The sequence below is a fragment of the Neodiprion lecontei genome, chromosome 6, assembly GCF_021901455.1.
Source record: "Neodiprion lecontei isolate iyNeoLeco1 chromosome 6, iyNeoLeco1.1, whole genome shotgun sequence".
In the NCBI taxonomy this organism is placed as follows: Eukaryota; Metazoa; Arthropoda; class Insecta; order Hymenoptera; family Diprionidae; genus Neodiprion; species Neodiprion lecontei.
This window is the reverse complement of record NC_060265.1, coordinates 26,305,554-26,593,911: the sequence shown is the minus strand read 5'-3', so window position 1 is coordinate 26,593,911 and position 288,358 is coordinate 26,305,554. Positions and strand designations below refer to the sequence as shown.

At 42.5% G+C, this 288,358-nt stretch overlaps 15 protein-coding genes, 1 long non-coding RNA gene and 1 other non-coding gene across 25 annotated transcripts in view; 5 read left to right on the top strand and 12 right to left on the bottom strand.

Annotated features, from left to right (window-relative positions):
* LOC107218905 (dopamine receptor 2) overlaps positions 1-96,466 on the bottom strand; it is a 99,335-nt gene extending 2,869 nt beyond the window's left edge. Inside the window, exons 1-4 of one of the 3 annotated variants that reach the window (XM_046743094.1) lie at positions 96,134-96,466; positions 80,136-80,391; positions 71,603-73,707; positions 15,127-15,211 (exon numbers count right to left, since the gene is read on the bottom strand). In XM_046743094.1, coding sequence (XP_046599050.1) covers positions 15,127-15,211; positions 71,603-72,810 — 1,293 coding nt within the window. In that variant the 5' untranslated portion in view covers positions 72,811-73,707; positions 80,136-80,391; positions 96,134-96,466. Of the gene's footprint in view, positions 1-5,979; positions 7,211-15,126; positions 15,212-71,602; positions 73,708-80,135; positions 80,392-96,133 lie in introns of those variants that run through there. The other 2 variants (XM_015656947.2, XM_046743093.1) reach the window with 2 other exon arrangements.
* A 13,013-nt stretch (positions 96,467-109,479) lies between these two features.
* On the bottom strand, positions 109,480-111,464 carry LOC107218879. Its single transcript, XM_015656909.2, has 6 exons — positions 111,309-111,464; positions 110,784-110,844; positions 110,318-110,412; positions 110,100-110,202; positions 109,720-109,784; positions 109,480-109,635 (listed from the first exon to the last, which is right to left on the bottom strand). The coding sequence occupies exons 1-6, from the start codon at positions 111,459-111,461 to the stop codon at positions 109,609-109,611; spliced, it is 504 nt and encodes a 167-aa protein (XP_015512395.2). The 5' UTR covers positions 111,462-111,464; the 3' UTR covers positions 109,480-109,608.
* A 711-nt stretch (positions 111,465-112,175) lies between these two features.
* On the bottom strand, positions 112,176-114,450 carry LOC107218889 (general odorant-binding protein 69a). Its single transcript, XM_015656923.2, has 5 exons — positions 114,042-114,450; positions 113,401-113,461; positions 112,735-112,929; positions 112,565-112,629; positions 112,176-112,422 (listed from the first exon to the last, which is right to left on the bottom strand). The coding sequence occupies exons 1-5, from the start codon at positions 114,093-114,095 to the stop codon at positions 112,396-112,398; spliced, it is 402 nt and encodes a 133-aa protein (XP_015512409.1). The 5' UTR covers positions 114,096-114,450; the 3' UTR covers positions 112,176-112,395.
* A 5,125-nt stretch (positions 114,451-119,575) lies between these two features.
* On the bottom strand, positions 119,576-121,074 carry LOC107218890 (general odorant-binding protein 83a). Its single transcript, XM_015656924.2, has 5 exons — positions 120,726-121,074; positions 120,564-120,639; positions 120,251-120,327; positions 119,993-120,166; positions 119,576-119,808 (listed from the first exon to the last, which is right to left on the bottom strand). Exons 1-5 carry the CDS (start codon positions 120,771-120,773, stop codon positions 119,767-119,769), a joined length of 417 nt encoding a protein of 138 aa, XP_015512410.2. The 5' UTR covers positions 120,774-121,074; the 3' UTR covers positions 119,576-119,766.
* A 2,475-nt stretch (positions 121,075-123,549) lies between these two features.
* Positions 123,550-125,845, bottom strand: LOC107218887. The gene is made up of 4 exons (XM_015656917.2): positions 125,684-125,845; positions 125,040-125,435; positions 124,803-124,905; positions 123,550-124,527 (listed from the first exon to the last, which is right to left on the bottom strand). Exons 1-4 carry the CDS (start codon positions 125,726-125,728, stop codon positions 124,463-124,465), a joined length of 609 nt encoding a protein of 202 aa, XP_015512403.2. The 5' UTR covers positions 125,729-125,845; the 3' UTR covers positions 123,550-124,462.
* Positions 125,846-128,403: 2,558 nt separating this feature from the next.
* On the bottom strand, positions 128,404-130,421 carry LOC107218906. The gene is made up of 7 exons (XM_015656948.2): positions 130,245-130,421; positions 129,674-129,944; positions 129,523-129,572; positions 129,353-129,434; positions 129,162-129,244; positions 128,983-129,088; positions 128,404-128,912 (listed from the first exon to the last, which is right to left on the bottom strand). The coding sequence occupies exons 1-7, from the start codon at positions 130,404-130,406 to the stop codon at positions 128,806-128,808; spliced, it is 861 nt and encodes a 286-aa protein (XP_015512434.1). The 5' UTR covers positions 130,407-130,421; the 3' UTR covers positions 128,404-128,805.
* Positions 130,422-132,925: 2,504 nt separating this feature from the next.
* Positions 132,926-151,324, bottom strand: LOC107218897. 2 transcript variants are annotated; one of them, XM_046743092.1, is made up of 9 exons: positions 151,033-151,324; positions 149,938-150,087; positions 149,598-149,725; positions 149,379-149,496; positions 148,032-149,178; positions 147,587-147,830; positions 146,221-146,396; positions 141,486-141,497; positions 132,926-133,253 (listed from the first exon to the last, which is right to left on the bottom strand). In XM_046743092.1, exons 1-9 carry the CDS (start codon positions 151,110-151,112, stop codon positions 133,035-133,037), a joined length of 2,274 nt encoding a protein of 757 aa, XP_046599048.1. In that variant the 5' UTR covers positions 151,113-151,324; the 3' UTR covers positions 132,926-133,034. The 2 variants fall into 2 exon arrangements, with proteins under 2 accessions (XP_046599048.1, XP_015512420.2); XM_015656934.2 differs by lacking the exons at positions 132,926-133,253; positions 141,486-141,497 and adding an exon at positions 144,479-146,046 and having other exon boundaries at positions 146,160-146,396; positions 151,033-151,323.
* On the bottom strand, positions 133,401-135,270 carry LOC107218882 (general odorant-binding protein 19d). The gene is made up of 5 exons (XM_015656912.2): positions 135,146-135,270; positions 134,440-134,601; positions 134,158-134,263; positions 133,649-133,707; positions 133,401-133,565 (listed from the first exon to the last, which is right to left on the bottom strand). Exons 1-5 carry the CDS (start codon positions 135,260-135,262, stop codon positions 133,533-133,535), a joined length of 477 nt encoding a protein of 158 aa, XP_015512398.2. The 5' UTR covers positions 135,263-135,270; the 3' UTR covers positions 133,401-133,532.
* On the top strand, positions 137,975-139,167 carry LOC107218907. The gene is made up of 5 exons (XM_015656949.2): positions 137,975-138,113; positions 138,211-138,289; positions 138,399-138,490; positions 138,575-138,680; positions 138,771-139,167. Exons 1-5 carry the CDS (start codon positions 138,066-138,068, stop codon positions 138,845-138,847), a joined length of 402 nt encoding a protein of 133 aa, XP_015512435.2. The 5' UTR covers positions 137,975-138,065; the 3' UTR covers positions 138,848-139,167.
* On the top strand, positions 140,010-143,227 carry LOC107218904 (signal recognition particle subunit SRP72). Its single transcript, XM_015656946.2, has 8 exons — positions 140,010-140,160; positions 140,316-140,433; positions 140,618-140,873; positions 141,056-141,538; positions 141,728-142,090; positions 142,174-142,478; positions 142,550-142,762; positions 142,886-143,227. The coding sequence occupies exons 1-8, from the start codon at positions 140,061-140,063 to the stop codon at positions 143,019-143,021; spliced, it is 1,974 nt and encodes a 657-aa protein (XP_015512432.1). The 5' UTR covers positions 140,010-140,060; the 3' UTR covers positions 143,022-143,227.
* A 3,493-nt stretch (positions 151,325-154,817) lies between the features above and the next one.
* On the bottom strand, positions 154,818-157,455 carry LOC107218883 (polycomb group RING finger protein 3). Of its 3 annotated transcripts, none has more exons than XM_046743095.1 (5): positions 157,236-157,455; positions 156,717-157,016; positions 156,498-156,643; positions 156,191-156,334; positions 154,818-156,059 (listed from the first exon to the last, which is right to left on the bottom strand). In XM_046743095.1, exons 2-5 carry the CDS (start codon positions 156,991-156,993, stop codon positions 155,934-155,936), a joined length of 693 nt encoding a protein of 230 aa, XP_046599051.1. In that variant the 5' UTR covers positions 156,994-157,016; positions 157,236-157,455; the 3' UTR covers positions 154,818-155,933. The 3 variants fall into 3 exon arrangements, with proteins under 3 accessions (XP_046599051.1, XP_015512400.1, XP_015512399.1); XM_015656914.2 differs by having other exon boundaries at positions 157,248-157,455; XM_015656913.2 differs by having other exon boundaries at positions 157,253-157,455.
* Positions 157,456-158,357: 902 nt separating this feature from the next.
* Positions 158,358-213,385, bottom strand: LOC107218891 (fibroblast growth factor receptor homolog 1). 3 transcript variants are annotated; one of them, XM_046743091.1, is made up of 11 exons: positions 212,022-213,385; positions 176,861-177,024; positions 165,899-166,258; positions 165,438-165,815; positions 165,030-165,208; positions 163,428-163,560; positions 162,855-163,349; positions 161,134-161,632; positions 160,537-160,677; positions 160,296-160,401; positions 158,358-160,221 (listed from the first exon to the last, which is right to left on the bottom strand). In XM_046743091.1, exons 2-11 carry the CDS (start codon positions 176,943-176,945, stop codon positions 160,114-160,116), a joined length of 2,484 nt encoding a protein of 827 aa, XP_046599047.1. In that variant the 5' UTR covers positions 176,946-177,024; positions 212,022-213,385; the 3' UTR covers positions 158,358-160,113. The 3 variants fall into 3 exon arrangements, with proteins under 3 accessions (XP_046599047.1, XP_015512411.2, XP_015512412.2); XM_015656925.2 differs by lacking the exon at positions 212,022-213,385 and adding an exon at positions 197,083-197,241; XM_015656926.2 differs by lacking the exons at positions 165,030-165,208; positions 212,022-213,385 and adding exons at positions 163,928-164,094; positions 197,083-197,239.
* On the top strand, positions 172,463-222,263 carry LOC124295035. The gene is made up of 4 exons (XR_006904935.1): positions 172,463-172,645; positions 215,842-216,014; positions 217,109-217,247; positions 221,877-222,263. It is a non-coding gene; the product is annotated as an uncharacterized LOC124295035 (long non-coding RNA).
* On the bottom strand, positions 186,223-190,211 carry LOC124295034. 2 transcript variants are annotated; one of them, XM_046743084.1, is made up of 4 exons: positions 189,416-189,539; positions 188,142-188,970; positions 187,213-187,603; positions 186,223-187,143 (listed from the first exon to the last, which is right to left on the bottom strand). In XM_046743084.1, the coding sequence occupies exons 2-4, from the start codon at positions 188,967-188,969 to the stop codon at positions 186,839-186,841; spliced, it is 1,524 nt and encodes a 507-aa protein (XP_046599040.1). In that variant the 5' UTR covers position 188,970; positions 189,416-189,539; the 3' UTR covers positions 186,223-186,838. The 2 variants fall into 2 exon arrangements, with proteins under 2 accessions (XP_046599040.1, XP_046599039.1); XM_046743083.1 differs by having other exon boundaries at positions 188,142-190,211.
* A 2,352-nt stretch (positions 222,264-224,615) lies between the features above and the next one.
* Positions 224,616-250,242, top strand: LOC124295039. The gene is made up of 3 exons (XM_046743101.1): positions 224,616-224,807; positions 243,203-243,432; positions 250,015-250,242. Exons 1-3 carry the CDS (start codon positions 224,739-224,741, stop codon positions 250,019-250,021), a joined length of 306 nt encoding a protein of 101 aa, XP_046599057.1. The 5' UTR covers positions 224,616-224,738; the 3' UTR covers positions 250,022-250,242.
* Positions 248,348-248,419, top strand: Trnah-gug. Its single transcript has one exon. It is a non-coding gene; the product is annotated as a tRNA-His (tRNA).
* A 5,277-nt stretch (positions 250,243-255,519) lies between the features above and the next one.
* LOC107218874 (E3 ubiquitin-protein ligase MARCHF2-like) lies at positions 255,520-257,669 on the bottom strand. Its single transcript, XM_046744079.1, has 6 exons — positions 257,600-257,669; positions 257,356-257,526; positions 257,066-257,246; positions 256,294-256,468; positions 255,878-256,068; positions 255,520-255,739 (listed from the first exon to the last, which is right to left on the bottom strand). Exons 1-6 carry the CDS (start codon positions 257,667-257,669, stop codon positions 255,520-255,522), a joined length of 1,008 nt encoding a protein of 335 aa, XP_046600035.1.
* Positions 257,670-288,358: the final 30,689 nt, after the last annotated feature.

Here is a 288,358-nt window from a genome sequence, read left to right as displayed (position 1 = left end):
AAATAGTCACTACAACGACTCGTTTGAATCCATCCTGAGACGAACATTTTTTTGCTCCAAAAGTCGCTTAATACCTAAGTTTACTTTTTTTTCAAAACCAACGACCATTCATACTTGAGAAGGAAAGTCAACGTTCAATTAGCTTATTCCAAATCCACAAATAATAATTTTTAAACATCGTATTTATCTATCGATTCCCATATTTTCTATTCGTATGAACTAACTTTTCCCAAATGATGTCACATTAGTCGGTGGAAAGTTTTTCGGCATCGCCACATCACAGTTTGATTTCCGTTAGACTTCGATCCAACAGCAATTTCATTCGTGTCCACACAAATGCTACTCGTATTCAATTCCAACGCGTGATACAAGTTCGCTTCTTCGCTTCTCATTGTTGCACGATTTGCTATACTTGTTATTACGTTGTATCATTTTGTCGTTTTCGAGTCAGAGACGGTACTAGGTATTATTAATGTCCTTTTGTTCCATCATTATTTACTACAAGGGTGGTATTCTCTCCATAGTTTGGAACCCGAATAATCCTAACACTCTATTCTGAAATGATACTGAAAAAAGCCACGAAATTTTCTTCCGTCTGATCGTTGCTCCGACTTTTCGACCCTTTCATCAGTATACTCACGCCCTTGAGTGTCATTCCGTCCCACACCCTGAGAGACGCGTTTTTCGTTTATGTATAGAATCTTGTTGCTTTGAAGCTTACAATTCAAAGGACCTTTTCTCGAACAATTCTTTAGCACTTTTCGCAGGGCTCGCAGCTCAAGGACCTCGAAATGGTGGCAGAGAATCCTTACCTTACAGATCTCTGATCTAGATCCACATTCTGCACGCGTGAAAAAATGTCACTGGCGTGAAAAAACGACGGATAATTCCACACTGAGAAAAATTTCATTTGTTACAGTAACTAGAGAAATTGAGTAAAACAGGTATCGTTAAAAAAAATTGTTTGAATATCGTTTGAATTACGAAAAACGAGGTACGCGTAATCATTTTGCGCTATTGTCGATCCTTTTTTTTTTATAATTGCAACGCAAAATCAGTTTGTGAGGTTTACTCTACTTTTTTAGCTAAACGAGGCTTTAACGTCAATTTATTGTTGCACAAGCATTGAATTTTCGCAACAGTAGCAATACAATATAGTAACAGTGATCGTACTGAGAAAGAATAGTAACGGATACTAGACTTTCCGGTAACAGCTACAAAACCAATTTTCATTATGTACCTGGAACTATATTTTTCGATTGCGGTAGAAAATGAAAATAGTTAAGGACTGAGCGGTAACCGGAACTAAAAATTTCTCTCAGTGCAAGCCTGGCTGCGATGCTAAAGCCGCGGGATACCAACATCTTCATGTTAAGATGAGAATTCAACCATTCGCGCCTAGCACAATTATGTCACTTTCCACGAACAACTGGAAATCACAAGTAAACGAACGTCGCGTAAACATCACATGGTGAAATCATCGCTGATTCGGGGCTTCTATAAAGTTACCACGGCAGATAGCGGAGCATGGTGTATACCAGCCGATGGATGGGGTGCGTTGAATGTCCGCTATCTGCCTGTGACCAACGGACCCATTGTCACTTTTATTACTGTAGTAATAAGTCAGTGTCGTCCAGCCATAGTGGTGATAAAATCTTGAACCGCGTATTAACCCAGTCACAGGGTTTATTAAGAGCATAAAACGTGTAACTGCACGCGACGCGGACCGAAGACACTGAGCTGCAGCGTTGACTATGCACTGCAATATCCGTGATACGTCGCTAATCTTTCGTCGATCACTTCTAAGACGGCAATTAATGGAGAGAATAATACGAGCTCGGCGACCGGAGGCGGTCATAACCAGAATCTCGTTCCTCTCTTATTCGTCTTCGTATCCTTGGGTCAGCAGTTCGAATCGCATCACCTCGCCATATACTAGAACAATGTTCATCTAGCTTGAGTTAGCACCGAAACGGATCAAGTTTCTAATCAGAACCTCATACATACAGCCTGGTTGAAGTGCTTCCGAACTAGTTGCAGGAACCAAGAGGCGAAAAAAATTAAAGGAAATCCCTTACAACGGTACGATATGAGTACGGATGATCGGCGGTACGATTGGCGGATGCAATCGCGTCCAGGAAATGGTCTCAAAGTTGTGTTTGCATCCGGCCGTGTCGGCAGTGCGGAATTCTGAGCAAGTTATCGTGAAAAAAATATCGGGGAGACAGCGGACGTTTTCTTGGCTGCAGGTGATCGATCGATTTACGGAAACGAGAAGGATTTCCCATCGTTTCTCGAGGTGCATATCGGCCGCTAACTTCGCACGTAACGGCGACAAAGCGTCCACCTTCGGTCGGGATGCGTTTTTTACGGTACGCATTACTTTTCCACGTGTATATCGCCTCATTTACGAGACGATAAAATATAAAAAGTTAACGCACGGTTCGCGATGAGAAACAACAAAGGAAGCGGTGAAATAAAAATGTACCTATATAACTGTAATTGTCGCGGAGAAACGTTTGCAGGAGTTTGCGGAACGGCATTCGTATGTATTTGTGCATGCGCGAGAAGTGTGACCCACGGCATCTCGCCCGGCCATTTCCGGTTGGCGTACACGTCTTCCGGTGGCAACCGCTCGTAACTCAACCCCGCGGACGCTCTTGTTTTTCAGACGGACTTCTGCACTGTCGAAATTCACACCGTGCCGGTTTCGTACTCGCGTTTCGAACCGTGTTCCGCACGGTATGCTACACGCGGTGCAGACGGCAAACTTTGCCCGCAAACGCAATAACGCGGGTCACGCGGTACGTTTCCGTGAATTATACCCCCTGTAACCCTTTCGGATAACCCGGTGGAGAACCGAAACTCAGTTCAAGCCGCGATATCCTGCAATTTACCAAATCTTGTAGAGTCGACGTTAACGAGGACGGCCCGTCACGTTACTTACGCAACTCGAAACCCGGTCCCCGGGACTAGGGTGAACTTTTAATTACGCGCTCTGCGACATGTTCTCCGAAATAACGATCACCATTGTACGCCGGAATAGTTATAATTATGCCGACTGGAAGGTGCAGAGGAAGCGTTATTTGCGACGGTCAAAGTACACCTTTGTTCACGATACACGAATTTCAATTGGTTTTCATTATTCCGGTTAGCCTTTAATTTTCCTTATCCGTGTGTCATTCGAATAAAATAAAATAATTATGTTCAGTTGCTCGATTCGTTTGAATAGAGACCGTTACCCGCCAGAGTAAGACGAATGAACGGTATGTAATAGAAAAAAGGGGTGAGAACCGGGTAGGTAAGTGTAAACACGACATGACCTATGTACTCAGCGCCACGTTCGGCTAGCCGGATGAGCCGACAATATCTTCTCAGTATTTCTCCGAACGGCGCGCTAGCAGGTACTAAGTTCTATAGGAAAGTGTGTCTAGGCATAAATACGTGGACAGTGCGACGTTGCGAGAATCAACGGCTATCAGCGTGTCGATTGGGATGACTTGCACGGTGAAATCAATTTGCTGTTAACCACGAAACGAGGGTAAGTCTATACGGAGCACGGGATTCGCGGGCTGGCCTCCTGGGGACCTGATACCAGAAGTTACGCCATCAGGGTAACCAGGGTGGTAGATACATTTGGAAAAAGTAATCGTAGCGACCGGTTATGTGCCGGATAAACTATACCAACATCATTTACCCACACGCGGCATAGACGTCGCCGGTTAGATTTCAGGAAAGTTAACGAAGGGAAAACGTGTGAGATTACCGAGTGATGTTGTCGTCATTGGAATAAACATGCTACTCTGAGTATTTGAATGCGCAATAGACGCGGATAGATTGACTTCGCCCCCAATTGAATACTTGAAGTTTTCAAGTTATTAGCGAGGCCTATTATCCACATTGTTGTTGCGAGTCTATTGGTAGGCCGTTAACAACCTTATTTTCCAATCGATATGTTATATCGATTCTTTGCTAATAGATCGCTTCCTCAGCGGTTCGCGATTACATGAATCGGTTTTCTAGGTCAGGTCACGCGAGCCATCCACCACCTCGACTCGCTTTAAAGGATATTTTCTGTTATCTCCCAACGTGGTCTGACGGCTGACAACCCGAACAATAAACTGCGACAACCCAACGCGAGGTGATTTATTGTTTACCGTCGAGACCACCTGTGTGACAGACCAGAGTTTTCAAGAAAAATTCATAAAAGAGATCCGGCTAGTCTGGGAATGACGCAGCGAAAGAGCAATTTTCCCGTTTTCTTTTTTTTTTAACGTTTTCTCCTTCCGTTTGTTTTTGCTGGATGCGAAAGCGGAAAGTGGTTGCGTACATTTTCGCTCGGTTTAGTATTCTCCAAGTGGCGTCGGTCGGCTACATTCACGCATACGATGTACCTTAACACGATATGATAGCTGCCTCGGATTTTCTTGGGAGTTCCTAGAATTGGAAAAAGCTCAACTCTACCAGGAAAATAGAGTTTCATGTGTTTGAAATTGGCGATGGCGCCTCGTATTCCCCTGGTTCCACTTTAGCGTCTCATGGCACTCTAGCTGCTAGTCCCAGCCTCCCGAGCTTTTGAAACTCCTTGAATCTGCAGCACGTCAACACCCGAGATTTCGAATTTGTTCGGAAATTTTTCACGGAAACTTAGTACCGAATAAAATCATGTAAAAAGTATTACCACACACACACACACACACACGCACACACATATTCAGACGTTTTTCTGAAAGTGGTCGAAAGTGATTCTTGATCTACACCTGTAAACGTCAGGTGCAAGCGTAACCTCGACTATTTACTTCCGGGGTAATTATTTAAACTTCTTTTTCCTTCTGAATACGGAGAAGTTTGAAGTTAAAAAAATGGAAACAAAGGATTTGCCCTGTTTCCGTACAGAATATTATACGTATTGATTTACCGCGGATAAGGAGATGGAACGTTTTTATGAAAAGAGGCTGCCGATGAAAAAACGAAAGCTCTGTAGGGCTGAAAGTTTTCTGAGATATACGAATATTTCTTTTCATCAGGCGATACCGCGTCCGCGTTTTTCCATTCGAGGAAGTTTCGAAAGCCCCATGATTTACAAAAAATAGGTAGGCAGGACCGGGAGAAACGATAAATTAAATTTTCTTTTTTTCATGAGGTGAAATGAATTTTCCTGCAGTGGTTAAATTTTCATTTCGCTTTTATTTTCTCCGTTCTGAGTCACATTTTCGACGATAACACACGTCTTTACTCTCATTCACTCTCAGACGTTTCTCGGGTGTGAAACACTTTTAAAATCGGCATATCAACAAAAAATTGTGCAACTAACGAACCAAGAAGTACAACGATCGGACATTTCCGTCACGAAAATTCTCACTACGTCTCAACACATGTACAAATAACAATGTTCTACGATGCTCTACATTCTACTTCGTTGCATGATGTGCAGTTACTGTAGTACGAGCACTCAGCTACTATCATACGGACAAACAGCGGTGGACATTGTTTCGGTATCGAGTGTGTTTACTGAGGCGAGTAGCGGTGTAGGTGATGTGACTTGAGACTATTGACTTGCATGCGTTCGATCAATTTCGATTTGTCGTTGATGGTATTGGCGTTTCTGTGTTGGTGCATCGTATCAAGTCTGGATCAGTGCATGGCTTGGATAAAGAAGAGAGTGGGACAGCAAACTCCGAACAGACTAGCGAATAGGGAACAGTGACGTACCTTAATGTTGGTTTCTCGTTTATATTGGATACGGACTTTCGTAGGTCGTTAAACATAGTCAAGTAACATTACAGGGGATTTACGAATCATTGGTTTCTAACGTAAATCATAATGATATGCAGTCTCGTCTGTATACACGAATTATTTTTATCTATTTTTCGACGGTTATAATTATGTATATAATATAGTATGTATATATCGTATATATATATATATATATGTATATATATATATATATATATATGTATGTATGTTCACGATAGAAACGTGGAAAAATTTTCAGTGTGTAAAAAAATTCATTCAGCTTTACAGTATAACTGAGTTATATACGGTTGATAAAATATCGACAGAATTTACGTTACATATTACTGTCTAGAAGAAGTATGTACGTATATAAGTATGTAACGACACGGGTTATACAATATTACGTGTGACAGTTATCATTTTTATTTTTGTTTGAATATTACAACTATAGATGCGTGCATGTTATTCCTTTCAAACACTGCCGATTATTGAGATCAATTCTAGATCACTCGACAATAGATTGATTTAAGACGATAAACGCGTGAAAAACTTAGGCGCGTGGCTTTGGAGCTCGATATTCCTGCTGAAAGAAAAGTAGCGCAAGATTTGAAAGAAAGAAAAAAACATTTAACGAGAAAAAGTCTGAGCTTTTGAAAAAGTTTTCAAATTTTGGCCTACCCTTTTGTTCAACAGAGATATCGAGCTTCAAAGCTACAAACCCCTGAGATATCCGCGCCGAGAGTAGATCAATACGAGACTCGAATTCATGATTCTAACTTGACTTCCTTGTCTGTGTTTCTTCTTCTTCTTCTTACCGTTCTTACTTCCTATAAACAAGTGGCTAAATTTGAGGGTTACATCAATCAGTGGCAGGGTGTATGTTATAATACTGTTGCAATGACACGTCGATGCTCTAAATACTTGTGGCTTCGGGTCAAGTAGGGACTCACGGGTCAATACTACGTACAGAGGATCTCTAATTGCAAGGCGGTTAATTAATCTCGTATGCATAAGCATTGTCAATTTGCGACAAACAGGGTTGCACACAATCTCTCTCCGCTTAGCTAACAATAAGTTTGGACGCTTTGGTTACACGGAAAAGCTAGCGAAGATTGACGTCTCTGCAAAATCTCTTCGCCGCGTCTTTGCTTCGATCGATTGATCTCTGTTAATCCTTTTCGCGATCAATGCCGCCTCGTATTGTTCTACACCCTGCCACCCCGAGTCCTCGGGTGATCTCGTAACAGGGTTGGGAAAAAGAAGAAAAAAAGAACCTCCGCCAGACTCAACCTCCACTTGAGGTATGGATAGGGGCGAGAAGGGAATCGAGGAACGAACGGACGCAGATATGACGGCGCGATGAGCAACTCGTAGAACACGCCGTCTAAATGTAGGTCTGTTCGCAAGAGTTCTCTCGGCTGCTGCGGACCTGGTGGAGCGAATACGTCGAGCAGTATTTCCTCGAGGAGAATTTCTGGAAAAGCAATTTACTGGGTAGTAAACAGGCGTCCGTCTCAATGCTGGATAATTGCAGGGAAACAGAACGAGCCAAAGGATATAAAGTATCGTTATTCGATTAGAACTGCAGTTATGCGACATGGGATGATTGTTGACTGTTGTCGGAACTGGGTGAACGAACGAACGAATGAATGAACGAACGAACGAATGACTTGCACGGTATATATGATCCGCCGACATCATCCTCGTCATCGTCGGTATTACTTGAAATTTTGCACCGTAACTGTCGCGTTACGTGATCTTCATGCTAGTGGCAATGTTTTCCTGAAATTTGACCATCGACAGGATCCGGATCACGGAATACAGGGGTTGGGTGATTGATGCAGTGATTAGTGGGTTCGTGTTGTTCCTTAGGGGCCGGAAGTCACGTGGTTAGCAACAAGGGCGGGATTGAAATTCAATGACAATACGTAAGATCGTTGCGGGCAGATTATTCCAAGACTTGTCCCGCAGCCGATGTTCGACGCAATTAATCAAAGAAACGTCGGAGAAGCTGCATACTCGTAAATCACGAGTCCCGGATAAATAACGGGACGTTACGACGCGTGTATTAACATTTACCGTCGACCGTGGCAAGACGGCATTTCGTCTCGACCGGAATTTCAATCGTTTATTACCCCCCGAGTTTAGTACCGTTCCCCAAAATATCCTACTGCAGGCTCTCTCATCTGTACCCGTTAAATAACCGTTGAACCGAAAGAGTGGCAATTTCCGGTCCCGCGACAACGTCGACAATGCGCCGTCGACGAACGACCGCCGGAATTCATCCGCCTCATTCCCGCAAACTTCGCTCACTCGGCTACGATTCCAAAGCAAATGCTGCGGCGAAAATGTTAATTATCTTCCAACCTGACCCGACCGTCACCCCGACGATCTCTCCTTACTTTTGCTGCTGGGCTCGTCTCTCTTTTTCATGTTGGTTGTGCTTTATATTTGTGAAATTATCGCCGGATCAAGGTGTTTCCGATTTAATTGAAAAGGCTCAAGTGGGATTAAAGGAAGAAATTAATCACACGTAAAAAAATTATTTCAGACAGCTTCGCTCCCACTGTGATTTACACCGTCTTGAAATTGGCCATGCGGCTATTTGGCTTGGTAAAACGCCAACTAACGAGATATTGACGAGCGATGTCTCCTGCAGATGACGCGAGTCATGTAAGGTACCAGACGAGATAACTCGTGCACGTCGTGCTTATCTCGCGTTCTATTCTTCAATCGCCACGATCCAGACGCCAATAATTTTTTCCAATCAAGTTTCTCGCGTCGTTTGCACGAGGTCCTCGTTACACGGGGGAAAAATTTTTCAAATCCATTTACGGACTTTTCCGGCGAGTTTTCGCAAAACTCTGCTTGGCTTAATTTACATTTTTATCAGATCAACCGGTGGGTAATATGTGAAAAAAGATTGATAGAATCGATTTTGAGGGTGAAATTGTGGTAGAACATCGATTCCATGTAGTGCGAAGAATTTATATTATTATTATGTAGGATATTAAAAATAAGGACGTAGGTATACGTACGAGCTTGCAGTCGCGTGACCTAGACGTACGAGTATGTAAAATAAGGCAAGCCGATGAAAGAATTCACCGAAGAGATGTAAAAACGAGCGGAAAGGTTAAACTCGGAGTAGCGGCTGTGCGACCAGACGAAACGACGGACCGTCGAAGCATTAGTCATCCTGCGGGATCGTTCTCGGGAATATGGACAAAAATAAATCATACAGAAAGAAGAGAATTGGAGGCCGGCTTCGTCATCGTTCGTATAATCTATACCTATACCCTGATATGAAATCGGGGAAAAAATGAGGAAAAAAATATCCGCCGAAAGGGAGAACTCGAGAACGCACGAACACAGAGGATTACACCGCGTGTATTCGCCACCCTTTTTCGCGCGGTATATTTGTTCCCCTTTATATGGGTGTAGGCATGTATTACCTTTTTTATCCCCTTGATGACATTTTTTAACACCGACGGTTTTAATAAAAAGATTCATTTGGGTCAAATATTCAGATTTTAGACTTAGAAAACTATCCCGTGATATTATCGATGCCGCATCGACACTCTGAAATGAACACTTTGCTTCATTGATGATCCGACGAAATTTCGTTAAGTAAAGAATTAGGTAGCACTTGTCAGGGGCTTGTTGAAGATTGTTCTAAGTACTCGCGAAGGACGTGAATAACCATAACCAAAAGATTTCGTCGTTTTGCACGGACCGCTTGACGTTTGAAAAAAATATTCTGTTTTTACATGGTTTTCGCAGCCGGTTCGTGAGAGGAATTTGATTTGCTTTCAATGCGAGATCTCGTCTCTTGAGACAGGTTGGCTGGACCGTCACGACCTTCCTTCCATGGTGGATTATGCCGCCCTGTCCCTTCGAAACCACGCGAGAAGAGAGTAGATTTAACGTGCAGCCCCGTGAGAGCGCAAAGAATTGGCAAGGGAAGATAATTCGCACCTTTGAACAATGAAATTATGAAGCATGATGACGTCAAAACGGGACAGCCATCGTTAGACGGTAATTATCCCTGAACTCCGAAACTTCGGGACAAATATCGACGCGGCAAATGTCGAGGCCTCATTCGGGGCACCCCATAAATCCCGGGTTAATCCCGTACTCGTTCCCGCTTTACGTCCCCCATAGAAAACTAGTGGTCAGCCTCTTCACCGCCTCTCGAACCACGAGGCGTAGTATATATCACCTTATACATCGTAATGACGATTTATAGTTTGCTGTTTTTCACCTTGTTTTACGCAGCCGTGCGTGCTCAGCGTCGTTAACGACGACGCTTTGGTTGGAGGCGATTTTTACAAATTTTGTGTTACGTTGGATCCCATGGAAATTTGTCGTCAAGTTGCACAAGTCAAGAAAAAAAAATTTCCCCAAAACCTTTATTTATTACTTATAAAGTTTGTTTTCGGGAGATTACGTTTGGGGTTTGATACGAGAAAGTCCGTACGAAAATATTCCTTGTTGAACTTTAATTGTTTATTAATTCTTTTACATTTGCAGTTTGTTGTTCGTTAATATTTTTCAATAAAAGTGATCTGAATGCGAGACTGAAGTTTGTTTAATTGTGAATTACAATAAATGTTTGAAAAAATGGGTGATCTTTCTTAAAATCTGAAATGTCGTTCTCGTTTTTACAAATACAAACTTTATCTAAAAAAAACTATTTTTTCATTTATTAGTTACGTAGAAAAAATTAAAATTTGACATCTAGAACCCAGACGACGTATTTGCAATCGGGTCATGTGATTTTATCTAAAAGAAGAACAGCTGGAACTTGACCACGAGTCTGACTAGCGTTCGCTGATGCAGCAACGAACTCGGAAGAATCACACATGTGGGGGGTGGTAACTCGAGAGAATTATTACCGTTTGCTTGCGTATCACCAAATCTCCCGCTATTCAGACCGCGTCGAGTCGTTAATTTCTGGCAATTAGCTTTTTACCGGATTCCATGCTGAAATTCCGATGTTCGGAAGCCGAAATTTACCGTCGTTGATATTAAAATTTCGTAACAATCGTATTTTATATCAAAATAAATTTCAACCAGAGGATTTTCAGACTTATCCTCTAATGTTTCCTTACATTTTTACTTGGAATTCTGTGATTAAACCGGCTAATTCGTACTACTTTGGACTGTCTGATTTTTTAAATTTCATTCGTCATTCGAATGATATGAAACAATTTTTCATGTATTGTACATTCATTTACGAATCGCCAAAAAATTTAACAGTTTCGATTTGACGATAAAGGAGGAAAATCATTTTTTTTTTTACACGTTTCCTAAAAACGAGACAATATAGTCGACTAGCAGTAGGGTATGAATCGCACCACCTTAAAAGTTGACAATAACAGATAATAATCCATATTCATAATACATTTGTTTTTAAGACGACACTGAAAAGCTTTCACATATTAACTCTTGTTTAAATTATAATACCATAAATCATAGTATTCAACGATAAAGCCAATATTTGCTTCAGTATATCGAAACATTAATGCTTGAAGCGTTGACGTATTTTCAGACTAATTTGAGCTTGAATTCAAATGTCGAAGCATAAATTTACAATAGCAGTCATTTCCACCATGTAGAATGCCATTGTGATTAGCGGTCTCGAATACCGATTTTCGTGCATTTCGTGCAAGCGTTTGTTCGTGCATTTGTAAAAAGTACTCCGTTCATTCCCGATATCATACCATCAGAGATAATTTGTGGTCGATCAGCAAGCTTGGAGTTGTCTTTCGTACATGCGTTATATGTATATATTTTATCGTCGAGATGACGCTTCAACGTTAAGTTCGGAATGTTGTTCGTTTCACGAGCCTCATTTAACCTGTGTATTTTCGTATACTCACGGCGTCCGCGAAGTGTTATATTATTTTCGTACCACGATCGATTTTTGGCTTTTCTCTAACATTTCGAAAATCTTATCACATAAAAAAAAAAATAACAAAACCGTTTTATGGTAAACCACTAATGTCGGATTGGTTCGTGACAGTGATACGAAATACCCACCTGTGTGCTGTTTTTTTGAAAAATTTCTTACTTTACACCTAGGGACGCTAATCTAAATGCCAGAACTTCACAATAAATACAACGGATTACACTTTCGTACCATTAATAGTACAACGTATTATCTGGTTTTCACGTAATTGTACGTACCTTCGTACGAAATTGTTTTATGAGAATCTAATTTTTTGCAGGCATTTAGCGGTAGCCACGCTTTGAGCCTTGGTCACGCGATGATAATTGTCCGTAAAGATAACGAAGATGATGTCATCGCGATCAATCGAAAGTGTTCACGAAAATCGGTATAACTTTGTTTTCTAATTCTAAATCGATTTAGAATATTTCGTTAAATGATAATTTTATTTTCAGAAAATACGCTCTGTTCAGCTAAGGCTGCATAAATGTCGCATAGATATTTCATCTATCTATTTTTCTGCGAGGTATATTCAGAGGTTGTATAGACCAGAGCATATTTCACAACATCGGAACGATCGTATCACAACAAATTTCGAGCGAAACCAAAGTTTTACAGAAAAATGAAATAGATGATCGTGTACGAGTATATTCGAAAATAAGCTACGTGACCCCGTGCTCAAAAATCTTAAGGTGGTACGATTAACCCATAGATACAAATTAGCTTACTGTTCCCATAAAAACACTTGATCAAAATCTGCAGAAGCTGAAGCTTGCAGGGGAAGCAAATATTCATTACTTTTTGCCAAACTTTCTGCTTTTCACCAAAGTGCTCGACCGACTGAAGTCATTCGATTTTGAGGAAACGTTGTTATATTTTCAAACGAATTCATAACACCGCTGACACATTCTTATATAAGGAAATCCGTCACTCTCTCGAGTTTGACGTCGAACAACGAACGGAGAAGATACCGGAATAAATGGCAATACCTGAAATTCTTCTTCGTCATCGGCACCCTCACAGCTTTGCAGCCTTCGTGGAAAAGTTGTTCTCGTTTAGAGCGAAGTTACACGTGGCACGGACGTGCAAAACTACGCGAAGAATTTGAGGTCTCGCAATATTACACTCGATCTTTACCGGTTATTTTCACTGCTCAAGTTTCACGAGTTCTTGAACTTGAGAGGCAGTCGCAGGCTATGGTTTTCTGTTTCCGCGATCAGTTCAAGTCGTCGTCACAGATTTTCCGCCGCACGAATTCAGGTCCTTTGATCTTGATGCAGTAGAACGGAATGAAACGGGGCCAAAGAAATTCCACACGAATGTCTCTCGCATTTCCCATAAGGTCTGCCTTCTTCTCTCTTTGAGGAAATAATTGAGTAATTCTTTGAGAAAGAATTTGGCTGTTTTCATACTAATTGTTATTATTAATTATTTTTACAAACCCAATTATCTTTTTTGAAGGCTTTTCTTAATTACCTTCGTTTTTGTCACCGGTTCTTTGTATTGTTTGTTAATCAACTTTCTTTTCCATACTTTGAGCGTGTGTTTTGCCTTCTCGCTGTTTTATTTTTCCGAATTTCTTTTTACCGAGCAAAGAGTCAAAGTTTGTCGAACGCGTTTTTCGTCCATTTTTAATATCAAACTCACGTTCCAACAAAGCCAGGGTGGTGCCAACGAGAGTGATTCGCTTGTAGTAGTTTAATTAAGCAACTTTGAGTTTCGAAAGTGAAAATTAAAGGTTCGTTAACGCTGTTCCAACCCCTGACTATTTGTCAGAGAGAGTAGGAACGAGTTTGCACAACCCGCAGCCGGTAAAATGTTTATGACACACTTCTGAATCGTGCAAGGGAATTTCGTTATCCGGGGGTGAAATTACTGCACCGCAGTATAAGAGAAGGATTGGCCAATTTGGTCGGACGGCGAAACGCGGAATAACAACGCCCACTAAATCTTTATCTCGTTTCTCTCGCTCTGTTATCTTTTCTTCGCAAAAAGGAAAATACGAGCACCTACAACCACAGGGACAGTCCCCTCGTTTCAAACAGACTCGTGAAAATCGCATTTGATGCTCTTCCTCCAGGGCGTTCTCTTTATTGAGGCGAGACTCTGCACTCGGGACGACGTCGCGTGATATAACTCTGCAAGCTCCGCGAGGAAGGTCTCTCGATGATTCCCGGAAACGTTATCGGTAACGCTTCCACGATGTTTCTACTTTTACCGATATCAAAATAATACCCAAATAAAGAAGTAGAAAAAACGAAAGAGCGCACAAAAAATAGAAAAACGACGCCATTTCACTGTTGGGGCGGTAATAGACGATGACGATTTCCGGCGGTAGGGAAGAAAAAGATTGTCAGAGATTGCGGCCAGATAAATGTGTCGGAAATGCAATTTTACCTGGTATACTAGACCGATAAGAAACCCTCGTAAACCTCATTGACCTCGGCTTGAGATAGGCTGGTGTTTCACCGTAACATAAATATCGGCGATGGTGTGGCGAGGGGATTGTTCTTTTCTTTAGCTTCAATTTCTGGTTACCCAGCTCCTATCGGCGGGAAGTGAAGCGTTTGAGGAACTTCGAGTAACTTCGCGTTGTGTTTGCAGTAAAAATATAACACTTGTTCAACTTTGGGGCAGAGAATAGAACCCCGTGCAGAAGCTGGTGTTTTTGTTTCTTAAAAACCCGGTCTCGTGACTTTGTTAATAAAACAACGAGCTACGCACGAAGAATAGAGGAAAAAGGGTCGGTGAATTATTCCGCGACTTGGGGAGCAGACACAAACACAAAAACGTTGTACATTAAAAATTCGTCATGTTCAGAATCGGGACAAACAACCTATACAAATACTTTTATCGGTATTCTCCGAGAGGGTCGCACGTATACTCGAGATCGCGGGTGGAATTTTGATGCTGCATTTTGTTAGAATCGTCTTTCCCCTGTTGCTCGGGCACTCTGCTCCACTCTGCGAGGGGTAAATCGCTAGCGGGTAACTGACTGATCGTTTTCTGATAAGTTCTTCTTCATAGAGTCGCTCCCTTCCACCTTCCGAATCAGTTTGCGATTGAGGTACAAGAGCACTGCTATTTTTCTGACCAGTGGGAGCGTGAACTTTGAAAATAACGGCCTTTGAAAAAAAGGCGAGATCGCAGTAATCGCCCAATTAGTTGTACGCTTTTTAGCATTTCTGCGGACTAACTTGACTTCCGACCACGAGGAATGGCGTGTAGAGTTGGTTGATTTTCGCAAATGAATTCGTTTCACTCAAGCGTTCGTCTCGAGATAGCGATAGAAGTATAGTGTGTACTGCGTTTTTCGCGAAATTCGTGAGATATTTTGTGTGACGATGAGGTATAGTAAAAGCCGTTCGTAAAGTATACTCGTGGCCTTCGATGCAGCGACATGGATTTTGGCATGCTGTATTGATGTAACTTCGACTCACCTGGCTCGGCTTGCACCTGAAAGCAGGCTGGTAGCGACGCCTCATTCTTCGAGGGCAGCATACGCAGAGGATCCTTACGAAAGCTCTGAAACAGTAAAGATCGCCGAGTTACAAGCACGGAATTGAAATTAGTTCCACGACTTGCTTTTAACTTTCATAACCGAATTCCGTACGACATTCGTCGTAATAACCTTGACGACAGGTAATTTGCTGAGCTGGGGGATTTTAGCTCAAAGATATATGCGCATTTCACGGTCGACAGACGGTTTCAGATCCATCGATATGAAAAAACACCGTGCGTGTTCATTGCTCGGCGAAAATACTCTGTAACTAAACGACGAACACTGTCCGATAAGGCTGAGTGAATAAAGAGACTCGATTACACCGGCCGATAGGGAAAACTGTTTAAAAGCGAAATTCCGCCGTCAAATTAACCAGTCGAAAAGAATCGGAGAACAGGACGGTGTTCCATCCTCAAAGCTTCGGTCTCTCAGTGATATTTTATTATCCAGAGTGCGCGAACGCTCGGTGTAAATTTGATCTCGAGGTTAATATGCAATGGACAGTAATTGTGCTTTGCTGCAGTGTTGCGTGCAGGGGCGTTTGAAGTTCGAGAGATAAGAGTCCAATCGTTTGTGGGATCGGTTTGCAGGGATGCGCGAAAGGCGCGAGCGATTATTTCGCGACAGACAATCGTGGCTGGCAAACGTTCGCGGAACAGTTCCACCGCGTTCCGCAATGCGGCTAAACTGGATATACGCCTTCTCGCTGATGTGGGCCTGTCCTGCTCCCTGCAAGACGATAATAAACAGACCGACGCCGGTCCTGCGTAAGGAGGTCGCGACGATCGAGAGTGACATCAAAGCTGTCACCGATTTGAACCCGATAATTTCGTGCGTGCGCAGCATCGCCATAAAACATTTCGACACCACGGAGCGAGTGTCTCTCCTGATACCGAACTTCCTCGACGGTCCAGGTATATCCACCGCCTTCTTCACCGGCCTCGTCGAGGAGCTCGGGGTCTACTCGGTGTCCGAGAACTTCACCGAGGTCTACGTCAAGGCTCACAGCGCCGTCCTCCTGGTCCGCAACTCGACGGATCTGGCGCTGATAAACAACTTGAGAAGTCTGTGCAGCCCGCGGTGCAAGTACGCCGTGTGTCTCTTGACCGATTACAGGGACAAAGCCAGTTTCCTCGCGGAGGCGGAGGCGGTCGTCGAGTCGCTGTGGAAGTCCTGGATCGTAAACGCGGTGATCGTCGCCTCGGTGGGGGGCAAGTTCGTGATAGCTGGAAGTTACAGCTTCGAGGCGGACACCGATCAGGTGCCAAAAAAGCCCGAGATCCTGGGCAGCTGCAGCGCACTGACCGCCAAGTCGGACAACAAGATCTTCCACAAACTGATGATGAACAACACCCGAGTGAACGTGACGGTCTTTCACTGTCCGCCCTACGCCATGCTCGCGGAGGATAAGGAGGGCGACAAGAGGATACGAGGCTTCGAAGGGGAGCTTTTCGAGGTGGTCGCAAAGAGCTTGGATATAAAATTGAACAGGCTGAACATCAGCACGGAAATCAACGACAGTCTACACGAGGAGCTGATCGGTATCCTCAGCGATCCTGGGGAGAGTGACGTCGTGTTTTGCGGTTTGTACTTGGAGAAGGAGGACCGAGTCGAGTACAGCATCCCCTACGAGGTGGAAAGGGTCGTCTGGTTGGTACCGTCCACTCATTCGCTTACTCTGGTAGGCCTCGTCACTCCGCTGCACACCCGCGTCTGGTTCGCCGTATTGGGGCTTCTGGGCTTCGCGGGGCTGATGAAACTCCTAGTATTCAGGAAGATGGAGTTCCTCGGCTTGCTGGCGCTGATACTGGGGGTCTCCCTGCCGCGGCAGCCGAGCACCCTGTCGAACAGGATCTATTTTCTGTCCTGGGTTATCTTCGGTTATGTGATAACGCAGAGCTACTTGGCCTCATTGGCCGGTCAGCTCTTGAATACGAATTACGAAACTATCAAGACCATGCAGGAGCTCGAGAACTCCGGAATACCTTTAGGGGGAACCGCCCGGCACAAGGACCTCTTCAAGGACGACAACCAATCTGTCATACGAAAGATATACAAACGGTACAAGACCCTCTCCACCGAGGAGTACGACGTGCTCATGGACAACATGAACGCTGGGGGTAACAACAGCATGGCTTTGGTCGTCGAGCTGACACTCTCCCACTCCTTACGCCAGTCCGAGCCTTACAAACCCCATACATTGCAGGAAGCGCTCGCTATATACCCGGTCGCCCTCGCCACCTGGAAGGGCCTTCCCTACCTGGATCAAATCAACAAGAAAATATCCTCGCTGAACGAAGCTGGACTAGTGAGCCATTGGAGTGCTCAGTTCGCCAATTCAACCCCCGCATCCATGATCGAGGTCGAGATCTCTCAGGGGTTGGACATGCTCCACCTAAGTCCGAGCTTCCTGCTGCTGCTGCTGGGCCACGGTATGGGCCTGGTAGTATTTCTGATGGAAATTGGCTTCTTCGCTAAGAAGATGAACACTTTTTCCCGGAAGAAGAATCGTAGAGTGGTGAAAAATTTGAAATAAATATTCTCTCTGGAACTCTACACTGTCTGGCTTCATTGCTCTGTATAGTAAACGCGCTAGATTTCCCTTGCACTAGATCCTCTAAGCCAGAAAAGGTAACGGTATTAGAAAGAATACGGAAAGAGAGAGGTAATGAGAAATAGAAACTTCTTTTATATACGGTTTTAGTCGAGGCTTAATATTGCTCGCCGTCGAGCACGTGTAACGTGGTACTCGTGCCGTGACCGATTTTCGAACACTTTTTTTGCCCACACGCATACCCACACCGACCATTTGCGCAATTTATGATACCCATCGAAACTGACAGCAACAATTGCTCCGGACGGATAGCAGAATACCAGCGGCACTGTTGTTTTCGGTGGCTTCGGTTGTGCGTTGCACCGTCGACGATAAGAGCACCTGCATACCTCGAATGCACAGTTTCAACATGGAAACACGGATGTGGAAACCGAGTGAGTTTACATGGTGGATTAGGGAGGGGGTGGGGGGGGGGGGGGGAGGGGTGGACGCAGGTGAAGCTGGATAATTTCAATTTTTATTACCTCCGGGAATATGATTGTGTATTTTACTCGACCGCGTTTGTCTGCGCAATAAATAATTCGGCGAGATAAACCAGGCACTGTAATCGACGAAAGAAAGAACGAGGGAAAAACACGGAAATACCGAAAACGCTGAATTGATGCCCACCGTGGTCAAAGACCGCGAGATCGTTAGACCGGAGAGCGAGACAAACCACTTCCGGAATTATCTTCCTTAATTTCTTGGCCCGGGTGAAACGTGCGCAAGGAAGGTAGGGAGGATGGCTGGACCATATCGTGATCCTCTTGGATTAAGCAACAACACAGTGGGATCGTAAAACTGAATGACTTCTGAGACGGTTAAAATAGCCCGTAAAGGATTAGTGGAGCCGGTTTCACAGCATATTGGATACCGTTGGGATCCGTCGAGGTTCTGCCCTTCGGCCAATCGAGACAACCCTTGCGTGCCGAAAAAACATACTTCGCTACTACCGCTACCCGCTGTCCTCCGTTAGCCACCGATTGCTTATTTCGTCCTTTAGGTATTCCTCAAAATGGCGGTCGACACGCTACGTGCACGCGGGGAGAATGGGGATCGTAAAAATTGATGGAAAGCTGATAGGACGTTTTTTTCTTCTTATTTTTACCACTGACAAAGTCGCGTACTCATCATCCGACCTTGTTAAAAGCAGCCTACGGATTAGGTGCAGAGTCCCGTTCGATTGTGGGACTGGTAACGATTGAGGAGCATGACGCCTATAGTAATTTCGCTAAGAAAAGAGGAAGACGGTTGTGTCTTGGCAGAAATAGACTTGACAACTCACGATCTCTAGGCATCGGGAATGAAGTGATAGGGAAGCTGAAACGCTTATTCTTTTCATCTTATTATTATTTTTGTTACGCTGTACTTGTGAAGACGTTGAGTCACGTTGAAGAAGAAATATTTTTCGTGATACACTTTCAAGCATCAACGGTTCATCTCAAAATCCATGGGGATAACCCATCGTTTTCACTTTCGATGTAGTCCCAATCGACGTTGGAATGATTTCAAAAAAACAAAATGATTAATGATGAAAAATTAACCGATAAACTTGATATCATTCATTGATATATGCTCGTAAAAGTCGAGTCAATTGTTTGGGTAATTTGAGACACAAAGACTAGAAAAATGTAAGGAAGAACGTCGAGCTCAAGTTTCGACTTCACTTTTCAGTAGATTTTGCTTCCCTTTTTGCAGCGTTCATGCAAGGCCTTCCAAAAGGATAAATCATATCGAGCTGAGAGCAGGAAATAAGACGCGTGCGTGTCAAGCAGCGTCAACGTCACGTGCGTCCATGGGGGACGGTGACTTCAAAATATGGGAAATTTATATTCCGCGGGAGTTTCGCGCGTTCGTAAAAATCTCGAATAAGAAACGTCAGTCGTCCTACTTTTTGCCGCCAGACAGGACGGCGCCTCTTTGCGTACTCCGGAACAAAGGTAATAAACCGTTGGACGAACCGTTTCGATTGATCCTAAAACATCGGCCATAATTGCGCAACGTGCAGCCCGTGCAGGGGATGCGTGTAACTACATGCTGCTAATACCTAATCTGAGGAGAATTTTTAGTGCCGTATGGGTTTTCAATTTCCTTTTGAGCTTTCGCGAATTAATTACATTGAACCTGCAGTACCTCACACGTTATTTCTTGGGTAAAAGCGTCGTGAGGTGCCGGGATCAAAAGACACGTCGCGCAAGTAAAGTATCATCGAAGTAAACTGCAGCCGTTCAAGGAGTCGAGAAGTGATCGTGCGGAAGAAAGGCCGGCTTTCTTCGCGCTTGATCCTCTTCGTCCTTATTTGTTTCTCTTTTTACTATACCTACCAAAGGCGGCCGTTGTTCTCTTTTCCTCAGGGTTCCCTTTTTTATTTTCCCGAAGAATCGAGGGGAGAGGAAGGAATAAAGTTCGGCGAATTCCAGCTTTGGTCAGACGATCTTCTTAGCATGATTGTTATCAGTGATGTATTGTTAGCTGGCGCGGCATGTTAAGGAGGCACGATTTCGGGGTGCTCGGTTTATCAGCTGGCCAGCTGCTGAATGGAATCCTTTTTGGCTGCGGGAGGTAGTAGCCTCGAACCCTGGGAGGTGGGCAGCTGTGTCAGCTCGTCGTCCTTTATCTGACTCTCTAAGTCGGTCACCAGCTCCTTACATCAAGAATCGAGAGCTGATGAACCGAGCGTTTGATCTGTTACACGCCGTCAATTTTCGCGACGATCAAATCAGACAAAAGAATCTAGCAAAAGGATCCTTATTTTTCATTTCGGGAGAGTATCTAGACCGAGGAAAAAAGCTTTTTCGTCGTTGGCTGAAAGCTCGAGGCGACACCGTTAGGTCGAATTACAACTTTTCTCGGGGAGATTGGTGTTGGTGGTTGTTGTTGGCAGATTATGGAAGCGATTACATTCCTGAAACTGCGCCAAGAGCCGGCGGGCTTTTCACATTTCACCCGACGCGACGCCTTAATGTCGTCAAGGTATTCCTTGGCTATCGAAACTTGATCCACCTCTTTCCATTCACCGCCCATTCCCGTCTCTTCTGCTTTTGGCTATTTGTTATACGGTTGCGCAGCCCGCTTATACTGTCACCTAATAGCACGAACCGATATCGAAACCCACGCCTATTATTTCTCCGCTCTTGGAATGGGGTAGAAATTCTTTGGAAGTTCGCAAAACACGTCACTTCCAGTTGCGTGGATATTAGTTTTCGAAAGGCATATAAGTGTTAAACAAGGATCATCGATCGTAATGAATATCGGCTGATTAGTTACAATTAATTCGAACAAACGAGAGCTCGAATTACCTCGCCAATTCGGTGTCCTTTTTTTTTTCACCAAGCCATGAAATTTATCTGATAAAAACTTCGTTTTCAACATTAAAACCTGCAAAAATAACTTCCTTGCCGGGGATAAGCTTAGAAACTGTTGAGTAGTACGGAAAAGCGTATGAAGACGTGTATCGATTCAAGATACGAGCGTGTCTTGAAGTTGGTACAGTTCTTATCTGCATCAAGTTCGACGGAGACAAGCGCAAGAGGTGACGTTAAACGTCAAGCGTCGGGACGGTCTTGATCCTGCGAATCCCCCTCAATGGTTCTTGGCGTTGAATAAAGATTAAATACCGCATGAAGAGGAGACGTGGATGAAAGGTGGGTAGCAGGAATTCGCGTAGAGCAGGGGGAAAAAGGGAAGAAAAAGAAACAGCATGTCTTATTTTAATAGGTGAGAATCTCTCTGCGTTGCAACGAATTCTTTCATGAAACTAATATTTTATGTTAAATGTAGGAACAACGAATTTAGAAAAATCCGCTCGATAAATTGCAAATAATATTTTCAGTTTCTTTTATTGAAGCAATTTTGTTAAATTTTCTCAATCAACATCACATTCAAGTCGTCTTCATTCATTCGACAATAAACTTAAAATCAATGTGTAAATATGTATAGATAAAATCAAAGCGTAAAGATTAATGATTAAGCTTGTATGTATGTGTCAACTTCTTTTCGTTTTTCATTAAATGGAAATTATTTTTGAATTCTTAACGGTTTATCATTAACAACAGGTTTCATATTTCTAACTCTTTTCTTTATACCACATATCGATTTCATGGAAAAAACCAGTAATCTATAAAACTTCGCACGTGTTAAACTGTAGGCCTATGGATTTCTTTACTTCTCACTCGCAACTAGCTGATGATCATTACACGATCTTGGAATATGTAGTGCCAAGTTTGAATTTCGTTATCCGTAGCCTATATCCAGCTACAGCATGTAAGGAGTAGCAGACGTTAAAAATAACGACATTCGGAATAACGCAGAGGGGTGTTAAAAATTCCTGACCGACTTTCGCTGGTATTAAAACTATATTCTACCAGCTTCAGCTTCGCTCCCAAATGATCCAGGGCGCGGAAATTTTCGAGTAAACTAGACGACGTATTGGAATACGAAGACTGAGCGAAAGCCCCGTTCCTAAGCCAAGTACCATAACGTTATTTGAATAAAGTCAACACTACCAGCGGAACGGCTGTATCGTGTAATACCGTTCTCTCCCTCGACGAGGTCCTATATTAAGCCCCGGTGGTCGGGGACTCACGAGTCCTTGCGCCATTCCGAACTAAATTCAATATTCAAACACCCGATTGGCAAGTTGACTCAATAATTTCGCTTACTTTGAACGCCTGAGGGGGCTTAATTGCAGCGAACTTTTCACACATGGGGTGAAAGTAAAAAATAAAAAAAAAAGATTGCCATAGCAATTACGGTACTACAGTACGGTAGTTATTTCTTACTTAGTACAGCCGATTGAAACGTCAAACCGACTTTTTTCTCCCTTCCAACAAACGTACGTAATCCATACTCTTAAAGGTTTGAATTTTTGGAAGCAACCGACTTGCGCTCGGCCTAATCGCGTATATAATACTTTTAATAAACCACGGCCGTCTGACGACTTGACGAATTGCTCGATTCCGTGACTCGTTACCATTAATTGTAAGACTCTGAGAACTCGCAGCTCGACACGCCGAGCTTTTTCTCCGCCACACCTGCAGTTCACCCGTGTAACCAGAGTTTTCTATTTGCGGCAACGAGTGCACGCTTTTCTCAATTCCGTAGAAGACCGAGCGGCGTAATAATACTCCGGGAAACCGTATGCTCATTGAGTAATAGTGCAAGCTCCGGAGCTGCTTGAGAGACGTAACCGTTTTCCCCGAGGGGGTGTCTTGATTACACCACTTGGTATTAACCGGTATAATCTCAACGGACGTTTCGCTGTTTTATACGCTCATACCCTGCAGGTGCTTCAGGAAATCAAGGAACGGCAATCGAAGCCATTGAGCGTGGCCTCGATTCTGCTAATATTTCTTTTCTTATTATTGTGATTTACGGCTTGGATGCACGTTAACCTTTCGGGCTAGATATTCAACTTTCCTCGAGCGATCTCGTTTCTTCCGAGCTCTGATTCTTATCTCGGAGAATCCAAGCTCTTTTGAATCCCGTGAAAGATATAGTCTGAAAAATGGTAACTTTCTGAATTCCGCAGCACGACATCGATGAACTGAATCAAATTTCGGGATGAGAAAATAATTGAAGCTCAAACCAATTCGTACTCACTAATGGTCTTCCCCTTGAATGACATTGACGGTTTGATAAATTGCGTATCGTATTACAGCAATTATTAAAATTATGGTGGCCCAGAATGAAGGCAAAACAATTTCCGCCCAAGTGATATTTAAGACGGCACCGACGCGAAAACTTCTTTTGATGCGCATGTATCTAAACAGATTGAAACCCTCCTAATTTGATTACTGATCGCGCGTTATTAATACCCTTCGCGAAATACAAGCTTATAAATTAAGGTCACGGTCTGCACGAACAGGCGACTAACGTTATAATGGATAGGAACAAGGGGGAGTTTTCGGTGGAAACAATTTTACGCATAAGCGTTAAGTTCAACAGCTTTTATATTAGCTTCTCAATTCCGGGCCTCTCCTACCCACCGTGGAAAATCCGTTCTATTTTACTGATGCCGAGCATTAAATTCCACCCACAGGTATACGTATATATATTTTCATCGTCGATATTCAAATTTCAAGTGGCACATCCAGCTTCTTAGGTACCGTTACGAAACTCCCGATTCCGCCGCCGTAACAATTACCTTCCAATCGCCGTACCGGAGTTCAATTCGGCGATCAAGAAATTTCCCTGCTCCGAAACCGATCACAGAATCGTTAGATCCTCGCTGATTAACCGGAACGAACCTCATCTTCCCGTTTCAAACAGCCCGTGATACCCGGCATAAATGTCTAGCGACTTATTGGCGCTTGTTACGGGAATGAAAAAAGCTTGGGAAACTCGGTCAGAAGTCTCATTGCGAAAACACGTTCTTTGTTACTTTCAAAAACGCGTCGCTTACCGTTCGGGAAATTGATTAAGATAATAGAATGCGGAACACGGAACACGACGCGAGTTTCGCTCCCGACAATTGTGACAATTGGCAATTATCCCCAGGATGAAATCTACTTTCTTAGAGAAATGCTTCTCCCGACACTTTCGTATTCCCGAAGGAGAACTGGAAATTCGTAGGCGAGTAGTGCGAGCGGCTTGGATCGTCCTTTTCATCGACTCCTTCGCGTAATTGATTGTTACCGAGGAATATCGGATCAGGATGCACAGACACGCGCTGGTCGGATTCGAATTACAAGCGGCTTGCGACGTGTGGCCCTGACTGGATTAGTATTTGCGGATGGAGAAAAAAACGCCAGCGAAATTTCTTTCGTTGATCATCTGTCGTAGAGTTCCGATGCAGAAAATTCTAGCTGTTGCAAAAAAATTTTTTTTGCTGTGACTACGTTAACACTAAAATTATCTGTTCCAGCGAGTTATTGTTTTTTTTTTTTACTTATAAACACCCGCACAGCGAATGCCAGCCTTGTTTCGTTCCGCGAAAATCGCACGACTCATCGTCGAGTAAGAATGCGAAATCGATAAAGAAGCGGTACAACCAGTATTTCGCTGTACAAGTAGCCACGGCTGACGAGCGGGAAAATTTACGAGCCCCTTTTCATCGGCCCGCTAAATTCCAGCACCGCAAATCCGAATTGTTGATCGGTTTAGTTCTGTTTCTTATTTTATCGAGTTGAATTCGCATTCCCGTCGCGCGTTGCGCTAATCGAATTCGGCCGAAGTTTAGATTAAAGATTTGGAATAGCGAATTAGAAACCGCGAACGCTAGTTGCCTGAGTTTGAAGGAGGGATGGGGGTTATTTGCAAGACGGATGACGCCCCCGCCTCTCATTCCGTTCCCTTCGTGCCAGATTCAACTCCTGGTTTCACTTCCGCGTTGGGGTCGCGCCTTGCGGTGATTCGTGGTGCTAGGAACGCTCCTTCTCTTCACCTTGGTTGTGAATATCGCAAATCTTGAGGCGTGCGAATTCTCGGAGAAAGAATAACGGGCCTGGAATCCGCCCGCATCTTACCCCGAGTGGAGTGTTCCTTCAACCCCTCCGACGGTGGAAATTTATCGTCGGACGTTTATTGTTTTTATACCCTAGGATAAATGATTCGACGTTAAGGAACGGGGGGTCCGCAGACTCGAGGACGTGGTTACGGGCCGCTCCTGACTGCAGTACCGGAAACGGATAGGCTTCAAATATTCAAAACGGATCGTCCCCTCGATCCAAAACTGGTTCCGACGTCGTTTTATTATACAGTTGCCAAAACCACCGCTGCGGTCTCTGCAACGTTATTATACGCGATCGTAAAAACCCTTGTTTATGAAGATGTTTATGCGCTTGTTCGACGAGCAGTCGAAAGCCAGAAGGAGCCTGGAATTTCGGAGCTTATTCTCACGGACGACATTCGGCGAAGGTGCAGGTAGGTATCTTCGCAGGTGATCGAGTCTCCGGCAAAGCACCTCGGACCCTCGGGACCATCAACATCCATTCGAAGGCTACACCGGACGTGTAGAGAGGATCATCGGAGCTCTGTGTCGCCGACAGACTCCGACGAAAGGTACGACCTTCGGCGTAAGGATCACCGAGGATCCTTCAGGTCCTCGAGAGCGAACGAGGGGCATCCTTTACACCGTCGCGTCGGAGTGTCAGGACCTTGACGGTATCTGGTGTCCGGATGTCAGAAGCGTTCTTTTCCTCGAAATCCTTTTCGGGCTGCATGTCGGAGAGTCCATTGAAATTCCGAAACTGTTGGACGTATCTTTTGCGATGAATTCTCTGTTTGTCAATTACCGAAAACGTACAATCAGGCCATTTCTAAGCTCTTACATACCGCAGCTGCTTGAATTACCAGAGTCAATCGATTTCTCAGCCGTGTCAAGTTTGAGGGGTTGCTCGAGTCGATTTTAACCCGATGGCAGTGCCGATCGATGCAGTTCGTTCATTCGATAACTTCCCCGAGTTCGCAGACGGCGAATCGATGATCAATGGGACAGCATATTTCGTGCAAATATCGTCAAGTTGATAATCGTCCGAAACTATTCGTCGATAATAAAATCGTCCGACTTTCACGAATTACAGCTGTCTTCGGGTATTTTCCGAGATTGCAAACCCTCCAAAGCTCAGCTTTGGCGAATCGGTTCGCAATAATATATCCGTTCGTCGCCACGCCGGCTGCCTTTTAAGGCCCGAACGGTTCCCAGGCTTCTGCGCGTTTTTTCTCCGCTCGGACATCTTTTTCCTCTACAAATACCAACGGGGGTCGGAAACTGGGCGATAATTCTTCCGTGCCGCGGGATTATAGGTAGAAGCTGGTCGAGACTCACGCGTGGCATCCCAACTAGAGTAGAACTTGCGTCTCTTCACCCTTGGACACCTTTGCAGGGTTTAGCGGATAACGCGATCAGCGACATGCTGCCACGACAGCCGGACCCAGGCCAGATCGAAGAGCTGAAAGGTAGACAGAAACGGCGTCTAACAGGCTTGAGGCTCGACACGCTCGACCGCGTGTTCAGAATTGGATCGAACAGCTTGCGTCTCCGGTCCAGCCTTGGGCGGATATCCAATAACGGAATTGATGGCTGGTTGGCTCTCGAATCGCCGGTGAACTTTCCAAAATCGATTGCACTTGATACACCTATCCGAATGACGAAAGGGCATACCGAAGAAGAAATCCTGGCAGCCAATAATCGTCGTTATTGCCGAAGATAAGCGAAGCTAGGAGTTTAAATTCAATGGAACTAACTGGAATGTCGGATTATTTATTGCTAGTGAACGTTTACCGAGCTTATTTAGGGACATTTCGGGGAAAACTGCGGGCGATGAAAATAACCCGCAGTTTCAACGAAATTTATTCTATCCGTGTTCCTGCAATCTTTTGAACCACACTCGTCGTATTACGGTGACGAGCAGTGAAAAACAGGATTAAATTTCGACGAGCCACGTGTACACAGTTTCTCTGACCTTGTACTCGGAAATTTATTCGAGATACGAGAAGATCTCGGAGATACACACCCACGGCGCCTTTTCAGGATTATTTTACACGTCTCGTCGAGTGATTTGAGTCGGTATAATCGCGAAGTGACGGATTGCCGCGAGATCCTTTATGCAAGGAAATACGGGTGAATTAAGAGCGGTTGGGTGGAGTGCCCAATTATTGCAAGAAAATTCCCCCACGGCTAGAAACGCGCTCGATTTTCGCGTAGAAATAATCTCCGGCTTTCGAGGGCGTGAAATTTTTTCCAAGGGAAAAAAGGAGAGGTTTAATCTTCCCGACGGAATGCGCGGAGTGCGTAGATCCTTATATTCTCCTTTATATCTTCTCCCGAAATTTGATCGTCTCCTTGAGATGCGAGCGAATCCGGAACGACGCTCATCTTCGGCGAATTGTGCCCTCTGGTTTCATTCAGAGCTTACTTCCTCTATCGGGCCGCATTTTTTCTCCTTGGCAGCAGAGTAATAAAATCCATTCCGAAGACGTCTCGAGTCAAACGTCGAACGTACAGACGCGTAGTTGCAGGAGTTTCTCGGGCCGGCCTCGATTACCGATGAAAAAAGGTGAATAGATTTTTTTCCTTTTTTACGTCATCATTTCTCATCGTACCGATCCGTGGCTCGATTATGGGCGACGCGAAAGAGAAGAGAAGAAGGACGGGAAAAGAGAGCGCGGTGTGACACGAGTGGATTTTTTCACCGCATACACTCTCATCCGTCAGTCGGAATATCATTAAAACAAAAATGTACCCACGACTGCGGGAGGAAAAGTTGGATACGTACAAAATTGGAGCGAGATATTTTTGTGACGCGAAAATTTTACACGTCACAGCTTTCGCTGTCGAACTTTGATCAGTTCCGAGGTACTTAATTCTTCTCCTCGTAACTCGAGGTGTCGAAATTCTCTTTCCGAACTCCCAACGAAGAAAAAGAAGTTTTTCGAATTTTTGGCCAGACCACACCTACCTGATTATGCAACACGGGGTACAAACATCTCACGGCACTGAACCGGAACGTAGAGAGAGGAAACAGGAAAACCTATCGACACTTCAAGCGGATAACCTCGTATATTTTCAGATACATTGCCCTGGCGCGGCGGCGTTACGATCAAATCGGAGCTTTCCAGGGGATCAGCTGATCTGAATTTTGAACGCCGGTTTTTGTCGGGATGGGTACACGCGCGTCTTATACGTATTTTCAGAACAAGCTTTTTTCCCGGCCAATAATATAAGCTCGAAATTTGTCACGGTGCGATCTTTTCCATTCGAAATTTCGACTACGAATGGAAACTCGGAAACGACGTTTGTCGAAGCTTGAAAAAAAAACGCAGTGCTTTCCGGAGGAAAGGCGAAATAAAAAAAAATTCCGGGCCAGGAGAAGCCTTCTTCTGGGATACGACACCGGGTTCGAAACCTCCCGGCGCAATACGATTGTATTTTCGATTGACACCCAGACCCGTTGTTCGAGTGAATTAACGAATGGCTACAGGACACCGTAGGGCGTAGAGAGTGAATTTCTATGGAAGACGAATGAGCTCTCCGAGCACTCGTGCGAATGAAACCCAACACTTCACACGTCAGGAAAGATTAATAAAACGGTATACTCGCGTTGAATACCCAATTCAAAGAATTTTTTTGAAAAATTCCACTTGGTGCGAAAGCGTGGGCTTACCTCAAACGTACAAGCGTGCAGTGATTAATTAATTGTTCATCCGCCGATCGGCAATAGGTAAAAAAAAAATAAACGAAAGAAAGAGGAAAAAGAAAAAATAAAAATTAGGTCGCAAACATTTTGACGAGCTGGATTTAACGAACGATTTCAACACGTCAATCCAATCTCCGTTTCCACTTTAACTGACATTATGTATTCCAAGAATGTTACTGACCTGTAAAATTTAACTAGTTTTGTAATTAGCCTGGATCTTTGCTATCCATTTTTGCAGTCATGAAGCTCGGCGTACCTTCGAGTAAGGTAGAGACCGATCCATGATTCATGGATAACTCTCTACCGCGAGCGTGAAAACTTGTTCGTTGTGGAAAGTCGAGGGGAGGGGAAGGGAGGGTAGGGCAAAGGTTCACCGCGATATGCGAACCCGCGGTGGAAACAAGTTTCCCGAATGACACGTCACAGTGTACCGAATACCTACCGACTGTGCATAGAAGGCACCTGTTTGAAATGCATGGAGTGGCTCCCACTGGTTATAGGCATCTGTCTACCAGACAACTTGTAATACGGTCTGCATATACGTTCTACCTATTACCCTGCAGGTACGTGGACATTGTGTCCCGAACGCGCACCTGCGAGAAGCTCACGACTACTAAAAAGCACGGGGATGCGTTTGAATATCGGAGACTGGTCGACGATTGTTTCGGCAATTGCAATTTTTCCCTATTAAAGCTCGTTTTATAACTCGGTGTAGGTATGTATAATATCTAGCACGCACAGTTTTAGGTCTATTTGAATTATTCAGACTCGCGAGAGATACGCGAAAAGTTGCAAACCGCAAGAAGCGCCGTCTCGACGTTGTCTTTACAATTAGCGCAGATAGCTTAACGCGCAAAAACACTCCTGCACCTTCGCCCATCTTATATGTGTAACATTAATTTGCTACCCTGCCCGAGTCTTCGCTATTTGCGAAGCTCGTTGGCATAAAATTAGCCCTGTCTTGTCTCACATGTAGAGGTTTTTTTGAATTCTTTGAAAGCGGAATCAAACGGATGATAAAATCACGGTTCAACGTCGGAATAACTGCATTTCTATATTTGCATGTATTGATTTAGGGAAAGTTTGACGTCGACTTCGCAAAGGTTTAACGGGGGAAAAAGGTCGCTGTAGCGGCGATTTATTAAAAAGCATTTTGCATTTTTGGTAATACCGACATAGGGTCAGGGTCTCGTAATTCCTCGAACTACGAAGCGGCTGTTTGAAAGCGGGCAATATCCACAAATTTATACAGACGTCGCATAAATGGGCACGGATTAGGGACCAAAAAACACGCGGACAATTTTCTCGAGAGACTCGAAGCAGGGATTCATTTTCATGAAAAGAAGAAACGAAATGTACTACATACGTTGAATTCACAAACAACCGGAATGCTTCAGATTTTCATTATTTGTCGAGCTTATCTTCTCGCTGAATCACGAACAAACGTTTCCACTTTCTCCCTCAAATACCAACGTTTCTTCGTAAGTTTGAGCAAATTTCTACCGAATCAAGAGATATCTGTTATTTATTAGATATAAAAAAGCGTGCTGGTATAATTTCTCAGTTGTTACAATACAGCTGCGAAATTGTACAACTTACGTTAAAATTCTTTTCAGTATTCTTCGAATGATTCAGCGAATGATTAAGGCGGTACGTGGAATCTCGAATTGTAATATATCTACTGGCAATTAAGCCCATTTGAAATAGCGTCACGATCAAACTTCTCCCACGTTGTTCCCAATGTAAATTGGCAATCCGGAAATAAAATCGACTCACCGGTTCTGCGTCGCAAAATTTTTTCCAAATTGCAAAAAGTCATGTGAAACGGTAATAGTTTGCAGATTACAATTTCCGTAAATAAAATTTATGTTTTTAGGGTGACCTTCGACCTTACCGAAAGCCCGGAGAGCTTCTCTCGAGCTTATACGCGATTAGCAACGTGGGTCAGTATTTTCTGAGCCAACCCTTGGGCGTATATGAAGTGTAACGGATCCCCACGATTGAGAGGGCCTTGACATTTCGGATCTCCCTACTCACCGGTTGTCACGTTAATGGGAATTCGGCTGGGTAAATTCTAAGAGTGGGCAAACTTTGCTCGGCAGGGTCGCGGGAGGCTGATATCGGGCCAAGGATTACCAACCCCGATCGCCCGAAGATCGTCAAAAGTGGAATTCCTCGGGGAGCCGGTTTCGTTCGGGTCTCTTCGTTGGGTCAAACTGCCCGAAGTGTTAGGCCAATTAAACCGCGGCTAACCGCATGCGGCGGCCAAGAGTCGAGGGCATTGAAATTCCCGCCTCTTGTTCGGCCTTTTACATACCGCAGATTTTTTACCCATGAAGAGAAACGAGGGTTATATATTTATGTAATTTGACATGTGTGGAAAAATTGTAAATTTTCATGAGGCACTCTCCGGAGTCCATTTTTACCCGGAAACTCTGAGCTGAAAAAGTTCGCTCTCACTTACGCTTGCATTTTCATAATTTGGCACCCCCCGTTAATGCCGCTAATTTGTGGAATTGAAATAGCAAATATTGCAGACCATCTGAAAGTTGAACGTACCGTCAAATGAAATTGGACATGCGCTCTTTGGAGAGAATAAGAACTCAGCGCGGAGATGACAAGGGAAGGCTGTAAAATGAATGGGGAGGTTTTATAACTGCCGTAAAGGGTGGAAAGGAGGAAGTATATTAGAAGGAAAGAAGAAAGAGAAGAGGAAAATCAAATCAACTTTTCCCGCACCTCCTCGGATCTCTATTGGTGTATTGATCAAGTTAGCGGGCTTGACTGGTCCTCCGGTAATATAAGAAGCCATTGGTACGTCATTGCGGGAGGTTCGATCTTCTGTCCGGAACAGACAGGTCAGCCAACATGATCGTGAATGGGACGAGATCAGCGAGCGTGTCTGTAGAGTACACGGAAGGAAAGAGCGGTTCTCCCTGTTTTCCGTGTTCTCTTTTTTTGCCTTTTCTCTCTATCTCTCTCTCTCTCTCTTTCTCCGCCTCGCCTGTGTCGTCCCATTCACTCATAGAGATTGGACGGGCGTCACGGGGAAATAGGTTCCCAAATCGACGACTACCTGCCCGACGACGACGAGGAACTCTGAAAGCACAGAGTTTCCAGAGAAGCCGCTCACTCGCGGAAGTCGTAAATTCGACAACTGGAAAGCAAGTTGTTAACAAAGGAAACTCGCGTGACTCGAATGTTCTTCGAAATCATGAGGAATCACTCGAGGTAACCAAAATCGCACGATAGCGCTGGAGAAGTTGACCGGCAATCATTGGAAATCATAGAAATCGTCGCAAGTCATCGGTATACAGATATCGAGTATTTTTAGCCGTATGAAATAATTTTCACTAATTTTCATTGGTTCTCTGTGATTCTATTCGGTTCGGAAATCAGCCAAAATCGTCTAGGAGGCTCGGACGTCATTGGAAATAAACTGAAAGCACACGACGAGGTGAACGTCGATAGAAATCACTCTAAATCGATGCTTCAGAATCGAAGCCGTTGATTCGTTTTCCAATTAAATGGCACCTTGTCCTGTCTAAACGTCCGTTGTTTTGAAATGGGAAGACACAAGGTGTGAATTCCGAATGACCCTGAGACGAGAATAATCTCTTCCTATTAGGCGGCAGCCGACGAAGATACGCCTGCTCGTCTGGCTATAACTCTCCATTATTCGAAGGCCGGCTTCCGACCTGCTTAGAATCCCATTAATTGAATTTACCCTCGCATTAAACGATAATCCTTATAGCGTGGAAGTTGGCCCGGTTAGGCTCGTCGTATCTAGGCACTCTCAATGGACCCGGTGTGTATCCATAAAACAATGCTCATTATCCGTAGCGAAGATTGCGGCCGACCATCGAGAAGAGCCGCAAGATACGGCTGGCCGATTGTACATCCGAGGCTCGTAACTTCTCGTGCATGCCAATTAGCCAGACCCTGCAGACTTCTCCTCGTCGCTTTCATTTCGGGTTACGCTGATCCCCCGGATCGGGGATTCGGCTCTGTGTCACTGTATCCAATTCTCGTGTTATAGGCAAGATATTAGGGGCGGTATTTAATTCACGATGTGAACCGACTCTCGATTAGGGCTTGAGTTTGCAATGCAAATGTGAAAGCGATGAAACGAAATCCGTGGTCTCGCTGCAAAGCTTGCCTGCAACAATTTTTTGTATTTTTTACCTTATCGTTGTTTCAGTTCTTTCGGATTGTATAAATTTGAATATTTATTGCTTCTTTATGGACGAGAATGAAGATCGAGCCGCGTGTCGAGGTTACGTTTTTACCGTATACGTGAAATCCGATCGTCGATCATGAGAACCGACTCGCGGTGTTACTTTACCCTAATAATTCTGATTTAATGAAATTATAAGACGGAGAAAGAGATAAGAATTTTCCGTCTGACTCGTTCCAAGTTTTTTTCTCGTCCTTTTCCCTCGTACATTAGTCGCGTGATTATATATTTATGAATTTTTTTCACATCCCGAAACTGGTACTTGTGCCTCGTTCTCGCGTCTTATATATCCCCTTGGAAACCGCGGCTCTAAACGATTATCATAAATCGGGGGAAACATGCGTAGGCTTAAAAGTGCCCAACCTGAGAGCCTAATGGACTCGGCAGTGTCCTGAACGGGCGCAAAATGCCTTAATTGCTTCCCTGAAAAATCCCCATTATCGTTACAGTTATGCATACGCGACGACCTCGAGGTGATGTTCACGAAGTTAACCGCGCATTAACAACCAGAATCCTCAATTATACAACGAGGACAAAAATTTTATCCAGCTGTGAGAAAAAAATTGAAAATTAAAAACGGATAATGTAATTCGAGATTAGAAAGACTCTGGTTTAAATTTTATGGATTCGATGATAACGGTGAAGAGCAATGATAGCGATTCTGAAACCCTGCAAATTCAATCGAAGTCGCTTCAACTGTATTGATTGGAATCCGCTCGAAGAGATTCAAGAAGATTGGTTGGTCAAAATCGATACTTTTCATTATTTTTACCACGCGACAGTCGTGCATTTAGTATTCATCGAATTATTATATTCATGGGCTACGAAGATCACTATAAAAGTAGAAAACAAAAAGAAACTACTAGAATTATAAAGGCAGGCTTAAATATCGATGCTTCGTTTCAAATAACTTCAAAACCATTCAAAAACTCGTAGTAAAAACTTGTCTTCCGAAGAGAATGAGTATTACTACGAACCATTCTAAAACGATTCGAAATTAAGTATCTATGTATTCATATTTATGCTATTTTTTTTATAATTCTAGTATTTCTTATTTTGGTATTTTTACAAAGACTTTGAAAGCTCACGAATTTATCCTCAATCTACGACTACCTGATAAGACAATTAGTAACAAACCGTATATTTCCAAACAAACTTATTAAAATCAAGCAGACGCAAAGCTAATTGAGACTGAAAGCTGCAGGATTTGCACCCATAGAATTAAGGACCGAGTCAACGAGGCGTAAATTTGCGAACCAGTGGGAGTAATTTTACCGTCGTGTTCCATAAATCAGAGACGTCCTCAATCGCTCCCGTTAAACAACTATAAGCCCCGCGAAGCTAGACGCAAAACTGAAGCCTCGAATCTCTGTCCCCGTCGTGCCAACCGACCACCTACCTCGAAATATGGCCGTACACTTTGGCTACGGAGAGCGAGAACTTTCCTTCAAGTTTCAGACTACCGACTGTCTGAATGAAATATTCGAATTTGACTCGACGGTCGCGTCTCTGGTTCTGTTTTCAATTAAACACAACCCGGATAATTGAGTCTGCAGGTCTATTGCGGTCATTCTCTCGACCGTAAATTCGCGGGAATACCGAACTCGCGGTTACTGATCGACGCCATCTCTCTGCCTGGAAAGGATCTTGAAACTGGAAGAACGGGAACATTTTTTTATTATTTCGTCTCCGACGATGGATAGATTCGTGAAAAATAAGCTCGTCGAAAACGGTCAAAATATAGGTATGTGAAATGATTAAAACCGGATTTTCTCGAGACGTGGAAGTAGATATTGTACGGAAATCAAAATTTCACTCGTAAGAGAGTGAAATAAGTTGAAAAAAAAAAAAAATTGAACAAACGAAAAGAAGGGTAGAAAGAGGAAGGCGGTGAGGGGGGAGAGGGGGTAAAAAAAAAAAGGTGAAAAAAGGGAAGAAATTTCGCGGAAAGAATATCGACCAGATTTATTGGTAATCGAGTGGAAACCATGCAGAGTTCGCTCGGCGAGGTCCAGCATAAAGGATCTAATCGCCGATAGGCGTTCAAGCGTGTCCGCACACACGTTCGCCTTTTGGGAGATACGTGAATATGGCATACGAGGGGATCTATACGTGCATGGAGAGACGGCTTCGAGGGCATCTCGACGCCGATCAGCGTGCCCGGGCGTTTTAATCAGTCGATTCGTGTTCGATGCCGCAGTGCGTTGAAATCACGTAGGCATACAAAGAGCGATTTACGAGGCTTTCATCTCGTCTGTTGTTGCGAAGATGCGTAAACATCCTCAGTCCAACGATCGAACGATCGCTCTTCAGGCCGGTCGAGGAGTCCGATTTGATCGGAGGTTCTCTGCGTTGGTGTTGCGTTGCCGAAGCTCGATTTATCAGTGGGTATAAATTTTTCAAACAGTATTGCAAAACGCATTTCGATTCCGAGATCATTTGTAACGGTCGTAAGAATTTTGGCGACTTGGGATCCGACATGTGGGCGGGGCCTATTCAATATGGCGCAGAAATGTTCCGCTGATGTACAGAGCTCTCGTGTGCGGTATTAGTTTTTTTCAAAAATTATAATAAATATAGATAATATACGCGATTCGGCTGGTACAAGTACTGCGCAACGCAATTTTTTAGAAGGTGAAAGAGTGTTGGATGCAAATTACATCGTGAAATGTGGTTTAAGGTACGAAATTGCAACGAGTGAGGAGACCGGTTTCGCAGCTCTGTGTTTACAAACATCGTGTATACGTGGTCCACCGCACGAAGTGAACGGCAAAGTGCAGAGAAACGGGAAAATCATGACGGTGAAGTGCTCCTGTGAAGCAGGGTAAAGTGAGAAACGCAAGCACATCATGGCAACACTTCTTTACTGCTACCGGTAAGATATAACTCGACCTAAAAATTTGTCAATCTCAAAATGTTTATGCCCACTGCATTGAATTTCTCTATGACTGTCGTTTACCGTTTAAAATGCATGAAAAATAGTCAATTTTGTGAAGCAATTTGAGTAAAAAATTTTTATTTTATCTTAGAAATGACGTGGATAAAATTAATAAGATTAGTGCGTAATGCATACACTCTCATCGTGAAAACTCAACTCTAAATGTTTTTCGGACGAACTTTCACACCCTTGCACAACGCAGGAAATATATATATGTATATATTTTTTTTTGTCGGTGATGTACGCGGTGAATGTTTTGCGGGATGCATTATTGCAATTTATACTCATCGAAATATGAGGGTGCCGAGCAAAAAGGGTTGGTTTTGATATCATTCAACGGCGAAAAGTTTTCGTTGATATTTCAAATGAAATTCAAGAGTGTCAAAACGTCCTTCGAAAATTTTATAAACGCTGAAGGTATAGATTGAGGCTTCCCTTGGTGCGAATTGCACGCGATATAACTTGTCGAGATTTTTAATGTCGGAATTAAGCGATTCGGATGTAGATTTCACTGACGCGGTATACCTAGAGAGTGAATTCCCTAACTTAGTACCACAAAATCCGAAATTCCCCCGGCGGCGCCCATTATACGCAATAAGATTTGATCGAGGATCACGAAGCTTAGCTCGAAAACAGAGCTTAGCCCTGGCTCAGCTCGACGATACGTTCGTATTCGAGGAAACGGCCCTTTTACCCCTAGCTTGTAGACTCAAGATTGATTTGCTTAATCTTCCGAGTTATCTGTAACACGGGGAGAAGAATTAGAGATTTTCGTCCCAGGCGACTCCGACATGTTTACTTCACTGCTGCTCCGGCTAAATGTGGCGAATCGGCCTGGAAAAATATAAAAGAGAGGGAATTCGTGGTCTGGAAAAGAGTTTCCCTCAGCCTCTAGCTGACGAAAATAAGTTTGTCGATATTAAAGCGCGTCTACCACGCTCGGCTTAAAGTTTCGAGAGACTGACTGACTGATGGTCGTTAAATAATTCACCCACACATCCCTCGAAAAGTTTCTTTATTCCAAAGTTATATCAGAATATACGCGTCGCTGCTGCACTTCGGAAAGTGACGTCAAGTTTCCTGCGAGGAAAACACCCTGTGCAGCATCTCACCGTGCGGATCGTATAGAAATATACTTATATCTACGGTGTGTATATATGTATAACTGTACGTGTGTGTACAATTTTGTTACGACTTTTCGAGTCCTTAGAACAGGTAAAATACCATCGTTCCGGAAAATAGAAAAGTTTTTTACACACGAAAGGGCCGCTGCGCCGTTATAAGACTTTGGAAAGTGATATTTCTACCGTTGTACAACTTTTTATACATAATGTACCGAGCGAGCTGCGCTGCAGCACGAAAGTTGTGCTTATTCACTTTGTAAAATAGTATTTGCGATTTGCACAAATATGCGCAATCATGTTGTAGATATTACTTTGCGATTGTTATTTCAAGCTTTTCCGTACTTGTTTTTGGGAAACCGTAATTTTGGCTGAATTCTAATCCATTTCGCCCCATGACAACGTGGGTGGGTTCGCGTTTCTCGCCTACGCGGATCAAAGGTTTTCCGCAAATTTCTAGTGTATCCAGTCGTATAGACGTCCACGACTCGATCGTGGGCGAACGACGGGGAAAGTGACGTAATTGAGGAAAGGTTGAACCTCCCACGCAGGGTATCATCGGCTCGACGTGTTTTCCTCCCTCATGCATGCGGGGGCTCGTGGTTTCATTAGCTCACACTAACAGCGTGCTTTTGACGCCTCCACGCGCAATCATGCCCCAACAAAACGGAGCTTTCAAAGCTGGCGCTTGGTAGCGTTAAAGATGACCTGACCATACAGCGATGCCAAGAATCCTCCTCCTCGTCGATCCTCGGCCTGTGAATTTCGCTCGTAGTTGTAAGGATTTTGTTCTTGTTGGCGAGTCGCTTTTTTCACCCCGGCGTATGATTCTGACAAATGGATTACTCTCTAAATTTGAATCAGTAAAAATTCGCTGACTCCCAGGTGTGAGCATACCACTGGAAAAAAAGCAGTACACGTATTCACTAGCGATTCCGTGACTTTTTGCAGATTTTCAGTGCACGTAGTACTGATTCATATTTAGAGAGTGGGATTGGTAGTTGATTGGTAATTCTAATTAAGATCTTGCATTCGGTCAGTACAAGTAGAACCTTAGCGAATGGAAGTAACAGATGTCCGAGGCTCGAACAGGCCGAGAAATTTACCGTCCGAAGTGTCAGTCCAGTGGAGGCCCATTTAATACCTTAAGCCGTGTACAGCTTTGATCGAAGGGTTGACGTACATGAATTGGCCCTTTGCCTCTCCGTGAAATTAATACCAAATTTTATGTAGCCACCGACGGGTGTGGCTAACGGGGGACAATTAGGAACGCCTAAGGCGAAATTAGGTATAATATAGTTTGTTATTTCGTGGACATGTGACACAAGAAATAAAAAACTATAGGTCAAATACGCCTGCATTTATGCAATTAATCAAACACTTTACTTACGCTCGCCTGCATTACGGCAACTGAGATCCACAGTTGTGAAAGTAAACTCTGAATTGCATAGATGCAGGCGGATTGCGGCAGAAATATGTATATTTTGAATTGTATAGAAACTGGCGCAATCGCCTTGTGATAAATTACCCACGTAATATTTCCAAAAAAATGATCCAGTATCTGAAAAATCATAGAATTGAAATTCAATATTTTTATTATACATGTCATTTGAAAGAGATAGAAAAACATAATGAATCGTACGAAAACTGACGAGAAATTTGAAGAACGTGGCGAAAATTTCTCGGCTAAGAATTTTTCACTTTGCCAAACACTTAGTGCTTCCGCGTACCTCCACCGCCTGGCCGTTGCGGTTACTATTTACTCTTGAATCCGCCCACCTGTAGCGTCGCGACTGAATTCAATTTCGCATACCGCACTGTAGCGAAACGTCCACATTCAACCGCGTCCTCGTGCACATATGAGACCGGTACGTATGTACCTTGAATGAGTGCAGAGTACGACTGTATAATAGAACAAAAGGTGCACGAAGACGCCGCAAGTTGCATCGAGGAGTATAACAGCTTGTATGGGCGCATTGTGAATCCGTGCACAGCTTGACGTCACGTCACTTCCATGCGAAATATGAGAGCTTTTGCGAAGAGCTATGAAGATGCTGAGAGAAACTGGATGCAGCGCGACGCCGCCCGAAAGTGATTGCTCGTTTCTCTTTTCGCAACTGCGGAATACGGCTGTTGAACTTTTCAACTGGAAACAGCGAGCGTGGGGGTGGCTAACAATAAGTCTCTCCAGTCTCGAAGCGAGCCCTGCTCGAGCAATTCGGGAAAACACGAAAGGGGTGCGGTTCTCTGGAAATGAAACCTGACACGGGAGATCAGTTGTGTAAGCCGGTAACTGATCTAGTTTTTGCCCCATATACGAATCGAGTTTGAGTCGAATCGGAACGCGAGGATCGGAAGGACGAATTGATCACCGAGAATCCGTCCGGATTCGCCGGGTTAATTGGTTTAGCGCGTTTCGGTGTTGCTCAGCGATACCGGGATGACCCGCAGGGATTTCTTAAATTTGTCGATCATTGATCGGCAGAGAGGACGAAAATTGCGATAGTGATGTATGAACGGGGCTTGTAATCCCGTTGCTACGGTGTTTCACCGAAGTTTACACAGGTCTTGATTCCGAAATAATTCGGTTTAATAACGTTCATTCCCCTCCCCTCAGCCGATAAAATCGCAGGGGTTAAGCGTACGAGAATCCCGGCGATGCTTCACCGCTGACGCAATTAAACGCAAGCGAGAATGGCTGCTGCAGGACTGTGTTGAGAGTCTAACGATTTAATTGCCGTATCAATTGCAACTCAGGTTTCACCCCTTGACGTCTTAACTCTGCGATCTTGGCTCGGATAATAAGCCGGTCCTACTGAACGGAGTGCACGCGTTTATTGCTAAGCTGATAAATCTCCCTAATCTGTTCGGCGAACTGTATAATAATTAAGCGGGTGTGTTACGACGGGGGAAAAAGGACAGACGTGGCAAACAAAACTACCCTTATGTCGGGGTTCAGGTGCCCCGCTTCGCCGCTGCTCGTACCCCGATTAGCCGAATAAACCGCTGGAAGTCTACGCGATAAAGCTCAGAATTTATCTACTAACCGGAGATTCGCTCGGCCCGGCTTTTAGGCTCCGCTTTTATTCTTCCCTGTCTACCCGTAAAACCCACCATTTTAAACCATACTTCTAATCCTGAGTGACCGATGAGAGTTATTCTCCAACGATGTTCACCGTGCGAGCCGTGAAATCCCGGATTGTTTGCAGGTTTGAGTATAAACCGTCGGTTGGTCATCCGTCGCTTTCAACGAGGAAACTATAACATCGCCTCAAAGAAGTTCGCTTCTTTCGATTTATTCGTTTCGACAAAGCTGGGATTCTAATTGATCTAGTCCGTATTCGAGTGGTCTGATTATACTACACTCGGAATAAATACCCGGCATGTCCTTCAGTTGGATAAAGATGAGAAGAAATTGGTCGCTTCTGAAAGAAATCCGTTTTCCTCTCTGCTTTGCAGTTAAGCGAATGCATCAATTCAGCATCAATTAGCCACAGATCGTCGCGTCGTTATAATCCCATGGACCATTGGTGAATCGATTTTGCATACAGAGCCGGCGGTTTCCGAAGGCTGGAGTGGAGGAATCTGAGTACCGCACCGCACTGCGGGTCGTTAGCAAAAGTGCCCTTGTAGAAGTAATAGGGAGTTCAGTGCGTAGGCAAGACTTTAATTGAAAACAAACTACTGCAGCCCCGTTAATGCAATGTAAACCGAGGGACCTCTGAGCCTTGGTTAATTGGTGGCAACTTATAATTGGTACAGTAATAATACTGGGCCAAAGTGGCCACGGCCGCATTTTCTCTACGCGCGAGTGGGGAAAATCGCATGTTAAGTAAGAGTGCCGATTCTTCTGTTTCTGGAAAGCTCGCTCCGCTCATTTTTCGCGTCACCCTTTCGTTGCGGGCGCAAGAGCTTTGCGTTTAAAAAAGAGCCAAGAGAGGCGGAAGAAGAAAAGAAAAAAAAAAATAAAAACTTTGGACGAAAACACAAAGGGTATTCATTTTCGGTGTGGGGCTTTGTGCGGGTCGTGCGGAGAGGTCGTCGAGAAATATTCCACGAGTGCAACCGTGGCGAGAAGGCGAAGGAGAAGGAAGTGAAAGGGAGGAAGAAGAAGTAGAAGAAGAAGCGTTTATTCGCCCTGGGACAAGTCTGCTCTGGCAGTATGTAACAAAATACGTATACGTGTAACCGCGTATGAGTAGAAAGTACAATAAAACCGAAACAACGATATTAAAATTAGAAGTAAACTAAAAGATCGGAAGAAGAGATTAAAGAAAAATATCAAATAAAAGCGAAATAAATTAAAATACGATAAAATTACAGAGAATACATGGTAAGGCCGAAACGGCACAAGTACCAACAAAAGGCAGAATAAAAACAGCAACAGACACAAACTATCAGCAGAGAGAGAAAGAGAGAGAGACAGAGCTTAGCTACTAAGGAGAGTTAAAGGTACGGCTTAGCCTTGAATGAAACTAATTTATCAGTGTCAACAACATCGGATAGACGCAAATTCCACAGGTAGCATGTCGTAACGTTAAAAGTAGAAAGAAAGAAAATTTTGATTTGAAAACTGCGGGACTTTTGCCCGCAGTTTTTCCCATCGGAAAGATATATTTGTATTATTTTTTCCTGTGCTTATCGCCTGAATTATTTTTGAAACGAAGAGTTTGAGGAGCGGCTCGGGCAACTCGCCAATTTTCTCAGCAACGGTTTGGCAAACGCGTCTTGCGGAATCGAGTCGATATAGCCTCAGCGCGAAATCCAAGGTCGGGACGCCGGGCGCCGCGACGTCTGCCGGTCGGCTGGAGCCGAGACCAAGAACTACCCTCTCCTATTGTCGCTATTCTCCGCGATTTGCAGAGGCTTTTCCCCGAGGCTGACCCATAAATTGGCCGATCTTCCGTCTGCCGCATCCCGGCCTTGCTGCGCCTCAACTTCGTCCTTGTGTTTACACTCGCGTATAAAGCTATTGCAAAAATTATGACGCACAGGGTCGTTTATCCTCAGGAATGTTTCGAGCCCCGTTCGTTTAACTTTGCGAGGAAATGGAACGCGCGGGAGATGAAAAACCGGGGGACAATAATGCCCTGCGTGTGTTCGGGGGCAAAGAGGGATTTATTTTTCTTTTTTGCCTTCGTTTTTACATTTTCGTACAACCATTCCCGTCGACCGCATCGTCTACGTATGTACATTTTTATTTTTATAAGCGGGTACTCGCGGAAGGAGATTTTTTAACGTTTGCCGAAAATTCGACAATTTTTTCAGTCGGAACGTATAAATCTTTTGGAACTTGGTGGGGATTTTTGAAAGCAAACAAAAAGTGATCAATATTTCCGCCCGGTTCAAGTCGAGGATAAGATTCGCCCGAAAGCTTAAGCCTCGTACTCTCGAGGGTCGGTCGGTGAAAAAGACGGGTGCCGAATAAACATTTTCCTAAGTAAGTATTATACTGCCTTGTCGCCTTCCGTAGAAAATAAAAAAAAAAAAAAAAAGAAAAGGGTTGCGGGGAATGGCGCAAATATTGTAGCTATACAGGCACCCTAATAATCCCCGCAGTTTTTTCGATGAATGAAACGGTCGGATACTCAGTTTTTTCACCCTGTTCTCTTTCTTTCTTTTCTTTTTTTTTTTTTATCACCATTTTCTTTTTCTTTCGACTTTCGTTTCACCCCACTTTTCACCTTTCAACGTATTACGCCGTAAAAAGCACTTGAAAAAATTCTCGAACCCAAAGAAATTGAAAATCTTTCGTCGAAACTCGCGCAGGCCGAGGTGACAAGTCTGCAAGCGTGTGGAGTTGGTAAAGTGTCACCGCCATATACCAACCGTCGAATTTATATCGCCAGTAATTCAAATTTCAACTTCCTCCCTATTTCCCGAATAGATATATAATTCATGTAGTCTTGCTGGCACGGAATTGCGGGACCGCACATTTTCCCCGATAACAAGCCGTGACCTCATCCCGAACAGTGCAATTATCATAAATTAACTTGTGGCAATTATTGAACGTCAATTAGGAGCGATTTTTATCGGATTGAGAAAGTTCGAAACAAGCCTGATTATTCTTCTCAGATTATCAATAAGAACATCGGCGAAAAAGAAACTTATAAATTGAGTTTCAGAAAGTCGGAACTCTTACTTCACCTTACGTACCCTCTGCTTGTTTTATTTTCAGTTATTTATCTCTCGTTCCCTAGAGCAGGAGAAATTCAAAATTCTTCAGACAACAATTAAAATATTATTCCCATTTGTCAGAGTTAAAACTTACCCTACGGTCGCTTGGGTATTTTCGTTTCTCCTCAAAGCTCCGAAATTACCTCATACGTTTTCATATTTTGAAATGATTTAAGCAGTTGCGTTATATAACCGGCCTGAAACTTGTATAAAATATCGGCAAATTATATAAGAAATTTGCTGCCCCGAATACACGTATATAAATATTTCGCAAGTCCAGACGTCGATCGCTACCTACGGCAGATAATAATACCCCTCGATTCGTAAAAGCAAGAATAATTGCAACCTGAAACCGAAGGTCAGGAGAGTGAAATATAGCATTGGATTGTCGACAATTAAAATAATGAATACCTGCGTAATACCCTCGATAGAAAGGAGAGAATAAAAACGAGCGATTTCTAATAGGGGCAGTTTTTTCCTCATTCATTTTCGTGCCGTCTTTTAACATCGGCATAAACATCGACATTCCACCCACTTCCAGAGTCGAGACGGGGTTCAGCGTGATGGATTTTTCCATATCTTTTTTTCTCTTTCTCTTTTCACATCTCCAAAGATTCATTCGCTTAGACGCGGCGTTTTTTGTCAGGCCTTTTTTCACGTTTCCCTTTTTTCATTCCGCTTTCGATAATACGAGTTAAATGAAGCCCTTTTTACGAGCCAAGCAATCCCGCACGTCGTCTGTTTCGGCAATAAGTCGTAATTTTTCGATCTGAAATAAGGCCGGCACTAGGTATTGACACGTACGGATCGATTCGTAAAAAATTCTCGACAATGTGTACCTAATGTATTTACAAGAAGTGGTCTCACACCAGCACCAAAACGCCGCCGAGTTTATTGATTACATGGAAGTAGACAAGCTATGTTCACAACAAGCTTGAACGATGCTTACCAGACACTGTAAAAACCTTTTTCCACCCGCTCGTCCGTTTCCATTTTTTATTTTCAACTCTAATTATTCTTTGTCTGTTCGATTTTCGTCATTGACATGGAAATTAAATTATTCTGGGTATAAATAATCAGGGCCTCGCCAGCTAGGCGTTAACGCGCCGTGCGAAAGTGACAAAAAAGCAAACCTGGCAAAAACTATCCCCTTATAGCCAAGAGCCACCGTAACGTATACTCGGGTTGGCGGGGCAATGAGAATAGACTCTTGAACCACTCTCCTTATACATTATACATTATATACTTGCGTCTATGGTTATACATAGTCATGCACATACGTTATATGCGCACTGGAGAAGGATCGTAATTAACGCAGTTGTCCAAAGTTTCTAGTTCGCTGAAAAAAAATTTGCAACGCACGCAGTCAAGTTGTATGCGTTCGCAATGCTTTTCTTTTTAACCCGACCGACCGACGTTGTAGAAAAGAGAAATAAGTTGAAGCGTAGCATCGGGTAGTTGCGAATCCTGCGCATAGGTGTTAAATTTCGCGAAGATCAGTGTTACAAGTATTATATACGTATAGTATAATATATAAGTTCAGAATTTGCAGTGGTGAGATTCAGTTGGTAATTTTATTTTATTCATTTTTCGTTTTTCGATCAGCGCATTTTCAGGATGTTGCAGAGGCGTGACAGAAAATAGCTTCTCTCTGACAATAAGAAGTAACAGCACGAAATGCAATATGTAATAAATTATAGACGCAATGATCACGCAGAATTTTTCAGGAGCCGGGAACTCGAGGAGTAAAACATGATGAGGAAAAAAAAGAAATAGGAAATAGGAAATAAAAATAAATAAAATAGGAGAAAAGGAGAGAAAAGGTCCGGGGGGGAAATTCAATAAAATTCTATTAGCCGGGTGAAGTTGAAACTCGGGTCGTGTGGCGCCTGAGTATAAGGTTCAGAGATCTTACGGGGTCTCGAGTCTGGACTCACGCTCTCGCGCATTTCTCCTCTTTCTTCGGGCGCCGAGCGCCGGCGTCGCGACGTCTCTATTCTCAATAAATTACCGGAATGGTCATATCGGCTAAGAAACTCGTAATAGTTGCCCCTTTGGCCTCCGGTTCGATTCCCGTGACATTGAAAGAAGCTCACCGACAGAAAAGGGTGCAAAAATCCGAAATACATTGGGGTCGTAAAAATTACGCCTTCGTTCACGATTGCCATAAACATTTCTTAAGTTCATATTCATTTTTACGGATTTCTCTGTTAACGCGGTGTTCAAAAACGAATATGATAATTATAAATATTTAAACCGTCAAAAGGCTGAAATTTGGAAAAAATCGTGTAACTGCGGTTCAGAATTTTGTATATCATATACAATTATACATATACATAGATACGAGTAACTTTTCTGCTTCGGCTGCAGGTTCTCACTCTGCTACCCTTGGTCGAGCGAAATTTTCTACACACACCTGATATACGGTATAGTTACACTCTGAATACTAATTACTCGCTCGAAATAACCGACCGGAATAAAAGGTAGTAAATTTTCTATAACGGATTAAAATAGTGCCAGCAAAAATAGCCGTCTCTCTACAACTGCACGTATTTCAGTGTTTTTTAATCGTATAAAATGGCAAATTCAACGGTACAGATTTTTATTCAGTTTTCATAGACAATCGCTATACACAGAACGGATATGCAGCGCTTATTTCTTTCTCCTCGATAATTTAAAAAAAATTTTTTTTTGCATTCCAAGTATCGATCGATAAAGAAGATTTTGCAAAAATTCTTCCAGCGTATAAAAGTAACAATAACGATAATAGTAGTAATAATAACAATAGCTGCCTAGTACGGTACGTACTGCTGTGATATTTTTTGGCTTACGCCATGAAATTGTTGCAAAACGCAGTTGCCGCGATCGCGAGGGAGGCAGAGGACAAAAATTTGAAGCCGGCCAGTTTCATTCGACCAAATTGCTTTTCCTCGGTAGCACTCGTTGAACATGCGGGGGGAAAAAGCGAGGGTCCTGTTCTGTGAATGTAATTATCAGAACTGGCCAGGGATTTGAAGGTAAACGCGATTCGTTTTTCCAGCCGCTGCTTCGAACGACACGATAAAAAATTCCGACGTATAATATAGTTGTAAGCCAATTGCCTGTAACGACGACACAGCTTTTTATTTTTTCGTCTCGCAGATTTGGCAGCGTGTATTTTGAGAAAAAAAGTTCCCTCGTGTTTCGGTCTAAGCTTCTATACGTGAAACGTCAAATAGTTTCTCTCCGCGGTGCTTTCAACGAGTCTTAATTCCACACGTACGCAATCTCCATTCATTCCATCTCACCGCCAAACTGTAATGGTCCTTACTTGAGGCAAACAGTTTTCAAACCGACTCGCAGTACCGAATTTGCAGCAGTTAATAAAATTTCGCACCCTTGGTGAGTTTTCTAGTTTTCTTTTTATAATTGAAAAGCGGAGGCCGAGTGAAAAGTTAATTATCAGGGGTTCTGGTGTCTGGCAAAAAAAAAAAAAAAAAACCTGGCGGATAAAACAAGGGAGGAATTTAATCCTAGAATAATATCGCGTGTCCTAAAAAGAAAAAAAAAAAAAAAACAACAAAAATTCACCCTAGAATTATTCTATTATCTTTGCGAGAGGAATGCAGTCTGTGTACAAGGATAATAATTGACGCCACGTGAATCCAGCGGGTTTAATTTTCATTAAATCAGATTAATTGATCCGCGTGCGGCTTCTGACAATTGTTCAACGATACAACAATCGGCGCGGATATTGTACCGACGGTGAAAGCATCGGAGCCTGATTCTTCTTACCGCATAAATTTGGTTTGTTAGAAACGGCCGCGTTCGCAATTCGTTATTAAACCGTGGTTAATCCGACAGGCAGGCGGGTATCGGTAATTTTAAGCCGAACCTCGGTGGTTGCACGGTTACACAAGACCACGGAAGCGTGGTGATAACCCTAATAACCCGGCCTCGTCAGTTTCTCACTCTGGCCTGGCCATTTTCGTCCCGCGAGATGAAACTCGGGCTTGAGCATTGATATCGTTTCCGAGGGCTACGTGATTCGGAAGCATAAACATCCCTTTAAATTCAGGGCGAACCCCTGCCGCCGCATTATATGTACACATACACGGCGCGGAATTGAAGCGTAAATCAAATAGCTTCACGCCACCGCGATTGCATCGCCTCGCTGCAGCACTACACAACTTAATGAGCAAATACTGAAATCAGATTCTCACCGAAACGCGACAGATATGATCGCGAATCCCGATTTCAGCCTGCTCTTTTCGTCCATTGGCGACTTGCGTTAAGCCCGGAAGAGATGCCCCTTTGAGTTTTCAGCTTCCGCTGCAGCAGTTTTCAAAACGAACCAGATAAACCGCTTCAACGATTTCGAGGATAACCGATCGGTAGAATTTCAATACCGTCTGGCTGACGTTATTCCTCGGGGAAAATTCTCTCCTGCATCTTATCGCAGCTTCTTAATATCTTCGGGCGGCGGGTATTATGTCTTTTAACCTCGTCCCGTATCTTTATCTTGTTTTTTTTTTTTTTTTTTTTGCTGTTTTTCAGCTAGCCAACCGTCCATCACAGGCAGATTCGATCTAACGTCGTCATTACGACGGTTTTTTACCGAGATGTTTTCACTGATTTGGCTTCAGCGAACCTTACACCTTTGTGTCATTGGCTTGGTTTGGTACAGATTGTTCGTCATTTCCCTCGTATACAACATAATTACAAAAAGTGGTCAAAGTTCATCCGTTGGGAAACAAACGACGCATGATTTTCAATATTTGTGTATCAAATTTTAGTAATACGAGCAAAAAAAAAACTTTTTTAAATATCTTCAACACAATAATTTAATCCTGACGCATCGCTGGAACAGACTATCATATCTTCGTGAGAATAGTGAGGTCGGCCAAGGTTAACGCGTTATGAATTCGCCCGAAAAACCAGCCCGCAGACCCTACTGGTGCCATATATATAATAATAAGGAATCCTTATTCCGGGGGAATACTATAGATCGCCTCCTCTTGGCAGCAAACCAACTTTACTTCTTTGTTCAAACTTTTCAGTTCAATTACCCAGAAGGAAATAATTTACTGTACGCTTGTCGCCCGAGGAGATACGTAATTCCTGCAGTGACGTTATTAAATTATTATCATCGTCGAGAAGCGCGCCAAAATCGGTGGTAATATTCAATTGCAACGTGATTTACATCCCTCGAATTTTTTTCCCGGCAAACTTGTCTCGGAGAAAGGAACAGTTTGTACAAGAAATTATACCGATGCCGGAACGGCGAGTTGAATCATACTCAACGACGTTCGATTGGATGTACAAAAATAAGAAAGAAAAAAAATAAATACTGAAAAAACGACTCGGACGGTTTTGTCAAACGGAACAGCGACACGGTTTTCCGGCTTACTTTACACATTTCCTACAGACGATGCAGGTTCGATCGGGGTTAGCGATAAATCGTTTCTGTCCTGACTGGGGTGGATGACTCGTGTACTTTTCGATATATTACAGCCGCGAAGTGCAGCGAAGTTCGGAGCCGCGAAGCGTCTCCTGGTCCTGGACATCGAGTCGCGAATAGCGGCGAGAGAACGGCGGGAAAAACGAAGAAGAGGAAGAAGCGGCGAGACCCGGTCGAATCCCTCTTAAGAGAGATTCGCTATCCCGCAGGCGAGCCGGAGTCTCATTCATCCACTCTGGGAGTATTAGTCGGAGTCCCGGGTTCTGTTATCTTTTAAATTACATCGGCCGCGATCCGTGCAGATATTGCAGTAGCCCGCGACTTTGGATAAAATATACCCGCCGCTCGAGCTCGTTCATAAAGTCTCCTTTAAAAATCGCCAGAATTAGGGAGATCTATTAACGGTCTCTCACGGCAGCGGCAACGAAAGCTCCGCGGCTCGCTGCACGAGGTATAAAGCTGCAACTTTTTTTTATACACACCCAAGCATCTCGCGGTTAGGAATAATAAATAAGCACCCCTTTAGCCCCGCGCAGCGGCTCGTTTATTTCACGGCCTGAAACTCCCCGAAGCCACCTTAACCCCTCACTTTTTCAAGAACCTCCGATTTACCCCACTTCCGTTTTTAACGTCTCGCTTTTGTCATCGGTTCTCACGTTTCTTTTTTTTTTTTTTACCTTATCTCGCAGAAGCTGCTTCCTTAAGGATCTTCGCGACGTGCGGTCAGATCGATCGAAGATGCGAAACAGGAATTAGTATTAATGTAAGTGCAAAGGTTTGCATGATGTAGGAAAAAGTTAAAAGCACTGAATTTTTTCTGTAAAACGCGCTATTTTATCTTAAAGACGTCAGAGTAAACTCTTCGACTGTATATCATTTTTTTTTTTTTTTCTTCTTTACCGAAAAATCTATACCGCTTGTCCCATTTTGTTGAGTAATAGCCCGTTTCACCCTCGTAAATAAATTCACCGTAAATCTTGTGAGGTAGATTTTGTATAATAATAATGCAAGTATTGAGAAATCGTAAGTCTATAACCGGAAAACTATATTACAACGATTCAAGTATGTGTCAGATATTTATTACCAACTAACGAGCATTAGAAAAAAAATTTATTCCAAATGATATGTAGGGAATTCATGTACGAACGAAATGAAGTATTTTTCATGCGAATCGGACGACTTGTACAGTTTTTGGTGTGGAGAAATATTAAAATAATCTGGTTTCTCTGATGTTGCTATTAAAAAAAGGAATCTTATACAGTTGAAATTCAGTGCTCTGGATCACTTTTTTCAGACGTTACATTTAACTCGATTAATTTCGTTTGTACTTTTCGAACTTTTGTTTCGCATTTTTTTTTTTTTTTTTCATTCCGACACATTTCTAATCTGTGATATTACATACACCCTGAATCCTATGTCCTGAAAGAGAAACGCGTAAGCTTGAAAATTTTCTTAATGCCTCGTACCGCCATTACTCTGCTATATGAAAAGTAATTTTACCGGGAAAGCGGCGAGTCGACAATTTCACTCCATGAATGTTCTCCCGAGCTCTGCTATCTGTGAAACTTGTAGAAATTCTTCAGCAAGAATAGGATTTCCGGTTGGATGAGTTCAGGACCGTAGCAATCCATCTGCTCAGCCACGTCCATGAATGCCTGCAGGAAAAGTTGGAAGGAAGGAATAGCGGAAGGAATCCAGAAAGTCTCTGAATCTCGAGTAGCAAGTATCGGCTCAGATTAGCTTTCAGTTCAATCCGCGAACGATTGTCGGATCGCAGTTTGACTCCAACTTTCGAAACAGGGAATAACCGCGAAAATTCTACTTAAACTCGTGCAAGGATTTCGCGGTAAAAATTGAGGCAGAAACGGAGTAGATCCGGAACCGCTCCGGACTTTCGTTTGTAAAACCTTTCGTCAAAACGAAACAGCGGTACAAAAAAATAGCAAGTGAAACCTGCTCCCACGAGAGCTTATTTCCAGGGGAAATTTTTTTTTTATCAGTCTTTTGAAACTGGAATTAGCGGTTTGATCTTCCATTCACGTGACGCCTCGAGCACTCGCCGCTCGCCGGGAATGAATTCTGCACGCGTCAGGATCCGGTATTAACTCTAACGAGCCACCTCGCAGCTCCTGAAACCGCCTGAAACCGCCTGAAACCTGGAGCTGGTACACGCGTTAATTAGAATTCGCCAATCAAGGCGGAAATCATGCGTCCTCTTCGCCCTCGAGTCTGAAGGTGACCGTCTCGATTCGGAATGCTGAACATTCACGGGTCTAATTAGAGTTCCGAGTGAGTGGTTGGTGAGTGGGTGGGAAAAACAAAAAGAAAAAAAAAATTAGTAACAAGACAAAGATTGAAAGAGTGAAATAGACAGGAGGTAAGTTGAAATTAGTGAGCAATCGGCGAACGGCTTCATTTCAACGAAGATATGACTTCGTTAAACATTATGATTACGCACGTGATCTAATACAAATTATATATATATATATATGTATATATATATATATTACACAGTATTTGCCTACTTTTAGAAAGCTTCCCGACCTCAGAGACGATTATGTATAATATACCTGGGCACATCGATATTCGGTGACGAAGGAATGCGCTGCTTGTACGTATTGGCATTCGATAATGTCTGGTCGCTTGGTACCGGAGTGAATAAGCCTGGGAAATAACCTTGGTTATAAAATATAACCGATATAGATTGGTATGCGTGGATGTTATGCCCGTCGCGTGTTTCCACGATCCCCTCAGGGGTATCTTGAGATATGCGATTTTATTACAGGTCCCTTTTTCTCTCTCTCTCTCTCTCTCTCTCTATCTCTTTATCTCTCTATCTCCCTGTTCGGAGAAGGGCTCGAGGTCTATTTTCTCATCCATTTAATAAATTGGACAGAAATAGGCATCGTTTATTATTCTTCGTACCTACAGTTTGCGCTGAGTTTGACGAACACGAGTTTGATTTCTACCTCACAATAACCGCAAATAGTAATCCATACCATCTAAGGTATCTAGAACGAAATGGTACAAGATGACTAGATCGACAAAAATAATTCTCCTAAGAATCTTAGCGACTAAATCTTGCAGGTATAAAATTCTTCCACGTTACACACTGTTTTACGAACCTACTCGAACACTGCAGGAAAAATAGAACAATTCACGCACTTAGCGGAAAATACAACAGTGTTTCTTTTTTCGTTCATTGTAATTCAGCGTAAATAATAATAATACCGAACAATACCCTGTAATTTTCCCAAGGCGTGATTCGTTACCGATAATCTTGTTAGTTGCTACTTGTAAGTATCAGCTGTGTTACACACACTCGCGACTGCGTGCGGTTTCAAAGAGTCCGAATGAATTGGCTCTCGATAAGAATCGGCGGATTAAAATATATCGGAGCACTTTGCTTTTCGCTTATTCTCGTGCGTGTTACCGCGTTTCCGTGTGGTGGTTATATTTGCATTCGCACGAAAAAGCCGCACGATCACGACCCGTTTGCATGTGCTGTTGGGAAATACGGTACGACGGCTGTAGGCAACGATATCGTCGAATGGTTAACGACGTGTGATGATTCGCTGCGAAACGAAACAAGACTCCTTATCGACATTTTTTTTAATTATTACCGTGTAGTAAGTAAGAATATATTTTTCTTTTTTAACGGAAACCAATTTCTGTTCGACTCTTGACTCGACGAAGGAAACCGGTCAAAGTTAGGCTTGCAAAACTTGCACGGTTTGCGTCAATCGTTCTTCGTTTGTCAATGTTCCTACCTTGAATATCAAAGAGAAGCTTAATTCCACGTGGAACAAAGTTTCACCGGCAAACACAGGAACGGCGTGAAGTTCGGTGTAGCTTTGCCGGCGTAGACAGAATAGCGAGGAGGTAACGGAGCAAGAATTTGAAGCAGAGGAAAGGCTTTCGGCGTTATTCAAATTCATGCCTGCCGGAAGAATAAGCCGTAATGAGAGGTGGTGCTAGACTGTTACAATGCAAAGTTGATTTCCCCGCACTGCTGAAGCGAAGCGGGTGAGAATTTCTATTGTGTACGATGATTTGGTGTGCAGAGAACGAGAAAGAAATAATTCAAAAACTATTTGGTATAGCGAGTTTTTTTTTTTTTTTTGCCTCCATATATTCATGATTCCTATTTCTCTGCTCAATTCTTATCGATAATTTGAATTTGCAGAATACGTGGATATAGATTGCGCAACAACCGTCACATTTCACCAATTTTATCAGAAAACTATAGTTACAGTTACACATTGGGTGTTTATCAAATTATAATATTTGTAGATTAAAATCGAAAGAATCACCTACATTTTTTACAATTCTGATGCTTTACAAGTCAAAGCATTGATACCCATCCAAGATTTGATTATTTTTGACTTCAATATCTCCTGTGTTTACATTTCAAAGAGATTTTCCTAGCGCCAAGGAAGTTATAATTTGACGACTCCGTCAAGTTCGCAAACTGTAATTGTTGAAGGTAATGAACGTCGAAAATTCTAAAAGTAGGACCACCGCTCCCTGTGTTATTTTTATCCGTTCGTACATGCCAGCAGCTTTTTTCTCGCAACAATTCAAGGAAATTCCAGCGGGATATCTTGAGGAAACCGCAAGTGGGTTTCGGAACTGGAATAAGGAGAGAGGAAGGAGAAAAGAGAAGGTATAAGAAGCGGCATTATACCCGTCGAAAACGTGGCTGCCATTTCTGCGAATGCCTCGAAGCGAAGTGGCGGACATCCTTGATCGTGTAAATCGCGCCTTTCATCGTGCAAATCGTTCTTCGCAACCGCGGTGCACCCGTCCCAGAATTGGTTTCCGGCGATACACGATTTTTCGTTTTTCTCCTTTCTTTTTCCAAGATTGGTTTCGTCGCCGAGCCGCGCCGATCCTTTCACTCATACTCCGCACCCCTTTGTACACAATTTTTATTTATTCCCCGTTCCTCGCGACCTCATGAATTATTCCCCCAGTCCTCCCCTTCCTCCCCAAGGCGTGGGCGAAAATTTTTTAGCAAGTAACGGGAAACGGCCTAGGACTCGCCGTGGTGCGGAAGTATGGACGTGGAAGGACGGACTGAGAAACTGTAGAACGAGATAACTTTCCGCGAATCGTTGCGAACTCGCGTCTGAAAGACCCTTTCGAAATAATTCGAGTTGCACGCACTCTCGAACCTTGCGAATTCTGGACGGTTAATTGAAACACTTAGAAGGACAATCGGAGTAAATATCCGCGCTCTCCCGTATCCTCGAGGTTCCTGCAGCACGCCTCGGGATTCTACCGTGGAAGTTTATACCGTAACGGGCAAGAATTCCGGCTTTATCGTGCAACTCTGATCTAGCTCTCCCTTTCCACACGTGTAAGCATCCCGCGCGCATTATCGACGTTGCCAGCTTGCAGTGACACGCGCTCCATTAATTTCCCGCGGAAATCACCGAGACCTGATACAAAGAGGAAAAATTTCTCGACTGCATATATTTTTTCACAGGTAGCTAATCGACCCTGGAGTTATTTGCTGATTATACAGTCGGATCATCGCCGCCGGGGTGAATCAAAAATCACCGACGCCGACAATTCCGTTCCGGAATCACGCGATCAACTTTTATTTCTCTCTTCCGTGGAAAAAAGAACAAGAGAGAGATAGAGAGACAGAGAGAGAGAGAGAAGGATTCGCGGCATCGGCTCTACGTGGCGATTTAAATACGCGTTTCGTTCGTCGAGTTTCCGATCGTTTCACCCCCTAGATCTATTATATATTCATTCAGCCTCGCTTTTGCCCCTCGATGAAACTTCGAGGAAAAGAAAGCGAACATATTGAATCCCATTTCTGTATGCATGCGGCTCTGAAAGCGACTGTTTACATCTCGGAAATCGACTGCCGTTGTAATCCTATATTTTATTTGATGATTATTTTTTTTTCCACCGGAAATTTTGTAGATCAGATTTTTTTCTTTCGGAAATATTTTCGTTTAAAAATTTCCGTACAGTACAGTTTATCAGTCATATTGCGTAAAATGTTGGTAAGAATTTCGGCAGTTTGTCTTTTTTTAACAATCTATAACGGCGTTATATCTGTACATAGTGAATAGACATTAAAAGCTTTTCAAATTTGTTTCCAAATCGCTGAGGTTCGAGGAAACGTTAATTGAATAATTACAAGCGAGCGTGAAGTGCTCAATTTGGAAGGAAGTTTAGCGGTATTTAATTCGTTTACAAAGTTTATTTACAAAGCAACTAAATGGCGGAAGAGTAATTATCCAACCGATGTGACAGCCGTCGAGTTGTCGGAGTTTCTTTCGAAGAATTGAGGCTGTGATAACATGGGTGAAATATGGGGTACCGTCGGCGAGGAACAAAGGCGAAGAACGCAACAAGGGGAAATAAAAAAGAAAATGCAAGGGAGAATTTTACACTCCACGCACGTTTTCAAATTACCCGGGTAATTCTCGATTGGAATTTAAAATCCGCCCTCAAACTCTGAGCTCTAAGCAATTACGCGTAAGTATTGGATGGGCGCGAAGTTTCCGGAATTCCATTAAACAACAAGATTATTCTAGTACCCTGTGACAATTTGATATAAATAAAATACACGCGGAGCTTTGATTGTGAGCAGATGTCATTTATTGTCAACAAAGTAACCACGAATCTGGTGTTTTTTGTTTACGTATCGGGTTGATCTAATCCTAATTATGAGACGAAAGGTTTTTGTGAAAAACCTACGTCCACCTCTTTTCATATATGTCAAAATTTTGACCACTCGTATCGACGACGAATTATTTAAAAGATATGAGATTAAATAATTTTTCACCTAATGATTCCACGATGTTCTGTGCGTATTTTTGTAATTCTCGAGGATCCAATTACTGGATAAAAGCCTTTAATAGTCTGTTATATTCGTCCTCTTCAGCCGCGGGTTGTAATATTCGCGTCGTTACGTACCGACGTGTATACGCAGCGAATCACGTAGGTACACAGCAAAATTAATCTGCGCCCACTTAATTGACATAAGATTACACACTGTGAGTAGGTGAACCATCACCTGTTCGCATTGTTTCCTTGCAGTAATCGTGCATCCGAAAATTCTAATACATATAACTACACTCGACGCGTTATCTACATTTTGGAAGCAGGCGTTCTTTCCAGGACATTCGATTTCTTCATTCTGGTGTATTTTTATTCGCTCTCGATCAATGCATTAAAAAAAAAAACAACAATAATAATAATTGCAACATTCTACAGAATAATTTCTGTTCGTCTCTTTCCGGTTACAGGTCGAATAATATTTTCCAAATTCATGAATCACAATTCTTCAATTAGAAATTGTACGAAATTGCTTGGATTAATTCTTTTAATAGTCAGTGTAGACTGTGAGAAAAAATGTTGGTGATGTTTGATAAAAACTATTTCGACAGAAATTCCTTCGACACGCACTATATTAAATGGTATTATACATTTATACCTAGTATTTGGCAAGGGCGATCAATCCCCGAAAAGGGATTTGAAAACTTGGAATCACGTCCCTGTCGTGAAAAGTTTGAGCTCGAGTTGTTTTTTTATTTTATTTTACGAGTGTAATATTTTTCTTCTCTTTGTTTTTTTCCTCCCCCCCCCCCCCCCCCCCCCCTTCTTTTCTACCCCATTTTCTCAAGTTTCCATCCATTCCAAGCGTGCGGTACGAACAGCAGCTGGCCGATGGTTTCATATAAGATTTTTGATACCTTACAGCTTCATTCGAACTTTTCTCACGTGTGCAAACTGTCAAGTATTTTTTCAAATATCTTTCCGCATGTGGGTGGAAAAAAAAATCGAATTAAAACAATGACGCGCAGTGGTGCTCGAATCGATGTTTTTTGGGGGAGTGGATTAAAGTGCATCACGGTGAACGTTGCGGTTGGCGAATAACTTATAAGCTGCAAAACTTTTCTATTATCTCTTTTCTCGCAGCTGACGCGACGCTGTGGGATCATGGCTTATAGTTGTCGCGTCTGGCGTATAGAAAAGAGCAAACCCTTGCAAGGGGAGTTTTAAGCCGGGCTTTTAAACCGTTTTTTACCCTTTGTTTCGGAAGGAAGTGTAACGGAAAGGCGAAAAAGTCGTGAAAATAGAGAAGAAAAAAGGGTAAATTTCCTCGATGTCCCGCCCGGAACGAAGGCAGGATGGCACGAGAACGAAAGTTTCTTGCTGCGGGAGGGGGAAAAGCTCGGGACGGTAGTTTTCGCCGCTGCGAAAGGAGATTAAAAAGCCAATTTCAGCTGCGACGCGCAGGGTCTTTAGTTCCCGGCAAGCCTGCAAGTTCCCCGGGGACGATCGCACTTCCTGCCGAGGTGCGCCATCTTAATACGTCGTAAAAAAACCCATGAGCGGCATCGTGACCGGGGCACGCAAGACACGGAACTGTAATAGCTTCGCGAGATTTTCGATCTTGTGTTAACGGGGGGAAAAAGTACGTAGGAAACAAAAATGCGTTAAATGAAATCCCCCAAAGCGGCTTAGAGGGAAATTGTAAGCTTTGTGAGCGTCGAATTTCGGGGTATAAAGGTAAAAATGTTTGTAGGTAAAATCGGGAAGTATAGAAAATTTGAAATTCTGTGAAACAGATCTTTGGATTTTCAAGACTTCGGTATTGCTACACTTCTGTTCGATTCTTCCACGTACTTTCACCCCTGCGTAAAAATTTCAAAATCTAATACGCCCTCGCATTTTCTCAGTTGAAAAAATCAGAAAGAAAGGGTGGCTGCCGAGGGTGTTCATTCGGCATACCCGCGACAATCGGGAGTAATGAGAAATAAAAGATACAATTTTCAACCCCGAAGACGACGGCTTACAGGATTGTGGAACGAAATTCAATTACCAAAGTGGTCAGATTCAATTGTCTTTATTGACGATTTGCCGGTTTTTATCACTCCCCAGCTCGCTCGATGTCTTTTCTTCGTTCATTTCCGCGCACGCTTCACCCCGTTCGTAAAAGTTTCCGCAACTCGGCATCGGACGAATTTTACATCTATAAATTTGAAAACTAGGTATCCGGCACTTTACGTACGACGCGTCGTACGTTGTGTCCGCATTTCGCAAATTGAGGCAACATCAGGACTGACCACCGGTTTATTAACGTTAATGAATAATCAGTGCACGGCTTGTGCAAGCGCGTCGTGACGTTTTCCTCGATTAATCGTAAGATTAGAGTCCATCGTCAGATTGCAGTTGGTACGGGACGCGGGGTTAAATTATCGCCACTCCGCTGCACTGACGTAATTCTGACATAAATATATTGCAAGAATAAATTACGGCTGATAATCGCCGGCCAGACTTGAAGCCCCGGAAGTTGAAAATTAGCAGACAGATTTACCGAAAAACAATCTATCGAACAACACGTAATTGCTCAGTAACGTGCCGACAATAAGTAATACATGTAGCGTCGAAACGAAGTTTAGTGGTGTTTTGTCTTTTATTACAACACCGAAATAAAATAAATAGTCAATTTACTTTTTGTTGCAATATTTTCATTTCTCGCGGATTCTTTTAGACAGTTCTCGCTGGAATTTCGGGTGACATAATTGAATCGCTTGTTTAATTTGTTAAATTTGAGACAAAGAATTCGTCGTAGCTTAATTAACGCGCTTTACATATATATATACATAGATATGCAATATATTAGTTTAGCGAGCGGCTAGGTACGTTCATATATATACACACTCATTTCTGTGTATGCGTATAAATCTTCAATCGCGCGTTCATTGGTATGCGTTTAATTACACCAGGTCCTCGCTCCTTTTAATTAAAAGATAAAAGATCCCTGACACAGTTTTAAAACCAGAAGTATTTCAGAAGCGCTTTATGGTTTAACCATACCCGACGGCCTATGGCGACGTCGGCTCGGCTCGCGGGCTGTGTATACCCGATGGTAATTAAGTAATTACGCTCGAACGGAGTAAAAAGCTGCTTGCAAACTGTCGTCAAGGTGCGGACCTGCTACATGCTCGTAAACACGGCCTGTTATAAACTCTTCGCGGTAAACTTTATCGCAGTCATATTGCGTTTTACACGCTTACTGGATATTTCCCGAATTTGTATAATGAACAATGTGCCGATAAGCGAGGCGTGTGTAAAGAAAATCGTCAATTTTCTTACCGGTAAAAATTCGCAGAGCAATTTTTCTTTTACAGTTCTTTTGAATTTACTTTTTAACTTGCTCTCGCGTTTTAAAATTTTTCAATATTCTTGTAAACATGTTACGATCGCTACGTTCGGTCACTTCCGATAATCGATCGCGTTACTTTGTCGCTGTGAACGGAAGAGAAAGGAGCGAGAGGGTCGGCAAAAGGGGAAACAAGAGAGAAGCATCCTCATAGAACCGTCGAAGCGTCGAGTCGAGGGATCTTCGCGTTGCCTTAGATACCCCTCGAACCTTCAAAGGCGGTGAAAATAATTTTTCAACCAAGATAAAACGAGGAAAATTATTGTTTTAAAGTACTTCGAGTACAGCGCGCAGCTGCGGCGCAATTTTTTAACAGAAGAATGAATTCGATAAATTTATAAAGAAATCGATGGCGAGTTTCAAAATTAACGTTAAATTTCAACGCAATTTAGTAGGTACTCGAATGGTATGGGTGCGATATTTTAATATTCTTCGTTGTGATTAACTTCTTACACGGTGCAGGATCGAATTATCGTGGTAATTGACAATTACAAGTAATCAGAATATCGGCTGAAAGATAATCGGATCAACAGGTTACACTCTGGATTCGTCGTCGAGGCGTGGCCGGAGTCTCTGCTCATTTCAGGGAGATCAAAGCCGGCATGAAACGAGATGAGGTTAACCGGGGTTAGCCGCTGCGTGAATTAGTTCCTTCGGAAATTCAAGTCGAAAGATAAACTTTTCCCGTTCCAAAAACAAGCTGCATTTATTGTAAGAAATATCAGTACGTATAATGCGTGTATCTTCACACATGTAATAGTTGAACCATAGACAGAAGCAAAGAACGCTCGTTCGTTGAAAATATAAGTTCGGAAAGCTTTGACGAAATTCGCGTCCGCGTTTATTTGAGCTTTCATCCCCCGGCCGTAAAAGAGATTAGATGATACAAAAGAGAAAAAGAGGAAGCGGGATTAGAGAAAAACGAGAAGTAAAAATAACCCCCTTTCTTCCATGAAAATCGCGAGATTCTTATCGTTTCGGTTTGCTACTTTATTCGACTATCCGCACATATTTGTTCGCCGAATTACAATCTCGGCTGGTAGAGTTTTCTGACGGTGGGCAAAGACGATGAGACAGATGAGCTCGCTGATAAGGATTCCATTACTCGCCTACAGCCCTTCTGTTCCTCTTTTTCCCTTTCTCTCACCCCTTCGCCCTCTTCTTCAGTCTTCATTTTATCGATGGAAGCCAACGCCGCTTCCTTCCAGATAATATAATCGCTGTATTACCCGGCTAACCAATTTCCGACGTTCTCTTTAGCGCAAGGATCTTATAACGATCTAATAATCCTCCAACGCAGCGGTGAATTATCGGCAATTAAATTGGTCCATTGGCCATTTTATGACGGAGACTAAAATCACGGACAGTAGGCGCGAATTTTTCGCTCTGTTTCCTCACCGCACATGAATCTATCTTTTTTCGTCGAGGTCGATTTTGCAAACACGACTTTTTCTCCGTTCCCTTCGCTGCGGGGGAAAGAGATTAGGAGGCAACTGCTTAACAACGCTGTAATTTCTTCTCCCTTTTTTTTTTCATCATCCTTACGAAAGAGATTTCGATTGCCACAGGATTGTTTGGATCTTAACTCGGTGGTTTGGAGGGCCGAGAAAAAACACGGAGGGATTCCTCGATTCAGATAATTGATTAAATACCAGACGCCTCCGTCTTTTTTTCTCTCTCTTTTTTTTTCAACCGCGAACAAGCTCGAGGCTCTTTTCTTCCTCACTTATTTGTCTTCCTTCCTCTAATTCCTTACTAATTCCGTCTTCTGAACGACCGAGCGTCGGTTTCTTTTTCCATTAAACCATCGATTGTGTCTGCACAGTTTTCTCCGGCACGACAAATCAAACAACTTATCAAGTTAATTATATCAAGTTTCAACCCACTTTGAAGACTCGTCACAAAACAGGAGGATAGAAAAAAAAAACAGTTTCAAAGTATTTCCATTTAACGAACAATTCTCTAAGAAAATGTATAAGATTGCCGTAGAATGATGATATATAATAACACAGCGGGTAATTTCAATTATGTTTGAGGACGCAATGAACGAGATAGAGAGAGAGAGAAAGAGAGAGAAAGAGAGAGGGAGAAACAGGGGAGGAGAGACAGGCGGAGACCTCGTAGGAAAAGTTCGGAAGTTCCCTGACGTGATGAAACCGTTCTATAATACCCACATTACTCTACCTTTTGAAATGAAAATTGAACGAGAAGTGAAATATTTTCAAAGATATCTGCAGGATTCTCAAAAAGAAAATCGTGCAGCTTTCCTGCAAATATTTCGAACGCGTTACATCTTCTCACTATTCGAAGCACCGCTTGTTGTTAGACTAATCGAGCTTGTTAATTCCTAGCCGAATCTGACGAAAATATCGCCCTTCTGCTTATTTGCCAATTTGTCATTAATACGCGGCTGCTGCTACTTGATCAGACTTCAAAGTCAAACGCTCGTTCCAGTGAGATTCTGGCTGCGAGACTGCAGACCCTCGGCTGGCATTCTGGATCGAGGAACTTTTGCCGGGTGGCTTGAGCCAATTTGTTATCCCATGAACCGGGACCGCCAGGGAGTGACGAGTTTGATTTACGACCTGCACGGTATAGAAGCCGGACCCGTAAATCCCTCTCCGCGGTTCCAAAAGCTGCACGACTCGGGTTGTACTCCTTGCCTGAAAATCCGCATCTTTCGGAAGACGTCGATCCGCGTGACTAGCGGGGAAAGGAGAACTTCCCACCTCGTCAACGTCGATCTTGTGCCTAATTCTTTTTCAATATTTACCCAGACCAATTCTCCCCACCAACGACTTTGAAAAAGACTCCGATGGTGCGGAAGTGCTTCCGGCGTTTCCGGATGACGGATTAACGCAGGTTTATTCGACCCAGAGCTAAGTTCTTGTTACGCACACTCGCTCAAGTCCTTCGCATTACGCGGACTAAAAACCGTCCTATAAGCTTGAGGATCATTAATGAAGCCCAACTTATGCGAAACATGCCCAACCGCTGGGGCCAACTTCGTTCGAGGTACTAAAGCAGTTTATATCCTGAATGATGAGCCGCACGTTTCAGGTCGTATATGTAAGAGAATTATACCGGCTGACGAATGTTCAGCTGACTATGAGTCATTTTACCGAGTCAATTGAAATGGCTTATGAGCGTAATTTGCGACGCGGAGATGCCCAGACAGTGAAGTAAACCACGTAACTCGGTTCTATTTGGAGGCGTCTTGCTTCCAACATCTTTTTCTCTTTTTACCCTTTCGGAGGCTCGGCAGCAAAGGTACTTTGAGGGCGAGCCACTCGGCCCCCGTGTTTCTCCTCGGCACGCCCGACTAACTAGCACCACTCTGGCTTCAACAGCGTCTTATAGGATCACTCGCCCATCCGCATTCGCGCACTTTACGGTAACTCGTGATACTCGAGGGAAGCAAAAAACTAAAGAATAAAAAATAAAAGAAGAGAAGAGCAACGGCGAAGGACGAAACAACAAGGATGTATAATAAAGAAAGTGATAAATCCACGAACGTCAGACTCCGTTCTCCAATACCTACCAGCCGGTGAGTCCTCGTTTGATCGATGAAAAAAAGACCGTCCTTCTTCATGTCGAGCGAAGAATTTGCAAAGAAGAAGAAAATAGAGTAGACAAATGACAAAATAAAAATCAAACAGCGATTTAACAAAGGGGCGAGAAAAAAATTACCGGGGCGAGCCGTTATGGTCAACGAAAATTGGGATATAAATTTCAATCCTTCCAAACTGTGTACGTACGTAATTACACGTATGTCTGCATCAGTGAATAGAAACGTCTGCTCACGTTCTGTTTGAATTGCGAGAGCAAGAATAAAAAAAAACGAAACTGGAAAAAATAATCTCTAACTGTATTTTGGATATTATTTTCATTTTTCATTCGTTGAAATTTTGAGAAAAAATAATTTTAAACAGATTGGCCTGGCCCGTAACGTCGAGGCGTAATATATAGAGCGATATGTTTTCGTCGAAGATCGAAGGTAAACTACCCTCGTCAAGCCCTTCGTCATCTGCCACGTTTTTCTTCCGCCAAGTTACCAGCCAGCTAAGTAATATCATAACGATAGATTCAGGCAAAACCTCGATCGGTTTGGGTCGATAATTTTCTTGTTGATAATTTAATGAGCCAGTCGCGGATTGATGCGGGAAAAATCTGCGAGACCTACTCGAAGAGAAAAAGGAACGGTGATAAAGACAATGAAAGAAAGGGAAAGAAATTTGGAGAACATCTCGTCTCACACAGACAGGACTCAATGGCTCGAAAAGGTCCGGCCGGCATCCTCTGTTCCTGAATGATGAAGACAACGGCCAATATCTTGGACGAAGGAACGAAGGAACGAAAGGACACGGTGTCGCACCCTACTCCAGAGATATCGGTCTGCGTCGAGGACCCGAGGCTCGCAGCCACGGTATATCGAAGGATATCGATATTACTACACGTAGAGCGCAATAGTCTGACAATTGGACTCCCCTCTCTCCGGGCGTCGGGTATTCCCGCACTTTTTCTTATTTCTTTTCTATTTTTCTTGTTTTTTTTTTCCTTCTCTCAACCTTCCTTCCCCCTTTTTTATCTCCATTCACCTCTGACATTCGTTCGTTTCCATTACCCCGACGGCCGTCTTGAATTGCGCGATGTTTTCTTTTTTTTCCTTTCTTACTTTTCACCCTTTGCCCATGCAGCGATGAGTAGAATGTTTAAAAAAGAAACATCCATTTATTTCTTCATCCCGCTTCAATTTGCTCACGAGAAAAGGAAAAATTAAACGAATTTCCCCAAAATTATAGCGCTCTATTTGCAGGAGATGGAACGAGATAAAATATACGAATTTAAAGTTGTACCGACGAAGTACTGAAAGAGATTTTGATCGTATTAATATTGTTAGGATATCTTGTTTGAAAGTTACTTGAAAAATGATTTTTAACGCTACCTGCTTCAGCCTCGTGATCAACTTACGAGTGGATATCAGCTGGACGTTGATTTTCCTTCCGAAATACATATACGCTTCAATTTTGAAAACCCCACGCGTCACTGAGCTTCCAAAAATCCTTTCCGAAGTCTTTTGAACAGCTTCGTCAACCCGTCAGGCTCAATAATTAGTGGTAAATATTTGCAGAGCAATTAAACACGAGTGAAATTGTCTGCTGCGCAAGGCTTTAATGCTCGTTTAGAGATGTCGAGCATCGTTTGCGTGTGGGGCAGTTTCACGCAGAGTAAGACACCATCTCAAAGTGCAGACAGTTAAGGGTGGATGGGCACATGGACAAACATACAGCGATGTACCTGGATTTACATGCCCCGGTCCGAGCTACAGGGTGGAGGGATTGTTTTATGCGAGTTTGAGCAAAGTAAATAGAAAGTTGGAACTTGAGGAGCGACAAATCTGCAGAGACGCCTCAACACCTTGAAAAATTGCCAATAAACACGCAACGAGAGACGTGATACCGTTGATTGATGAGCGTGCAGTTCACTTTTCCACCGTAAGTTCATATTTTCTTTCTTACTTTTCTTATCTGCGGTAGACTTCTCCTCGATTTATCGTTTCATCCATTTTCCTAGAAAGAGATCCGTTTCTGGGACATTATGTTACAGATATATGTCGGCCAATATCCGTTCGGCGACTTTACTAATAGCTGTATATTTCGAAAGATCGACTATGCGAAAATATACGGTTTGTTCCTTTTGTCAGTGCGATTAATTCATCTCGCAAACTTGGGTCCCTTTAGTTATAGAAGCTTATCCCGGATCGTCGTCCCCTTCTTCTCTACATTATACTCCTCGTCTTTTCATCCGCGCGAATCGTGTATACGTTCATTGGTTTCTTCCTATCGCAAGCGACAAAAGTATCTCGAGGTTGTATAGGAGAAGCCAGGGGCGAAAAAAATGAGAATCGAAGTAACGTACTACGCGGAGGGTGAAAAATAAAAGTAAAAAAAAAAAAAATAAGAAAATTTAACAAAAATAAGAAAAAATCTAATCACAGTAAGAAAAAAAAAAACGATGTATCTATATTAAATAAAACGTTGTATTTCATATTTTGTGGATAAATCCAGAGAAGTGTATAAATATATGCAAGATGTGTATACACGCATATAAGATGACAACAGATATGCAAACGCCGAAGGGTGGAACGTCCAAGGGCTCTAAAGTCAGGTGTGTACCACCCTCGATATAACTCAATTCTTTGAAAACCAATCTCCGAAACGGTATCACTCGCTATTTTCCTTATCGCCTTACGGCGCGATAATTTACTTTTTTCCCCTTCCTTCTCTCCTCTTCTTCCTCTCTCCTCTCTCTCTCTCTCTCTCTTTCTATTCGTGACCGTCGTTAACTTTCACGAGAATGCGAAGGAATTTTTCTCGTTCCTTTTACGACCCCGTGTTCTCCCGCCATTCAACTGCCTTTTTCCCGCACCCCATTCGCCGGCTCTTCAAAGGGGGTTGTTAAATTTTTTAGCAACACTTTTCACCGTCATCCTTCAATTATTTTTACTATTCTTGCAATCGGCGATGCATCGTTCGCGCAAGGAACGAAATAACGCGGATAAAAATAAATAAACATAGATAGATATTTTAGCGGCGTAATTTCGTTTCTCAAATTCTCCACGTTCTACTTCACATCGGTGCTGCTGTGTTGTTATATCTCGTGGATCCTGCGGTGGTAACTGACTAGGGTGCTCAGAGTTTGCGGTTATTTTTATCCGATGTTCCCTTATATCCGAACCCCGGCTATGTTCGGTGACCCGTAACGCGTGACACACGACCTTTCGCTGGCACGGTTCGAGCATCCGTGCAGCGGTTCACGCAACGCGACACGCATCTCGTGCGGAAAATAGAAAGGTAAATTTTTCGAACAACCGGTGTTCAATTACCGAATAGAAAAGAATCGGCGGACAGTTATCACACCTGTGGATCACGCGATCTCTCCAAGCGAGTGTGGAATTCCAATTACGTAGAGCTACCGGGAATCACCTGATGTTTGTTCAATCGTATACGAATGAATAAACCATTGGAGAAAATCGTTGGTCGTTTGCTCGAGCGGAATGAGTTCGGAGGGCTGACATCCTCGAGGACCGTCGAGGAAAATTGTTATCGAGCTGTGGGCGCAGGGCTGTTTATGTTTCCGAAGGAAATTCCATGCGTATGAAAATAGAAGAGGAAAAATATTTTTCCTCCCTCCCGCTGTCTCATTCTCTTACATTTGATTTTTGCTTCCACGTTTCTTTCACCACCAGCCACCCTCGCGTATTGTAATTTATACATACGGTACAGTCAAGATTCCGCCGGGCATGACGAAAATTGGAGAACACGAGAGGGAGCAGAATTCACTCCCGTCTTCGACGAAGAAATCAATCCAAATCATTATACTGCAAATTTAATACGAACGACTAATATTGGCTCGTGAATTTACGTCCCCTCTTGCATTCGCGATGATCAAAAATTTTTCCAGATGCTGATAAAGCGACGCTTGAATCTCCGACCAGTTCCTCGAGACGAAACGAATACCTTAATCCGATCGAGTTATACCCGCCGACTTGCAATCCGCCCGCCACTCTCGCCTCCGGCCTCGAATTTCGAGTTTTATTTATGCGAAGAAGTGATTGACGGTTTATTTGCAGGTAAATACGAGGCTTATCGATCGAGCGTAAACACCCGATGATTGGTCGCCGCCTCACAATCAGCCGAGAATCGTTTGACTTTCTTTAAAAGAAATGTCCTCACGGTTATACGTCGAGGGTGTGGGGCTGGTTTTTGCGAAAATTTAATTTCGGCCAAGTGGCGTGATGCGCGCGGATAATTCCAAGCACGAAGCTCTGCTTCTTGACGCGATCAGTTCCACCCCCTCAAGATGTGGTGAAAATATGCCAATTATATGCAGAACGGGGCAGAAATCCGTTTCGCATAAATTGCCGCGATAAAACCGCTCTGTCGAGTTTCGGATCAGGTCTCGGGTACTTCTTCAGCGGATCGGCAAAGTCGATTCACTGGCCGCAAACGAGTATAAAACGTCGGTTTACGGCCGCGCTCGACGCAGGTCAGGGTGAAACCGCGTCACCGATTCTAGGACACGTGTGCACAGAGGTGCAAAATTCAAATCCATGCATCGTTCGATATCCAGTTCCAGGCTCGCGTGAAACGGCCGGTGAGCTTGCGGGAAATTCAGGAAAAGCTCGCAACGGGCCTCGAAGCAATGCGATGCAAAAACCGTGTCCCCTCCGGCTTTGCGAACCATAAAACGAGAAACTCGAAAAGAAAAACGATCGTTTCACCGAGCACGCCGCAGGCTGCTTCCTGTCTCCCGATCCTCATTTCGACCCTTCAACTTTCGCCTCCCTTTAATCTTCGGCTTTCTTCACAGAATCCGAGAAGTAATGCGGGGACGCATGCTTTTGGGAAAATTCACACTTCCTTCACGTATAATCGTGTATACTTGTTCTTCTGATTTCTCGAAACATTTCTTACGGTAAGAAGCAGTTGAAGCCGGTGGAATTAACGAGAAAGCTTGCATAAAGCATCTAGGATTAAGCATTGTCAATTTTTCAAAAAACTAGGGAACAATGAATTCATCTTAGTTAGCTTCGTGAGAATTATATCTCGTGTTGAAAACGTGTCAACGAAACAACATTTCTTGCCGTTGTTTTTTCTTTTTTTAAACTGATATTTATCGCAATTGTTTCAAAAATCTTTTAGGTTTGAAAACAAAACTGCACAATGTGGATAATAACTGCGAACTCGGTAAGTGTATATTTCGCAAGGGGTTAAATAAGGGCGTGAAAATAGAAGCATTAAGCGTATGGCTGGCTCATTATTGAGGGAAAAATAAGGGATAAAGAGGGGAAAACGAAGGGGAATTATAAGGGATCCCGCGGTCCTCCCAACGCACGCAATATTTATTGCACGCACGTATTTATTATATCCCTAACGGCGTGAGCACGGTTATAATGATCATCCCGTGTGCTAACCCTCGTTAGAGATCTTCGGCGAGAGTTAAAGGCTCCCAATGGATCGCAAGACTCGAGATTTATGAGCCTGCTGCAGAAGTAGCGAATAAAAGAAGAAACTTTTTTGGCTGCAGCTGACTCTGCACGAATCAATATCCTTCTGTCCCCTTACACTCTTCATAATCCCAAGAAGCGATGTTTTTTCACCACAGATCTGACCACAAGGGGGTGAAAAATGGATGCCGCATTATCGGAAGAAAATAAATTCAGCGTATCGTTGTGAATTATACGCGTAAGATCCTAACAGGCTATTTCTGCAGGTTCAAATTTTGACTGAATCTCTAAGGGCTGGTATTCAATTTTCGGTTTCACGTCAACGTCGCTAAATCAGTTGCAATCAGGCGGGAAAATCGCCGACGCCGATTATGGCGTCGCTGGACCGCGAAGTCTCGGTGTCAGCTACGTACCCTCGAGATTGGCAAGCAAAATTATGGTGTTTGCGGTCTGCAGGTGGGAAGTTTTCGTCCTCGCACCCGCGACGCGCCCAAGTCGTTTCGACCTTACAGTTTGCGCGATACTGCAGAGAGGGAAAGAGAGAGTAGAAAATTGACGTTAAACGGTAACATAAAATTCGACCGAGTTTCATGATAAGTGGTGCCCGATTAATTGTGATTTGAATGGTCTCGTATGCGCCCAGTGAAATGAAAATTAAGAAAACAATAAATCGCTCGAAGCACGGCTAAAAAATTGAAACTGAAGTTTGTTTCAATTGAATTTTGTTGGAAGAAAAGAAGTCTATTCGGTTCGTATAACTTGAGGTATTGTTTAAAAACGTCAGCGGTTGAGGAGGAAAAAAAATTACACTCGTGTCAACGCTCTGAATCTTTTAGTACTTCGAATTGTTGAATTGAAATTCGTGGATGCGAAATGATTTTCCACATCAAAGAGATACCGTTTGAATCAAGTTTAATTCCCTCGACTTGACCCGCAGCTGCTCAACTTCCGATCCTTCGTTTGATCGTAAATTTTATTTGTTTCGACGAATTATAATTTCTGTTGTACGTAAACGGAGCCGTAACTGCAGTCGACAAACTCTTCACCGGGACACTTGTAAAAAGTCGTGGAAAAAGACGGTCGTAGTTGAACCCGGGCCAAGGGGACTGCGATTTTTTCACCGGAGTATAATCGGCGCGGTAGCGAAGTGGCGAGGGGGTTGAAAATTTGAATAATCCGAGAGCGTGCCGTGCTGAAGCGGAGATATTTGTCTGTACAAAACGCCGGGTTCCCCGGCTCGAGAGGCAGCCAAGAACCAGGAGGGGGTTAGTGAAAAGAAAAACAACGGGTGAAAAGCGGAGTAAAGGTCGAGGGTTGCGAGGGCTTGGAAAGATAGGCGAAGTCGGTATGTTGCGGGGCGGATAATTCGAGATACCAGCCGGGCGGGGGGGGGGGAACCCTTCGGCGATATGTTCTTGCCGTCGAGTCTGCAACCCCTGCAGCGAAGCGTCCTCGGGACGAAAAGAGAACAAACGCTGAAAGGGGCCGAGTCGGGAAAACGGGGAGAGGAATGGGGGGGACAGGGGACGGCATACGAATAGCCCTGCTTAACAAGTCGGTTGAATTGCCACTAGCCGCCCCTCGCCTCACTCTCTGTCAGCCCGCAGTCGCTCTCTCGCCATTAAACGCGACGTTACAATTCCCGGCTCGTGCTGAAAAAACGAAAGAACAAAAACTGACCCTCTGGAAATTCACGCTTCGGGGATTCGGACGTTTCGCCAACAAGCTTGCGTCGCGAATACACGCCGCGATATCAAACAAGGGTGAAATGAAAAGAAACGGGGAAGACCACCGTGGGAGTTCGATTATTCGGGCAAAGAGATCGAGAGCTGACGCTTTCGGTACTCTTAATTAGGTCACCTTCTAATTTACTCTCTTTACGAAACGGCCGGATACCTTACGCCGACCTTTGACGGCGATCGGGAAACGGAGGTGGACGGATTCACCCTGGCGGTCGTAACAACAAACGATGGTTCGCCTCGTACGTGTCGAAGATTGAAAAGCCTCTCCCTTGAACCCGTATTCTCAAGGTAATTTTACCGAAGGTACGCAACAGCTGCGGTAGCGACATAAATTCAGTCTGCTGTAAACTCGTGCTATCTTTGACGTGTCGTCTTGTAACACGACTCCACGCCCGTGTCGAGCGTTACAATTTCATCGTTGCTGCGCACATATGACGTACCCGCATTTAAAGGGGTCGAGTCGAGCGTTGAAAGTGTTCAATTTTTACGAAGAGCATAAAAATCCGGCCCATCCAAGAGAGGTGCGTTATTCTCTTCCTCTTTCACGTCCCATTCTCTCTAACGTAGCGTATACGTACATATATACCGCGAACTTTCCACCGAGTAGAAATCTGCGCGAGTACCGGGGAAGTAATCGGGACTATACGCAGATGGGAACCGGCCGAGGTATCCAAGAGCAGTCGAGGATTCAGCTCGGGGGATTCGGAGGGTGGATATAACGCGAAGTTTACAGCCGACTGAGTCTTATGCCTCTTTGCCGTCGCCTCGCACAAACCCCGGCTCGACGCGGAGGTAACTTAACTGTGTTCAGACACGTTTGGGTGTAGAAAAAGGACGAAGATTCAGAAATATGCGCCAATCGGTCGAGGCGCGGTTCTGGGAGACGAAGAAAGCAGCTGCTCGTTAATTTCTTTGATCCCTCCGACGTTGGTTTCTTTCGCAAAAAGAATATGATAAGAGACGAAATCACGCGGGAAATGGGCAACAGCCGAATAAGGTTCGGATGGAAGAGTTTAAGGGGAGTGACGCTGCGTGAGAAGACGGACTGGTGAACGGTGGGAAGAAATCGAGGTCGGAATTCGGTAAAAATCGTATTATGCAAAGTGGCCTTTACGGTCGGTGGGCAGAGATTATTCAGACCCGAAATCTCTTCCAGAGGAGCGACACGTTTAAACTGTCCCATGAATCCTGAGGCCAAGGGTGGGAGATCCGGCGATTCCCTGCCTCGAAGAGAGGAGGACTACCGCGATATATACGTTATGCATATCGAGTTCGGATAGTTGCGTCTAGTTCAATCTCCCGGATTGAAACGGTCCTAGCTGTCTCGTCATATTCTCTCCACGAAGATTCTCGCCGATGTAATTGGAAAAAAAATTCGATACATCAACCTCCCAGAGGACGTCGCATCTGTATAGAAAAAGTCGACCGGCGACAGGACTTTTCGTTTATTCACTTCTTTTTTATCGCTCGGGTCCAACTTTTTTCACAGCCAAAGATGGCGCGGTTAGACGCGGCAGTCACGGGTCGGTTTATCCCTCGAAACAAGGTTCCATTCATTGTTATTCTTTGTCAGAGTCTGTCGTTTTTGCCCGGTATCACCCCTATTCGTAACGCCGAACCTGTCGCGGATCTCGCCTAACGAAACAAACTAACGACATCTCGCCAAGATGATCCTTTGCTCGTTCTCATCCGTCCTACGATCCCTCGGCGCAAGTTTCACGATATTCGTACCTTGGGTGTGCTTCGATTCGACGAGTCAAAAGTGCGCGTTACGAGCAAGTACGAGGAGGATGATGATAAAACGTTAAAGACGAACTCACCTCCGGAAGTCGCGACTCCAGCAAGCGTATATGACGGGATTCATGCCGCTGTTAATCCACCCAAGCCACGTAACGGCGGCGGAAACAATTTCCTCCTGCCAAATACACCTCGAGCAGAACCCGGACCACAAGTTCACAACGAAAAAGGGAAGCCAACACACTATGAACACACCCATCACAATACCGAGCGTTTTCGCGGCCTTCTTCTCCTTCGCGAACTTGGCCAGTTTCCGCGAAAGCGAGAAGTTCTTTCCAAGGTGTTGCTTGTTGTTGATCCTCGTCGACGGCAGCCTGCTAAGCCCGTTGTTGTGCAGGGCGGTCAGAGGCTCCTCGAGGTCCTGAAGGTCCTCCGGAGTGCTCGAGGCTGTCCTGAATAGGTGTCGAGCGTCGGTGTTGGTGGCGCCGCCGCGGTGTATCCTGAGGGTGAGTTCGAGCTCGCCCGAGGCCATCATGACCTGCTTGGTACCGAGCTTCAGACTGCGCGTCTGTATGACCGCCGCGCGGTATATCCTGTAGTAGGTGAAGACCATGACGAAGAGGGGCAGGTAGAAGGATATGGTCGACGAGAATATGAGGTAGCCGAGGTGCTCGGTGAAGGGGCACTTGTCGTCGGGCACCTTCTCCGTGCGAACGGCTCGCCACCAGGCGATAGCGGGGAAGGAAATCGCGCTCGAGCAGACCCAGACAATGGCGATGAGGATCGCGGCCCGCTTCCGGCTCATCCGCATGGGGTAGGTGAAGGGGTCGGTGATGGCCCAGTACCGGTCGAGGCTGATCACGCACAGGTTCAGAATCGAGGCGGTCGAGAAGAGGACGTCGAGGGACCGCCAGACGTCGCACCAGTCCGTCGTGAAGAGCCACTTGTTCTCCAGGACCTCGTATATCGCGCTGAACGGCATCACGACAAGACCCACGAGGCAGTCGGCGAAGGCCAACGAGGTCACGAAGTAGTTCGTCGCCGTGTGGAGGTACCGCTCTCTCACCACGGCCAGGATGACGAGCATGTTCCCGAATACCGTCGCCACGGAGAAGAGGATGAGCACTATGGCCAGGCCCGCTCTGTCCGAAGCCAGGTTCCATAGGTCGTTGTAGCCCGTCTCGTTACCGCCGTTGGACGCGTTGTAGTAGGTCTTGTTCAGGTCGGTTCCGCCGCTGCTCGTTTCGCCATCTTCCGAACCGAGCAGGTAAAAAATATCGCTTTCGTTCATCTTGCACCCCGAGATGCGAGGAGGACGCCGAGTCCCTGCTTCCTCTGCCTGCAGGATATCAGGTCCAGGTCGGGGCTTCGGTCCCCCGTCTTTTCGCTCGTTTCGCGTGTCTTGTCATTCTTACTGATATCAGAGATTGCGCTCTTATCAGGCACGGGATTAACGCCGATCACGCCGCTGTCGGCCGATCCTCCGACCGGTATTCTCTCAACGCGATTGGAAACATTATCGGTCTTCTGATTTTTATACCTTCGTTCGTTTCCGGCCCGAAACGGATGCCGAGATCCGAGTGATCCCTGATCTCTCTCTGACGATCGAGGGGATTTTTTTCTCTGTGAATTAAAGAAAAACCGCGCTATCGCAAGTACGCAGTTTTATCCATATTTCAAATATTTTATTCTCCTCTTTTTTTTTTTTTTTTCTTCTTTGTTGATATATTGCACTCGTGATATCGAACGAACCGTAAGTTTTAAGTTGTTACGTAATTCTCAATCAGAAATTAGATTTTCGTCGAATGAGCTCGAAAAATTAATTATTTTAGTTACTTTACGTGCTGGGAAATGAATAACGAGAAATGTATTCCGGCTAATGGATAATTTCAAACCGACCGAGGTTTCAGCTTCTCTGAATTTTTCTCTTCCTCTCACTCCTGTCGCTTTTTTCTCTATGAATTGTTTTCTTCCAAGTTTTGTTCGTTTATTCTTATATCGAGTATATTTTTCCCATGGCTTGCTCCCTTGGAATCTCAGCTTGCGTCTCGAACGTTTTCTAAAATTTATGGCATATTGACGATTTTTCACAGCCTCATTTCTCTTCGTCAACAAAAATGGAAAATAATATTCCACCTCGTCACTTTAGCATCGCTTCGGTTTATCTGGGTCGAACAATACGTTTCACCTGCAACATAGGAAGCAAAAAATAAAACGATTTTACAATAAATCAATACGATGCTTGATATCTATACAGTTATTACACGTGTGTTATGATATTGGAAATTGATGAAATGAAAAATTTTCCATTCAATTTTTTTCACCAGTTGGACAATACATCAGCAACTTAATCAATTATCACAATCTGACCACGGTTCGAATAAATCCGTGAATTTACACACTGTGCGGGGACGTTGTAAAGCGTTACCGCTAATTGAACGGAAGATTAAAATCAATGTAATTGGGCTCTGTGAATTTAAATTGGTTCGGGGCTCTGTGCGGCAAAGTTGAGCTGAAAGCTGGATTTATTGGAATTCCGGGGAATCGAGACTTTTGTTATACTTTCCCGTTCTACCGGGACCAGAATTTATATGAATAGAGCCGCACGTTTTTTCTCCACCATTCAACTGGAAATCCTGCGCCGTGCGTCCATACATTTAATATGCCCTAAAATCGGACGGCTGAGCCGACAGCCAATACGAGAGGGAGAGAGAGAGAGATGAAGAAAAGTGAAAAACTATTTTTTACACAAGTGCGGATTCAGTCGACTATAAAAAACTGAAATGCACAATAGATGAAAAATTAATCAGAAACGAATAACGTAGTAAAAATAATTCGAAGAATCTGTCGTAGATGAAAACGCGTCGAAATCACGAATCCTTTCGCAGTTTCACGTACATGAATAATTCACGAAACGTGCAGTATACAAAATGTTGGACGTTATTATATCCCGGAAAACTCTTCCAGCTCACGTACGCGACGTACTATCTGTTTTAACAACATTTTTCCTGATAATTACGCAGAAGGGTTGAAGAAAATCCGAAGGTTACGAGGCCGAGCCAAGCGGTTATAAATTGGCTTGATACGGTCGCCGGTGCAGCAGCGAGAGGGTCAGTGGTTCTAATTTTAGTATACTAATTTTAGGCGCAAAAGGGGCGCGAGGGAAGGTCCAAATCCCATGACGCGATTTCCGAGAAATTCACAGTGGAAAGTGTCAATCTAATTTCCCTACAGAGATAATTTTCCACGGGGATGCAGAAGAGGAGAGGAGAGGAGGAGAAAAGAGAGGAGAGAACCGGCTCTCGACGCTCGCTTCTCCGCTTGCGTACACGCTATAACTTTCTCATTGTCGAAAGATTATGTCTACATTATGCATATCAATATACGTATAGGTGTAAGTACCGTGTACTTAATTCAAGTGGTGAAAATGTTCGCTGTATTTGATGGAATAATTTTCGCGGAGTAAACTTTTCGAGAAAAATTTTCACTCTCTCACTCTCTCTCGCTGTCTCTCTCGTTCTCTTTCTTTCCGTCTACCGAGTTTCAGTGAGATAACGCGATCTCTTTCTCAGTAACAAATTGGTCGAGTGTGCCACAGCTGATAAAATGGTCTCGTTGCCAAAACCGGTTAAAAATGAACAAATCGTTGTCATCGTCGATAATTTTTTTTCCATTCCTCTACTTCCAATTTCTATGAATAACTTATTTTTCGTAAAACATAATCCCCTTTGGCCGAAATCCCTCGGTCGGCTTTTGATATTCCGCTGCCAATTTTATCTCCCCTGAACACACCAACGCGCCGGTGCGTCAGAATCGTCGAGGTTCAATTTCGCATAATTATTATCCTTTGTATCCTTCGTAAATATAATACAGAGAGTGGGTGGAATTCCCGACGCTACGCGATTTCTCTGTCGAGTGAAGCGTACACAGGGTTCCCTCAACTTCCAAACTCTCTATTCAATCCAAAATTTAGACGTATATTACGTAACCACGATCACTTTGACTCGAGCAGACAGCTACGCTGATACGCAAAAGGGAAGGAAGGAAAAGTAGGCTGACCGAACGGCTTGACTGAAAAGAAGGTCGCACGCGGTTCATAAAAATTTTTCTTGCTACGAATAATTCTCTCCGTACCATTCCGCGACCACGTTTTTCACCAAGATTAAAACTTTTTTTCAGCTAGCCTCGTTTCACAGAAAAGTCACGTTACGCGCGAAAATAATTTCCTCTGACCAGAATCAGATTAGAACAAATGGTACGAGAATCGAGGACAAAATATTCGAGAACATTTCGAAAACTTCGAGTATCTGCCGAACAGCTGAAAATGAACTGCACGTCAAAGAGCTTTGGACGTTTTGTGACCCGAAGCTCAAAAACAAATACGTGGCGTACCTACCGACGGAACGAATGCCGTGGCATCAGGGTACACAGTCCGATGAAACGGAGGTGCAGAGAGCAGAGCTGACGACCTTCTTGGAAGGAAGACGTCGGAGGTATAGCGAGGGTATAAAAAGAGAGAGGATGAGGGGGGTGAGAGAGAGAGAGAGAGGGAGAGAGAGAGGGAGGGGGGGCTGCAGTGTGCAGGGGAGTTAGTCGGGTAGGTAGTTTGTCGGGGGATGAAAGGGGCCGGGGATGCCGCGGTCTGAGCTCTCATCCGTGATCTGGGCGAATATTTACCGCTGCCTGGTCAAAGCGGATTGAAGCCCGAAGCCATACCCACGTCACCCTTGCGGGATGAAGGGGTGAGTTGGCCGGTCGGACGGCGTTTTTGGCGCTTCGCGACAAAAGTTGCACAATACCCGCAAACCGGGCCGAACTGATAGCCATACTTTTCCCTTTTCTTCGGCCCTTTTTTTACCCCGCTTTTCTTCTTTTTTCAAATAACGGGCGGGTTGTAGCGTCGCGACTTCGCGGCTTTGCCTCGGCTGCTCTCCGTCTCGAGAGCTGCGTCGAGAACGTACTGGAAGGTCAATGAGAACCGAGTCGAGATTCGCGAGATTGAGACTGAGAATCGAAAACCGAGGGGCACGGTCAAGTCTGGCCGTAGTTCACTACGGGCACTGGATTATCATGACTCCGACTGGAACGGTTGAAATATTTTTCCGCCCTTCCTTCGGGAGGGGTGGAAAAAAAACTTGTCGGTCGGTAGGATAATCAAGTTTCGGGGCTAAGATCGGCAGCCGCCGATATTCTTTTTCTTCGTCTTCATTCCCGACTCGGGATTTTCCCACTCGCGATTAAATAACAACGAAAGACAGATCGGGGGTCAAAGCTTTGGCCATTTCTCCATCTCCCGGTTTCCCTCTCGATTGAGATACTCGGCGAGCTTCTTTACAGTGTTTCTCAGAATCAGACTGATCCCGAATGCGAGACGTTTTTCGGTCCGCTTATACTTCTCCCTCACTCTCTCTCTCTCTCTCTCTCTATCTCTCTCTCTCTCTCTCTCTCTCTTCGTGGGATTACCCCGCGATATCGCCTCGCTAAAACCAACTGTCTAGACTTTTACCAAATTGGTTAGCTTCTCCGAGTTCCTGAAACTTCTACATAACCGCCGCCATTCCGACTTTCGCGTCTTTTCACCGGGAACCGGGTACCTAAACAATTCCAGCAATTTACTCTGCCACTGCTGCAGACGCCGCGGTTTTACACTTACATTGCACCGTAACACGTTTTAATCCGATGAAAGTCTCATGTTGCATTAAACGAGGATATAAAATCAGATGAAAATAATCTCAATTACCCAAACGACCCGCGTTCTCAAGGTCTCGTTAAACGGGGCCGTTTCATGCATTAGATGCTGTACGCCCCCGTACAACATGGCTCATTGCGCTAAGAAGCACTTTCAAAAATTACGGAACAACATCCCAACGAGCCGTAACGGTCTGCTGTAATTTGAAACAATTTGTTTTTTTTTTTTTTTGTTCTCCAATTTTTTTCGCTCTCGTAAAATTTTCGGTCGCTTCTGAAAAGTCCTTTGATCCATTGCCCGAGGTTCGGTGTTACCGGCGGCGTTCCCTGTTTCTCGAACTAAGCGCGCGTGGCCTGTTACACACAGCAAACGGGTTGATTGTGCAGGGACTTGTCACTGGCACCGAAGCGAGGACTGCAGTTGACATTGCGACGTATACACACCCTTACACAACCCGTTTCCCCTTGAATAACGCTTTGAATCCGGTTGTTCCTCGCCATCCGCACCGATCGATGAAGACTCGCGTATAATTTAATCCACAACATCTGGCTCCTGTATGCCTACAAGAAGCGAGACTGAGGCGCTGAGAGTCCTTCTCATGGGTACCAATTTTCGGATAGAAAAATGCAGGAGACGAGAAAAAAGCTGACGGCCTCTATTGATCTCGGTAAAAAATGGATGACACAAGGATCAGTTTAATAGTTTAATAATCAAGGCTCCGGGAATTTCCTTGCACGTAATACAATCGTAAATTATTCCAGAATCGTGGTACTTTCGGGAATTCTTATAAACTCAGCAAATACGATGCTGAAATCTGCACGCGGCTGTTTCCAACAGAGGCCAGAAAACAAGGATTGAATCGAACTGACAAAAGGACACTAAACGCGAAGCTTCGTTGTACGGTGTGACCATCAATCTATTCGAACCACTTGAACCGCTCACGATCAGAGTTACAGTCGATTGAGGAACGGGAACATTGAGAGTCGATAAAAATCGGACGGTGGTAATGTCGGGGCTGTTGAATCGCCCAGAATTAAGGACTGTGGTCAATCCAGCGAACGGTTAATCTTCCTTTCTTTTTCTCTTTCCGCTGCTCCTCTCCTGCTGCTAGTTTTTCTTTTTCCCTACAATTTCCGACCGGCACGATTTTTCGTGTACCGCACGACATGGTCAGACAATTAACGACGCTGACGTTGTTCGTGAATTACTTTGCCACGGAGTGTCACGTTTTTCCGGAAAATACAGCGCTAGCGTCACTTGACACGATCAAAATTTTTCTCCTTCAACTTATTGTCTCATTGTATAAACGATGGTGATTATTGCTGCAATCGATACAAAAGTCAAAAATTGAACGGATATTCCGTATCCTACAACAATGTTCCGAGTTAAACCTGTCAAGAGCTCGTTCGAAGTAAAAAATTCACCCTCGTTGTGCGAACCCCGAAACAACAGCGGCGAATTATTGGCCCGGCTGTGATACCAATTACCAATGTAATGCAGGCATTCAAAGTTTTCCCATTATATTATAACAAACAACAGACAATGGAGGTTTCATTTCATCGAATATACATCAATGGCGAGTATTTACTCGTGTTCTCTTATTTCTCTGTACAATATTATAATGGCTGGATTTACGAAGTCGAAATCACACGACGAACCTCGACGCAGCCGGTATATTTTAACAAAGAGACAAATTTCGGGACGAACGGACAAGCGGGTAATTAAGAAAACGAGCGGACCGGTCGTCGGGCACGTCAGCGAAAAGGCAAAAGTCGTCCTCCGATTCCGGTTGCGTGAAAGCGCTCGAAATCGCGGGCAAAAAAAATTCTTTGCCAATTCAGCAGCGTGGCTGGATTTTCCGTGAATGAAATAAGTGGACCATCAAAACCGATCGCTCGACCCCGACACCTTTCCAACCACGTCCCGTACGTCCTCAAATGGCTCGAATAAGCATCAATAATACATATTCAATTTCCCCGACAGAGTTCACCTGGGCAGAGACCCGTTTACGAGATTTTTTTACAAGTCAAAGTGGCACTTCCAGGCTGAAACCGGGCTTCAAAGTGTATTTTTATCGACCTGAAGCGTTGAGGTCGAGACTATTTATAAACTCGACGTCCACGCTCCTCGGGAGTAGATTGATTGAGCTTGCGAGCCGATCATGCGGAGAGTAGGCGCAGTCAGAAATGTGTCTTTGGAAGGATTTTACGATCGGAGGTTCGGCTGGTTGATGAATTCGCGACGTTTGATGGACTCGTATAATTAATTAACGCGGTTTAGCACGTACCAATTCTAGATCGCTGGAAGTTTCGTGATTAATTGCCATCTCGTTGGACATAAAATGAATAACAGAAAGAAAGTATCGTCTCGTTTACCGTTTCCACTCAACGGCTCGTAATATACGCGAAGAACCGTCGAGGCATCAATCATCCGGGCTGCATTCACAACCTGCGCACCTCGTTCTTTGTCGTCGCGGAGAATAAGCGTAGCAAAATTGTGAACTAAATTTTTCCGATAACTACCACCAATCGTCAGCTGCTAATTTCTGAAGACAGAAAACTAGAATAATTTTCCCAGAAATCAGCGTTTTGGTAACCAGATCTAGTGGTCTCAATAGACGAAATAGAAACTCGGCAGTGAAATTAATCCAGGACTCTTTCCTTCTCCCGATTAATCAAATTAAATTCAATCAAGAAACTCGAAGAAGCTATAACTAACTCATGAGAAGGAGGAGGAGAGGACAACGGGAGTGGATGAAAAAGGAGGAAAAACACGATATGCCAATTGATTGCAAGTCGGATTAGCCGCAGAGCTTTGTTCCTAACGATCTTTAGCTCATTCTTGGAAACAAAGAATCGCAACGAGCAACGGTGAGGAAAAAAAGTAAGAAGCGAATACGTACGAGATAGAAATCGAGCAGCGCATACCTACACAAATCGGATGTTGACCTTTGTTTTTGAGGAGAATTTATTTTGTCCGGCACTTCGGCGTCGGAGCAACGAATGCGAGGGTCGATCTTGGCTCAAGGCGACAGCACAAGCAGGGCTTGTCTACTACCCTCGAACACCACGGTGCTCAGACGTAAGCTGCTTATCAGCTGGACAACCCTCGTAGCTCCAACTCGCATCGCCGACAACTTGAGCTCCGTATAATCGACAAGGTACCAGCGATCCTGAAACTTTCCTAAACAAGAGAAGAAAAAAAAAAAAATAAAAAATAAATAAAATAAAACAACCAAGTGGAAAGGAATCGCCTGTAAGTAAAATCGTAGGTAAAGAAGATCTCTTGCTAGTAATTTCATTGCGACTTTTATCATTCGTTTTTCAGCGAGTAAAAATGTATTTGTTAAACTGATCAAATTGATTTTCTCGAGAGAAGTATATACTCTTTGATGAGAATAAATAAAAAAATGTTACGTGTGTGGTACGAAGTTGTATCTTCTCAACCGACTCCATTACACAAGTAAAAGTATTTCACAAGGGTTTAAACTTGTCAAATAATTCCTGTCCCGAGTGAGCACAGAATCGAAAAGCAAACGGTTGAAATTTTAAAATAAACACGTTCAACTAGCTGCAATTTTGTTTGACTTAAAAATACAGTCGAGCGAGAGAATGAAAGATATGAAAGAGAACAGAGGAGTTGAAGGAAGTAAAAATGTAATATGTTTGCCGACGTAAAAGAAACAATAGCCCAGGGCAAGTTCGGTACGAAAGGTGAGCGTGTTGAGAAGCGGTAATAAATGTATCGTTGAGGATTCTGTTCCTATAACAATGTATAATATTCATACTAATTTACGGCTATAATTTTGTTATATGTGCGAGTGTGAAACAAAGAGCAATTAATATTCCGTTAAAAGAGAGAGAGAGAAAGAGAGAGAAAAAAAAAGCTACAAAAAACACACACACAGGTAATTAATACGTCGTTTTCCGAGCTAGCGAAGCGAGACACGATTTGCTCCTCTCTCACAGGCGAACCCCGCCGACACGGAAGAATTAACGAATGAAAACCGCCGAACGCAAACAAAAAAGAAGAAAAAAAAAAAAGGAAAAAAATCGAGGATAATAAACGGTAAAGGGGTGAGAAATGGCGGGCGAGACTGCGTGGCACGGAGTTAGCAGGGCGGCGGGGTGACAACTCCACAAATTTTTGCCTCATCCAGGCTCGAGTGAACGAGATAGGATTAAACACGGACACTTTCGTCGATTTATACCGGGTGAATAATTTACACCGTGTATTTCTGTGCGTTTCAGAATGAAAAAATACTCTAAGCACGCGGGGGTGAGAGTGAATTTTACCGCTCTTTCTTAACACCCCTGGCAGAGCTTACGATATTTCGGGGCTCGCGGAGAGGGTAAAACAATGAGAAACAACCGGATGCAGGGCCGAACTTTACGCGACCGGGGAGTTTAGGTGAATCCCAGGTGAGATCTCCGGCCCGCAGAGGGCAAATCTCACGGGCAATTTGTAACAATCGCTATGACCGCGATGAATATGAATGCCAGCGGTAGGCGGTATAACCGGGCTTTGAGACGGCCAGAACTACGGCTGAATATCACAACCGGTGAATATCTCACCCCCGTATATCTCTGTCCTCATTCCCTCTTGTACAGCCGTTAATTTATGATCAAACGAAACACACGCCGCTTGTACGTCGTGTGATGCAGTTACGCCGGCCTCGTTATGCGGTCAAGTTTATCGAGCTTCGTCGATACGTGGTGCATTTCTGCATTCGAACAAGTCGCGCTTTGTCGGGACGCTGTTAGGTATGTATACCTGCGTCGGCTGGTTCCGTTTCGATCGCGAAACAACAAGTCTGATTACAGACTGGAATCAAAGACACACGATGAAAAAGAGCAATGGTCGCGGAAGAAATCGTTAACTTTATTTCATTAGACGCAAATGTCAGGGATTTTTCAAACTCGTGTCGAACAGTCCCTGGACACGGGGCTAATGGCGATATAAGGTCGGTGCGGAGGCGTGAGATCGATTCTAGGGGCGCGGAAAACACGCGTCGTTAATCATTCTTCGAGTCCATTTGGCCACCTGCAAGATAATTAGCTTTGCAACGGGAAAAGGGGAGGAAATCGAAGAGGGATGGACGCCGGTCAGGCAGATCGACGGAAGCTGGACGGTAACAGCAGCAGCATCATTTGTTCCGGGTTTATCGATCACTCGGGTAAACTCTGCACGCGGAACGTTTTCAGGGAGAAAGTGACCGGGACGTGTGAAAATCACGTCATTTAATTAACGGGAGTATTGGTCAGTGGTCGGGCAACCCCGTGAATTTGACAAACGTGTAATCTCGGTATTTCAAAGGATCAGGATCAGGCTCTTTACACCGGATTAACAACCGCCTACTTGTCCTGCGGCAGCCCTGCGGGCTCATTTTTTACCCTCGATCCGCGGGATTATACAGAGCGAAAATTGTACGAGAGAGGTGAATATTTATACAATTGCGACGCCGCGGATATGAAGCCGTTTAGAAGGCGGTATTTTTCATTATAACTCCTCGGTGAAATTGGTAACGAGACTGTCCCGTTTGTAAGCGGTGTTTTAATTACAGTGATCCTTATCTCGAGTTTCACCGAAACGTCAAGGCATCATCAGCGATTGAACGGCTAACGAAGCTGCGGAGACAAAGTGGAAGTGGGCTTATTTAATCCGAGGCTCGTAGTTACACCGTTGATGAAATTAAAAATCTCCAAAGGTTTCAGCCACCGCTGTATTAAAACTGGAAGCGAACCTGTTGCTTCTTTGATACCCTTTACGAACACCTGAAAGTTCGAAATCAGCAGCAGACGAAATAATTTCGCTCTTGGATATTGTTTATAGTTTAGTCTGCAGGAAAGCGTCGACAGGAGTATATTATACGCAAGATGTATATTGCCCGGCAAAATTGCCTCCGCGATATTACAACGCAATTACATCGCGTCGGGGTAAGAACGTAAAATCCGTTTCAAATTTATGGCGGGGATGCATCAAGAGCTCGCAATAATCAGCGGCTGGATATTGCGTTTGCAATTTCCCTTCCGCAAATTCTACCCAATGCAAATATTTATAGTTCATACCGAGGCCGTAGCGCCGCTGTAGCAGCGGGCGAAAATCACTCCTAGAACCCCTGAGCCCTAAGGGTGCAAGCTTGCGGGCGCTACGCGAAACGCCGGAGGACACAAAGCGGGGCTCCAGCCTCACCAAGGAAGGTGTTGTTGCCAATATATCCAGACAACCAAGTTTACATCCTCCTCACCCCCCCGCCCCTCCCTGCCACCGCTACCGTCCTCCTGTAATTGGGTTAACGCGAACCTAGTCGGCTGCATAGCGATAGGACACGCCGCCACTCTCTCTATCTCTCTCTATCTAGTCTATTCTATTCCATTCTATCGCTCTCTCTCTCTCTCTCTCTCTCTATGTCTTTCTCTACCTGCGCCTCCAGCCTAATCTGCGGTACGTGTTTGTATAATGCGCGTGATAAAAGCGTGAATAAACGGAGTACGAAAATGTGTACGATATATAACCACAGGTGAAAATCATCGTCATGGTATTTGGTGTAATCATTGCCCTTGATTTACCGATCGCTCGCTGTCTGGTTGACGATGAGAATGGAATTTCTTTAGAAAAAATGAAATTCGTGTATTAGTTTATCGTATTATAATACCTGTATAGTGAGAAAATGCACTCGACGGGCAGAAACCTGAAACACGATCACGATTTCGAGATATTGTCCCGACACACTGTGATACGTTATCGTTTCCTGCGAGTATAACATTTCGCCGTTGTATGGTTATTTACGGTAAGTGGAAAACCGGCACTCACCTGGCGGTGGTTTTTAATGAATACGAAAGTAGGAGGAAAGAGAATTTTCCAAAGGAATGAGGGAAGGATAATTATTTTCAAAAAGTAAAACAAGAGCCGCCATTATTTTGTCCGGTGAAAAATTAGGATTGGATTTGGACGGGTTACCGGGGTGGGCGAGATTTTGTCTTCTTCCTTTCCTCGCGGCGGCGTTGAGAACCGTGGAATTCGGTGCTTCGAGTATCCGTACCAAGGGGATGAAAACGACGGCGGGGGAATTTATTTCCGAGGGAAAATAAACGCCTCGCGTTTCGTCCTGCGTTAGTTTTCCCGTGTCTCCCCGGCAAAGGCTGGACCCGCATGCGTTGGGAAATCGTCGTTATACCGGAAAATCACACCGGATATGGGAATCGGAGGATGTGATCTGCTTAATGTAAACTGTGCGCCGTCACCCTTGGTAATGAGAATATCGCGCAGTAATATATGGGACGAATACCGTCGTGGGGTAGAATCTTCCTCACGAGAGGCAGTGAGCAGAAGAACCTCGGCGAGTCCCGAATCCCGAAATCCGAAATAGGCACTTTAGACCAAATGATCTACTGTAAACAAGACCCCACCTCCTAGTTTCACCCCCGCAATTATCCTTAGCGGTTTGAATGACGAATTTGGCCGCGTCCTTTATCTAATCCACCGCAAATCATCCTGGCAGGAATTTAGAGCTTAATCCTCACCAGTGAAAATTATCCTGGGAGTGGTGAAGGACTTCACGCGGTACGCACACGTCTCCGATCTCACGCTTCAGTACACACACTTGAACCGTACCGCGCTAACTACATCGCCGTAGCTCACGACACCTTATCGGACCACGTATCACCACGCGAACCCGTCGTTTTCCCCGTTACTTTTGAATTATTCTTACACCGCGAAAGGAAATATTCGGGACGGAATGAGTAATCGGGTCGTTTAAATAAATAAAGAAAAACACAGCAATTTCGCGGACAAACTAACAACGAACAACAGCTTCCTCGAAAAATCGACGAATGAGAGGGAATTTATCGAACGAAATCAGTGCAATTAAACTAATCAAAGGGCACGAGATCCCTTTGCGCTACATCTTAAATTATAGTTTTGCACCATGCGCGAATAACCCTGAGGGTAGAAATAGGCTTGCGACTACGGTTTGTTTAGTGATTGTCGTGAATTTTTTTGCTAAGAAAGGAATGTACGTAATTTATTGCAACGTTGAAGTAACATTTTATACATATATTCAAATAAATATCGTAATTTTTTAAAAGTATTTTCTTTTCAAAGTTTCACTACATTATATAAACTCCTTTCTTGCCAAAAAAAAAAAAAAAAAAATCATGAAAATCACTGAAATAACCAAGTCCTAAACCTAATGCCCCCCCTTAATCGCGCGATATTACCCGACACGCACCTCGGCTCTTTCTACACCCGTATTACGGTCTATACATTAGTTATAAGTCGCGGACTTGACGCAGCGATATCAAATGTACCATAAAGTACGGGATACAGTTTTATGAATTTCCCAATTCCCTCGAAGAATCATGCGCATATTGTAGAATTCCGTTGCCTCGACCACGCGCATGTTTAGCAAATTTTTCCCTGCAGCGCTTTTGGAAGGGATAAGAATCAAGCCGATTACGTCGGAGCTTAGCAGTTATTTTTGGCATAAGCCGAAAGGGAGGGGAGATTTTATTCTCGAGTTTATCGTTCGAGTCAAGGGGCCCGGATCTTGGGTCTGGATACGTGGTCTAAGGGCGCCCGTCACGCACCGTATTACTCGGTATTACCCCATGTAACGCGAAGGGATACGGTCTGGTAAGTTTGTTAGTTCGTTAGGCGAAAACCTCGTCTGAATCTGATAAGCAATCCGTGACTGAAGCAGCCACCTGTTAACAAATTCTATTTTTGGATCCGCGAGCTTCTCGCGCGTTAAATTCCTTCGAACCTGAATCCGGTAACCAAATTCGTTACGCAGCGTCCCGGGAATACGGAAAAGCTGCAGGCTTCCCGGCGGATAGAAAAAGCTCGCCGCGCATTCCGACGACTCGATTTTTCTTCCCTCGTCCATATATTTCCCTGCAGCGAAAAAAACCAGGCTGTAATTAAACGACTGACAGAGAATCCTCCCGAGTGTGTGAAAGATGAGTTCGAGTAGATCTGCCGGTCTCTAAGACACTCGGGTGGCGCACTTTTTTCCATCCCCCTGTCACATCCCTCGGGCAAAACTGTTGGCACGCTGTCTAGCTCGCTGGAGGCTCGTAGGCGTTTCGATCGTATTGTCCTCTGGGAAAATCTTCGCATCACGTGCGACAGATATTTATAGTCCGCAAAGCCAATGCTGTGAATTTCACGTCACACGTTGTAAGCCTGAATTTCTCGGCACAAATATGGCAGAGGATGTACGGTATGTTCGCTCGAATGCACCGGCTGTATTTTCCATTTTCGAGCTCATGATCCGAGTCAAGAACGCGGATTGAAAAAGGAAACAAGAAACGACAACTGAACCGAGATTCAAACCTGCAATGTATGCTCGAAACAATCGTCGACCACCGAAGCACCGCGCACACCTACAAGCTTGCTGCGGAACGGACAACGAAGGAAACTGGAAAATTTTATCCCGGAAACGCAACGTAAATTTTACCCAACGGACGTTCCGATTTATTCGCTCCCGAGACATTCGGCGCAAAGGTGGAGGAGTATCGTTGTTTCCTCTTACTCGCCTCTCGGTGCACGGTAGCTGAAAGGTGAAAAATACCAGCAGAAATGGACTCTGCGACTGCATCGAGACGGATGACGGTAAATTCCATTGAACAACGCGACGCGGTGCGGCGAATATCCGCTTCCGTTTCACGGCTTGTACCCGACATTCGTTCCGTGCAATTCCGGGGACAAACGACTGGTGGGAATGATTCGTTTCTTCTTCATTCTCCTTCTCGATTTCACCTCATTTTTTTATAAATAACGTCGCGGAGTTCGAGGACGCACCCTCGGGACTCCGTGGAACGGCGATTCAGGGTGAGAAAAATTCGGTCCCCCTTTGGGATGCGGGGCTTTGAGCTCGCGGGTCGGACGCGCATTTCCCGGAACGGATATACTATACCTATATCCCCACCCAAGGAATTCAACTCTCGTCATTAACTCTACCTCCACGCTCTCATCCAGCTCTTATCTCCGACCGCTTGACTCCAACGAGCAAGCCAACTTGTTTATTTTTCGCGCGGACTAACGCTGAGTGAACCCGATTTTCCACTCCGGATTGAAGCCAGCGCGGCTTTGCTGCCGTCAAAGGTCCACCCTTATGTACGTAAATTTCTCTCGTGTCTTCTACATGAGTGCGATGCAAGTACGCACATATACAACCCTTTGAATAAAAGATGAAGGCAAAAAAATAAAATCTATTCGTTAAAAGCATGCGCGAGCCTCGTCAAGGCAGCGCTTTTTCTTTTTTTTTTTTTTTAATCACAACAGGAATTACTCGACAATAACGATGAAAGTTGCTAAGCGAGTCTTTTGTAAGTTCAGCTGGGAAGCTAAGGGAGAACGAAAAAGATGACTCAGAGAATCAAACAAAGCTCTTATCGTTTATTCTATCGCACGAAACAGTCAACAGTCAGAACGAATACTCGTAAAAACTATTCTAAGAAACATTCTACCGCAAACCGGAAGAATGGGATGGAAAAATATTTTCCAAGTCTGGAAGTGACGCGGCGTGTATATTTGTACGTGCAATTGAGAAAATATGAGTTTTTAAGTCAACCGAGTATATTATGTACACATATATACATAAGTATATGCATGTAGAATCCTGCGCGTATAAATAGGACGTGCGATAAGAAATCCAAGAGGGAAAAAGCGCTGAACGTAGGATGAAAAGTAGAGAAGGTCGATATGCGAACCGACGCTAAATTTCTCCCTCGCATATGCATCGGATATGCGTTGTCTGTCCCAGAGGTCAAGATATTAATCGTATAACTTATATGTCTATTTTTCGGAATTTATTTGTAAGAATTTCTCATGAATTTCTTTGCCCACAGTTCGCGAAGCGAATGAATAAACGGACGTTCATAATTGTTATTATTATTAACGTATTATTGGAAAAGTTTAAGTGTAGAAAAAGAAAAAATTTCAATTCCTGTGCACGGCATAAAAATTATAAGAATAATATGAGGAGCGTGGAAACTCTTCATCAGCGTGAAAGTTCCTGATGTATTACTTTTCCTAGTTGAAGTAAATGAATACAGCCTCCGAACCTTTTACAGTGAAACGAAAGGCTGCTCGGTGAAAAATGCAAGGACGAAAGTGTAAGTCGGAGCAGGTTATTCACTCGAAACGTTCCGACCGAACGAGATTTTTCATCCTCTTATTCGACGATGCGGCTCTTGCTCACTTTCCAAAGTCTTCCCGCATGAAAATTTTCCCTTTTACAATCAGTAGATACGTATAAATGAGAATGGGCGAAAGTAAATTTTTCCACAGAAATACCCTCGCATACTTCTATTAAGTCTTCAGTTCTGACCGTCGTCCGGCCGCTTGAAACAGTGTCGAATATACGAACAACAAACGAAAACCACATCAAGCCCAGAGTGAACAAACTCCGCGAACCGTTTGTTTGTTTCTTTGATCAAATGAAATTAACGGGAGTTTCATGCACCTGAATAACTCCCGAACAACACGGCTTCCCGTTCCACGAGTTGTACGTAAAATTCGACAAAACTACCCGCGCCAATATCGAGGATATCGTCGAGCAGACAAGGAGAGAATTTTTTTGTAAAAAACAAAATGAGGAAAAAGACGATCGAGCCCTTGATTCGTCCGCGATCCCGTAAACTGCATTAATCGATTTTCGGACGCTGCGTTGCGGCGTTTCAACTCCTGCGGAGGATGCCTTGGATAAAAGGCGTGTACACCACACTTACGGAGGGCTAAAAGGGCCTTCGTTCAGCCCTGCATTAGCGAGACGCGCATCCCGACGTCCTCGATGCCCTCGACGAAACGCGTGTGTATCGCCGTGTCGTTTTCGGGGCAAACTGGAATCCATCTCGAGGGTTGAGAAGAGGGATCTCATACAAAGCACCCGCCGAATGTCCGTGATCAAGGGGCGATCCTTGACTCGAAATCGGCAGTGGAAGCCCTAATGCAAACCCGATACTGCAGGGCCGAGATTTAGCAGGACTACCGACCGGCCGGAAATTGCTCGACCGGATACGCCGAAGGGTTCCTTCATTTTTATGGCCCCTCTTACTCCCGCATCCCATCACGCGGGACACGCGACTCTGGTCTACGCGATGAATAAAACAGCCCGTAATGGACTCCGTGTCACTTATCGTTAGCGAAACGTGGCGACGAACCGTGTGTGATAGGCAAATCTCTCAAGAGCTTGTAACGGAAAACGTCGACGTTGATTCGACGGCGCTTAAGATGAGGTGAAAGATTCGCAACGACGTTATTGCAGACAGCTTGGGCCTCTCCTCTTGAACACCCTGCTGCTACAACTGCTGGCATTAATCTCCTGGATAGTTTTCAAACTAATCTAAAACTACGTCCCGTCCAATTTGACTGTACTTATAATGTATGGGCACGTCTATGACCGATTATAGGTACGCGTTATTCAACAGATCTTACGACGTCGACAAGTATTTCTGCCATTTTTCAACCCTTATTGTACGGAGTAACTTCGAGACGTTTGATTGGGAGTATGAAAATCACGATTAATGTCTGCAGGCGAACTTTCGACCCATTTGGCAAACGGCAGGTTTCGATGATCGGTGCTACGAGGCAATACGTCCGGAGCAAAGAACTTACGCATTGAGAAATCAGTTGCTTCGGTGTATCGACTACCGTAAAATCAATGCAGCTAGCAGGATAAGTTCTTGAACTATAATTGCATCGATAATTCTGTAACGATCGGTTGATTTATATTCGGTTGTGAAGTTTTCTCGGTAAAGATTCGCGACTACACTCGGCTGTACGAGTTGCAATTTCAGGCGAGTTGCCAATTCAGTCAATTAAAATCTAATCCTCCGGAGAGAAGTGCACGCCGATAAGAATACCTCGCAACTGCAGGCGAAGACGAATTGATTACTCGTTGTTCTCATGAGGCTTTAATTACTTTTGAAGAACTTGAATTTATAATACAACATATTTAATTTCCAGTACAATAATGGCAAGCAGACGCACGTCGCAGTTTCGCGGTTATTAAATTTTGCAAGGAGAATATCCGCGGCTCGATATTTGAAAGGTAAGGCTTCGCGGCTAGACTACGCGGATTTCTCTCAACGTCGGCGAGGACTTGAGCCGGCAATTTGTCCGCCTCGCAAATGCCGTCGACGTCGTAGTTCCGGCACTCGAACACCACCTACCGGAATCGGGAAACTACGGGATCCGGGATCCGGGAAACACGGGCGGAGCCAAACGTCGCACGAAAGCGCGAAAATCTAATAACCTTCCGCTAATTACCAACGGCTAATTTATACCCGCAGGTATACGGGGAGCGAGTCCCTGTGCTCGACGTCAAGCTCCGGACAAACTTTGGGACGGAGGATTATTCCCTGCTTCGAGTAAAGACCCGATTGATCGTGCATTTAGAAAATACAGCGAATTTAATTAACGTTCAACGATCGGATTCATTTGCATCCGCAGTCGTGATGAAAATTCGGCGCCGATTTTACGGGGGAAAAATAAACATACAATAATCGACTAAATTTTTTCGTCTGTTTTCTTCCACAGCTCTCGAGTAATTATCTTCTCTATATTACCTCGGGATTCGAAATCTCCTCTTTATTGCCTGGAATCATAAGCCGCGAGTATCTATATACAAAAGTTAATAAAGAATTTATCTGGGATCGGATTTATTGCGAGAAGCCACCAGCTTTTTTCTCACGCTTTATAACGTCGATACCAGAGTTGATGCGATCCACCCCGTTCGATACTGTTGAAACTCTGGAGTAATTTCACGATAATTAAGATAGAATTTTAACAGATTCGCAATTATATCGACAATTTAATTTTTTCGATCTGTTTTTTCCCTCGACCGAGTTCTGGCATTCGTTTAATTCGGTGCGACGACGATCAAAGTTGTAAGACCTGAAACAGAGTTGACGAATAAAGCCAATTTAACGTTAAATCCACAAAATGGATGACGTCGCGACATCGACGATACGTTCACGGCTAAGCTGACGTCATTTGCGCGAAACTTCTGGTGTGAAAGAAAAACTTTTCAACCCTCAAACCTAGTTTTCCAATTACGTATTGCCGTTAATTAGCAGCTAGTCCGGCGAGTGCAGCTCATCAAACAACTCGAGATTAACACTGATGAAAAACAGTGTAAAAAAAGGAAACTAAAGATAAAGCCACTCCGAACTACATTCCCTAATTAACAACTTCTGCGAGCCTTCTTCACTTCGGATTATCCCAGCTTATTATTTGACGGTTCACTTCGTTTGATCTGCAGGTGAGGAAGTGCTACGACGGGGATTAAAATGATTTTATTCATTTGCGTGTGAGGAAATTTGTTGCACTGATTTTATTTGAAATTCATCATAAATGCAGGGTGAATATTAACAATGTAACAGGGTTACGAGCGGGTCGATAATTTACTGGGTTATCCGGAACGTTCTGCACGCGTACGCGCGTATTTGGGCGATAAACATTGCCGAGATATCCTATAACGAGGTCACACCTGTAACAACAATAGCTTTTTCGACAATTAATTATCAAAGCGGCAAACAAGAACCCGTCAGAAACCGTGTGCGCCGGAGGCACGCCGTGAAAACGGACTGATGAAGATAAATACTGGGGGAAGCAGGAAAGGAAGGAAGGAAGGAAGGAAGGAAGGAAGGAAGGAAGTGTGGCGACGAACAAGCAACGCACTTTCTTATCATTATTACGAATGCTTTTGGCAACGCCGTAATATTTGTATATAGGTAGGTACACCGACTTGCCCTGGTATATAACAATCATTCGAAAATAAGACACCTTCTTTCTCAAAAAAAAAGCGTTACGAATCATCGTTTCTTCTAAGATTTTTTTCCTCGTATTATTGAAGGTAAAAAAAGATCGATAGGACAAAGTTTTAACGTACGGAAATTGAAATGACACCTGTGAATGTGTGAAGAAAAAAAATCTTCACGTAAAGTAAGGGAAAACCGTAGATATAAATATAAATAATTTTCAGTTTTAACCAAGAATGAATGTTATCTTATATTCTGTGGCGTAGATAAACGATGAAAATTTGCATTTCATTATAGTTTCTTTGAGAATCTTTGAAGACGAGTTTTTCCTCTTTCTATAACGTAATGAGAAAATTCAGATTCCCTTTTCAATTCTGCAGAAGCTTTGAAGAAAATATTCCCGCTTATCCGCTGTTAACTATATTTATGAAGATGTATATTTTAGAAGCTGCATTTCAATAAGACACCCTACGTGAATTACGGCTCCTGCCTGCGGGGGTTATAAACCGGGCTCTCGGAAATGGTTATATTAAACAACCCGCGACGTGTTTGCGTGCGCTCGCGCGCTCATTTCCGGTAAAACGCGAGAAAATTCAAAGCGCAGAATTTACGCCGTTCGAAAAATCGATGCCAATCACTTCGCTACTTCGGATGGAAGAAAATTTTTTTTCAAGGCTCTTTCCTAACAAAATTGCAACGCAGTCGACTGTAAAGATTCTCTCCTCAAGCTGCTCCATAAATCGTTGCGATGGAAAGTAAAAATGAAACAGAAAAGAAAAGCTCAGTGAGCTGTCTGGTGAAGCCTCATTTCTTTCAGGCGGTAATGAATCAGCAACGGTTCACGGCGTATTTATTTATAATACGCTGCAATTTTTGTAACTATAATAAATTTCATGCGAGAAGTTGAGCTTTTGAGGTCACGTTCTACCCTTATCTGCAATTCATACATTGTACCTATACCTGTATAATGTGTGTATTTTCTCTCAGAAAATCGTATAGTTATATTATATGTACAGATATGCAAATGAATAATTAATTGAGGGTTATACAATTTATTCAGATATGTAAATAAGGTTAAATTTCGCTTTATTTACAAAAAACTTTCAGTTCACGGTGATACGGCGTTTTTCTTTTATCCCTGTACGTCGCATTTGACCAGCTTCAATACTGTTAGTTTTTCTTTTTGTCGTGAGATCAATTTTTTTTTTCACGGCTGTGAACCAGACGAGAAAATAAACATATTTTCAATTCATCCGAATAACTGGATGTTAAAGTCAAGGTTGAAATTGAAGAGGCAAAAGTTTTTTTCACGAGATTCTCCCTTTCTTTCGCGGTCTTCTTTCTTTACGTTGTAAAAAAATAAATCGCTTATCAGCGGTGACCATCTTGAAAGATATCTGCAAAAATCGCAGGTTCGTTGTCCCGCGTATTGATCCAGCAAACCTCTATGTTGTAGAAAATGCATTGAAGTCATATGCCGAAGGCGCAAAAAAGGGTGGAAAATAAATGATCGATGGTAATCTATTCTCATTCAAGCTTCTGAGATAACCGATCAGCTAGGCTAACCTCTGACCTTCGCAAATCCCTGCAGAGAATCGAGAACCTACGTCAGAATGGTTACGGTGAATTTTCCGATCCATAGACAAACTGAAAAATCGTAGGGCCAATTTTTCGCACGGAGAAAATTCCTTGACACAAATTTCGTAATTTTCTCCGAAATTTATATTTAGAATTGATATCTGTGGCAGATAATTACGTGATCAGCTTTTGCATGAAAGTGAATTTTCCATTCGATCATTATTACTGTTTGTTTCGAATGACGCAATCCGGAGAATAATTTTGATTGACAAGTGGAGAATCTCGTACTTCTTATTCAATTTCAGAGATACGTAAACGTCTAAAAGGCAAGGAAAATGAAAGGAAAATCCGCTTTCAGCACAGGCGAAAAGGTGTTCACGGAGAGAATATATCTCGAGTGTTTTTTGGTTGATTGAAATTTTCATTTTTTATCTCGTTTTTCCCCATCGAGGCAAAGCCGCGAGTTGCTCGCATACAATTCGCGGATAATTGGCGCGGATTGCTTTCGCTCTCGTTACAATTTCCCTTACTGCATGAATATAACGAAATGAAAATTTAACAAGCCCACCGTTGGGGCTCGCGATTCTTACCCGGAATAGTGACGGTCTGTAAGGGAGGAGGTTTTGTTGAATTACGGAAGACGCTGAAGACAACTTCCACCGCGTGAATTCAATTATTCAAAGTCGACGTATCGCGTAGTGCCGACGCGGAATTAAGGCTGAAACCCCTTTCGGTGCGAGAGGGATGAAATAAACGAAGAAAAGTGCTCGCCACACCAAATCCACGAATTTTCTCCGCCTGTCCCTCTAATTATGTTCGGTAAAAATTTCGAATCATCCCGACTGGGGGATTTCTCCCTTCTCGATTCCATTAGATGCGAAATCTGCGACCGATATCTGTACAGCAGTAAAAAATCAAGCAGAGTAAATCGGAGGGCGAAAGTGTGGGAAGAACGATATTCGTTGTAAATCATCTCAACGTACAGCCAAAAATTTTGCTAAACATATTTTTGTCTCCTGTGAAATATTTTGAAAAAATTATTCCCGATTCTTGGAGATTTTTATTTTACCAACGAGTTTACTTCCGAGAATGAAATACGGAATACGGTGCATTCTTGGACGTGTATACCAGTATACCATATAAGAATTCAGTTTACACCCCTGCGAAACCGGAAATATGGAAATGAAATATCTGGGGAGCTGAACTAGATCAAATATTCTAGGTACAACTGGGAAGTGAAATTATTCAAATGAGATATTTCCTCCCGAAGTTGTAACTGCCTCTGAACCGAATACACGGGTAGTCGATCACCGAAACTATATAAGCTTAAAACTATAACAAAGCGTCGAGACAATTGTCGAAGCGAAACTTGTCAGTGATTCTCTAGTATAACAATAAAATAATGAAAGTGAGGATGTTGTACATTCTTGATTAAATGTTTAAGTCGAGAATTCCTTGGCCAATGAATAGTCTTTGCATATTTCTGAATGCCTCTCAGCTGGGTGAAAATTATCAGGCAGCGGCGGTTTTGAACCTCTTGTCTCGAGGCGTTCTCGAGGGAAAACTCTTCGCTCGCTGTTGACGAGTTGCGATTTACGACAAAGGGGGGAAAACAGAGATGAAAATACAAATGTAAAAAAAGAAGAAGAAGAAGAAGAAAAGGATAAAGAATAAGAATAAGAATAATAATAAGAATAAGAAGGAAGCGAGCTGCATCGCGGAGAAACAAACACCCTGCGAATCAATATATTCGAGATGCGCGCTGCATGAGAGGGTAAATTTACGTCGTTTCCGCGAATACTTCGTGACGTTTATTTTCATTTCGATAACGAAATCACCCGTTGTTTGTATCGCCTCTCCCCCTTCTCCTCATAAATATACCCAACTGATATCGCATTATGCATCCCAAGAATCCCCTTCGCTGAAAAAGAAATCTACGTCCCCGCAAATTTCACACAGTTTCTCAACACTGTTCGCACTACGAAAGCTCTCTTACCGTTAGCAAAAGATTTCTACGGTAAAACAACCCTATTCATTGCCTTTTGGTCCGCTCACAGGGATTGATCAACCCTCGGGAAATGAATATAAATCGTGCAATAAAATGGTGTATATATACATGTAATACTTCACTATAAATTGATGAAATTTTTATCGATGCAATGAATGCAGCCGAATGTTCTTTCGATTATCCGATGAAAAAGTTAACTGCGTCAATACAAATTTTTTACTTGCATAAAAAGGATACACGCATACATTTCACTGGCTGGAGTCAAGCTGCAGTGAATCATATTTGATCGTCCGATCCGTATTTTTCATTCTTTTTTATAAATAAAAAAACTATCCGGATGGTAGTGCAAAAGTTGAAACAACGCTGCTGGAAGCAATCAAGTTTTACGATTACGTCGAATTGCCAGTGCAGGATCTCGATTCTATAGTTGACGTGAAATTCCGGAGAGTATAAAATATGACGGTGGGGAAATATCGGCGTGGTTTCAATTAATCAAAGGAAACTTCGTTGGGAGAAATTCTTACGAAAAAATAATTATATTAGGTTGGGTGTGAAATCGAAATATGAATACCTGCAAACACAATTGTCTCTGACTGTGATTTTTCTCCTCCGGCTAAAGATGATTTTTGGCCAACGCGAAGGCTGATTTTTACACTGCCGATGATATGAGCATTTTGATTTATACACCCATACGCGATTCGCTGCCGGGTAAATATTTCCACAGATCAGCTCAGTTTTTGTTAATTAATCAGATTAAATTCAGGTCCATTACCAGTCACTGGATTTATTTATCTACGAGTATTATTAAATTACACGTTATCGTATCGTCCATTATACACGTTTCACAACACTACAACGAATTACCTTATAAATCACACGATTTGTTCAATTTTTATACGTACGATATATTTATATACATGAATATATTATATATACATATATATGTATTAGGATTAATTATTTATCAGCGTATATTCCCCCAATCTTAATCAGTAAAAAATAAATTTTAATTCAAACGAAATCGTTTACATTTATCATTGTTTATCATATTCTTATTTACCTATCATATTTATTATTTATTTATTTGTCCTTAAACTACGCGGTTAATTTCACTCCATATAAATTGTCGGTGTTTTCCATTTTACAATCTACACAATTTTATTGTTTTTTCTCAAATGTTTTACGAATATTTAAGGTATTACTTTTTATTTTAAAATTCCATCGTCTGCTGTCGAAAGATAAAAATTTTTATCCCGCATCGCCCTACATTCCACTTTCAAAACTGTCCGTGATTTGTACGGTTTGGCTGAATCGGGACCAAACGCCGAAACTCCTTCGGGAAAACATATTATTATCGTTATAAACACTCCGCCTCATCCCCGTAATTAACGATAAATTGAATTTCTTAGGCCAGGTACGTCACACCAACACCGTGTAAATATAACCTACCGGCAACACAAAGAGACGCAGAGAGATGCTGCTCTGTAAATTGAAACCCTTTATTCCGTAGCCAGTAATTGTCATCCGCAGTTACGTTTATTACAAGTGAAAAATACAAAAACCCCACTCAATGTCACTCCTTTCATAACTACGGTTTGCCGAGGGCCATTAAACCCGGCACAGAAATTCTTCAGGAATAATCGTTGAATTATAAAGGATATATTCGCAACTCTAGGGCCTCGTTCAATCGCCTCGCTAATCGTCGACACCCGCAGTTATACACCAAATAAACCGCATCACCACCGAGCTTTTTTTCGATCGGATTTCACTCCCTTCACAATGCGACGCGTCTCAAAGTTCACTCATTCATTTATCCACTGTTTTATTTCGGTATAAATTGAATCAGTTATTTCACCGTGTTTCTTTTTCTCTCTATAATTGACAAATTGCACTAAACACGTACGGTTAACGCAAATCAATTAATTAATAGATATAAATGAATATGAATCGCCGGCAATCGAATGAGGAATATTAAATCGTTTCAGCAATGATTTTTAAACGATCTTTCGATGGATAAAAAACGAAGGAAAAACCGAGTGGTGAAAAGAGGGTTTAAGAAACGTTGTAAAGAAGACTGTGAACCCTCGGCGAATGAATTGCGAAAAGGATTCTTAGCGCAGTGCAACGTCACATATCGGATCAAAGCTTTTGTCACGCGGCGTTCCGCGCCTCTCTGATCCCGGGGGGCAGTTCGGGGGTTGCGATATTTATCGGTCGACGTGAACGAGAATAACGACGAACATGCAACGGGGGGTCGTCGAAGCCTCCGGTGACGTGAGCATCGGAACTTTGACGGTTTCGGGGGCGTCCCGGAGTTCGCAGGTGGAAGGAGTTTGGCGGGCTGCGACCGACTGGCCGCCGCGTGGGCAAAAGCTTCGCACCCCTGCGCATGCCTCGCGATAGCCGAGCTTTTTCAACCTCGCCGCACGCACTTCGCCCGACTAACTCCGCGGATGATGCGTCTGCTTTCGATACGAGACGATGCACGCGCGGCTTCTCTTGGTATTTTTCTTTTTTTTTAAATTTTTTCATTCGTTTTCTTATTTTTTTTTTTATTCGCATTAACAAGCTTACAACGCGCAGTGGTGAGCTTAAGGCCTGGAGGAAACAGTCAGTTGTTTACAGCAATCGTCGAATCGAGTTTATTTTGTTCGAAATGAGTAAATATCTGTATTCAAGATCCATTGAAAGATCATCGATCGTTCGAGTAGAACGCTTTCGCGATATTTACTTGCTGTAAGTAAAGAAAATTTTAGATTAAATCAGACCACCCCATTAATGTTTCGACCCTGACAGATTCGATAGATAATTACAGTGCACCTATCTTGATTGAACCAGTCGAATTACTTGTTGCATAAAGCAAATCAAGAAAAACAATAGTGATTTGTTTCTCAAAGTGTAGGCATAGTTCTTCGCGTGGGGAAAATTTGAAAATAGAATTCAGCAGCTTTCGCTCTTTCGTTCAATGAAGGTGATTTCAATGTTCAACCAGTTCGTCCCTTCCTCACCTTCGTCGTGTAGAACTCACTATTGTTCTGACTAACAATCAATTTTTTACATCGCAATGTAGCAATATTTGAAAATGGCAAAATAATCGCGTGACATTTGACGACTCGCTTTTCAAGCACTCCGCAAAATTGTAGCCCATTTGTTTTCGAGTAGTGGAAAAATTTACCACGTTACAAGGCGCCAACCAGTTTCAAAACAAACACGCTCTGGTAGACACAAGTTAAGCTCTGTAATCATCTCATATCCGTATAGAAGTTTGACTGGTACGTTGCTTCACGGGGACTTTGGAATCGGTTCGAAAATGCGTCTGCGAACTTTTGACTCTCGTGTATCTTCGTCCGAAACAGGATTGTCAGAAAATGCCAGTATATTCGCGAAGCAAGGGCTGTTTGTATATTTTCCACAAATTCTGGTTAAACCGTCGTTCGGTACGACTCGGCAGTTGTAATTAACGGAGAGTGCTGTGATGTTTTCAGTGCAAACCGGTGCGATATTCAAGAGGCTGCACTGCGATATCCACTCGGTGAGTAGGTTGCACATGGCTATTCTCTCCCGACAACAAACTCCCAGGGAATTTTGTTCAATTATTCAAAGACGTATCGGTCGGAAGTGCTCGCTCTCAGACTTCTGATGGTATTATTCTGATGCATGTCTGTGTGTACAAGGGGTACGCAAGGTCGAGACGTATTTGAAAACTCGAGAAAAATTGCGTCGCGGGGCTGTTTCGCGCCGAGTCTGGGCTTGCTTCGTTTCAAGAGCGAAACTTTGGAGAAAAACTAAGTTGGAGAAATTGGGAATAAAAGCATCAGAAATAAGAAACGAAAAGGTAACATGATACTCTAACTAACGAGTCGTCGCTCAAGTTCATCTCGCGCGTTAATTAAGAATATATAAAAAGTAAACTTGTACGCCGTACGGAGGAAAAATTTGCATCACTTGTAAGATATTTTACTGGAAAGAAATACGTATAACTTTACACGCGAAGCTTGTAACAGGCGAGCTTTAGACGGTGTACGGATACCTAGACTAACGTGTAACGGCGATTGGTTGAAATTTGGGCGTTGATCGATTTCGCGATTATTAAAACTTGGCAGAAATAAAGTGCACATACCTGTATGTACGATAAGTTCGATTCAACCGGTGCAGAAGAGCAATTATCCCTGGATTCGGGGCCGGGAATTAATTTGACATTAGCAGATTAAGCGTATATGTATACGCAGAATAATATCTTTGGCTTCGTTCCCTCGCTAATGGGATATCAAATACAGATTTGGAACGTAGATTTGGATAATCGTAGAGCAGACGTCTGTCTAGGAGAGGTCAAATCTGCACACAGGTTCTGCAGTAAAACGCAAATACCAATATCAGCTGCTGCTGCTGTGAATGTGAATGATGAAAGTTCGGACCGCGAAACGTCCCGTGACATTACCTATTCCTGATAGCGTAAGAGGAGCACAAAGGACCTCGGGGAAAAATGATAAGAGTGAAAAAAGTAAGTAAACGCGTAACGAGTCTATTCATAGATACGATCGGCTATCTCGAGGATCCTCGCATCTTTCATTTTCCCGGTATTGTGTGATATTATGTACGAAATCCGGTGGCCGTCCCTCAGAATCCAACCGCTATTCGCAATAATATCTGTGTTTAATAAAGGGATGCACCGTGCATAGTAAAGCCGTGACGGTGCAGCGAAGCTTCGCTTATATTTTTGTCCGAGTTATAAAGCCGCGGGAGAATCGAGACCACCCGTATATACGCGAGCAAGAATAAAGGCGAACACATTTTTCTCCCACTCTTACGCCCCGGAGAAATATCGCTCTCGTTTTGCTCCCTTGGACCACTCGGCACTGCATTTATCACAACCGCCGACCTCTCGAGGTTCAACCCATCTGCATATGTATAAATATCACGTACACATGTATGCATTCTGATAATATACATATTCACGTTGATCTTGTGCCGAATCGTATAACTGCATGCATAGAAAATTAAGACCAATTTTATGGAATAACTATTTACCAAATTTATCCAACAACGTATTTCGTGTTCTCGGATACTTGTCGTGACTTTATTCCATCAAACCTTCGTATCGTATTCCAGAGTTTCAGGAAACATATACGAATGCGTTTCCTTCAGATCGAGGGAAGGGAAGTTCGTCTAAGAAAATACGAACGTAAGCTTGAGGCCATAAAGTTGCCTCTGATATTCAGGAATAAAAGCCGAAAAGCTTGCATAACGCGTGAAACGATTCTTTTCTGCACTTCCGTTTTCGAAGATACGAATATTTTGTCGCTTCATTATTCAAGTCGCTGCCGCATTTTGTTTTCTTTAATTTCTTGTTCCATTTCAACTTTAGGGATTTATTTCCCGCAGAATATATCGCGGCTTAGAACGGCTCAATCGCACTCTGAGTCCTCCCCCTTCGCCTCGCCGTTTCGCGCAGAATTGTTCGAACGACATTCCCCACCGCTGCAATACTTGTACTTCATTGTCTCGCGGAGCGCCGTCTCTTCGTCTATGATTCGAGGTCCTGCTGCTAAATAATAGTAAAAAAGATGTGAAACTTTAATTAACTTTCGCGAGTGAACGAAATCGGCCACTGTTTGTGGAAGAATATAACCGTGCAAAATGAACCCCGAGTCAGTCACGTCCAGTTTAACTTTTTAAATCTTAATCCAGTAATTTTTTCGTCTTCCCGACGAAGTAGCGAAGTAAGAGTTACTTTGTCCGTTGATTCGCAGGTCGGCTCTTCCGGTTTCGTGATTCATCGCCGTGATCCCGTTGCCGCAACCGTTGCTCTCATTTTTGTAACCTAGATCTGGATCGGAATATCCAGTCCCACCCGAGTTGGCCGCGTCGCTGCAGCATCCGCCACCGCAACAATTCTGTCGCCAGTCGTTGCAGCATCCGGATCCTCCGAGTCTGGACACGAGTGTGTAAGACGAATCGGTGCCATTTCATAATTTCAAAAATCGCATTGATTGTCGAATTTCAAACGCTGATGTATGATATTTAAGGACGATGTCGACTTACTTAGTTCCGTTCTCAGCCCTGCGGCGTCTGAAAAATTTCACACATATTTAAACCATTTGCATCCTGTTTGCTTCACTGTAATTAGTCGCTTCTACACTGTTACAAAGAACTCACGCCGCAGCTTCGCAAAGAACTTTAACCGCACGATCGTCATTCTCGATTTTTTTCCGGTTGTCGCCGACTGACCTGAATTCGAGTGACTAATTAATGCCGCGTCGCAACATTTGATTGCCAAGTTATTTCTGAGTCGTCATTATCGCACGAATGAAAATTTTTGCGGTAGGGAGATTCCTTTCAATTATATACGGTATACGTAAAGTTGAAAAAAATACATTCGCTTACTGCTATGCGAGCGAATATACATGTATCGGATAGATTTCAAATGCGGACGCTGATCGAACTTACCTGCAATGTTCGCACATGATCTGAGATGAATTTTGCGGTCCTGCTTGACCGGAATTTTGAAAAATAGTTCGCCGAAAAGTATAACTTTCATACGTCAAGCACTCATCGAGAGAATAATAAAATTTGACACTCCTGCCAGCACTCTGAAGTTGTCGAAAGTTTTCCAAAAGCAGTTCGAACTGTGGCATCAACAGATGACAGCTGGAATATAACCGTGATCTCGATGAGAAATGGGAGGGGGGGAGTAAAAAATTAGAAAAGAATACCCAATTTTTTTGGACAGAAAATAATAATTTAACCGTAGATGTAAGAGATATTAATTTATTCGCCGATTGGGCGGTTACATTGTTTTTTTTTTTTATTTCACATAATATGAAGTATGTGTGTTATTGTTTCTTCGGGGTGAAAATATTGGGGGGAAGAAAATTTCCGGATGAGGTAAAAATCACTTCTTGCCGCCGCAGCAGCCCCCGTTGGGTGGATCCTTCTTCGTGTCCTTAGCGCAGCTCGCTTCTCGCTTTTCCTCCTTCTTCTTCTCCTCCTTCCCATCCTTGCAGCATCCAGACTTGCAACATCCACCGGCGGCCTCCTTCGCTCTGTGCAAAATTTACACATAAAACAACATTGATTCAAGAACACGGATAAATTTACTTTGTCTTTTTTTTACTATCATTGTACGCAGAGAGATGATCGGATTCGGGATATCAGCAGCTAATTTCCAATACGAAACATTTCACAGACAGAAATATAAAAAAAAAAACATATATTTATGTATATCCACCCTTTTTGCTTAAAAATTGTTCAAGTTAAAAATAAGTTTACGGAATAATTAGCGATGAAAAAATAAATTACGTGCCCCTTTGGCTTTAATATAGTTCTCTGAAGCCAAAACGGCATAAAATGATAAGTATAAGCCCTTTCGGTATCAGCACCGCGATTTATCCGCATTCCCGACGTCTGTTTTTGATCTCGCGGCGAGTAATCATCGCGACGGGCGAGAGCCGACGATCGAGGAATACAAACCGGAAGCCCGTATGACCGCCGCCCGGCTGATCTTTGGCTGATCTTTAAGGATGTCTTATTTCCCCGCGCAACATCCGCCGCCCCCGGCAGTGCTGTTGCGCTTCTTTTCCTCCTTTTTCGCGGGCCCTCCGCCCGCACAGCATCCGCCCTTTTCCTCGGTCTTATTTCCCGAGGTGCAACAGGCCGCACCGCAGCATCCGCTCGGCTCCTTCCTCTTCTCCACTCTGCACATTCAGTACCGCCATGTTAGTATGCACAATATCGCCCCGGCGACCTTCCAGCCCAAAGGATCCCTCGATTGATATTACACTCCGTCCCGTCGTCAGGCGGCGGTAATACGGGTCGCGAGTTGCCCGGGGAACCCGGAAACGATTATTTCAATTACCGATTTGCACGAGGAAGCAATTTGGAAAATGCAATTGGGGATCAGTCGTGGCTCGATCGTGTGTTCGCGGGTTCGTCGTGGAGAGTAATTGCGGGACAAAATCAAAATGACGGGAAAAAAAAAAACTAGCGGAAAAATTTGCCACTTATGTTACGAAGGGGAGGAAAGAAGTAACCCAATTCGGTGCGAACGGTTTTGGCACGCATTTTTGTACTTTTTTTTTTTTCCCCTCCTAGCGATGTTACTTTGCGATCCAAACAGCGGCAGCGTTGAAGTGCAGAGTACGGTTAAAACTGCCCTTAAATTCTACGTTTTCGAACAACTTTTTCCCGAGGCGAAATTCCTCACCCTATTTTTCCATACACTCTTCGCCTGTCTAGCGTTCGTGCAATTCGAAACTTTTCCGCAATAATTGAGGTCTTGTTCAAGGACGGAGAGCAACGAAGGGGAAAATTTTTCAAACGCTATATGCAAGACTATCTGAAACCCAATTCACCAGGGACCCGAAACCGCGGTGTTGTTTATATACTGTTTTAGTTCGTACTTTTTTCCGCAGCAGCCGCCACTGTTATCCTTTTCTTTTTCTTTTTCCTCTTCTTTCTTGTCGCCTCTGAAAGGACGAAGGAAAATATTTCCCACGTGGTTAATGAAAGTAGGTAAATTCGTAGCATTCATTTTTGTAAATTAATCAAGCAAATACACTGGCGCTGGAGTGCGGAATTCAGTATTGGGCATACTCACTCGCATTTGCAGGTCACTTGGCCAGTGTATCCCTTCTGCCCGGTGACTTTTCTGCAACGATTGTAACATTCAAAAATTGGAAAAAATAAAAAAAAAACAACTTACCGCATTCTTATCAGTCTTAACAAGTCGAGGGGGATTTTTGTGAAAGGTGGGGTGTACTCTACGTGGTAAAAGCGAATTCGACGATGACGACGAACGAAGTTGAATCAATACTCACGAGCAGTGATCGCACATGTTTGCGATTTGGGTGTCAAATATCCCGTAAATTGCCGCTGAGCATTGATCGACGAATCTTGGATATTTTCACGAGATTTCCCTCGACGAAACTTGTCCGTACGATACAATGTACATGTATACTTGAAAATTTTGATAATCTCGCAAACGAGGTAATTATAGGATCTTGTTTACAAACAGCGCATATTCGTTGTTATCGTTTCACTGTTTTAAAGCCAACGAGTTTCCGCTAATCGTTTCGATTGTTTACCCGCGTCCCACTTCAACGTACTTCATAAAGCTGGACGCTCACGGCGCTTCTGCAATTTCCAACGTCATATCACGTCGCGACGAACAGCAGCTTGCAAAGACTTGCATAATTTGTATGAATAATACATAATACAAGTTGATTTTCATTCGTTCTTGAATTAATTTCGCCCCCTTATTCGTGTCCATTATAAATATGTAGACATATATTTTCATTTTTACCAACCAGATCAACCCCTCAACCCTCAACTATACCAGGTATATTATATACCTACGTGTATTTTCGTAGTGCTAGCACGTGCTGGCGGTTTAACATTTAGATTAGAATCTACGGTTAGTTGTGCTTCCAGGATGAGCTGATTTTTATCGTGGTTTTTTATTAATAAAGTTTAAATTAACCCACCGAGAAAACCCCCGACGCCTTAATTATTATACCCGGGCGGTATAAAAGAGACCGCTAACTGCACCGCTTGAATTTGTCCTTCTATACACACCCCCGTCGAGTCCTCATTATAATATACAATTATGATCCATCTTTAATGTCTAAATTAACCCCCCACCCCTCTCCCCCCATTTGCATCCTACACTTTATCATTATATGATAATTTTCCTTTTTGCAACCCCGTACAAATTTTCTCCTAAATCGCGATTCGGCTGATGTACCAAAGCACATCCTGCGGCCAGGATTACCTCGACCAGGTGACCCTGTTCGCCCCTGAAGCATGTCTAAATCAACCCCCTCCACGGGGAGTATCGAGAATTCGACGCTTTTTAAGCTCAACGTTTCTCCTCGTCTCCTCAGCGCTGCCTGAATTCATGAAATATTTATCAGGTGTTGGAGTTTGTCGACGGTTTGAACCCATATCATAAGAATCTTTCGCAGTTAGTCTGCCACTGATGACTTCGAACACAGCGCGCATAATGATGGAGTGCAAGTATGATTTGCGGTAATAATTGAACGATTTTTCGCAACGTTCTTGTATCTCATAATATCGACTCGTCCAGACAAGTTTTTGCAAAATTATAGTGTTATAGGCTAGAAGGGGGAAACCCTGTAGGTGCAATTTGGTAATTCGATTTGTGCAATCTTGGATTTTCACCTCGATATCTAGGGAAATTTTTGCAATCGAAATAAATAAACTGCCATTCAGCTAGTCTGTACTAATCTGAATTTGCATAAGGTATTTCTGATATCTTATTTCTCGGAATGAGTCCGCATAGCCAATTCCAAAGCGTTTGAACAGTACTTTATATACGCCCGCCCTCATCAAGTCCGCGTAATTATGTATGAGAGCTGCACGATTTCACCGTCGGATAAGCCGCTTCTGGCCCAAGGGGCCTTGATTCCCTCTTCCTTATTTCTCGAGACTATTTTCTATTTCGCGGAATTTCCTTGTCTCAATTCAGCGACGGACTCTAATTCAGCCGCGTATATACTTGCGGAAATTTCTCGCCAGATTCAAATTGCAGTGTAACGTCATTCTTTTTCCGCAAAAACCTCGAGGCTATTTGACGAAGGGACAAATATATTTTCTCCCGATAAGTTTCTTCGAAGTATCGTATAAATTGACAATTATTTTCTTCCTTTATCTCTAGGGAAAAAGATATTACAAGCAAGAGGGATATCGGAGAGGTAAAATTATCGCAAGAGAAATAATCGCACACTGAGAAAAATTTCGTTTGTTGTAGTAACTAGAAAAATTCAATGATCGTAACGAGAAAGAATAGTAACGGATACTAGACTTTCCGGTAACAGCTAGAAAACTAATTTTCATTTTGTACCTAGAACTATATTTTTCGGTTGTGGTAAAAAATGAAAATAGTCAAGGACTAAGCGGTAACGGGAACTAAAAATTTATTACATTAGTTGGCAAAATGTTTAACGACTGCGTAACGACACCTCAGAATCGTACGAGCTTTGACAGCGATGGTGAATAAATTTCAGCATATATAGTCGCTCTTGCGGATACGGGGTAAAAAGTGCTAACACGTCATTGGCGACTTGCCAGTCGGGCAGGGATGGAAAGCTCCGTTTTGTCTACCGTTCCTGCTAGCGCTGAATCTAAACAGAGCTACGGAATGACGTGCGTCGTAGACAAGTTGTCATTGCCGTGACTGCAGCAAATTGCGTAGATTCGTACGTGTTCGACGGGAAATACGCGGAGAGGGACTCGCTTCACATTTTATTGCATTCGAAAATTTTTTTTTTACTCTTTCGAAAATCGTCAGCTTTCTACTTTTCATCGAATGACCTGCGCCGATGTACAATATCGAGAAAATCTGCAAGTCAATTAACCGAACTATAATTCGAAGAGGAGAGTCGACTCATTTCGCATATTTTATTCTCACTTTACCCAAAATCTTTGAATAAAATGTTTGACTCAACTACCCGTTGAATACGCATGCCGATTAATCCTCGCGAACTTGTCCTTGCTACAAGCTTGCAAAGGATACTCTATAACCCGTGTATATTGGCAAGGGAAACGAGTTTCCCAGCCTGCAGCTTTTGCACGCTGCAGCAGAAGCCGATTATAGTTATTCTAACGGGGGCAAAATGTCAAGGAATCGGGTCACCGCGATGTCCCCGAAATGTTTAAAGCATATGCGAATAATCCATATTCGCGCTTTATTTTTTCGCTCTACCAATCCGCGGTATTGTCCGAATATTCGCTGTTCGCCACATTCAGGGTACATATTTTCAAAACTTTTCCTCTCTCTCTTTCCAACCTAGACATAAGCCCCGTGACGAATAGCCGCAATTTCGTATCAACTCGGGGGAAAAAAAGGGAACATCATTAATTGCTTCGCGGCCGAGTTGATCGATCTCTGCGGAAGTGATGAAACGAGCCCGGAAGAAGAAATAAAACCGTTTTATTTTTTGTCCCGCGGTTCCCTCGGAGAATTTATTCAAACTCCCATCGCTCATGGGAAACCGCGACGAACGCTGTTTTTACTCCTCTCCCAAATTTCATCCCCGTCGTCGAACTGTCCGGGATCATGGGCTCTGATTGCCGTATTCCTTTCGCCCACGTTCCCGGTTTTCAAATGGTTGGTCTAGCCCTCGGCGATGTTGAACCTTTGGGGTAGCCGCCGAACTTCTCCTATCAGGGGAAAATTGCTCAATCGTCCGCAGATCACGACGTACGAGAGACGCCCGTTCTCAGGCCATTCGCGAATCGAGAAGAAACTTTCCAGAAATAAGCTCGAACCAGTTATGTGCAGCTGTAAGCTACAAGAAACGATCCCAACTCACCAAACTTTTGACATTCATATCGGTTATCCGGAGCGATAAATTTCCACATCATTTTCGATGCTCGAATCATTCTTTTGCACATTTTTATTTTTATTTATTACCATTACTATATTATTCTTATAAGTGCGTCAGACTCGACAGCGGGAAATTGATTCGAAAGTTGCTGTAACCTCAATTTCGACGGTAAAATGGCTGGTTTAATCGGGCCTTTGACTGTGTGAATTAAAACGATGAAAGTAAGGTAAAAAGAAATTCCATCGCATGAGACTTATCGAGCGCAAATGATCGGAATCGTTCTAACAAGAGGAGTTTAAATCAAATGTAAAACTGGCGTCGTAATACCGTTTGGCTTTCCATTGATACTCGCAGCGCGATTCTTCCGTCGACCAATTTGCGCTTTCCACAGCCGTTGTTTTGTCCGATTTTTTATTTTATTTCACCACTGCAGGCAATTCTGTACGTATGCTTGTACGGGCGCGCTAACAATTATTCCGCGACCGAGAACGGACGACAAATTGAATCGAACAATACGCGTTTTCCTGCTGTGAAAATATATTCGAAAAGATTAAAAAATTTAATCTCACTCTGATAGGAGGGTAGGGGAATAAGAATCGCGAGAGCTCTTTTTTCAACAGATAATTTACGCGATGTTTCGAAATTAGCAACTCGGAAATAAGATTTGGGTCGCAGGTGAATCCTGTGGGGTCGTAATATCCGGAGGTTTTTATAATTGGAACGGTTGAAAAATGCAAAAACTCCGGGGAGAAATATTACTTGCAATTATTTCGAGGAAAATGTGAATAATTCTAATTACGTTCCGCGAGTCATTGTGATAATTCAATTTCATTAATTCACTTTCACAACTCATCCTAAGCTTCCTGTTCAATTATTGTTAGGTTTTCGTTTAATTTGTTTTATTGTTTTATTTTCATTCAATTCGAGGCACAGAAAGCGCCATCATTTTTATTTCATAACGGACTTCGTACGTTTTCGGACTCGAATTTTTTTTTTGTCAATTTTCACGCCGACGGTCAAATCGAAAACCATGCGAAATCGTCAAACTCGAAAGCTGGGTATCCTGAATTTGACATTTTCATTAAACACACCAGCCGTGTGTGCGAAACGACAAAAGCGGCGTGGCGAAGATGAGACTATTTGGTAATATTCACTACACACAAACTAATTACAATTATTCTCCTTGTTAACAATTCCTACAATAAAGTAATTTGTTTAAGTGCTAAGGCAGCCCCGCGGGGAATTATGTACAGTTATAAGTATACTCTACGTATATATACAGTTTATCCGCCGCCGCAGGTCTAACTAATATTAATCAAATCAGCGCGCGTGTTCTGGTTTATTCTAGTTTTGTCAGCTTTTTTTTTAATTTTATGCTCCATGTTTCGTTCAGCCAGCCGTTTCTTTTTACCCTTCTTCTATCTATAAAGCGTCGAAGTATCGTTATAACAAATACATATTCCATAATATTTGCAACATATAAGAGCCAAATTCACATCTCTTGAATCTATGACGGAATATAATTGAGGAAGAAAGGTTTTTCAGAGAGGTAATAAGAAGACCGATCGCGTTCAGTGAGCTTGAATATGAAATTCAGCAATTTATTTTAATAAGACATGAAATACAACTCGCATCGGACTTTTAACGGCGCCTCGATGCGGACATCCTAACATCACGGTTAAACCGCGATGAAAGTTGTTTAGAAGAGGTCCAATTTCTCCAGGAGCTGAAACAGTCGTAAAATAAATTCAGAGGGTTGGACGATTGTTCGCCGACCGATAAGTGAGTATGTCACAGTTTTCAAACTCACCTTGGTGTCCTTTTCCTTGAGGCACTTGAGGAGCTTGGTGGTTGTCTCGACGGCGGTGGATCCACCTAAAAATAAATGTTTGATACACGCCTCGTTAGAACAGCGAAGATCGAAGATAAAATTAAGGCAAGGGGGGAAGGAGGGAGAGAAACGGGGAAAAGCAAGCATAAGAACCTCGAAACCTCGTGTGAATAATTCTGGACCATTATTCGGATTTTTAAGAGTCCGCGTACAGTGTTTGAATATTCATGCGCCTGCAACGCAGCTGCTACACAAGCTTAACGAAATTTTAACCCCCAAGCGTCTCGTCCCGCAAAACCGGGGACGCTTCTTATTTTAATTCCAACTTTATTTTTCACCAATTTCAATGAGAAACTCACGCTTTCCGGCGCAGGCATCGATGACGGGATTTGCTGCGGCCGAGTTCTCGGGGCGGATCTCCTTCTTGCATGCGTCAGCGTTGAACACACCGTCGGCGGTTAGCTGGAAAAAAGCAAAGTACACAAAATAAGACAGGATTTCGGGATGAACGGATCGTCTGTTAAATTTTACACTCGGATTTTTTTTTTCTACGCTCCTTCTGTGCGGAAAAACTCACCATAGCGCGGTCTTGCATGAAGCAGGCCAAGTATTCGACGATCAATTTCTGTTGTTCAGGTTTCGGGGTCGAGGTTTTCATGGCTTTCACGTCGTCTGTAAAGTCGAGAAGAATTTTTATCGTTACAGTTGATCGGCAGCGACGGAACTCAAAGGATAGGCTTAATTTCACGGAGTCGAACATTTACAGAAACATTTGTGTGCCGGTACTTTGTTTCTTTGAACTACATACTCCGTGAGAAAACGAAAACTAATTTTTGCATGACTAATTTTTAACGCACGATGTATTTAATAATCAATTTCTCATTCTCGTCACTTTGTTTCAAAGGAATCGATAACAAAGCAGTACAAAAAGCGCACTCGAAAGTATCAAATTTTCGATGGGATCAAAAATCGTTGAGAAGTATATCAGTCTTTTTTTCTTCTGCTTCGTTCTTTCATTGTAAATTAAACAGGTCGTTACTTACCGACAGCAAGTCCCGTCTGAGCGTAGCATTTCGCCTTCGTATCTGCCCTCGGCTTTAGAGCCTGAAAATATCTGATTTATAGCGATGGGCATGTGTATTTCACGTACAATACATGCAAATGCGGGTAATATAATTTATATCTCAACCGATCGTTCGATATCCAGCAATACATTTTCCCTCTCATCCGTGCTTTCGGCGCTTCTCCCTAATCTCAAAGTTATAATTGAATCTATGCGTAGGTTGGCCAACGAAGACGAGAGGAGTATAAATTTTCAAAGTATAACAAAAACGCGCTTTATAAACCGTTTCGCAATGCTAATTGCAAGCTGAATCCCCGAGTGGCTGAGGAAAAAAATAATCCGCTGCACAAGCTCCGGGTAATAAGATTCCTCAAATTTCTAAATAACTTTCAATTACTCTCTTGTTTTTCCACAGAAATAATTTATCCGCCGATGAAAAGTTCCCGCGGTATCCCCGATTAAATATCCTCGGATCGTAACGTAAAAACTAAGAAATTGGACTTACCGTGGCGACACAGACGCACAGAATTCCAATGAGCACGAGTTTATTCATCTTTACTTTAGTTACCGCGAAGTTCAGTCGACTGTGGTCAAATCTGTTCTGGTTGCACTCTTGGCCTTTGAAGCGTGTATATATAAGGGATTCGCGCTCACGCATCCATCCACCTACGCAACTCGCACAAACAAGGGTACCTAGCTAGTTAAACACGGACACTCGCAAGCCCCTCTATTCCACACCGAAGCTTCACCCACACACAGAGCCTCTTCAACTTCGACACGACGTTGTTATTGGCTTGAATTTTTTCGCTTGTTATAATTTAACATGTAGCTCATCGCTGCAGCCTTGCGCAGATGAGGGTCATCATACTAAATTCACCGACCTCTTTTGTCCCGTTTGGAAAGATTCGAGACTCCGTACCTTCGTACACGCGTTTATAGTCACGCTAATTCGATCCATCGCACGGCAATCACAGCCGCGATTGCGACTTCTAGGCTCATTCCCACACCGTCGCTTCATTTTCGATCGAAACTCCTTTTCAAATCTGGGACCAGAATATACTTTTCATCTTCTAATTCAAGATCAATATCGGAAACAATTTTCATTTTCCTTCCACGCGCGATATTTATTGCTTCGATCGTTTTTTGGAACCTCGCGTGGTAACGCTATTTACGCATAATCGAACAGCCAGACGATACAGTAAAGAGAATTTTTTTTCTCTCATCGAAACCTATATTCAGTGCTCGTTTTTAATACGTGGTAAAGAAAAATGGGACAACTTATACCTGAAAGCAGACTTGTGATGAGTATGGAAAAAAATTTCAGTAATTAACCTAATTACTGCCGTTGTGGAAAAGAAAAAAACCAGAAGCATCCGTTTGAAATTTATTTCACTTGCTTTTGCTCCACGGTTTGAGGGTTTCGTTTCAAGGATGATGGATTAGATTCGGATTCATGTTTTTGCTGGTTCAACGATTCGGACTGGCAATCAACGGCTGGTCAAGCAAATATCGTACACATTTATCTCCTCTCGCACCAAAGGGTATCGTTTTTTCAAATGTTCAAACAACGTTCCAGCCGAATCGCGAGTTCTTCAGACCAAAGCGACCCTCCGCAATACCTGCAAGCGAATACACGAAGCGTTACAGCTTGGAGAATCCGTTCGGAACACCGATCTCTCGGTTTGAAGCTGAATATCCCCGTCTGACCAACGCGAGACTTTTTCTACTCGTACCACTCTGCGTCGAAAGTCTCTTTCTCACCTCTGGATGTGCCGTGATGTAGCATTTGGCTATCTGGAAAGCCGTGTCACACGAATCCTCGCCACCTGCATCGGTAATTAATTATCGATTGAAATCGGAGCGCAGTGCAAAGGTGACGGGATACGAAGGGTTATAATAATCGCCTGGTTCCGACGCGCCGAATAACTTACGCATAGTTTTGCATCTCTCGAGTATTTCGCGCGATCCGCTCTGCAACTTCCTCGGCAAATGCCTCATGGTGTTTTCAATCTCTATCTCGTTGTCCTCGCTCATAATTCCGTTCTTAACCATGAAGCATTTCAGGTAGCACTTCAATTTCGGGTCGATTTCCTCAAAGTTGCCTTTCTTCAACCGCTTCAGGGAAGCTGGGGAAAAATGGAAGGAATTTTTCTCTGCCTCCAATTTCCCGTAGTTCTAGGTCGGCGAGGTGGGGTTCGAAATGAAAAAAATAATCGTAAAAATAAGAAACAAATCGAGCAGCAGGCAAATTGAACGGCAATTGCGAAATCTGCCGAGGACCGGGCTGATACGTAGGGTGGAATAAAGTCTCGGTAAAGATATTATGTATATTGCCAATTCTGTGTCTCAATCACGACGGCATCCGGTCTTTCGGTCGTCTGCAGAGCGTCAACTAGGCCACGGCACAGCGTGATGCACGGGGCATTCGAGCAAGCGGAGCGGCTGATTCGTCGGTGGAGGATTGTAGTTAACGGCCACGTAACTGCTCGCTTCGTTATTGGCTTAACTGGACAATACCGCTTTCGGTCGTCGACCCGATAGCGAAGGGTCAAACTAGGACTATAATGGGATGCCGATTTATTTATTTCCTTCCTTACCCCAGGAGACGCCGCTCGCCCTGCGACACTCCTTCCTCACGTTAGCCTCCGCCTGCTGGGTCTGTAAGCGGAAAAGGAAAAGGGCCTGAATACCTGAAATACCTTGGCTCAAGCTCGTTGCGCCGATGATTGCGAGCGTTGTGAAATTTTCTATCGCAACGACGCCTGTCTTGTACTCGCGCGTGTATCCAGGTGCGCGTACGTACGTGTAAGAATGTAAAATACGGTGGATATTTTACGGGCGCGTGGGTACGGATGTTCTCCTTGAAACGGTCTATCCGAACGTGTATTATGATCGTGCTTGCGGCGTAGAGGGCTGCGAGATGAGATGATATGTCCTCTGCTCAAATTGCCAATTGCCTTAATTGCACTCGCGATTAGGCTTCGTCGACAAACCGAAAATAATGTTTGTACTCCCTCGACCGTGTTTGAAACTGCGCGACAAACATCCGACCGACCCGTCAATCCTCGCATTGCGCAGCGCCTGGCTCCTCGTCTTTCAAACTCTAATTGCGGACGAATAATCGTACAATTTTGCTCAACAAGAGGATCTCGACGTCTCGTTTTAATTCGCTATTTCCCTTTGTGAGCTACTTTGCGAGCTCTTTCGATTACTCGGCTTTCTTGGTTTATATCCGTACCTGGAGAATTGCCGCGAAGAGGATCAGGATGAAGACACTCGTCGGGCCCCTCATTGTTCAGCCTGATTCAAACCCGTGATTCCCTCGATTCCGAATGAGAGAACAGTCAGCTAACTCAGGTGCAATTCCAGATTCAATTAAATCCGAACTGCACGCGTCGCACATCCGAGCCGATTCATTACCTACCGTAATTAACGTCGTTTCTATCCGCCCGTGCGTTTCGCATACTTTATACGGCGATGCGTTATCGTTCGGTTTGCGCAAATCGGATTTTACGACGCCAAACAACAAGCGGATGACGCATAAATAATTCCTATACCCTCGTTTCTCGCTCCGACTCTCAGCTCGTTTTCGTTCCGCTTGCACGGAGATAGCGAAAGTATGGTTTTTAAACAACCAAAATCAATGCTCAGGCAGTTTCGCGTTCATCTGTTTTGATGAATTGGTTCCACTTCAATTATTGTTGTTTTTTTTTTAATTTTGAGCATATTATACTAATCAGGTGCTTAATTTCTCTTATTCTGCTCTACGGAACTTGGCAGACTGAATCAGACTAAAGTCAATTAGCGATGTTTTTCCGGCGATAAAGGCCAAAGACCGAGAGGTTTGAATCGATGACATTAAACGAGGTGAACAAAATCAAGATTGTTTATTGTGTGTTAATTTTTTAGACAAGCCAGCCGCGGATCGACCGACGAGAACCAGTTCACTATGTTTTATCACTTGTAAATCGTGAGTCAGAGCCGTTGTACGCTAGTCTGCTACTAATTCGAACAACGGTAATTACAGGAAGGTTTCATTTTAATGACTGAGTGGTCACCAGATGTCATTATCGTTATTATTATTATTACTACACGACTGCTCGTATCGCAAAATTGAAAATTGGGCTTGGAATTGCGTGAAACGTTCTCCGTTCTACTACCGTGTTTCAGACCAGTCTGCCCTGCACAGCGCGATGTTCGCCTGCCACGATGAAATTTTTTATTTAAAGATAGTTCGACAACGCGGGAACGTTTAATACCGATAATTGCTTACCTGAAGCAGAAGACAGGCCGAGGCGCAAATCGAAAGTAAGCACTTCATCGTTTTGACGGGTCGGTAGGATTTAAATGCGATGAATAGACCGTGTTGATGTGGAATCGGAATTCGATGTTCTGCTTTTACATCAAACTCTAATAACGTTCTTTATGAAAAAAATATAAGAAACGCGTTAAATTCGAATTAATTATGATTTCTTAAGCCGGAAAAAATGAAAGCGCAGCTGGCTATAAATAAATTATTTTGCCTGTTGTTGACGTAACAATTATCGACTAGCCGATAATAGATATCTGTCCACAGTCTATTTTCATAGTTATGAAATATCTGTTTTCTAATGTGTTTTCGTGTCTTTAAATCACGTCCATACGCATGATTCGTCTTAATATGCGAGTACGATTCAATCAAGCGTTGAATTATATTTTCCGTAAAATTTCCATTCGGAAATCGGTGCAGATGTGAGATTCTTAGAAACAATCTGCTCGTTTCTCAATGATTATCTCAGGGTGCGACGATGAAATTGCCTCAGGAACGATGACACGCATTTAATGGTCTGGTGATATAATACCGTATTTCGATGAAATCGTATGAAATACTCTGAACGCGCATCAACTGCACGCAAAATGTCTATAGAAAGGTATGCGTATATTTCGCGAGCAGATATATTTTTTTCCCCAAACTATCATGATCATTTTCTACTGCCCAGTCGTAGGTAAGTGACGTGATTAAAACTCGTCGACGATCGAAAGAAAGAATGCGAGCGGAACGAGGAAGCAGGCGGACCGTAATCATTCCAATCTGCATTCATCGACGGTCGCGAAATTTCGCCGCACGTTCCTCGCCCATTTTCACCCTTTTCCATTACCTGTACCTTTTTCAGGCCATTCGGCTACACGGTGAAGGACTCCCGACTCCGGTGGAAAAGGGTCAAATTTCGATTCTAGACCTGAGTTTTGCCAGCCTCTGAATTTCAAGAGGGTGCAAAAGAGTAAGGATCGAGTTACGTCCGCTGAATGCGTTTCGGTGTGAAAACCCCTGTTCACTCTACTGTTGGACACGCGGTGCAAATATCGGACAGTTGTAAGCCCGCAGGATTCTCAACTCGAGGAAATATAGCCGCTGCGTCATAGAGTCGCCATTTTAAACGGTGAGTCTAAACCCTCGTATCCTCTTTTTCCATCACCATTGTTAGCCAAGATTCGCCTCGAGCCAACCGGAGCAGATGATAGCTTTTGTACGTATGCAGCCCCGCCGTCAGATTCCATTGCGACCACCTTTACGCCCCCCCCCCCCCTCCCCCTCTCTGAAGGGAAATGCATATCTAATTACCCAGCTGGGTGTGCTCGAGATTCCAGCGTATCGCGGGGATGATAAAATTGCCACATGCGTTTCAACGTTACGTCACGTTACGTCTCTCCGGTTCTATAATACAAGTCGAAAAAATACTAATGCCCGTGATAAATGGACAAAAACGCATTGCACGCGATACGCCGGTGATTTATTACGAAAGCAAAGTGCAGAATTGTACTTAGAATGCTGCTGTGGAGTTTTGTTGCCGGCGTTATTTTATCGTTACCGATTACACTCGCAGCTGTTTGCGTGTCCTGGGAAATTAGTTTGCACGGCTGGTTCTATTCATTTTTTCACCAACTAAATTGAAACGACAGATTTTGCTTAAAAAAAAAAAAAAAACATAAAAAAACGATTCTCAGTGCGGTGTGATTTCCTAAAAATTCCAATCATCGGATCTCGACTCCCGGGAAATGCCGTTCAACAATTTATCGGTGAATTCGGATAGAAAAATTTTCAAACGTACAGCGGGGCTGATGTGCGGGATGAAATATTGCAGGACATGCAAAAATTCCGCGCGTCGTATCCGCCGGGATAAAAAATTTGATAATTACTCATGTAAATTGCGATAGACACGCTTTAACAACCGTCCCGTTATCAGTCATTTTCGATACCCACGCCCGGTGCAGAACCTCCAAGTTTTCAATTCTGATGCTCGAGACACGCAATCTCCTGCCTGCGGTATTAATCCTCTACTCTTCCCATTATACGGAAGTTTGAGCAACGACTCAAAGAGCTGCATGCGCCTTACAGCGTGATTCGATATGAACTGTAGTCTGTCGGATATGCGTTGAAAAACTTTCCCGCAGCTACGAACTAGAGAATTCAAAAAATATTTACGTGCAAAATGACAATTTTTTTTTTTTTACTCGTTTCAGGTTATCTAAATTAATCGTCTCACACGCGTAAGAATTCAGGAAATATCGTCGAATGATTTTAATTCACAGTCAGTTAGAATATTTTTACTCGAGGATGAATCAGCAAACTTTCTTGGCCAAAGATCAGCGAAACTATCGAGTCCTTTTTCAGAATCGTCGGTGAATAGCAAATATTCCCTCCATTGTGCGATACGTTTATTTTTGAAACTGTCTATCTAATGCTGGAAAATTTAAACGTTCTTATCGCACAAAAATCCCCCCGACAAACTACAGCGGCGTCCATCGTGTTCCCTTTCAATTATCTAATTACACAGACAGCGGTAATCTCCGCAATGATTGCGTAACACAGCGTATATGTATATCTAGGTAGATTCACAATAAACCGCTCGTTGCCTCGTGAATTGTATAACAGCCGCATTTACACTGTATGTACCTAGAGACTGGCTGTATTCAGCCATGATTCTTTTGGCATTTTGTTACCAGCAGGCAAATAACACGTGCAAATAGCTTCTGGTTTTTTTCCTACAACGTTTTCACAGCAACGGGCTGTGATAATGCATCCGGAAAAGGCGAATGACCCCGTAAAGGGATTGAAAAATTGTAAATTCTTGTGGATATATCAATAAAGTTTAATCGTAATGTAATTTGGTGGCGGGAAAATTGTGCTTGAAAATTATACGTGAATTATGTGAATCCGGAGACTTGATTTAAGGACAATTCGATGGCGCTGAATCGAATGGTGATAATAATTTTGCAATGAACCCCCGAGATCGTAGTGAAAAAAGAGTTAAGCCGATTAATTCAGAACCTAATAACATCATCAAAAAATATGTTAAGCAAAAATTTTTGAGGACATGGGAAAACGTATAAAAGTATTTTGTGTTCATTATCGTATCTTCAAAAATAAGAGAAAAAAAATGATAAACCATTCAAATGGTATGGCAAAAACCTCAAATTTTCAAATAATAAAAAAAAAAAAATATTAATTTCGTATATTAGAGACATACGTATCCACCATCAGCTTTACTTTCGCTCAGATGTCCCGGACAAACGTCACATTGTATTTTCTGTTATTACGCTTTTCGCCCCCCCGACTTATACAGCCGCCGATTTTCGGTATCGGAAAACCAGCCGACTCACCGACTCGATGAATATTATAAGTGTATATATTATATCCACGCCTTGGTTTTCATTCAAAATGAAAATATATCCAAAAGTATTTTGCCTTCTTGTCGCCGTCGTTAAACGTCAACACGACGTGGCTACCAGATATAATTTTCTTATTCTCTCCCCTTTCTATATCCTTTCCACTTTCACCGACGACTCCATTCCTCATCGTCTGAATCCCATTTATTTTCGATCGTATATTCAAGTTTTTTTCGTTTTCCTTTTTTCTTCCTACTCTCATTCTTCGTCGGCGAGAGGCTGCCTACGTATATCCCTGAGATTTGATCTTCGAATTAAGCGGCTGAGAATAAATCTTGTATAAGCCAAGTTATTGAGATATTTTATTTTAGAGAAATTTCAAACATCACAATTTCCAATTTTTTTCAAAACCACAGATTTATTTGCTCGGATGTTTTTATTTTCATTGTTATTTCAATATCGATTCATCGTCAACTATCATTTGCGCTGTTATGTCTGTACTCGGAATTGAACGTATCAAGCAAAGTTTTGAAAACACATTATGTGATTGCCGATCTCTAATTCAAACTTCGTCGAGGGGTTCCTTCTTCTGACGACTCAACTAATTTAGGTACACCTCCGACTCGCCCGGATTCCGAATTAGCGAAAACGTGGCTTAAATAAGAGGAATTATTGGGCTCATCAGTCTCTCCGCTGACAAAAATAATTAATTAGCATCCGTTGATCGAAGTCCAGGAAAGCACGAACTGTAGCTTGCGAAACATCATCCTTGCGGGATCGATGAAGAATTTCTCAAACACCGCGGGTAAGTTATCGATCAACGGAAGCCTACCATCCGTTGGGATGAAAATCCCCAGCGAATCGCATCGTGTGCTAATACCTGGTAATGGTTCTGCTTTATCAAACCCATTCCAGGAAATTACTGATTTTTTCGCAAGCGTCGGAAATTTTTTAAAACTTCTCCGAATCGGTGTGCTGAAACCCTTACGTTTCATATGCTAATTAAACTCTCTGACTTTTTCCGGAAATTTCCTCTCACTCTTTCAGTGCGATATCAATTATTTCGACTAAATCCTAATACTACTCCAAACTAAAATAAAACCAATACTAATTTGTACCGCATGGTTTGAATTTGAAATATACTTTATTACTTGGGTATAATTAGAGGGCAAAATATCATATCAGCATCATCATGTTATCAGAATAAGTAATGAAGGTAAGAAGAAAATAAAATAAAAAAAGAAATTCCAGGCTGCTACTCGAGAACTATAGATAAATCCTGTTCAGTGTTTTTGTTTTATTCGCATCGTTGATCTTCAGGCGTGAGGGGGCTCGAATATTCCCAGGTGTGGGAAGAGCTGAAACAACGATAACGAATTGTAGAATAACGAAGCTTGACAAACATCCAAACTGAACACAGATTTCCCATCAAACAATATTCCCGGGACTACAAATTTTATCTCTCACGATTTTTAACCATTTTCTTGACCTCTTTTGACTTCGTATTGCGTTCAAAAATTTTTTAAAGCGCAAACGACTCACCTCTGGAGATGCCTTAAAGAAGCACTTCATCATTTCGTACGCCTTCTCGCATCTATCCGCAATTTTGTTGTGCTCGCCCGCACATTTTTCCCCAAATGGTCTCGCCTCTTCGCGAATTGACTCGTCGACCAGCACGAGTACCGCGGCGATGTCAAAATCACCGTTTTCATGGAACTAAGGACGAGAAGAGACGATGAACAATTGGAAGGTGAAATAAATTATTACTTACTCGATGATTGCGGGTCATGATCAAATTACCAATTTGTTGTGCTCGAAGAAACATTTCAGGTAGCACTTTGACTTTGGATTTTCGAAATACGCCGCGCTTCCTGATGCTGAATTTTCGAATGCGTGGAAAAAGAAAGATTAAAACCAGTTTTATCAGCGATTTAGACTTGCATGTTGCATTTGAATTAACTGAGATAAGAACCAGATGCAGACTTCATTGTGTTTCGGTACTGCGAACTTGCCAAAAATTTTCTTGCCCGCTCCGAGAGTATTTTAAAATAACGACTGACAAATTGAATTTAATAGTAGGTATATTGAAGAATATCGCAATATGTGGCTTTACCATGTTCCAAACCATGTTCGGCGAAACACTTTTGCCTGATTGCCAGATGATGGTCAATTGCTTCTGCACCGACTATCTGAAAATAAAAATCCTCACATATTACAATGGTAATCGAATTATAGATTTTAATCCCTCTACGAGGGGATGACTTTGAATTCTTACCTGCGTTACAATAAACAGGCAGGCGAACCCGAAAAGTAAGTAGTTCATCTTGTTTGTTGGGTCCGTAAAGGAACGTTATCGATTTACCAGCAACGCAACTTCGATTGAACGTTTGCTCTTCGTAAGCAGAACTGGCTTTCACATTTTGGTACCCATGCTTTTATACCAAATGACTCGAGGTCGTGATCGTCAAGTTTACAAATTATGCTTTTAAAAAACCAAACTGTCACGTTGCGATGGCAAATATCGATGGAAATCGGCTTGTTTTTCTGGGCATAATCACCCATCGGGTGCAACTGGACGTGTACTTTTAACCGTCCGTAAAAGTGATTACAAATGAATTGTTCTACAACGATCGTTTCAGAACTTATTTATCTGTTGATGACAAATGGAATGTGGTATTTTATAATGGATAATTAAGCTTCATTCTCGTAACTATGAATAACGTGTTCTACAACATTGTCGTGTATGCTAATGTGTTGCTAAATGAGAATCTAAATGGGATGGATTATATAACCGGCGGCCATCGTTAACGAGTTTTTATTCCAATAACCGGGTATACTCAATATTTTCGTAAAAAAATTTTCCAAAACGCCTTTTTAGCCCAGACTACACTTACCCGTTTCGTAAAAGATCGCTCCCCGTCACTTGCTAAAAAAATGGATCGTAAAAAGCTGACCACGATTTTTCCCTCGTGTTAAAAACGACTGTATTTCTCAGATATAATCACGAACTGCAATCGCCACGCTGGCGACTGTACGCATAGTTGAATAATAAAAAAAATAACTATTGAGTACTGTCTGGAAATCTGAAATTCATTTGATAAATTGTGTAAATAAGGTAAGGTGATGATTTAAAATAAATTTTAACCGTCTGATCGAGAATGAAACACAAGTCCTGAAATCATTTGAAAAAAACATGACAAACGCAACGAACCTTCTTCCATACTTTTAAACTCGCGATCAGTTTAAAGCTCTATTCGTGAGCTCAGTTACCGTTGTTTGTAAAAATATTTGCTTTCCGATAAAATTCCCGCAGGGCGAAAATAATATTCACATTTCACGCGGCGAAGCGAACGTCCCATGGTAGATTAAGACGGGAGTATGGACTACATACCAACTTCAAATTGGTCACGTGAGAACCGTTTTGGAAAAACGGTCTCTTGATTCAATTTCCTGTTTGATAATCTCTGCAGCTTTTTTCACTTACAACAAGATACTCATCCTCACAATCAGTCGAGCACGTCACTTTATTCAGTCCCTGTTAGTCCAAGGTTACATGTGCAATGTGACTTGACCTATAAAAATAACACTTCGTTCGAAACCCAACGGCCCCGTTCCAGAATCCCCAAGATACAAGACGCATTTTTTCCACCATGCAATCTTTATTTTAAGACTCGTCAAGGCGTAAGAACTCGAGCCTGATTATTTCGTGAAAATCCTCCCAAGGCTCGCTGCAGTAGCGTGCGACATGTTTTTTCTTTTAAATAAACAGAAAGAATCAAATCACTGATATTCGTTACAAGTTGAGTCATGAACCCGTTCAACCTGAAAGTCCTGATTTCAAACGCGAGGTTTATTTCTGGATTAAAATTCCTCCAAGATACCAAGATGTTTTCGAATGCTGTGAAACAGTTCAGTTACCGATCAATTACAGAATGGGAAACTACGAGTAAACTGAATTTGGAATCAAATTTATACTAAGCGTGAAAACTACGGTTTCTGCTTTTATACATTGGTCGATTGAATTCAGGAAAGTCAACGCTTAATCGATTCCTGTCTTCAATGGCCCTTCTGAGATCGGAAGGCTCGATAGTCGAGCGTTTTCATTCGCTCCTCTATCATATTTCGTAGAGACCGAGCCCCATTCAGCGTGTTCGTAAAAGAAGATCCGGAATTTTGCGGTGACAGCTGCTTGTCCTCTGCTTTCTCCGTCCTTCGTCTTCAATGGTGCCGAGAAATACCACCATGTATTTTATGTGATTACGCTTTTCATCCCCCTTCGTAGCTGCCGATTCTCAATACCCTTAGACCCGAGTCAACGAGTCACAGAATATTACGGATACACGTGTATACCTACCTTTACTTTCACCTCAAACGAACGTACCTAAGTTTCCAAAGAAAGCACCTTTTTCTTCCTTTAGTGTCAATCTTTCGCTTGTTCTCACTCTCTTTCTCTCTCTCGCCTCGCTTTCTTCGCGGTTCTAGCCATGATATAGAAGGAGACGAATCTCCCCCATATTTCGCTGACAGAAAGTGGTCCCATTTTGCCGGGAAAAAGGTGATTCTGTTAACAGTGTGGAACCGCTATTTTCCAGCTAGCGAAAACATTCGGATAGATTTGATGTGCAATACAGCTTATAAAATTTATGGAAAAAGGTAGTATTGAACGCAACTGTGTTACGTATAATCTTATAATTTAACAAATATATTCTCTTCTACCCATTGAAACACGCAAGCTTATGCACGAATATCGTAAAATTTATTCCAACTTGTGTAACGTGCAAACGGTGTCAATGTAAATTAGGAGCTAGCTACAATGTGGATTTATTTTTGTTTGGTAATGCTCTGTGGAATGTGGAATTGGCTCAAAGAAGCCAATGAAAATAAATTTATGTTGATAAGAAAAATTGATTTATTTTGCTACTGATAAATAAAAATATACTCGTATAAAATATACTAGTGAGAAAAGTACACGTTATTCGAGTGTGCAATAGCTTTACTTTATATTTACATGCTAAGTGAGTCTAGACTGTTTTCGTAGCAGTGTAGCATTTTTTTTTTTTTTATTATAAATATCATGAAAATGGCATCGGGAAATTACATACGTTTTACCCATTGTTTATTTTATTAACAGAAAAAGCTTCATACATTAACACTTCATGTCACATGACCCAACAACGATGCAACCTTCTTTATTGCGGTCACGTTGCCCCGAAATAGAACAGTACTCGTAAGCCTAATGACTTATATAGTGAATTGGAAGTAATCGGTTCCGCACTATTAAAAGCGCCAAATAGACTTTGGTCCCATTTTTATTCCTGCAGTTTTGTCTCTTTCTACTCCATGATCTTAGCTCTAATCATTTAGCCTTCAACGCTATTCTTACTTAGCTTCAAGTTCTTTCTTAACAAGGCTTCGAAGTTTGCCCAATATTGTTATCGATAATAATAAGCCCTACTCTGTTCTATTCTATTCTATTCTCTCCATCTATCTTTTATCACTTCTCGGCAGACTCGTCTTCTAAACTTTTTAACCATCCCCTGGCTTCTCACCACCAATGTCTTATTTATTTTCCAATCAAAATTCAGTTTTTTTTTCTCTTCTTACTCAAGATTGGTACGAAGCTGTCCGAAGAAGCCGTACTTAGATTCGATATTAAAGCTCAGCGACGTCTCTCTTTCTATGGGGCGTAAAAACGAACGTTTTCATGTTTGAAGGGAGGTTTGAAAATCACATTATTTCACATCATACGGTGGATGTAATCGATTAGTTTCTTTTTTAAACACCCACTCGTGCAAATTCTTAGATACGTATAAGAAACACTTCTGGGTACCGAATTACAATGATCATTCCAAATTTTGTTTTCTTACTCTTCTTCTCTTTTATACCTCAAACAATAATTTATTATCGTGACACTGCTTGTATGGCTTTGGTTACAGATAAACGATCATTGGACATAATCAATCGAAATAACAATCATCAGTTCAGATCCCGTTAGCCGAGTTTCCAGCCTTTCTACTTCCCTGCTCTGAAGTAACAGGCAAATTTCAAATACGACGAATGGCAAGGATCGTCAGTCACTGAAAGCAGAATTCAGAAATTAATTAAAATTCACTAATATACGCTGCTACCAAATAGGAGAATCTTAAAAACTATCCACCTTATTTTCACACGAGGAGCGTCGACTACTATATTTTCCAACCTTATGGTCAGCCACAAATCACATCACTCGTGTCACTCAAGAAAGAGTATCGGTCCACGAAAATTTACCATCAGTCGGTGCGTCAGAATTGATCGCAAGCTGATTTTAAACCGATCTAACGGTGTTGATCACGGATTCAGGTAATTAACTTACCTATGCTGTCGCATATTTCGTAACCTTTGTCCTTATTCTCATCCACGAGCTGCAAGGTCTTGTAAAACATGGTGTCGTACCTTTCCAACACTTTATCACGTACCTGTCGATGAAAGATGTAAAAATTAGACCGATTTCCCATCATCATTCCACTTCTCTCCGCTTCTTTTCAAGTTCGAAACGAATGTTTTATCCATGCCCCGCATACCGACAACCTCACAATGCCATCTTACTCACGTTTCCAAGATACTCCTCCATACACTGAACGTAGCACTTCATTTCCTGCGGAGCGTCGTCGTCCAATTTCTCGCCGAGAATCGCAACTTGCTCAAATGTGACTCCAGTTGTCGCTCGGCATATATCCTTGTAATCGTCGATGGTCGGCTTCTTGTACGGGGGTTCCTTATCGGTTGATTCTTCGTCGTCATTGCTTTCCTCATTATCAGATGCAGCAGAATCCGGTGCTTCTTGAGTCTTCACTTCTGTTCCAATCGGATTCTTATTCATCTGCTCCGCCTCCTTTTCTACTTGGACGCTTTCGTCCTGCAGAAGAGGACCTTCTGGAGAGGACTTTTCCACCTTCTTCGACGCATCCACCTCCCCAGAATAAGATCCTGACTCCGTTGGGGCTGCCTGTGGATCGAAAGAACAACAATTGTTTTACTGTCACGGATTACAATGACGGAATGAACATCCGACGCAGTGCTGGAGTGAATGAAATAAATTCCAGAAAAGACTTTTAGGTACATGTAAATATAAAACTGCAGATATCGTTTAGTCATCAGCAATAGTCGATATGAATATTTGACTGGATTGTTTTGCCACGTGAATTTGAGACGGTTTCTCATTACCAAATACTGTGGATACAAACGATAACTTACCAACGAGACTGCCAAAACGGTGACGAAAATAGCAATGACTCTCATGTTTGAGCAGGAGCAGGAGGAATATTCGCAAATTTTTGGGCGCGGCTATGAGACGATCCAAGAGGTGTGGTAGATGGCTTTGGATCTGTCGACAAGATTCTAGCAACACCGTTACAAATTTTCATGCATTTATACCGCGGACGACTTCCTCTTCCCTCCACGATCCCCTGCATGTCAGCAAACTCGATGCGGAATGGAAACTATGAAAGCCATAAAATAAGTAACTAGAATAAATTTGCAAGAAGACGCGTTAAGCGTACGCGATGGCATTAATACAGGGTGTTTCGTTTTAATCGCCCCATAGGCCGATTACTCCGAAACTAAGCAAGATACGAAAAAATGTTTCGTACAAGATATTCAAGATTTGAAGGGGCAAAGAACACGAAGGTATCAGATTTTTTTAAAGCGAAGCCGTCAAGATCAGACGAAGGCCTACTTTTGTTTGTTCTTTTTTTCAACAAAATCGTGTTTTTTTTTTTTGTAATTTTGCATTAAAAAATATCTACATATTCCACGGAACCGTGGAGTTGCCGATATCTAGCTTCGTAGCAACTTGAGCGGCTCGTATCTCATTACTAGTCTAGTTTAGATGATAAATATATGACAGTATGTTTGCCACAATTTTGTACAAAATTTAATGCATGCTTTCAGTGGCCGATGTAAAGAATACACTGTTCCAATTTAAAATACAAAGTCGAGGTTCAATACCTTAAAGTTCTTTCTCTCTTCAAATCTCGAATATAATTTGTACGAAATGTTTTTTTCGTATCTTGCTTAGTTTCGGCGTATCGGCCTATAGGGCGTTTAAAACGAAACACCCTTTATATGCCATGGCAACGATGATCCACGGGAGTTTCTTGAGTATAACAACACGAACCGAGTTGAGAGGTTTTAAAATCCAGAACCCGTATCACGTGAAACGGTTCAATCGCCTGATGACCAACAGCCTCGGACCAACGAGAGAGCGCGACTGCTAAATATGCTACTTTTTATTCATACCGACTTCACAGTTCACTACTCTAAACCGACAACGGTCAACGTACTCAGCTGTTTAACGATAGATAAATGTCACGACGTAAAATATACTCTTGATTATACATGCCCGTCATATCGCAACGGGTTTCGCCGATCGTCGGTCTTCTCTCATTTTTTATTTTCCAATCGCGATTGCACCTTCTTTCTTTGTTCTTCGTCCTTCCCGTTGTAAAAATAATAACTACGGTGCAAGCCAATTTACGGCAATAATCGAGTAATTATGTAGTTCGTTTATGATTCGATTCGTTGACGCTGCATGTTTTTGCGACGAATAGTCGCGATTTTTGTCACTTTTCAACAGAATTTTTTACGACCATGCAGGTTCTGCTACAGAAACGATACAAAATTCCCACACGCCATCTTTATTCCCACATCACATCATTCTTGACATCCTGATAATCGTTAATAGATATTGTTGATGCATTTAAAACCGAGTCAACGCGTGGTTGTAAATTATCGTTTCAATTTAGACACGAAAACTCGCATTGACAATTTTCCAAGTAACTGACGAAGATTAGAGGTGATAAAATTGATTACTTTCAAGATCCTGACAGTTATTGCTAATTAATGATCAATTTTTACGTGTTAATTGCAATCATACAGTGCTTGTAAAATTTCCGAATAACAATTTCAGCGTCATATGTGCCTGGTGATTATTCAGTTGTATTAGACTAGCTCTAAACTGCGACTTAAATTCTTTGTTTCATCTTGAATGTTCGATTTGTGAATTTTTAGGATACAACGAGATACACATGCCTGCTGCCAATTTTTGCCAATTCATGTTGAGCTGGTTAACCTTGGCGTAATTAGGAACAGCTTCACGTTATTACATTCCATATTATATTTTACGTCTAATGGCTTGACGAGATAATAATTCCGACAGCAAGTTAATTGGCTTTGAGTTCCGAAGCGATCTTTTTTACCAAACGGCAAATTGGCGAACATGGGTTACGCCGAATACGATACGCTTATACGAGAGCTCTTAAAATTCGCATGTTGTTCGTGGGGATAATAGAAGCTACGTTATTAACTAAACTGCACAGAATTCGAACGAGCACCAATCGGTTAATCGAATAATTGGTCATGCTTTGCAACGTGATAACACTAATTGTAAAAAGAATCTCACGTTACGTCCATCATTTTCAAAACTACAACGAATCAATATTAAAAATTTTCCACAATTCAAACGTGCTTAGCTGTAAATTTTTTCCCCATCCTCGTTTCACATCGCAACTCGAATTATGGTTGCTAATTAATTCCTGACACAAAAGTGACAGACCGTAATAACAGGATGCTCACCGAATACGATAGTTCTATACCTGCAAGTTTTTACTGCGCCGACTATTCATTGGCATTCATTTATAGTTATCCTATACGTAACTATATGTTCTATTATTCGTCGTACGGAATCACATACAACCACATGACGTTGGTGCAAACTATCAAATCCTCAATACGCGGTTGAACTTTGCATTACACACACACACACGTATAAAATAGTGTGTATATAATACAAAGTATATATATATATATGTGTGTGTACATATTTCTTTTGATATAAATATTAAATTAAAATATTGTAGTTCCGAACAAAATAATGCTAATGAATGAATCAGGGTCGTTAGAAAAAATAGACAATGGCCGTTTCGAACGGTATATTTATTGCATAATAAGAAATTCGCCTCACTAGTTTCCGTGTTCAAGAGCTGGTTGAGTACATGTGATAATATCGATCACAGAACGAAACTGCTTTACGTGAAGTCAGTACTAAAAAAAGTTTGTGCGACGCGTCTACAAATTTACAAACAAACATAAACTTCCAGGAAATCGAAATAATTCTTCTCAAAACTTAATCGTAACAATAGCTACAGTTAATACTGGTTCACGTTATTTTATCACCATAGCCACATGTTGACCTTATCTCTAAACCCATTCGGGCGTTGATCTATTTGATGAAAAACAACTTATCCGCTACTAATAATATTATGATAATAAACCTTGGGGATTAGTCGGGGAAATCCGGTTGGATTTGATCGCATTCATTATTGCGGCATCGCTGGATGTGGGCCATGGCGATGAGAGAACTTGAAGTCGTTGTCTCTCAAGCACCTGTGGATCATCACGGCGGATTCGCACTCGTTGGCGCCTTCTACGAATGGGAAACACGGTCCGAGTTAGGATGCAAGAACTTCTAGAAATCTTATACCCGGTTAACTTACTTTGCTTTCCGCACATCTCTGCGACCTTTGCCGCCTCTTCCTTCTTCACGAAAGGCGGTGACTTTTCAACGAGGGCCTTCTCGTTCAGCGAGCCATCTTCGTTCATCTGTAAAGAAAATTTTTCGAGGATTAGCTCCAATCAAAATTCAAATTCTAGTCACCCCCAATCCGACACTTACAAATCCAACTTTTTTCCCTACGCAGGCGAAGAAACAGTTTTCCTTTAGCTTGTCCTCCTCACGCTCCATTTTCTCGAGATCCTCTGTCGAAGAAAGTCGATCTTATTATATTCAGAGTAACGAGTATATTTTTCTTACGCAAGGTATTTGGAAATTTTCAGTGACCGCGATTCACCGAATTTCAATCTCACCATCGCTCAGCTTCAGTTTGCTCTTGCAGTCATCGTGGATCTTCTGTAGCTCAGGGTGCATCGGAGGTCGTGGAGCCAATTTCTGAACGACGAGATGAATTTCGGTTAGAGAATTAGGAGAGAATATTATAATTGGAAAGTTTCAAGCTACATCGTGGACGGAATGTTACCTTTACGCAGTTGTGATACAAGGCGGCTGTTTCGCAGTCGCTGCTACCCTCTGAAAAAAGTGAAATGAATTAATAAACAATCCCTTTCTGTATTCGACGAGTATCGGAACCGAATTGGTATTGGCAAAAGACGGTGAAAACAACGGCGTACTTTGCTCGAAACAGGCCTCAACGATGCTAGTCGCGTTCTCCTTGGGAATGTGAGGCGGGAAATCCTTAACAGCCATTTCCTTGTCGATTTTTCCATCGGCGGTTAAAATCCCGAGTTCCTTATCAACGCAGGCCCTGAAACAGTCCTCCTTCTCGTTCGCACCGTTCTTCCTTTTCTCTTGAAGCTGTTCCCTTGTTACTCCGAGCTTTTCCATGCACACATCGTGCGCAGCTTTTATTTGGGGCGGCAACTCGGGTGGATGAGGCTTCGCCTGCAGCGGAAGGATGTTCGTAATTATAACCCAATTACAACGCCGGCAATTAATGCTGATTAGAGCGACGATAGACGCGTGGCAATGATTTATTCGCACAGTTATTACTTGGAGATCAAGGACGCCGGTTATAAAGATATCTCATGGTTATCCTTCCGCGATAGATTCATTTCGAAAGCTCTAAGTGTGAAATTAGCGCCATTCAGACGAGCCGTGAACAACAAAATTTAGATATTTTCACAACTCGATCAAGCGATTATACTTGGTGGGCGAAATTAACAAATTTCGGGATAAACTTACGGCGACGAGAATTGCAGGCGCGAAAAACAGCGTCGCGAATACGAGGACCGTCTTCATCATCGGCGAGGGTCGTTCCAATGGCGTAATGTGAAAGAGTAGGTTACACGACAGCAACGTGTCGTTCGAGTACTCGTCAAGTTGTGACGAACCTGCGGTACACATCGCCGCCTTTTATACACCCGAGTATGCAACCTGCGGTAACGAGCACGCAAAAATGGTCTCCGGATGTGCGAATGTAACAATGAAAAAGTGGTTCAGCCGGAGGCTAGGAGAGAAGGGTAAAAACTCGGTAACGCTAAGGGCGATCAAGAGGAGGGGGAGAGGACGGGAGGGGGATTTTTTTTTCATCCAACTCCAACCACGCTTCCTGCCAAATTTTCGCGCCTTGGATGTCTTCGCAAAAATGCAAGGACGAATCCGGTGAAGCCCCGATTCCATCTCTCTCGGAATATAACGCTCGCATGTAATGTCACCTGATATAATGCTTAAAGCTAAAAATGCACGCGATGCTAAATCGGAACTTGTCAAACCTATCGTTGCATGAATCGTGCGGTCGATTCAGCGACATGCTTTACGTTCATAATTTGTCACGTCCTTGTTACAAATCTATCCGCGGTAAAGCGTGAATGAATAACAAACAAACGCTTTGTCAAAGAGATCAAAACTCCTCCGTACTTTTGAACCTGTGATTACCTCTTGCAGCGGAGATCGTGTCTTGTTGGGTTGAAAACTTACCGCGTCTGTCCGGAAAATTCTAACTTTTCAAAACTTGAAAACCAAAATCATCCGAACAGTCACCTGACTCAGTTTTTGTTTTCAATTACTACGATCTGTACAACTGTACAAGTCTCTGTTTTGACACCTTTAGACAAACACGGCGAGCAAAATCAAGGCCGGGTTTACAATTATGTAAAGAAACTACTTGCATGATTTGCCGTCGTAGTTATCCACCTGATATAAAAGCGTAACAATCGTTCTACGAAAAGGTTGCCTTGGGTCTGTGGAAGAAACCCGAAGTTCAGTCGAAAAGTATCCGATTCACGATGGTAATTGTTTACCACTCAAGGGCGAGGCTAATGAAGCATCAAATTATCGCTATTATTCCGCATAAGCTGGAAGGAGAATTGAAACGGGTACCGGTAATTTCCGTTTGTTTCAACTATCGGCCCATCTCGAACTTTGTAAACTTGGCGCAGTCAGCCACCGCAGATCCTACACTCCAATGCCATTATCCCTACCGTTGCTTATCGTGACTGTTGCACGTTCCGTGGTTTTTCATTACGTAAATTATGCACCAAGTGGGAAAGAAAATGTGTCAGCATTGTTGCAGACCTGCGGATATTGTCTCACGATTAAAAGAAAACGTGCGTCATCGCGGGTCATTGGTACGTATCGTAACCGCTTTGGTCTGTAAAATACAATTATTAATCATAACGACGAAGTTTCTGTCCTTGAAATCGTGGTCGAAAAAAGAACAAACGAACGGTGAACCATGTAATTATATATATATATATGTATGTATATTTTGATCATTGAGAGGCGTACAGAAATCGACGAGTATAAGCACTAGTTAGACATCATCAATCTTCATTCTATCCCAGGTCTAGTTTTTCTCCCCTCCTTTTTTGTTAGAAAAATTATTACAGCCTTGGGTGAATCTTAACACTGACGTCAAACGGTTCCACTAAATAACGGAGAGATTTAAAATTTCCATGGAAATGGTAAAAGTCTGCCTTTTGTGACATTGAATAAACAACACCGATCAAGCACATGAAAGAATTTTGCGAAATTTGGCAAGTGCAAACAAGAAGCTAGTACAAGCAAATACCACGTTATATTCAACCCAGTTCGTTTTACGAATATCAATTCACCGAGAGCCTGCAGCAATATTTTCAAGTGGGTATAAATATAAGACCCGTCGTATAAAAACTCGGGCTCTTCCAAGATTCAAGATGAATTTTCAATCGCGTTGTGTATGCGAGTAGCAATTATCTCAGGTTCGCTAATCGCTGCAATCTCGAGTCGAGTGAATCCAACTCGTGTAACCGATTAATTTTAAAGACACCAAGCTCTAATCTCTTGGCTTTCATCTGTGATACATATCGATCCTAATTTTCGCATACATGCAACCGAGCGAAGTATAAATACCAGAGATTAATGGCTGATATTCTCCCCGGTTTTTGAACCCGAGATGAACTGGCCGAAATTTTTTCATCCCATCTTGATAGCGTCAGAAAAATCGCAATTAATCAGTCTGTCTTGATTAATAACACGCAAAACAAGCAGACAAAGACCCGCACGCAAATTGTGTGCCAGAAATGCCTCGGAGCTAAGTTAAGCAGAGGCCAATGAACCTTCTAGTCTTCGACTCTTCGGATACATACAGATAACCCTGTTTCCTCCCCTCATCATCAATAATCTGGAAGACTATACGAGGTGGAAGAATAATATCTGGCTGTCAGAATTAGCCAGCTTATTCCTATCCTTCTTCACCTGGCAATTAACGTTCTCATATTTCTGAACGACGGATGTCCCGTGCATTACTCACCCATCATCGTCTCCACGTCGTATTGTTATTTACGTAACCCGTGATCTGACGAGTGGGAAAATTACTACAATTATTCTTATTTTTCTCGTACTTATCAAGATATCGCAGAAATTTTCAATCGGTGAAACAACACTTGGTCGAAACTGTTCTCTTGAAGTTTATCCAAATTAAAATTCTCTGGCATAAATTATAGTTCCAGTCAGCAAACTTGGATATTATTTTTAGAAAAATTTTCCAACAAATTAAATTTTGTTCACTTTTCGCTCTTCCTCCTTTCTTTTTCTTACGCTAATTCTTACTGGCTCTAGTCGAATTTTCGTCGCGGTTCGCTCGGTAACGAATTCTAAAGAGCGCGGCCAGCGAGTGGAGCGAATATTCACCGTGCAAAGGTCACTAGGTCCAAATAACGGTGAATTGCCTCTCGACGAAGCTGTGATAAGGTGATCCCTGATCGAGACCAGCTGCTTGCAGAATCCAGATGTCCATCTTTCAATAGTCGAAACGTCTTGTTTCTACCGCCGCAGTTCTGATGGATGGCAACGCGACGTTGAACGTGATTTCCGCGCATGAAGGAGAAGGAAGAAAAGCGATTTATAGACCAACAAGCCTTGCTCAATAACACGTCTATATATTTTAGCATAATAATTTCTACTGCAATATCGGTTTATTGTTAATTACAAATTCATGTAGCCGTTATTTCCGTGACCGAGTCCTTAATTATTGTACCCGTGCCAGCGACATTATTCCTCAGGTACTTTGAACATCTGGGCAGCCTGAAATAACGAGAAAAAAATTCGTTTAGATTTTTACGTATGTCACTGTGAGACCAAGAGGTGAAATTTTCTTCTCGTCTCACCTTGTTGTCCAGTAAGCAGTTGAAGATGAGACCGGCCGTGTCGCAATCGTCTTTACCCTCTGAAGCACGAAATTAATTAGTCGTGTTAGTAAAATCATATACCAGAGCAAACTACATGGAACTAAGAAATTATAATATTAAAACATTTCACGCATAAATGTCACGAGCTTTAGACCCGATTGCATTACGATTAATGACACAATGCGGACGCAATTTAATCACAAGTTCAATGCAACGCTGCTGAGGTTTCGTGCAGAATAAATAACCTGCAGTTTCGTGATTTCTACCGTGTGATTCCACGCGTTGTCCGCAATTCATAATCGATTGAATAATCATATCGTATCAGCTCAGAGTTATGAAATGGAAAAATAACAGTGGGAAATTCTTGGAGTTTACGGAAGAGTTTTTTCACCGATTGCAGATCGGATATTCCAATTTGAAAAAAATTGATTTTCACGCGATATTCTAAATGCATGTAACGTGTATAATTATCGAAAAATTGAAATTACTGTGCTCGGCACATGTCTCGATCAATTTTATCGCCTCGTCTCGTGGCGCATCTTCTGGTATCATATCGATAGCCACTTCCTTATGAACGGTTCCTTCCTCGTCAAGCTGGGAATAAGTAAATAAAATTTGTTCAGAACGAAGTCATGTAATGTATTATGAAATTCTTTTGAGAAATATGACGATCTGTCAGTTAGAAATAGATCGATTTTAAAAGAAACGTCGATTCTTCTTTTAAGTTTTAACAATAAATGTGCAAGTGTGACATTTTCAAGCCATCTCACCACGTTGATGCCTTTGAGGATGCAAGCGCCGAAACAGTTCATTTTCTCGTCAGCGGCTGCTTCCCCATTTTTAACGCTTTCCAAATCAGCCAGATCTATGCCCGAATCTTCGGCGCATTTCTTCAAAGTTTCTTTGAAATGTTCTTCCAGCTCCGGATTACCCTTGGTTTTTGATCAAATTTATATTATTGAAAGAAAAGAAACGGAACAACCGAAAAGCAAATATTTACGTAAATGCTGTATTGCCGCTTTTCTTGGAATTCAAAATGACGTCACGGTTCAATGATATTTTCCTGGATTTTCTCTGCTGAGATAATTCGTAAAATGCTGACAAAATTTTGTGTAAATAGAGTTCGGGTAATTTTCTACTGCAATCCATTCGATTCAATGTTTGCTTTTCTACTGATTTTAAACATCATGTTTAATAGATTGACGGGATTCCTGTTTTGTTGAAATTCGAATTTCCTATGTTGACTTTGAGCGTACGTTGAATGAACAAGTGTGATTGCAATTATTGAAGCTACCGGCTGATGGAGCTTTGCGAAATTACGTCGGTATAAAATTAATCGAGCACATTGTACTCCAAAAAAATTAATGAATAATTTTCTCTCTGCAGAAAGTCGCGATTCTTCGTAACTAAAAGGCTTAAAATTCTTTACGGTGTAAAATATCATGTGCAAAAAATAAATATTATTTATTCACTCACTGCGAATACTGCCGAAAAGCAGACGACGCCGAAGACAAAGGTTAAAGTGACGAAGAGCTGCATGATTGTTTGCGAAAATTCTTTATTCTTCTGAAGTTTGTTTTGACTTGATTCCATTTATATGCGAAACGAGACAAAATTAATTACTATCCTGAATAAGCGATGTATGGTAGGGGGAAATGAACAATACAATATGGAAGGAGAGGCTATAATTTTCCACCAATCATGGAATCATTATAAACAGAAGTTTGTCTCGTTTGACTGCTGATGATTCGGTAGCTAATTATTATAACATAACAACGCTGCATTTATACCCGAGAAATCCTTGAGCTGTAATTTAATGAGCTATTTGTACGAGTCTGTAGGACCCAATACTTAGGCCCAAATCGCAGCGCAGAGGAAGCCTCTTAATACGTGAGTAAAAAATTTACAACATGGCGTCAAATTTTTATTGAAACAAAGTTGGCTCTATGAGTTATAAAATGCACGGTCAAACGATCACGGAATATTGGCAGGTACGCGAATAGGCAAATTGCGCGTTCCATTCCTCTAGATTTTATTGCAGATAATTCACATCGCGTGATCATGACTGAGGTGAATAAAAAAATCCAAGTTACGTGAAACAATGAGATTGATCTCACACGTAGCAGTTGCACGAGGTGCTTCCTCGATCTACGGATATTCAGGCTGTGGGTGTAATACGAAGTCCTTCGCACTTGTAATTAGAGAATCGCATCGTAATTGTATCGCATCACCGTGGAAAGAGCCTGTGGCTCATACAATGCACCGGATATTTGGAAATTTATAGATCAGTATAAATAATGCGTAACGCATCGCCCTTGACCAGCGAAATTCTAGTTCAAATGTAATATAAATATATTCCAGTACCGATTGAAACGTCCTACGGGTCAGAATTGCTTTCGCAATTTCGGAAAACTAGATTATACGGAATTCGGATCACGGCTACGGGCCTCAAGGTGGTCGAGATGTTATCTTATGTATAATTCAATTTCTTATCTGCGTCCATGTTTCGTTTTCGGACACGTCGACAGGGGCTTCGCAAACCAAGACGAACGATTTTTTATCATTAATATCCTCGACGGACTGACGAATAAACTTTCACACAGATAGATTTGATCTTATTCCTCGTAACGTACCGTGTATAAAGTAACTCTCGGCTACGCCGGTCTTGTTAATTTGTGTTCCACGATATATCGAATTGTTTATTCGAGCAAACAACGCGGATAAATGTGATTTCGAAGTATAACGATTTTATTCATGTATGTACAGCTCTCGGGATCCATTGGTTCATAAATATGCATCGATTCAGGGAACTGTTGAATTGGAGAACGCACTGCGATCGTGTTTTTCGCATCATTATTCACGCCACGCGTATTGCATGAATATATAGTGTCCTGTGTTACCAGAAAAGACGACGAATCTAATCAGCCATCGCTGTTTTACAATGTTATAAATTTTCCGAGATGCGAGCTCGTGTAGCAAATCATTTCTATGACGGATTCTCATATCCGTGGTAGGCGATTCTTGTGATGTTAAGACCTACTTGTGAGTCAAGTTGCACACAATTAAGCGATAATTGTCAATTTAATACTATGAATAATCACACGACAAACATGCAACGAAATACTAACTTGTTGAACACATTTGAATATTGAAAATATTCACGTTAGTCGTCATACTTAGCTGATAGTTTCTTCACAAATTGCCGGAAGCCATCACCACCAGACTGAGCAAATATCACAGGTGAATAACGCAGAATTTATTGAAAAAAAAAATACGTTACATTACATTACATTAATTCTCAACGAATAGCAGCTGTTATAAAATATCGTTATAACTTTTTTTTCTGCGAAGCTACCTAAGTCGCAATCGTCACTAATTATAGATGTGATAAAATCAACGAGCTGCGATGTCGATTATGCTGCACAAACTTGCGCAAAAATAAGCAACCTAACTATTAAAGAAATAACGATGCTGTGTATAGTTGTAATCGTGGTTCTCACATTTCTTGTATATTTTTTTTCTTCCTTCTCGTCGTTATGTACGGAATATTATTATTAAGTCGGGATGTTCCGTTCCTGTACGAAACGCACCCAAATATCGTCAACAATTAATTTTATTCAGCGATTCCTTTCAGTTGTTGATTCCTTTCAGCACCGTTTGGCCTCATCGCGTATGCCATTCTCGATTTGTTGAAGCATGCGCGTAGGTATGTACAGGAATTGTCTTCTTCGAAACCATAAAACCGGCATTGCACTCAACTTCGTGTTAACTCTGTATCGAACACAAAAATAATATTATTCCAATGAAATTTATATAAAAAATAATTTTTTTTTCGTAGGTAATTTTTTGGATTTCGAAAGTGAGAGATTGTGAAAGTTGCCTCGTCAGAACTACGGTGCATTCTCGTAATTTGCATATTGTGCAGTTGCCATGCAGAATCGAGTTTCAGAATTTTGGAAATTAAAGGGTTCGGAGTCGAAACCGATTCTCCGTTTAAAAACAACTTCTCATCGGTTAGTATCAATGTTTGAAACATCTATTGTCCAATCGAATTCGTTGTTACGAAAGAAGGAGTCCCAGGGTCGTCAGCTTAATTTTTTTATTCGGCCCTTAGAGACATGGCTTCATCGATATACTAAATACCGTGTAACTGCAGCAGGTCCAGGTTAACAGCACACCTCGTTAGCCTCGAATCCGACAGTCTACGGTGGGATGGGTTATCCTTTTTCCTCGTGAGTTTTGAATAACGAATTCGAAATGAACCGCACTCACGGGTATATAAGAGGGGACCGAGAAATCGATGGAAGATCAGTTACAATTCGCATCATCACGATCGATCGCACGACAGTAAGTCTCTCCTGAAAGGGAATATAAATTTAACTTGTTTCCATTAAAAATGAAGGTACTGATCGTCATCTTCGCCCTTTGCGTTGCTGGTTCTTTGGTACGTAATTAGATTACACTGATTAATATTTTTATACTTAACACAACTTCCGACGAGAAAATCATTATCGAAAATGTATTTTCACTCGCTTATTTAGGGAGGACTGACGGATGAACAGATAGCCAAACTTAAGAGCTACAAGCAATCCTGTATTGTCGAGTCAGGCGTCGAGCCAAGTAAGAACAGCCTAGAAAATTTCTTATTTATTATTTTCATTCATTCCTTAATATCGCTGCGCTATTTCGTCTTAGTTGTATACAATTGTAACAAACAATCACATTTTAGGTGTCGTAGAGAATGCGAAACAAGGACAAATAGCAGAGGACGATGATAAGCTCGCATGTTTTGCCGCTTGTTACCTCAGACATATCGGAGTCGTAAGCATTTCGATCACAATTATCCTTCACCGTGAGATTGTTTCATATTTTTTTTCGATACTTTACGGTTCTTTCTCTTGACAGTACGACGCTGAGGGAAATGTGCACGAGGATGTTTTCCGTGCAAAATTACCCGCTGATGTCCCAAAAGCAAAGGCGGACGAAGTGGTCAACAAGTGCAGCGGACTTAGTAAGATTTTCATCACAACACCACGGTGTGATTGATAAATAACGAATTCGTAAGAATTGCAAACTAACTGTCGCTGCGTTTCCATTTCAGCTGGAAGTACCTTGTGCCGTACCGGTGCGAAGCTGCTTAAATGCATGATGGAATCGCGAATTCTCGCCGTTTTGTAACAAGCTTTCCGTCTGATTAGGTTTAGGAAAACGAAACCCGTTGCGAGATCGCGTCAGAAAAAAAAATTGTACTTGTATTAAGCGTGAAATGCATGTTTTCAATTACCCAGAACCATAGCAATATTCTGCAAAATCAAAGATTTTATCCTAACGGTATTACATTTTATGTCGATTTTATTTTTCTTAATTTTACTTTGATATATCCTAGCCTTGTTTTATCTGAAGGTGCATGTACAACGCGTGAATGTTAATATGTATGAACTTTCGAAGCTGGGATGAATAAACGAATCCCAATCAATAAATGTCAACTTCACAAGCTCCTCTTTGCTGTTATATTTTAATCCAGTAACAAATAAATTTATTTAATGAAGGATTTGTTAAAATTTAATCCAAGATTTTAATACACACGATAATTACAGTCGATGAGTCTTCAGTATGAGATAATTAAGAATCGTACGTGTATAATTGTTACGTGAAACCAAAAATGTTTCTCTGCTGCTTTTTAATAAAATTCTGCACACCTGTAATCATAAACAAAATCTGAAGATAGTCAATTAGAATTCATACCTGTCATCTTCTTGTTCATCATTCAAGTGACTGAGGCATAGCAACGCAAAATAATGGCGATACGTTGCATGTGAAACTTAATTCTAGCGTTTTTCAAAATCCATAAACATTTTGGCCAAAATTGAAAGTGTCTGTTTAAACAAAGTTGAGCTTCAGAGTGCCAGCTTTTTCTTTCGGGCTTTTCATTGGCAATAACGAGATCAAAATGTATAATCGTCTCAAGTAGTTCGCTTAACTAAAGGCAATGTAAGGCCGTATTGTGTCTGCCTGTAAGTTAGGTAGTAAATAATCAGGCGATAGCTAAGATAATTGCGATTCGTACAGAATTCGTACCACTGTAATAAATTTCGTTAAAAAATACACGATAGATGTAAATTAGAACAATTAATATATCAACACAACTATGAAAAATATTATTTAACTCAATCAAAATGCAATGTGAATTGATCTTTTCTCTTATTCACATTATTTTCGGCCCATGTACGTTTCAAACGTAAAAGGAATGTCGATACATACGTTTGAATTCTATCCTTTTATTTTCACACTTTGATCGATTAGTAGCGTTACCTTGTGCTGAATTTGTGAACTATCGGATCAGCCTCTACGTCCCGTTGGAACTTCTGCCAAATTTAGTTTTAAAACCAACATGGCTTCGAAGGAGACAAATCTGCCTGCTCTGTACGCAGAATTAAATAAATTAGGACAGAATGGGGAGTACGAAAGGGCGCTGAAGACAGCGAATAGAAGTAAGACTGTCGACCGATGATTGTATTGTGAAATTTTGTCAGTAATGTTTGCGGCTGTCAAGGCTCCGTCAGTCTGACACGGGCTTAACCTATAAACGTGCACATCGTTGGATTCGCGGCCCGCTATCATTTGTGAATTGTATTTTATTTTACAGTCCTCGGCATTTCCGCGGACGAGGAAAGAGCTTTCCATTGCAAAATCATCTGTTGCATTCAACTCTCAAAGTTCAATGACGCTTTGCAGTTCATTGTGAAAAACCCAAAACTGTCAGCGTGAGTACCTTGCCAGATGTCAATAGTCTAACCATTCACTTGGGCTCAGGATTTATGGATGAAGAAATTTAACGCAATTATTTATTATTCGCTTCTCTGTCTCTGATTCGTGCCACGTTTTAGTTACAATCGTAAAGCAATTCATTTTCATCGTTGTAACTTTATATACCAACAACATTTGCAGGAATTTGGAATTTGAAAAAGCATATTGCTTATACCGCTTGAACCAAGTACCTGAAGCATTGAAAGTCGTAGAAGGTGTTCAGAATCCATCCTTGAAAATCAAAGAACTGAAGGCTCAGATTTTGTACCGCCTTGAAAAGTATGAAGAATGCTTTGCTGTTTATCGAGATATCATTAAAAATTCAAACGACGATTATGAAGATGAGAGAGAAACAAACCTTGCCGCTGTTCTTTCTAACTTAGCTGCTGAAGGATCGGTAAGATTTTATATTTTTTCTGATGGAAAGAGTAACTGTTCATTTTCATATTGTAAGCCTTGCTCAGAATCGATTAAATACCTTTTTGAATTTATGAATGATTTTAAAGCTTAAGTGGCATTGGATCTAAGACAATAAGTAGAGAGATTTTCTCATTAATCATTTGGATCATTTTCTTCAAGGATATAGAAGTCCCTTCACTGAGAGAAAGTACATATGAGTTGACTTACAACGCGGCTCACCGATTGGTGGCTCAAGGCACTAACGGCACTAATAAAGCAGTACTAGTTGAGGCTGAAAAAAAATTGAGAACTGCTGAAAAGATGTGCAGGGAAGCACTGGAAGAAGATGGAGCAACTGAGGAGGACATTGAAGATGAAATTGGCATAATTAAGGTTCAGCTCGGCTATTGTCTTCACCTACAGGGGCGCGAAAAAGAAGCCCAAGAGCTGTATTTAGCGGCGCTAAAAGCCAAGCCAGATGACGTCGCCCTAGTCGCTGTCGCAAGTAACAATGTTGTCACTCTGAATAAAGATCAAAACGTGTTTGACAGCAAGAAGAGGATGCGAAACGCAACGCACGAAGGTTTGGAGCACAAGCTGACGTCCAGACAGCGGAAGAGCATTGCCTACAATCAGTGCCTTCTTGCAATGTATACTAATCAAGTACGTGCTCAACTGATAGTGAATTGATTAATCAAGATACATTGACGATGTTTTCTCATTTTAATTTTAAATCCTGTTATTAATCATCGTTTTTACTTGTAAGATCACGTTCGGATACCTCGATTTTTTTATTTCTCATCGTGAGGCACGGCATATTCAGGAATGAAAATAAGGACTCCATTTTTTTAGGGAGAACAGTGCCAGCAGCTATGCACAAAATTGGCGCAGCAGCATCCCGATCTTAGCGCAGATTTATCGCTAATCAGAGCTATTCAACTTAGCAAAGAAGGCAAGGCCAAAAACGCAGTCAAATTACTGGACGAACATGCAGTCAACGATAACCATCTATCAATGAAACTTGCCGCTGTCCAGCTACTCCTTAGTCATGATGAGCGAAAAGAAGCAATAAGAATTTTAGAAAACTTGAACGAGAAGGACAGATCGATGCCTGGAATAGTTAGCGCATTGGTAATGCTTCACCTGGCAGATAACAATCGGGAAAAGGCATCTGCCGTCCTCAAGGAAGCGGTGAACTGGTATAAGAAAAATAAGGTAAATCAATTTCTGGACTTGTTCGTTGATTCTGAGTTTTCCTGATTGTGTGAGAAATTTGTAAACCCCTGTTCGAAATTTAGGAGAGCACCGCTGACCTGGGTACCTTGTGGCGTCAGGCAGCAGACTTTCATTTGCGAGGAGGAGAAGTTAGCGCAGCAGCTGCAAGCCTAGAGGAATTACTCCAGGCTTCTCCTACCGATACTAGAACTCTTGCCCAGCTAGTGATAGCTTATGCGCAATTTGATCCTATCAGAGCACAGAATTTATCAAAACGATTACCGCCGCTTCACCATCTTGCAGAAACAACTGACGTCGATGCTCTTGAGTCCAGTAATTGGGTCATTGGTACTAAAGTGGTGAAGCGTAAAGTAGAGCAGTCACCTGGGTACGTAAGATTGTTGTATTAGATTTTTATTAGGCAGAGAACAGGTGTATTAGCGTTATTCGTAATTACAGAACACCTGGAACCGACTTAGCCCAGAAAAAACGAAAGCAGCGTAAGCGTAAAGGAAAATTGCCAAAGAATTGTGACCTCAATTCAATGCCGGATCCTGAAAGGTGGCTACCAAGACACGAACGTAGTGGATTTAGAAAGAAGAGAGACAGAAGAAACAGAGACGCTGCTATGAAAGGAACCCAGGGAGCTGCAGCCGGTGCCAGTGACCTTTAGTAAGTCCAAAAACATTTGATGATCTGGATTTAATAACTTATATTGCATCTGTTCCGGACTCGTTTGATTCACCAATAAATAAAGACTGAATTTTTGTTTGATCAAACTTCAAATTATTACAGTGACATAACTAAGATGCCAGCGAATGCAAAGCCATCTCCGAATCCTCGCCAAAGTCCTGCAGTTGAACCCGCCGGCCCCAGACAACAACAGCGTAAAGTGCAGCAGAAGAAAAAGAAGAAAGGTGGCAAGTGGTAATACCTGAATATTGGGTAACATTTGCAATATACACATGTACTATTTGACATACGATGACCGGGTACTAACAACTATTCTCATTTTAAATATTAAAATTTGGGCGTAAAGGTTAATTTCTAGGTAAAAAGGTAAAAAAAAAAACATATATCATTGTGTAAATGTTGTCCCGATAATTAAACCGCTCATTATTAGCAATTTTAACTTTTCAAACTGATTCAATCACCGGCCAAATACTCCCGAAATTATAATAGTGAGTTCGGGTTTAATTTCTTAAATATTCGCCATACAAGGAGAATAAATTTAAAATGAAAAGAGTTATTTCATCTACTCGAAAAAAAACTACGATATTAACTTCCTTACGCAAACGAGAAAAAAAAACACTATACGCAACCGCCTTCAGAGCCATATATCTTCCATGTACCCTGCTTAACTCTTTCAGTCACAGGTGAGTCACAGAAACCACCACAGTGGCACCCTTTTTTTCTTTCCTTTTTCATTTTGTCATTTTATTTATATTCTATACAAAATCGCGAATGTTTTGCATTTACAGGTAAATGAATTGCGTGACTGAAAGGGCTGAGCTCGACTCAGGTGAGACAGCTCCTACCCTTGAATTTGTTTACATTCTCGTGATCGGCAGCACGTTATCTATTCCTTCAGTTTTGTTCGTCAGTTCCGTGCGAGAATTCGCCGCGTAAACATCTGAACAGCGATACCTGTATCGAATGTGCGCTCATTTGTTGATTCGACCAGTTCAAGTGTACACAAACACGAGTGAACTTCTAAGCTAAATCTGCAGCCTTTACACTTTCAAAACAGAGTTTGTATCGTAGAAGGAAGGGGAGACCATAATGAAACTAGTCTTGTTGTGAGTTCATTCAGAAAACTGAACGTATAACCGATAAGTATTGAATTCGAAGCTGATATTAGCGGCAGCCATGCCGATTGTGAGCCGGCGTTTAGATCCGCCGATCAAACCTTTCACTGTAAACATTGTAGTCTACGTGCCTCACTTCAGACCAAACATTTTGATCGGGATTGATTTTTGCTCCGTAGGTTCGAAAAACGTTTCGTTTTCGCGAATTCATCGTCGAGTATGCCTTGCTTAATTATCAGATTGATCAATCGGGTCTTACCGAAATGTTATACGGTTTTTGTGTTCGGTCTCTGTAAGAGTAAAGTTCGTCGCGAAGAAAGTGGCTTGAACTTGTGTGATTAAAATGTGCATACGTACTGTGTTGTGTTATACAAAATGGCAAGGCGATCAAACGAGAAATGGGAGTTGAGCAGCGAACGGTAAGAATGCGATTAAATTACATTCAGAGATGATATTGCTAGACATTTAACTGATTGTGAGATTGAAGTCTGTTAACGGCAACGGTATAATGGACATAATATTATGTTTATCGTTTCTCAGTACAGTTGCTTGGATGTGGAATAAATAATACCTTGCAGGGTATCGCATAGTACATAAAATATTTTTATTGGTCATTGGACAGAGTTAAATACATATTGCAGCATAACATAGAATATAGGTAACATGTCTTTTGTGTAATGACTAGGATTTCGTGATACACGCTTTTATTTCAGATCATTAACAATTGTATATAAAAATACAATATGATTATCATTACTATTTATCATCATTATTATTTCGTTTTTAAAAATTTCTTTTCAAATTTCACAACTAAACTTTGCATGTATATTTCGGGCTGTGTTAATAGTAGGTCATATTATGCATTCGAGATTAGTCTTGAGACGTCAGTTACGTACTATTAGAATAGCGGTAAGACGATCTTAGCCAAATCTTACATAAAGTCTTGACTATTAGTACAGCCCTTAGGTATATATGTACTTCATCGATTGTGCGTAAAGTCTTCAACAGTAATACAATATAGAGTATATGTATAGATTTTTGTGGCACAACGTTATAATTTTTATTTTTCATTATATTAACTACTATATCCTACATACAGAACGTTTTTGCACACAAAAGCAACAATAATGCCATGTCGTTACATCACACAACCATTTACCACCTGTTCACGGTGGATTTATATTTTTATGGTTTCTTTCTTCATTTCATTTCATCAAAAACGCTATTACATACAAAATTCGCGACAATAACAACACATTTTTATTATGCAATACAATTACTCAGCATTCGCGCGACCTCCGCTTAAATAAAAGTTTAAATTATAAGCTTCTTTTTAACCATCGTATAAATATCACTATACGTTTACAACTATACATACGAATACTTTACACATTCAACTAAAAAATTTATAGTATTCAGATTTTAATACTTTTTTTTTATCGACCTGCAACCTTTCAAATTTTAATATAACGATGTAAAAACTCTAATTTGTAATTATAAGTGATTTTATTGTCTGAAATTGAATCGCGTTTCGTTTAGACATATATATATTATATTTTATTTCGTGTTTCTTTCAACTGTATTTATTCGTAATAGAGACAGTCATTGCAGTACATAACGTACTATTTGAATAGATGTTTTCACAAAACTGTGAAAAGGTATATAAACTGTTATGATTTCCATCATATTAGTTACACTAATATATCATGTTTTATCGTGTTCAGGTTGTCATATACTCAGTATTTTGGCAACGCATTATAATATTTTTATCATTTCTAAAATGATATGCATACAGTTATGAAAAAAAAAAGAATATTTGAATCAAATAATTACCTATATTAATCAAACTTAAAACTTAGGAGTTTATCACAATATAAGGACATGAAAGAATCACAATAGCGTTTTCATGCCACACTCATCTATCGGCGTTTTTGTAAATACCAAAATACCCAACACCTATGGCCGACTCAGTTAAACAAATTGTATTATGCTTTCGTTGATACTGAAAATAGATGAGCAAGGCACTAGTATTCATAGGCATCGTTATGAATTTTTGCAATATTATCTTGCTATATAATAAATGCTACTTTTCTGCTACGACTCCTTGCCAAGCATCTGCTCGTTGTTTGTTAGCTAGCCTTCGTCTCTCTGAAAATGTGAATGTTCTTTGATGAAACAATCCATATGTGATTGAGCATGATACGATGCGAGCATATAATTACATTTCTTTCGTAACATGAAGAGATTTAATAAAACTATACCTTTTGCCTCGCGTAGCACAACCTTCTCTCTCTCACGCTCTTGTCTAGCTGTTGCCAGTCTCACGCCTAGTGCTCCAGTTACTAATCGTCTTGCTAGGGCTGCGCAAGTTTCTGGTCTTGCTCTATAAGGCTGTAAGAATTCGGCACTTCTTCTAGCTTTCGTTTTGCTCAAGGCTGTCGCTTCGCTGAGTGGCCGAGTCTTTACAAACGAATGATCCGATGCCAAGACCTCAGCAGCTAAAGTCAAAATGCCATTCGAATCATGTTAATTGTCAGAAATTCCTCATATTTTATTAATTGATTTGCTAGAAAAACATTTTCAAGTGACAAATGCTTGTTTCTAGTAACAAATATCCAAGTGATTTAATTGTTTGTAATCATGAGAAATAGGATAAAATGATTGCAAAGTCATATGCAATAGCTTGTTATAATTTCTTGTTTCTGTAAATTATTAAGCTGTGTCTGAATTTCAACATAAGGTCCTCGGACTGTATTATTGGTGACATTACTAGTAGTAATTGCCCTTTCACGATGATTATCAGGTTGCTAGTCCACGTGGTATAACTCTTAGAGGTCTCGAGTTGATGAGTTGATGATTTGAAATTGAAGCGCTTTTTATCCCATTGAGGCACTCAATTAATTTAGATTTTCAATAACGGTTAATTTTAAGATTACTTTTGTACTTGGAAAATTAATTTGTATCCATTTTCATGAATATTGAAGTCGACGGACAAAAGGTAACAATATAAAGGACTTCCTAAAGCGACTCAGGGGAAATAGAGAGTGTAATTCTTCAATTCAAACAAGTTACATAACTCGTGAATTAAATTCTTGGCTGAATTCCATGGTGTTGTAACATTGCAGTTCCTACTTTCACTTTGGATCAAAATATCGGCTTATTTGACTCACTCTTATTATACAATCATATGCCTACGTGTGAATTTATTGATTGTAGGCAGATTGCTATTATAGAGAGACGGTCATTAATAATTTACCATCAATTTCATCCATTTGTTCACCATTCAAAGATTTAATCATAAATTTTCTGAGCATCTATTTCATCCATTGGAGAAAGTTGATGTGCTCTTATCTAATCGAGATTCAGTCAAGCTTGGCGGAACATTTGCTTTCCTTGCAATTTAAACTCTGTAGTATCCCGATTACATCTTTGCCGGTTCAAGAGCAATGAGACTAACATTTGTTCTTTATTCATAAATTTTACTTCTTCTTTTATTGCCAAGACCTGATTGAGTGTACTTTCCTCATATTATCTTCAATCGCATGAAGCCAAGCAGGCGTTACGCGGCAGTTGCGAGACAGGTTTAAATGATGTTACAGCATGGATCAAGTAACACAACCGATTTGCATACTTAGAGCATTTAGTACTATGCGTATACCTAAACAATTAATATCTCGAGTTTACTCACCTATAAGAGGGCTGCTAAATACACCAAGACAATGCGTGTCATCAACCCATTTTAGTTCGAATCCTCCATTTTTGAAAGGACTAAACACAGCTGCAAGGTCGCTAGTTTTAAAGTCTGATGGGAAATTATATATCTCAACAACATGCGCAAACTCATCATTGGACACTTCCACCGGTGCTTTTGAATACGCCCTATAGTCACTCTTGGGTTTTTCTATCGTAACTTCGCCTACGGTTGTAGTTAACTGTAAAAATAACGATAATTTGAGTAGTAAATAAATATCATTTCATCACTGCTCGAAGGCTAGAAAGTTCAATGCAGTTCTTATTGATTGTGAGTCAGATTACATTTTCTTCAATATTGTGGAATGTAGAGCAAACAATACCTATTAGATAAAAAGGTGACAAAAATAAATGCATTTTGCAATAATAGTTAAAAAGCTTACTTCTTCAATCAATGAAGGATCCAAGCAATCTCCATTATCGTCAAAAAGGCTATCCCAATCGCAGTCGTCCCGATTAACTTTGGAGGATGGTAGAGGTGGTGGAGCTGGTTTGCTCTTGGATCTTTCGATTTTTTTTACTTTTTTCTCCTTTGTTGGCAATGATGGAGAAACCGGAATCGCTGGTGGTTCGTTGATAATAGCATCTTGCCGGACTTTCTCATCGGTGATTAATAATACATCTGACACTATATTTTGCCTAACTATCCTTCTATTTTTGTGATTAACAACTTCGTCGCAGTTCAGAAGTTGGTCTTTGGTTTCCTCCTTCTTTTTGTTACGATTTTCAGACATGATTAAATCTGAACTCTCCTCGTTCTTATCGATTTTTGGATATAATTCATCTCGTTTGATAGACTCGATAATATTTTCATCACCCTCGCCTTTTTCTACACTCATTGGCGATTGTCGAACCTCGCTTATCTCTAATTCACTCGATGCAGCTTCGCAACTACTTAATATCAGTCTGGTCTTGCACTGCTGCAGCTCTTCTTTAAACTGTGCGTCTGTTTGTACTGTTCCAGGTTCTCCCATTAAACAGGCATCTCTTGATTCATTGTCTACCCTATTTAATATAGGAGTACATTCTGTCTTCAACATCGGTTTTACATAGCCATCGACACTTTGTTCAGTTACTGCCGCAGATTCACTTGGTAGAAAAACATCAGCTTCGAAGTTCATTAATATTTCACTGACAACTTTGTCGTTATTTCCAATGAAGCTACTACTGCTACTCGTATTCAATACATCGTCTACAATTATATGTTGAGTCTGTGAGGATTCCTGCCTAATCGGTATCTCAAGCGCCCCGGAGAGATTTCTATCTGTTTCTAAAACAGTTACAACATCTGAGACTTCGACTTCACGTTCTCTTTCTTGTGTCCCATTATAGGCATCTGACACAGCTCCACTATTATCATTACAAGATCTGAGGCTCGTACGGGTAGGTGAAGACGTTGTGCTACGCCGTTCTCTAGTTGACCGTAGAACTCTAGAAGTTTCTCGAGACAAGGAGCTTCCCTCGGCTTCGTTACTACGCCGATGTTTAGGAACATAAACTGCACGGTCTGGTCTCTTCTGTCGATTGGCCCTGAAAATATTGTTAAAAATATTGTCAAGGAAGTCATTTTCTCAAGTAAGGTTAATCAAAGAATGAAGATGGGTTACAATCCAGTAGGATGGCCAAATTCAGTGGTGAATTCACATGCACAAAATTTTGGAAAACCTTATACAGCACATACGTAAGCGAGAAGCTGAACAATAGGTGCAGCTTTGTTAAAACTGACTCACTTAGATGCCTGCGAAGATTCGGAAGCTGGTTGATCCTGCTGAGAATCAGTCTGGACGTCACATCTCGCTTTTCGCGCCGGCGGGGGTCGGTAAATTCCAACGGATGGCACTGATTTCACTAAAACGACACAAAGCAACGCGGCGCAATGAGGAACGCGTTCACATATCGGAACGAAGAACAGTTCAAACAATCAATAATCACGATAATTTAACACACACCTTGTCTTTGACGCGTATTCTCCGGCGATTCTAACGCCGATCTGTGCCCTTCTACTCTCATGGCACAAGCGAAGTCCAATACTTTAAAATCGCACGTTTCGGCTGAGGCACCATTCAACTTCGGATCCCTTTTGACGATATTCAATTTATTACTCGCAGAGTTTATAATCTGTGATCGTTTTTTCAGTTTGTAACGGAGCTTCGGAGCAAATTTTACAGAGTTTCAATGAAACGACAGAGTCTAGACTCGGGTAGATGGAAATACAAATTTTCTGTCACTCAAAGCTACGTTACGGCTGAAACGATCGTGTCATATCATTGGTCCAGACCGAGACTGTACCTTACGACATCGGTCTTGTAGCACACGACGGTCCTTCGCTGGGCACCCTGGCCGATAGAAAAGGTGTACAATAAATCGTGATATTGATCCTGTACCGATTGGTGTATGATGAACCTCCTGTAGTTGTTTACAGGCGGGAAGACGAGTACTCTGAAAGTGAAAACCCGTCTAATCGCGTCTGAAAGTAAAACCGAACTGGACAAAACGAAGCAAGTCGACGTTGAGTGAACGTGCCAGAAGTCCTTGCTTCCCCGCCACTGGTAGATACTGGCTCAATACGTATAACACGGCTTTACATAATACACCTGACTTTCTCTTTTGACGGCTTCCTGAACTGCACGCGCCAGTCCGCAAAAATAAATAAGAAATGAATATCAAGCGAATAAATAAAATACCACCGACTCTCGTACGCCTGTCAAAATAATTTTTCTATCGTTTTTAACATTTCAATTTGCGACTCAAATCGCCCACGTAAAACGATCATCCGTTCGTGATCGCTCGACGATATTTTTGTCGAGCGTACGTAACGAAGCATCGCGGTGATAAACCGTAATTGCGACGATAATCGTCGACGCGTTGAATTCGACGAATCTACCCGCCATATTTTCTAGTAAAACACCCGCGCATTGCGTCGGCTGCGTCGTGAGGGGGGAGAAAAATAGAGGAAAAAAGCTGACACGAGTGCAAACACAAGCGTAGCGGAATTCCGCGCAAAGGTGACCCGTTCTTGATTTACACGTTACGATTACGGCCTCGAGTATTTTAACATGCGTGCCCTGCCGTTCTTCACGCGTCCGCGCGTTAAAGTTACAGGATCGCGTAACGTTAGTTACGGTTAAGTAATCGGCAATCGCGCGACGGGAATATATATCAACGATCCAGAAATAATGTATGTAATTATGTACGTACCGAACTCCGTTTCTGATTTTCACAAGTCAAAGTATCGAGGTAAGGGAATTCAGACGCGTAAAAATCTGTCATTGTTTCAGAACGACTACGAATCCACAACGTGTAACGCGGTGTATTTACTTATTTATTTATTTATGCTACCGTCTAGTCCGAAGGCGATATGCACGAATGTATGTTTGTACGTACCTTTTTCGTTCCGTCTTTACGGTAAACTCCTTAATATCCCGCTCCACGTATTCGGAGAACAAACTCTCCTGCAAACTCATCAGTATCTAGGGAAAATCTTCATCCACCTTACCAACGAACGTTACGCTAATTCTTTTCGTTCTCCTCCTCTTTGTCAATAAATACATTTAGGTGGAAATTTTATGCGTTCGGGAATCCGCTACTGATCCTCGGTGTCCCCTCTGTGTATATTTTTACGCCGTTTATTACTGCCCACCACGCAATGACTCGAATCCCCTTCTCTTTTCTCTGTCGCTTCAACGACTCTCTTACTTCCTCTTCTCTATCTCCGATCATTCGCTCGGCGCATGCGCCGTTCGACCTTTTCTTTGTTTTCTTTTCTTTCCCCGCCTTCTTTTCCTTCGACTCACAGCCCTACCCAGCTATAGAGGCGCTGCCTGCCGACTTAACTTGCGATTCTTACGATTGCTCATGCATACACACGCATACTTACGATTGCTCATGCATACACGCATACTTAGGATTGCTCATGCATACACACGCACACTTACGATTGCGTGCAATCCCCCAAGGACGACTTTCAGCATTGTAGTTGAAACTACGGTCACGTACTCGCCTCTTACGCCTACCTGTTAATCGCAAAGTACCGTATCACCGTCGTGTCATCCGCCTTCCTATTACGCTCACCCATCGCTCACCGTTATGCAATGTCAGTCTGCCGTCAATTGTTTTTTGTTTTTTTTTTGTTGTTTTATTATTTATCTAAGTAGAGTCAGACGGTCTTTTGATTTTACCGATCTAACGATAAACGCGTTTCGATTATACTATTCTCCGTGATCGTACATCGATGCGAATTGCAAATCGTAATGATTAATTATTATTCAAACGTAGGAAAAATATAAAAATTTCAAGTTTTATAATTATCCGTGAATTAATAATTAGAATTAAATTAGAAAGGAATTGATTTCCGTATTTTATCGTGTCCTCATTTCGACGTATTAGAAAAATATCATGATACGATCTCGAAGTGCGGTTGAAAAAGACTTCATCTCAAATTTTGATACGTCGATTAATTACATTTGTCGCCAATTTTCTGCACACGGTGTGCAATTTATTTGGCTGCAATATATTATTCCATTTATATACCACAATGTACAGTTGTAAATATATCCATTAATTATATATATAGAAAATTATGTAGAAAATACACGCATAAACTCATCTGAACTTACAATTTGGTTAAATATTTTTAAAAAAAAAGGGAAAACTTGATTGAATTGAAAGTGAAAATTATTACCGTCGACCGCTGTTAATAATAGAAATACCGCGGTTTTATTTCGGTTAATTATCTACGCATTGTAATAATCTTGAAAAGAAATTTAAACACCTAGTGTGTATATAATTATATGTTCACGCATACGCAGCAAAGTAGTAAATTAGTAAATTTTTTGTCCTCGAGTACAGAATCTCATTCCTGATAATTGAAGCGTATAACAGCAGCTTTCATCGAGAGCGGAATTCTGCGTGTAAGGATTTCGGGTATGAGTAAAAAATGAATAAAAATGAACAAAAATGAACAAAAATTGTACATCACGAGGCCTCGGGAATACCGAAAAGTCAATCAAACTTCGCAACGTGTATGTTTATACATATTATATATACGAATCGACTATCCTGCACTCCCTACGAAAGTGAAAGGCGAGACCTTTAACGGTCGCAAAATCCTTTCAATCTTTACACCGTGGCTATTATACAGCTGCCTAGAGTGCGGATATACATAACTATTTATCCGACTACTAGATTAGGAAGAAAAAGAAATGATCTCTCGACATTTTTCTTGCCGTATTTAACGGTATACAATTTCCTGTTTTCTCTGCCTCATTGATGCACGTACATACATACATACATACATACATACATACATACTTACTTACTTACTTACTTACACTGATCGCTTTTTAAAAGCCTACTCTACGTGATTTTTGTTGTAACGATATGATATTCTTGGGATTTGCAACACACGCACTCTCCTGCAGTGCGTGTACATCGTGGTGTACATGATGCAATAAGTAACAGAATTTATTTTCAGTTATACATGGAGTATTTAGTAACCGCCTGCCGGTATTACGTTATAGAGGAGAGAAAGTGAGACGAATGAATCCAGATTCTATACTCGCAATATCGAACTTCACCGAATTTCTTATGATGCTCATTAAGACGTGTTCACACGATGATCATTAATCGCGTGTTAATTCTATCCGCGACCACTGCGATAAATTATTCCGCCTGCGTTTTTTTACGTGTAACTTAGACAATGTATTGTTATTGTAGGTAATTAATTTCTGTGGGTAAAAATTTTCACCTGAATAATTCTCACAGCTGGAACTGCTTGAACTTGTTTTAAGTATACGTATGCTATACACCATGTATATCTAACATTAGAAAAAATTTACCACGGTGAAGTCGTATTATACATGTGTTGTGCACAATCGCGAAAGTCTAGTTTTTTTTTTTTTTTGGTTTTCTTTCTGCTTCAACCTTTCTCCTACGTGAGAGGATGAAATTCCTTAAAATGAAATTTACGGACGAACAACGGCCAATGTGTTTACTAGTTTGTAAAAAGCTGTAACACTGTCGGAGAAAAAGTTACAAGATTATTAATCTGAGAGAAAAAAAACACCGAAAATATATCGTCGCGTATTCAATTAGGGATGTATAAGTGCGGAGAAGTAAATGATCTATGTATAATACGTATATATGTGTACGGGAAATACGACCGTTTGTTGAATAACAAATTATACTGTACAAAACATATTTATTTCAATAATTTATGATAATACATATACACGTGTGTACAACGTATTTAAGCATTAGTACAATCGAGTATACCACTACTTAGCAAAGTTGCTTATAATTATATCCTAACAATATGTACAATCACACTCGTTTTTTCTTCCTTTTCCTTTTACATGATCATCTAAAACTTATCAAGTTGATCTAAATACAAGCAGCAATCACACGTTCTATAATTCACTCGAATTAAATCTTGATTATTTTTAGGAATGCGACTTTTGACATATGCCGTTATAATTATCGACGCATGCTTTTTAAAGGTAATATAAACCGCTCTCGAGGTAACTTGAATGTCGAATGAAGTATAGAATAGTGAACCACATTACATACAGCGCATAAATATACAAAGGTAAAAAGTCACAACGTCCAAGATTTACGCTAGTCGAATTATCGCAACGATTAGTCTATTTAAAGCAATGGATAATTCCAGAGTTCTGTCAAAAAATATTCTATATACATTCAGGTATATATTTCATATCTTGAATGGAAAACTACGTTACGGTGTTACTATGCAAACAAAAACGAAAAAAAAAATAACAAATTATTGCGAAGAAGTAAGTACTGAGAGAAAAATTGTCCAGGTATAGAAAACACGTAATTAAAATTCACTCTATGCAATGCACTCTTAGGTATTACATTTTGTAACATCTACATATACTATACAATAGCCCACGGTATATTGACGTCGACAATTTGAAAAATATAAATTTAGATGGGCATTGTTATATGTATGTATGTGTTTCTGATTCCCATTTAAAAATACTTGTCTATATTGTATATGTGTAACGTATCTACGTATTTAAATGTTTGAAAACTACGACGCCTTCTGTACCAGCCACATTTACATTTTTAATTAAAGTTAACTAAATGTTAATATTATTATTTCTTTGTTCAAATATTACATATGAAAATAACGAAGATTCATGTTGATATTTTTATTATTATTGGTTAAAGAAAATATTAAAACACATATAGTATGTACGATGAACTTAAACGTTCTATGATACAATCGTGGTGACGATAATGCGTTTCTACTTTTTTTTTTCAATAGATTTTGGTCTGGAATTAGTGCTGGCTGAGATGGAAAAAAAAAATTAAAATTTTTCTCTTATCGATAAATATAAACGATAAACCTAAAGATAGATCCGTAGAAATTAAATTATATACTGTACAGTATTATCGATTCGAAACATATGAAATCCATCTCATATTGAAGAAAACAAAAACCTGCTTCACAATGATTCCAAAATATTCTCAACTAGATGTACAATTCAAAGTATACGCGTATTTACGTTATATTTGAAATTTCAGAACTCATAAAACTGGTACAAAGTTTTATTCGTTGGAAAGAACAGTTGATTTATTAAAAGCTGATGAAGAAAACTTGATTTGACCTTAATTAACAGGATTGATAATACGTTTCTTTGTTCCTGAATATTTTTATATTTACCGCTTGCTTCAGTTGTTTAGAAAATTTTTTGTTCCACGAAATGAAAATTGTTGGATTTATAGTTGACTTTTGGGCGAAAGTTAGACAGAGGTAAATTCTAGAGTTAATACCTTAACGCGAGTCATGATAAGGATAAAATAAAAATAAGTAATGATAAAAATTTCGAAATAATATGTATAAAATATGCAAGCGTGTGTGGTTCTTTCGTCCAGTTTAAAATTCTTTTATGTTACTGTGCTTTATGTCGTAATAATCGGGTTTTCGTTATTCTTTTCCTCCATAAATTTGCTAATCATAAAATATATTCATCTTTTACTCATGAAAATAATTATATCTATATACATACGTATATATGAATTTTTATACCATACACATTTATATACGTTTCATTTTTCTTTTCTTTTATCATTGAGCTGGTGCAAAATTCTCAGCCTGAAATCTAACGTGATATTTGATAAATAAAAGCTGCATATCTCGAATATATAGGCTTGTATAGCAAGGCGGTAGATTGATAGATTGGATGAAAATATGTTAGAGTTCCATTTGAAGCTGGTTGACGTTACAGCTTGTTTCTATACACTGAGAGAAAGAGCTTAGATTATATGTCTATACGAGGCCTGTATTGGAGCCTTAGAGGTGGGTCTCGAAACCTCCATCTTGTTACGTAGACAAATTTTAACGTATGATCCTTTCCCAGGAGCTCATTGTTGCATAGAATATCGATCTGAAATCAAACAACAGATTATTTTGTAACAAGGAGTATCGGCTCGTCGAAGCTACGCCTTAAAACTCTCAGTATTTTCTTTTCCTCTGCATTTTCCATTTAAGATATCCAGTTTTTTTTTCTTTACTTACATCGCGATATTTCTCCATACCGTTGAGGACTTTTTTGGCAATAAATTTTTTCAAGTGTGTAATAGTCGCCTGTGCCGAACACCTTATAAATCTTCGTTTCAACGTTTTTAAACTTGTGTTCATGCACTCCAAGCACACGTTAACCTGTGAAGAGAAAAACACCCGTCCTGTTATAACGTCTGACGAAAGAAGAAACGTATCTGAAACACGCCATGTTTCTCGAAACGAAAAATTGTTTCTATTAGTCACTGTATCTTTGCAACAAAGCTTCTCAATATCGAACGAAAAGTAAAAATTTTTTATTCACCTGTTCGTCGGCTCGGTGGTAATCAGACTCGGCATGAGTGTCGCCAGATTGTTTTTCCTCTTCCATTTCGGCGGCGTTTGGTAAAACATCCTTAGGACAAGGCAATCCTCGGGCTCTATAGAATTCTCTCTCTCTCTTGATTTCGTCTGAAATAAAAGCGAGTCGCTGGTTAACGATTGTCGTTATAATTGGCAAAATACAAGCAGGTGAACTACTCACTCTCCTGGAGATCGGGGACAAGTTTGTAGACGATATCCTGCATGGTTCTGTCAAAGCTAATATACTGAAGGGGATGTGACTGGTGTATAACTATTTGGCATGTCGGGCAGGTGTGTTTCTCCTCGAGGTGTTTGACTAGGCAGCTTTTACAAAATGTGTGGAGGCACTCCGTCACTGTTGTAGCATCTATAAGGTAGCCGCGGCATATCTTGCACGTTATGTGACTGTTTAATGTTTTCAGCTTTATTCGCCTCTCCATGGCACCGGTGAGCACCATTTATTCGGAATTCACGTTATCACCTGCGAAAATAACTCTATTCAATACGGTGTGAATTTCCATCCGAATACCACGAGTAAAACGTTCCCCGAATAATATTCTCATTTTCATTTATAATAGCGGTAAGCACGTTTCGAACAATCCGAATATTCCTTTGGGCATAAGTTTCATCCTAAATTCATACCCATACTAAAATTATACTTTTGACAATTGCCTGTGTTTCGTTGTAAAAAGTGGGTTACCATATTTCTAACCTTACTTTTGGCCTATAAACTTTCACGGCTCTCACTAGTATGCATCACCAACAAACAACGCGGAAACATTTTTTATTACGATTGATATATTTTCATGGTATTATTCGTCACCTTATATATAGAATAAAATAACATTTGTAATAAAAATTTGGTAAAAACAACTTATTGTAAATGTGGCTGATGACAACAAAACGTATTGACTTAACCGCCCTCTCAGCGCTCTTTTCTCGTACTAATCTACTCGCATCTGTTTCTCCTGCGACCGTTTAATTGGTTTAATCTTCACGGCGCGCAAAGCGTTCCATTTACAAATTTCAAATTTTTTTCCCTAACATACCGGTCATTCTAGTTTTTTACATTAATATTCTCACAAATGGTGAAATAAGCCGTTTTGTCTCCCTTTTCCGATCTAGTAGTCATCGTAGACAAAAGATGTATACAGGCTTTCATGTGTCAGAAAATGAATAAGGTTGCTTCGTCAACCAACACTATTATAAAAACAGTCCTGTTTCAGACTTTGAACTGTAAACACGCATTGCCATTAAAGCATTTTTCCTCATCTTTTAATTTTGTTGCCTGTTTCTTCGCTTCATAAGCTGACGAACTTGTTTTACTTATTGTGCAACGCCTAGTTCGTTACAATATATTTCAGAATCATTTGTATCGATTGTTTTCGTTTTCTTGAAAGTCCTTCCTCTGTATTTCTCTGGAAGAGAAAGTCAGAGAAATGGACGAAATAAAATATTTCATTTTTTATTCCGCTAAATTCTCTTTCGAAATACTTACTGCAATCCTTTTTTTGCCAATCAATCGAACGAACTCGAGCTAAATTTTAACTTACAGGAAGGTGGGAAATTAGAGATTGTCATACAAGTATTAATGTTGGGTACACATATTTTCATTTATTGGAGAGTTGAAACTCGTTACACTTCAGTTACACCGAATATACAAATATACGATACATGTTTGCAGGTAAAAATGTGGCAATCGCTGTGATTATTTAGGCACTGATTAAAAAAATTTTCCATTTTTTTCTTTCTTCACTTTATAGAAATAATAAACAATTCGGTCCTATTTACACTTTATTTTATTTTTTATTCTTCTTGTCTAAACTATTTTTACTCCGTTACGGCGTAAACCTAGATGTGAATGTGTTTAAATGTACTTTTTACAAGTTTTATTCATTTTTTTTTCATTTTTCTTTTTCTTTTAATTTCTTGTTTCTTTCCATTGTTAACAACCATGAATACACAGTTATAAGATAGGGTAATTCGTTCTTGAACTATTCATTCGCGTAACGGCGTTTTATATTCAATGATGTGTACCTTTTGTGTTTCATTCATGATGTTCAATAACTGATTTCGCATAATACAAAACGGACAAAATGAAATACATACGATGAATTTACAAATAATAAATTATCTAATGCTATTTATTATCTACTATAATTTTTATAAACTGTTATCTATACACGTATGTTGAATGCTTCGTAAATACTTTGAGGTATTCGTATACCTTCAAGAGAGATATTGAGGATAAATGTATCCACTGTTTCAAACGATATTAACAGAAATATCCGTATTAATACAAAAAAAATAAAACGTGACGTTCTCTCTGTCGCTGCAGTTCTATCTTATTTTCGAGCTCATACAAATTTTCAGCAAGGTTCGTACCTAACGTTCGTACATGTGAACGAAATGTAATATACTTGTGATTATTTTCTCTTCTTTTTTTCTTCGGTAGTTTTTACAAGTTTGCATTAAATCTATGATAAAAAAAAAACAACTAAAAACGTAGAAATGTTACATATTATAAATCTTAGAAAAAAGAAAAATCTATCGTACAAAATGTTGAAATTTATAAATTGACTAGTAACAAACACAATATCGTACCCATTGCAATTCGTTTCTCAATTTTTTTTTTGTTGTTTTCATTCGATAATACATGAAATAATGATATAGTTTGTCAAGATTTTGAGCCTTTTCCAAAGTGTGATAATAATAATTGTAACAATAATAATGAATTGTCAACGAGTTGAACGAGCACGTTTATTATAGATATATAATACATACATGTATATAAATCAATTATAAAAATACATGTTTATTATTATTATTATGATTATTTATTCTTACATTTTAGTACACTTCTCGATGAAATTAATAATCAATCAATTGCTCGATCGATTATTGTAATTTCAATTTTACTGAATTGGTAACAATTAAAAGGCACTTAGTCATCGCACATTATTATATTATTACATAAATACGTAAAAAGTATATAACGCGTGATTTATACCTTGCACGATTAGCACCTCGAAACATCAGGCACCACCAGGCTTACAATGCGGTGGATTAATTATTTTTTTTCTTCCTTTTTTCGTTTTTCAACAGTTTCTTAAAAGTCTAAAAAAAATATGCGTTACGTATTTATCTTTATTTTTTGTTTATTTATTTATTCATTCATTTATTTATTTATCTATTTATGTTTTTGTCAATACTGATTTGTATCATTTGGCGTGTTCTCTATGTATCAGTCGACGTTCGGTTGTACAAATATCCCGACGTAATTTACCTCCTTCCACTTACAAAAACTTGAATCGCCTTTTTTCCTCTTTCACTTTTGTCCTTCGGTGTAACAAACACTTTATATTACACGTGATTTTTCACTATTACGTGTATTATACTTTGTCAGTTTGTTAGTTCATTATTCTCAAAATTATCTTCTCATCTCGTATCGATTGTACGATTCCTTTTCCGTCATTTTCATTTCTACCGAACCAAGAGTTCCGACGTCTTGATTATCCCTCGAAAATTCATGAGTAAAACAACAATTGTCACCTTATTTTCTCATTCGGCCCCGTTATTCACAACAAGTACGGAAACTTCTCGTCATCGTCGTCTTCCTCGGCTTCGCTCGACTCCTGGCTGGATGGCGGCGTGTCTAGCTGCGGTAGACCGAGGTCCAAGTATTCCTGTAAAATTTGAGAAAACTCGTTGTCATCATTTTCGTCAATCATTATCGGATTATTTATTGCGATTCACTCACCTCGTTAGCGGTTATCGTCAATATCCTGTCAAGGTCTTCGACCAGCTCACCGAACATCGGTCGTTCGTTTGGTTGGTAACTCCAGCAATCCCGCATGAGCATGTATCTTTGGAATCGAAGAAAGATCAGGGTGAGGGTTGACCGACACGGCACACGAATAAGAAGGACAAGAAGGAAAGTCGGTATGAAATTAAGAACATGTATTTAAAAAAAAAAATGGAAAATTTTTTTCCCAACTTACATCTCGATAGAACAACACGGCGGCTTTTCCATCCTGTGTCCAGATCTCAATAGCTGAAACAATTTCTCAACCGAGGGAACGGACGGGTAGGGCGTACCGCCCAGAGTCATTATTTCCCACAACAGAATTCCGTACGACCATCTAATAACGGGAGAATTATTTTTGGATTAGAAAATTAGAACACTTTTGACGATTAAAATCATCTTAAGGAGACGTAAACGAGCGCAGAATGTCGAAAGTGGCCCAATTCTAAGAGTTTATATCTTGATAACCAATTAGAGTTTCGTCAGAGATTTATTTTATACCAAAGTTACATGGTACATGTTTCGGACCATTCGAAACTTTGCTACTTGGTAAAAATTTGATTTCTTTACTTCAAGTTTCGCCATGAAATAATTTGGAATTCGGCGCTTTCGGAACTTTTCAAATTCGGAATTTCAACGTCGCCCCCACAAACGAAACTCGATCTACATCGTTTGTACAAAACAACCAGCAGCCTAATTAAATAACTATTTCGGGTATAAATTCTCAAGAAATTGCACGATTCTTTCAGCCCTCTACTAGTTGCACGTAATTCTGAAACGCGCGCGAACTTACACGTCGGACTGAGTGGTGTAAAGCCTGTGAAAGAGGGCCTCGGGTGCCATCCACTTAACCGGAAGCCTTCCGTCTGTAGTTTTCCTGTAGTAATCGTGGCAGTGGATGTCGCGGGCGAGTCCAAAGTCGGCTATCTTGAGCACGTACTCGTCGCTCACGAGGACGTTCCTGGCGGCCAAATCTCTGTGGATGCAGCGTCTGCTCGCCAGGTATTCCATGCCCCTGGCTACCTGGTACGCGAAGGAGACGAGGTCCTTTTGCGTCAGCGTTTTTCGCTGCTTCGTCTCCTGGCCTATCGTCGGCTCGTAACCGGAAGACGGTCTGTGCTCCCGCAGGAAGTCCCGGAGGTTTCCGTGAGGCGCGAATTCGACCACGACGTAAAGCGGACCGCCTTGAGTGCAAGCGCCCAGCAGGTTTATTATGTTAACGTGCTTTCCGATTACCTTCATCATTTCCATTTCCGACACAAGGTCCATCATCTCTGCGTCCGTGTGACCCTCTGTAGAAATAAAATTGCACCAATATCGTTAGTTATTCATTCCTGGCTTTCCGGATATGCTTCGTCCGATAGCTTACGTATATACGGTTTCAAGTTTCTAGCCGCCTCGAATCGTTCTACTTTCAATCCATTCGTAACTGTACTTGCCACAAATAATTTGGATTTATTGGTTTCGTTTTTTACTTGATATAAACATTAATACATATTTTTACTCGTGAGTCATCAAATTTCATACACGTCGAATCAAATGAACAGCTGTAATGTCGTCGGAGATAATTCGGCCGATTTGGATTGGTCGTGGTTGTAATAAAAAAGGAAAAAAAAATTTGATAAGTGTATTGCGATTGATCAATGCGCATGCGCTGATTGCGCAATTTCCATCGGAGGGTTCGATAAGAGGGATAAGAGATTGTTTTTTTTTTTTTTTTTTTTTTTTTACCGTAGGAACTGCATTCAAGTATTACTAGATTGCTGATTTTTTTTTATATTCTCTAAAAATCTTATATCTATTCCAATAATACTGCTGCTGCTGCTGTTGTCGTTCAATAAGTATTGAATTGATATTATTCTTTCCATTCTTGCATAATTTATTTTACAACGTTAAAGAATTTGAGAAATGTTTCAAATAAAATTGTGCAATCTCACTGAAGTTTTGTATTTTAATATCAAGTTCAATGATAATAGAAAAATGGAATTTTTATTTTTACTTATGAATTCAACGAGATTTATCAAATCGCGTAAACGTTAAGTAACAATTATTATTTACCTGGACCGAAAAAATTTCCGCACAATAACTAGATTCGAGCAATAACAACTCATTTGATTCAACGTATTTGCGTAGTCGAAAATTATCGCCGAAATGAAAATATGTATTTATTTATCCTAGTACAATTCTAAATCCTATATACGTACACATGCATTTCTTTTGTTCCTTTTTTATACATTTAAAATAATAACAATAATAATAAATAAATCGAGATACAGGTTCAAATAAATTTTCTTATTTGAGGCAAGTGTAAATTAGAATACCATTTAATTGCTGTAAATAATAATTTCCTCACATCGCAAAGAAAATTGAATCATTCCAACGAATTGAACAGTACGTAAGTGATGTTTTTTTTTTTTTTTTTCATAAAAAAGCAAAAAGCACGAGAGGATTGTTTTTACTTTTTATACTAGTACATTAATCGATCAATGAATTATTGTAATTCTGGGCGTGTACCCTTGAGCATTTTGACAGCAACGACGCTCGGTATTCCGGGTTTAAGGGAGTTCGACTGGGCGCGAACAACTTTTCCGAATGCTCCTTCGCCGAGGGTGTTTCCGAGCGCCAAGTGATCCCGAGAAAGTTCCCAGGCACTGTCCATCGGTAATTCGTACTCGGAAATACTTCCTCCTGAGTTGTCTTCGGCCGTGGCGGTGGATTTTTGCTTCTCGATTTTAACGACCGGCATTAGGAGCGGCTCCTGAACGTTCTGGGCGTTGGCCAGATGCTGTTTCTCCACGATCACCTTTTTCGTCCACTGCGTCACCACAGCAGCTCGGGCCGTTTCTATCGCCAGTATTTTCTTCATCTTCTCTCGCTTCAGTCGTCGGAATATACTGACAACGATTATTATCCCGAAGAGAAAGGATGTGCACAAAATACCCGCCAACGCGTTCACCAGGACCGATTGAGGCCGAGCTGTTAGCGGAACCCGGTTCTCCTCTTCAAGAGCTGTGCGGGAAGATGCATTATTTGAGAGATAATTATTCGGGGAAATATTGCTTGCGCCTGTTTTTCCCCTCTACTCACATTCCACAACTCGGAGATAAGCGCTGCTGAATGTGACGCCCAGATTGTTCGCTGCTATGCAGGTATACCAGCCTTCGTGTTCGCTCGTTACGTTCGCCAATTCCAAAACGTCCGGCTTACTCGTGTCGCCAACCTGATATCATAAACCGTGCCGATTAGGGATCGATCGATCCGTCGCCTCCGAGTCATTCGTTCGACAGAACCACACGTAAAGCGATAGGAGAGAATTTGACGTACACTTTTCTGTAGAGTTTGAAGAAGCGAGAGAGGAAAATAAGGAAGCGAGAAAGATCGGTTAAAAGCGTCTGATCGTGAGTGCGGAGCATAGAGCGGGACAGAAATTCTCACACATTGGTCTCTAACGAGTAATCGAGTATTTGTTGTCAGAGCTGCTGAACTTATTCCGCATGCATCGAACAAGCTGTCGGCGCACAATTACAAGGCATACAAGGCATCGCTTCATCCGCGACACGAAGACATCATTTATTATCGTTATTAACCTCGAGACTTTTGTTGGTGGTGTCGAGGGTGTTATGAAACCCGTAGAACCATTGCACGTGGGAATGAGCGTCGGAGAGGACTCGGCAGTTCAATGTAGTGTTGGTTCCTACTAGTACTGTCCTATTCTGAGGCGCCACCGTCAGGATCGGTCGATGAATTAAGCGTTCTGCGTATGAGAATAAGCCCAACCACCGTATTTAGAGACATGTGTTTGTTACCGCGGGTATATGAGGATTAAAAGATGTTGTATAACATTGGACAGTATCAAAACGAACGGAGCATATTTCACCTTTCGATTCCAATTCGGATCCTTCCAAACAGGAAGAGGTAACAATTATACACCGAGCGAAAGATGTCGCTCTACTTATTCACTACTAATTGGAATCTCATCGGCAAATCATGGGCTCGCGTTCGTTCGGTTAAAGTCAAGTGATTACAAGGATAGAACTATACATTATCCACCTAGAAATCATATCAGGTCGAAATTTGCTCAATTATTATATTTTCCAAAATTTTTCCTCCGTCACTTTATCCAGTTCCGTTTGACAGCCTACACATTTTCGCAGCATGATATGATTTGTATCATGAAGAATTTACATATACATGTACATATATATATTTTTTTAATAGCCATTCACCACGTGTATATTACAACAACCAACACCTTGAATTCAGAATGAAACTCATTCATAGGCTGAAAAGAATAGAAAAATAAAAGAAAATATACAATTGAGCCTGAAACATGAAGCGGTTTTTGAGTTAGAGTCACAGAACCAAGACCTTGGCATTGGCCAAATACAATGAATGCAGGATAAACATTAATGTGTTGAGTAAATTTTTCCTTCACCTCCAACCACCAGAGCAGTTGATGATCGTCTCTCTTCTGTTCAATGTGCGTGTTACATGTATACATATAATATCCAGCCACCATGATTAGCCCATGAAACGTTGCCCGTCTGTATAAATTGGCGATAGGTTAGGGAACAAGAGATAAGTTATTTGTTTATTGTATTTATCTATTATTTATTTATTTTTTTTTTGCGTCCAATCGAGAGGGTAGGTTTACGGACGAGAGGGTCCACATGTGATATTGCGATGTACCTCGATCTGAGTTCCATTGGGCTCTCTGTCCTCTTCGGGACTCCCATAGACCTTTAGCCACTGTATGTTAGGCTCCAGGTCTGATACGATAGAACATTTGAATTGAACCGAGGATCCCAACTGTGCCGTGACGTTCTTTGGGTATCCCAGGTTGATGTACGGCTTGTGCGGGAATCTCTCTGAATTATTTCGTTAGACATCTTTATTCGTTACTCAGGTTTGGCTGTATCCACCGTTGCATGGTGTTTACACGGTGGCACGTGGTCGCATTGCGACGTGGATACACGTCGAGGAATTGCGAGGGGGAAGCAAGAAACAGTGATACTGACATCGCCAATGAATCATTATCGTCACTATTACTACTACTACTACTACTACTACTACTACTGGTATCACCTTGATGCTCACCTATAATGTCGACCTTAAACGTGTAATTTGTGCAACCCAGGGAGTTGCACAGGATGCAAGTGTAGTTTCCGCCGTCCTCGGGGACGACGTCTTCTATGTTCAGGGTCCAGCCCCGTATCTTAACGATCCCGAGCGACCTTTCCGGCTCCTGATTGTTCTTCAGCCAAGTTATGTTCGGCATGGGATTCCCGCTCCCCGGACATCGTAGTTTGAGCGTGTTTCCCGCCGGCTTGGCAATCACCTTGTGCATCGTGTCGATCTTCGGGAAATAAGGTGGACTCAGTTCCGCCGTCGTGTTGTGCATCCCGACCTCGGTTTCGTCCGCCTTGTCGCTGTCGGGGTCGGCGTCCATGTGCAGCGAACGCGACACCGGCATGCCTGAAAATCGAAGGATTACGACGGAGAAAATTATAAAAGGGTTGCAAAAATTTCACGCCAGGCTCCAGGAGTTTTTAACTCACGTTTTCTGGCCTCGTTCTCTAGCTCGTTCGTTTCCTCCTCCGGTCGCCGCGCTTCAAGGGCCGCGTTTTCGGGGTTGAACGGTTCGTCTCTCTGCTCTTCAACGGGCGGCTCGACAACCGTTATCGAGACGTTTTTCCACTCTATCACGTTTTTCGTCGCAACTTTGCAGCCGTATATTCCGGTGTCCTCCACCTGGACTGCCTTGAATCTTATCCACTCGCTCATTACCCGTATTTTCGGTACCGACGATTGGAAATGTACGTCGTTTTTGTACCAAAATGTTTGCGAATCGGGTTGCGGTTGACATCGGATACGCAGCTTTTCTCCAACGTTTATCACAACGTCGGGGTTTATCAAATCTGAAACAAAGCGAGGTGTGAAACGGTTTCGAGAAAATTCTCTTCCTTCATCGAATTAATCGTATTTCCGTGACGGCTGCGCCGCTGGCTTGAGACGCCTCAGCTTTTTACAGCCCGCGCGAATCATCCGCTGCGCTTTTAAAATAGCGACTGAAAAGTGGGTGAATTAATCACGTGTTTCGAGCAAAAAAGATTTACACCGAAGGTATTTCGGTGACGCAGATTTTAAATTTTCGCCCACTGCGACGTATGCGGAGAAAATTGATACCTCAACCCCATGGGCTATATATAATGACTTTATACACCGGGATGTACGAGATTGTTGATAATTATATTATCATCGTATAACAAAATAATGCAGAGTGAGGACGCGGGATTATTTCGAATTTAGAATTCGTCCCGCAACGTATAATTACGATGCGGTCTGCCCGATGGATTTACTGCGCAAATAAATTACAGTGCCGCGTTCTTTATACATCCGCGAGCAGAATTTTAACAACCGTTTCATTGCATCGTCCCGGGCTATTTAGATTGTCATACGCGATGTAATTATTCATGTCGATTTTTCCGGCCGTTTTTGGCACGACGACGCGATGATCCGTATCACACACGTATCGCAGTCTGTGCAACGAAACCGAGAAGAAACGCACAATAGCCGCACAGCAACCACCCTGTCCAAGCGATAGACACGGTGCCGTTTTGTTCATTCATGAGGTGACGAGGGACTCGAGCCCGGGTTGACGATGCGACGATCCTGGATCATGGCCAGAACTGAAACGCGATGCTGTCCTGTAACTTTCCCCCCTACTCAAGCCTCATCCGAGATTCGCCGCATATTCGCATGCATACCCATGCAGAATGCATTCTGGCTAAACATAGGCGGCCCCGAGGTGCCATTAACCGATGCACAATTACAACTCGGGTTTATCTCCCCACGAAAGCCAGAGTAACGCCGGAGAGAGATTTGCTGGCAGAAAGAACTATGGAGGTACTTTTTATTTTTATTTTGCACAATACGTTGCGGAATCAGGCTTGTCTTGCGAAATTAATGGCTTTGGACGTTCCTTTTTTATGATTCTTCAATTTGTTCCTTGTAACAAAGTTGCGTGGGGCGATCTTTGAACAAAATTCTCTTAGACACATGTATACGCAATTCGAAGTTCGCTTCGAGTCTTGTTCCAAAAATCGGAATGACTTTTACGCCCATTGAGTAACCAGAGTTGGTTAATTTGTTTGATTTTCTTGCAGTGCTATATAGCACACTGCACCCTGCGTTATGTAAACTGAATTTCTTTTAGCTCGTCAACTAAACCAATAAAGTGACCAGTCCACCATATAGGTATACATAAACTGCACGGTATATTCTTTTTTGTTTTATCTGGTCGTTATTTATTTACTCTTTCCTTTTATTTGTAGAAAATTTATGTGCCTGAAAGTCATCCCGTCCATTCTCGTTTCGCCGCACCTGCATCCAGGGTTCTTTTTGGTCCATATACCCAACGAAGTATACCTACTATAACAAGCTGAAAATTTGTAAGAGTCATTCACGCGGAAGTGTCGCGGGGCGATTTCAATCTATAATCTCTATAATGGTAAGCCTTACCGCGCAGCAAGGATCGTGACGTAAATCGATCCGACGTTTGAGAATCTTTCTCCTTCTACTTTTAGGCTGCAACGGCGCAGCGATGCATTTTTTTAAAACGTGCAGTTCCAGACTCGCGCGCCCACGGTTTCCGGCGGCGCCGATTTTAAATGAATTATCGAGTATCAACGTCTTTACGAATCTCTTCTCTCCCACGCCACGTCGGCTCTCTCTTTATAAATAAAGCCTTGGTCCCCGGAAACGACGAGGAAACGTCAGCTTGCAGCGAAGGGAAGTCGGATGAAACGTGTGAAAAACGGACGCCATCCAGCATTTTTTAATAATAATTCAAGTTCACGCGTCGCTGAAAGACTTACGGGGAATATTATTCTCGTCGCTTTTTTACCAAAACCTTCCGAACTCTCCTCGCGCGGATCGTCGAGTCGCGAAAATCGCTGTTTCTACGCTACATCGCAGTATTATTTCTGGAGCTGGTTTGTCTCCAAACATCCTCTCGACTCGCGTCGCTTGCTCTGGACTAACCCCGAGTAGGGAGACGCTGATCCACTTTGGTCCAGAAGTTGCCTCGCGCAAGTCGCGCATTGTTCCATAATCCACCAGCTCCACCGGATATCGAACAGTTTGTTATCCCCACCGCGTATATTCCTATACCAGCTGTTTACTCCAGCTTTTCCACCGATTTCCGTCATCTGTCTCGCATCTGGAACTTCGCCATTCCACGATTCACGTGTACGTATACATATATGTATGTATACTTGACTTTTTATAACGTCGAATGATCGTATTGCGGAATTAGAGAAGAAAGTCAAACTCCATCTCCGGGCCAATCGCAGGACTCGTCGTCTCTTGGCTCGTGGCTGGACGTGGCCTATCGGTGTTACGCTATTCCTGGCGCCTGGCGTCGGCCACATGGCCAGTGACGTCACACGGCGACGTCCCGACGTCCATCCTCGAGGAAGACCGACGCCAACGGCCACTTACCGATTACAATTTGGAAAATTTTCAATTCCGATGGTAGCATTAGCCCGGAGAAAAAGCTCTTCCGCGATAATTGGTTTCATCGAGATCCGAACAAGATTCGAATTTACTGGTCTCGTGGAATTCGTTACGCGCGCCGGGGATGAAATAGTTTAAACTAATTTGAACTATAACCGCGATATTGTCCGCAACTGCGACAACTCGGTATACCCTCGCTTAAGTAACTGATTATTATTACCAATTGAATGGCCATCGGGCAATAACGGGTCAAATTCGCGCCCCTATATATGCGAACCGAGTTGATGAGTGTAAATCCACGCGTGAATCGTCCATTGAGCACACGTAACACAGGGTTCAATTGAAAGCTCCTTGTCAAATGAACGTTACGACGGCCTAATGCCGTTTATAAATACATATTACGGTGTGTATTGCAACCACGAAGAAAACCTCCGACGACGTGGGTATTGCGTAAACTGCGCCGACGCGTAATTCTTGCGGGGTGACTTTGGCGAGATGGTTGAAATACAACGTTTTAAACGGGGGATGATGTGACGGGTCGCTTCGTACCGACGTCCGATTGTCGGGGGCGAAACGTGTGCCTAATATATGTATATGCACACACGAAATGATTGACGCACCCTGAAAGCGCCCAGGTTATACACGGAGGTTCGAGTCAGCCATTGACTTGTGGAAATAAACAACGGGGTGAGACCGGGTAACATGATGTGTCGTTACACGTTGCGATGAAAAGCTGCTCGCCAGATTCTCACAAGCCTAAAACCTCGAACCCGGCTAATGGTTTCTCTGGCCTAATGGCTCGTCCCGCGTTCGGCTTCACTGTGCAACTAACTGTCTCGTATAAATTGTTCAGGAATTCACGATGTTTGGTAATACGAACTGGATCGTTGTGCTTTAGGGGATTCGTACAATAACAATCGTTCGCCCTGACATACAACGAAGAATATAAGAAAGAGAATTAGACGAAGAGACTGGAAAGAAAGGGGGGAGGGGGGTAAATAATCGGTTAAAATTGAAGTAAAAAATCACGAATTAACGTGTCCAACGCTTAGCGGAGAATTCCAGTCAACCATCAGATTAATGAATTCGTGAAACTGAGTGTAATTGAACGTTAACGAAAAGTGACAAGCGTGAAACACAGTTTAGTACCTACGTCCACGGTTTTTCTCATACGTATAATCCTATTATATAACGTGCATTATGACTGTTTTGTTTTATCGTTTCATTTTTATAATTTTTTTTTTTTTTTTTCTTTACATCACTCGTTCTTCCTCGAGGACTGACACATGAGTACCGAACTATTTCTAATCGAACTTTTCCCTTGACGAGTCAAAATGATTTTTAATTTTCTCTTCTCTCTGTTTTTTTTTTTTTTACGATCATGTTTTTTCGTTTTGTCAACACGTGACGAAAAAAATCTGTTCGGTAACTAGAAATTTTTTTCAAGCTTAGGTACATAGAAGCAGCTCGCTTTCCTCGCAAGCTTACGAACACCCCATAGTCTATATATAGAGCAGAGGTTATTCGATGTGGCACGCGCTCGCCGTAAATTAATTGGAGAGTTTTTGCGGCGGTACGTCGAATTTTCGTATGTATATGGGTATATACGTATGTATGTATAACATTACATGCACCTATGTATAAAGTTTTATCGCCGATCGTGATCGGAATCAAAAATACATCATAAATATCCGTAACCTGCGACGTAATTCATCACGAGTACGTAACTTCTCGCAGCACGAACTCTGGTATCAGAAATTGAGAGAAATTAGAATGGACGAGGATATAAGATGAAATAATAAGCAACGCGCGCAGAGACACACACACACACACACACACACCCACGTACACGATAATGGAGAAGATTAAAACGAAGCCAGCCGAAGCAGCACCGAGCCTGCGGCTACTTAGGTAGGTATTAGAAACGCGTTGCTGCCGCTGCACCGCCGCCGATGTCTCATTAGAAGTCTGAAACAGGAGCTAGAAATCCAAGGCCTGCGATCCCTGCCTCGCGACTCGAAATAGTATCTATCCACTTTGGTGAGATAAAAAGGAGGAGGCGGTCTCTGCCTCTGACTCGAACCGACCGACCGTCGAGTCTACGCTACATTCACGGGACACCCTAACGACACCCGTGTGATTTATGCCTTTTTAATTGCATCCCCGATACGCACACCTGATATTCATATTTCAACCTGCGGAGCTGATAGTCTTTGCAGTGAAACAGTGCTTGTCGGTACGTGCACCTGTCGGTTTTTCATTTCTATTTTCATGTTAATTTTATTTTATTTCTTACACATTGTGTTTGACAGCTGTCGGAATCCGAAATGAAAAAGAGAAGTCTCGAAGAACTCGGATATATTACTCAACACAAATTCGAACTGATCACAACTTGAGTTTGATGCTGGTTGCGTTACATCGTCATCGTCATTGATCTCTAATCTACGCCGTCGGCGATCGGATTGATTAATTCTGAGATGTGTGTATGTGGGGTTTTGAAAAAAGCAGAATTAGATATCAAGCTAGCTTGTAGATCTGATCGTATTAGTTCCTTTGAGGAAAATTGATCATTGACTATCGCCGACTCTTCAGGTCAAAGGTGTCATTTAACGACTCGTTTATATATACATATAATATATGTATACGCATTGCCAGTTGGACGATCAAAAGAAATTTGGAAAACGCCTCGTCTTTCTTTCTCTCCGTCTCTCTCTCTCTCTCTCTCTCTCTCTCTCTCTCTCTCTCTCTCTCTCTCTCTCTCTCTCTCTCTCTCTCTCTCTCTCTCTCTCTCTCTCTCTCTCTCTCTCTCTCTCTCGCTCTCGCTATTTCTATCCTTCTATCTCTACAGCTTTTTCCTTTTGGTGAAAAGACGCCGACTAGCGACTACTAAGCCGCATACACACGGCATACAGGCAAAAGTTAAACGATGCTCGTAATTTTCCGCCGCGCCTTCGGAAAGACGTCCGATATACGAAAAACTAACGTCCAGAGGTCCGGACCTCAGATCAGTTAGACTAGACAACTTCTTCTTCTTCTTCTTCTTTTCTTGACTCGCCGCACAGGGTGCAAGAGGAAAGGGAGGAAGATGAGGAAAAGTAGGAGGAGGAGGAGGAGGAGGAGGAGGAGAAGAAGATTAAGTTTCTTCTTTTATAGAATTATAAATGTCTCTACGGTTGAATGGGCTCCACTTCAGAGTAAAGATATCGTTTGATCTGTCGAGAGATCCCCCCCCCCCTCCCCCCCTCCCTCTCCTATAATACCATAAGCTATATGCCTGCATCGCGTCGAGGGGGGATTAGAACCACCACGTGGGAGAGAAAGTAACTCGACACCACCCCGAGGGATGCGATTGAGGGAACGGAGGAAGCTTCACCGCCCCGATTACCACTCGCTACTTTGCGCCCTTTGTGTCTCTATCGGTCTAAATATCTTTTCTCTTGCATTTCTCATTGTTTTTCACCCCTCAGCGTGGAATAAGATTTATGGAGACCGAAACGGAACCGCAGTTCAGCTCTCGACACCTCGTACTGTAACATAAACTCGCGGCAGCACAGAAAATTTTATACGGATAGTTGGTTTAACGTCGCCGAAGCGATAACGCCGGCTTGACAATCTAATTAAAATTCCTTTTTCTTTTTCAGCACCGCAGAGGCGGCACACAGCCGTCGTCGAACTCGACCATCATCGCCAGAGCCAGGCGCCCAACGAATTAGGCCGCGATCTCTGCCTCCTAGATACAGACGGACCAGAGACGCCCGCAACACCCTCTCGGATCACTCGGGTCTCAGGTAACGGACTAACGCCTCTCTTACATACAAATTAAATGCCTGTATACACGTGTACCTGTAATTAAATCGTACGCGAGAGCGCCTTTTACCTACATCGGACGAGACGAGACGCGGCCAGACACGAAGATTGAGACGTTGCGGTGAGACGGTTTTCATTCGATGTGTTTTTCTTGTAATATCGTGCAGTTTTTTTTTTTTTTTTTTTGTGTGTTTACTTTTCTTCTTCTCTTCTTCTCATTATCTGATTCCTCATCGCCGATTTAATCGGCCGACGATTCATGGATGTGATATTTTTTCTCGTCCGTTTTCTGCTTCTTCTTCTTTTTCGTGTGCGCTTTATTTCTTTTTTATCTTATCGTGTGATTAAATTTGGGAATGATGCCAGTTTGCTATCGCGCTATGCTAACGCGATGTTCTTCGAACGTGTTTCATATTATATATTATTTCTCTTTTATCCAGCTCATTACCGGCATATAATTAATGCCAACCGCGAAGCGCAGTTCTCTGCAGTCTTCCGAATGAATTTCATTCAAATTTGAATACTGAATTGAATTCCTCGGCTTTGCCTTTTTATTTCTTTCTTTCTCTTCTTCCGCTGCTACTTTTCTCTTTTCATCTTCACCGAAGTAGTTTTCTTTTTTTTCGTTTTTTTTTTTTTTTTTAGTGACAAATTTACCACAGTACCGAACATTGTATCGTCCGTTACAAATGACGATGCGATCGTCTTCTCTTAAATTGAATTACAATTAGCTGTATGCAGTGTCTCGTTATACGCGCTGCATTCGGTAATAATCTGGCAATGAAAGCATGTATGCATATAGAATACGTGTGAAATGCATGGACGGTATATTTGATTGAAAGAAACATATCGAGAGTACGAAAATACTACTATACTACTCGTATAGTATTACTATGATTGGCTCAATTGTTCAATTGCCACGCGGGTCATTGAATGCCTGCACGGACGACCATGCTGGCCATTATATATCACTCTAGCTAACGAACTAACGTACGAACGGTATGACAATTCACAATGTACTTTGCGACAAATCGCCTCGGTGTTGGTTTCACAATCGTACGTGAAGCGATAATACCTCGAGTCACATTCGAGTCGGAGGTGTATGCATACAACGTATCGTACCCGGCTTCTCCTTCGACTCGTCACGCATCTACCTTATAATTCCCAGTTGACAGGATGAGATGAGGATTACAGGATGAGAGTCGCTGCAATCTTTTGTCTATTCAATGCATTCAACAGCATAATAGCAGCTAATACCTACACCAATTGGACAATGAAAGAAATGGCAGGGTGCGATTTCGACGGTTTGACAGAGAGAAGGAGGTGACATCGAATAATATGTTCGTATTACTTGCTCGCTTGCTCCGCGATGTTCGCTTTCCACCTTGATTTCGATTTTTGTGAAACCTAAGTAAGCGATAGTTTGATGTGGTTTTTTTTTTTTTGTCAGTTACAGATCTGTAACTAAAGAATAACAATTTTTAAGCAAAAACAATCGATCCGGCATTTCCTCAACTCCATGCCGTTGAAATCTGTTGTTATTCGCTCGATGCTTAGCCGTAAGTACTATTTTCACATCCTTGACCGTTTCAAGTGGGCAATACTCGACAATTCTGTACGGTTATCTCGGTCCCTTAGTCCATCCGGGTTTTATTGTTTCGAAAGAGCCTTAACGATGGGTGGTTCACGGACCGAGAGACACATCTGGCGAACAGATATGTTCGTAGGGACTGCAGAAGCTAGAAATTTGCGACGGTAATATTTCTCTTACCCTTTTTTTCCCTACTTCGGTATTTTTCGGAACGCAAAAGACCGAACTATTTTCTTATACGGGTTCAGATTCCTGCAGCGTGGTTATAAAACGGATGAAATAAAAGTCCGAAGCATTTTTTTCCAATCGAAATTCTATCTCGACGCGGGATAAGAGAATTCCTCGACTTATTTACTTACAGGCATTGCGGGCTATTAAATGTACTATAATATAATCTATGAACTCGGGATTCTCGCCACCTGCACTTAACGCGATATCGAAGGGCTGGACAGCCAATTCCGGTAGTCTAGACGCTGTAATTATAACACTTTAATACGCATAATTAATCACGGAACGCATTTGGCCCGTGTATGAATGATGACGGGCAATTAACATAATGCGTATCGACCGATCGGTCCCAAACTTTTTATCCGTGCGCTCAATTTGTGACCTTAATGACAGTTGTGGTTTATATGTAGGTATGTACCTACATGCGTGTATGCCGTGTATCTAATTGAGCTCAACCGTCGTCAATCGATTTGCCCAACCGCTTCTAGTAGGCGATGAATTTTTTCATTTCTTTTTATCCCGCCCATGAATCTTTCGAGTGTATTTATAAGGATTAGTCATTTTTTCCCTCCCTCGTTTATTCGTTGCCCATGACTGATTCTTTTTTCTTTTTTTTTCTCTCGCCGTCTTCTCCTTTCGTTTTTTTTCCCCCCATGTCATTTTCTCGAAATGAGTAGATATACAGCACAGTCGGCAGATATCTTTTATTTTTGTCTGCGCGTTAAAACTCTTCAACTTTTCACTGACACCTTAATTTAAAAATACTCCATTAGGTCAAGTACCCGAAGTTTGGTTCGGAAATTATTACTTGTATTGTACGCGTTATTATTGGTGTTGTTTTTTTTTTTTACTTTTTGTACACTCGACAAGTTTCGTCGATTTTAAGAGCAAAGCGCCACAAGAGATGCCGAGGATAAGGGGGAAAAAAAAAGGTTTGTATAGAATCTAGACCAATTATCCTCTATACCGAACCGGATTTTTTCCCGTAATGACGTTAGTTGTGTTGGTTCGTGAAATTACTCTCAACAATAAAACCAGTGGAAAAATCTGAAAGAAAGAAAGAGAGAGAAAAAGAGTAAAGCGGGTCGTTAGGTATTTTTGAGTGGGGTAATGACAAGATCAAACATCGGTATAACCTACGGCTGGTAAATGTTTGCCATGGTTTTGCGAGCGTTAATTCATCCTCAAATAAGACAACCTCTCTGCTCTGATGTTTTCTCAACAATATAAAGGCACTTTTTATACTTAAACGCGGTGCCTCAACCATGAATCCGTCGAATCGCAGCAAGGTTTCCTTGATTGAACTTGAGTTATCTGTCAATGTTTAAATGTTATGTCGAATGATATTTTGTCGTATGAAATTATACATTTGCATGGAAAAAATTAAGAGAAATAAATCATTTCAGAGCTACCTAATTATATTCAACAAAAAGTTTTTCTCTTTTTCTTTTTCATCTCCAAGTTTAAAAATACCTTGGGTATTATTCAAGATTATCTACAACGTTGAACCCGCGCAATCCCCGACTTTTGACAGGTTGACAAAAAATTAGGGAACGAATTTTCGAAACAAACGACCCTCTGCCTCTCTATGTATAAGCTTCGCTGTCTGTGCGGGTAATTTTTTTCTTCTATTTTAAAATTCTTCGTTTTCACTTTCGTGGACTTTAATATGAAGCGGCGTGATGCAGAACTTTGAAAAAAGTTTCGTTTTCGGCTGAAGCGAGTGATTATCTCGGATAAAATTGATAATAGCAATTTTACGTGTACGTATATACGTGAAATTCAACGGCATTAAAGAGGTGGGGATGGCAATTGCTGCAGGCGAGGGGGAAACAGCTGGCATTCGGTTATTATAGCCTCGTCGTGTTATGGCGGAGTGGAGGTCGAAAAGAAGAGTGACATTTACGTCAGAAACAGCAGTATAACGTTCTACAAGATTTATACCGCTAATCCGTAAGATTACCAACTGTACTCTGCTCCTTCGTGAAAGAAGAAGCCTCGCGGCGTGCGCCTCGGCACCATCTTTGTCGTTTTTTGGTACCGAAATATACGTCCAACAGCCACGAGACCTACGGTATATACATATATTATATGTACATTATTATTGTTTTCCAACAAATTTCCGAACGACCTAAACATCTTTTTTTCCGCAGAGATATAAGCGAAATTTGTATTCCATATTTTACAATTTTTATTCACGTCAAACTAATATCTGTGGTTTGGAAAAAAGCAAAAACAATTGTAGACAGTGATAAAATTTGTACCCGTTTTACTTGGTTTCATGTCATTTTTCGTCTCAACGGGGTAAATAGAGCAAATGTGAGAAAACTTGTGTCGGCAAAAGAAGACAGAAGTAAGGTAAATAAATTGAACTCACCTAGTCGAACTTCCTTGGTCTGGGTGACGGTGAAGCCGAATATCGCAAGAAGCATAAGCCTTACGTAGTAGCCTCGTGACGTCATTATGGCGACGTAGTTACAGCGTCGGCTACTGGACGATCAGAGTATGGCACATGAGTAAGGTTTCGCCGCGGAACGTCCTCTGCGAACAGACGAAAGCGAAAAAAAAATTATCACCATCCTTATTTTTTTAACGTAGCAGAACAGGGTGTTGATAAAATTGGCCCACGCCTGCATACGTGGCGGGGCGGTTAAACTGTTGTAAGCTTTTAAAGGTGTGGGTGCAGCGAGTGCGTAACATTTTATTTACGCTTAGCCGAGTGTATAAAACGCAAAACAGACGGGTGTAATCCCTGAAAAAATACGCGGAATCAAACGTCCCCGAGATAGTGTAGCTGCGGTTTGTATTGCTGCAGGAACTCGGCGTCGCGACGCCGACCGGGCAATACCGATCCTTGGCTTTTGGCCAGCTTTTAGCACAGCTTGACGCAAAATTCACGCCGCCTGCGATCTAAGCTCTGCAGCGACGCGAGTAGAAAAGTATAATGTATGATGTATATACGTACAGTGTTCGAGGAAAATCGGAGCGGATATTTTGGCCATTTTGCAATATCAACGTGTTCCTTATTTTTTTTTATTTTTTTTTAATTTTTCATGCTTCCCCCCCACCCCCTACTTCTCATGGGACGTCGACGGCGTCGTGCAGGCGACGCCGATTTTTACGATCCCAACAGCTGACGCCCGATCACCGTAAAAATAACGACAATAGACGCTGCTGCGGGGCGATTCTTTCTTTAGAACGAAACTGGGGGTAAAATCCTTCTGCATGCGGAATTATCCGTGCATCAGAATCGTCGTGGTGTTTTTTTTTTTATTTCGTTTCCTTTCTCTTCTCTACCCACCAATTCCAATTCTTTGGGGGGAAAAATTCTCTCCTCTCCGGTCTGCCGACGACAGGTGCTGCTAACACCCCGTTCGTAGAGGGTGGCGTTGCGAGGGTGAAATCACGAAATCGACTGTGTGAGAAAAAAGGAAACACCTCTGGCAGCAGGTGTTGCAGGGGCGGGGGGGAGGGGCGAAAGAAATAATCGCTGGTCAAATTTCCGACACTTTGATGGTCGATAAAGTGCTACGCATTCATCAAAGGTATGTATGTATATACATGTTACGTATACTGTATATAATGTAGCAGACCGGCTTCCAACACTTGTGATACACGGTCTGTTTTTAACACCGGTTGTGTACAGTTTTTGGTTAGACGTATCACAATTTCTTATTATAACACCGCTGCTACTTGGAATTCGGTAGCTCGTGAATAGCATTCACATAGATGTACAAAAATTGAATAGTGTTTCTCTATCTACTTTTATTTTACTCCGTACGGAATAATTGTTGAAAACAGAAAAAGAACAAAAAAAAAAAAAAAACAATTCTTGATACGGCCATTAAGGCGAAAGTATAAGTAAACTTTCGTTGTACTGGAATTCTTCTTCTTCTTCTTCTTCTTCTTATTCTTCTTCTTCTACCGTACAGCGCCAAAAAAGGGATCAGATGTCGAGATTCGTGGGGAATCGGTCGCGTCATCCTCGAAATGATCACCGATTAATTTTCCCTTCTCGTTTTTGTGTCACGCACCACGTGCTCTTTCGTCCCTTTTCACCGCGGTCCGGGATGAAGTATTTGGACTGATCAAGATCGAGTGCTTCGCGGGGCGATGGAACTGCGGAGACACGTTTGCCGCGACGCTACAGAATTTATTGCGCCCCTCGAACCTGCTTGTGCGTTTTTTATACTCATACCGTTCTCCGCCAGGAGACGGAAAGAGAGAGAGAGAGAGAGAGAGGGAGAGAAATCCTCTCTCCCACAGTCGATAATTGTTTTGGGTTTTCGTCAGGTCTGCCAGGCTCCTCCGAGCACTGGAGCAGCGTTAATGATCTATTGACCTAGCTGCTCTAGGTTTAGTTTTAGGAAAACGGCGGTGAAGGGCAAAAATTTTTTCTCCACACTTTTTTTCTTTCTTAACACCATTTAGAAAAAGTAGATACCAAACGCGCTCGGTTACCGATCCTTACAATATTTATTCAGTAAAAACCAAAATGTCATCTTTTTCGTAGTTCCAGAGGGACTTGGGTTATAAATGATTATCGAGGGTTGTAAGACACAAGACGAAGCTGTTCCAGATGGGGAAATCTTTCTTTCTTTCGCTTTTCTCTCCGCGCCGATCATCGGCGAAATTTCCCGATCCGCGTCTCAGACGAAAAAAACAAGCCCCACGGGACGCTCGCGCTTATTGAAGACTTGAAATTTGGAAAACAAACAGAAACGCAAGAAGGAGCAAAGCCAAAGGTGGGGCACAGATGCGGAGACCCTTGCTCCTCGAAGGCGGCGGAACAGCCAAGACCACCCTCCGTGCATTTAGCATAAACTCCAGAAGTTTAGGCTTAAAAAATTCTCAACTTAACGTTCCAAACACTGACCTACCGCGTTCAGGTATATAACCCGGCCGGTCCCACCCCTTCAATATTTCATCCGTTATATTCCATCGCGAGTGTAAGCTGTAACCTATGTATGTATAACATGGGAGCATGGAGGCCTGCATGGTTTACCATTATACTCAAATCGTTCACCAACAATTACCCCCATGTAATTTAATTAAACGGTGAACCCCCCCGAGCAGCAATAATATAAGCTCCTAGAAAAAGGGGCTGCAGTGCCGCTTTGTGAACGTCAAAGATCCCGGACCTCGACCATTCGTTATAGAATTATCTCTAGCTTTTTATTGTACGGCAACGGATTTTCACTCCCGTAAAAATGAAACGGTGCAAGTTTCAACCGACTCGGTGTATCTTTTTTCAGTCGACTTTTCTACTTTTTTCTATTTATTCAATGGCGTTTTTCCAAGTACTTTGTCTTTCCATATCACAAAGGCGCGGAATGTTATCGACAGAGAACCGATGATTGACCCGAATTTTACAGCGGCGCTGGTCCGACCACGTTCGCCGACGAAAATGAAATAGGTCATCGATATATTACGAGCGAGAGAAAATACCGGAACCTCACTATCACTGGCCAAGGTACTATTTTAAGTCGATCGCTCAGGTCAGTAATTCTTGAACCTCCGCCGCAGCGCTCGAGCCCAACATCTGAGCAAATCGAAAGCAATATTCCGTCACACGTAACGCGGTCACAGCAATATTTTTTGCATAGAATGGAAGGTTAAAAAACGAGTAGCAAACGCGGTCCATGCGGTCGACAAATACATGTATCGGTGGGCGGATCGGCCGTCGATTCTCTTGTTCGCGTCGGCGAAGGAGAAGAACGACGATTCGCAAAACACCGAGAAACGATTTGGCTGTCGTATATATATTATATAGGGGAAAAAGTTAATAGTCGAGACTTCCTTTCGCGGAAGGATCTCGCTCTACTTCTCGGCGTGTCAAGTTTCGCTCGCGCCTTTGCGGACTTCTTACACTCTACGCGGTTATAGAAATTCATAGGATTGTAATAGTCGTACCAGGAATGAACGAAAAGCATTTGCCAAAATATGTATATTCCGTTTCCGCGACCCGCTATGGCCGTTTTTATTCACATCGTCTCGAATATTACCGTGCATCGTTATACCTAGCTGTGTAAATTTTTCGTAAAAAGTGCTAAAGGGACATTATAGTCTATGGGTGTCTAGTATTATATTATATGTGTGTGTTCACGGTGTGTGATATATTTGTTCAAGCGTCGCATCATAGTGGACACCGACCCGTGAACCATAAGAAACTGAGAAGAATCGAGGCGTCTACAGGCCGGCGTAAGATATGTATATCTGGTGTGTGTACGAAAGGGTAAACATTAAAGAGGAGGAAGTAAATAGAATAAAAAGTGATTCTTTGAAGACTGCATCGCATCGAAGACTGCCGGGGCGAAGCGGTCAAACGGTTGACGAAAGACCGAGACCCATCTCGTATATCGAACAAAGAGAGAAATAAGTAGGGGGAGGGGGAGGGGGAGGGGTCGGCACCCTCGATGGAAAAAGTCACTCGGTCACTAGCCGCTCTTGACGAAGAACCTGAACCCACTTGAGAATACGGACTGTGTGTACATCTACCCACACGCAAGATGGGCCGAAAGCTCAAGTCCGAGTCTCTGTTCGTTGTCAAAGCCTGAAGAAGAAGAAGAAGAAGAAGAAGAAGAAAAAGAAGACGAAGAAGACGAAGAAGAGGAAGAAGCAGAAGGGGAAATTAGAGGCGCGTTTCTCGACGCCACGGGGCTTATTAAACGCCCCGAAGAACGCGGCGCAAAGTATCTTGTGCCGCACCACCCTTCGGCTCCAGGGGCGGATATTAGGTGAATTATGCAGGGTTCGTGGCTCGGGAGGCTGGGAGGTCCGACCCTGGATGAAGGGGATGCGGAGGGATTTGAAACGGGGAATATCGTGCGAGGAAAGCAAGAACACGGAGAAAAAGTTTCGAAAGAAGTAATTGTTTCCGTTCGCTGCGAAGGCGCGCTCTGCAAGCTCGATTCGAGAGACGGCACCGAGTCTCTTGTAGTTCGTTTGTGTGGTTAGTCGAGAGATTCTAATATTAGAAAAATTAAATATTTGTGGATAAGGTGGGTATATTAACTCGCAAATCCTAGAGAGGACCGACCACGTGGGCGTATAGTGATTTCGTTTCGGTAGGCGTAAACACGTCGTTGAATATGTAAGAACGCTCATCCAGATCTTTCAGACTTATACACATGTACCGATGATACATAAATCGCGGTCTGGTTATTTACTCGGAATTCATAACGCTTGCCCGCGGCTGTGTGGCAACACCGAAAACCTAGATTCTCTATACTTGTAACACACGTGCGCTCTTAATTTAATTGAACTCTGTCTGAGACACAGTGGCTGAAGGTGAGGTAAAAATGGAAAATTACTGTTTTTCGTCCTACTCGAACGACGAGTTCCACAATTAGTTATCACAATCGGAAAACGTGACAGAAGTAAGAGGTACACGATTTAAGATTAACCCTCGCCGCAACCTCGAACTAAACAAGATTTCAAGGTGCAATCATTCTGACGAGTAACATGGTTACAATGGTTATAATCGAGCGGAGACTGGTTTTAAACTACACGGGGGCAAATACACTTGAGTTTTATTCTCGGTAGTAGAAACCGAGGCCTGAGAACCCCTGCATAGACGAAACACATGGCGCTCCTGTGCAACGGCGGTCCAGGTCTATTCTGACGTTGTAGCTGCGGCGCATGAGAAAGTTTAACGAAAACCATCCGCCTCGAAAAAACAGGATCATCTTGAGCTCCCGTAAGACTTTACTCGAGACTAAATGTAGTGTACAACGTTGTCTAGCGGTATAAAGATACAATTGAGGGTTGACGGAGAGAACTAAATCGTGCCGATTAACGTCTCGCTGTGCCGTGGTTCGCCACCCTGGGAACCACCTCAAAGATTATACATTTTTCAACTCTCTGCTGGGCCGTGTCTTTTCTTACGGTTATTTCTTCGGCGTGATAAAGAAGGTACTTCGTACGATGCGATGGTCGGTGGTCGTCATCCTCCATCCTTCATCCAGTCTCCCTCTCACCGCTGATCTTTGATGCAACAAAGTGTCACACCGACCAGTTTCCAAACCGTTAGATTGAGTTTGATGGACGTTTAGCGGGTCTTCTTCCAAAGTTCAAGAGCCAATCTTTATCGGTCGTTCGTGTTTGTAATTTTTTGTCTCAGTGTTGTAAATACGTGTATTAAGTAAGAGGGATTGGACGGGTGTAAAATACGGCTGAGTTTTCCATATAATATACGAAAATTCATAAACATCTGCGATAACACGTTTCGTGTGTGTATAAAAATTGTTGAGGGGTAATAATCGGCTCGTTTATTTTGATAAGCATTGGATATATCGGGTCAAAGGGCGATGTTTAAATCTCTTAACGAATAACAGAAGGCGGGGGAGCATGAAATCTGTGATCTCTTCTGAACCGTGGTGGTATTACCCATAATTCCTCAGCGACGATAGTGCAGCGTGCATCTTCTTCGTGCTCTGTAAAGAGCCGTAAAAATATAGACTTACATGCCTCGTGTGCGTGGATTGCGAAGAGCAAAAAAAAAAAAAAAATTGAAATAAAAAATCCGAGCTTTGTGCTCTACGCCTCCGCGTATACCTAATCACACAAACGACCGTAAAGCTCATTCCATGTTTCTTCCTAAGGTCCAGGGTCAAGTTGGGATCGGTCGGAGAACTCGCCGGTTATATACTAGATACATAAACGATCATCCGTTAGGCTAGGTCGAAAACGATGTCGCTGGGTCGTTACTTTTCCCCTTTGTTATTTTTCCCCCTCTTTTTTTTCTTTTTTATTTTGCTTTTTCTTCTTGATCTTCCTTTTTTCGAAGCACTTCGTCGAGTTTCAAAAATTCGTCAAGAGGTTAAAAGAATCTTGAAACAATCGTCTGATCAAATGTGTTCATTTGCAACGAATGTTTCCAACGTTACTTTTAGACTTTATTCTATCGTTCTGAAAAAAATCTTACAAGTGCTCTATAAGTGCAAGCAACTGGAAAATGCACTTATCGTTAGAAATGAATTCCACGGCCGCCTTTTGAGCTTTTGACAGTTTCATAGTTTTCGTCCGATCGATCGTAAGGCGATATATGCGCAGAGGGGCGAGGGGTTTGAGGTTTATCAACACGAGAATCGCATTAGAGGTAATACGCACGGTTTGAAACGATGAGACAAGTCGCGCGCGAGTATATCGCCGGGTGTCGTATAGTCGTATAGTCGTATAGTCATATAGTCGAATAGTCGAATAGTCGAGGGGTTACACGGGCAGTAAAGCGGAGGAGTTAATGGAGTCTTAACTCTAAAACTAAATGGATATCCTTGGAGGATTACACGGCGTCTAATTTGACCGCCGCGCTTCCGAGTTTATCCGTGTCCAACTTGGCCCTGTAACGAGTATAACGATTCCAGGGTTAAAATCCCGGCTCTAAACGCAAGCTCTGGATAGGCGCTGCGCCTCGCAGCTCATCCGCGGCGGCCCCCGAGATAGCTCGAGACCCAATCTCGGTCAGGGAAATACCGAATCATCGTCCTCCTCGGTCGTTAATGACCGTTCGCTGGCCATCGGCATCGGGGAAGGAGTCGATCCTCGAGGTAATCCTCCGGCCATTTAGTCCGCCACAATGACCTGCGATTAAATCTAACTCATTACTCGGTGAGTTTAACTCGTTCTTTGCCGCCCTTGCTGCTTCACCGCTGTGTAAGAGCCACTGCTCCTCCGGTCGGCGAAGTCAAAGAATCCATCCTTCCTCTCCCTCTTTCTCTCTCATTCTCTCCCTAGACGCACCAACACCACGCTGCTGGTTGGATCCAATAATGTTCGTGTGCCCCAGGGTGGTCCAAAAGAACACGACGCCCTCCGTTTTTCACGTCGATAATAATATCGCTTCAAGGAACCTTGCATTTTTTATGCACACAAAATTCGACAGCGACTTGCTTATAACGGCAATTCTTTTTTTTGGTGACGTTTGAAAGAAGAAATTGATTCCTGCCTCTCGATTCATCTACATATGTTTATTTCTCGCCTTTCGCGTACTATAGAATAATCACAATCCAACCGTAGCACGAATTGGCGTATGCGTACGCAAAAAAAAAAAAAAATACAAAAAAAGACCGTGTCAACTATTTATTCATCTTGTCGGTGTTTTATGCAGATGTGTACCGCCCAAGCGTGCCTGAATTTCGGAACCTGTAGGGTGGAACGTGAAGCACCTTTGGAAGTTAACGATCAGAAATACCGCGTCAGGAGTCCAGAGCACCCTTTCTTCGCCCAACGATTTCTCCCCATGGGGGTTGAAAGAGGCGGCGTAACATTCACCGCGATGCTTTGGGTAAAAACTATAAACTTGGAGCACGTGCAGAGCCCCCGGGATCGGCTTAACCGGGACATTTTCCTCCGGCCAGATTCCTGTTGACAGTAGAACCACGTCGCTTGAAGATCCCGGTGCTTCTTACACCGATCTCTCTTCGTGGCATAACCTGTCCTGCGTTGCTAAGGATCAACACTTTCGGACTTGGACAAGCGGGCATCGAGCCTGCCGTTGCGCTGCTTCCCCATTCATGCGTTTTAATCGTCGGGTTCGCACGGCCTTTGTCGTCTCTCTGCAGCAGGATATGGGGTTGAAACTAGTCGCTCACCAATCCAACCTCTCATCGTCGGTTACGACGATTTTCATCGTGGTACGTGCCTTGACGGCCTTTCGGAGGGATGCTGACGCTGACGCTTGACGGCGGATGAAAACCTTCTGGAATTAATTACCGTCGACGCGACTCTAGACGTCAACTTCTCCGAACCCTCGGAGTCTTGTGAAGGGGGCAGCTTATTCAGGTGCATAATATTAAGACACTGTCGCTCCATTTGTCCGTTCTTACAACGATTGAAACTCGGTACGAATTTATTTCAGCAACTTAGTTTACTAATTTCGACAAATTGATCCGGCAGTTTCGATTTTCCACATTTCCTCGATGGCGATTTCCCCTTCGCCCGCGACAGCTCGCGAAGTCGTTTTGCGCTCCGCGTTCTCCAGATGGCCGTGATCACTTTCTGGTCCTCTCATCCGTCCGGGCCTCGTTATTTTTTCCACCCGCTGTTTTATCTCCGTTTCGAAAGATATCGTGACGGCGCTGCCTGAACAGGCGCGAAATATGCCTCCGGCTTGACACGCTCGCTTCTTCGATGGTTGCCTGTGTAAACAAGAGATGTCTGCAGGAAGAAATCGGGGGACGAGATTCTTCGACTTGGGGTCACGCGAGGATCGCGCGTGGTTGAAACAGAACTGAGAAAGGGGGAATTTCCTGCGCCCCCTAGCTTTGGCAGGGCCCGAAATTTGGGCCAGAACAGGCCAAGCCTCGGTACTCCTCGAGGCCTCGTTCGGCATCGTAGACTAAATACCATCGTAAAATTCATCTCTGCATGCCCGTTGCAGCGTGTTTCAGTGTTTGGCTAACGGCAAGGTACGAGACTCGTTTATACGCGCGTCTGCGTGTTACGCACCTATACAGATTTAAGCTCAAGTCTGTCATGTAACGCGGCAAATGCGTAAACACGTTCGTGTTACACGTATGGAAACGTCGAATATTCGATGCGCCACCGTTTCTTGCCGAGTAATTAGAGCGAGGGCCTATTTCGGTGAGGCTTTTCACGAGGCGTTGATTGAGCCAGGTCAAAACGAGTGGAAGAAATTTATTTCTACCCCCTTTTTTTCCTACTTTTTCTTCTTTTATTTCTTTCGAACAAAGGACCATTTGTGCACTGTTGCGCTCGAGGGGCTTACCACTCTCATAATGACTGTCCCAAGTATGACACCATTGCATATGTATTTCACATATTACATAGTTATTACACTGGTATTACATGTATGGCATAGGGATTACAATAGTATTGCATGTATTGCATAAGTATCCCATAAGTATTGCACGTATTCCACAGATAGTGCACAAGTATTACATACGTATTGCATATGTATTACACATAGTATTACATGAATTACATGACCATTGCATGACTATTGCATACTAATTATACAACTATTACAAGACTATTACATGACTATTATATATTTATATAGATACACATTATATTACTGTAAGATGAGTATTTCTCAGTATACCTATTAACAATGGTTTTTGTCTCACTGTCATTAATTGCATCCCTGAAGTCTTGCTTGAATTACATTAAATAGTTTATTGCAACTATTTTTTTATAACCTCTTTTACCCTCTAAATTTCATAATAAAATTTGCAAATCAACCTTTAAATATAGTAAAGAATAATTCAACGCAACCATAATTTATATATTATAATAATATTCTCTGTATATTTATGCTAATAGTACTCTGGAGAGGTTAACGATACATAATTATATATATTTTTTAGCAATTGAGACGATCTTCAATTAACTTTTAAATCACAGCGTACTCTAACAAATCAGAATCACTGAATACATGATGACGTCTTCGGTCAATTTTCGGGTTGCTCAGAATTAGCTTTATTTGATCTCCTGTTACATAACTTGTATCGTCCACATCTGGAAAAACGAATATGGAGCTCGACGAATTCGTCACTTTTCGCATGAATTTGACTTCATAATCTTCCTCGCAATCTCTGTCTCTTGATTGGATACTTTTAACAACGCCGATGTAGTATTTTTTGGTTTTTTTGGTGAGAAATTCGATCAGCACAAAATTTCCGATATTTGCATCTTTACCTGAAAATTCAAAACGTTGTAACCAGACGTGCAATGATTTCAAATGAAATTTTTTCACAGCAGTATTACCTTGGAGTGAAGTTGTAGGAATAATCTCGAGGATTAGTTTCAAAACTAAATCCGAATAAAAAATATGCCCATCAACTATCTGTGGTGTTGGTAAAGTTCGCATATATCCAGAAATGCATTTGTAATCATGTGACCCCACTGGTGCCGGACGGAGACTAGAACTTATTAATCTATACCAGGTACATAGTACGCCAATACTTTCATTATTGACGTCAGCGCTTAATCTGGAGTATTCTCTTTGTGGGTCTGTTTTTCCAGTTAGATAGACGAATCCAAGAACAAGGCCTACTCTGTATTTCGTTTCTGCCTCAGTGTCTTCTCTAAAAAGCATCCATGTCCCTATACTTATTTCCGGATTCTCTTCGACAGTATTTGATCTAGTAGCTGATTCCTAGAAAAACAATAACATTATACGGAGAACCAAGAAGTTGAAAATTAACACTTTTTGTAGTCATCACAACGACAGGATGTGCCAATGATGGAATCTAAAAAATTTATGAGGTTGAAGTTCGTAACGTTAACGTAACGACACATTATTTGAAAAAAAACTATGTTTTTCAACTTCGTAATTGCTTTACAGAGGCTGTAGTTCTGATGTGGGTTGACTTTGCTTGATTCAAGCCACTATTTATTGATTACTGCATTTCTAAAAAATTCTAAAGTTGCAAAATGGCGATTTTCTTCAAATTGTATCGTCTCGTTAACGTTACGAACTTCAACCTCCTAAAAATTTAGAATCTCAACCAATTGCCGCATAAATTATACAACTCTATTCGTTGGGGTTATACATTTACCATAGAATAATGCTGCATTATATTTTTTTTCTAGGTGTAGGTAGGACATTTTCCGCAGTATTTTAATGAGTCTGGGTCATAAGGAAAGATATTCATTACTTATTTAGGAAGAGTTAATATCAAGCTAATAAGTACCTTCTTGGACAAATGCGGCAGTTCGATTTCTCGTACTCTCTGAAGTCTGTCGCTACTTAAACGGTGCTTGGTTTTATTAAGCAGCCAACAAATGGACGATTTTCTAACGACGTATTCGGCTTGCGACGAATCACGCACGACTGCAAATGGACTCGTTTCATTTAGTTGAACTGTTTGGGTGGAGTAATTTTTGAGTTCCAAAGTTCCTGTTACAGACTGCAACGTAATCATATCATGTTCAAGTTCTGCAGATATAGTGTCTTCATTTGCGCTCTCCGTTTCCTCGCTGATTTCTTCGCTGTCAGATTCGTCGTCTGAGTCTAGTTGAATAGACTTTGCAGAAAAAGGCAGTGTACATAAGATATTGTTGAAAAATATACCAAGGTTCCCGAGATCTTCAATAGCTCGACATTTCGCGTCTTCAACGGTTTTCTGTATTTCTTGATTAGAAGGTAGTGGATATGTGTTGACATTGATTACACTTTTTCTCTCCCTAAATCTTGGAAATATAATATTTTCTGACTCTTCGATGATGATTTCATTTTGTACTTGAATTCTATTGAGACGATGAATGATGTCCATCATGCTGCAGTTGACAATAGTCGAGTACGTGGATGACATTGAACGGACTTGTCGGAAAAAGCTTTCACATGGTTGACTACTATATAAAGATGGCAGGAAGAGTTCTGGTTGGTCCGAATCTCTCAGGCGTATGATGACGTCAATAAGCGTATGAGCATTTATTTCAATGCATGTGTAACAGTTGGAAGTTATAAAATTTTTGCCCAAAGTGTAACTGTCATTTGCCGAAATCCATGCACGCCACATCCTTAAACAAAACACAGAATACCAGATGCTAAATATTCTTTCCAACGGCGTTAATTCAGAATCGATGTATGAAACTACGGTGTTATGTAGTATTTTCAAATACTGACATGTTCCTTCGCTGCCAGGTACTGTATCATTGAGTAATTTTCTGACATTTTCTTGACATATTTTTTGAACAGAAGGGAAATTCATTTTATCCTTTGGGTCCAAGTCAGAATAAGTTATCTGGTGTTTGTCTTTAGATTGTGACTGTATCAATAGTTTCAGGTGACTAACAGTCGCTATATTGTTTCCCATCGGCAGAACAATTGAGTTTTTGATGAAGCGATTTCTTAGCTTTGTACCAATGTGTACAGTATCCTGGCAAACAAAGTACTCACTGCAAAATTCACTGTTGAACCATGTCCAATTTTCTTTACCAAAGAGTAAATCAAGATTCGAAATACCTATTTGGCTTTCAATCCTCATCGCTTTTAACAATCTTGGATCACCATCCGAAGAAAATCCTAATACTCTTATTCCGAATTGCTGACATTGTTCGTAAATAAATTGGAATCTGTTAAGCACGTGTTCGGCTGTGAATTTATTGTCGGTTCCAAATATGCACAGACAAAATGACGCCGCATTTTTTTGTAAAGGCTGTGCCATAATTGTGTACGCCAAAGAAGCAATTGGAATATTTTGCATCGTTTCTTCCATTACTTTTGGTGACGTTGCCATGAAAGATTTGCACTTAGGCATTCCATTTTTATCTGTTGGTAATACCAACCCAATTAATTGGTTAGTTTTTGGGTCATATTGCACGGTGCCAGTAATACGCGTCGCATCTTCGCTTACCCATATGACTAGAGGCAGGTCGGCCTTGATTAAGTAATTTTTCAATTCCTGCAATCGAAGCTGCCCTTCAATGATGTCTGGTCCGTTTTCTAACAAATACCGACTGACAGATGAGGGGGATGGTAGAGGCAAGTTCGCGCATAACGTTTCGTACGACAATCTTCCACCAATCATGAAAATATACGATGCAAACTTTTTCACTGTGCAATCGTATCTGTTCCCGCAAGATTCGGCCTGACTTTGTTTGTCAGAAATTCTCATCAATTTTCGTACTAACAAGTTACTTTTACTGTTTTCATTGACTGTTGGACAAGACTTCGTTAATTTTTTCGATGCCGATTGTGCTAATAAATTTTTCACGCAATCCTTTAATTCTGCATTATATTTCAACAGCAATTCCATTTCGTTCAATGTTGGAAAATAATATGGAATCGTTCTCTCTGTAGTAATACTCTTCACTCTTTGTCGGTAGGATTTGTCACTTCTAGTTCTTAGATCTTTTTTAATTTTTTTTTCACAGTCGGAACTTTTTGTATCTATAGTCTTAGTATTTTTGGTATTACTAGTCAATGGGGTTGATAGAATTTTCTCGGAACAAAGAACCCCTTTTACATTATTCCGAGGTTGAATTCCCCCTGTAACTCATCATTTGTACTTTCAACTATCACAGCTTGTGATCTAACATCCGATTCATCATTTGGCTTGTCACGTGCAGATACTTCGAGTTCTTCATCGCTTTCAATTCGATTTTTCGACCGTTTAGTAGGTTTCGCTTCCGTTTCGTCATCACTCTCAATTTCTCTAGTAATATGCCTTTTTCCCCTGCTTTTTTCAATTTTAATAATATCCCTTCTTATTTCAACGGGTGTGACTAATTTCACGTCTTCGATAATTCTTGGTAAATTTTGGCCGAGCTTCTGGTTCTTGTTTGCGATACTGTCGCTCAAACTAGCATTTGTATTCCAGTTATCATTGTCATTGGTGCCTTTATCGAATACATCCGTAATAAGTGGTTGAACCTCGGGTTGAACCTTTTTACAACTAGAAGTAAAAGCTGTAGTGTTAGCGACGACGTTTTTGAGAACATTTGCTGTATTTTTTTCCGCCTGACCCGATTTTGTATCAATTTTATTGCTATTGTTATGCTTGCGAGGAAATAAATTTTCCTTCGAATTTTCCACAGGGTTCAAAGTCAAATGTTTTTCCTTTACGTGCTTCATAAAATTTTGACATACCCAACGAGTTTTCCTCGGTACTGATTTCCCGTATTCGGCTTTATGCGCGGTAATTTTAGTTTTACACAGGCAACACGATATTTTCCCCGAATAGGTAATTTCTTCGTCAACGTCTTCTTTGACAGATACCTCTATATACCGATTTTTAGGGCTTTCTAAATAATCTTTGAAGGTTTCTTCACCATCTGGTTGCTTAGAAAACCAATTTTTAATGAGCATGTATAATTGATCTTCTTCACTCAATAAGTCCTGTGATTTTCGTGACTGTGGATCTGATTTTTTTCCCGATACAGCTTTTAGCGTTTCCTTGGTTTCTTTTTTTGCTTTGATGTTAGTTAATTTTTCATTAATATCCTGTTCGGCCGTAGCAAAATGGTTCAACCCCTTTTCTATAATATACTTCTGAATTTCGAAGAGGCAAAACCTATGTCCTCGTAGTATGCGGAATTGTTCAGGTGTATTACTGTAGATACCGAAGAAGTCTGATTTTGTGTAACCATCTTCGCCTAACAATCCCAGCATGTCAGTTTGGGCAAATTTCTCCATTTCTAGAAAGGCTTCGCTTGAAAGGTTTTTCAGAGCGGCCGCTGAATCGAAACCCAGACAGGTGAGGAGATGCTTCAGGTACAACGGTGGATCAACTCCAAGTTCCTTCCTAATTACGACCCAAAACTTTTGTTCTTTAACATTTCCAGCGATGGTCTTCGCCATACTCTCCTTTTCTGCCTTGCTCGCTGATTCCTCCATGCCTAACTCCAAGCTAGTTTTAGATCAAACATCACAGTTACCTGCTGACATTGTGAATGTCAACTAGAGTGATTGATTCCAAAATATAGTACAATTTGTGACACTTCTGGAATGAACAATGAGTAAGGAACCAGGACAAACTGATAGAGATCTGATTTCTTAGAACTTTCAACGAAATCGTATGTTTTCATGAAGTCAATTGAAAAACGCATAATTATTGAATCTATTTGGAATTTAATTGAAATAATTGATAGTGTGTCACAATTTTTGAGCACTTGTAGATGATTCTGTCCTGCACTATGCGACAGTTAGGATTTTTCTTTTATTTTTCATTTCATAAATTGGTAGGTGGTAAAAAAATTAGGTCATATTCTTTCTTTTCTCTTGGATTGACGCAAACTTAGAAGCAATACAACGGATCGGAAATTACAACAATATCACGTCACCCATGCTAAGGTATATTTACTTATATTTATATAACAAAAACCGCTGAAATTCAATTGCCTGTAACTTTTGTACAGGTCAGCAAGAAATAATTGAATATTTGCCAGATCTAAGCGACAGATTAAATTAAGTACGTACCTTTCCGTCATTCACGTGTTGTAGCCGGCAGACTCACACAATCAAGTCGAGAAATAACGGTCCATAGGTTATACAAACAGTTGCCAATACGAATTTCAAGGTTATGTCACGAATCCGGTAAACACTGTAAAGCGCATGCGCTTGGTACTGCGCGCGCAGGTATTACATGACTATTACATGCTGTATTACACAGGTATTTCATGGTATTTCATGACTATTGCAACCACCATTACATAATATTACACGACTATTACATGGTATTTGCATGATATTGCATGACTATTACAGGGTATTACATAACTATCGCACAGTATTACACGGCGTTACACTACTATTGCATGATATTACACGAATATTTCATGGTATTGTACTGAGATTACATACCATTGCATGGACATTACATTTGCAGCTGTCCCAACTATTACATGAGTGATAAACCCCTCGGTTGCGCTATATTTTGTAGCTCGAGAAAGAAGCCTTTTAAGCTAAAACCACAAGAATGCTCAACGGTTACTGAGTCAGTCGGTAATTTACTGCTAGTTTTAACCCGCGCACTTAGCTTGTATATATATCTATTTGAAAAAAAAAGGTAGTTTGAAAAAAGGAGAATGGTAAAATAATACTCGCTTGCGCCTAAGCGTATACGATACTTGTACCACGTGTATGTATATATCTACATATGTGTGATACGCGCATGCGATGATGAGATTTATTAAATAAATAATTTACGGCTGTTACGATTACGTCGCTTGGGTTTCCCTGGCATACGACGTAACGCGGTCGACTTGATAGATGTGTAATCGTTCTATCTGGTCAGACATATTTTTACTCCTTCGCTCATTCTTTGTCGGATAGATTCGACAAGAAAAAGAAAGAACAAAAAATTACGATAACAAACGAGATAGAGAAGCGAACAATTAATTATACGTATAATCAGTTGTTCAAAAAAATTCCCCGATGTTGGTACAGTCGATTCGGCAGATATACGAATCGGTGTGTATAAAAGTGACAATGACTCAATCCTCCGTTCGCAAAAGAATAAAAAAAAAAAAAAAAGAAAATGAACGACGAAACCCACAAGTTTATATTTTCAAACATTATGTTACACACGTATAATTTATTCGATCTTGCGTACTTTTTATTTCAACAAATAAAATTTCGCCTCGCTTAAAACAACAAAATAATTGACCAGTTCCATAAGATATACTAGCAATTGCAAAATGATTTCTCTCCACTTTAAATAACCTAATTTAATCCTAAAGCACGTGTTACAACCATCGATTTGTAATTTATAACAAACACCACTGAATGCTCGGTCTTTTTATGAAAAATAATAGCCATGTACCTGTCGCGTGTATAATTTAAATGGCTAGCTCATAACGATATGCATACGCGTATACGTATATATACAATATATATATATACACATGACCATTTTTAAGGATGACAATTCGCTCTAGGAGCGCTTTCGTTCACGATTGGTAAGCAGCAACGCCGTATAAGGTAGTCACGTGACCAACACAATAGACGATCTCGTGACGTGCATAACGAAAGCACGCGTCGCGAGCTTACAGATAGAGGCAGAGTTATACCTACACGCGCGGCGTGCTTCCTGTGCGCAAGCACGTTGTGTGCCGGCTTGGGCGAAGGAGTGTTGGTGGGTGGGGGTGGGGGGCAATGGGGCACGCCGGGGTTTCGGCGGGGGTGGGGGGGGGGGGGGGGGGGGGGGCGTCGCCGCACGACGGCAGCACGCGCGCCAAGAATATTTATAGACCTCAGAGTCGGGGGAGTCTTTGAAAATTAGTCGCGCCTATCGGTCGACTTTGCTTTCGAAACCATACATATAATACGTATGTACATATATTTAGGCATCCATAGTACGACATGTACACGTATACTTACGTACGATACTTTATTCGCATAATTGCAAGATGTCTGTTTTTTAATCCGGTATACGCGTGCGTATCAAAATTATACCACGTGAATTACGACATTTGTGTATGAAAAAGTGTCGATTAATGAAGGATATATGCGATGTTGCATTTGCGAGGGGATCGCGTACTTGAAATATTGTAAGATAAATGAATGTTGGTTTTAAAAAGTATTTGAATGAGAAATCCGTACATTGCTGTGACAATTGAACTCTTTGGTATTATAGATTGATGCGAAAATACGTTACGAGAATTCTGTCCAAGGAATCATATTTTTGCGAATAAATTATACCGTGCTGTAAATTCATGTCAGATGTTAAGAATTGATTTCAGGCTCGTAGAAATTTCGTTCAAATGATGATCTGTAAAATTTCCGTAAGTATGAAAATTCGTTGGAAAGAAAATACGTTTTCAGTATATGTGCAGCAGCAAAGATGTAAACATAACAAGAATAAAAAAAGAGTGAATTACTCGTTGTAGTGAAAAATATAACATAAATTAATGTTAATTTTTAACGGTGTACTTCACGAAGCTCGCTTCGTAGGTAAATGAATCGTTACGGCCGATATTAGTGCAGCGAACGAAGATCCGAGATTAAGGAGTGGGACACGTTGGCGGAGAGTAAGGAACAAGTATGCTAATGCCTTGTCTTATACGTATAGCATGTGGGTAATATATGTGTACAAGTCTAGGTCTGGAGGACAACGTGGGCCTATCTCAACGGAGACTAAGTGAAAGCAGATAAAACGAAAAATGGGAAAAAATGACGAGAAAAAAAAAAAAGAAAAAGAAACGGAAAAGGAACAGTGGGAAAAGGTGCGCGATAGCTGATAAGCTATCCGACCTCGGGTTGCACTCCAACTGGTTTAACCCTGTTTCTAATGAATTTACCTAACAGGAATTTTGTCAACAGTTTGAAGCATTTTTTCTCGGTCAGTTGGAAGAAGGGGAAAAACTGTAACTTACACGTACAACGAGAACCTGGTTTAGAGATAAAATTTTGAAGGAATTGTATCTTTAACGTTTATGACGTTTAGATGAGTCATTTGTTTTATTACGGTTTACTGAATCTCAGACAATTTAATAAAAAACTTGCGTTACAACGGTTTTACCTCGGCATGAATCGTCACGATACGTTACTAACTTCAACATGATTATGTATCTACATCATATGCCCTCGGTAAACGAACACTTAGTAGTCAAATTTGTTTATAGATCCATCAGAACGTATGGACGTGGAAGAATTTGCTGTCCCTCTCTTTGTAAATACACGTAGTACCGATAATTTAATTTCCCAGTATTTTCTAAATCGTTATCACGAAACGACGGTACGTTGCTCTTTCGGAGAATTTCATTACTCACAATCAGTAAAAATTTTCTTCACGTTGTTCATCCTCGATGCAAAGTGAACTCAGCGCTGCCCGAGAAAAAGCGAATTTAAAGAGTACGAATGTGACATATTTTCCTTCTTCGAATCTTGTTACCAGTACTGAATGTACACTATTATATCTACATAACACCAAAGATAACAATTGATTAACGATATTGCAGAGTTGGCAAGCTGGGGTCAACGCGTGATACAATTTGTTCACATATTAAACCATTAACGACACGCGACTTTGACGCGAATGCCGGACTTTTGTTTTCCTTACAAACTTCCTTTTTCTCCTATTTTCCTCACAGGCATTATCGCGGCCTTATCACTCGAAAAAAGAACTTGTTTATCTATTTACTCTACTCGCTGACGGCACGCAGGGTGTTTGCTTATGCTTACCCGGCATACATTTGAGGATGTCATTGATTTCACGTACAGAAATCCGATGTTCGGTGTTATGTTTCAAGTTCAATCGCTGCGGGTATTATTTAGCCGTGGTTGTATAAGAATTTGAACGATTTGTTGCAACGTCATTTGTGTTTCGGTACGAACATTGGGGAGAAATATAAGATTATCGTTATAATGGATTCCAAAAATTCAATCAGTCTGGAGATATTTGTAATCCTGTTACTGTAATTATTATTTAATGGTTGCAATATTCTTCGAGAAATATGTTACTTCAAGGAATGCGTGCTACTTACGTGACAAGAATTATCATTCGTGAAAATTAATGAGAAAAAATTCTTGCCTTATGAACTTCCAGTTTTTCATTTTAACGATTTAATTTCATTGATTATTAATCGTAATACTACATACACGTATCGTGAATACTTTACGCACCGTCGAAAGAAGAAAAATATCATATTTTTATTGCAAAACAAGCATAAACTGTAATCGTCGTACATTTGTTCAGAGATCAAAGGTCGTCAACTCTAAGACTCTTTCACAATACTATCTCAGATTAGTCATTTATGTAATTCAACATATCTCATATATTCACACGTCATGGTTAAGAATATACTTTAAAACGCAACTTGGTAATTATTTTAATTCAAATGTTTTCGGTTTTCTTCTCATTATTCGCAACGAATCTTTCGATCATATATTATTCTCAAAGCTTACGATGTAAGTTTAATAAATGGAAAACTGTTCGACCGTATAACTTGAGGTAAAAATTGGGTTTTGATGTTTGGAACACACGAATTTGAAGGTGATGTGGAATGAATTCAAACCGCCTTGGCATAAAAATGATTACACAGGTATTATTTATTTTTTGCAAAAGTGACGGTGATAATTAATTTTTTTCATCGGGTGCTAATCGTGCTAGCGTAGGAAAGTGTTTTTTTTTTATTCTTTGAGGAAAGAAAAAAAGGCGAATTAAACGTAGCACAAGCAATTTACTTTACCTTGGAATCGGGCGCGAGGATCTGCTGATAATTATATCACGAATCGTGTAAAAATTGAGCCTAATACCTTACTTGAACACGTTGTCTAGTATAACTGCAATTGGATCTGACACATCGCTCAAAGAAAATTCTCAAACTTTGACCAGATTAGTCTTGGCACGGTTAGTGAATTATCTGGTAGATGGCACAACCTTTCAGCGGTTAATATACCCTACCCTGATCGCATTCCCGTTTATTACCTAATTTGCAGTATGCCGAGTTGCCCCGGTCTCTTTTTCTCTCTCTCTCCCTCTCTCTCCCTCTCTCTCCCCATCCGCCAATCGGAATTTTGCAACTTTTTGAACAGATGGCGCGTGCTGAACATACCACGCATCGTGCACGATTCGTTCGATTAATCCGTGCATCGAATATTATACAAATTTCGTTACGTTGTTTTATTTTTTTTTTTTTTTCATTTTTTCACAATCGATATTTAGCAAGATAGAAATGTGGATTTAACATTCTGCATACGCTGCAGCATCGTCGGCACTTCAACCAACAGATGCATAATTCATTCGGTTTCAACCTCGTCCATCCATTGCACCCATCCGTCCATCCATCCATCCATCCTGCATCGTCCACCATCCCGCAGCCATCCGAGCAAAGAAAGAGATGTGTATCGGACCCTTGGCGGGTTGAGGGGCGGCCTTGTCTCCTTTTCAACGTCCGCGCCTCGAATCTAAACATCTTTATCTTCTTCACGCATCTATCTCGATATATACATATATACATTACATACAGACGCCGATGCGAGTGCGGTGCAGTCGGTGGTACAAGAGGGACAGTTTACGTCCTATCGAAAGACGCCTAAACGACCCTGCTGACAAGCCTCCTCTCCCTAATACGAGTTCACCGCTATCTTTATCCCGCAAAAAATCTAACTCTGAGTCGGTCACGACTATTTTTTCAAAGCGAAAAATAAGAAAATGAAAAAGAAGGAGTTGAATCGATTTCGCACAATAAGATGTAAGAATATCGCCGGATGCACGCTTTTTGATTCGACGATATCTTCTCGGTAAGAGTGGGTGTTTCGACAATTTCCAAGACCTTCGTATCTTGCGAACTTGAAGGAGACGTCGAGAGGACCGGAGTCACTCGACCGGGAATTAGGACCCAACGTACCGCTGCACGGTTGCGACGGCCGTTGTTGTCTGGTCAGGAAACGGCTACTTACAACTCGTCAGCATTACGCTAATTCGAGGCTCACCACGACTTACGAATGATAAGGCAGCGCACCCGTCTTTAAGCCCGAAATATTAGCCGCCCCACTAGCGTGTGGGTGAAAGAGTAGCTGCTAACGCGGTTCACCAAGTTCACGTCCTTCTTCTCCGGTTACACGATAACCGCCCACGCCGCAATCGTCTGTAAAGTCTAAAGTCGAGAAGATGCCTCCAATCGGCATGAAAATTTGCTAAATTTTCCAACGAGTCGGCGATACCTGGACTCTGGGCTTTGTTTTGTTACCAACTTCACAGAGAGGGCATTGTTCCTTTTTGTTCAGGGAGGAAACCACGTGTCCCTGATTCCCGAAGGGATCTGCCGTTTCTGGCGTGGCATTCGAGTCGGCACGAAATCGACCCTCGAAGTCGTGCCAGCCTTCATGCCGGGGCATCTGCGCCGAATTACTTCGGCGCGCGGCTCATTAGAGAACTTCCTCTCTCTTCTTCTGCGTAAATTTCTGGTTCCTCTTCGTCCCCTCTTCTTTATTTCCTTCACACCCACCCGGACAAAATCCTGCGGATGTGCGATGATTTTCCGGTGAGTACAACGACGAGAAGGTGAATCGAGCCGTGACGGCGACGACGGCGTCGCGACGCGAACCCTTCTTCCCGGAATTCCCTTCACCTAGTCGCAGGACGTCATCCTCCCCAATAACCGCAGACGTTTCACGCGCGATATCAATTTCGCGTCACCTCTGGCAATTATTCCAGACACGCGCTTCGACTTCTAGTTCCCTTCAAGTTTACTCTGGAATAACATTACCCGGTCCAAAAGTCCTCGACGCTCTTCTTCGCGGGATGAAGACGAGACTCCTCGCTATCTCCAGTTTCGAATCTGTTTAAACAATTACAAAACCGTTCACGTAATCGTTGGACGAAACTCTACCGCCCGGATAGGTTGACGCACGATGCCAACGCGAGTCGGTCTAGCTATTTGGTCTTGTATAAGGTAACCCTGGTGGTGTTCGCCGCTCAGCGGAAGTCCATCGTGATTTGTTTTGACACCGGAAACAGTGCACGTGTGACGTCGACAACGCCGGCTTGTACGCACCCCTGCATCCCCCTGCGTGCCTTCTCTCCTCCTCCTCTTTTCTTTCTTCTTCTTCTTCTTCTTCTTCTTCTTCTTCTTTAACCACGTCTTTTACCGTTTATAGCGCGCTGTGTGTATCTTTTACACATCGTCCGTTCTTCGGCGCAGGCGTCACAGAGCGACTAAAAAACCACCCCTGCACGTAAAATGTACGTACATTTCTTACTCCGTTGCACAGGGGATCGTTTATTTTTCGAGGATTAATAAACAAGAAGCTGATTGTTGCTTAAAAAATTTATCGATGTCAGATGATTTTTATTTCATTCAATGCGATTCTACAATCAGACGTAGATTTCATAATGGCAGCACATATTTCGAACTGTCGAAATCATTTTTAATCACCAGTTTCATACGATTTCGGATACATCTCGATATTCATTTTATTTACTGAGAATATAGTGAGCAATCGTCTTCCAAGAGTCTAATTACTACCGTCTGTCGAATATTTACAATTGTTTGACTTGACGAAAGAGAGAACGGAAGAATGTTTTAATGTTTCTTTCGTTTTGTCTCTATTTTTTTGTCGCAATAATTTGACGCGTGACTCGACTCAAGTTAAAGACTCTGTCTTCTACGTATTGTACCTACGTGTATATATATATATCTGTGTGTGTGTGTGGGGTAAGATTTTTATAGCCATTTGTTCGTTGTGAAACGAACAAGCCGACTTTTGTCACTCGGCTATATAGCTATACGTGTATTGTATGTGCAGCAGTATTATACGCCTATGAATCCGGTCATTGTGCATTATGTTAGGTTATTCTAGCTTTGTAGTGAGTACCTAACGACATTATACCTACCATAGACTCTGAACAACGACGATATACATGTGGGTATATTCTACTGACATTTGTACGGAATAATAAAACTACACCGTAACGGAGTGTTGTTTTTTCTTTGTCGAAAAAACCGGTTGTAAACGTAACGTGTGCATCCTACCTTCGTGCTAATTTCCCGTATGCGCGATCTGCCAGTTTATTACAGCCGTTGCAGTTGAAATTCGTTTTTACAGTCATATAAAAGCATTTTTCTCATTTTAATATTCATAAGTTCCGTTTTGTCGGTTTTCCTTTTTTCACTCACTGTAAGTGTAGATTTTAAAAAAATCACATTTATTAATGTACATTGTAAAAATCGCTGACATCTCTCATGCGTTTCAACGGTTAAAAATAAAAAATAGCAGTATCCAAAAAATTGTACGCGTGTCAAAGTAATTATTTGGAATGTCTATAATTTCACTCGTTGCATAAGTTTCCAAAGCGTCTTCCGCGGTATCGCGCTGTGGAGATTCTACACAAAAATATACGATTCGCATATTATCACTCGTGCAGCTACCTGCGGACAATGCATGGAAATGTAAGGATTTTGGCTCCTCGTCAATATGTAATCTTTTTCCGCGTGTGGGCTTCGCCTTTCGAGGCTGGTGAAAGTACACGGCATACGTGTTGCAGGCGACGACTTCCTCGCGGTTGCTTCCCGTTCGCGTTTTACAAGAATTTGCATAACGCCCACGGGATCGACGCTGCCGTCGCTGCTGCTGCTGCACGCATGTTTGAAGAAGAAAAAAGTGTTTACGGGTGCACGTATATAACGGACGAACGGTTCGCACGTTCGAAATGCATTCATTTACATTCGTATCTTTCGGCTTGTTTGTGTAATTATACATTCGTACATAAGGTTGATTTTTCCGCAATCTAAACGCGAATCGTTTTTTCGTTTGTTTCATTTATACAATACAAATATGTAGGAATAGTATTCTATTATTTATTAATTTCCGTTTATTTTGTTCTTGGGAGTGAGGTCGAGTTGTCGCGTTTAAATACGTCACCCGTTTCGTACCACGTGGTTCGATAAATCTCTTGATCGTCGTCGTCGCGAGGTCAGGTTCTGAGAAAAATTAGTCTTCTTCCTAGTTTTTTCAAACGTTATTTTCTTCTAAAAAGCTCGCCGCTTTAAGGCGGCATCGGAGTACAAGTCGAGCTTCTTGTCGGGGTCCCGAAGTCCGCCCTGACTCACCGCGCCGGCGATAAATAACTTTCATAGAGCGCAACGCGGTTCCCATTCGACGAAAAAAATCGTGATCCAGCGTGATCGCGAGAAATCCGCCGACGCGTCGCGACGTATAATCTCGGCATACCCAGCTATCCCATACGGACGAATTTGCCGTTCGCGAAGAGAATGTCTCGACTCGTTCATTGTCATCCGGCGAGCCGTTGCAGTCCGCGTCTTTTCAACGGACGACACATAAATATCGTAATGCGCGAACGCCCAAATGTTTATGCATACGTAGTGCAGCGTGCATCGTGGTCTCATTCTGTGCCTGCGTGAACACGGGACGTAAATACACGGAGAACCCGACCTAAATACGTTTCCATCTCACGTCTCCACGGACGCTATTCGACACGAGAGAATATTGCCTGTCGTCACGCCGCTCGGTGACACGCGGGTCACGCAAATTGATCCTGTCAGGTTTCTCTGTAAATTTTTCGATGAGCGAGTCAGCCGAGGAACGTTTTTCGCTTCGCCAACGTATTCAATTAAACTTCAGCCGCGTATCGGCAGCAGCAGTTCTTCTTCATCTTCGTCTTCTTCTTCTGGTACAGTTGGAGAGTCGGATAATTAACGTCAGATCAGGGGGCGTCCGCAGGGGACCGTCGACCCACGGGTCTAATAATCGCGAGTTAAGAAATTATTTGGCAACGCAACAATTTATCAGACGACGAAAATTCCCAGAGGGCCGGGGTTTGATCAAAGAAATCGTGACACACGCTGTTCGGTTCGTATTGAAAAGATTTAGATAATTATGATATTACTTCCATGACCCAGATTTTGATTGAAAAAATTCACCTGTGACTTTTAAATCAATGCGTATTTTATTGGCGAGGGAAAAAAAAAACAACAACAGCAATAAAGACGGTTGGTTTCCGTTTTTATTTATACGAATATTCATTTTTCTCGTGTGGTCATGTTCTTAAAATATCTTATAACTGAACATTAAACAACACACCACTTATACTGTATACTTCCGTTTCGTGTAACATCTTTCAAGGTTTATTAAGTCACTCGCATTATGTCCGCCGACCATTCTCGCCCGCTGCTTCGACATTTTTACGCATCAACTCGATATTACATAACTAAAGTTACGTGATTAAATCATGCATCGGTATATTAGTCCACCACACACGGTATAGACGAGAGGAATAAAGCAACTTGGATTTTTTAATTACCCGTCGCGAAAATGTGATTTACAAAATCGGTTAAATAGTGCACGAAGAAACCGAGAGGCGTTCGCGTGGATCTGTAACAAGCGTGCAAAGCCATGACAGTGTTCGTAATCGCGTTGATTCGACGTTGATTACAGCCGTGTGTAATAGTACAATATAGGAACGAGAAGCAGAGGAGGAGCCGCTCGAGGTAGTAAACTAATCTTTTTAATTATCTCGTTTGGTCGGTGCGAGTTGTAACTACTGTAAGCCGATATGTTAATGCGTGCGCAGGTCGAGTGTGACGCTAATGGCGTGTTTCAACGCCACGCTGCCTCGGAAGTAGGTAGGTAGGTAGGTAGGTGGGTACTCGGACTGACGCGAAGCCGCTCAGGTGGACGCCGAGGGTCTCGCGGTAATCAACATCATCCTGGAATGCACTCACCCCCCAGGTACGGGCTCCCGCGTTATGCCGAACACAAGATTCGACGTCTTATCGGACGATTCTACCACCCAAGGAGCGATAATTACGAAGGAATCGATCCTTGGCCGTGTACGTGCAACCCGCAGCGAAACCTTCCGATTGCGCTTTCGTGTCAGGAATCGCAACGGCTCGAGTCAATTTCACGATGTGTAATAATAGCCTCCTCTTTGGTGTCTTTCCGTCTGGTTTACTTTACTATTTTCGATGGTTTTATTCTTCTGGTTGCGACCCCTGGACTATTACTCTAAGGATTTGTTGGCATTGGTTTTCGACTCGCGATAGTAAATAAATAAATAAATAAATGAATAAATAAATAAATAAATAAACATGGCAAATAATATTTTGTCCCGCCTTCGTGGCGTCGTAGAATTTTGGACACTCCTACGCTTGGACCCATGAATTTGATGTGCAACTTAATTCTCATTCTACATTCCTCATGGTTGCCCGTAACGTGACGTGAAGAGATTAACCGAAGACTTCAACAGCGTGTATGTAGGTACCTACTGTGCCGATCGTTGTGAATGAAGTCTCGTTCTTATCGCGATCGCTGATCTTATAGATCGTGCTGACACTAGGAATAGCTATGTAGACCTTTTCGTATACGCGGTTCGCATTCGTACACGAGGCACATCGGTCGTCTAATCACGGGCCGGCACTAACGTCATACGAGGGTACTAAAATGGTATTGAAATTGATCCTAGACTCGATTTAAGCCAAGGTAACTCAGCTTCGGTTCTACCGTCGAGATCGTTACTCGGTGATTTTATGCCTGGCTTTTGAACGTACATCCGACTTCCGGATATCTTATATACTGCGTGGATTTTCATCGGCTTATCGTTAGTGCCGCTCGTAAATAACTTTGGTCTTTCATTGTTAGACGATTTGTAACTATCGGTTATTTTTTATGTATCGCATAAAGGTACCGTGAAATATATTCGAATTTGCGAAGTAAGGAAGTGACGATTTTTATGTTTATTTTCTTAATTTATTTTACAAGTTCTCTGACGCGCGTTCATTTGCGATTGGCTTGTGGAAAATGGGGATAAAATCGTCGGTATAAACCAAATAGACACTTGGCAGAATCCAGAACTCAACTCGGTTTATATCAAAGAGTTGCCCTTGCGGCACGTTTCGAAATACCGAATGTTTGTTATTACTTGTTCTCTCGACGGGTACCAGAAATTTACGTTATTTTCGTCGAAATTTTGACTGGAATTTTACTAAATAAACTATCCAAGAAATGGCCGAGCGTAGGTTTATAATATAATATATATACACGGACCGGAAGATCCGCGATATCGAGTTACTGAACGGAACACCGTGTGAGACGGGTTTGTAGACTGCGTAAACGACGAACACGAGAAAAACCTGTACTCCAAGACTTTGCAATAGTAAAATTCTAACTCGGAAATCCTCGGAATTCTTCAGGAAGCTTTGGTATCAGAGGCTGGAATACTTGTGCTGTTAATTGGCAGGAAACTACCGTCACTTAAACGAAAAGGAACGGAGAACCGAAGCGGCGGAAGAAAAGAGAGGAAGAGAAGAGGCTGGTCCGGAGTACGGACAGGTGTTCCATTCGTCGTAGATTTTGTCGTGCAAAGAGGCGGCAGACGGTTGTTCTCGAAAAATCCGGAAAAGTCCACGAATTGAAGAAACGACGTCGCTCAAACGCGTTAGTGTCTTTGCAGTGTGTGACAAGTGGAGTTTCAAGTGTATCAGATTCTGAGAAGAGACGGAAAATGACGAGAATCAAAGACGAACGCACCTAACCAGTTCCCATCAGTGAAATTGCCAATCACTCGGTGTCTGGAAGCTCTCTTCGTGCAGTCCCACTCAGGCTTCTTCTTACTTGCCGCAAAGAGGATCGCGGATAAGAAGAACAAGAAGAAGAAGAAGAAGAGCGAGGTACGTACGATGAGTTGAAACTCTTTGAAAAAACACACAAAGAGTTCGCTTTGCGGTAGCTAACAAGACAGATGCGTGTCCATCCCATGAATGAACAGGCCGCAACGGGGCAACGGCAACAGGTTATTTGCTTAGCCGAGAGACGAGATTCTACGAGGAGGATCTCTTACGCGGTACAACGTCGCGCCATTCCAGCGTTGGACTCAATAAACGTTCTTACCCGCCTCTTCCAGGTGGATCTTGTCCCGGAGGCGTCGTCGCTCTCTTTGCTCTTCAAGGTTCGTTTATGCGCCGGCTGGCGAGCTTGTAGCGATATCGAGTTTTATGCCCCCGTTTTGCCACGCGACCTGACGGCGCTTTGGCCGTAAAAGAAAAACCGGCGACATTACAAAGTGTAAAAATACCGATGCGCAGAAGACGAACACGTCGTACAAACCTTCTCGCAACGACGCGACGCTTGGCCTTTGGCCACGGCGACGACGCGCGTTCATCCTCCGTTCCTTCTTCGGAACGTCGCGCAGTCGATGCTCTACGAGGACTGCACCGTGGCAGACACAATAAACTTACTAATGGTTTGATTGCATAATAATCCATCGCACAGCTGCAACCGACGACCGCCAATGGGACGTGCGTGCAAGCGTGTAAGTTTCGAGTACGTACGACGGGTGGTTGAGAGACGGGTCCGTTCCTCGTCTTTCGGGCTTTCGTCTCTTCTCCTTCCACCATCCCACCGGCCGACTGTTATTATAGGAATTAGTTCTAATAACAACGACACAACAACGCCGATAAGAACGCTCAATTTAAACAATGATAAATAAGGGAACGAGAGCTACTTTTGTTTAGTGAACGTTACAGATTTAGGTATGACTGGAATTGTTCACAAGATTTAACGGATCGGGGTGAATTCTTCGGAAAAATTTCGAGGGACGGACAGTTTGGAAATTTTAGTACATAGAGAGTTTTCATATCGACGAATCGTACGCTGCTGTCTGACCTGTAAATTTCGAAAGTCTTCTAAATCCGAAGCTACTGGACTTTGAAATTTTTTGAAAAGGAGCTTTGGTATCGGATTTTCGCGAGGCATTTACACTCGGTGTCTCTATCGATTAATTCTGAATCGCACTGTATACGTGTATAACGGCGAGCAGTCAAGCCGTGTTTTCATCACTCATCAGAGCTCGTTGGCTCGATTAAACGCCATGCAGAGCATATGCAGAAACAAAACGAGATTCGAATTGACCGTGGAGCTTCCGAGAACAAATCAAGATCCTCGAGGGGTCCGTAAGTCGTACGGTAGGTACGCGGAGAAGCTCAAGTTACATGTACGCTACGTTACGAGTAAATAAACTAATCTCGTCAGATTTCTCCTCCTCCTCCTCCTCCTTCTCTCTCTTGTTCTTTCTCGCCTAATTGTTTTCGCGAATTAGTTTATAATTTTTTTTTTCTTTCGTTCTTCCAGTCATCTGTTGTTGTAACACTTGCGCGTGAAATCTCGCACCGTATTTACTGCAGCGGGAAAATACTTTCCGTGTGGAATATCTAGCGCGACTTAATAAGAAACGATAATGATAATGATAATGATGATGATAATGATGATGATGATGATGACGATGATGATGGTAATGGTGATACTATTGCACTAATAACGAGTTTAAGAACATTAAGCCAATCTCTCGCTCGACTTACGATTATGTGTTTATGCAACGTGCAGTAGTAACATCCAGTTGGACGCCGCGTAAGTAAAGACAGATGACGGTCCGGTGCAACATCGTTTCAGACCATCTTGTGCCGATCGACTCAATTAATTTTTTCTTTCTCAACCTGCTGCAGGGCGTGCAGAGTTACGCGAACAATATTTTTCACCGTTTTACAGATATTTATACACCCAATCGTTTACAGTCACATCGGAAAATGCGACTTTGCGATTCGAGTTCGTTAACGTGACTTTTCAACGATCGGAAACGGAAGCTGAACAGTTAAGCCGAGAGGGTGGATCTCCACGGACGATAAATCGCTGCGCTTCAAACGCTGCGCGAAGAATATGAAAAGTCCACCGGCGTTTACGATGGGAAAGGAGAGATTTACCCTGTCACGATTGCAAATACGATATTGCTATTCGCTTCGCGTGTCGGAACAGCGTCCTGCTGCCTGTGTATGCGGTTAGTTTTCTTGCGCGTAAACCGGGATCGGCGCCGGAAGCTTATTGAGCGGTGAAAAAATAGCCGCGTAAATGATTAGGAAACATTCTTCGCAGTCGAATGCCGAGTTGAATTAATTTTTAGATTCGTTTCGCGATCGGACGAACGTCGTCTTGCAGTTCTCCGTGACTCTTTTATCAATCAATTACTTACACCCATCTAACTCTGTAATTGCGCAGTCCTCGCTGAACAGGGAGAACCTTCTAAGTTCGCTAAATAAAAAAAACTCCGAGGGCGAGAAGAGGCGACTGGTTTTTTATCGCAAATCTGTGACACAACTGGACGAGAACTCGAGCTGCGGACAATCTTCTTAATCGGAGCTCGTTAAATTGGCACGTTTTTATTATGCTTGATTGATTATTCGCCTTTCGGTCAGGTCCATTCGACGCTCTCTACATTTATCACAATAATACTAAGAATGATAATAACAGTTATTCCCGGAGGTTCGATTACAGAATATTTTAAATTCCTCCTTCGATCAACTCACAAAATCCGTAACGATTAGCATAAATTTATAAATAATTTACTCGCTATTGCGCACGATTTATCCGCATGTATGCACTTTTCAAGGAATTCAGCATTCTTAACGTAGATATTAAATCGAGTTTAAATATATCTCGTCGGCCGCATGACACGACGAGGACAACTTATATATTATACGAGGTACTGTTTCAAACTTGAGATTCGTTACTTTAAACGATTCGACGTTAGCGTCGTCAGACCACCCTGACGCCCCGATGCCTCGAGGAGTGTAAAAGTCTCCTTTTTTCCCCTTATACGTTGAGTTGTATTTTTTTCCCTTCTTTCTTATCGTTAAATTTTCTTACATTTTTTATTCCTCCCTCTTTAACGAACTCCTCTCCTCGACCTCGCCTGGTTAATCGTAAATAAGTACATTTTACGTCTTGGCCTGCACGGTGCAGCTCGTGTGTTAAACACACGCGGATACGATTTTATACGCGAGTACGTTGGTATTGATTCGGGGCTCTGGAATCCCCGTAAGAAACTCTATATCTATTTTCATTCCCGGTGTATTATATCCTACGTATGTATATATATGTATATCTTATTAATAACACCGATATATTTATACGTCCGATGGTTAGTTACATACGTGTACGTGTATACGTAGGTGTATTTAACAAATCTGTCGCCCACCGCGGTAGAAACGCCCAAGCAGTTTTCGAACTCATCTTTCTTTAGCCGGGTGAAGTGAACTTACTCCGCGGACCTGATCTCCCGGTATATTTTACTTGAAACTATACGGTCTATTTTTATTTGGCTAATGTAACGGGGTTGCGAGATTTTCTTGGGGGAGTAATATATACATACATGCGTTTATTTATGTTTTCTTCCTTCCTTTTATTCACCTTATTTTCTCGCCTTTGCAGTTATCACTATCACCGATCATCACAGATCGGATCTTGCTCTATTCTATTTATAATATTCAATTATTTTCAAACATTCTCCTTGTCTTCTCGCGTATCGTCTATTTCTCCATCGCATCTGAAATGTTTGCCCATTCTCAATGACCGGAGGTTATCTCTTTTGCAATCCGATTGACGCGAGGCTAGACAAACAATCAAAAATATTTGACGAAAAAACGTTTCTTCTGGCTTCAACGAGGTAGTTTTAATGGATTGTGAAATCAAAGTAGTCCCAAGCAAGTTTTTTCATACTGGAAGAAATTATTTTGCAACGTTGTTAAAGAAACAAAATTGAATTAGTATCTAACTATGTATAAAGTGTATAAATAGGTGAAAATTGATTATCTCTACTCGACCGAGATTTCATTATCGTGAAGCGAGAATAAAAGAAGGGAAGAAAATAAAAAATAAATTTCAACTCTTGATCGACCTGCCAGTCTGTCCTAGCCGTTCACACCGACGACGTGGGTTATGAGATAGGCGAGAGACGGTGGGTGTGAAACGGGCATCACCGTAGTTCTATTGACCTCTCTATTGCGGACGCGTTACAGTAGACAACGAAGAAAAGTCGTCGAACGAGTCTCGGGGTTTTATGCATGCCGGATTGTACACAGGAGTGTGTACGAGTGGAAGGAAGGAGGCCAACAGGTGGGCAGCGCGATTACGCCGACTCTCGACGACGTCTCGTTACCCACGTGCTTTTCAGGACCTCAGAGTGACGCGTGGCTGGTTCGGTCGGATTTACACCGCTTGTATAGTTTTTCGTTCCACCTACAGACTAATTGTCGGTGACAGGAGTGTGACTTGTTGGAAATCGGGTACCAGACTCTCTCTCTCTCTCTCTCTCTCTCTATCTCTCTCTCTCTCTCTCTCTCTCTCTCTCTCTCTCTCTCTCTCTCTCTCTCTCTCTCTCTCTCTCTCTCTCTCTCTCTCTCTCTCTCTCTCTCTCTCTCTCTCTCTCTCTCTCTCTCTCTCTCTCTCTCTCTCTCTCTCTCTATCTCTCTCTGTCTCGAGTCCTTTACCACGAGGTCCTCGACGGGTTCTTTGCTTACGTCGTAGGTGTGCGATTCGACTTTGTCATTTTCCATCACTTTCCTTCTCGTTATTCTTCTTGGTGTTCCGTCACCACCTCGCTTATCGTCTCAAGTCTGAGGACGTGAGTCAGACGTTGGTAGTCGGGCGTGGGTTTTCTAGTTTCATAGCCGAGACGTTGTTTCTCTTGTAGGTACGTCGGCTTCAACTGCACATGCATTTATCGCCTGTGTGCTGCTCGGATAAACGGCGATAAGTGTGCTCGACAAGACATGGGATTTATGATGTGGGATCGGTGGGTACCGTATTCTCCGCGCACCCATAAGTACGATATTATGTGCTTGCAAGCTACCGATCGGTGGAAATATATCCTGACGGACGGAATCAAGTTGCAATCAACTTCACTCACTAACGGTGAAGTGTCGTTCTTCCATTTGCAAAGCAGATTGGCTTCGGCTACTTTGCCAGAATAGAATAAATGACCTCGATGATCGTACTCGACGCGCATACCGCGTAACGCGATGCGTGAAATGCCCGATCACCTCCAGTGCTTGCAAACTCGGGCCTCAATATTTCTGACCAATTCAATTCGAGGTGATCCGTTGATCGTCTCCAAGTGGTCGAGACAGCCTAACGCGGTACGCACTGTATTTTTTTACCCGCAGAACGGACATTCCAAGAGTAAAATCGGTATCTGTGCCGTCAAATCGGTCGGCCCAGTCTTCAAAGTTTACACATTAAATTAAACAAATGAGTCAGGGCAACCCGGTTGTAATCCATGATTCAGATATTCGTGAAGAAGTTCGGAAAACGTCTGCCGAAATACGTGCAGTACGCGGGAGTGTATAATAACCGCTTTTTACAAATAAACTATATCGGCGATAAACCAGTGTTACAAGCGTACGTGAATATTCCCGGTATACGTGTACCGACAGTCTGACTAACTTCTTATTCTCTGGACCGATTCCAATTTCTCATCCACATGTACGTATATTAAACGTTTGCGTAAAATATAGAGAGAGAAAGAGATGCGAAAAGCGAGAAAGTTTTGCAAAGACAGAAAGCAAAAAAAAATAAATATATGTACCGTCGCTGAGTCGGTGTTGTACGGATCGGATTTATATGGAACACCGCGTTGTCAGATTAACCAGCTGAATTGGGTAATTCGGCCAATTTGGATGTAAATGGTGCCGTAAAAAATTTGGGACTTCCGTTAAGGGGCTTATCGGGGGCGGTTGTGAAAAGAAAAATTAACTTTGCACGCGTGCAAAGATGAGAGATCGTACGAGGTATGCGGACCCACGCGCATGGCACACGGTCCTCGATCTCGCGATGCGTCACGAAGGTTAAGAGAAGACTATGGAGTGATTTTTTATAGACTGTAAAACGCGCAGGGGCAAATTGTTGGTACAAAGTGGTATTTTTTTACATCAAGACCGAGTGTAACGCGAGAGTGGTTCGCAGTTTTCGTCTGACTCGAAAGCTCGTCTGCACGATGACACTTATCGTATTCAAACGGACAAAGGTACCTTTCAGCTACACTCAATTCCAACGATATGTACGTAGTACGCCGATACAAAACGAAACTTTAACGACGTGTGCGTGTACATGAAACGTATTTAATGTAATTGATGCCCAGGCGTTTTGCTCGTTATGAAATTCCTACTCGACTTCATTCGCGCATATACATACACGTATGCATACGTATACTTGTATAATATATTTATAGGATACCGGTACTCGAGTACGTTGTTGAATTATTATAGAAACAGAACGTTTCAAAGTATCGGCTCGGCTCTCGACTTCTTTTACAAAGTCAATCCGCCTGCTGATGTCATTCTCGTATTTAAGGGAACCAGTATATATAATTTGCTAGTCATATTCGACACGAGTGATGGCGAAAACGAAAACAGCGATGATAATCGTGTTTGTTACTGCGTTTCGGGTGAAATTTAGCTTCTTGGATTAGTGAGAAGATGACGGTTCCGTGAATCAGTGCAGACTATAGCAGCTCTTCTATTATTTTAGTTATTGATCATCGCCAATTGACGATGCCAACAAACGTTTCATCGGAATTTCGTTCGTTCATACGACGGAAGTTCATTATACGAACGATCGAAGACTCGTAACGGTTGAAATTAAACGAACGATGAATAAACAAATCCGAAATAAACTCAAAACGAATACCGTTATATGTATAGAAACTTTGATTATCATCGGTACAAACATTTTTCGTCCATTCGGAGGAGAATAAAAAAATAATCGCAGCCTACTTACACCATGTATTTTAAGTATAATACCATTTTGTACAATCAATATAATTACGACGCGAATTACTCACCGTTGAAAATTTTGATTTGGTTAAAGTCGGCTCAGATTTCCGTCACTGTAATCCCTCCGGCGTAAAAAACAAAGTCTCAAATTTTATCTTCCGCGATAAAGTTAGCGATTCAACTTAACTTTCTCTTAATTTCAACAAATCGAGTTCTCTCATTGATATGCAACTATTGCGGGTCGCGGTTGCGATAACGGAATTAACCGCGATCTTCCGCCAACTGCTAGTTGGCGGGGATTTTTCGTTCTTTCCCTTTTCCTTGCAGTTGGGATTGAGCGCGCGTGGCTGCTGTCAGAAACTGTTCTCCGGTCCCCTCTTGCGGGGCTGATTCAGCGCCGTTGGATCTTCTGTTATTTCAGGCTTGCTTCGCGGCTATAAATCCAATGCTCGTCCGTTCTTTTTTTTTTTTTTTTATAAATTTAAATTTTGTTTTCTTTATTCTTATATATTTTTTTTCTTAATTTTGTTTCTTCTCACAGAAATTTTGACCCGTTGCACGTATACACACAAAAATATATGTCTTTGCAAATACACAGACTTTGCCAATATTTCTATCCACGCACTACTCGATTTCACATTTCACACGTCAGACGAATATCTTACAACGTTGTAAAATTATTCGTATTATACTGAAAGTACGTATAAGATGTTTGGTCGATGTGGTTTTATGTTCTTAAATTTTTACCCTCTTCCTCTTCCGTTCCGCATTCGGTGTGTTTTAAATTTATTGCATGTATAGACTGTAGGTATATGGAATATACAGAAACTCGGGGATACTGATGAACGTTATTTTGTTTTACCAAAACACTTTTATTATTATCAGTTCTTCGTTAATTATTTTTCATTCCATACGATACATAATATCCTGCATTAATTGATGTACATGCACTTTTCACAGATCAAGGTAAATCACTGATCGATCTTACGACGGAAATATACAAATCACCATTGGTTTTAACACACCGTATCACGTGTATAATACATCATGACGACATGGCTTGATACGAATCCAGAATACAGCGCGCATGAGTCATGTGTTGGTACGTTTCAATGCCATAAGAACAGAAAGCAAACAACAATTATTGACAGACGAATTTTATAGAAAACAAATTTCAACCCCTGCGGTAGAATTGAAATTAATACGGTTGACTGCTTCTTGCCAAAAAGAGTACTTGTCAAAATATGCGTTTTTTTTCAAGTTTTTCTACGTTTAAATCCTTTTCTCAGACTTGTTCAGTTATTCGCAAGGAACGTCAAGACCGTCGACCTTATCCTCCTCCACGTCGTTTAATACTGTCGCAGCACTCGCGCGCGCGCGATGAACTAGCCTAAGGAGGATGCCTGGGATGCGCTCGAAGGCTCGGCTCGGGGCTAAGTGCCGGACCAATGCTTGAAATAACCGCTCGCCCACAACCCCCGGCCCCCTGCCCTGCCTCCGGCAGTCCCCCACCCCTCGATAGACGCCGTCAAAATCGCCGCCTCCCCCCACCCCACCCCTCCGAGCCCTCCGCCCCCTCCGCTCCCACCCCAACCAAAAACTCTCGGAGTCGCGACACACGTGCGTGCGGATGGATGCGTGGATGCGTATACGCGTGGATTCGTCCACGCAGTTCCCCTTCCCGCCCTTTTTTCTTTTTCCCCAAATCTTTTTTTCCCTTTTTCATCTTTCTATTTTTTTTTTTTTTGTTTCTCATGTTTCTTTTTCTTTTTTTCTCCCCCGCTCGCGTCTAGGCGCGCACGCGGTTTGACTTATGGTACACTTGCAGGCCACTGCTGCAACCGAGTAAATATAGAGAGGTTAGGGACTCCTCGTCTTGTGCACGTCTTGTGTGCATCGAGTTATTCCCTGCACGCGTGCATGTGCAACTGCTGCATCAATGCTGCGAGCATCTGCGGAACGCCTATCCTCGGCGACGTTTTCTATACTTTAAACTTAATCAGCAACCAAGCCATTCTAATTCGCCTCCGAGACGCTGCTACGTCTTTTGGAGGGTTGAGATGCAATCGCCTCTGCAGATACGCTCCGCCAGATTGCACCTCTAATTATTCCCACACCACAGTCGGTGCAATGCGAAACACCACATGCGATGTGCCGGAAAAAGTGCAGTACTCGACCCTACTGGATACTTACTGTATGAAATCACTTTTTGCGCGTCTAGTCGATACCAGCCAATCTGAAACCCTACTCGTGATTGATGAAGCAATTTAACGCACTCGTGTATATCATTGATTTCTTGATGTATGTATATCGGTTCGGAAAAAGCAGGAACCATACATCGGTAATAGCGGCCACTGTTTTGCCGTCTGCGGCTGGTCGGGCGGCTTGAATACACAAATGCTGCTTTGATTCTCATTTGTTAATTTATTGTGGAAATGGTAGGAATTATTTCTTGTGACTCGTCCATTTTTTAAGTATTACAGAGTCACACGTGTGGAAATTAGGGATTTTCTCGAAGCGTCGTTAAAGAGAATCAATTTAAAAACTGAACGGAACAGTTTAATTCATGGAACAAAGTTCACCGCGGTTATTCACCCTCTGATCATTCATCCCCCACCTAATCACCAGTCTTCGAAATTCTTAAATCGGTCCATCCAAACGTGATCGTTACGATGATCGAGGTTGACAATCGAACAACTAAACTTAACCTCCAACTTGACGTGACGTCATTCGACTCGAGCCAATCCCAGAGATCGTTAACTGCGAAAAGGCGCGGGAACACAAGAATCACCGTACACAAATATACACGTTATAAACGAATGAATGTTCGTTCAGACTCGAAATCTTTAAATTCCTAATATTTATAAAAGAAAAAAGGAATAATACCGAAAGTCAAATAGACGTTTCCGAGTTTTTCACATACACGTATAGTATCGGTGGACGAGCCGAAGCATCGAGAATCATTTCTCGAAACGACGAATGGAAGCTAGCAGGTAGCAAAACGACCCTGCAGTTTTGGGGAAAGCCCAGCCACCCTTATTTCTCTCTCTTCTTTTCTACGGACATACATCGGTCTCTCTCTTAGCCGTGACACGTTTGGGACATGTGTTACTCCGGCATTTGGCGCGGCAGTGGGATCAGCAACCACCGCAGTGCACCCTCTCCCCTTCTTTTCCTCTTCGCCCTCCTCAACCTCCTCACCCTCATCGCGACACTCAATACTCTGTTGCATGCCTTGTGATCGGGGGCTGTTTCTTCCGTGATTATAAATATACAATATGTAATAATAATAGCAATCGCGTACGTGTGTATATATGTATGTATACACGTATGGAAATAAATTCGTAGCAGGTACTCCTAGGCTGATCCATATTTATAGAACCATGCTGCAGCATGCTCGTCTATTCCCATGACATATACGCACTGTCGTAGGACTGGTGTACGCGCATGATATGGGCGCGAGCGTTACATGGAAACTTGTTATTTCTTTATCCATGCGACACTCGTGTGTAACGATAAGATGTACACGATTCCGAGTCGTGGTGAAAAAGTGATGCCTTTAGAGATCTCTAATTACCCTTTTCCAATGCTCGTAAGGATCGTCGCGCGATTTCCTTTCACTCTCATTAAATGGCGTTAGTTTTACTCTTTTCAACTTGGTGTTGGTCAAATAATTGTAGTGAAATTCTAATCGAACAAGTTTTTTCATGTACATTCCTAAAATCGATGAAACTTAACACAAGATGCTTCGTATAAAGTTAATTCCAAATACGAAGATCAAATTCACTTCAAGTTTGTTATTCTTTACTTATTTTCATTAAAGCTGACTTGCACAAAATCTACAACAGCATTTCGTGGGCGTTAAGAATTCACTTGAACCTGTTACAGATGTGGATTTCAAGGATACACGTATGAATCAGTGAAGACTCACGATCAGAACAGCAATAGCCTCGTTGGTTGGTTAATTAACAATTCCAATCGGTTAACAATCGCCGCTGCACGTGTTCCCGTATGCAGGGTAAAGAGACTAGAACCTCTGCAATATACGTACAACGGTTGAGGTACGTATACTTCTTCGAAGCAATCCTAACGAGATGTAATGTCCGTAATAAGAAAGGGTTAATAATTCTTAATTGGCCTGTTATTGTGTATAATAAAATACAGAGTCTCGACTCTGTTCTAATCGCTGACGAGCTTGTATATTTCAGTCGTCGAGACGTTGTTTCATTGAACCATTCGAGATAAACATCTGTGAATAAAAAATGATAAAAAAAAAAAAAGGTAAAAATGATTGATTCTAATTTGGCGGAAGTGCGTGCGAATGATTTTTTTCCATAGACACGCGAGTTGGCCAAACGGTCGGTTGAAATTTGATCGAATTATTAATCCTTAACCGACTAATAAACACTCGAAGTTACTTCGACCAGCCGGCTGGGTTCCTATACGGTTATATTTATTCTTGTTACAGCTTTTCAACTGGTCAGTAAATTCTGATTTACAAGGCGTCGAATTTTTCACGTTTTAACCAAGCACCGTGTGTATTTCACGTTTATGGAATGCCGGTCGTTAACACCATACGCGACGCGTCTTTTATGCCGTCTCACGTCCGAAAGCCGGGAGTCAAATTTACCCCAAATTGCTTCTCACCTCTGAAATTTCCGGCGTGGATACAGACGTATTAAACCAGCGCGCACGCCGCCGCACTCGACGGTCGAATCCTATAAAACCTTTATGACTGGACGCGACACGCGAGCTGGATCGGGATGTACTTTTTTCGTTCCTTCGTCTTACTTCCTTTTCTCTTATCGAAGAACAGTCGCTTCTACTTTTTGCAAAAGTTTGAACAACGGAGATTCGTCCGTCGTCGTTGTTGGTCTCGTGGGAGGCGATTGTTCCTCGGATCTTTACGATTGGAAGGCAATTTCTCCGCTGCTCATCTCGCGTACCTTCGTATTATCGTGTGTATATAAGTGTACACGATATAATCTCGAGCACGAATGCACATGCGCCGGTGACTGTAGAAAGAATTGAGGTTTACCCGTGTTCTGATCACACCGATAATAAAATTTGAATTTTAACGAATGGCCCGCGCGCTTCGGGCCTCGTTGCCCTCTGTCTTACCGCAGGCACATCAATAACTCAAATTATATTTTAGACGGAGTCGTACATGCATGCGGTCGTTGGCATTGCGCGCATGTGAGAAAAAAGACACGAGAATTTCAAGACTTCAAAAAGCTCGACCGCCAGCCTTGCTGTAAGATGTTTGAAGAAAAAAAATCACACATACGCACAAGGTAAACTTTATTGGGCATCGTATTATATACACATATCCATGCAGCATCGGTGGTTGCATATATACTTATATTTTCAGCGGCGTATTAAAATCAAAAGTAAAACTGAAGAAAAATAAAAAATAACATTTTCAATCGTAGTAAACGTAAAAAAAATTGTCAAAGAATTTCTCTCCGCGGAATCGTTTGAACTTTTAGCATCGAGGTCCGGCACGATGATTTTAATACGCGAGTGTCTTGAGAGAGGAGATAAAAAATGAGAGAAAAATTTGACTTTCGAAACTCGGTCTGCCTACGGTGGCGTAATTCTATAATACAACAGGAAGTACACAGAAGGAAACATAAGTTAGGCAAGAGGCTTTTTCTCTCTTTCTCATCTTCTCTCCGTCCTCCTCTCTCTCTCTCTCTCTCTCTCCACCACATACAAAGAAACTGTCCGCGAGGGATAAGCTCCTGCCTCGAGATGTTATCCGAAACCAAGCTCCGCAGCATGGCAAAGTATTGTTTTACCAAATGTACAAGACACAGCTGCTAATAGCTTGACGAAAAAATGCCATCGGTCAAAAACTCCGCTCCAGACTGTGGAGCGTCAGAGCGAGGATCCTCGCCTTTGCGATCTCAGAATTCGAGAACCTTTTTTTTTTGTACTCGTGCCCCCGTCTATTACTCACGTCCTTCCATTCGGGGAAAGGGATAACCACAGCCGGCACTCTCAAAGGACCCGAATGTCCCGAAACGGCTTTCTGATTCACCCTCGCTGCTCTGCACCCATCTCTCTGCATATAAACTCATTACGAGAAGTAACAATTACTTGTAAACTTACCGATTTACTCAAATAGCTATTCAAGCTGCTACTGAACGTGATCATGAGAAGTCAACGGGCTCGTAGTTGAAATCGCTTATGAAGGTGTTGGAACACCGCAAATCCTATTAGGTAATTAAATTAATCCCCGAGTTTAATCAGTTCCCGAAGGTCCGCTTCTCCTGAATTCTCTCTTTCTGTTCTCTCTCTCTCTGTCTCGATTCTTCTTATTTCTTATCTCATTCAGTTCGTCGTCTCCGTGCAAATTAGCATGTATAAATAACTCTCCTCCACCGTCACCTTGAGCACACCATCAAACCACGCCATGCGGAGGCCGTGGCTTCTCGAAGTCTGGTCCTGGTACGAATTCAGGGTTCGGGCACGTTTCGCGTTACACTCGTGTTGTGCCTTCACTTCGCCGTGCGTTCGACTCCGCTTTAACCAAACCTGTACTCTGCAATTAGTGTCCATGTGCTGCTACGGGACGTGTAAATGATACACGCCGGTACGTGCGTATAAAACCGAGTCTGTATGTATAAACGACTACACGTGAAACATGTGACATATACAGACATACGTGTGTGCACACGTTTGGTGACTATCGCCGCGTGTGGTCCGAGATTCTCCTCCTTCATTCATATCCTCCGTTCATCGCATTTACTGTCGTCGACTTACCATATTTTGTTGCGAACGCAGCGCGGTTGGATGTATTTCTTTCTTTTCTTTATTGGCGGTGATTGTTTTTGTTTTATCTTTTTCTTTAATTTCAATTTTTTATGACTATCGTAAGGATAATAAATTGACATGGTATTTTATTTCAATGACCTTACGGTGTTGACTTCGTATTGTTAATCACGTGGGCATTGGAAGATAAATTTATATATCTTCTCGTTTTTAGTTAATCTTTACTGTTCGTAATCATGATTGTGACGAAAAACTTACGTTATTCGGAAAATAATTACAATGTACGACCGACGACGAGTGCTATAAACTTATACGCTTGTCAGACTATACCTAATTGATATCAGATACTCGAAGTGTTCGAGTATTGTCAACAGAGTCGTGGTGGACGAGCTGTGATTTGCAGATAAATAAAGCCGCGGTATGAACGAGATCCACGATCCGTATCATGGATAATTTATAGACAATTAAGCAAGACGTGTACAGCGACACTGGGAGGCGGTTTTCCTGTGGGACTCGCTGCGACTTCAGCCTCGCGAGTTCTTCCAAAGTCAGGAAACAGTCGTCATAACTCCGTCATCCCAAGGGCGAAGGCGGAGGGAGCTGAGGAACTCGTAACTTAAGTTTGATTGAAATAACGAAGCGGCTATAGTCGAGTTCCACGTTTGTGTTTCCTCGGGGTTATATTATTATGGCCCCGGGCGATATAACCCGGGGAAACGAAAAAAGCTGCCCCAAGAAGAATGAGAAGGCAGGCCGAGAGAATACTCAACGGTTAGAGAAACTACAAGCAGCTAGATTCCGGAAGTGTCTCCGTACACTTTTACTGTTTGTTTTGCCTCGTCTAATTTACTACGTATACGATGACTGAACTACGACTTTTTGTGTTTCTTCTTCGTCACCGTAATATTGCTTCTTTTCTCTTAGATATACGCACCTTTTTCCATCTTATACCGCCCTCGTTGCTCCTCCTACATTTCTATCGCTCGACAAAACGGGCTTGTCCCAATGACTTTTCAAAGTTTTCTTAACCGTGGAGTGCTCAATTTCGAAAGACGGAGAGGCGACGCAATATTTTCAGCATCCGGGATAGGGCAATTTCTTCCGGTGATAAAAAATATCACCATCGATTTGAAACGTCCACCACCCTTTAAGTTTTCGCAAATTGCTAGTTTATTCCCAGTTCAAATCGATTTTGACCACGTTTACGGACTTGGAATCTTCATTGTTCTTGCTCTCCAAAGTACCGACTAGATGTGGATGAAGTTGTTTCTCCCCGTGACAAGCGGATAACCGTGTGATAAAATTTTAGCGAAACAGAACGTAAAATAGAAAGAAAAATTCAAGTCACTTACAAAGAAATGAGAAACTTTTAAAAAGGAAGCGCGGCTATGTATGAGCATGTATTTTTTCCTTAGAAAACCGGACGAGTTAATCGAGGAAATTTCTGTCGGCAATGGAACGCCATCAATTTCATGACGCGCTTAGAATCATCTGTAATGGTAAGGTGGATGTGAAAGAAGAAGGTTCGCAAAGATGTTTCAATCCATTTAAAACTCTTCTGTGAATTTGTTAAAAACGAAAACAAAAAGAAAGAAAAAAGAAAAATAGAAATAGAAAACGAGATTTCGAGGAGCGTCCAATTATTCGCCGGCGGCGAAATGGAGCGTGGATGTCGCTCGTTTCGAGTATTCTTGGATCGGGATATTATTCCTTGATAATTTTAGGCGCGTATCGAGGAAAAATTAGCGTCTCAGGAACAGGAAGCGATCATTCAGAGCCAGCGGTTCAACCGGAACACAATGTTCCATATTTATGTCATCCACGTTTCCTCGTTTTCCCGACGACGTCTACGCGTCTCTCCAGACAACGCTGCGCGTCTCTCGTTTCCTTGGCCTTCCGACTCAGGAACCGCTGAGCTCAGGTCAGGAATAGGACAGGACCTTCCGATTGTGGACGCGCGTTGTATAGATATAGACGTCGTACTATCACTGCGCCGCGCATACGTTAACTCCGACCCCGTCTATGCTCGAGCGTTTCAAAGTTATTACCCAATAGAGTTTCGTTTGATTGCTTCCAGGCTTACCACCCTGAAGACAATGAAACACCGCGCTTCGAGCTCTGCTTCTCCGTTTACAGCTGTTATAAATACGTCTGCGTTAAGCTTTCGCAGAACAAACTTACTTGCAATTTTTCATTCTGATAAACGAGATTTATTTCTTTTTTGCACAGTTTATTGAACGGCATTCAAAACATGTCCTTGGAATTCCAGATTCTTACAAAAACGTGAAACTTAATTTCACTGCAGTGTTCTTACGTCTAACAGTCAATTTCCTTGTTTGATACAGAAATTTTCGGAAAATTTTCAACTTTTATTGACACCTTGAAATATGTTGTTCAATTTGCGCTAAACAGTTTTGGGCACTCGTATAAGCGCACGATTTGAAAAAAAAAAAGGTTTCGTTGAATTTCTGCGCACTCAAATAGAAGAGGAGCATCGGATGAAGAAGAAGGAGAAATGAAAGAGGATAACTCGCAAGACGGAATGTATGTTGAGTGTGCGCGTAGAGGCGCCGCATTACGTAAGCGGTGAGAGTCTTGAAAGATTAGGGGTTGTTGGAGGGTTGATTAGATTAGGCTCAAGTATTAGACTAGGTTAAGTCGTCCGCGTGATACGAGCTTATCTCGAAGCTGCAGAGCCAATAAATGCTATCTGACCGTGAAAGTCTGGTTTACTCAGTGGCGACATAAGGCCGAAGAAGAAGAAGAAAAAGTAGAGAAAATGGAAATGAAGAAACATACCTACGTATGTTTCTACTTCAGAATGCACGCCGACTCGTCACTCTCTGATTCTCGCTTCGCGTGATTTTTCACACGGAAAAACATTCCGCCGCTGTTTGTCAAAAATAAACGTTCCAAAAAATAAGCTTACAAACGATCCCATTATTATAGAACATAATATTCGACGAAGCTGCTTCATTACGTTAATCCGGCAAATCTTTTTTTTTTCCATGTTTCTGGTTGCGGATCACTGGAACATTAAGCGCGTGTCGCTTGTCGAAAGGAATTGCAAAGCAAGACGAAAGTCATTACGTGGAAGGTCGACGCGATACTCTGAAAACGATGTGTAAAAGGTTCCTTTTCGGTAGGAAGGCGAAGTCCAGAGGCGTCAAAGTAACTCGATCCCGATCGGGGATACAGGTCAGTCCGGACCGGTGGACCACTCTCTTCGTCCTTTTGTTCGACCCTCCGAGGACGAGGCCACGCACACGGACGCTTATACTTGAGAGGTGGAGTTGTGTGGAGGTGGCAGTGCGGAGGAAATAAATAAAGATGAGACGCGCCAAAGGAAGAAGACCTCTCCCGCCGCATCATCCTCTCTCCTCCCCCCTCCGTGTTGTGACAGTTGAGTCGAAAGGAAGGCGCTCGCGCGAGAAACTCGAAGGAACAATAAAATTAAAATAATAACTTTGGACGGACTTCAAAAGCCGCCTGCAGAAGCCACCGAACCGTGTTATTGGTTCGATAAATCAAACTTCTGCGCAATTTTTTCTTTCTCCCTCCTCCTCCTCCCGTAGGTAATTTCGTCATTCGCAATTTCCCAAACTTTCCTTGATCATTTTTACACGTATAATTAAATTAACGAATACCGTCGTCACGCTGGGAGAATTATTGTTTTTTTTTTTCATCCCGTTTCTTTCACACGGTATTCGTACGCATATACTCGTATACTTGACTCGTTAATTTGGACTTTGAAAAAGCGTGTGTCGCAAAAGCTCGGTGGCGATTTCTTCCGGCCCGGTGGCCGAGGCAACAGTTGGTTGTCCGGTGGTCGGTGTTCGCCATTTTGTGGGAAAATTGTTCCCGTGGGAGGAGGAAACTGTTCCGATCCATCCTCCTCCTCCTTCCTGGCGCTCCCGTCGTCGCCCACGCTCGGAACGTCGATGTAGTTAAAAATTTAACGCGAAACGTGTTGAAGTCTCCTCTGTTGACGTAGGATTCGAGGCAAGCAATATCGGATTATAACATCTCAAGCCGTCGGCACTTTGGCTCTCGACAAGCTGACGTAACAACCGATGGCACGGATCATCTTGCGGCGAAGATCACGGGACCGCCGACTTTGTCACCTCACGAATCCCTCTCGATCGGGGTCCGCGATTTCCGAACGGCAATCGATATCTCTCCTCCGACCGCCTCCCTCCCCTTGTAATTACCGCGTCACGTACCTGCATCCATACCGCACTCCAGGGTCGGTGACCCCCTCGCCGGGAGTTGGAGGGCGGCAGTCACATCTCTGTGCGTGGTTTCCGGTCAGCGAGCACTTCCTTCCATCGGCGATGCTCCTCGCCCCCCGATCATCGCAACGGTTCGTCGCCATCTTGGCAGGTGGATCGCACATGCGAGCATGGGAAACGGCTTCCTACTCCGCGTATGGGTTTCGGTCCTTGGGATACTTTGTGAAAAAGGTTTCCTTCTCTCTTTCACATCTTTTTTTTCTTTCTTTCTTTCTTTCTTTCTTTCTTCTTCTTCCAGTTTTCACATTTTTTTAAGAGAGCAGCAACCGCGATTTCCTCACAGCACCGCGCAACGATACAATCTCAGAAAATATTTGACCCCAACTACCGGAAGCAATTTTACGCACCGCCGAAAATAACGGTCTTGATTATGCCTTTAACAAACGTCACGTGCGCGTGAATTAGTGGGGATACTTTTGCATTCCTTGGTGCTGTTCGCTTTTCATCTTCATTTGCGGCTCATTGATCGAAGGACGAAAACTATTTTCGGAACAGATGTCTCATGTATAATACCTTGAATTTCTTTACTGTATGTAATATAGTTATAGAACGAAGTAGCATAGTAGATACTGAAATTTTATAAACTATTCCTATTCGTCAACAAATCTAGGCAGCTGGTTTGTTTATCCGCGGTGGTTACGACTCTGTAAAATTCATAGTTCAAACGGTCGAAGGAAAGCTCTTCTCGAAACTCGAGAAGCTTTAGCCAATGTAAGATTCTTGCGAAATCTTGCAAAGGCAGCGAATTTTTTACGCAAGCCTTTCTATCTTTGTATCATTCTATTTCGTTGCTTTTCTTTTTTCGTAAGGTTGGAAATTATTTCTGCACGTGTGATACTGCGTTATATTATGTATAAACTACGAGACTTAGGCATGCCGAAAACGGTGGTGCAAATGTGTAAATTCTTCTCCTGCACGTCAATTTTTCGGACGATAGTTTCAGCTTCCATTTCGATACCTGGAAGCTCCGCTGTTTAGTCTGTTACTCGGCAAAGCTCGGGCTCTATGAAGCAGCAGCTTCATCTTCAAACGAAAATATTTAAATTCAAAAGAGTTAATAATAACTGGCCGGTAGATGGTGAGCTCTGCATGCTGGTACGTACGTATAATAGATAAGTATGTGCGTGCCTAAAGCAGTGCGCGTTCATACATCCTACACCAACTTTTAGGATGAAAAAATACGTCCCGACTCCAGCCACGTCGATGACGCAGGAGCCTTTGGTTTGGAATAAAAATTGAACTTCATCGAACTCTTTGATATCGATTCGCTGTACTTGCACGTCAAATATTTCCGCTCACAAACAATCAAATATTTCAGAGTAACGTAATCTTGTGCGATTGAAAATAAAACCTGTTGTATTTGTACCTAAAAATGAGGGAAAATTCAGTACCGATAGATAGAATAGGAGGTATCGCGCATATCGGAAGTGGAGCAAAACTGAAGTGTTTATTTAACTTTGTTTAGAAGATGTGTTATATGCTGAGATGCCGTGAAGCGTACGTAACGAAAATGCGGTGCAAGTAGAGTAATACAGGGAAGAGGGAGGGGGGCAAGGAAGGGCGGGGTGGATGCTTGATACGATCTAAAGTTAGCATATACACTTGCGACTTTTCGGTACCGGGAAAGGGTCACTCATAAATATCACGTTGCGGAAGCCAGACTGCGCGACTGGACCGAACGGCAAGGAAAACGGGGCTGCTGGTCTTGCCCCGTCGATGAAGAGAATATCGCTTCTCTATTCTGGGGGCTGCATCATCCGGCAGATATTCGAGGCGAAGAACGAGGTAAGTGGAAAAAATTGGTATATTGTTAATAAAGTAAAATTTACGCGCCCGCGGCGAGAATTTTCATCCCATTACGAAGCCGAGGTAGATGAACTAAGAGCTTTCGATTCGCGATGGTGGAAGAAAAAAAAAAGAAAAAAAAAGATGATAGAGCGACGATAAATAAGAAGAAATTCCCCCTTGGTAATACAAACGATACGTCATTCGCGATACTTGTCGGTATTTGAATATTTTCCAACGGGCAACGTTGTTGGCTCATCGCTTCTGTATCTAGGTATATTATATAGATATATTTCTGCACTGAATTATTTTACGCATTGGTATTCGATGAACGAAAATAGCTGTGGGGAGAAAATTACTGCAGGCGGGTGTATTCCTGGAAATGGGACCAAGAATATTAGTTACTCGTATGAACGTGTATGCGATGCATTATATTTATTATACCTGTACATCCTCGGACGAAGTCTATATTCGCGGCTTGCAAAATCGACGATATTTTTTGTTATTGCAATGATCTTGCGCACGGGTGTTTTTATTTGATACAAGTATGCACGCATCGGTGCTGCTAACGTAAACGTGAACGGTGAGCTCGTTTTACCGAACGCATTGAGCCGATTTATAGCTTCGAGGAGTCCACGATCGATCCAGTTTTCAAGTCTCCAGAACCGAATAGTTTGTTCAAAATTGATCCTCTTTGAAAGCCGTTCCTTAATATCCGCTATTGTCGGTCTTTTTTCATTTCGTATTTCTCTTCGGTATTCGAAAAGGTTTTAGGGGAAGAAGAAACCCTTCTTGAAAAAGAAAATTCCGGCTGAATTTCTTACACGGAATTGCCAGGATCCAGTGCAGTGCAAAAGATCGGCAGCTAGTATTTTATAGCGAGTGTCCCAATCGTGAGAGTGCATCTGTCATGCGGTGTGAAAAAAAGTATAGCAGCAAAAAGGGAAACGGAGCCGACCCCCTCGGATTCATCCTTTTCTAATAAAATTCGATCCTTCAATTTCACAAAGCGATCGCAATAATGGACAACCAATCCTGTGCCCTCCCTAATACGTGTTCGTCAGGATGCAAAAAAGAAAAGAAACGAAAAAAATGAGGCAAAAAAAGAAAAGCGAAACGGGAATGGCAGGTGGATAAAATACGAATTTGGGAAAGGCAGAGAAAAGACGTTCGGCTGAAGATGATCCAGGGATTGAACATAACGGTGGAAGAGGATTGTAGAGAAGAAATATCATTTTTCTTATACTTCCAAAGGGATAGGGCCTTATTTTAACCCACTTGTTTCTCATCACCCGTCTAAAAATATTTCTTTCCCCTCAGTTTTCCCATCGGACGAATTGAAACCGTTCCATGGTATCCGCAAGCAGTGCTCCGAGCGAGATCGACGGACGTTGGTGTTCGCATATGTACGAGTGGCAACGTGTAAAGTCTAACAGGCAAGAGCGCTAACATTTGAGAATAACAGTAATCGGCGAATTTAGTGGGTGCAACGCATAAACGTGCGAGAACATTGCAAATATGGCAGGCAGATGTATTTACGCCCTGAGCATTTGTTTTGGCTCGAGCAGTGCGTGTAGGGTAGGTATGTGTAATTGTGTAAATCACGTCTGGTTACTGCGGCTTCGTGTACGTGTGCCGGTGCTGCCGGTGCACTTGACTTTCGTTACTATAAATAATCCGCGTACCCATATCTCTGCGCATCCATGAGCGTGCTTGTGTTTAAACGAAGAATTTCACCACCCATTTATGTCACGATGCACGTTACGTATTACATGTACTTACCTACTCAGGCCTCGAGCGGCGAGACTGCGCTCGCGTTTTTATTCCCCACATTTCATCTCCCGCTCATCAATAACCAACTCAATCATCACCTTTCCTCGCAACTCATGGACGCTCGTTCGATCTAACAGCGGACAAGCCGCGTGATCCAATTTTCATCGTCGCATTGTTAACGGATCTCTTACGAGGTTGTCTGTTCAACGTACCGCGGATTGCAGGGGTAAATGCGACAGGGACAAATTTACACACTCCTCCGTGAAAGTGGAAGAACCATGCAGGGTTCGAGGGTTCGTCTTCATTCCTGGAAACGAAGAATTTTGCCTTCTTAATCTCAAGGGGAAACCTTTCGTCCTTTAATTATGCTTCTTTCACATTGGGAACCTAGACGCAGAGCAGATGGTGTAGAAAAATTGCGCCGGCGTTCTCGTGGGTCTTCGTTAAATAAAAATCCCACTTATTGGACACAGCGAGGTTCTGTTTCGTGTTGCTCAGACTCGGCATATCGGATCCCATTTAACCTGAAGGTGATTGATTTAGTGACGGTCCGTGATTCGCTGACATGGCGAAATGACGCCGGATGACGTCTGAATTTCAGCGAATCGCTGCATCAACGAGATGCAAAAAGCCTGACGTTCTTATTCCGAGAATTGTTTTTAAAATAAATTTCCCCACAGGCATTACCATATGATATCACTCGATACTCTATTCGGTATAACAACTTGCGCACGCATCTACGCAACCGTGCATTCGCGAGCGTATTATTATGCACATGCACCGCATTGTTCAAACGTTTTGAATTACGACCGTCGCAACGAAGCTAAAATAGTGGTAGATATTCCGTGCTCGATTTGTTTCGAAAGCGTTTTTCGAGCGGGTGTCGCGACGCAATAATCACCCGTGTCTGCAACAATCGCGGGGTGAAAGAAGGACGAATCGAAAGAAACGGCGGGTCAAACAGCCGCGGGTTTCAGCCAGAGGTGCATCACGTCTCTTAAGGCGCACTTCACGGTTGGAATAATTAATCGGAGAGTACCGCGCGGCATTCGTTTCGGCAATCGAAAACAATATGGTGGCGTATCCGCCCAGGACCCCGGCCCGACCCGTTACGCATCCAAAGTAGCCACTCTCCACAGGACATCTTGATTTTCGTCCTCCGCAACCGCCGCCTTCGCATTTACTTATTCACCAAAGCCGCTCTCTCCGGCTCTCCAATTCTTATCTGTAGTCACTCGTCGCGCCCTTAAAGGGTCGAAACGAACCCCCGGCCGCTTACTTTCTTCGAATCATCCTCCCTCCCGTGACCGCCAACGTTTGGGCGAGCAAAAATTATCCTGCGACGGGTTTCGGCCCGGCTACTGGATGCTGATTGCTTTTTATCGCCTGGACGGTGGACCAGGGACCATGGAGACCAATTAGAGACGGCGGCGAGAGAAGCGACCCGAAAACAACGAGCCTGATATTTTATTGGTTCATAGAACGCCACGTGTTTACTATAAACCGGCGGTATTTTATGTACGACAACTTCCTGTCCACGCTATTGCCGGCTCTATTTTGTCCCCGGTCTGTTTGACTCCTTTTAAAATCTGCAGGCATAAATAACGTAACGCGCAATGACAACAGACCATTATCGCTATTGTGGTCTATCCGATCAGCGTGACGCGACGATTCTTGAGCTAGTTCCACAGCGAAGCCTGCCCTCGAGGTAGTTTTCGAGAGAAGAACGATTTCTCCCAATTTTTCTTCCCTTCGTGCGAAAAAAGGAAAGGAATCCCCGCCCCCCGTGTCGAATTAGCCTTCCTACATTCATTGTAGCTTGCGGCTAAATCCCGGGCACCGTTCGGTCGTTTGAAAAAACAGGAAGGAAACTGGCATCTCGTATTACGTACTCCGCACGCTGTCGTAAGACCCTGAACGGCGAGCATTTATTGCTTATCGCATTCGTGCCATTGTGGGACGCGTTGCATGGCGAAACTACGCTCCATTCATTCGGGGATCGTTTTCACCTTAACATTTCGCTTATGGACATTTGATACCTTACCTAGTGCCAAATTTGGCATAACCGGAAGTTCGGACGGTCCGCCAGGTGCCGGTTCTACTGATTCGGTATTGCGCAATCGGATTCGTATGAATCTTACGAACAAACATCTTTTTCAAGGATTAGAATTTAGATATTACCTCGGGGGCATTATTTATCGACTGTCAGAATCGGTCGGCAATTACCGATCCGGTAGAGGTTATTGAGTATTGTAATAGTTACATTACAACCACATCGCGGAAATAATTAATCAGCGGTTACGTCAATTGGGACGAACAAGTCGATAGATTTCATCCTTCATCGAGAACGGTTGAAGCAGAAAGGAAAAAACGGATGGGTCGATGGTCACAAATCATACAAAACGCGTCGAATGTTTGATATTGAAAGGCCTGTAACTAGAATTACGCGCAAGACAAACGCGTAAGGTATACCTGTTATTACAATATCTATACTACTAATACTTCGTCATAATTCACTGGATTCCAATTCACGAACAATGTGGGTGGTCATTAATTACTATTTATGACTATGTACTTGAACGGGACTATTCGTCAACGTTTTTGTCCAGTTTGGACACTTTCCGAGGAGAAAGTTGAGCTGTTTTCCCCTCCTCGTCAACAGAAGAACGAAGCGAGAAAAATATCATTTCTTTTAGGGTTATTAGAATATTTTATTAAAGTTGGTATCATTACAACAACTGTTTGAATATTATTGAAATTACAAGAGAACTTGATACAAGTAACTGTTTTGTGCTATTATAGCTATCAATACTACATTTTCTGGTAAATGCAATTAAAAATTAGTTCGTTTGATTCGTTGTACTTTTTTAGTACAACAAATCCTTGACATTGATTCACCGTTGCGCCAACATTAAATTTTCAATCAAATTAAAAATAACAGTAACAGATGCCGTTATAGATTTTTCAGTTACAACAAAAAAATTCATGTTTATTTTGTAGCCAGAACTATATTTAAGCACTGTGTACTAACCGCAGCTAATAATTTCTCTCGGTGTATAATGTCAAATAAATATAAGCCAAGCGGAAAGTGAAAGAGAAAATCTTGGGCGTTCGAGTCACGGTGGATGAAAATTTACGTAATTTATTAACGTCCTTCAAAGATCTATGGAAGTATTATGTATACATAAGCACGTGTGTGCAGCGTGTAGGAAGAAAAAAAAATGGCCTCTCTGACTTCGGCGACGCTTAGAATTCCTGACAAGGCCTCGTACCCCTGCAGCAGGAGATTTTCGGTTGTACGTCGGGTTCCCTCGGTTCAGAGATAAAGGACACATCAGTCAGGTGGCCGAAGCGGGATTAATTTGGTAAGGACAACGCCGATAGACTCGCTGAGCATGCATCTCCCAACTTCCGTTCTTTGTTTTCTACCTTCGGAACCTCCACCTCAGCTCGTATCGCGTATGAATTAAGTTACACACGACCCCTTGCGGTAGTCGGAATCACATTTACCGGCTCGAAGCTGCCTCCGCAAATCCTGAGGAAAGACTAATTGTATAAACTGCATAATACGCGAAACGGTAAAATTCTTGAGAAAGGATTTAAACACCGATTCAACCGCCGTTGCCCTTTGACCATTAATTCATTCAAGTGATCCGAACGCACTTTCATAGCCAGGTAAAAGTCATCCTCGCATCGTCCGAAGCACATTCACTCGTAGTGGTTGTGCATCGCCCACGCGCATGGCAGCAACGTGTTATTTACTGCAACAACTTAATACAGACTTACAATCAGCGTCCATTCGTGAAGACGACTCTAGGATATCTGATCGTGAGCTTTGGGCGCTGTTTGAACGACCCGCGGACCTTCTATCATCGTAAGTAACAATTTTCTTTCAAACTTATTTTTCGTTTTCCCGCTACTTTCTCAGAGATAAACTTGACGAGCCTATTTTTCAATTCAATTCATTCATTTTTATATCGCGTAGGCGACGTGGCGGAGTTCGAAGATCGAAAAACTCTTCTCGATTCCTTCCGCGTGGAAACGTGGATATAAATTACCACGCTCAGGGTGCGGTTGAGCCACAATTTTCCCCGCCAACAATCGGCCGCTTTCATGCCGGTTGAACCGAATCGTGAACACGCCGTTTCCTACTGCAGACGGTCAGGTATAATAACAGATCTCGCCTATGCGATGGGGATAGGTCAAGAGCCCGAGTTCCGTTCAGCCGATGACCACTAGACAAGCCGATGCCCCCGAGTCAAAATAGTGTTGAAATTTCCCAGGCTCGCGGCGCGAGTAACGACCGACTTCATCTTCCTCAAGGAATTCACATTCAAGTTTCGGACGAAGAATATCGCTCGAGGGAAAGAACCATTGACGCCATTAACAAAGCTCCGAAGTCTTGGCACCCGGTCACACTCGATTCTTCCTTCTTTCTTCTCTTTTTTCAAGAAGTGGGCCAGACTTGGCGCGTCTCGGCTTTGAATACGATTAATTTATCCGCGGTCCGCGCACCTAGAAATTCCGAATCCGCGATGCGTCGATAAAGTTCACCGGCGAATTCCACGACTGGTGACCTCGGATCGATGGTTTTTGGCGAAATAAAACTGGTAGAAAGTTTGCTCGGGGGATTTCATTGAGCCGATTGTCAATGCAACGAGTGTGGAATGACAAAGGAAGGAAGCGAGCGTATCGAATCACGATTCCTAATTGAAAAAAGATAACATTCAGGGGAAAAATAAGAGCAAGGCATTTGACAAACGACGCCTTTTTCCACGATGCCGTTAACAAACGAGTTGGCACGCTTTGAATTTATAAAAACACAGCCTCTATCGCACGCGCGCTTAGCTGCAAGCAAAACAGCCGGAAACGCGGTTGGCTTCTTTTGCGACCTTGAAGTTATTTTTCCGGATGTCGTTAGCAGTCCTGCGGGCGATGCCTCTGGCGGTGAGAGACAAAGGACTCTCCTCTCCGTGGTGCAACATCGTCGAGAGAAGAGGCGCTGATTACAATGCAGTTCCAGGGACGAATGCCTGCAGCGTGCACTGCGAGCCGGTTAGCGAAATGGCGCTGAATTCCTTGCCGCATATCCGCGAAATGCGCTGCAATGCGAAACGACCTTGCATCGCGCGAAATTTTTACCGCGCGGCCCCCTTCCCTCAAAAGCCGATGATGTATAATTTATCCTGCACAGCGAACCGTTAGTTTCCTCGCAACGGGTCGCCATTTCACTCACCTCGTCCCATTGTTTTCCTTATTCGCGATACTTGCTGCGTACCTGCGTTCAGAATCGCGGCTCTTGGCTGCACCATTAATGCGACATCTTAAAAATATACCTTCTAGCGGTGAGTTTTTTCTCGTGGCCGTCCCAAGCCAGCGCCATTATAAGCCCCTCTGCGTGGATGTGCATCTTCATAAAAAGTTATATTTAATATTTTCGCTACCCTGTATATACATATACGCGTACGGCTGTTATACGTTCGCCTAAACCACCTACAGCCACGTTTTATGATTCGCATCTCCCGTTTTATTTAACAGCTTACGACTTCGGTTCAATTTTTCTTTCAGCTGTTCCTCCTGTTTCTACGCATCGTTTCTACGTTCAGTTTTCATTTCAACGAATTTTATAAACTTTGATTATGCTTTTCGAAGATTTAGAAAACTTGAGAATATTTCAAAAACAAAAAAAGCTTCCGAATTCTCAAAAACTCGTTTCGACAAGGTTCAATCATATTTTCTTTTCTACTTATTTTCAAAGAGAAATGGATCGACTCATGAGTGGTTTTACTGAAATTTTCAGTCACGTAGTTACAACCGAAGCTTATTGGCTTTTTGTTCAGGCATGGAACTTCCAGCATGAACAAATATAATACCATGCACGCATAAGGATATTCTTGGTATTATTCGGAAGTCTTGAATCATTCCCGAAGAACTGATTATACGAATATGGACACCTGTGTGAGTACGGAGAGACATCCGGTTGGCTTCGACCAGCTCCTGGAAACGAGTGAATTTGAATATACATATAAAAAGGAGTCGAGCCACCCCGCGTAGCTCGGACAATAATCGTCGGGTATTTTAGAATAAGGGAAACCGGCCTCCCGAGGAGTCTCCTTACACTCCATTCATCCCGGCCTTCGTTTGGTACTCGAATCACGCGTCATCGTCGAGAGACGGGCACCGCGTCCATTACGTCTCGGGCCGATGCCGTTGCTTATCTGATCGTTGAAGGGTTCGCAAAAGTTTGTTTACTATTCAGCCGGAGGACTTCGCCCGTTCGTCCTAGGAATTGATCTAGGCGTGGCGCTACAATCGTTGTGACTATCTGGAAAAACGCTATTCAACATTCTGCCCTTGCACCCTGCCCTGCTACGCGAAGCCGCTGCTGGTGCTGCTTCTGCTTATCGAGACGCGAGCGCAATTTCAATGCTAACTTGACCCTCTTCTTCTTCGGATGGCATCCAAGTTTACCGTTCGATAGTTTAATGCCGTGTGAAATGCAGTTGCACGCGCACTTTGACGCCTCGATTGCTCGACGATTGGTTCATTTGCGTTTTCGTTGCACGAATTCATCACAGAATTTTCGTGCCAAGCGAAAAAGAACGACGCTCGTCCGGTTACTGGTTCATCAATCTTTAACGTCTGCTCGAGGTCGTTGCTCGGTGAATTCCCTCCTTCAACAACTGTGGCGTTTTTTATTTGCAGCATCAACTCCCGGTGCAATTATGAAATGTCGTATTATATACGTACTGTAATGCTCTGTTCGCGAAAAGACTTGAATTATAAATGATTACAACCTTTCGTTCTTCTAGGACTCTTTTTGCCGATGATATCCGGTAGGTAGGTACGTCAACTGTACCTGCTGTTGTTCTTCTTTCGATTGATAATTTGCGAGATCATCCCGACCTTCGGACACTCGATTTGTCAATTAGTCACGGATCGCACCTGCAGCAACGCGTGAACGAAAGATTTTCATCTCGAGCGTAATGCAATACGGGATATAAGTTATACCGTCCGGCGTATCTCGTTTGTACCAACGACCTCGGCGACCTAGAAGAATAAGGAGAGGTGAACGCGAGCACGAGAGACTCGGCAGTGATATTTCTGGTGCTCTGAGTGACGTATCAAAGCCGAAATCTTCACCGTTTGGCATCGGGCGATCCGTCTTGTTATCGCTGCACGCCGACATGGCTCACGACACCTTTATCGAATCAAATTACAGCCCGGAATTAATGACACGGACCAGGCCCTGGTATCACTGTGAAATTATTTCTGTCTCTCCGCACGGTCGTGATTCCGGCATGATTGACCCTCGGTGACCCGCCAGCAATCGTTCCGAGCCTTGACAATATTTTACCGACTTCGGATCGACCGAAGGGAGAGCAGCCGCTTAGAGTGAGCAGAGATAACCGGTAGACACGGTGTATTTTTCTTCGCAGGAAGAGAAGGACTTTGGGAGGATCGGCGTACCGAGTGACGGGGATTAGAGTTATTATTTCAGTTCTTGAGCGGCGCGGCCCGCCGAGCTTTGTCGAAGTTGGAGCGCTTGTATTTGTCACCGCGACTTTTGGTGTAAGGTATCATTTCCTGGGGAGTTTAACGCGAGTAGTATAACGTGACGCCGCCGCTTCATTAATCCCGAACATTCGTTACGTCAGGTCCTGTTGATTGCAATTAATCATCGGGCAAATAAGCCACCCCAAAATTTCCTCGGGCATGGAATACGGCTCGAAGTAGTGAAGTGAGCGAGAACGGTTAAGGCGCGAACAAATTCGAGCCAGCTGCAGGACGACGAGGGTGAAAAATACCCATTCGGCAGTGCTAGTCGTGGCAGCCCTGCGCCCCGGACCTGCGTTCCAATTTCGCAGTTATTCGCTAACCCCGGGAACTCGACGAGAGTTGTAACTCCGAAATGCGACGGATCGCTTCCATCGCTATTGTCGCAAGCTAAGACGGAACGCTAGCGGGGCGTCACGCGCCATCTTTTAATGATGATGGATTTTCTTCTAGGTTCTCTGTAAAAAGTGCACCGCGGAATGCGCGGCTGTTGTGACAGGAAGGCTTCCAGCAGATATCCTGGTGGTTGGGTATCTCCGGTCTTTCTGGGTTGTACAGGACTATAGGTATACAGGCACTACAGGCACCTTTCGAGACGGATCGACGAAGGGGCAACGTCGAGGCGAGGCGAAGCCACCCGGATGTGAAGGCTGCATGATCCGTCTCATTACCGGAAGCGACGTTCATATATTTATAATCGAAACTGCAGCGTGCATCGCTTGCTTATGTGTTATTATACCAGCCCGGTGCATGTGTCGGCTGCTGTAGTACCTAATACTGCTTGTGATATTACGCGTCATCCAGGCTTACCAAATTGGAATATCAATATTTTACTCCACTCGCTCGCCTGTCTCCGATCTTTGCGTTGTACCAGTTCGTATGTATTTTAAAAAACTTTTTTTCATCCCGACGAATTCCTCAAGTATATACAGGTTCGTAGATCGAAATTATGCCATGTCAATGTAAATCATACAAATGGTTTTTACTCCTATTTTAAACACCTGTGTAAAACATGAAAGCGATCGTCCGAACCATGCCGGAGTTGATTTATTTAAAATTTTTGTCATTGTACAATGAGCCTGACATTTTCCCATAAAAATCAATGTATAATCACAAAAAATTTAAAGTAAAATAAGTCCGGTACGGTTCGAAGAGTCGTTTTCAAATTTTACAAAAATGTTTGAAATAAAAGTGAGAACAATTTGTTTAACGTTGATTGACCTGGCACGATTTCAACCGACACGCTTGTGTGTCCTTAAACTTGTATCGCGAATTCGCGGCCTTCTTGAACGCCTTGCAGGTCGACAGTGTCGATTGATCGGTTTTAAATTCCGTCCACAATCGGAGGCCTGAACCAAACTGTCCGAGAAATACTAACAACCTAACAGTACGCAACAGTGCCACGCCGATGGTTAATGAACAGTTAATAAGTGAGCACGACCCAAAGGTGAAGCGTATAAAGTAGCGGAAACTAGAGGACGGACGGCTGTGACGTGCCCAATGTGTCCATCTATCCTATTTCTTAAAACGGAACCCGAACCGCACCGTTGTCATGGTCGGTTGATCTATTTCCGTGTCGTGGGGCTTATAACGACGCGACGAACCACGCGCCCTCGAAGCTTGTTACCATTTTCTACGCACGTATCCATCAGCTCAATTATGTATTAAAAATCACACAGCCACCCGGTCGCGGCACTTGGTGAGTCGGGACTCATTTACCCCAGGCTTGAAGAAATTTTCAGACGATGCGATGGTTGGGAAAGTGCGAATCAATGTAATTACGTTTCGATTAAGGAAGAGAAAACTTTCGAATTTTCGTTCGTCGCCGATACGTCGCGGCAGTAATTGTCGGTTGGACGTACACGCGGAATCAATCGGAACTGGGCCAATGCTCGAGATTGGTGCATTAAGACTAGTTACGTCCGTGGGTATAATGATGTGACAACTGGACGGAGGTATCCGACAAATGCATTACATCCCTGATTGCCAGTTAGAGTACAAAGCCGGCTGTCACCGTATACTGATCCGTATAATATACCTCCTAGACGCATATTCGCCGCGTTATACGCAAGCTGTACGTGCTTTGCGGGAACCGAGGGGTCGTTGACCCGTGCAAACACGAAGCGTCGCATCGTAATTGCCGGGGAGATCGTTGATTCGGTTGTAACGAGCGAATTTTTCATCTTGCAATTTATTTTTAACCCTTTTAATTCATGCCTGCTGTGCAACTTCTTTTTACTCCGATTCTACCCAAGAGAAACTTGTTCGTGCAGCCTCGTTTAGAAAATTTAATACACTTGTTCAAAGGGAACTCTGATCGTTACGTGATCCGTGATACTCCTGTCAAAATCGAAACACTTGATCGCATACGAGATGTGAAGAACTGGCAAAGTCGGTTGACACGAACTTTCTTTTTCTTGGCATCATTAAATTCTTGACCGAGTTTTGTGCAATGTGCACCGCGATGCGTCCTGAATTTGAAAATATTCGCAAGGCGGTCGTGCTTTGACATTTTCTATGTAGAATTTGGACAAATAGTGGCATTAGAACCGACAAACGTTTGACGAAAAATGGGTGAAACTTCAAGGGTAACGGCGTTTGATTTTTTACAACGACGTGGTTGTTTTTTTTTTCACCCCCCCCCCCCCCCCCCCCCCCCCAATATTTTTCTCGTCTTCTTCCATAAGAGAGGGGGAAGATTGAAAAATCTTTTCTAGGCACCGTTGAAAGCTGGGTGACACGGAACGCGAGGTTCTCTATCAGCCGGAAGTGATTTATTTCGAGTTACTTTTAGGACGATTCAAGAAAGTGATTAATCCTGAATTCCGTCTAGACATAAAATGAATCGCGGTTGCGGGACGGAAAGTGTAATAAGTTAAACGCGAGCTTACGAGAACGCGGATTCTCCTCATCGGAGAACTGCATCACGTTTTCTCGAGAGGAATTTCGTATCATATATTGCATCGCACAAAACATACGTCTTATTTTATACCACGGAGCGGACACGAGTCTCTCTGGTAAACGGAATGCTGTAAGACATATTTCAAAAGAGATAAAATAAAAATAATAATAAAATGGTAAAATGGTTAGAAACGAGAATTACCAACGTCATTTCAGTCGTGTATTCGAAAAATTTCTATTCATTTGTTCGCGATACTTTTGATCTAAATTATCGATGACGCAATATTGCGCAACACCGTACGCCGACATTCTGCGGCGTGTGGGCACGTGCTTCATTGATTTATACGAACAACTGGCCCACGCTGTACCTCAAAGCTTGTAAACTCCGCCTGTATTAATTTACCACGCTACATTCCTCTAATTGGTCGCACACCGATTAAATTTAACAAGGATTTTAGAACTCAAAAAATTAACAGCGACATCCACCTTTGACGCCGTTGAAGAATTCACCGCACCGTTAGGGTCCTTTATTAATATCAAATCGCACAAAGTGAAGATGAATATGAGGAATGCGGCTTTCGTTTCGTAAAAAATTATTCTTCAAAGCTACGATCCTCGTCGATGCCAATTTCTTTTAGTCGTTGATCGTCGACCCCTCGAATCGTTCCGACCACGCCAGTCTCGGCTTTGAATTAAGTGCCTGCTGTAACAAAGTGACCCCCGCCTCCTCCAGAGATTAACGAATGAGATAAGTGAATTTTCGGACCTCGTACATGCGGGCTTTTTCTCCATCTGTTTCGCTCCGTCGAAACTTTATATTGTTAGTTTTCAATTGGAATTCGCACACATTGCACGATTGCGATTAAAATATTTTACAAAAAATGTAGAAGCATTCCAAATACTTTTTATTATAGAAGAAATTAGACTTTTCTTCCCGGGGTCGATGTTCGAAATCTCTTCACAGATACTCGTTTCCTGCATCGATCTGTGGTATAAAAAACGAGGAAAAATGTGTTTAGAAGCACGATCGTGATGAATATACTTTTCGCTTTATATTTTTTTTTTTATCATATCACTAAGAGTAAAAATTTTCTTCACTGCCGTCAGATCCTCGGCTCCGAGGCCCGCGGCATCATTTTGTCGGTGCAAAGGGCGTCAATGCCTACCTCCGGTTTCGTGAATTTATGATAAACAGGATCAAAAGCAAAGGTTGACTGAGCTGCGGTTCGTAATTGGGTCGTCGGAGTAAATCCTTTCCCCTGCACGGAAGGGAGAGAAAGCGAGAGAGGGTCACGCGTGTTAGACACGTGTGCAAGCTCCGGTTTGGGGTCGGGGGTCACGCGTGCCCCGTGTACTCCAGCACTCTAAGCTCCGTTCATTGTTTACGGTGCACGTGTCAACGCCGCGCACGTGGCCTGTACTGTTCAACGTGTTTTACCATATCCAAACACACGCGGAGGGCAAAGCTGGGCTGATAAAAGACGACGTCGGAAGCCTGGAAGTAAGGATTTAATCCGGAAATAAGGAAATTATCAATTCTGCGTCAACCCTGAAATTACCCGGGAATTTTTTTTACCTCGGGAGATAAACCTGCGATTTCACATTTCAGTAGACACTCTGACGAGGTTGGAAATATCCTCGTCTTGAAACCGAAGCACGTTTTCTTCTTCATCTTCATCTTCTTTTTCTTCTTCTTCTTCTTCTTCTTCTTCTGCTTCCTCTTCCACTTCTTTTTTTTCAAATTTTTTAGTTATTTCTCCTTGGGTGCCTGCTTTATGTAATAACCACCGTTTATTGGTCTACGCCGATGGCTGGTCTCGGTCGGTCGATGGAAGCGCACCGTTTCGGTATCCCGACGCAAGGCAGCGCAACGAAACGTAACGTAACGCAAGGCAAGGCAGCGCGTTTTCTGGCTAACTGTTATTATATTCTGGTGAGCGCCAGATGCCTCTACCTTTATGTTACTTCTGGTCTCATATTCCGACGCTTATGAGTTGTATTTTTGGAAGTCTCGGCTACATGTATCATGTATACTGTTACCCTGCAGGGTATACAGCTCGCGGGGCCTCGGAGAAGCGTCCGAGGTACCTGCACTGCTCGCTTTACAGATTAAAATCGCCCCTCTGAAGTATTTGTAGAAACCGCTCTACGCAACTCTCGAAACGCGCGGATGCACAGCTTGATTCTCGAAAGGATAACCGGAACCCGCTCTCATTTTTCGTTCGAACGATTTTGTAAGACCAATTCCACGGGAATGACGAAAGCTCGACGGAACGAATATCGAAGACCCTTTTATCGGCCCCGCGAAGCAAGGCTTCCATGTTAATTTCCATGTTAATTTCCATGTTCAAACCTCCGTACACGAGGGGGAGAAAAACGACGAGTGCAGAAAGAGCCGGAACTCTTTCACTGTCGTACTTAACGGGGAACCGAGGAAGTTAATTAGCTTAATAAGAGAGACGTGCTTGCACGTAGATTAATACCTTAATTGCTGTGTATGTACTCGGTATACAAGTATTAATTGACCGACAAATTGAACGCGTTGTTAACCGGTTAGCGAACCAGATTACACGGTATACCCCACCAGGCACGCGTTATCGAGTGAAAAAAGGAGAGGAAGGGGAATAAAAAGGACTCGGAATGTAATTTAAGTCCGCGTCGTCGATCATGCGTTTACACACATTATACGTGCAATACCTCCGTATATCAACGGTCTATCGTCGATAATTGCTCCAAGTTTATAGGTGCAGTTACGATATTTTATTTCTTTTTTCCCATCTTTCTTTCTATCCTTCTCTCTTTCAATGAACCGTTTTTCCCCGTTTCTTCAGCTCAGCTCCGCCTATCGTACCTATACTCCCCATGAATCACTGGTACCCCATCAACTCGAGGCGCTGCACTGGCGAGATTTCAACAGGAAGTGAAATAGTTGGTAATAAAATAGACAGAAGAGCCGCGGTTCAGCCATTCGTATTGTTGGAAGAAGGGAGGGATAATTGGATGGGCTGTGGACGTGTAATTTTGTAATGTTCAGGGGATGCTTTGACGCCTTTAAGGCGACCTTCCGCGCCATTCCACCTGGTCCTGGAGTGAGATTGGTGAGTCGGACCCCCACGGCGTGCCCACAAAGATCCTCTCGACTCCTTCCATTTTTAACCATGCAACGCGTCCGGCCCGCGTTGTACGCGAGACTTTTGAGTTACTGTATTTTTCCACACGGCACCTGTCCGCTAATGCGTTTCTTAACGACGAATTCTCAAAGAGTGGTGCGCGCAGTCACGACGCAACAGAGTGCATCGCACTTCTTCGTTTCTTAGACTCCACCTTTTCTCCCGAAACTTCTCCGACTTCCGATAGTGGAAATTCGAAATTTGGTAAAAACTTCGCGGTTTAGATATTTTTCGCGAAAATTCTATCGATCAAAAATGATCCCGAGCTTACGCCTTGCCAAGAATTTAATTTCACCACCGCTCGCACCGACGATGCTTGATCCTTGCGGTACGTGAGGGGAAATTGCAGGAAGATTTACGACGCGGTTTTAATGTAAGCCGCAAAATGAAACCTCATGGGCCCATGGAGACAATTTAGACGTAGATTATTCGCGCGTACGACACGAGTTGTCTCGCGGTACACAAATAAACAATTAATATCATCAGCCCGTTTACCTCGACTCACGGTCCGTGTCCAGTACAATTAATTCCACCGCAGAGTGGTAATTTCGCAAAATGACCTGTAAATTGCTCAATTTACAACCCGGTCGCGTCGCGTGTTAAGCATCTCGTTGTAACCTGTACACCTATACGCACAAGATGCAGGGCATGATATACCAATACATACGTACATGCAGTGCCGATGGCACTCGGCTGACCGCACGCACGCAATGCGGTTGTAAATTTACTACTCCGAAGTTCAGAAGGCGTAATACGATCAGCCCGAATAAAAGGAAGAAGGAAAAATTAAAAATAAGAATAATCACGAGAAAAATAGTACTAATACTTATCGTTAAAATATGTAATAATAATTGTCTCAGGCAATACATCGTCGGAATTTATGGTCCTTTCTGACCGTTGATTAAAATTTACCTGCCCATTAATCTTCCCTAAATGTCTTTCTGTGTTCTTTTATTTTCTGGATGTTCCTGTTCCATCCAATTTTTTTTTTTTTTATCACCCGTTTCTTTTTTTTTTGGAACCAACATGTCAACACCGCAGTGTTTGATATACTGTGCCGTGTGAATTGGCCTATTTAACACTCTTGTACGGTTCATGAAATGTGAAATTTTTTTCAGCAACTTATCACAACGCGAACGGATCTGTATTTTCACCCATTTATCAAAGTCAACTAGTATCCTAGGGCTTAAGGCCGACGGAGAAAATGCAGCTCGGGGGTTGTAAGACAAAGTGGTCATAGATTCGAGCCGTGTGAACTTGGGAAACTAATAAACGTCTTTGACTGGCCGTATCTCGCGGAACCCGTCACCTCGTAACAAGCCTGAACAAATGTAATACAAGCCCCGGCGATCCCCTAAATCAGAAAAACAAACTAGCTCTCATAAAGTTGTTACACGGAGTTGTTTCGGCACCAAAAATTTTACCCAAGCAATATTGTAAATATTTCATCGACCCAGAAGATGACGACTCACCCTCACCCTCACCCTCACCCTCGTCCCCCTCACGTCGTGATTCTGGGGGCTGAATGCGTCAAACACGAATAAATTGCTTCCACGTGTGCGCCGCGGAGTCACTGCCTTCTTGTTCACATTTTTGCTTTCAATTTCCAGCCTCCTTCCTTTTCAATTACACTCGCGAAAAATTCATGCCGCGGGGATTTGAATGGTTGTCATAACGGTTCAAACGGGCCGCAAAAAACAACCAACTTTATATTTTCGGATTTCTCCCGGTGGAATGTTCTTCGAAATGTTGTAAAGAGTATCATGTTTCACGAAGTTGGAGAGAAGTGATTTGCAATTCGAAATGTTATTCCAACCGATCGGAATTCGGGCCGTTGCACGAAGTTACCGAAATGGGAACAACCGCCCATGTAAATCTCGGAATGGTTTCCGGATGTTTTCAACTATTAAATATACGTATTGTGTGTGTACATATATGTATAAGTGTATAATTTTGCAAACGTAGGATTATGAGATTGAGATTTAAGCGTCACTTAAAACTGGAGCTCTCGCGGTGTATGCGCATTAAAGCATTATTATACACATTCGACGGTCGTTTTCTAACGCCTGATATACATTCGATATACAGAGAGACGCACCTATGTGCACGCGTCCCGTGTATATACGTATACGTATCCCACGCAGGAGTTAATGCCGGCCTTTAACACGCCTACCTACGCCCTGGCGTATTCCTGTAAACCGGCTATTTCTGGGCAACCCTTGTCATAACTTGGTCCCAGCAACCGCGACACGCTCACGTCTTTCTTTCTTTAAGAGCCGTTCACACCGAATATCGCAGACAGGTATAAAACTCTGTACCGACTCGACGGTCCCAATAATCGCTCAATCGGTCGAAGAATAAAGTGTTCAGTTATATATATACATATATATACAATATATTCAAACGTTGAGTGGGTAATAAAGTCGATGGAAGGCATTAGGAAATGACATCGTAAAAGTTTCATTCTAGTTGAATAATTATTGATGGAAATCGGAGATGGAAACGTGAAACTTGATACTGGATAACGTTAACGAGCGGAGTAATCGGCTTACTCCGATAAACACTAAGTACGTACGGTGATCTCGGCGTGCAGCCTCTTCTTATAATACCGCACTCCTTTAGATTTTCATATTTTAGCCGGCTTCAGCTCTGTTGGGTCACAGCCTGTGTCGATAATGGATGACCGTTTTGGAACGAGGTCTTGTTCCACTTTGTTTGACAGTGATTTGCGGTTTTGAAACAGCCAAGTTAATCTTCGGAAGGCGCGATCGTTCCTACGGTTTTTAGATAATCAAAATATTTGCGCGCGATGAAGGTAAAATAAAAGTCCCGTTGATTTTCGTGAAAATTCATGAATATAATATACATATATATACCCTACCACTCCGCGCGAACTTAACCTGGAGTATTAACACCTGAATGAAATAATTATTATACGTAAGCGTATCAATTTGAAGACGTATAAATTTCTGAAAAGCATTCATCGCTGTGCAGATAAGGCGCGTCGAAATGGCCGATAAAACGGAGAATGTAATTAGCGCCGAGGTGTCGACTGCCGAGTGTTACCGTCCTCGAGGTCGGCTTCGCTTTCCTACAACGCGGTGGCTCATCGTCAGGGCTTATTGCCACAGTTCGGCATCTCATCGCCGACTGCCAGCCGTCCTCCGGGAGGGAACATTTATGGGTGATGTCGACGAGGAAGGGTGCGGCGTCAAGATATACAAGTAGGTATCCATGTGCGTTATACCTACCCGTACACGGAGAGAAAAATCTGAGCAAAAATTACCCTGCTGTTACTATAATCGTGATGTAAAAGACACCTAATGTAATGGAAATGAAATCGAGAAAGTGTCGGGTAAACAAAGGAAATCATTATTTTCTGCAATTATTGGTAACTGTTCTACATTTTTCTTTACCGTCGCCAAAATTGTATTTCACTTGTGAACGGATAAGATTGGGATTGGAAAACAATTACGGTCTTTGGATTATAACGTTCAAATATTTGACAAGTTTGTTTCCGTTTTCGTCGAGATCGTTTCTCAAGATACGACAGCCCCGTAGCTCGCTTCCAGTTTGTAGTCGTATTTTATTGATATTAGACGGTTTTAGAATTTCCTGCAACCCGTGCATAATGTATATTTCGCTTTTGATACATCGCTCGCTTGTTTTCCCTTCGTCATCTTCATCCAGTGTATAATACATGTTCTTGCGCGTCTCTAGGGTCGAAGAACATCTATTGACCAGGTTCACTCGGTGGAAGATAAAAAATCTGCCATCCTCGAAGACCATGCGTTCAAGAGTTAGATCGAATCCTTGTGCAAAAACACAGTTTATTCTTATTTCATATTCAAAATCGCGAGAAAAACATTTTAGTCTCTTAATGTTCCAACCTGTCGTCTCGAATTTAATTCGACAAAATATTTGCAACGTCGACTTGGTGCGTTTCAATCTTGAGGAAGCGCAAAGTACGTTGAACCGAAAAACGGTATGCTTTTTGCCCGAAAAGGGTGGAGTCAATATTTTCTGTAACGACGTTTACAAATACCTTATTCCTAGGACTCGAAACTTTTCTGCAACGTTCTTGCAGGGATTCACGTAGCCGTTGCAGAAGGCGAAGGGCAAAAAGTATTATATGAAAGAGGTCGTATTGGAAAGCGCGTAAATTGTCTGAGTCTGGATTCTGGGTCTGAGAAACACGCTTGCCTGATGGCGAACCGCCCTGGGTGGTTTTTGCAAAAAGAGATCTTTTTACGAAGATATCTAACATGTCGAATTCCGACGCGGTTCTCAGGTGGATAGATTAACAGAGTGGTTTTTAACGAGGCCAGTTCTCTTCGAGAAGCCGCGGTTATATACGAAGGTAAGAGATTAGTTTTTTGCCATCGTTATAAAAGTGCCGTAACTTGTTTCGAGTACCCTCTAATATATTACCGCCCAGATACAATATTAATGCGAAGTTTAATACCTTTAATGATGAATGCGTGGAAATAGTTGGTTCTAGCTCTTTCCATTCGCCGCACGTCGATTGATCCTAGATTGTTAAATACATAATTGTCGTGCGAGGTGAGCTCGCTTTTCCTTACAAACTGTGGAGCAAAAAATCCTGGACTTATTTCGTGGTGCAAGGTAACATAACGAGCACAAAAACCAGTCCAACGTCCGCCCAATTAGAACTGAATTTCGTTCATTCTCGGGTTTGAAATTAGCCGTCAAAGCTCCGCCGGTTCACCGGCGATTAATTGAAACCTCGCGTATTTGCTCGTTTCCATCAGGCCTTCGAACCCCCGATTGTTCCACCCGAATTATACCGGAAGTCGAGCCCGCAGACGAGAGTTTCACTAACGAATGGGACCAGGTTATTACTCTGGAGTTACGAATAACCGACAATCAAATGGCCAAAGTAACGATCTAATGTTAGCCCGAGTCGTAAACGAGCTCTTGTTACTGCTAATTGCTTGTCGAGTCTACGGAAGTCCTTTAGGAAGTTTTTCTTCCTCTCAGGGAGTTGCGGCGCACGCGGAAGTTTCCGAAAGTGGCAAAAACGGTGATGAAAAAAATGGGAAAAGAGAACAACCCTTCAGCTTCCAATGCTATTGTCGCTGTTAAGCGGAAATACGAACGATGCGAAACGGAAACCGCGTGCTGCAGCGACTGTCGACGTTTACTTCTACTTGGTTTGGAAACCACGTAAATGAATATGTTCCGAGCGCACATACTTGTTCAATAGTTATACCTTTATTGCCGACAAATGACACTGGAAACTGACAGCCGTACAGGTGATTACCTTGATAATCATGCAATGAATATTTGCTGGTCCTTATACGTACTCGCAAGCGAGTTATAAATTTTTAACAGGCGATGTTATTCGCTCACCATTGCGTACGGCAAACTTTTTTATAGCTTACCTACTTCGTGCTGAATTTTGATGCGGGCATGACGCGTGTTACCATTCTTCGTTATTTCATTCGAATCGCTTGCTTAGCATACATCGAGTAGCGAATGAAAATGAAGCGAGGTGGAAAGAAAGAAATTCGAAAAACATATAGTTTATATATGTATATTATACATCCGTTCCAATTTTAACGGAGAGAATTATGATGCCGATCTAATACGCATTTAGTAAATCATTGAAATCCACCAACATGGGCCATCTGCCACGTGTTTCAAGCTATAATTAATACGCGGGCGTATATATAAATATAGTAAACCGATATTAGCGCGTGGAAATTATATAAAAACCTGAGTGACGTGTGTGAAAATATCAGAGATCGTATAAAATTTATTTCTTTTTTAGTGCGACCAATAAATAGTCACCATCGTTCGCAGCTACAGGTTTCAACAAGCGGCGTGGAATCTTCGATTTATTTTTACGATTCCGGTTAATTCCTTCGTCTTGTTCCATCCTCTCTATTCCGTTTTACTTTTCTTTTTTGTTTTTTTTTTTTTTTTTTGCACTGGATAAACATGTCGCCGTAGCTAAGATCAGCAACGTTCGAAAGCGCGAAACTACATCGAATCTCCCTTCAGGATAATGGAAAAATGGAGTAAAACGTGAGACAAGATCAATATTTCAGCTGTTGCTACAAGACGGCGGTGGACGGAATTCGTTATTTTCTAAATGCCTTTCGCCTTTCAGTATTTGCAACACCGCCCAGGCTTAACGGCATGCCTACCAATCAGTCTACCCTTGTCAACGCTCCGGGGTGCCGATCAACGCGCTAAGATAACGTCGAAGCTCAACTGCAACGCGAAAATCGACGAAAAATTCTTTTTTAAAGACGAATACTTATGTTTCAACGCGGATATTCGGATACGTTTCCGACAAAGATAGACACGTCTATATCTACGCGTATCTCACTGCGTGTTTGTCTTCGTTTAAGTTAGACCCGAAACGACCTCACAATCGCTATCTCAACGGACACAAGCTGTGAGATAAATATTTGCAGATTAGAGAAGCACACCGCTGCTGTAGCGTGAACTTTGCGACAGTGCCAAATTATCTCCGAATATTTTACTATCAGTTGTCGGTTATGCGTTTGTCAGTTCTTTACATACATGCGGTGTAGAGAGAGTCGTCAGTTTCACCAAACCTGAGTGACTTTCGGTGAAACGGTCCAAAGACGGAAGAATCTTAGCGACTTTTCAAATATACAGGAAGAAATAATCAACTCCAAGTAATTTACAGATGCCGTTAAGCCTCGTCTGTTGGACAGATTTTTCTGCACTGCACGGCAGGAATAATAACATCACCGTCGATTAATCGCACATCCATCTTTCCGCCCGGTGGCATAATTAATTGTTTTGCTGTAAAGTATTCAAACTTGGAAACGGACTGCTGTCCAAAGTAAACAATACAAACTACAACGGGCTGACAGCCTCGATTTCCGTGTTTCGTTTCGCCAGCGATCCCCGGTGATAAAAAGCTTTCGAAACGAGAGCGCCAACTTTGTCGGATAACTTGACAGCCGGTTCGCCGTTCTTTCTTTCTCATTTTTCGAACTTCTCTACTTTTTTTCTTTTTTTTTTCTTCTTTCTTTCTTTCTTTCTTTCTTACTCCTTTTCGTTTCTTTTCCTGCTTTCGGCGAGGAGGCGATAGAGCCATCGATCCGTTGTCGCGGGGGCGAGTCTTGCCCGTCCCGTGCGGATTATCACAACGGGCTGCATCCAACCGAGTCGTCTTTCGAATTATTTTTACCGCTTCAGCTGCCAACAAAAACATGTTTTCTTAACAATGATATGCCCGTTAGTTAATTCAGTGTCTCACAGGATGGGATATTGGCTTTGGCCCTGTTCCATATCTCCTTTTTTCTTTCGGGAAACAAGTCTTCCCACCCTGCAATCTGCGGCGTGCTCGTTTCATCCCCCGTTCGTTGGAAAAAAGGTTAAAATAAATATAAAAAAAATATTAAGAAAACGAAACGCCCGTGTAAATTAGTGGGAAAATATGAGTAACGAGTACCTCTATCCAGCTAGCTCGGCCAGATCACGGATTTATGGTCTCGCTTCTTTTCACCCCGGCTTTCGTCCGTTTCTTTCTCGTTTTGTAACGAACAAATATCCAAAAAAAAAAAAACTGAATAAATTTAGGTGTGATAAAAACGTCATAAGAATTATACTTTTTATAGCCAAGTACACGATATTTGTAAGTTACAACTGTATGAACAATTCGATTTGGCAGAAAAATTTGTGTTTTGATAAAAAAAATGGAAGTAGTTTATCCATCATACGAAGACTTTCAAGATTTACCTCATTTGACGTATTTGTATTAACTGGACACTGAATATTTCTCAGATCTCGTTAGTTCGGGCGCTTGTACGTTGGTTGCAAAAAAAAAAAAAAAAACCCATTCAAAATACGATGACCGTTTTTTTCCAATACTTGTCAACAATTTCTTGCGCAGATGATCAAGATACAAGGGCATTACCAAATTGAGTATTGTCGAGGAAACGACCCCCACTCTTTGCCGCTCTGTACCGGCTCTAAGACACCAACACTTAGATCCACATCTCCTTTCGCCCAATATCACGAGCTCTACACAAACGTCGATAGTAAAAACGGGCGTTACGCCTCAGTGAGCAATTCGGCCGCCATCTAGATCAATCTGTGGAAATGAAAGCAAATATACCAAGTCCTCTGATAGCCGTGATCGTCTAGAGGTTAGGACCCTACGTTGTGGCCGTAGTAACCCAGGTTCGAATCCTGGTCACGGCAATGTCCATTGGCACATTGTCACGGCAGAGGTTTATTTTTTGATTTTTACCATTTTTTTGTTGAAACTTCACTTAATCAATGTTCAAAAATTTCTTAACCGCCGCCGCGCCGTCCGGAACGAGAGAATAATTATATAGCACGGATGCTGCGCAAGCGAGAAAGAATAAGTAATACTCGCATTTTAAACCGTCTTTCATGTACAAAATGAACTTAATGCTTTCGAGCTTTTGTTAACTGTTGCGAATTTGCATACCGCCCGTCTTTGATTGATTCGTCTCAACATCTGTCGGCGGGCTTCTGGCAATTCGTACTCTTCTGGCCTCAGTTTACTTCGTGTCTCTGGTTAATCCCGACGGGAAATTCTGTTGCGCGTATTTTCGTACGTATAAATACGCAATTAAAGGAACTGCTGTGGGATAAAACTAACGCGCTGTAATTACGATTTGGCAGGGATTATATACCAGCTGCTTACACGTTCGACGGATTCTAGCCAAGACGTAGTATTATTCTTGAAATAACGCGAATGCGAGGTTTTGCGATAATTTATTTCCCATTTTATATACCCTTCACTCTGTGAATTCGGGCCGGTCATTAGCGGCAATCAACCTTCAGAATCGACTGACGGTAACAAAGTAAGTTAAGAATCGTTCGAAACTTGTTTATAAGACGTGTAACGAGGAAGGTATTTACGTACCTAATACAAACTTGAAATAGAGATCGTGTGTCCAGATTTTTTATTTATTTATTTTTGTTCTCATTCAATTTCTACAAGTTCAGATCCATGCAAGTATTTACAAAATTTATGCGACAAAACTTCACCGAAGGTATACTATTAATACAACCTTGTCCAACCGAAACGCGCGTGTTTCCTGAATACCGATCCTCGTGTAGTAAAATCTTTATGCTTGGTGTAAAAATTTATTTCGATTAATGAGATTAAATGTGACAATTCGTCTCGTAGTGTCCCACTAAATTTAATTTCAGATAAACGTAGACTCCCATTTCATGACGAGAGGGCGAATGACGCATGCTAATTATATGATGAAAAAAATTGAAGCGTACGGTGGAAACGGAAGTGAAATAAAATCCAAAATTAGATCTAACTTCGTATTTCTGTGCACCTGTTCGGATCTACCTGCGGGCTGGGGAAGGAAGATATAAATATCGGTTAAGGCCAGTATTTGTTGTAAAGAAGCGCGAGAAGAATTCAAAGCCGTCGAAATATTCTTGGATTCCGGGATGGGACGAGAAGGGTAACAACAAATTGACTATTACCCGGCTCGTAGATAAGGCAAGAAGCGCATAAATTCATTAGGAGGAAAACTGCTCCTTCGGTCTTTCGATTTTTCGGTCCTCGCGGCTCTATCGCGTCCGATTGCCTCCGCTGTAGAATGTTCGGCATCCGTGCGACGGCCTCCCTCGGGACTAATATCCCGACATTCCCTGGATACGGTGCGCTTCCCGGCGTCCTTCTCACACCGCGGCTGATTTACGTCGGGCGTCGCGACGCTAAGCGGGGGAATTAACGTTTGTACTTATTCGTTACAGCCCGTGCGAGTGAAATGGTATTAAAAGAATACCGTATTGCCTTGCAGGATCTGAATGTCCCGGAAAAAGTACTCAGGAATTGGGGGACAGGCAAAATAGCCTGACTTCTCGTGCGGCTGAATGATTCAAATTCTGGAGATAAGAATTGAAGGACAACATCTACGCAAAAAGAACAAAAACACTTCGGTGAGGGAGAAAAACATGATGGGAGACTAATGCGATCAGTTTTCAAAATACTCGGAAAAGTAAAAAAGTTCGTACGAAAATGCGTGTACAATGGAGTATTATTAAACAAATTTGTTAATATTTTTAATTGCAAAGTGTAAAAGTTTGAGGAGCAAACGAAAATCGAAAGAAAATTGAGAATCGCTCGGAAGGCTTTAGACGAAATCATAAAGTAAAGGATGAAAAAGGCTTCCAAGTTTTAGGCCAAGGATGAAAGATCAAAACATTTTACCTGAATAACTTTGTCTGATATTCTTTTGAAAAAAAAACAATAAAATTCTGTCCACAGTTTTCAGATGCACCGCGTCTGGAAGTTCGATTTTCAACGGATACCGTCTCACGGGTGGCATTTGTTTGATAACAAATCGGATAAATCGCGGTGATTTTTTCTTTTATCGCAAGAAAGATACGTGGCACGATGCCACGCTTCGCCGTATAATCATACATACGTGTAATCAATTATTTAAACGGGGAAGACAAAAACGACTGAACGCTATAGAATAGTAGGTGTCATTTTTCTTATATCTTTACCTTTAAATCGTAAGGCCTCCACGGTGGAGGGATATTTTTAACCGTATTTCGGGAGAAGCTATCACTGCACCGAGTGTTATATCCCCGGGAGTCCTACAGCCTCTTCCTCGAATGTTTAAACTGTCTAACCTGACGAAAAACATATAAATTAGCCCCGCTCAGTTGGGCAAGGGTTAAACCCAGCGTGCTTTGATACTTATTTTTGAAGTACTTATCGCTCTACTGATGTATCTCGGTGGTACCGGTATATTTCTCGGCACCGTACACACTTTTCTCAAAAATCACCTCGTCTTTAGCTTCTGTCCTTTTTTTTGGGGAGGGTATGAAAGCGAGTCGGGGAGCGTGAAGAATGGAAGGAAAAAGGCAGCGCCACAAATTGGCGACGTACCGCGACGACGATGCCTGAGAATCGAAATGCTCCTGATTGCCGATTCCATGACTTAAGCCTTGAATAGTAAATTGGGGATTTTAAAGCGGGAATTTCGGGATTGGCGCCGAACCAGAATCGCCAATTTATTGGGTTGCGTGTTCGAGATACGCCGTGGCTTGTTAAGCCGCATTGGCGATGCGAAGTGTGCAGTGTAGGTATAATATGTGCAGCGCCGAGATACCTTTATCATCTACAATAAATTTTGGCAACTTGTTGGATAGACCCGGCAAGCATAATATAATTGGCAATATTTTACGCGAGCTTAAAAAAACGTTGTCTTACCCTAACCTCGGCCAACCGATACTTTGCACACTCCGTTCGCGTTCGACGCATATATCACGAGCCGATCTTTCACCGCTTCAGTGCGCGCATAAATCAAAACTACATTCTCGGAAATGTTTCGAAGGGATAGTAAATGCAAGAGAAACGAAGAAAACGAAGCAACTAACCGTCGATATTTTGAGCGAATGGATGATTTTCGCCTTACCCTCGACTTGGAACCCTCTCCTCGTAATATGTGTATACGTATAGGTATACGTACACGCGGTCGATAAATTCCAATCTGAAACCGAGTCCTCGCCGGGAATAAAAATCGGATAAATCAATAATTATTTATGCGGGACACAAGAGGCGTCCCCTCGGGGTCCTGGGACTTTTATCAGTACTCGACTTATACCAATAATGGACTGCATCGACGCCTCGGGCAAACGACTCGTTAACATGCTCGAGCTTTCGCATATATTTCAAACACACTATACTAATGAAACCGGTAACACGTGGTAATATCCTCGCAGACAGATTTTAAAACGAATATTCTCAGCCTCCGAGCGATTGTACGATTTACCGTGCGGCGAAGAGAGGAGATTACTTTTCTAAATTACGCACCTCGTGAACGAGTGCAACGTCTGTAGTTCACGGTGAAAAAGTCTCAACCCCGATTGCAGCTTCCAGAATGACAACTCGATTATGTTCGGAGGGTGCAGAGTTCGTTTTTTCCCCACACTTTTTCTCATCCAATGCAGTGCGGCGCAGCTCACGGTAAGTGAGATGTGTAATTTTAATTGGCTGGTCGATACTTCAACCCCGACGACGAATGATAGAAAAAATGAGTAAACACTGTTTTCTTCCAATCAAAGGCTCCGCACTGTATCATTTCCTCTCGGAAGGGAGTCAGCGACCACGGAATGCCAATATTTTTAAATAGCTCGCCGAACCTACACCGAAACAAACTCGCATCCTCCTCTCTGGCACGAACCGGATACATTTGTGTAGATGGCGCGTAAAAGATTCATTCCTTCCTCCAAACTCTGTTTAGTTCCTTCGTCTCGTCTATGGCGAGTTTCCTATACCAACACACGAATCGCAGTATTTCACGCGCATCGCTTGATACATATGTAGCGCATTTTCGTTGCCCGTGTAACGAATATAAAACCACGCAGATGAATTCCCTGTGAAAGTCTTGGTCCAGTGATCGCTGAGCAGATTAAAGGGCGAGGGTGAATTCAAGAAGACGTTTTACGGAAGTTAGTAATATAAGCGGCGATGAATACAAGAGACCTCTTGTCCTTTTTACCCTTACTTTTCTAAGTTTCAGTTTCTTTTTTCATTTTGTACGTTATTTTTTTTTTTCACAGAGAGAGAGAGAGGACATTTTCCAACGCAATTAAAAATAACACCATGCGAGTATAGACAGAAGCGGAAATGCCACCGGTATACGGCTCTTAGACGATTCTTATACTCGTCGCAGGGCGGGCGACACGCGATGAGACGCGATGGAGACGATGAGAAGATGTGAACGTTCTCAAAAATAGACAGTTTTTCTATAGGAAATGCGGTAACCCTCTCTCTCCTTCTCTCTCTCTTTCTCTCTCGCTCTCCCGTCTATCGCGCGGTGTCCCTCTTCCACCAACGGAAATAACCCCATTGGATCCAGTCCGCAGTGTAATAAGTGTCTTTATATTTACAAAAGCGGCGAACCAACGCATACCCGATAAATCAACCAATTATTATTTTTACGCCGCGATGGGGATTTTCGAATGTCAGCTCGTAAATCCGGAACCTACTGCACGCGACACTGCCGAGTATGATAACAATTTCCCCATAACAATTTGATTTAGGATTCTTCGAGCTGCCGGCTCATTACAGCTGGACCACCCTTGCGCCTTTTCCTTCAACCCTCGAAACGACGACAAAAATGATTCAAGGGTGTTTTTCGTGATCAAGTCCATTCAACCAAAGACCGTAAACCGTTATCCTGCTCAAACCGACTATCCAAGGGAGCAGCTATCCTGCGGGGTTCGCTGTACGATCGACTCGCTGTTAATTTTATTTAGCGAACAACAACACTTCAGGCTCTCCGAGGCTGATGTTGTTTTTCACTTTATTTTTAAAAATTGTTTTTCTCTCTGCTTTCATTTCACATTTCACTCGCCGTGATCTCTGACACGAGTTTTCTTCTTGTTTCAAATTAGCGTCCACTTAGAAAAACACCTCGCAGCTATCTTGGCCGGTGGTAAGATTTTTCGATCTTTTTCTTTTCATTTATTTTCTATTCTTATTTTCCTTTCTACTATAAGTAGGTACTACAGCTACGTTATTATAGACGAGTTAGCACCCGTCCCGATGCCGGACAGACGCGGCGGCAGTCAGGTTCAAGCTTTTGAATCTGATGGCTCGTCTGATCTATGCTAATTTACGACTCGACACCGTGCACTTACCTTCTACTTCCATTATTCTACTCAGAGTTTCTGTAAGCTCGCGTCTCATTGTTGTTCGCAGAAGAAAGAGTTCGTTCTAAAGAATGCGAAGGATTTATTTATCACGGATTATCGACCTCTCAGAAAATCGTTTGGTGTAATCCCAAACTTAATCGGTTTATACCTGTCTCTTGAGATGTTTGGAAATATGATCAACCTTTTTTCCCCGCCGCGTACAAACGCCATACATCCAAATACCTATACGCCACGTCGATATAACTCGCTTGCTATAAAAAGTACATATTTACGATCGAAAACGTATTTGGGCCACGAATATCGACGTCGATTGTCATGGGATTAGGTATGATGGTTTGAGATTGAACGTTTCTCTTCTGGATACGACGTCCTCGGCTTAGCTTTTGTGTTCAAAGTGCGGCAAGTACATATCGTACTACTGCATCCGTGGAAGAAATTCAACTACCTGAAAAACTGTTCAGAATTCTAGTGAACTAACCTGAAGGATTTTCTTGATTATCGTATAGCGTATTAATACCAAATTTTATTTTATGCGAATAAATGTCTCGAAGAATATTTGTGTGAGCTTAACCGTCTTGTCAGCAGCTAGAAGAGTAAACCTGCGGCTCGATGATATAAATCTCAGGATAAATTAAATTGAACTTGGGGGCCATTTATCTCGTAGATCGACCATATCGATTCAGGATCGGTAAACCGCATCGTCGGTAGCCTGGGATGATATCCGATCGGGAAAGATCGCCCACGATATCAGCGCGGCGCGGAATCGCTGCGAAGAGGTCTGAATGCACGCGATTGCATCCCCCGCCTGCAGCTTTCGTACAATTGCAAAGCTAGCTGCAGGGAGCGAAGAGCACGGCGGATGGCAGTTTATTCCTGGGACTCTCACTCTTAAATCGCGTGTGTTTTCTTAGCGGATAATAAATCCAAGGATCGTTGACAGATACTTACACGCCTCTACGTTATACAGGATGATTCAGAACTCTCGGTACGACCGAGATCGAGTATCGCGTAGGCGCATAAATTATTAGAAAAAGGTGAAACGGACGGGGGCTGAGAACTCGTCAGATCGCTCGCACTTCCACGATTTATAATTAACGAATTCCTATCCCGTAATCCCAAATACTTGTCACGATAGTCTTTGACTTCTCGCTTCTCTGCATCCGGTGACGAGTATAGGTATCAAAGTTAGACTGGATATCCAATTTGGATCGCTTTTAAATCGAGAGAAAGACGAACGCGCTGTGACCGGGAAGAACCGCTATTCAAACCTCTTTCTCTCCGCGTTTCAATAACAGCCCAACTACCCGTGAAATCCTGATCTACCATCTACCGAGGCAGAGACCGAAAGTAAGAGTGAATTTCTGCGCCAAGGAGGTCGAGGCGAGGTGGTTCACCCAGTGAACTGGTTATAGCCTGAATTCGTAGCAACTTTCCCTCCACCTGCAGTCGTCCCGTTTCGAAACTCCGTGCAACTCGACCGTGGATCTTGATTTCGGCGCCTCTACAGGTCGTAAATAACTCCCTACCTGTTACGCGCGTAACAAGATTCGTTTTCATTCGCTTTCTTTTTAATGTGCACGGTCGGATTATCCCCGACAGAATATCGGCGATCGCCTCATTCCTCCAGAATACCCTCAAGCCTGATCGTCGCCCGCGTTGTATTCTTCGACCTCGTCGTTATCTTCAGGGATTCCAGCGGTCGCGGGTTCCTCCACGACGTTCACGACTATGGGGATGGGTGGTCCAGCCGATGGATAGTTGTCGGCGTGGTTCAACCGCGAAAGAGCGTTATCGGGCAGCAGACGAACGACGAAGTTGTTTCGCCAAAAGCGTCGCCAGCGTCGGGAGTGGAGTCTGGATCGTCAATGAACCCAATACGTTAGTGTTTAGCATGAAGTAAACATCTCCGAAGAAGATTTCTCAGAGAATTTTGCAACCGTGTGAGTTTCGGCTGGTGTCAATTATTGCACATTATGCTACCTGCTCGTGTACCTGCCCAGAGTTATCAGCCAGCCCCAGTAGGCGATCAGCGTCAGTGAGCACGTCGGCAGCATCGCTATTATCATCCATGGTATCTGGTAAAATCCACCCTCTACCAACACCCTCAACGCAAGCGCGCAGACGTAGCAGGAAAACAGGGCAAGGGGCGTTGTTACCAGAAGGTACATTATGTCCAGGAACATCTAGCAGTCGTTGAAACAGCGCGTTATATACACTACGTAATAAAAAAGAACCCAGTAGCGATCAGGCCAATGAAGTTTATTAAGGCTGCGCGCTCGTGTCGATCGCTATATTCACTTTGCACGTTATTCTTTGTTACAGAAGTTTCATATCTATGGTTTTGCTTTATCTTCTTAAATATCAGTCCCCAAAGCGGATAGCGATCGGCCCCCGAGTGCAGCCCTTACCTGCTGAGTAGCTACCACTGTTTTCAGCCATATTCCAACACTGGCGAGAATCCCGTGGCGAGGAACTCGCTTGATGACGTACTTGTGACCGCAAAGTTCACACCTCATGTGCCCCGATTCTGTCAACCATCGTTCGAGGCATTCGGCATGGACGAGACCCACGGTACCGCGGCATCTGCAGTCGCGTTGTGAAGGGGTGAGTTTTTAATCCTAAAATAAGCGGAGACGCGGTGATGCGGTCCTCGGTACGGAGGGGCTTATGGGTATGAGTATTGTACCGATACGTCACAGACCCCGCTACACGTGTTACCGATCTTTGACACCTTATCTTTGCAACCCATCAAAAACTCCGCTCTGTCTACGTATTTTTAGTTATCTAACTCGAGGTTCCTGAAACCCTGCGCACACGGCACGGGGCACGCTAAGTGGTTAAGCGTTTTTTTCTCTCCCCTTTTTTTACTCTTAGATTTTTTCCCCAGTTTCTTTTTTTTTTTTTTTTTCTACAGCTTTCCTTTTGCCGACCATCGATACAAAAGCGACGTTAACCTCCGGCTGACGGATGCTTCGTGACAGTGATTGCCTTGCTCCAGAGACTCTTATCCTCGCATCTCTCGGAGAACCAGTTCTCGAGGAATCGACTCGCGTACGTACTCACGTACGTACCTACACGATGTATTTACACACGCACACACACGCGCACTCGTCCCTTACGCGCTTTAATTATTCTAGTTTCACCGATCGCCATCCTCCGATCATCGAGGTTATCGCTCACTTGCAAGCTGCGATCAGCGGCCCCAAGTAGGCGTACGACGACAAGGTGGATATCTGGCTGGAAACCCGACGAACGCCCTGGTTCTGCCACTCCCACATCGGCTGGGTATGGGCCAGCTGAGGAAAGCCCCCCATGTGGCATATTCTGCATATGTCACCCTGCAACGAGCTGCCCGACGCGTCTGTATAGGTAAGAAAATATATCAGCATAAATCCTGCGCCTCTCGGCGAGTCCGCGTAGTGCAAGACCAATTTCCATTAGACAAATTAACGCCGTAATTCACCACCCACCATCCTCTTGCTTCTGGTCGAATGATTTCTGCCTGGTCTTCGATTGCCGCCCTTCCTCGTTCGACCTCCATAAAAACTCCTCCCTCTGCACCGGTGTCGAGACTAGCTGCGGGTGGACCTTTCTACTCTTCTCACTCTGCCGAGGATCGCTGCAGCTGATGGTTTTCTCTGCTGTGGAAGGGATTTCGAAGGGCGAAGGTAAGCGATGGGGTGATGTTATTAAGGACGGATTGTCATTGCTAACCTATGCAGCTCGCCGCGTGATCCGTGTCATTTTGATCCAGCAGCTCCTGCTCCTCCTCGATGTTGGACATCAAGTTCGCCAAACTGCAGATATCATTGTTTAGCCGAGAGACGATTTTCCGCAGCTTCTGTTTCTCAGTTCTTGCTTATACCGAGAATTTATCACCACGCATGCGGCTCGGCGCGGTTAATCTTTCAAATTTACTGCCAAAATCATTCCCTCGACGTGTGAAGTTGTCAACTTGCTGTTCTCTACTCCTGACCCCTTCTGGCGGCTCGGAAAAAGCTGAAAGAATAAACAGCAAACAGCTGACACCGCGGTGTGACCAGATGTGATCGTTTCTCCTCGCCGAGATATGTATATAATAACGGATTTTAGTCTTTATCGTCATTTTCCAAGTTGTTCTTTCTGAATTTTGTCACAGTTTGTCTCATTTGTGAGAAAAAGAAATATTACAACACGATTGATGGTGCACATGTTACAAATTAATTCGTGCTAGAAGAATCTCGGTGCATTAATTGGAACTCCAGCGGTAAAGTAAAAGTGAACCGGAAGTAACGACTTGATCGATGCTCCCGCAAATTGGCCGATACACGACGGTGCCGGTCAACCGGACGTTGAGAAGCGGACCATCGTCACTCTAAATCAAAAGTTTATTTCCGAATTATTATATGTACAGTGGGCGTTTCAGGGTGATTTTGACGTAATCGTTTTCGAGATCTTAGAGTCGCGGTACTGCCGTCAAGCCAACATCCGTTTAATATTTCCGCAGTCCAGGGGGGTATTTCGAGGCGAGTTTCCGGTCCATTTTTTCACCGTGATTAATTCGTACCCTGAGCAACTAACGTTCCGACATGACTTAATAATAGTTCTCTGGTCGCGGGCCGGATGGCAATACCGTCTTGCTGGGCTAAACCGAACTGAAATACCCGATACGACTCTTTTCCACCCTGATACTACGCACGTTCGTCAATATTTTGCCCATCGATAATTTCACGGTTACTGGTATCAGAAACGTGCTTAGATGTACACATAGGCGGTTCTATTAAACGGTTGGTCATTCAATGCGTACCATGAAGGAAAACTTGCGTTGAATTAGCGACCGGAAACTGAAGTTACCGCACCGCCAACGCATCATGCGAAAAGCAGGTGCCCGCAGAAGATGTAGATTTGCTTAGGACTTCGTGTTCTCTTATTGCCTCTTGAACCGCGGTAGTCTCAATGTTTCTATTTATGCCAGGTGGCACTTCGCGGCAACCGGCCATCATGCGGTCGCCATTCCCCCCCGATGTTTTTTGGTCGGAGATTAATTAAACCCGCTGAAAATAGCGAGAGTGAAGATCCTCGACCGGGCGTCGGGCACGGCCAACCAGATCCAAGCGATGTTAATCCGGTCCTCGTGACTGCATGTATAACGCTCCGGCGAGCAGTGAGATTAAAATTAAGTTGACAGCGAGTTAATGCGCGGTCGAGACTCTCCGATCTCACAGGCCACCATTCATAAGGGGACTCTGTCGGAATTCGGAGAGAGCTTTGGTCGCACCTTGTCACCAGTCTGTCTCGCAGAATGGGTTTTGACCAAAGAGTTGAAGATGGACCAAGGCTACGTCTGGGTGGGTCACGTTCAACCTGAATGGACTCTGGGGTTCATTCATAATCGATATCCCCATCTCCGCTTTCGTCGTATCCTTCGCTGTGCCAGGTTCACGCATATCATATCCAGATACACCGAACACTGACGACAATTAATTACGGTACACGTAAGGTGGTTCGGCTATCTCCTATAATATCCTTGCTTCTATTTTCCGCCCCGGTGACAAACGTCGTCCTCATAAAATACCGATCACTTCTCACGTCTCTATGCAACGAGAACGGTTCCATATACCTTACAGGAAATGTAACATGAAAGATGCAACGTCAGTATAAACTGTACTCCTGGATAAAGTTGACCTCGCCATGAAGAACGCATTTTCTCAGTTAAACGACTAGGGGTGATGATCCGAGCAGCCTGTGGGATGAAATGATAAAAATGGTGGGTTTGACTGATCCCGCACTGAGTGCAGCTGTGTTATTTACATGATTTTAATGAGGCCTATGGGCCGAACTTTTTTTTTTGCTTCAGAATGGTGCAGGGGCAGGATTTGGCCCAGAGACGCGTGCACGTATCCCTAGTCTTGAGTAATGTCAGCTCTCATCGCTCGCATTTAATTACGGTCCATCATCGTTTTGCCAAGACGTTTTGCGCGTGCGGACCAGCGGGACTATTCGCCTGCAAAAATCTACCAGACCTGGGCTATTTCTGGCCGGTATACAGCAGCGGTTATTCGGCTGGCCCTCGCGTGTCTCTAACGCCTCCGCGGCGAGGGTGACAGGTGCCGAGACTCGGGGGACTGTTTCTAATTGAACCATATTTAAATCGTCTTCCTCGCGTCATCGTGCAATTTTTTCGAGCTCGGACTGTCTAAAAACGGTACATTTTAATGTCAGACTAGAAACCCCAAAATCGAAGTCAATTCCATCGATTGATTTTCATTATATCCTTGACTCCTGCCATCTAATAATGATAAAATGTTTTCGTTCAACAGACTCGGACTTGTGGCACGCTATTCTGGGCTTGACGTCGCTCTACGATATGAAAGTCTGCTGTCATCTTCCTAACGTCCGCAGGCACATGGAACGTATCTCCTATGGAATTGTAGACTGGGAACTTTAATGAGGCAAAGAATAAAATTAATATGATTCCCAGGCGATAACAATCCGCGATAATAGTGTATAATTAATGTAATAGTTCAGACTGGAAAATATTGCAAGTGTCATTAAGTAAGTGCAATCATTCACGTAAATATCATAATTTCGGAAAATTCAGACACTTTTAAGAAGATAGCTGCACCATATCATGTGAGATGGAGTCTGATTCTTGCTAAGTGTCCTATGTGAGGGCCGCGTTTCCAACACTGCAGGGATCTGAACGACTTAGAAGTGATGACCCAGAAGTCAAGGAGGGTACCGTTTGCATTTGGAAACATTTATGTGCATAATTTCCCAGGAGTAAGTGTACTTTGGTCTTGTGTATTTGTTATTGTGAAAAACCGACGTCCGCGAGTCAGCTGAATCGGTTCGTCGACGAGCTCAAAAAATACGTAATAAATATGTGAAAAACCAATTATTTATTCATTTAAGTCAAGGTTACATAAAATAGTGACAATAAAATATCATATTTAATATATATCGTATGCAGGAGAGGTACGTTGCACTTGTACGCAAGCCAAAACTAGGACAATGCTTATTACCTATGACATTGACTACCTAAATGATAATATTGTTCATATTCTGCTTAGGATATTGCATATTGGACTATTTTACCCTCATATAACGATCAGAATAATTATACAATTTTTACTAACACTTATTCAAGTCACTTTGTATTCGACTTTGCACTGTCTCGTAACTTGTGAAATTACAACACATTGGCACTCGAACACTGGTAGCAGAATTAAGGCATGTTGAATAAACAGATAAAATTTGGTCACTGTACACTTGTGATTTGTCTTTATCACCTTGCCCACCTTTTAGAAATCAGATGCAAACCTCATGTGTTCGGCGATATTTTTTGATCAACTGTTCAGAGGTGGTTAGCCCTGGTTTTTTGAAATCGTAGATTTCAGAAATTTTTCCGTCTAGAATCGTTGTGTACGTCTCTTGGGCTACTGATTCGACTCTAAGAGAAGCAAGAGAAACTTAGAAGAAACAAGAGCATCAGCAGCGACAGAATTAGTGGGAGAATATTTTCGTTTCTTGACTCCACCTTTTGATCCGTTGATCGCAGCGTATTGGGACTGCGCCCAATCGATTTCTCACGCAACGTAACGTAGGAATAGCGCATTGAAGAATTTATTCCAGCACTTTTCAAAATCGCGAAAATTTTTGACAAAAATGCAAAGGGGTTGACCTTCCTTTTTTTTTCACCAAAAAATTTTTCATCTCAGAATTGATTCGTATGACTCTTTCCCGACCAATTGGACCCCAAGGAACTCAGAAAACGCAGCGAAAAGAGCGTGGGATCAACAGAAGCGAAATGACGAAGGAAAAAGCACCTGCTGAAAAATGTCGAAAATTCAGGTTTTCGTTTTTTGGCTGTAACTTTCGATGCGTTGATCGCAGCGTATTGGGACTGCGCCCAATCGATTTCTCTCGCAAAATTACGTCGGAATAGTGCCAGAAAGACTTGATTCCAGCACTTTTCAAAATCGCGAAAATTTTCGCCAAAAATACAAAGGGGTTAACCTTCCTTTTTTTTTCACCAAAAAATTTTTCGTCTCAGAATTGATTCGTATGACTCTTTCCCGACCAATTAGACCCCAAGGAACTCAGAAAACGCAGCGAAAAGAGCGTGGGATCAACAGAAGCGAAATGACGAAGGAAAAAGCACCTGCTGAAAAATGTCGAAAATTCAGGTTTTCGTTTTTTGGCTGTAACTTTCGATGCGTTGATCGCAGCGTATTGGGACTGCGCCCAATCGATTTCTCTCGCAAAATTACGTCGGAATAGTGCCAGAAAGACTTGATTCCAGCACTTTTCAAAATCGCGGAAATTTTCGCCAAAAATACAAAGGGGTTAACCTTCCTTTTATTTTCACCGAAAAATTTTTCGTCTGAGAATTGATTCGTATGACGCTTTCCCGACCAATTGGACCCCAAGGAACTCAGAAAACGCAGCGAAAAGAGCGTGGGATCAACAGAAGCGAAATGACGAAGGAAAAAACACCTGCTGAAAAATGTCGAAAATTCAGGTTTTCGTTTTTTGGCTGTAACTTTCGATGCGTTGATCGCAGCGTATTGGGACTGCGCCCAATCGATTTCTCTCGCAAAATTACGTCGGAATAGTGCCAGAAAGACTTGATTCCAGCACTTTTCAAAATCGCGAAAATTTTCTCCAAAAATACAAAGGGGTTAACCTTCCTTTTTTTTTCACCAAAAAATTTTTCGTCTCAGAATTGATTAGTATGACTCTTTCCCGACCAATTAGACCCCAAGGAACTCAGAAAACGCAGCGAAAAGAGCGTGGGATCAACAAAAGCGAAATGACGAAGGAAAAAGCACCTGCTGAAAAATGTCGAAAATTCAGGTTTTCGTTTTTTGGCTGTAACTTTCGATGCGTTGATCGCAGCGTATTGGGACTGCGCCCAATCGATTTCTCTCGCAAAATTACGTCGGAATAGTGCCAGAAAGACTTGATTCCAGCACTTTTCAAAATCGCGAAAATTTTCGCCAAAAATACAAAGGGGTTAACCTTCCTTTTTTTTTCACCAAAAAATTTTTCGTCTGAGAATTGATTCGTATGACGCTTTCCCGACCAATTGGACCCCAAGGAACTCAGAAAACGCAGCGAAAAGAGCGTGGGATCAACAGAAGCGAAATGACGAAGGAAAAAACACCTGCTGAAAAATGTCGAAAATTCAGGTTTTCGTTTTTTGGCTGTAACTTTCGATGCGTTGATCGCAGCGTATTGGGACTGCGCCCAATCGATTTCTCTCGCAAAATTACGTCGGAATAGTGCCAGAAAGACTTGATTCCAGCACTTTTCAAAATCGCGAAAATTTTCTCCAAAAATACAAAGGGGTTAACCTTCCTTTTTTTTTCACCAAAAAATTTTTCGTCTCAGAATTGATTAGTATGACTCTTTCCCGACCAATTAGACCCCAAGGAACTCAGAAAACGCAGCGAAAAGAGCGTGGGATCAACAAAAGCGAAATGACGAAGGAAAAAGCACCTGCTGAAAAATGTCGAAAATTCAGGTTTTCGTTTTTTGGCTGTAACTTTCGATGCGTTGATCGCAGCGTATTGGGACTGCGCCCAATCGATTTCTCTCGCAAAATTACGTCGGAATAGTGCCAGAAAGACTTGATTCCAGCACTTTTCAAAATCGCGAAAATTTTCGCCAAAAATACAAAGGGGTTAACCTTCCTTTTTTTTTCACCAAAAAATTTTTCGTCTGAGAATTGATTCGTATGACGCTTTCCCGACCAATTGGACCCCAAGGAACTCAGAAAACGCAGCGAAAAGAGCGTGGGATCAACAGAAGCGAAATGACGAAGGAAAAAACACCTGCTGAAAAATGTCGAAAATTCAGGTTTTCGTTTTTTGGCTGTAACTTTCGATGCGTTGATCGCAGCGTATTGGGACTGCGCCCAATCGATTTCTCTCGCAAAATTACGTCGGAATAGTGCCAGAAAGACTTGATTCCAGCACTTTTCAAAATCGCGAAAATTTTCTCCAAAAATACAAAGGGGTTAACCTTCCTTTTTTTTTCACCAAAAAATTTTTCGTCTCAGAATTGATTAGTATGACTCTTTCCCGACCAATTAGACCCCAAGGAACTCAGAAAACGCAACGAAAAGAGCGTGGGATCAACAGAAGCGAAATGACGAAGGAAAAAGCACCTGCTGAAAAATGTCGAAAATTCAGGTTTTCGTTTTTTGGCTGTAACTTTCGATGCGTTGATCGCAGCGTATTGGGACTGCGCCCAATCGATTTCTCTCGCAAAATTACGTCGGAATAGTGCCAGAAAGACTTGATTCCAGCACTTTTCAAAATCGCGAAAATTTTCGCCAAAAATACAAAGGGGTTAACCTTCCTTTTTTTTTCACCAAAAAATTTTTCGTCTGAGAATTGATTCGTATGACGCTTTCCCGACCAATTGGACCCCAAGGAACTCAGAAAACGCAGCGAAAAGAGCGTGGGATCAACAGAAGCGAAATGACGAAGGAAAAAGCACCTGCTGAAAAATGTCGAAAATTCAGGTTTTCGTTTTTTGGCTGTAACTTTCGATGCGTTGATCGCAGCGTATTGGGACTGCGCCCAATCGATTTCTCTCGCAAAATTACGTCGGAATAGTGCCAGAAAGACTTGATTCCAGCACTTTTCAAAATCGCGAAAATTTTCGCCAAAAATACAAAGGGGTTAACCTTCCTTTTTTTTTCACCAAAAAATTTTTCGTCTCAGAATTGATTCGTATGACTCTTTCCCGACCAATTGGACCCCAAGGAACTCAGAAAACGCAGCGAAAAGAGCGTGGGATCAACAGAAGCGAAATGACGGAGGAAAAAGCACCTGCTGAAAAATGTCGAAAATTCAGGTTTTCGTTTTTTGGCTGTAACTTTCGATGCGTTGATCGCAGCGTATTGGGACTGCGCCCAATCGATTTCTCTCGCAAAATTACGTCGGAATAGTGCCAGAAAGACTTGATTCCAGCACTTTTCAAAATCGCGAAAATTTTCGCCAAAAATACAAAGGGGTTAACCTTCCTTTTTTTTTCACCAAAAAATTTTTCGTCTCAGAATTGATTCGTATGACTCTTTCCCGACCAATTGGACCCCAAGGAACTCAGAAAACGCAGCGAAAAGAGCGTGGGATCAACAGAAGCGAAATGACGAAGGAAAAAGCACCTGCTGAAAAATGTCGAAAATTCAGGTTTTCGTTTTTTGTCTGTAACTTTCGATGCGTTGATCGCAGCGTATTGGGACTGCGCCCAATCGATTTCTCTCGCAAAATTACGTCGGAATAGTGCCAGAAAGACTTGATTCCAGCACTTTTCAAAATCGCGAAAGGTTTCGCCAAAAATACAAAGGGGTTAACCTGCCTTTTTTTTTCACCAAAAAATTTTTCGTCTCAGAATTGATTCGTATGACTCTTTCCCGACCAATTGGACCCCAAGGAACTCAGAAAACGCAGCGAAAAGAGCGTGGGATCAACAGAAGCGAAATGACGAAGGAAAAAGCACCTGCTGAAAAATGTCGAAAATTCAGGTTTTCGTTTTTTGGCTGTAACTTTCGATGCGTTGATCGCAGCGTATTGGGACTGCGCCCAATCGATTTCTCTCGCAAAATTACGTCGGAATAGTGCCAGAAAGACTTGATTCCAGCACTTTTCAAAATCGCGAAAATTTTCGCCAAAAATACAAAGGGGTCAACCTTCCTTTTTTTTTCACCAAAAAATTTTTCGTCTCAGAATTGATTCGTATGACTCTTTCCCGACCAATTGGACCCCAAGGAACTCAGAAAACGCAGCGAAAAGAGCGTGGGATCAACAGAAGCGAAATGACGAAGGAAAAAGCACCTGCTGAAAAATGTCGAAAATTCAGGTTTTCGTTTTTTGGCTGTAACTTTCGATGCGTTGATCGCAGCGTATTGGGACTGCGCCCAATCGATTTCTCTCGCAAAATTACGTCGGAATAGTGCCAGAAAGACTTGATTCCAGCACTTTTCAAAATCGCGAAAATTTTCGCCAAAAATACAAAGGGGTTAACCTTCCTTTTTTTTTCACCAAAAAATTTTTCGTCTCAGAATTGATTCGTATGACTCTTTCCCGACCAATTGGACCCCAAGGAACTCAGAAAACGCAGCGAAAAGAGCGTGGGATCAACAGAAGCGAAATGACGAAGGAAAAAGCACCTGCTGAAAAATGTCGAAAATTCAGGTTTTCGTTTTTTGGCTGTAACTTTCGATGCGTTGATCGCAGCGTATTGGGACTGCGCCCAATCGATTTCTCTCGCAAAATTACGTCGGAATAGTGCCAGAAAGACTTGATTCCAGCACTTTTCAAAATCGCGAAAATTTTCGCCAAAAATACAAAGGGGTTAACCTTCCTTTTTTTTCACCAAAAAATTTTTCGTCTCAGAATTGATTCGTATGACTCTTTCCCGACCAATTGGACCCCAAGGAACTCAGAAAACGCAGCGAAAAGAGCGTGGGATCAACAGAAGCGAAATGACGAAGGAAAAAGCACCTGCTGAAAAATGTCGAAAATTCAGGTTTTCGTTTTTTGGCTGTAACTTTCGATGCGTTGATCGCAGCGTATTGGGACTGCGCCCAATCGATTTCTCTCGCAAAATTACGTCGGAATAGTGCCAGAAAGACTTGATTCCAGCACTTTTCAAAATCGCGAAAATTTTCGCCAAAAATACAAAGGGGTTAACCTTCCTTTTTTTTTCACCAAAAAATTTTTCGTCTCAGAATTGATTCGTATGACTCTTTCCCGACCAATTGGACCCCAAGGAACTCAGAAAACGCAGCGAAAAGAGCGTGGGATCAACAGAAGCGAAATGACGAAGGAAAAAGCACCTGCTGAAAAATGTCGAAAATTCAGGTTTTCGTTTTGTGTCTGTAACTTTCGATGCGTTGATCGCAGCGTATTGGGACTGCGCCCAATCGATTTCTCTCGCAAAATTACGTCGGAATAGTGCCAGAAAGACTTGATTCCAGCACTTTTCAAAATCGCGAAAGGTTTCGCCAAAAATACAAAGGGGTTAACCTTCCTTTTTTTTTCACCAAAAAATTTTTCGTCTCAGAATTGATTCGTATGACTCTTTCCCGACCAATTGGACCCCAAGGAACTCAGAAAACGCAGCGAAAAGAGCGTGGGATCAACAGAAGCGAAATGACGAAGGAAAAAGCACCTGCTGAAAAATGTCGAAAATTCAGGTTTTCGTTTTTTGTCTGTAACTTTCGATGCGTTGATCGCAGCGTATTGGGACTGCGCCCAATCGATTTCTCTCGCAAAATTACGTCGGAATAGTGCCAGAAAGACTTGATTCCAGTACTTTTCAAAATCGCGAAAGGTTTCGCCAAAAATACAAAGGGGTTAACCTGCCTTTTTTTTTCACCAAAAAATTTTTCGTCTCAGAATTGATTCGTATGACTCTTTCCCGACCAATTGGACCCCAAGGAACTCAGAAAACGCAGCGAAAAGAGCGTGGGATCAACAGAAGCGAAATGACGAAGGAAAAAGCACCTGCTGAAAAATGTCGAAAATTCAGGTTTTCGTTTTTTGGCTGTAACTTTCGATGCGTTGATCGCAGCGTATTGGGACTGCGCCCAATCGATTTCTCTCGCAAAATTACGTCGGAATAGTGCCAGAAAGACTTGATTCCAGCACTTTTCAAAATCGCGAAAATTTTCGCCAAAAATACAAAGGGGTCAACCTTCCTTTTTTTTTCACCAAAAAATTTTTCGTCTCAGAATTGATTCGTATGACTCTTTCCCGACCAATTGGACCCCAAGGAACTCAGAAAACGCAGCGAAAAGAGCGTGGGATCAACAGAAGCGAAATGACGAAGGAAAAAGCACCTGCTGAAAAATGTCGAAAATTCAGGTTTTCGTTTTTTGGCTGTAACTTTCGATGCGTTGATCGCAGCGTATTGGGACTGCGCCCAATCGATTTCTCTCGCAAAATTACGTCGGAATAGTGCCAGAAAGACTTGATTCCAGCACTTTTCAAAATCGCGAAAATTTTCGCCAAAAATACAAAGGGGTTAACCTTCCTTTTTTTTTCACCAAAAAATTTTTCGTCTCAGAATTGATTCGTATGACTCTTTCCCGACCAATTGGACCCCAAGGAACTCAGAAAACGCAGCGAAAAGAGCGTGGGATCAACAGAAGCGAAATGACGAAGGAAAAAGCACCTGCTGAAAAATGTCGAAAATTCAGGTTTTCGTTTTTTGGCTGTCACTTTCGATGCGTTGATCGCAGCGTATTGGGACTGCGCCCAATCGATTTCTCTCGCAAAATTACGTCGGAATAGTGCCAGAAAGACTTGATTCCAGCACTTTTCAAAATCGCGAAAATTTTCGCCAAAAATACAAAGGGGTTAACCTTCCTTTTTTTTCACCAAAAAATTTTTCGTCTCAGAATTGATTCGTATGACTCTTTCCCGACCAATTGGACCCCAAGGAACTCAGAAAACGCAGCGAAAAGAGCGTGGGATCAACAGAAGCGAAATGACGAAGGAAAAAGCACCTGCTGAAAAATGTCGAAAATTCAGGTTTTCGTTTTTTGGCTGTAACTTTCGATGCGTTGATCGCAGCGTATTGGGACTGCGCCCAATCGATTTCTCTCGCAAAATTACGTCGGAATAGTGCCAGAAAGACTTGATTCCAGCACTTTTCAAAATCGCGAAAATTTTCGCCAAAAATACAAAGGGGTTAACCTTCCTTTTTTTTTCACCAAAAAATTTTTCGTCTCAGAATTGATTCGTATGACTCTTTCCCGACCAATTGGACCCCAAGGAACTCAGAAAACGCAGCGAAAAGAGCGTGGGATCAACAGAAGCGAAATGACGAAGGAAAAAGCACCTGCTGAAAAATGTCGAAAATTCAGGTTTTCGTTTTGTGTCTGTAACTTTCGATGCGTTGATCGCAGCGTATTGGGACTGCGCCCAATCGATTTCTCTCGCAAAATTACGTCGGAATAGTGCCAGAAAGACTTGATTCCAGCACTTTTCAAAATCGCGAAAGGTTTCGCCAAAAATACAAAGGGGTTAACCTTCCTTTTTTTTTCACCAAAAAATTTTTCGTCTCAGAATTGATTCGTATGACTCTTTCCCGACCAATTGGACCCCAAGGAACTCAGAAAACGCAGCGAAAAGAGCGTGGGATCAACAGAAGCGAAATGACGAAGGAAAAAGCACCTGCTGAAAAATGTCGAAAATTCAGGTTTTCGTTTTTTGGCTGTAACTTTCGATGCGTTGATCGCAGCGTATTGGGACTGCGCCCAATCGATTTCTCTCGCAAAATTACGTCGGAATAGTGCCAGAAAGACTTGATTCCAGCACTTTTCAAAATCGCGAAAATTTTCGCCAAAAATACAAAGGGGTCAACCTTCCTTTTTTTTTCACCAAAAAATTTTTCGTCTCAGAATTGATTCGTATGACTCTTTCCCGACCAATTGGACCCCAAGGAACTCAGAAAACGCAGCGAAAAGAGCGTGGGATCAACAGAAGCGAAATGACGAAGGAAAAAGCACCTGCTGAAAAATGTCGAAAATTCAGGTTTTCGTTTTTTGGCTGTAACTTTCGATGCGATGATCGCAGCGTATTGGGACTGCGCCCAATCGATTTCTCTCGCAAAATTACGTCGGAATAGTGCCAGAAAGACTTGATTCCAGCACTTTTCAAAATCGCGAAAATTTTCGCTAAAAATACAAAGGGGTTAACCTTCCTTTTTTTTTCACCAAAAAATTTTTCGTCTCAGAATTGATTCGTATGACTCTTTCCCGACCAATTGGACCCCAAGGAACTCAGAAAACGCAGCGAAAAGAGCGTGGGATCAACAGAAGCGAAATGACGAAGGAAAAAGCACCTGCTGAAAAATGTCGAAAATTCAGGTTTTCGTTTTTTGGCTGTAACTTTCGATGCGTTGATCGCAGCGTATTGGGACTGCGCCCAATCGATTTCTCTCGCAAAATTACGTCGGAATAGTGCCAGAAAGACTTGATTCCAGCACTTTTCAAAATCGCGAAAATTTTCGCCAAAAATACAAAGGGGTTAACCTTCCTTTTTTTTTCACCAAAAAATTTTTCGTCTCAGAATTGATTCGTATGACTCTTTCCCGACCAATTGGACCCCAAGGAACTCAGAAAACGCAGCGAAAAGAGCGTGGGATCAACAGAAGCGAAATGACGAAGGAAAAAGCACCTGCTGAAAAATGTCGAAAATTCAGGTTTTCGTTTTTTGGCTGTAACTTTCGATGCGTTGATCGCAGCGTATTGGGACTGCGCCCAATCGATTTCTCTCGCAAAATTACGTCGGAATAGTGCCAGAAAGACTTGATTCCAGCACTTTTCAAAATCGCGAAAATTTTCGCTAAAAATACAAAGGGGTTAACCTTCCTTTTTTTTTCACCAAAAAATTTTTCGTCTCAGAATTGATTCGTATGACTCTTTCCCGACCAATTGGACCCCAAGGAACTCAGAAAACGCAGCGAAAAGAGCGTGGGATCAACAGAAGCGAAATGACGAAGGAAAAAGCACCTGCTGAAAAATGTCGAAAATTCAGGTTTTCGTTTTTTGGCTGTAACTTTCGATGCGTTGATCGCAGCGTATTGGGACTGCGCCCAATCGATTTCTCTCGCAAAATTACGTCGGAATAGTGCCAGAAAGACTTGATTCCAGCACTTTTCAAAATCGCGAAAATTTTCGCCAAAAATACAAAGGGGTTAACCTTCCTTTTTTTTTCACCAAAAAATTTTTCGTCTCAGAATTGATTCGTATGACTCTTTCCCGACCAATTGGACCCCAAGGAACTCAGAAAACGCAGCGAAAAGAGCGTGGGATCAACAGAAGCGAAATGACGAAGGAAAAAGCACCTGCTGAAAAATGTCGAAAATTCAGGTTTTCGTTTTTTGGCTGTAACTTTCGATGCGTTGATCGCAGCGTATTGGGACTGCGCCCAATCGATTTCTCTCGCAAAATTACGTCGGAATAGTGCCAGAAAGACTTGATTCCAGCACTTTTCAAAATCGCGAAAATTTTCGCCAAAAATACAAAGGGGTTAACCTTCCTTTTTTTTTCACCAAAAAATTTTTCGTCTCAGAATTGATTCGTATGACTCTTTCCCGACCAATTGGACTCCAAGGAACTCAGAAAACGCAGCGAAAAGAGCGTGGGATCAACAGAAGCGAAATGACGGAGGAAAAAGCACCTGCTGAAAAATGTCGAAAATTCAGGTTTTCGTTTTTTGGCTGTAACTTTCGATGCGTTGATCGCAGCGTATTGGGACTGCGCCCAATCGATTTCTCTCGCAAAATTACGTCGGAATAGTGCCAGAAAGACTTGATTCCAGCACTTTTTAAAATCGCGAAAATTTTCGCCAAAATTACAAAGGGGTCAACCTTCCTTCTTTTTTCACCAAAAAATTTTTCGTCTCAGAATTGATTCGTATGACTCTTTCCCGACCAATTGGACCCCAAGGAACTCAGAAAACGCAGCGAAAAGAGCGTGGGATCAACAGAAGCGAAATGACGAAGGAAAAAGCACCTGCTGAAAAATGTCGAAAATTCAGGTTTTCGTTTTTTGGCTGTAACTTTCGATGCGTTGATCGCAGCGTATTGGGACTGCGCCCAATCGATTTCTCTCGCAAAATTACGTCGGAATAGTGCCAGAAAGACTTGATTCCAGCACTTTTCAAAATCGCGAAAATTTTCGCCAAAAATACAAAGGGGTTAACCTTCCTTTTTTTTTCACCAAAAAATTTTTCGTCTCAGAATTGATTCGTATGACTCTTTCCCGACCAATTAGACCCCAAGGAACTCAGAAAACGCAGCGAAAAGAGCGTGGGATCAACAGAAGCGAAATGACGAAGGAAAAAGCACCTGCTGAAAAATGTCGAAAATTCAGGTTTTCGTTTTTTGGCTGTAACTTTCGATGCGTTGATCGCAGCGTATTGGGACTGCGCCCAATCGATTTCTCTCGCAAAATTACGTCGGAATAGTGCCAGAAAGACTTGATTCCAGCACTTTTCAAAATCGCGAAAGGTTTCGCCAAAAATACAAAGGGGTTAACCTTCCTTTTTTTTTCACCAAAAAATTTTTCGTCTCAAAATTGATTCGTATGACTCTTTCCCGACCAATTGCACCCCAAGGAACTCAGAAAACGCAGCGAAAAGAGCGTGGGATCAACAGAAGCGAAATGACGAAGGAAAAAGCACCTGCTGAAAAATGTCGAAAATTCAGGTTTTCGTTTTTTGGCTGTAACTTTCGATGCGTTGATCGCAGCGTATTGGGACTGCGCCCAATCGATTTCTCTCGCAAAATTACGTCGGAATAGTGCCAGAAAGACTTGATTCCAGCACTTTTCAAAATCGCGAAAATTTTCGCCAAAAATACAAAGGGGTTAACCTTCCTTTTTTTTTCACCAAAAAATTTTTCGTCTCAGAATTGATTCGTATGACTCTTTCCCGACCAATTGGACCCCAAGGAACTCAGAAAACGCAGCGAAAAGAGCGTGGGATCAACAGAAGCGAAATGACGAAGGAAAAAGCACCTGCTGAAAAATGTCGAAAATTCAGGTTTTCGTTTTTTGGCTGTAACTTTCGATGCGTTGATCGCAGCGTATTGGGACTGCGCCCAATCGATTTCTCACGCAAAATTACGTCGGAATTGTGCCAGAAAGACTTGATTCCAGCACTTTTCAAAATCGCGAAAATTTTCGCCAAAAATACAAAGGGGTTAACCTTCCTTTTTTTTTCACCAAAAAATTTTTCGTCTCAGAATTGATTCGTATGACTCTTTCCCGACCAATTGGACCCCAAGGAACTTAGAAAACGCAGCGAAAAGAGCGTGGGATCAACAGAAGCGAAATGACGAAGGAAAAAGCACCTGCTGAAAAATGTCGAAAATTCAGGTTTTCGTTTTTTGGCTGTAACTTTCGATGCGTTGATCGCAGCGTATTGGGACTGCGCCCAATCGATTTCTCTCGCAAAATTACGTCGGAATAGTGCCAGAAAGACTTGATTCCAGCACTTTTCAAAATCGCGAAAATTTTCGCCAAAAATACAAAGGGGTTAACCTTCCTTTTTTTTTCACCAAAAAATTTTTCGTCTCAGAATTGATTCGTATGACTCTTTCCCGACCAATTGGACCCCAAGGAACTCAGAAAACGCAGCGAAAAGAGCGTGGGATCAACAGAAGCGAAATGACGAAGGAAAAAGCACCTGCTGAAAAATGTCGAAAATTCAGGTTTTCGTTTTGTGTCTGTAACTTTCGATGCGTTGATCGCAGCGTATTGGGACTGCGCCCAATCGATTTCTCTCGCAAAATTACGTCGGAATAGTGCCAGAAAGACTTGATTCCAGCACTTTTCAAAATCGCGAAAGGTTTCGCCAAAAATACAAAGGGGTTAACCTTCCTTTTTTTTTCACCAAAAAATTTTTCGTCTCAGAATTGATTCGTATGACTCTTTCCCGACCAATTGGACCCCAAGGAACTCAGAAAACGCAGCGAAAAGAGCGTGGGATCAACAGAAGCGAAATGACGAAGGAAAAAGCACCTGCTGAAAAATGTCGAAAATTCAGGTTTTCGTTTTTTGGCTGTAACTTTCGATGCGTTGATCGCAGCGTATTGGGACTGCGCCCAATCGATTTCTCTCGCAAAATTACGTCGGAATAGTGCCAGAAAGACTTGATTCCAGCACTTTTCAAAATCGCGAAAATTTTCGCCAAAAATACAAAGGGGTCAACCTTCCTTTTTTTTTCACCAAAAAATTTTTCGTCTCAGAATTGATTCGTATGACTCTTTCCCGACCAATTGGACCCCAAGGAACTCAGAAAACGCAGCGAAAAGAGCGTGGGATCAACAGAAGCGAAATGACGAAGGAAAAAGCACCTGCTGAAAAATGTCGAAAATTCAGGTTTTCGTTTTTTGGCTGTAACTTTCGATGCGATGATCGCAGCGTATTGGGACTGCGCCCAATCGATTTCTCTCGCAAAATTACGTCGGAATAGTGCCAGAAAGACTTGATTCCAGCACTTTTCAAAATCGCGAAAATTTTCGCTAAAAATACAAAGGGGTTAACCTTCCTTTTTTTTTCACCAAAAAATTTTTCGTCTCAGAATTGATTCGTATGACTCTTTCCCGACCAATTGGACCCCAAGGAACTCAGAAAACGCAGCGAAAAGAGCGTGGGATCAACAGAAGCGAAATGACGAAGGAAAAAGCACCTGCTGAAAAATGTCGAAAATTCAGGTTTTCGTTTTTTGGCTGTAACTTTCGATGCGTTGATCGCAGCGTATTGGGACTGCGCCCAATCGATTTCTCTCGCAAAATTACGTCGGAATAGTGCCAGAAAGACTTGATTCCAGCACTTTTCAAAATCGCGAAAATTTTCGCCAAAAATACAAAGGGGTTAACCTTCCTTTTTTTTTCACCAAAAAATTTTTCGTCTCAGAATTGATTCGTATGACTCTTTCCCGACCAATTGGACCCCAAGGAACTCAGAAAACGCAGCGAAAAGAGCGTGGGATCAACAGAAGCGAAATGACGAAGGAAAAAGCACCTGCTGAAAAATGTCGAAAATTCAGGTTTTCGTTTTTTGTCTGTAACTTTCGATGCGTTGATCGCAGCGTATTGGGACTGCGCCCAATCGATTTCTCTCGCAAAATTACGTCGGAATAGTGCCAGAAAGACTTGATTCCAGCACTTTTCAAAATCGCGAAAGGTTTCGCCAAAAATACAAAGGGGTTAACCTGCCTTTTTTTTTCACCAAAAAATTTTTCGTCTCAGAATTGATTCGTATGACTCTTTCCCGACCAATTGGACCCCAAGGAACTCAGAAAACGCAGCGAAAAGAGCGTGGGATCAACAGAAGCGAAATGACGAAGGAAAAAGCACCTGCTGAAAAATGTCGAAAATTCAGGTTTTCGTTTTTTGGCTGTAACTTTCGATGCGTTGATCGCAGCGTATTGGGACTGCGCCCAATCGATTTCTCTCGCAAAATTACGTCGGAATAGTGCCAGAAAGACTTGATTCCAGCACTTTTCAAAATCGCGAAAATTTTCGCCAAAAATACAAAGGGGTCAACCTTCCTTTTTTTTTCACCAAAAAATTTTTCGTCTCAGAATTGATTCGTATGACTCTTTCCCGACCAATTGGACCCCAAGGAACTCAGAAAACGCAGCGAAAAGAGCGTGGGATCAACAGAAGCGAAATGACGAAGGAAAAAGCACCTGCTGAAAAATGTCGAAAATTCAGGTTTTCGTTTTTTGGCTGTAACTTTCGATGCGTTGATCGCAGCGTATTGGGACTGCGCCCAATCGATTTCTTACGCAAAATAACGTCGGAATAGTGCATTGAAGAATTTATTCCAGCACTTTCCAAAATACCGAAAAATGTCACTTACAATCCAACGGTGGATTATGGTTGTAGGTTATTCCCTTTTTTCGCTCGATTATCGAGCAGAAGTCTTTATCTCTGGCCGTCATCACACGATACTTCCAGATTCATCATATCCCAAATATTACGAGAAAGGAGTTCAAATCTTTGTCGAAACATAAGCTCATAAAGTAAAAATGATGTTTGGGAAATCAATTATTTATTCATTGTAATTCAGGTTACATAAAATAGTCACAATACATCATGAAACATCATTTTGCGTATGTTCCAGAGGCGCATGGCATTTGTACGCACACCAGAACTTCAACTACCCTAACTTACTACGATAATGATCATATGAAATATATTATTTCTCGAATCCTGCTCATAGCCATGTATATTACATTTCTCAGTCATGTTATAGTTATCAGAATTAATATACAATGTTTAATCATACTTTTTCGTTTCTTCTCATTTTTCACTTTTACACTATTTGTTAACTTGTCAAATTACTACACACTGAGGCCTGAACACTTGTACTATAATTAAGGCACATCAAATAATCAGCCGAAACTCAATCGATTTCTAGAAGTGTGTGAATTCTTTTTCTCCACCCACCCCACTATTGAAAATTCCCATGCATGTATGGCCGTTAAGAAAACTTGAATCCAGCATTTTTCAAAATCCATTAAAAATGAACTGAAAAAATTCAACGGGCTCAATCTCACTTCATCTTCGCAAATTTATTCTTTTCCAATCGATTTAGATGACCCTCTGCGTACTAATTCAACGTCAAAAGAAATAAATAATGCATTGGTCAGAGCTAATCAATCGATATATCTCAGCGCCCTTCGCGGCTCATCAGTATTTTGGTTGCAAACCCAAGTAATAAACATTGTGGGGCATAGATTGATGTGTTATTTATTTTTATTTTGTTGCAAGTTACGTGTATAAATTCATTCTTTTTCCAGCGTTCCGATCAATCGTTCAATCTTTGAAGGTACTTCACTCACTTCATCCAAGCTATGATTTTGGTGATGCTTATTTATTTTTTTCCCCATCAGTCCCATATCCACCATACACGTATCGATTGTCAACGTTTCATTATTTATCATCCGGTCCGAGTGTCGTCCAGAGCTTACGTACACGCCTACGTCTGATCAGGTACAACTGCGTAGTACGTTTCTTGTAAACAATAGAAACACGATTAGGACGTGTCTGACACCGAAGAATGAGTCGATGACCGCTCGAGAACCTCTCCCTAGACTGCGAAAGGGATCGACGGGTCACGCACCCGCGTTCTTCCGGTTCGCCGACGTGTGTCTTGACAAACTTTGTTCATGTTTTACATGCGGAAGTGAAGAATTATTTTGTTCGTGGCTTTCCGCCTCGGGTACGGAGCGTTTCAGTCACGTATTTCGTGAGCATTGTTACTTCACCGTGTTAAACAATTTTCGCTATGCATGTTCAATTTTGTGGAGATTTGTGAACAGCAATTGGCATCAATCCACCAAGAATTCATATGAACGCCATTGTCAAGCCGGGTATTATAAAAGTTAAGAAGGTTTCTTCAACCTGTTTAACATAATAGAGGTATCTGATTTTTGCAGATAATTGAATTGCGCACAAGATTACACTAATATTTGCTATAATTAGTTTAAATCTGTCTAAGCACGATTGCGATATCTACAAAATGTTTCGTACGACGGTGCAGATCTAAAAGAGAATTTAACTGCACAGACGTGTATAATTAGAATACAAATTGAAGTTTCAAGGTTGCGAAATAATTGCGTGAGTCGAATACCTCAACCGTTTGCAACTATTTCAGCATTTACAAGAGCGGATTATTATTCAGTGGAATAAAGCGTACTCAGATTCTTGCTGCGTGTATTTGCGCCTACTGGAAGCTTGAATGTGTGAACGTATCATGCCTGATGCGATTGAGGAAAAAAATGTTACGAAAACTCGATATCGGTCGACCGCAGACGCGATACTTCGCGCGGCTCCAACCAGGCGAGCGAAAAAGGACGCAGCGAATAATTCAGGATTTCGTTTGCGATTCAAGTCGCGTACCTCATGAGCTTACATTATACATCTCGAGTCACCACAATTGCTACTGGAATTACGTCGAGGCGACCGCAGACTCGTGTTATAACGCGGCGCGGAAAACATTGCGAGAAATTAACAGTCTCCTGCTGGCCGACGACAGTTCGTGCCACACCGTGACAAAGGGGCCCAGGATTCAAGCGGAGCTTATAAATCAACCGTGCAGCAACAGCGAAACTACAACCGCGATTCGCGTCAGATACGCTTGCCTCGTCTCTCGAGTCTATAATCGATCAAATTATTCCACCCAATTTTCTTAGTTTACTGGAATCAACACGAAAGAAGAAGAAGAAGAAAGACTGGGCTCCGAATTTCATCCCCCCCGTTAGATGTAGCTTAATAAATATCCCGCAGAGAATTCTGATCAGCTGTTAATTTCAAGCAAATTATGCGAATACGAGTAGATGTGAAAACTGATGGATTCAAGCTATTACAGGTCACGTTTCGTTTCATTGAGCAATTGTATGCATTTGGTAAAAATACGATAAAGAAGGCGTTTTGTAATTCAGCACCACCTCAGAGACAATATGTTCTTTGGCAAAGCATCTCCTGCTTTGAGCGCATAGCGTGACTACCTGACGAGTTGGCGACGACTGGAAGACCCTGACTTTGTCTGAGCAATGCCTAGAAGAATAAAAAGGTTTTTTAAGTATTGCAATGAAACTTTGCTGCTGAAGAAACACGTTTCAGACGCATTAGTCCTTCAAACACAGTCCCCTTTAAGGTTTATTTGTGTATATGGCTCTTGAGTAATTAAAAATGAACGAGTTGGCACAGCGCGACGTCTCGATCAGAATACGACAGAAGTAAGATCCGGAGGTAAGATAAACTTGAGTAAAGAGTGAAAAAAACGTCTCCCGTGAAACGGGTGGCAGCAGGTCGTGTTGCAGCTCTTTGAATCAGTAGCTTTGTTTGCACGGTTCCGCAGAGCGGCTCTCTGGACATCGTGGAATACATTACCTCCGGTATTCGTCGATTTGAATATCAATTCCATTAGCTAATCCGCCTCCAGCAGGTTCCGTAGGTACCCGGCGAAAGAAAATTATTCAATCCGCTCGACTCGATATTCGCGATATGCAGTCGCACGGAGAAAGGGAAATGCAATTTGCTAGAAAAGAAGAGTGCTAGATTAGCCAAAGGAAAATAGCCAGCGAGGTGAGAAGAGACCAGAGAAACGAGGGCGAGAGGATCGGCGGGGGGCAAGGGGGGCACGGAGGTGGCGAGAATTCCTATTTTTGCAAGTGCGGCAGACAGTTGGACGGCTGTTCGACGCACCTACGATGTATGTACGGTATAGAACGGTTTCTATTCGCGTGGGCTTCGCGCGGTTCACGCACGAAAGCCCAGAAACACACGAGGTGGGAATTTTTAGCGAGTAAAGGCTGCAACCAACAAACGCCCCTCGTCTGAAACATCTGTCGTCTGCGAAAAGTACATAAGACGTTCCCGTGCTAAAACGGGAGCACTCGAATGCTGTTTTAATAATAGGAACAAACGGCGGCAGCGCACGCGCCATATTTCAGGGTAAAATTGCGGTCGTTTCTTCCGGCTATCGTCCTCTGGAATTGCTGCATCCATACCCATTACGAGTTGGCGTGGAACTCGATTTCGAAAAAACAACAAACACACGTAGACGCAAAAATCGCGGTCAGAAGTTTTCCCCCTCAGGGTTCACCGGACTGACGTAAGATCAACGGCTATAACTTTGCACTCGGTGGCAGCTGTGGTCGGATACAACAAACGTCTCGGGATGATCTCACAATGGCGAGAGAGTAAATATAACGAAGCGGAGCTGGAGATAAACTTGATGTAGAATAAGATTAAATAGGGGGCAAGGAGGGGGAGGCTGCCTCGGGGTTGCGTGTGGTCAGCTAGCCAGTCGGACGGTTCAGGGCGATTCAGCCTGCAGCTGAAGCTTCAAGCTCCGAGTTAAGGAGTAACTCAAAGCTCGTCGTGCCCGCGGGCATCCTGAGTTTAAAATCCGCGCTAGTGCAGCGTGTGACTTTTCGCAGGCGCGTATCCAGACGATGACACAGCGACCACCGCATTTAGACGGTCCCCTATCCCGGCAGCCTCCAATTTCGTTTATTTGAGATTCTGGCATGACGCGCGATCCGCCGCATTCGCGGTTTAGCGCTGATTACGTACGTCGCTTTTTCAAGAGAAAAATTTCGCTTTTTTGTAGGCCGGATGAAGGCTGTCCTGTTATGCAACCGATGTCTTTGGCATTGAAACCTTCTGCATTGATATGATGTCACGTGAACTTTGAATTTTCTTTCTTTCCGGCTTCGCAGTAATATTATAAGCCTCGACTTTATCTGTCTACAGGTCAGTCAAACGATTCTAATACTCAACGATCAACAATGTTAAAGTTTATACAGTGTTTGATCTGTGAAAAAATAACGTTCGAAGTATTTAAACGCCGACTAGATTTTTATAGATTATTATTCAAGATTAATTGCCAGAGAGCAATGGAAACACTGGAATGTTGAAAGATCAAAGATGAATGGAGGTATACAATTTATTGGATAACTCGTCAATTTGTCCGACCGCCGTGTACCTGGTATAAGAGGAAATTAAAAGACGAATCTCTGCAGCAGTAGCTTATACGAAGTAGGTAACTTCAAATAACTTCCGCCAAGAAGCTTGGATCTATTAATAAAAGCTCGTCCTATTTTAGGTGTACTTGAAAGTACGCTATTTATCTCGTGATTCTATGATAAAACTGTCAAATTACCGTGGTTCTCAAATTGACAAATAAATTTTTACTCTTAGCTAGAAATGGATGATAATCTGGCGCATATGACATACTCGGAAGTAAAATTGGTTCCAATATCCAAGTCTTACCTCTCTATACGGTACAACAGGAAGCGTCCAACACCTTACATCTACAAGCAGTCGTTCATCGTGCTCGTAGTTACATTTGTCACGAAGTTTGTTGGAATGTGCCTCTAGGTGTGATGTGATCCATCTGTCTGTCCCATACCTCCCGAATAGAATCTTGCTGCACACTTGACAGTCGCTATGTAAATAATTATCATTTCTATCCTCTTATCTGCCGCATCGGAAATGCTGCTGCCACGTCCTGGCTGGAAAATACGTACGTATAATCTTTTACATTCATACGCACGGGTAGATATAGATATACTTGTTCCCCGTGGTGTCTACCAAAGCTTAAAGACGCCGCCCAGCTCCGAAGTGGAGGCCGACATCTTTCAAGGAGCGAAGGAGTCAAGTACATCACTCCATGCTGCACCTGTGCGCTATGGGCACCAACCTACTTATACAAATTTTATGTACGCTGTCGAGTACGCTCGCACCTTACGGTACAGGTATGTGCCAGTTATGTGGATGGTCAATCCTTTCTTCGCTTCGATTCTCGCTGCACAGGCAAGTGGGTGAACTTCACATTAAGACTCGAGTTGCGTAATAACGATGCTCTGTAATTTACTTGGCGTTCACTAGAAGTATGCATGTACACTTATGCAGCTCAATTCCGACTGAATTAATCAAGCACGGTGCTTTTGAAGTTTGTAAGACCATGGAGGACGTGGGATGAGAGCGTGAGAGGAGATGGAATACCATATGCAGGTCGCATATGCCGAGGAGTATTGCACCTGGATAATAATCTTGGAATTTTCATTTATCCGATTTTGGAAGTTTACAAATTTTTTTTTTTAGTTTGATGAGAAATCAGCTACACGATCTCCGAAAGTCGGAATCAAATTCTTTTAAACTGGATGAAAGAAGTTTTTACTCTAGTATTGCTCAAAACCGGTAACCCAACTGCAAGAAGTCTGGCTCCTGCCTCTTCTTAGCACATTCTCCGTAATTTTTAAAGAAAGTATTCCTCAAGGCAAGGAATCGTGGTTTATAATTTCATTATTTTCGCACTATACGCGCACCTGCTTCACTCAGCTGTGGAATAATAAAAGCCCGGGTGAAAATAGCGACGAACTGCGTCTGGCATCGCTCGGGGGCTCTTTTCTGTACCTCTTGCGATGCGCACTTATACTAGCTGGGTAAATACTGTACAGAGTCGTGCCTGATTTCGAGGAGCCGGTAGAGCTTTGAATTTTCGAGGTCGCCAAATAAATCCGCTATTTCAGTTGTTGTCAGAAAAAAAAGATCTATAAAGCGAATGACCCGCGCGGCTGGCGTATATTCGTCCAGTCGAGTTGAGAACGAATCGCTTCAACCTTTCAAGGGGGTGCACCGCGTTGTCGGCGAGGTGGATTGAAGCTAATGCAATTACTTTTTTCGTCCGCCGTTCGTGTTGAGTGCGCTAAAATAACCAGAAGAACAAACAATATTTCTCTCGAAAGTTACGGTCCCGCAGCGCAGATACGCATGGTCAAAGACGCGTTTTCATATCTCACAACCGACGCGATACAGAAAGCTTAAAAGCTTCGATTTGTTACAGGAGTGGTCCCCGCTCTAAGACTGCAGATTGCATAGCTCTCGGTGTACGTTGAAACGGCACAAAGTGACTGCCAGGCGACCAGTCCTTTTTCTTTTGTACCTCGGCTGCCGGTCCGACAGGTAAGAGAAAAGAGCAAAATTCACGCGGCGTCTTACAGATTTTTTATCTTTTTTTTTTTGCTAGGTTAGCTGCACAGATCACCTTCTCTTTTCACGATTAAATAAAAAGTGCGACGACACGGCGGTCGTCACGGACGTACGTTGTGGCGTGTCGAGAGGGGAATTTGTTTGAAATCAAAATACGCGAGTGGCACATATAACGAGATCACGTTTCCAAAAGACGTAATTCGAGTTGACTGCCGCGGTACGTTGGGCTGAAGACCGCGACGGAAAAGAAGAGAAGAGCAACGGAGGCGGAGACCGGGACCAGACCTCACCAGCACCGCGTGTTTTCGGTTATTTCTAATTCCAACAAATTGTTCGGCCACGTTTTCCGCCCAGACTTAACGCAAGGGCGACGGGGTGGCACATGCAGGGATACCCTCGAGTACAGAGACTGGTTCCCGTACCTTGTACTTCACTACCACAGCAGCTACTCTTAGCCCCGGGGGCGTAGCGCAGCCAATCAACGCGTCACTAATTAAAATTCACGCCACCTTAGCATCTCCGATCTTGAAAATGAAGGGAAAAAACGTGGTGAAAAAAACTACACCGGGGTGTAGTTTTTCTGGCGTGTTTTTTTTTCTTTCCTTTTTTCACCTTTCTCTCTCTCTCTCTCTCTCACTCTCTCCTCTTTTGATTTTTTTTAACCAGCAGCGGCTCATCTGATCTTATACATACGTGTGTGTCTTCAGACATGGAGACGAACTTGTGCCAACTTCCGGTGTCTTCTGGCTTCTGCTGCAACCAAACTGTTACCGCCACTGCCGCTGCTGCTGCTGCTGCTGTTACGCCCGATATCTCTATGCCCTTCCGCCAACGGCCTATTCATCTGACAACTTCGCGGGCTCCAGGTGCACGACCGCCTGTGCCGCGATGCTTCCAGCCGCTTATCGCTCTCTTCAAATTCGTTTAGTCATTTTTCAACACCCTCCACCGTGCACTACCCCCTATCTCATCCTCGCACGTGCTGAGATCTATTTCAAAGATCACAGCCTGATGAATTATAGCGATATTTTTTTCATTCACCGTCGTACCAATACCAGAAATAAATGAATATCCGATGCACAGACTTTGCACGTCGATCAATTATTCCCTGCACCATTGAAATCCATTTATCAAAATTATATATCGTCCGTCTAATCTCATTACACTTTCACCGTTTGCCACTTTCTGTACACTTGTGAAAGCATACATCTATATATGTACCCTGTAGATTACAGGTACGTGTAATACGGTTCGGAATTATGTACGTCTGTTGTAGTTTACACGATGAAAAAAGATTAGAGTAAATAAATATTTGAAAAATCTTCGAGGGCGGCAAAGCATTAAAGTAATTTAACGAGCGACACACTAGGGCAAGAATAGGCTCTGGGATGGTGAAAGAAAAGAGATGGTTAGGCGCTGCAGAGGTGACTGACGGACGGCACTAATGAGACAGCGTCGGTCTGGTTTGATCGCAACGCTGCAATAGGTAGACTCGTATAACCCGGTGTGTTCGACAGGACGTATAGTAAGGTACGTACATAGGTGTGTCAAACCTTTCACACACCAATACGTTGCGGAGATTACGCAATCTGTGCCAGAAAATAAATTCAGGGACCGTGTGGATAATTATGTTCTCAAGTTTTGCCTCCAAAACTTCGGCGGATTGACATGTTTTCCACATACAGGTATTTAACACGCGTGAAAAAAGATTTCCATGTTTCATTCGGTGGTGGCTGAAAGAATCGGAAGTTGCACGTAAGTTCAAGGATTGCAAGATGCAAACTCTTGCCTGAGATTTATACCTTGTACCTGCAGCGAAGAAGCTACTGGAGGAACGCGCGTGTGTCGCGGGTGCTAAATTGCTGGTAAATGAGGATTGCGCGTAGGTTGCCAATAACGCGCGGTTGGTTGCGAGCGTATAAATGCCCGGTGCCAATTATTAGCTGAAAGCCGCGGAGTCACGACCCGCGTACCGCGTGCACGTTATTCCTCCCTTCTGCCCCCGGCTGATGACCACGCGTGCGCTCCACGAGCTGAATGCAAAATCAAAGTGAGAATGTGCACCGAATGAGGATTGGAAAATTCGATAGAAACATCGATACGCCTAACGATTTGCAGACTTCCTGTTCGAATATTTCAACGCTTTGACCAGCGCCCCCAGCGGTCCAATTCTAAGGGAGCTTTCGTTTTCTAAGCGTTATTTTTGTGCAGCTTATTCTCATGTAATAAACTGCAGAGAGGTATAATCTGATTGAATTATATTAGGTATCATGGATGCAAAAATCCGACGGATGTTTATGGGAGGTAGACGTAGGGTTGACGTTACATTCGTGAATGAAAAAAAGAAAACGTCCGTTTGACATCTCGTCAACGCGACGTTGTACCTGGGCGCCAGAATGGCGGGTTAATTTTTATTCAGCAAGTGTTACACCTGCGAACTTTAGCTCGAGGTGGGCATGAATTATTCTCGGCGAGAATCTCTCGTGGGAAGGAATTAGAAGGAGTCACTTCTAAAAGCGCGCGAGTTCATTTCCCCGCGCGAATAGATAATGTGTCCTCGACACAAAAATATAATAATACAATATTACCCGAGATTCTGGTCACCGCAGTAATTTCTATGACCGTTTTCAACTGGTTTTAAAACAAAACTCGAAACCTTACTTCTGAGAATGCCGTAGATCCATTTTCTCGAAATTCTAATCCGAACGATGATTTATTGGAGAGATCTTGGCCCTCTGAACTTTGCCGAAAATGTATGCATACCGAAAAAAGTGAAGCCATCTGGGCGGGTAAAGTAGCTACTCTCCTGCGTTCGTTTCGAATGAAAAGAGGTTTGGTCCAGCCCTCTCAGCGGCTCGCAGCATCTTAACCGGGCGAAGATGCAGCAGTCGGAGTGTCTTGAGTGTCCGATGTCAAGAGCGGGAACGCGACGCAGAGTCAAACCGACTCCAACTTGCAGGGTAAGGTAACACCGAAGACTTCCTAAGCAATGGAAGAGTGGAGAAACCCTTAAGAGGTGAAGGGTACACGCGCCGTAAATCAATGATCATTACCGACTGACAGCTGAGCGCAATGAAAGAAGATCCAAATTTTCGGATCCTCCACTCCCGCATACCCGAATGAAATATTACCGGGTGCTAATGTTTTTATGGGCTTGATATTCGATTCTTTGATTGGTCGTTCAGTCATTTGCTACATTCTTCGTTATTTCTTTGGGAATATCATTACCGCGGGTTTGAGAAAATCGACGCTTAAGCTCAGTCTCGCTGCAGGGGCTTCCAAGTCAGTGTTTATTATACCGTTATTGTAGAAAATTAACGAAATTCTTCTCAAATCTAAAAATCTGTTTCAAAGATTCACTCTCATCTTCAACCTCCGAGCCACACTGCGCCTCGACAATGTCCCGTACAAAGATGACGATTTGAAAAATTCAAGCGGAACACCGCAGGCTGCTCAAATACAGATTCGATTCGGACAGTAGGAAATACTTGCGTTAAATTTAGCCCATCAGAGCAATACCTGTGAATGAAACCAAGAGCCATTCTCATTGTTCTCCCTGCTTCGGAATTCCGCCATTCCCCGGTGCGGCAACAACGACTGTGTTAAATTCCGAAGGTTCTTGGATGCGAAAGAGGAATGAGAAATAAGAGGCGCGGTGATTGTTGTGTTCGGGTTTAGGAAATTTTCGGAGTTATGCAGCCGGGCGTTTCTGCAAGCCTCGCGGCGCCCATCGAGCGATTCCCGGAATGATATTTTTTCTTTAAATTGGGTTTTTTCTTACTACGCTGTTGCAATTTATACCGGGTATACACACATGCGTCTATGTAAAGCGAAGGGATGCGCGCGGTGGTTGATGCACCGATGGAGACGCAGGGTCCGTGTCCGTTTGATCTCGCCTAAAATAGTCCGAGCTCTGCAAAACTTCTCTCGCTCTCTCTCTCTCTCTCTCTCTCTCTCTCTCTCTCTCTCTCTCTTTATGTGCCCCCCTACGTGCCTGTGTGGCTGAAGAGCCCGGCTTAATCCTCGACTTTTCCACTCGTCTTTGTCATTTCATCATTTTTCGTCTTTCGTGTGAAGACGGGCATTTGATCCGAAGGAGTGGTGAACCACCGAGTCTGGCCGAGCCAGAGGACGAAGGACAGACACGCGATTGACGCTGTAAGGATCTTCCGAAACGCGTTAATGTTGAATTATTTCATCACCTCTCCAGCGAATCATCACCCAATGACTAGAAATAAGTCCGAGAAAGATGCGAATGCGAAGAAAGAAAGATAAAACTTGTCCCAAGAAGTCATGCAAGGGCAGAAGGCACGAGACACGGCGCCAGCAGATGTGACTTTAAACTTGAAAAAAACTCTTTACCCATCCATTCATCCAGTCCAGGGACACGACATGTGTGTTCTTTGCCGCCAGGGGAAATACATAATAGAAACTTCCTCGCGTATATCCGTTTTTCTTGTTCTCTTCTTCAAATTCTCGAGTATCTGGCTGAAATATCGGTTCATTACCGACAATGAGCTGAGCTCGTACTGTTCGACTTTCGGCTAAAAGGTTGCGTCAAAACTCAAGGGTTTCAAGAGCCGGCTTTTCCATATTCTCCCGTCTAACCGAGCGTTTGCTTAGGTTGGAAGACGGCGGTTTTCCGCCCTTGCGGAGAAACTTAATCGCCCGTCGTTTGTTACATTTGTTTAAGCAGATACACCGAAGTGTTCGTATACTCGTTCTCGTATTAAATAATTCCAGTACTTCCGGCTACTCGCAATTTCGAAACGCTTGCGTTGAGTAACGTAATAACCGTAGCTCAGATTGTGCGTATATAAGATAAATCTATTGACCTTTAATGTAGTGATTACTGGAACAAGGTGAAGTCCACTTCCGATGCGTAAAATATCCTCAATTTTAAATAACGTAGCAATAAAATAAACGCAGCTATACAGCATACGTTTTTTAAAATAGAATTTTCAGTACCCGACGTGCCTCCCACGGAGTTTCGCGGCAAATTATATACGTGTATTATACGAATACCGTACGCGAGTACGTAAATACTGGATGGCCGTGAAATGTTCTGGAGAACTTTTGGGTACCAATAACGAGTAAAGCGTGTATCGGAGCACCGCAGGCTGGAAATTACGACTTGTGCGTTTAAAAGCACCGCAGCAGTCCGCGATACTTCACGTTTTAATAGCACGACCGCATCTCCAATGGATTTGCGTGCAATAAACTATAACCGATGATCCATTGTCTTGTAATTCCGTGATTTATGATACCGTGTTGGACAACGGTAAAATAAGCAACCGTGGCACGCTAGAGACTCCGCTGCAGGACAAGGTACCCGGGATGCGACGTGCTTTTAGACCCTCCAGGCTCCCAGCTCCGGATGTATAAACAACGCTGGCCTCCAGCCTCTCACGGTTCGCGAAATCCAAAAATTTCTTCGTAACTCACGTCGAATAAAAACGTCACACGAATATTTAATTTCCGTTCCCCTAATAAAAAACGACCAGCGCCAACGCGCATGCTCGTTTGCCTTCTTGGAATCTCCGATACGAGATATTCCAATTTTCAGATTGGACATTTAGCCCTCGAGGATGATAACCGTAACCGGTAATTTGACGAGCAGAATTCTCAGTTTTCAAGCTTCGCGTTCAAATCGAATGATATCGAAACTACTATCGCTGAAGTTACTTTCTCTGTCGTGAAATAGGATTCAGTTGTTCAATAGTGAAGAAAACGATCGTATGATCGGAACAGAATTGCAGGCGACCATATTGATTTAGTATATATTTGACTAGTATTTAAATTATTCGTCTGATAGTCAATTTGAATTTCTCATAACACGGTGTAAAATACTTTGTATTTAGCACTCTACGTTTTTCCCAACATGATACTTAAAAATTGACGAATTTCTCGTTTGGGCCGACGTCTTCTGTTTGCCATTTCGAAATAGAAGACTTTTGGCCGAATGGCAATAGAATATATCCAGTTTCCCTTTCTCCGTAAATCGTTAGCTCCAATTACCCGGAGCGCCCCGCTGTTTGTACGCACCCTTTGGCGTATTTACGCGAGCCTAATGACTAGGGCACAAGTCACTTATACCGTACCAATTATATACCTTGCAGACTGACAATAATTACTCGAGGGAACCCAAAGAGAACGAGAATTAGAATTAGTGATTCCGGATATCCTTTTTCGCCCGCACCTCTGTGTTTAAAGTTTCCGCGGAACTTATTCAGGCATTATCCGGACCCGTGACGAGGGATTTTGAGTAACTCGACTCAAGCTCAGTCAAGCCCTGAATTTTTTTCCTTTCATAGTCTACGTTGCTTTCAATTCTTTTTAACATACTGAATATTTAATTAATTTTCTACGAATAATGAGACGAAGGCGATTCAGCTCTTTTTCACTAAACATAACATGTTGTTTGCATTCAACGAAATCAACACTGTT

Coding starts and splice junctions, on each gene's coding strand:
- LOC107218879 (XM_015656909.2), bottom strand. CDS start 111,461: ATGCGTGAGCGCGAATCCCTTATATATACACGCTTCAAAGGCCAAGAG. Junction 109,785..110,099: donor CGATGCCTGCGCCGGAAAGC/GTGAGTTTCTCA, acceptor ATTTATTTTTAG/GTGGATCCACCGCCGTCGAG. Junction 109,636..109,719: donor TCAAGGAAAAGGACACCAAG/GTGAGTTTGAAA, acceptor CGACTGTTTCAG/CTCCTGGAGAAATTGGACCT.
- LOC107218889 (XM_015656923.2), bottom strand. CDS start 114,095: ATGAGGGGCCCGACGAGTGTCTTCATCCTGATCCTCTTCGCGGCAATT. Junction 113,462..114,041: donor TCTTCGCGGCAATTCTCCAG/GTACGGATATAA, acceptor TTCCGCTTACAG/ACCCAGCAGGCGGAGGCTAA. Junction 112,930..113,400: donor GGCGAGCGGCGTCTCCTGGG/GTAAGGAAGGAA, acceptor ATTTTTCCCCAG/CTTCCCTGAAGCGGTTGAAG.
- LOC107218890 (XM_015656924.2), bottom strand. CDS start 120,773: ATGAACTACTTACTTTTCGGGTTCGCCTGCCTGTTTATTGTAACGCAG. Junction 120,328..120,563: donor CGAACATGGTTTGGAACATG/GTAAAGCCACAT, acceptor TCGAAAATTCAG/CATCAGGAAGCGCGGCGTAT. Junction 120,167..120,250: donor TCTTCGAGCACAACAAATTG/GTAATTTGATCA, acceptor TCTCGTCCTTAG/TTCCATGAAAACGGTGATTT.
- LOC107218887 (XM_015656917.2), bottom strand. CDS start 125,728: ATGAGAGTCATTGCTATTTTCGTCACCGTTTTGGCAGTCTCGTTG. Junction 125,436..125,683: donor CCGTTTTGGCAGTCTCGTTG/GTAAGTTATCGT, acceptor TTCGATCCACAG/GCAGCCCCAACGGAGTCAGG. Junction 124,906..125,039: donor TGGAGGAGTATCTTGGAAAC/GTGAGTAAGATG, acceptor TTTCATCGACAG/GTACGTGATAAAGTGTTGGA.
- LOC107218906 (XM_015656948.2), bottom strand. CDS start 130,406: ATGTGTACCGCAGGTTCGTCACAACTTGACGAGTACTCGAACGACACG. Junction 129,245..129,352: donor CAAACTGAAGCTGAGCGATG/GTGAGATTGAAA, acceptor TTTCTTCGACAG/AGGATCTCGAGAAAATGGAG. Junction 128,913..128,982: donor AGAGATGTGCGGAAAGCAAA/GTAAGTTAACCG, acceptor TCCCATTCGTAG/AAGGCGCCAACGAGTGCGAA.
- LOC107218882 (XM_015656912.2), bottom strand. CDS start 135,262: ATGGAATCAAGTCAAAACAAACTTCAGAAGAATAAAGAATTTTCGCAA. Junction 133,708..134,157: donor CGAGACATGTGCCGAGCACA/GTAATTTCAATT, acceptor TTCGTGCTTCAG/AGGGTAAAGACGATTGCGAC. Junction 133,566..133,648: donor ACTGCTTACTGGACAACAAG/GTGAGACGAGAA, acceptor TCGTTATTTCAG/GCTGCCCAGATGTTCAAAGT.
- LOC107218907 (XM_015656949.2), top strand. CDS start 138,066: ATGAAGGTACTGATCGTCATCTTCGCCCTTTGCGTTGCTGGTTCTTTG. Junction 138,491..138,574: donor ACCTCAGACATATCGGAGTC/GTAAGCATTTCG, acceptor TTCTCTTGACAG/TACGACGCTGAGGGAAATGT. Junction 138,681..138,770: donor CAACAAGTGCAGCGGACTTA/GTAAGATTTTCA, acceptor TTTCCATTTCAG/CTGGAAGTACCTTGTGCCGT.
- LOC107218904 (XM_015656946.2), top strand. CDS start 140,061: ATGGCTTCGAAGGAGACAAATCTGCCTGCTCTGTACGCAGAATTAAAT. Junction 142,091..142,173: donor ACTGGTATAAGAAAAATAAG/GTAAATCAATTT, acceptor TTCGAAATTTAG/GAGAGCACCGCTGACCTGGG. Junction 142,479..142,549: donor AAAGTAGAGCAGTCACCTGG/GTACGTAAGATT, acceptor TCGTAATTACAG/AACACCTGGAACCGACTTAG.
- LOC107218897 (XM_046743092.1), bottom strand. CDS start 151,112: ATGAGTTTGCAGGAGAGTTTGTTCTCCGAATACGTGGAGCGGGATATT. Junction 149,726..149,937: donor TACAAGACCGATGTCGTAAG/GTACAGTCTCGG, acceptor TATCGTCAAAAG/GGATCCGAAGTTGAATGGTG. Junction 149,497..149,597: donor GAATACGCGTCAAAGACAAG/GTGTGTGTTAAA, acceptor GTGTCGTTTTAG/TGAAATCAGTGCCATCCGTT.
- LOC107218883 (XM_046743095.1), bottom strand. CDS start 156,993: ATGGTGCTCACCGGTGCCATGGAGAGGCGAATAAAGCTGAAAACATTA. Junction 156,644..156,716: donor TGTCCCCGATCTCCAGGAGA/GTGAGTAGTTCA, acceptor CTTTTATTTCAG/ACGAAATCAAGAGAGAGAGA. Junction 156,335..156,497: donor ACCACCGAGCCGACGAACAG/GTGAATAAAAAA, acceptor TTCTCTTCACAG/GTTAACGTGTGCTTGGAGTG.
- LOC107218891 (XM_046743091.1), bottom strand. CDS start 176,945: ATGACGTCACGAGGCTACTACGTAAGGCTTATGCTTCTTGCGATATTC. Junction 165,209..165,437: donor GTTTAAGGTCGACATTATAG/GTGAGCATCAAG, acceptor GAAATAATTCAG/AGAGATTCCCGCACAAGCCG. Junction 163,561..165,029: donor CCAATGGAACTCAGATCGAG/GTACATCGCAAT, acceptor TTATGATATCAG/GTTGGCGACACGAGTAAGCC.
- LOC124295034 (XM_046743083.1), bottom strand. CDS start 190,208: ATGGAATTGCTGTTGAAATATAATGCAGAATTAAAGGATTGCGTGAAA. Junction 187,604..188,141: donor TGCCGCATTTGTCCAAGAAG/GTACTTATTAGC, acceptor TTGTTTTTCTAG/GAATCAGCTACTAGATCAAA. Junction 187,144..187,212: donor TCCTACAACTTCACTCCAAG/GTAATACTGCTG, acceptor TTGAATTTTCAG/GTAAAGATGCAAATATCGGA.
- LOC124295039 (XM_046743101.1), top strand. CDS start 224,739: ATGAAGAGAATATCGCTTCTCTATTCTGGGGGCTGCATCATCCGGCAG. Junction 224,808..243,202: donor TATTCGAGGCGAAGAACGAG/GTAAGTGGAAAA, acceptor ATCGCTGTGCAG/ATAAGGCGCGTCGAAATGGC.
- LOC107218874 (XM_046744079.1), bottom strand. CDS start 257,669: ATGTCCAACATCGAGGAGGAGCAGGAGCTGCTGGATCAAAATGACACG. Junction 257,247..257,355: donor CGACCAGAAGCAAGAGGATG/GTGGGTGGTGAA, acceptor TTACCTATACAG/ACGCGTCGGGCAGCTCGTTG. Junction 255,740..255,877: donor TGGCTGATAACTCTGGGCAG/GTACACGAGCAG, acceptor TTGACGATCCAG/ACTCCACTCCCGACGCTGGC.